The following is a 243793-nucleotide window of genomic DNA, read 5'->3' as shown; positions in this document are numbered from 1 at the left end:
AGGGGCTGGGAACTTGTTGGAGGATTGAAGGTGGAAGGAGGCCAAGAAGCCAGCATGAGGGAGTATGGGATGGTGTGCAGCAGGCAAGGGAGCCGGGTCAGGGAAGAGCAGGTATCTCTGTGAGAGTTATCACACATTCCTCATTGGGGAGCACAAAATAGGATTTCAGGGCATATCAGCTTGGGGGTAATCAGGCCCCTGCAAAGGCCAGAGGGACCCATGACATTGACCCTTGGGCCAGGGGCAGGCAAAGGGGACTCAGTGTGGATACGGTAACCATAATGGGGAATCTGGTGGGCCATATTGGCTTTTAGGTCTGGCTCAGGTATCAGGGACTGGGGTGGGGGGGAACTATCCTGAGGGCTTATTTGTCCTTATCTGGGGTCAGGGCAGGGGACTGGTCACATGAAGAGAAGAGAGGGGAACTCCTCCCAGTGACTTGGCTGCTGCTGTTCCCTCCTTCAGGAGGAAAGGCCTCCACCTACTCCCTCCACATCCCCTATTGCTGCCCAGGGCCACCTCAAAAGCTGTGGGCACTGGCTGTCCAGAATGCCTGGCCTCAGGACATCTTGTTTTGGGATCTGAGCATCTGGATTCCAAGGCCTGTTAGCCCTGGGCCCCCACCCTCACTTACTTTCAGGGAATAGGAAACACTAAGCACAGGGTCAGGTCACTCTGAGGCCAACCTGAGCTGTGACCGTCCTAGGGTCAAGGCAGGAATGCCAGCCTGGATTGGGAGCTCGACGGCTCTAGCCTCCTGGCTCTGTCTGCTGGGGTGGCCCCTGGCCAGGGTCCCTTGGGGTGTGTGGGCTGACCCCAGGGGAGACCGAGCTTGGGGTGGGGAGGGTGGAGAGTCCAGGCAGGCAGGCAGAGGGGAGGGAGGGAAGACCACTGACAGCAGAACAAATGCTTGTAATTTTATAACCAATCTCAGTGTGTCCATGGGGGGCCGTTTGTGCCTCCACTCAGGACCAATCAGCCTGACAGAGCTATGAGTCTGCCTGAGTGAATGTGAGCAGCTTCCCCCCCCAACACCACTTACTGCAATCTCATTACCCGCCCAGCCCAAGACTGGCCAGAGTGGAGGGGAGGCAGGGACGAGGGATCCAGCCCACGCTAGAGCATAGCCAGGCCAGAGCCAGGGCTGGGCCTGGGGCTAGGAGGGCAGGTGGGCGGCCTCCAAGGTCCAGGGGCTCAAGGGGAGGATGGGGAGGCAGGCTTAGGAAACATTTACTGAACCCATTGGTGGTTGGGCATGTAGAAGTGGGCAGGGCACAAACCCCTGCCCTCAAGGGGCTTGCAGTCTGCTGGGAGCAGATAGAAAGATTACAGAGGGATGGGCCCTGGTGAAGGTGGAGATGGCAAAGTGACCCGAGAATGAGGAGGGGTAAAGCCCTAGAACAGAACTGGCACTGGGCACGGGGCGGGAAGGTGAATGTAAGAAAATCAAGGGAAGAGGAACCAGAGGAACCTCAGTAGTCCATGTAGAGCCCTGGCAGAGAGGTACAGGGCACAGGAGAGAAATGCCCACTTGGGGAAAGAGGAGGGCGGCCAGAAGGAGCCGGCTGGTCAGTGGTGGATATTAAAAGACAGCCTTGCTGGATATCTGGCTCTGGGGATGGCTATGTGCCCATTAGTCTCTCTAATTGTCAAAAATCTAATTTAGTGTCTGGAGCCCGGGCCGGCCTCGGGTTAAATGGAGGGAGGCAGGCCTAGCCATAAATCTGCCCTCCCAGTCTGGGCTGGTGCTAATTCTACAGTTAAGTGAGGGGGTGAGGAGGGCAGCAAGATGGGACAGGGAGGGTTCTGGAGAGGGGCTAACTCTGACTCTGCATGCCAGACCCCGTGTGCTAAGTCATAGCCAGGCCCTCCTCTCTTGCTGGAGGAAGGGGACTTGCCTGGGCTCATTTGGACCATGCAAGGCAAGTGCCTCAATGTGTGATGAACTCAGGACTAAAGTCCTCTCAGATCTTTGTGGCTGGGATTGTATACCCATCAGCCCCTCCTCCCCACCGGGCCCACTCTGGGTCTATGGGGGCTCAGCTCCTGCAAAGTGATCAGTAGGAACATTACACTTCCTAATAACATAGTGAGAGGCCTTTGGTGAGGAAGGGGGCATGGGGATTCACATCATGTGATCAAGTGACCAGTCATCCTATTCACCAGGTGACCACAAATAGCAGCCTCAGTGATGGGGACCTGCGGGCCATTCCTCATTAGGGAGAACAAACACAAACCTTTGGGTGGCCTAGCCTCTCCTTGACTGGGTCACTCCAAACATGGTGCATGGACAGACGGGCAGCTGGACTCCCCAAGGGCCTCATGTGTCCTTAGGCAGGGGAGGGCTCTCCACCTGGGCTTGGTAATGACCTCACTCCCCTCAGAGCTGCTAATTGAAAGCAAGGGGTGTGGCAGGCGCAGCAGGAAATGTTGGGGGGACTGAGAGGGCTCCCTGAGAGGCTCTGCTTCCGTGGGGGGAGGAAAACAATTTCTCCTGGCTTCAGCTCCATCTCACCAGGCACCCACCCGGCCTCTCCCGCTGCTAACGAAGTGCCTTTAATTAGCAGCCTAATAAAATGCTCTTAATTGGCAAGAGCCAATCAGGAAGAAGAGAGGTCTCCTCCCTTAGTCATTGCCAAGGGTGGTGCAGTTCTAGGTTTCAAGGCAGAGGGATTCCAGACCAGTCCTGCTTTAGGACAGTGACTTCTGGGCTGAGTCTTCCAAGGGTATGCCCTAAATGCCAGCTCTCCTGACACTGGTTTGAAGGTGAGACCCATAATACCCAGGCCCAGCCTCTGCTCAATTATGGGCTCAGGAGACTGGCTGGTGAGTGACAGCTGAGTAGATGCCAATGGCCTGGGTGGTCTAGTTGTTAGGGAGGAGACTCTAGTGTCCTCTCAAGCAATGTGAAGAGCCCCCTTTCTTGCTACCCAGGTTCCCCACCTGCAAAATGCCAGGTGCATCTGAGGCTCTGACGTGTCTTTGGTTCTCACAGGGCAGTTCTGCACTGGAGCCTGGATATTTAACAGTCTGAGAGCTCCCATACCCATGTTGTCACTCCAGGTAAGACAGGCACCGAGTCCAGAGGCTAACAGATCCAAGGAGTCTCTAGTCAAGCACTGAGGAGCACTACCACTAAAAGCCCACAGATGTAAAACAAGAGGGAGTAGAGGGGGTCTGTCTATGCCTAGAACCATGTACCCATCTGCCAAGATTTGGTTTAAGGAGGGAAGGGGGTGGGTCCACCTGGAGTAGCAGTGTTCTCCCTCAGATGGTCAATGTTCCTCCCTTCATTAAAAAAAAAATTTCTTTTAAAGGTTTTATTTTTAACTAATCTCTACACCCAACATGAGGCTCCAACTTAAAACCCCAAGATCAAGAGTCACATGCTCTACCTACTGTGCCAGCCAGGAGCCCCAGTCCCTTCATTTTTTGTAGCTTGTTGGAGTTTGCTCCTGAATGTGAGCTCATCTTTCCAGAAACTGATCAAATGGGATGCAGGGGGAACCCATCTTCTCAGTCCCTGAGGAAGCAGAGGAAAATCTAAGTTCTGGGCCCTGGTTGGGTTGTGGCAGGCTGAGGCTATAGTGACCAGTTCCTAAATTAGACATCACTTTGGCTTCAATTTAATTCATCATGGACCATTACTTGTCTGCCAGGGGTCCCGTATTTTTTCACACCATTTGGCCCTGACTTCTCTAAATGTTTTCCCATGTCAGATTATCTTAAAAGGTATCTGTGTACTCTGTTCAATTTATATATCAAAACTCATTGTCATCTTGATGTTGGGGCAAAGAGACAAGACACTTAGAAAACTCACTTTAATCTTATATTTGTAATTTAAGTTACTTTTTTTGGAACAGTTAAAAAAATTCAGAACACACTATTTTACCATGATCCTAGGTTGTGAACATATTTGTACCTTGACTACACATCACGATAACATAACCACAAAAGTCAAAGCAGTCAGTACTTAAGAGTCTAGAGAACAGAGGGCTGAGCCAAACCAACTGAAAGCTCTCAGGGAAGCTCACACTCGTTGCCAGGCCTGCCCCACAGCTGAAGTCCAGCGAACATGCCTTACAACAGTCTGGATGGGCTTGGGTGATCACTGATTTGGGAAGGTGTTAGTTTCCTTGGTACCCAAAGGTCTAACCCTCCTTGTTGGTCTTTTCCTTCAGTGTCCAAGAAGAGAAATGGATAAGAGAGGAAGGGACACTTTATAATGCCATTTACCACCCTGATCCTTAAATATACACACAGCCAACCAGAAGCTGGGTGAGCTGGAGAGCATATTTTAGAGGTCATCTGACTTCAGGAAATTGTAGATCAATTTTGCACTCAATTTCTAACAGAAGAGGTTTCTGGATATCAATGCATTAAGTTCCACTAGAAATCAGGCAGCCATAATTGTGCTCTTTTGGTTTCTCTCCTCAGTTCCAAGTATCCTTAAGTCACAAATGAACTACAGACAGAACCAGCAAAACTCAGCTTTATTACCCTAAGAGATGGCTATCTTTCTGACACTGATTATGTTGTGCCAATGTTAAGTAAGCAGCTCTGGTCTGTACGTGATTAGCTGTGTAAATGAAGCCCAGAGAGATGAAGTCAGCCTGCAGGCTTTAGGTGTGCTGATTGTAAGTGAGAGTTATTCTAGGAGGGAAAAGAGGAAGGCAAGAAGAAGCAAGGGCACCTTTTCATGTTTTCCAGCTCTTGGGATATCTGTTCAGCTCATCCAAATAGGGAAGGAGATCAGAAATGTGGATTAAAGTCATATGGTAAACCTGATCATCAAAGAGTGTGATGGTCACAGGTGGTGGGTATCTAAGCATCCCTTTTTCCACTAAGAAGTACCTTTGGATTCCTCCCAAATTAAGCTTGCAGCCTAGGCTCTCATGCCTGCACCATTCTGGGTTGGACTGCTCGCACTTCAGACAGGAAGATGTTACATCTAAAATGGAAGATGCCAAGAAGGTCAACAATACCAAGGTATCTAATCTACTTCTAGGAAAGAAAAAAAACCACTCTATTTTCAATATCCCTCACCACCCTCCACCCCAAGCCCTTGGTTTCCACATACAGTCAAGTGCTAAGCAAGGAGTAGACCAACCACAGCTGTTCTGACCAATGGGTACCAGGAGACGGCAGAGGAGAAAAGAGTGCATATTTTCTTCTCTTCAGCTTATGACTTTACAAAAGAAAAATAAAAAAGATTTTTCTTAAGCAGAAAACAGAATGATTTAGGGGCCTAAGGGTTTTTTTTTTTCCAGTTCAGAAACAAGTTATGAGGGCCAGACTTTATTACTTGACAATAGAGTTCCAGAGAGTCCTGTCTCTGAAATTTCTGGTGAAGAGTCTCCAGAAAAAATTTTGCCAAGGGACAAGTGTAAAAGGCCTCCATTCACAATTCATGTCCACTTTCCAATTGCACATAAGAAAGGAAAAGGGTGTTCTCAGCAGTGAAAATACATATATGTGCAGCAAGGCATGCTGGTTTTGTCCAAGCAGCCCCAGTGTGACTGGAGAGCTCCTGGGTGCAGATGCATGCACATGCTCCTTGTGTGCCCACCTTTGAAGGGGTTTCCTCCCATCTTTAAGAAACACCGTTTTCAGGCCCACACTGGAATTTTAGTGAGAAGTGACTAATCTACAATGGAGACATGCCATTTCAGAGCCAAGAGACTCCTTCAGCTCCTTTTCTACCATTCCTTTTAGTTGTATTGAGACTTTCTTTGTTTCTCTTTTCTTTTTAAAAAGGTCAAACTTTACATTTATTCTAGCCCAGTTGGGGATTAGTGATAATCAATTCCCACCGAAATCATGCAGAGATGGTAAGTGGGGTTTACCTTCTCTGGAAATGAACTTCTACTTACCTGATTATTTCTTCTACAATGAACTGGTAAATGACCCCCAGAGCTGAGAAATGTGACTGACTCAGTTTTTCAGACCACTTAACTTCATTCCCATTTCCATCAGCAGCAAAGGACAACTTGGGGAGAACATGCTTGATGGAGCTAACGGCTCCAGACTGCAGGCTCCACCCTCAATCTCATTTGTGATCGTACTGGACAAGCTTCAAAACAATCTTAGAAATTATCTACCTTCAACTGAACCTAAATGGGAGAGCAAAACCCCGGGCACCAATGAATATTCAACAGCTCCCACTTTTAAATAGCAGCATATAAGAGAAGGGCTAGTAAAGTTATGGCTATTGGACAATATTTTCAAACAGCTTGAAATCCATGCCTCTTTAATGCCTGATCTTACTCAGGGCTGATGAGTTTTACTCCCGGCTGATGGCCCTCTGCCTCACCTGTAGCAAAATCTGTAACCAATCAAAAAGCCAAAAGTAGCCAACACAATAGACAAGGAACTCTGATGATGGCTACATAGAAACATTTCTCTGTAGCATTTGGGTAGTTGGGAAGAGAAGATACTTCCCAGGCAATGCCATATTATACTGGGAAATATTTCCTGAATATATCCTGGAATGAAAAGCTTAAAAGCACTCATGAAGTTGGAAAGGAAAAATGCATGTGCATAACTTGCCTCTCAATACATAACAACAACATTCAGTTAAATCAGAAGGGAAGGGGGAAGATGGCGTTCTCTTCCTCTCCCCCTTGCTGAACTAAAGGTAGTCTGGGTTAGAGGTCATCTGCAACTGGCTCCCATTCTGATGCTTTTACAGCAGCTGGTTAAAAAGAGGCTTTCTTTTACTCAACTGCTTTGCTTGGGAACAGAAACAGACCTGATTGACTGCTCAGCTTCCAAGAGAAAGTAGAGACTGCAGTGTGGCCTTGGGCCGGTGATGGGTGTGCCCATGCTACACGAGAGGGCTGATGCAGCTCCGTGCTGCCCTGGGAAACAAGCTGGGCACATGCTGGTAGTAAGAACTGTGTTCCCAAGTTGGGGTGGCATATGTGCCCTGCCCGACACTCATACAGCTGCCTTTTAAGCGGTCAGGGTGGCCTGGCCCTTGCTGAGGTCCATTTGTTTATGTTGTTTACCAACTTCCAGAGAAATTTTATTGACTGGGGAAAGTGGAGAGTTAAATAAGGCCAGGGAAGGAATAAAAGGAAAGAGAAGGCAGTTTCTGCCCCATTTAGCAAACCCTGTGTGCCAAACTTCACCCTGATCCTCTTTCTGGCAGATTTGCCCTTTTGTAAAATACCATGTTTGGGAAAAGCAGGAGGAAGGTTCTGCAGTATAAGGTTGAGATGATTAGCTTGCTTTCTGAGAGATGATATATTTACTATTCTAAATGAGAAAGAAATCCACTTTTACCCCTGACTACCTCTTTAGCTTCTCTGATTGTGGTCTTGGCAAAGACACAGGTGCTGGGTGCTCACAGACCCCGATGAGCAAATCAGAGGTGTGAACCATTATGCAGAATGCACCCAGAAGCTGGCTCTGGCCATTTCAAACCTTTCAGCTGAACCTTACCAGTGATTTAAGATGAAGTACAATGCTTTTTATTACACATCTAATTGTTAATGAGAGGAAATGCAATCAGCAACTCTTTTCTAAACTCTACATGGAATCGAGGAGACTGCTGAGTCCAGAAAAGATGCGGCCATTGATGGAGCCCAGGCAATTTCTGCCCTTGCCCCCACCATTTTTGGAGGGAGGGTGGTGTTAGAAGAGAGAGAGAAGAGTTGCAAATATGATGGGAGTACCTTCTAAGAACCCACTGCTGCCATACAAGGTCACCTGCAGCAAAAGCCTGCATTTGAAATTTCAACTGAACAGCATTTATCTCTTCCAAGTGTGGCATTTTCTCACTGATTTGCCTCATGTTAACTGAGAACCTCTCTTCATACTCTTTCTTCTCAGGTGCAGCAGAGAAACAGGTTGAAGGAGAGTGGGGGATAAGGGAAGAGGGACAGAAACAGAAAGAGATTTAAGGAAAGAGGCCCAGATCTTCCAGTGTGTATTTTTGTTTTCTTTCTCTCTCTCCTCAAAGGCTATATAGACAGACAGCTCCTCCTAAGCACAGTGGGGCTGGGCTGATACTGCCGGGTGCTGGGCATTCCTAGGTGCTGTCTGGCTTGAAGTTATACCCCCTGTACCATAGAAGTTGGTCTCCCAGAAGGCTATATAGGGAAACTAGTTCTTCTGCTTAACAGCAAAGCAAGAGAGATTCTGGCAAAACACTAAATATATTTATAAGTCATCTTTGTCTGGAACCAAATAAGGAAAAACAGGTGCAGAGGAAAGGAGAGGAGGTGAGGTGAGGTTTAAAAGTTCCAATCATTCACAAAAGATAAAGACATCTTCTGATAGCAGCACGGAAGCAGTCAGCTGTGCTGAGTAGACCATCCTGGGTCGACTGCAGACCAACTGTGTCCCAACAGGAGTCTCAAAGCCCCATTCCTCGGCTAGTCCGGGGAAGTGGGTAGTAGTTTGATTGTTACTGTTGTTGCTCATCCTGGTATTGGCAGATATGTTAAATACCGCAACTTTAATGAGTCCTGTGTGAAAACAGAGCACAGTCATTAGTCCCTTTCCCTACATTCCTCACTTGCTCTAAGAGGAGAAGAATGGTAACTTAGCTGTCAATTGGGAGAAAGGCTCAGAGGTCCTTCCAACACCTGCTCTCTGCCCATGTTCAAAGCAGGAGCTTCTGTCAAAGGCTACATAGCCTGCCTGGGGTCATGGTGGGGCTCACTGACATGCTCAGGCTGCAGCACTCATGCAGAGTAGTTACTCTGACATCGTGAGATTAAGAGTGACTCTGGTGGGTATATCAAGATCTCACCTGCTCCCTGTAATGATGGAGTAGGCAAGGCCAGCTCTGAGGTTCTGCCCCTGAATGGCCAGAAGCACAGCTGTGCCATCAGCAGAAGTGGGGCAGCTGGGTAAAGCTGTCTGGCCACTTGGCTGGAGGGTCCTGGCACAACAGATGTGGAGAAAGTCTGATTGTTAAAAATGTGCACTAGACACACTCCTGGTACCTTCAAGAACAGATGTATAGATGGTGGCTGGTAATGTGGCCTGGAGATTAAGACAGAAGTTGGGATTTGAGATATAAATTTGAGAGTCATCTACACTGAGATGAGAGCTGAAGCCTCGGGAAGAGAAAAAGCAGCCAAAGCAGGAAGCTTTGATAAGGAGGAAAAGCCCGAGACACACTCTTAGGGGTGAGAGGAGAAAGGAGACATAAACAATCAAAGAGTCAGGAAGAATATTAAAAATGGCAAAATGCCATAGCAATCTAATGAAGAGAAAATTTTGGCAAAAAGGGGATAGGTACATGACAATTACAGTATTACTAACAATGACCACTTTTTACTGAGGGCTTGTTCTGAGCTAGGTACTGTGCTAAGCACTAAGAATTTTACATAGGACATTTCAAAGCAGTCCTTACCACAACTTGGTGAGGTAGGGACTGTAACCCATCTTACCAATAAGTAATCTAAGGCTCTGGAAGTTGCTTGCACAGGGGCACACATCTGGATTTTCACCTGAGCCTGCCTGTGTGACCTGGCTGAGGGATAGGAAGCAGTGTGTCCTCTGTGAGAACTGTAAGCACTAAAGTGAGCCCAGCAGGGCCTGGACCACCACACTTAGAACCTCTACAAAAGATGTGCAGAAAAGTGAACTAAATCTGTACTTCTGCCATAGAGCTAAGGTAAGTGTGGGAAATAAGCAATCATAATGACAGCAACATTCCCTAGTAGTGCAGTTTTCCCAACCCAGTGATATCCTAATTAGTGGATTTGAACTGGTTGACACTGGGTGTTATCTGAATATATCATCACATAGATAAAGATGAGATGTAAACTGTTCTCCTGCCTCAGAGGGAGGTTGGAGACTTGAGTGGGAGAATACACGGAGTTTTATCAACCCCAGAGCTACTTTCAAGGTCAAAAGACAGTTTCTTTTATTTTTTGGAAGGGGTGGGGAGTGGAGATGAGGGATAAAAAAGCCACATTTTGTAATCAAATGACACTGACAAGGCAGAGCTGTAAGAAGTCAGCCAAGAGATGTCACCAAGAAAATTGTCTACTCACACATTGTTTACTTGGTTTAAAGGGTGTCTGTTACATAAACTGGTTTGATCTAGGAACTACAAAGTCACAGGCTTATAGGTCATTACTCTTAGTTTTGAAGCTGCTTTAAATATTATTTTAACAATCCTATTAGGTAACTGGGGCAGAAATTATTCTTTCTACTACACAAAGATTATTTAGATCTAGATCAAAAATCATCTAGAACTAGCTACCTTGATGAAAGACACTGTCCAGTGTGCAGCCCCAACCCTGTCTCATGTTGGCTTCACCTGCTTTATAGGAACTGGAGGGCTAGCAACAGCCAATATTCCATCTCCCACTCACAGTGCTATGTATACAATTCTTTTTTCGTACCTGGGCAAGTATGAGGTCACTGTATGATTATTTATCTGGAGATATAGGTGTATGTTCGAGAAGGGGAGCGAGGGGGTTCAGCTTGGGCAGCTGGATCGTTTAGGAAGTCCCAGATGAGGATTGTGTCATCATGTGAACTACTGACAATCTGGAATTCATCAAACTGGAGTCGGAATACTCTTCCAGAATGCTCCTAAAGCAGCAGAAACAAAAACTTTTGAACTACTCAAAATCAAAAGGACCCAAATTCAGCAACATATCAAAAGAAGTCTATAGAAAGACTACGGTATGATGATAATTTTCTCTAATATTTAGCTGTTTCAAGAACAGAGAAAAAGCAATTTGGAGTAAAGGCAGAATGGAAAAAGTCAAATATTGGGTAGCTGATTTTGTACAAAGTTATATTCACTAGACCTGAGCCATGCCAAAGAGTATGCTAGCTTCTCACTGCTAACTCTCCTTGGTTTAGGCTGAATGAGAACATTCCTCAGTACCTTCCTGGTCTTTCTGTATCTGTTGGATTCTTCTACAATCAGAAGCCAAGAATTGATGAGCAGTAATACGAGGTGTGCTGGTAAATGTTTATCAACTAATTATCCCCAATTTGTAAAAGTATTCACCTATTTTTATGCTGTAAAAATTCCTACAGTGCCTAATTTCAAACTACCCATGTGAGGTAAAATTCCTGAAAGCCTGACAAGTGTCTTTCATAAGCAGGTACAAGCCTGCTCTAGCACACACTGGCAGTAACTACCACCTTGATCAAGATGTAGAATATTTCCAGCACCCTGGAAAGTGCTCTCATGCTCCTTCCTTCTCAATACTACCTTCATCCCAATGCTTTCATCGTGAATTCATGGATTTCTGTTCCTGAATTTCATATAAATACACTCATATAGCATGTATTCTCTGGTGCCTGGTTTTTCTTACTCAACAATGCAAGGTGCCTTTTTGTTACTGCATGTAATGGTCTTTTTAAAAATTACTGGTTGCCATGCCCTTATATGAACACACTGCATTTTATCTTTTCTCCTGTGGCAGACATAAAGGCTGACTGTAGTTTTGGCTATTTAATAAAGCTGCTCTGAACATTTATGCCCATGTTTTTTGAAGGATATATGCTTTCATTTCACCTAGAACTGCAGGGCTATGAAGTAGGTATATATTTAGCTTCAGCATGTATAGAGAAACAGTTTTATTTACTTTTTCAGTTTTATAAAAGCTGTGCCAATTTATACTCCCACCAGCAATATATCAGAGTTCAAGTTGCTCCACATCTTCACCAACAAACTCATGCTGTCAATCTATTAAATTTTAGACATGGTGGTATGTTATTGGAGTTTCAATTTGCAGTTTTCTTTATGAAATTGAGGAAGTTCCCCTCTATTCCTGCTTGTTGAGAGTTTTTATCATGAATGGATAATGGATTTTGCCAAATGCCTTTTCTGCATGTACTTATATAACAATGTGATTTTTCTTCTTTAGCTTTCTGATGTGAATTAAATAGTTGATTTTTTTTTTTGAATATTAAACCAGTTCTGTATACCTGGAATAAATACCACTTGGTCATGGTGTATATGTGTATTTTTGTGTTGTTGGATTTAGTTTGCTAATACTTTGATGAGGATTTATTTTATTTTTAAAAGATTTTATTTATTTGAGAGAGGGAGAGAGAACACATGCACAGGCAGGGAGGAGAGGAAGAAGCAGGCTCTCCACTGAGCAGCCAGCCCAATGTGGGGCTGGATCCCAGGACCCTGAGTTCATGAACTGAGCTGAACGCAGATGCTTAACCAACTAAGCCACCCAGGCACTACAAGAATTTTTTTAAAGAGTTACTTCATTTTATTGGCATACTGCTGTCTTTTAAATGAGTTTAGAAATTTTCTTTATTGTGAAATAACTAAATATAGGGAGAGTGACAAGACTACACTTAGATTTTAAGGAAAGTGTTTGAAATATTACCAAAAAAATCCTGCCTAATAAACTCACCTTAGTCATACAATTGTGTTTGCCTATTACCTTATCTAATACTTTATTTTGAATTATGGTAAAAACCACATAAAATTTACTATCTTACCCATTGTTAAGTGTACAGTTCAGTGTTGCTAGGTACATTTACACTGTTGTACAATCAATCTCCAGAACTTGTTCATCTTGCAAAACTGAAATTCTATATCCATTAAACAACAATTCTCTATTTCTCTCCCCCTCAACCTCTGAGAACCATCATTCTACTTTCTGGGTTTGACTACTGTAGATACTTCATGTAAGTGGAAGAATACAGTATTTGTCTTTTGTGACTGGCTTGTTTCACTTAATGTCCTCAAGTTTTATTCATGTTGTAGCATGTGACAGTACATCCTTTCTTTTCAAGGCTGAATCATATTCTATTGTACAAATATACCACATTTTTTCATGCATTCATCTGCTGATGAACACTTGGGTTGCTTCCACCTCTTGGCTACTGTGAATAATATTGATATGAAGATGGGTGTGCATATCACCTTGAGATCCTGCTTTCAATTCTTTCACTCAGAAGTGAGGGTGCTGGATCATATGGTAATTCTATCTTTAATAGTTTCAGAAACCCATACTGCTTTCTTTCTAAAAAATATTTTATTTATTCATGAGAGATACAGAGGCAGAGACATAGGCAGAGGGAGAAGCAGGGATGTGGGACTTAATCCGAGGACCGCAGGATCATACCCTGAGTCAAAGACAGGCACTCAACTGCTGAACCACCCAGGCGTCCCCCCATACTGCTTTCTGTACAGGATGCACCATTTTACATTCTTTACAAGAAGTAAATGAGCTCGCAGATGAGACATACTGATCTGTACTTTTCTTTCTTTTTTTGCTTTTGGTATGAGGGTAATGCTAGTCTCATAGGATGAGTTAGGAACTATTCACTTCTATCTTCTGTAAAAGACTGTGAAGAACTGGTATAATTTCTTAATTTCCTTAAACATTTGGTAGAATTCACTAGTGAACTCATTTGGGCCTGATGCTTTGTTTTGTAAGGTTATTAATTATTGATTCAATTTCTTTAATAGGTATAGGCCCATTCAGATTGTCTATCTCTTATGTCAGTTGTAGAAGATTGTATCTTTCAAGGAATTGATCCACTTCATCTAGGTTATTAAATTTGGGGGCATAGAGTTGTTCATAGTATTCCTTGATTACTAACCTTTTTTTTGTTCATGGGATCTATAGCGATGCAAAATTGGGTTTAACATTTGGATACACATAAAAGGGGTTAGCAAAATCTATTCCTAATAAAACAAAATCCATTCCTAGTAAAAACTCCCAGCAATCTAGGAACTCAAAGAAACTTGCTAATCCCCTGATAATGGGTTATCTACAAAAAACCTACAGCCAACACAGATCTACGTATATATGTGTAAACAAAATGGTGAAAGACCAACTGTTGTTTCGCCAAGATAAGGACATCCACTCTTACCAATTCTTTTGAACATTGTATTGAAGGTCTTGATCAGTACAAGAGGACAAAAGAAGTGAAAGGTATACTATTGCAAAAAAGTGTATTTCTATATGCTTGTAATGTACAACTCAGAAATTAAAAATTTTAAATACCAAAAAATTAAAGTATCATTTACAATAGCATTAAAAATATGAAATACTTGGGGATAAATATGACAAAAGATGTGTCAGACCTTTACAGTGAAGGCTATAAAACACTGTTGAAAAATTTAAAGACCTGAACAAATGGAGAGAGATAACTGTTTCATGGACCAGAAAAAAGTGTTAAGAACTTAATTCTCTCCAAACTGATCAAGATTCATCACAATCCCAGTGAAAATCTCATTTTTGTTGTTGTTGCAACTGGCAAACAGATTCTAAAATTCACATGAAAATTCAAAGGACCTTTTCAAACTTTGAAGAAGAATGAAGTTGAAAGACTAATCCTTCAAAAGTTAATAAAAAGCTGCAGTAACCAAGAGAGTATAATACTGGCACCATGAAAGACAAAAAGATCAATGGAACTGAATAGGTCCTTAAGTAGACTCACGTAAAGGAGAGTCTTTTGAATAAATAGTGCTGGAACAACTAGATATCCATATGAACTTTGATCCATACCTGTATGATCTACAAAAATGAACTCAAAATGTAAAGCCTATGGGACGCCTGGATGGCTCAGTGGTTGAGCGTTTGCCTTTGACTCAGGGCATGATCCCAGGGTCTGGGATTAAGTCCCATATTGGGCTCCTGCGGAGAGCCTGCTTCTCCCTCTGCCTGTGTCTCTGCATTTCTCTCTCTCTCTCTCATGAATAAATAAAATCTTAAAACAAAACAAAATGTAAAGCCTAAAACTATAAAAATTCTAGAAGAAAACAAATGGGAAGATCTTTGTGATTTGGGATTAGGGAAAGATTTTTTTAGATATAATTGCAAATTACACAATCCATAATAGAAAAAGTTGATACATTGGACTTAACAAAAATTAAAAACTTTCAAAAGGTACTTTTAAGAGAATGAAAAACAGGGATCCCTGGGTGGCGCAGCGGTTTGGCGCCTGCCTTTGGCCCAGGGCGCGATCCTGGAGACCCGGGATCGAATCCCACGTCGGGCTCCCGGTGCATGGGGCCTGCTTCTCCCTCTGCCTGTGTCTCTGCCTCTCTCTCTCTCTCTGTATGACTATCATAAATTAAAAAAAAAAAAAAAAAAGAAGAGAATGAAAAACAAAACATAGACTGGGAGAATAGATTTGTGAATCACCTATCTCATAAAGGACTTGTATCCTGAATATGTTAAAAGAAATCTCAAAACTCAATGAGAAACCCAGTTAATTAAAAAAATTGGCAAAAGATTCAGATACTTTACCAAAGTAGATATACAGACAGCAAATAAATGCATAAGAAGATAACATTATTAACATTAGGTATATGCAAATTAAAATCACAATGAGATACCATGACGGGTGTGCACACCAGGCAGCGTGTAAACAGGTGGCGGGCACGCACACCACGTGGTGGGTGTGCACACCAGGCAGCGTGTAAACAGGTGGCGGGCACGCACACCACGTGGTGGGTGTGCACACCAGCGCAGGTGGGTTAACCTGTATTTATTAGAATGACTCAAAAAAAAAGACTGTACTAAGTATTAGTGAGGATGTGGAGTAACTGGTACTCTAATGCACTGTCACATGATACAACTGCTTTGGAAAACAGTTTGGGGGACACCTGGGTGGTTCAGCGAGTGGTTGAGTGTCTGCCTTCAGCTCAGGGCATGATTCCGGAGTCTGAGATCCAGTCCCACATCAGGCTCCTTGCGAGAAGCCTGCTTCTCCCTCTGCCTATGTCTCTGCCTCTCTTTCTGTGTCTCTCATAAGTAAATAAATGAAATATTTTTTTAAAAAAAGAGTCTGGCAGTTTCTAAAAATATGAAACATACACTTAACATACAACTTAACTATTCTGCTCCTATGAATTACCCCAGAGAAACTGAAGCATTTCATTGTACATAAATGTTTACAGAAATTTTATTTATAATTGCCCCAAAATGGACACAACCTAAATTTTCATCAACCAGCAAAAGGATAAATAAATTATGGTAAAACCATATAGTGGAGTACCTACTCAGCCAATTTTAAAAAGAAGTGAACTATTGATATAAATCAACAAGGGTGAACCTCAAAATAACTATGCTTAGCGAAAAGAGATAGACAAAAAAGAGTAAATACTGTACTGTATGATTTCGTTTATAAAACCTAGAAAATGTTGGGACTCCTGGCTGGCTCAGGAGTTAAGTGTCTGTCTTCGGCTCAGGGCATGATCCTGGAATCCCGGGATGGGAATTCCACACTGGGCTCCCTGCGTGGAGCCTGCTTCTCCCTCTGCCCCCAAGTCTCTGCCTCTCTCTCTCTGTCTTTCATGAATGAATAAATAAAATCTTAAAAACAAACAAACAAGCAAACCTAGAAAATGCAACCTAATCAATATTCACAAAAAATAGATCAGTATTTGCCTGGGGATTGGAGTAACAGGAAGTGGTGTGGGATGGGAAGGAGAGATTAGAGGAGGCATATGAACATATGAAGATATGTTCATATCTTGGTTGAAGTAGATGGTTTCACTGGTGTGTATACACATCAAAATTTATTGAGTTGCACATTTTAAATATCTTGATTACATACCAATAAGTCAGTTTTTATTTTTATCTTTATTTTTATTTTTATTTTTTTTAATAAGTCAGTTTTTAAAAACTTAAGACAACTCAATAAATAAATGAGGACAAGACTTGAACAGACACTTCATAAAAGATAAGCAAATAAAAAGATGTTCTACACCATAAAATTTCAAAGAAATGCAAATTAAAACTACAACCGCTACACACTCAGTCAAATGGCTATAATTCTTAAAAAACTGACAATACCAAGTGCTGTCAAGGATGTAGAAAAATGGAAAAATGGGACTCTCAAACATTACGTCGGTGGAAATACACAATGATTTGCATTTGTGAACTCCCAAAATGCCACTTTGGGAAACAGCTTGGTAGTTTCTTTTAAATTTGAACACACACAAAAAAATAAAAATTAAAAATAAATAAATAAATTTGAACACACACACACTTTTATGATGGGATTCAGAAACTGCACTCCTAGGTATTTACCTAAGAGGAATGAAAACAGTATGTATACACAAAAACCTGTATGGGAATGTTTTCAGCATCACCCTAAACTGGAAGTATTCCAAATGTCCTTCAACTGGTAAGTGCATAAACAAACTGGCTCATTCACACAGTGGAATACTACTCAGCAATACAAAAGAACTAAGCACGAACACATGCAACAACATGAATGACTCTCAAATGAAGTGAATAAAGCCAAATGCAAAAAGCTACATACTGTATGACTTTATAGGACATTCATAAAATGGCAAAAATCAGAATAGTGGCTAGGGGTGTGGGAGAGGGTAGTGCTATGAAGCGGTATAATTTTTGGGGTGTTAGAAATGTTCTAGATCTCGATCAAGGTGTTTACACACTGCAAAATTCAGAAAAACACACTGAAAAAGGGTAAATTTTGCTGTATGTAAATTACACCTCATTTAGACTTAGATTAATTTTAAATGAATGAAAGTATACATTTTAAAAAACATGTCTGAAACATGCAGGTAAAGTAGGTCTGATGCTGCAACAATGAGCTTTAAATCCAATCAGGAAGACAAAGAAACATCTCTCTCTCTCTTCTCCAGAGCAGAGGCTGCCAAATGTTGAGAGTTAGGATTCAGAACACTGGGCTTCAAATGCTAGCTCTCATCTTTACCCTGAGTTGTGCTCCCTGGTGCCCCACCTAATTTTCTTTTTCCAATGGCAGCAGCTTTTAACCTTAGGCCATTTTCTCATCCGGGCCTTTGGTGAACACCATGATAAAGAATTTAGCACTTTCAAAGGTGACTTTCTTCCTTTTGAGTCACTTCTTTCCTCAAATGTCAAGATGTTTATGGCAAGGAATAAAAGAGATGGGATTCATGTTGCTGGAGGCAGCATGCCTTGAATAGGCTGCAGAGCCAGGGGGCTGACCGGGGGTTCACACAGACTCCCATGACACTTTTTGCAGGCACAGGTGTGTAGGTCCTCAGCTTCTGGACAGGTTCCAATTTGAGTAATTATGTTCTCTCTCCCTAAGTACCCCCTACTGTTTCTGGTGGATACAGAATCCTTATTCACTTCCTGTACTAAACTATGGTGTAGAGTTGCTGTGCAGCTGTTAAACAGCTGCCACATTCCTTTCTATACATAGTCTCTAAAGCACTTTTGGATGAAAGGCGCTAAAAAAACATATTTTATTGTCATGTATTAGTTGCCTTTCCACTTAGTAGTAGGTTTCGTGAGCTTCTAACTATCAAATCCAGATCTGTATTCCATACCACATCAATGTTTCATTTCTTTCCCTTCCTGTTCCCCAACCCCCTCTAAACAGCAAGGTTCTTACCACAAGGGTCCGTAGACAGAGAGTCCCTGCAGGAGCACGGGGGTCCAAAGCAGCTACAAGATCCCACACTTTAATTTTTCTAAAGATCCAAAAGGGGACAAAAATCTTAATTAAAAGCAAAATTAAGGGACCATGGGAAAAATAGCAAAAAGTCATGGCAATAAATAGGTATGATGAATGTAATTTTTTTTTTGATGAATGTAATTTATATGATAAATGCAGCTCACAAGAATATATAAGAACTTTTTTTTGTTTTGGAGACTTGGTTTTTGCATTCATTCTTGGGTAGAGGTTATTGGTCTTAACAGGGGAAAAATGTACAGGTTTAACCTAAAAATGAGAAATAGGTTAGCTCTAACCAAGCTTAAGTGAATGGTAAAGTTATACCATACTTTGGGGCCAGGAAGAGATCTTATATATTAGACTCTTAAAGACTGATAGAAGAGATCACTTAGACCTAGAAACCTACAATTGTGAAGTATCTTCTTTCTGGTCAATTCTAAGAATGGCCCAGGTAACCTGAACCAGAGGACTAGAGCCCATTGAAATACTCTGGAGTTTATACAAATTCCCATATTTTGATTAAAATAAGAAAAGTTTAGCTCTTCCAAGAACCAAACATATGGTCATGTCTCCTCAAGGTAAATAACAGACAAAACCCAAGAAAGGTGGGTACAGATAAAAACCAGGGCAATCAGAAAATACCATGTAACTGGAGTATGTTCTCACACCCTGAACAATCTCCCACAGGTAGAACAGTGATGGATGACTCAAAGCAGAGAAAATGGTCTGTTCCTACTGTATGAGTTGTCTTAATCACTGCCAGCTCCTAAACTAAGGTAATGTAGTAAGGTAGTTTCTAATATTTAAAAAGCTGCCAAGATGTGAACTATAGCCTTCCACTCCCTCATGTCAGGCATCCTGACAAGAAGAAATAATAAAGAGGCCTTCATAAGTAAATACACTTTTATGTGAGTTTACTATGTGCTTAGCATTGCCGGACATGGGATCCATTCACAACATGAATGGATTTTAAAACCATTGGAAATTAGACCGAAGAAAATAAAGATTACTGAACTTGTCACTAAAATGTTAAGAGAAGTGAAGACAAGAGAGCTGCGCTTTTAGGAATTACTCAAAGACATCAAATTCAAGAGCCTACCACATTATGCCCCAAAGATACTGCCTCCAATATTTCAGTTTTATTAATAAGTCATTATTTTACACACATATCCTGGCATACTGTGTTTTCCTAGTTCTTTGCTTTATAGGTGAATCAAAACAGATGAATGCATAACTAAATAACTAAACTGTTAATGAAAATCACCAGGAAACAAGTGCAATTAAATGACTGGGAAAAATATCTTAGAAAAGTAAACAAAGGAGAGGGGAATACATAGATGAGACACAAGAAATATTGTATCAGATCCTTTCTGTAAAATCTATAATCTTTTAGAGTCAGGGAAATACTGTATTTAACATCCTCCAGTAGGAGGAATCAAGATGTACATTTTGTTTTTTAAACCCTGTTAGCAAACTCACCCATCATAGGCCCCACTGACTATCCTCTTGTTATCAAATCGAATACAACGCACCAGTTCCTCGTGGCCTTCTAACACTCGTAAACATGCACCACATTCTATGTCCCATAATCTGGAAGAGAAAATTGAGTCAAGTGAATTTTCATGTATTCTTTTCTAAGCTTGGCATGTTATAATACACTTCATATGTCTTCAAAAAATTCCACAAAAATAAAATCAATCAATACTCATACCAAATGTATTGCTTTCAATGTAATTTATTTCCTTTCTGCTGTATAACTCAGACAGAAAAATGTATGATTTAAGTTAAAATGAAATATATATTTTCAAAGCACAATGCTTTATATAAGTCTGTAACCAGGGTCTCCAAGGCATAAAAAGGATGAATTCAATGTACCCAGTTGCCTGTGAAGGAAATGACCAAGAAAAGAAAAGTAATGCTTCCTGAAATCACCAGTAAGAATGAGATACATGGGGTAGCCCGGGTGGCTCAGCGGTTTAATGCCTCCTTCAGCCCAGGGCGTGACCCTGGAGACCTGGGGTCGAGTCCCACATCGGGCTCCCCGTGAGGAGCCTGCTTCTCCCTCTGCCTGTGTCTCTGTCTCTCATTCTCTCTATGTCTCTATGAATAAATAAATAAAATCTTAAAAAAAGAATGAGATACATAGTGTCAGTGATATCCTGCCCTCACAAAGTATGTCCACCTCTGTTACTAATGACACTTTCTCTTTTCACCCATTGTCCAGGACAATTTTTCTCTATAATGGAAACAAAAGCAAGTTCTCAAAAATGCTTACATGCTAATTAAAAAAACTGGGGGCACCTGGCTGGTTCAGTCAGAAGAACGTACAACTCTTGATTAATCTCAGGCTTGAGTTTGAGCCCCATGTTGGGTATAGAAATTACTTTAAAAAAATAAAATCTTAAAACTATATGCTTTTGGACCAATCCAAATGAAATGAAAATTTCCTTAGACCTAACAGTAGCTCTGTTGTTTTCTAAAGGAGCCTTTTTATCTTAGTATTTTTTGAAGGAAGGGAAAGGATTGATAAATCTTCCAAATTCTATTCATATCTCTCATTCATCTTTGTGAAGGGAAAACACCAAAAAGTACTTCAATCTGTGGATTCTTCATAATTTCAAAGGCTAGAAACTCCCTGGATAATTATGTAATGTGAAGAAAACAGTGTACAATTTCTAGTAGGGAAACAAATCTTTTTTCTTTCTTTCTTTTTTTAAGAATATTGGTGGAGAGAAAAGGCCTTTGGCTAGTTATTAGCACTTTTTAACTGTACACAGGAGGAATTTAAAGAGGAAGGCCTTCAACCTCCATCTACTTATCACTCTTGTCCACTTCCTCGTTACCTTTAAAACAGGTAATAAAACTATTATAGAAAGGAAACCCATCAACAAAAGGCTTTGCTGTGCTATCTTTCTGCTTGGGGCAAACTTTATTTTTTTGTGGCAAACTTTTAACCTAGAAGAAGCTACAGAAAGGAAAAACACCTGGGATGCCCAGCTAGTGTTTGACTCTTGATCTCACAGTTTTAAATTGGAGTCCCATGCTGGGGTAGAGATTACTTGAAAATAAAAATCTTTAAAAAAGAAAAGAAAAACGTTATAAATATCATACACTTGAAAATTTGTTTCCTCTCTCTAACAATGAATGGCAGGGTAAAAGTGATCCCTTCTGGGTAAAGGCACTTGCTGCTCACCTGATAGTATTGTCAGATGAGCCACTCACAACCAGTCTGTCTCTGTACTGCAAACAGGCAATGCCACGTTTGTGTCCATTTAAGGTCCTTACAAATTCACAAGTACTTGTGTTCCATACCTAAAAGAGAAATTGCATTTGGCAGTAGATTTGATGCTTTTACTAGTAAGATCTATGGCAACTGGAGTCTTGGAGAAGCAGAAAACAGCACTGAGCCAACAGCAGTAAGTCAACTTCTCAAACCAAACCAAACCAAATCAAAAAGAGAAAAGAAAAAAAGGACAAGTTTAATTCACAATAACATAGGGCTAATTTGTACCTGGCTGCTATCACATGAGAATTCCTCAAATTAATTTACTCTTAGGGGGTTAGTCTGGTTGGCAGACAAATTTTCTTAAAGCTAAATTTACCCCTGCCCTTCTAAACTCACCATTATTTATAGGAATAGACACCAACCAAAATTTTCACACAGCTTGTCTCACTTGTTGCCTTTTTACACATAGACTAGTATCTGAATTAAATATTAAATTACTCTACACTGACATTTAATATGAAATTTCCTTGGACCAGATTTTTACATGAACTCCCTTACTCTAAGTTGGGGACTTACTGAAAAATGCCTCATTACCTTTATAGTCCTATCTCCAGATGCAGAAACGATGTACTTGTCATCAAAGTCTACAACATTGACAGCAGCTCGATGTCCAACTAGTACCCTCCGGAGGGTAATGTCAGTTGGGGAGGCCATATCCCATACAGCAATGGAACGGTCTTTAGAGCAGGTCACCATCATGCCATTATTGAAACGTAAGTGCAGAACTGCTTCACAATGGTGAATTAGCGTGTTTAGCATTTCACCTGTATTTACATCCCACACCCTGGAACAAAGACATTTAGAAGGTTATCTGAGGTTTCGATGGTGTTCCTGGCTATAATCTATTTGACCACCACATTCCCTACCCTTCCAGAGAGCAGAGTGTACTTTAAGGCTGAGCTGAGGTGAAGAGTTTTGATGGCCAATGCGGAACTGATAGATAGAGGGCTGGACTAGGAGAGTAGGAAAAGGAAGGGATAGGATGTTGCCAATGTGAAATTCTTCAGACACACTACTGAGTGTGAGTTATGAGGGTTATGAATGAGGATGTAACCACCATCACCTATAAGTTGGGCCCAGATTTCAAGGTTATTATAAAACTTGACATTCAATCTGCTATCTTTAATGAGATACATTTTAAAATAGGAATCTGAGTAATAGCAGTAGCATTAGTGTCCCATCAATAGCCCTCAGGAAATAGAACTGACATAGGCCAAGAAGCTTCTGTAACAGACTGACGTAGTACTGTGGATTCGAGCTTAATAATGCTGGGTTTTCAGTCTCACCATACAGGTCAGCGCCAAGATGAGCTATACTCTAAATCTAAGGCCCCATTTCTGTGCCTTGAATGGGGGTAAAGATCAAGAATAGCCATCCCATTGTAAATGGGGGCTTCCAGCAGCAGAGTGTGGGACCTTTGGATAGCTTGAGAATTTTGTGTAATGATATATTTTACTTTGATTACTCTATTTTTGTATTTTTACTTTGATTTCATAACACATTTCCTTTTTCAATTTAACCCCATTTTTAGAAAATAATTTTGTCCCTTACCCTATAAATGATGTTAGTCTCTACAATGTTTTGGCTTCCTTGAGGCACTCCACAGCATCAATAAATGTTAAATGTCGATAACTCTAAGAACTGAGTTTGCTATGCCTTTAAGTCAAAAGATAAGAAACAGGAGCAGCCTTTCCTATTCACAGAGGATAATTTTGAATGGTAAACATTTAACTTCAGAGAATCTAACAATGCAGTTAACTGCCTTTTTTTCTTTTTTCTTTTTTTTAAGTTACTTTTGATGCATTATGTTTGCTAAATCCTTTGGCTTAAGGCAAAACTCCTAACAGAGGGTTCCAGCAGTGCTGCTGGTACCCAGAACTCAAGCTACACTGGACTCCAGCAGCATAATGGCTGCGTCATCAAATCACTAACGCCTCTGGAAATTGAGGGCCCCTCCCTGAATAAAGCTTGCAATTAAAAACTGCAGGGATAACATGGGAGGTGCTGGCAAAGAGAGCGCAGTGCTCACCTGTACACATTTCAAAGGAGATAATGCATGCCTATACCACAGTTATAACCACCTAAAAGGAAGCTTTATTCCATTCACATCATTTCCCTGTGAGGTGGTTTTTCTAACAAATGCAAGGTTTACCAAGTTTCTATAATGGATGATTCCCCCAAATTAAAATAGAATATGTAGTTTCTTCAATGGGAAAAAAATGTAAACTTGCCTTAATCATTCCTAAATCAAGTTTTCTAGTTCTAGGTGGACAATGATGTGGAGAGCTGATGGTTTATTCTTCTTAAGTTATGAAGTTTCAGAACTGTGTTCAGGCAGCTATACACAAAATTACTAACTTTCTATGACAAAAAACAGAGGAGATATGGTATTCCAGAGTTCAAAAGATCATTTGAAATTTTCTACCTGACCGTAGAATCCGATGATCCCGTTATGATCACCCTCTCATCATACTGGAGACACAGGACAGAACCCGTGTGGCCTGTGAGAATTCGCTTGCATTCCAACGTGCTTTTATCCCAGATCTAGGATGGCAAACAAGATCCTTTTGATCAATGTGATAATGGGGTGCTGCTGAGACTTGTTGGCTCTATTACGTGTTTGATTCCCCGAAAGAATCAAAGCCCAGAGCAATGTGGAATGCATTCTTTTCTATAGGTATAGCAAAGCACCTATATATATGTGGCTTCAATACTAATGCAGACTTTATCCTTTTCATTAAGGAACAGAGATAGCCTATAATTATGTGAGGCCCAAAGGAGTAATAGCACACTCAGTGCACTTTAAGAAGAGAATTTAACCCAGGACGTGCTTCTGGCAAGAAGCAGGTAACTGTCCTTTAAGGAAATGATTCTGGCTTTGGGACTGAAAAGAACCTAAAACTCTCATTTACTTTCTTGAAATAATGCTTAGAGATGATGCTTGGACTGCTTTATTAATGTGGACACTCTTGCTCATTCGGCTACCCTCCCATAACTGAACAGACCTCACCTTGATTGTGTTGTCTCGAAGGCCGCTTACTATCTTCTGATCATCATACTGTAAACAGTAAACTCCTTTACTTGTTTCACTTCGGCAGTGGATTCTCTGTAAACTATGTCTTCCACATCTCCAATTAGATTCTATTGTCTGAGGAGAAGGAACAGTAAAGAGGCAGTAATTAGGAAAGGACCAGGACTAAATTCTTATCTGACCTTCTTGGCAACCAATGACAAATGTTCAATGCTTCACTCTATTAAATATATAAACCTTAAGGCAAACTAAAAATGTTTTTAAAAAGCTACTGTTTAAAACTGCATAACATTTTTCCATTTGCAAAACTATTAAAGATTTATTTTCTAGAACTCTCCCACATATAACTCAATTAAATGATAAACCTGGTGAAAAGAGGGCAACAGAGGGCAAGCTATATATGTACTACATGAGATTATGTACTTAGTGCTTCTCATACATATGTGGTAGCCATTTCTACTAGTGAACTTCCAAAGAGGCTCAATTCAGAAGATATTTGAATATCAGATAATAAGTGCAACTTCAACAGTCTTACTGCTATAACATTCTTTAAACTTTTAACCTGGCAATTTACTATATTTTACCTCCTCTATTTACTTAAATTTATTTTTAACCCACATTAATAAACCTTAATGGGTTTGCAGAAACAATGCTGTTACTGAAGAATGTTGATGATTCTCTAGTATTTGGCAAATACCCAAATATACATACATACATAGATTCTTACCTCAATGTCTTGTATAATTTTAGGATAAAGTGCTCTATAAAAAGAGTTGGGAGGAGCGTTCCCATCAGGAGGTTTGTTTTTGAACAAATACTGTCCCCTAAAAAAACAACAAATATTTCCCAATAAAAATCACAAAATTACACATTTACAGGGAGCTTCATTCATATTGCTTCAAAGTATTTTCACAGTTAAAAATCCATATAATCGCTATAACTAGCCTGGAAAAGTGTGAGGTTAAGCCTAATTTAAATACTGTCCCCTAAAAAAAAAAAAAAAACAAATATTTCCCAATAAAAATCACAAAATTACACATTTATAGGGAGCTTCATTCATATTTCTTCCAAAGTGTTTTCACAGTTAAAATTCCATATAATCGCTATAACTAGCCTGGAAAGGTGTGAGGTTAAGCCTAATTTTAGGAGTCCTATGTTAAGGAGTAACTTTCTGGGTTCTAAGGAACTTGGTCAATACTGATTGTAAACACAATGATTTGCAATGCAGCCATCAGAGTATAATGTTATTAAGGTAAACAAATAGCATACGTATAATCAGAATTTATCAACTGATCTATCAGACATCTGTACACAAAGATTCATTAGTCTTATCTTTTGAAAATTTTATTAGTGATGATAACTACTACCTCTGAACTGGGCAAATGCCCCACAGTTTGTTTTTCTTTCTTTCCCCCATTGGGTAAAGCTGTGCCCATGTCAGTAAAGCCTAGCATTGTGGGCAGTTAAGAATGCCTCTGTGTTGGGGATCATGTTTTCTAGTCTTCATTTACATGGGGTAAGGTGTAGTGGCAGCTCAGGCACCCAGGCTGATGGTTATTGGTGTAGCTAAGCTTTAAAGGAGCAATTCATTTTGACAGCAAGCGAAAGGAACAAAGGAGTACCCAGCAGTAGGTATAGAAGAAGATGAAAAGATGCCTAAGAGCACTGTGCTGTCAAGTCTAAGGCATGACATTCTTTCACAGGTGTGTTCCTGGCTATGTACATACATACATGCATTTTACTGCCTATCCTTGATTCCAGTGAGCAACATTTGTTACCATCTCCTTCCTTATGACAGCACATCTCTGTAATACTCATATCCCAAGCTAGATCTTTGCTACAAAAAAAAAATCAGTAAATGGCAATCACTTCCTGCTGGGTAAAAAATTTAATTCCTCATCCTGAAGTTAAGAACCCACCAAACACGGTGTGGAAGCTAGTAAACCCCACTATGGGTGTACTAACTGCTGTTCTCACTGGCACTGTGCCTTGCAAAGTGGAGATAGGCAGAAATGCCTCTGAGTGTAATCCTGGCACCAGAGAAATCATGTTTTCTCTGGGCCAGTCATCCACTCCTCCCTCTATAGCTCCATTACAATATAATTAATTGTTCAATGTCTCCAGGAGCGCTTCTCCCCTGCCCTCTTCCTATTATACACCTTGAAAATTAGTTGAGAAAATTTCCTGTCAGGAAGGTAACTGCCTTTCACTTCTATGTTAATACAGGAAGGGAAATTTACAATGGTGGTGACGCTAAAATAATAGTTTTTAAAGAGGAGCTAATAGGAGCAAGAAACATGATACATCAACATAAAGGGCAAACAAGACACATTATGAAATAATTCTGGGTCACAAGTACACTTCTCTGAACAATGTTGTTTTTTTTTTTAAGATTTTATGTATTTATTCATGAGACACACACACAGAGAGAGAGAGAGAGAGAGAGAGAGAGAGAGACGCGGAGACACAGGCAGAGGGAAAAGCAGGCTCCATGCAGGGAGCCCGATGTGGGACTCGATCCCGGGTCTCCAGGATCAGGCCCTGGGCTGAAGGTGGCGCTAAACCGCCGAGCCACTCCAGCTGCTCTTCTCTGAACAATCTTATTCTGCAAACATACCGCAAGCAAACAACAGATTTTGAATTAAGAGATTTTAAATCTGGTTAATAATTATAAGTTGATCATTTCAATTCCAACATCCTTTCATGAGGTGAGAAGCACTACAATTATTATTATGCAAATAAAGAAATCAAATGTCACGGAGGTCAGGTAACCTGTTCAAGGTCACATATAACCAGCTGAGTAGACCTGGAATTTGAATCTAAGTCTGACTTCAGAGCCTATGTTCTTAACTATTTTATTGTCTTCCAGGGCCTACCATCCCTCGTATATTCCTGTCCTCCTTTTTATCTCTGGCAGTTGAATACCAGCACCCCAAGATTTTTTTTCATATATAATGAAACTACATTCTAAGAAAAGAAAAACCATCTAAGAGTCTGATCTCATTTTTTTTACCCCAATGTATTTTTCATGCCTTGCTAAAGCATCTGAATTTTTTCTTAAGTTTCTGAATTTCTTTCAAATTAAATGTGCTACAAAAAAGGGGTGGCTAGGTGTTGAAAACCAGTTTTTCAGTCTAGATCTGTGTTGTAGGTCAAAACCTTTTTTGGATGGAAGCTCCTTCACAACATGGACCACTTCTATGCAAAATGCCTAATACCTTTGAGAATGTGAGTACCTGATAAGTGCTCAATATTAAATTCAGAATGTTATCATAAAACGTGATCTGCTGATTAAGAAAATGGAATTCCCCAAGTGATCTTTTATTATACTTTTAAGAGTTACCATTACTGAGCAGAGAGAGCACATTCAATATTATTGAAAATCAAAAACGACAGAGTTCTTGTCATGAACTGTCAAATTCATCTAGATACAAAATACAACAGTGGAATAGAAGTTAAACCCAAAGCTTCATTAGAGAATTATATTTATTTATTTACTTTTGGTTGGAGGAAACTTTCAAAGCCAGCATTTGGGGAAAGGTAGGACAGATTTTATTGACACAGTAGGCTTAGTAAAGCAATCTGAAAGAAGATGAGAAAGTGATCATACATTAAAAAATTTTTTAAGGGGGAGGACACTAACACAAGAAGAAAGGCAAGATTTAAAAATAGAAGCAGCCAGAGAAAGTCAAGGGGATATTAAAGGAGGTCTTCATGGGGTGGACACTTGTAATTTCACAGGACTCTATTAAGCTAAGATGGCAAATGTAGCTTAAGACAGGAATATGGTCTAAACTTCGAAGGATACTCAAAAGAACAGGAATGGGTTCCTGTGGTTGAATAGATAGAGGAAAGAGTGATAATTACTATGGGATTCTAGGTTATTTCTCAGCCATTCCTTTATATACTCCTCTTAAAAGGCCAAAAGGCCATCTTTTCAATGATCTAGTTTGTTTTCTTTCTTTCTAACTAATATAACAGATCTTGCTTCTTACTGCCACCCCCAACTAAAACTGTGGAGCCTACTCTTATCTTTGGCATTTTCACATGCATCTGTCCAAATCTGCCACCTATTCCTTGTTCTTCTTGCCTTCAAATAAAGAACCTGGAACTCCCAATGTCTGATAAAGGTTTATTGTTATTCACAGTCCAAATGGGAGCAAAGTATATTTTATCACTATGGAGTGAATCTCTGTAATAGAGATTTCAGGCCAGATGTTCCAATTTGGAAGCAAGGGTTTTTCCCTTTCCTTTTTTTTCCCCCATGAGGGATAGTGGAATATTCCTAGCTACCCTAAAATTCTCCCATGTATGTCAGCAACTGCTCTCTATCTAAGGCTGGTCCTGACACACTTAGCAAAATGATGAACTCTGAATCCTATACAACTATATACTTTTTTGCTTTCTTTATATTATAAGGAATTTATTTCCAAAGTATAAGGTAAGTTATGAAAGGTTTTGATTTTTCTATATAGTGAAATAAGTGAGAATAAGAAAAACATATTTGGGAAGAATAACACTGTGCTTTCATTTATTCATTTTTATACAGCCAAAGAATTGCCTGACATTTGCTTCATTTAACTGAATTTGAGAGAAATTTTTAAGTCTTCCTAATAGCCAGAATGACAGAAATTTCTTGAAGCATTTGGTATAATATTTAGGTAATTATGTTTATTATATATTAATGAATTTCAAAGATGCAAAAAAAAAAAAAGAAGCCAACTATATTTTAATGAAAATTGCTAAGAAAAGCTAATCCTTTTTTCTTAACTGTTTTGTATCTCTTTATGGTCCAAGATAAATAATTGATAAAATTAATTGCTTAGGATATCCCTGAGCACACATATGGCTGCTGGTGCATATCTATCAGCTAAAATACTTAATATGTCACCTTTATTTTACTTATGAAATATTCACACCTGACTTTCTTATAGTGACATTCTAGTAACATCCTCTAAGAGCAAAGTACATATAGAAGGTATCTTCCAGAAGTTTGAATGAAATGGTACCTTTATGTTAAAAGAACAACAGCAAAATTGGTGAAATCTCTTAGGTTGCTAACTATATAATGCCTTAAGGAATTTAGGATTAAGCAGTAAAATCTTGAGAAAATATGGGTGGGCCTTATGAAGAAATGGTGGCTAGAGTTCTTTCTCTAGTTGAGTATAAAAGTAATTTTGATTACAAAGGTGAGAAACCACCTTAGACATGAATTAAAGATAAGAAATTTTCTGAATGAGAAAATACTTATTTGTATTTGTCCGGAACTGTTTCAGGTATCTGATGGCTTCTGTGTGATTTAAAGTCATCTGTCTTACAAACTGCCAACAGCCCTTTGTCAGGACACTAGTTTCTGCTCAGAAAACAAAATGCTCTCAACAGAAGTCAGTTTTTACAAAGTAGTATTAACATATTATTATGTCACTTATGAGTGGTCAGAAGAAAAACTGCTAAGTACCTGTACAACTATTTTATTTTACATTTTGTGCTATAAACCAGGTAAACATCATATTAAATGATAAGCAGTCTCACTGGTTCCCAGTGTTATTCCAATGATTCTGAATGGGCAGGTCCTGAAGATGATCTGTAATAGTAAGAAAGTTAAAAGGCTCACCACCCTCTTCGTTCTGCCAGGCCTCTCCACAGAGAATCTGTCCTGACCATTCTCTCGATGAGCTTCTTCCATAACATGCCATCAGAGGTCACTCGGTACCATTCCTTACATACAAGTTCAGCAGCACATAGCGATTTGGCATCCAGGTATGACAGAATGTTCTCAGCAATGTGATCCAAACCCCGGGCTGTTGGTAGGGGGTGGAGGCAAAGAAGAATATAGGTGGTGAATGATTTTTTACAAAAAGTCCTTGAAAACAGAATAGCATTTATTCTGCTCTGAAGGCACATCACTGTCCCTAGTGTGGTCCAGTTTCTTTTTCAAACAGAAACTTGGGTAAAATGAGTGTCAATAATTTTTCCATAAGGTTACAGAAATGAACAGTATTTTCCATCTTCCTTTAGATAAGGAAGTTAAAGCTAACAACCAGCAAACCCCCCAAGACATTAAAAATAAAAAGGATTCCAGAAAACAATTCACATCTATCTATATGGATTTCAGCACTAGGGGATGTTCTATGGATGGCATCTCAAAGTCTGTGATTCAGACCCCCCCAAATCTCTATATTAGGTCCATTTCTCATTCTGTTTCTATTACTGCTGCAGTTCCAAAGCTGTTCAGTAAAAGAAATATCCTTTAAACGTACTAGGGGAGAGGCACTAAGTCAGAATGTGCTGGGTTATAGAATTTTGGGCATGCAGAAGGAGAGAAGAAGGAAATACAGATTGGTAAAGGAACATCCCAAGAGGAAAGACAGAGAGGTATGTTTAAGTTCGAGTTTAATTTCAGATGCTTAAAAAAAGTATGTTTGAGAGTAGTTGCTGTTATAAAACCTAAATGACAATTAACCAAAAAATGAAAAAGCCCAGACCAATAAATAATTTGGTTAGAATTTCAGAGACCATTTTGTAGGATGTCTGACGGAAAACAGTGCAACTAGATCTTGGACTGCCTAAACTGGATGAGCTTCCCAATTAAAATATTCTATCACCCAAATCTGTACTGAGGCCTCAGAGGAATAGACCCCATAAAATAGGATGATCATAGTAATAAAGCTTTTGGCTGATATTCTAATTCACAAGTGAGACAAACATATTCAAAGTTATTCCTCTTTCAGTTTACTGATCAAAGGTTTGCTAAAGATTTAAATAGTGCAGAAGGATTCCTTCATACTTTGACTCCCTGAGGCAAAAAACTTAACAAATAGGAAAGAGAATACCACATTTCATTTTGTGCCTTTCCCCTGAATCATGCAAAGACACACTTGGACGCGATTAGCAACAATCCAAATGTGCTTAAACATTATTCTAATTATGAAATTGTATGGATATCAGTCACATTTTTCAGCAGATTTAGAAAAAAAAAGCATTAAATGGATTTTGTTTGGCTGGCATCACATGTTCATATTTAAGCATAAGCAGATGGAGACATCCATCACCTAATTCTTATTAAAGGAAAATGACTATAAGCCAATTAAAGATATAATAATTAGTTCTTCATGCAAAAAAACAGCGATGGTACAATTCCTGCATGTTTAAATTTGTTTTTTTGTTTTTTTAATGACAGGTCTTTTTTTTTTTTTTTAAGATTTTATTTATTTATTTATGAGACAGACAGAGAGAGAGAGAGAGAGAGAGAGAGAGGCAGAGACACAGGCAGAGGGAGAAGCAGGCTCCATGCAGGGAGCCCGATGTGGGACTCGATCCCGGGACTCCAGGATCAGGCCCTGGGCCAAAGGCAGGCGCTCAACTGCTGAGCCACCCAGGGATCCCCTGCATGTTTAAATTTGAAACTTTCTACGCTGTCAGAAGTTTCCAAAATCCATTCCTGTTTTTTTAATGGCTATCATCAAATTGTTCCTGATCTTTCACTATGTCCGTATAGTAAGTCTTTGGAAGTAATTTCACCTAACACTCCAAAGAAACCCATTACATTAATGGATTATAGGCATTTTTTGAAGTAGTTTGGTTTACTAAATGTAGCCAGATGGTGTAGGTTTATAAGTTAAAATGGCTGTAAAACATTAGACTGATGATTTAATATTTTATAAAATGGTCAGCAGACAGACACAGGCATCAGGATTGGGCAAAGGATACACAGGTCTAATCAACCCCTGTTCAATTCTTCATGGTATATGCTTTACATAGTAGCATGCCTTGGTTATTGGGGAGACCACAATAATGAGGTACACAAAGATTGTTCACACAATGAAAACTGTTTGCGTATGGCTAAAACAAAATCCAGCGAGTAAAGCAGGGGCAGAAGTCTATTCTATTTAACAAAAGAAATATAGGTATAAATTTAGCTTTATGTTTAATTTTTAAAAAAATATTTTATTTATTCATGAGAGATAGAGAAAGAGAGGCAGAGAAACAGGCAGAGGGAGAAGTAGGGTCCCTGAGGGGAGCCTGATGGAAAACTCGATCCCAGGACCGCAGGATCATTCCCTGAGCTGAAGGCACATGCTCAACTGCTGAGCTACCCAGGCATCCCAAATTTAGCCTTAAAATAGTTATTTATTTAAAAAGAAAAAAAAAGTTATTTCTAAGCTATACATAGGTACTTTTTGCTTTAAAGGGTGGTTTAAATTCCAATTTTGGAAAAACAAATTTTAAAAAAGAACTGGCAAAGATTAAGCAAAGTAGTAACACAGTTTTGCAGAGGGTGGTATATTTTTCGTAGGACAGTTTGGTGCAAGTATTAGAAGCCTTGAAATGTACAGAATTAATATAGGAATCCCACTGCTGTTATTTTTTCCTAGGATGCCCAAAAGATTAGTGAGTAAGAATGTCCACCACAGCAAAGTTTGTAATAGGAAAAATATTCTTAACTACCTTAAAAAAAAAGGGTTAAATAATTATGTTTGAAAGAAACATTTAGGAAAATACATTGAGAGAACATAGTAAGAAACAATGTTACAAACACTTATGATCCCAGCTTTAGAAGGAAACATACACAGCTAGAAAAAATATTAAGGCTACAGGCCAAAATATTATATGAGCAGCACTCTCTGAATGGTGGGATTCTGGGAAATTTCATTTTCATATTTTAAACTGTTTTGAATTTCCTAAATTTCTTATAAATTCTATAATCAGGAAACTGAAAAAATTAAAATGATACTATATTTTAGAGATTCACTCATCTTTTATACTCTATTTTCTTCTTCTTCTTCTTCTTCTTCTTCTTCTTCTTCTTCTTCTTCTTCTTCTTCTTCCTTCTTTCTTCTTCTTCTTCTTCTTCTTCTTTTTTTTTTTTTTTTTTTTGTGAGAGAGTGCATGCATGCCAGCATGGAGGAGAGGCAGAGGGGAAGGGAGAGAGAATCTTAAGCAGACTCCACACTCAGCATGGAGCCCAATGCAGGGCTTGATCTCCCAACGCAGAGATCATGACCCAAGCTAAAATCAAAAGTTGGGCATTTAACCAACGGAGCTTCTCAGGCACCTCCACACTCCCTTTTCTTCTAAAATAAAGAGGACTACTTTAGGTTTTCTTGAGATAGTATATGCCCCAAATACTGATGTCTACAGAGTGTCCTAGGATCACTACCAAGCATTCAGTAAAATATCATATCATTTCCCCCACAAAAAAGTATTTTAAGTGTGTGTGTGCAAGTATATATTTAAACATATATAGTTTATGAGCTATTATTTGGTTACTAAGACCAGTGAGAATGCAAAGCCTGGAGTTTACATATTTACTGTCAGAAGGCTCCTGAGATATTTTGCGTTCTAAAATACTCAATTAAAAATGTTTCTTATTCAGTTCTATAATTAAATATTGTTGATAAATTCCTATAGAAATCCAAATCCCAAATACATGAGTTTGCATCTTACAAAACTTAGACATATAAAAAACTCAAACTAAAACAAAGACATGTTATTGATATGACATCTTAGAAAAAATATTATTTGCATCTCTCAGTGGGTAAAAACAGGATGACTAGAAGGGCATGAGATGGAGAAGACAGGGAAAAGAGGAGTCTCTATTTCCAGAGTGTAACTTTGGTTATTTATACCCCAAGAAGGCATGATAAAGGATGCAGTTTGTAAAAATCAAGCCAATAAAGACTCTCAAAAAAAAAAAAAAAGAGATGAAGATCCAGTTCCATTAGCATTGTAACATATCTTCCAGGCAAATTAATGGCTCACAAATACCCACAGACATACCTGGCAGAGCAGTTATGAAATCCCTCTGCAACATAGGTTTAAGATATGAGTTTATGTGCCCATGTTGGTAATGACACATTTGGGATATAAGATGTTCCACAAATTCCACTTGATCGGACTCTGACCACTGCTCAAAATATTTGACACACAGTTCCTTTTCCTTCTCATAGCTTGCTGAGAGTTTTCGTTGCTTGGGCACAATCATACTGGAAGTGCCATTGGCAAGTTTTGTCTGCAGAAGGGGTGGATTAAGAGAAACATAAAAAGTAAGTCTTGAAAATGAGGGAAATCTATAATTTTCTGGTCTGGCAAGCTATGTTATGTCTATATGATGGAGCTCACTCTGTTACTCATTAGTAATCGGATTTTTGTTATTATATGGAAAGCAACACAAATACCACAGTAAGTTGGTAAATCAGGAATATTGCTGGACAACTACGCATCCACTGCTAAAAGTTCACAGGAAGGTATTATTTGGAGATCTATAGATGAAAACTGAAAGCTGAAAGCATGTTAAGTTATTATTACTAGCAAGCCAAAAAGCTATTTTGCTTTTCCTTGTATATACCAGTTACTGGACATTTATACGATTACTTATTCACAACTTATTTTTTAATAGTCAAATAAGAAATCTTCTATGCAAAGAAAGGCTGATGAATAATTTGAGACTCTAGTACCTTTCGAGATAAAGCTTAACTGTAACATTTATAGGTTCAATCTACCCTTTTCCTTCTAAAAAGGAAATCAAAATTAAAAATCTTTTTATCAATTAGTTCATTCAGTAAACATCAAATGAGCATCTACAATGTGTCAAACACTGTCCTAGGTGCTAGGAATACAACACTGAACAAAAAATAAGTCTCTATCATCAGGCATTATATTGTAGTGTGTACAGTAAGATAAAACCATAAACAAATACATAGAAAATTTAATGTAGATAGTGCTATTAAGAAAAATAAGGAGATAGAAAAAAAGTATGTTATTGCAGTAGGCAAAATTCTAAGATTCTAAGATTCTTGGCCCCTGGCGTACATACATCTTCTCTCAGCTACTCAAACAAACACAGTTATTTTGATTTAATTAAGGTGCCAAATTAGCTGACTTTAAGATATGGAGATTACTGTGAGGGGCCTGACCTATCAAATGTGCTCTTTAAAGATTTTATTTATTTATTCATCACACACACACACACACACACACAGGCAGAGACACAGGCAGAGGGAGAAGCAGGCTCCATGCAGGGAGCCCAACGTGGGACTTGATCCTGGGTCTCCGGGATCACACCCTGAGCTTCTGAAGGTGGCGCTAAACTGCTGAGCCACCCGGGCTGCCCCAAGTGTGCCCTTTAAAAGCAGAGAGTTTGCTCCAAATGGTTGAAGAAGGAGGATCACATGGTAAAGGACGTGGTCAGCCTCTGGGAGCTGCCAGTTAGGAAATAGGGACCTCAATCCTACAAAGGCAAGGAACTGGCTTCTGGCAACAACAATGATCTGATATGAGGATTTTTCCCCCAGAGCCTCCCCATGTGAACTCAGCCTGGTCAGCATCCTCATTTCAGCCTTGAGATACTAGGAGCAGAGGGCTTCCAGCCATGTTGTATCAGAATTCTGACTGAGAAAACCATGAGCTGATGAATGGGTGTTATTTTAACTTGGTAATCTGTTAAGTAGCAATTAAAAAAACACAAAAAACCAATATAATTATTTAAGTCCAAGCGGTCAGAGACAGTTTCCCCGAAGGGATGACATTTAAACTGAGACATGAAGGAAATGAGGGAACTAGACATTTTGCTACATGGGGGGAGAAACGTCTAGGGCAAAGGGAATTTGAAGGCAAAGGTCCTGGGTGGCAGTCAGTACATTCAAGGAACATTCAAGAGGCCCAGGATAGTTTGAAACAAATGAACAAGGAGAAGAAAAGTTGTAGTAATTCAAGTCAGCTCATCTAGGTCATGTAGGTGGTGGTAGCTTATCTCCAATGATGGTTGAAACAACTCCATCCCTCCCTGAATATGAATGCCATTCCTCCCATCAAAAGGTAGAGTTTGACCTAGTCTTTGAATCTGGGATTTGGCTCACAGAATATGGAGAAAGTGACATTCTAGGACTCCTGAGCCCAGGCAGCTTACTTCTTAGAGCCCTGAGCCACCATATAAGAAATTCAGGCTACTTTGCTGGAGAGGGAAGTCGGGAAGATGAGAAGCTACACAGAGAGAGAGGTTACATAGAAAATCACCTAGAAGTCTGAGACTAGCATGATCTGACACCTTTTAAAAGGATCACTGTAAGAGACATGAATGAAAATCAGGAGACTAATTGAGAAACTACTTTACAATAGTCCCTGGAAGAGAACAACCTTTTGAGTGGTAGCAGTAGAGGGGGTCAGAAATAATTGAGACTTAATGTATATTTTGAAGGCAGAGCAAATTGGTTTTGCTGAAAGATTGGATATGGGGTATGACAGAAAAAAGGAGATGAGGGTCATATACATATGAAGTTGGGGACAATATGGAAAGATTTAGAAATCAACTGAAACTTCTACTACTCTGAAGAAACTTGGCTTTCTTTAAAGGATAACCACAAAAGTGGTACAACAGGGTACTTTTCAAAGTAATTTTATAGATCTTCAGCATATTTGCCTGAGGCAATCCCAATCAGCAGGAAGGCCAATGTTACTATGGAGCTCATACCTGCCTGGACATATTGAATGTGCCATAAAACTATCAAATTTGGATAATCAATTTCTGTTATCTAAGGCATAGGCTAGCTTAATTTCTAAATGTTAAATTCCGCCCATAGACTTCTTTACAAATGATTCCTGATACACATATCTGAAAGTATATTTTCAAAAATGGCATTAGCCATTCTGTTTACACAGAAAGAGCTGTAAGCAGCAAGCCCTGGTGTATGGACTTGGATGTTTTCTAGCATAAATGCCATTGTTGTCTATGATATAGACTAAAAATGATTAATAATAACCTTGTTGGACACAGGCCCTGGGGGACTTCAGAGCTGCTTTTTGTGTAGGTTATTTGTTTGCATTTCAGAAAAGGAAAACTTGTGAAATATGGAGTAAGACTGAGTGAGCTAATGAATAAGTGGGAGTACAAGCTTGACCAAATGCCACTTCAAATCTCAACAACCCAAACCTCCCATTTCATCATCTTTTGTAAATTTGTCCCTTTGTCTTTTAAAGGGTGGAAATGGACTGGAGCTGGATGCTACCCAGGGTATTGTTTTCTGGCTAAAGACCAGAAATGTCAGTAACAGAGAACAATAATCAGCATGGTAATGAAATGATTCTATTTATAACCTTCAACAAACCAGCTGTTTCTACAATCACAGGGAATCGTGCTTTGATCAGTAGTTATTCAGACTATTAGCAGATAAATATGCCTAAGGATTTCACAAGTTTGGTTATCCTACTGCAGAAGCTAAAGTTCAGTCAGGACCTTCATATATATATGCATATATGTATATGTAGTATATATATATTTAAAAGATTTTATTTACCTGAGAGAAAGTGAGGGCAAGAGAGATCAGAGGGAGAGGGAGACTCTTCACTGAGCAGAGAACCTGACTTGGATCTTGATCCCAGGACCCCAAGGTCCTGACTGGAGCTGAAGGCAGACATCCAACCTACTGAGTCACCCAGGCACCCCAGGACTTTCTTATATTTTCAATTATTGAATCATAAATGGAACCTGAAACATTTGGCTATTAGAAATGAAGTATAAACTGAGAGTTCATGAATTTACTAACTGTCTGGGCTACTCTAGCTGGTACTGCATTGTAGTTACCACCCTCAAAACAGAGTATTTCTTTATGAAGTAGAAAGACACACAGCTCAGATCCAACATCACTTTGAATGAGTTACTTACTCTTAACGACTACACCACACTTCATAAAGAGCTTTGGTCCTACAGTACAAATACCTGGTTTCAAATTCTAGTTCCTCAATTTACTAGCTATGTGTCATGGCATAAAAAATTTGATTTTTTTTTCCCAGAGTCTCTTTTTCCCTCATCTGCCAAATTCTAAGATCTATTTCACTGGGTTTTTGTGAGGATCAAATAGAATAATCTAAGAAAAGCATGCTTAGCTCACCACCTGACACACAGTGAAGTGCTCAATAAATCAACACTCTTAAAGAACTTCTGACATGGCTGGAGTTGCACTTTCGCTCTCCTTTTGAAAATTCATCCTTCTTTCTTACTAGGTATTATATATTTTTTTCTTTCGTTTTCAAGATTTTATTTATTTATTTGACAGAGAGAGAGAGAGAGAGCGCGCGCACACACAAGCAGGGGGAAAGGCAGAGTAAGAGGGAGAAGCCTAGCAAAGAGCCTGATGCGAGACTTGATCCCAGAACCCTGGGATCACGACCTGGGCCAAAGGCAGATACTAAACTGACTGAGCTACCCAGGCACTCATAATATATATTTTTCTATCTTAATTTTCACTGCAGTATAATACACATAAAAGTGCATAATCTCAAGTGTTGATGAATTTTCAAAATGTCAACATACCCATGTAACTAGCATCTTGATCAAGAAACAGATTATCATGAGCCTTATAAACCTTGCCTTGTGTTCCTTTTGCTGGGTCACTAGCCCCACTCATTTATTTATTTTTTTTTGAAATGTACCTTTAAAAACTGTCTGCCTATACAATTTACCATAGCATTTGAAAAACTATAATACTTAGGAATAACTTTACAACATATGTGTTAATACCTATAAAAGTGAAAACAACAGAACAGTGCTAAGGGGAATTTTAAAAGTTCTAAATAAATGGAAAGAGATACTATCTTCACAAATGGGACTCAATATGGTTAAGATGTTCACTCTTTCCAATTAATCCACTGATAAGAGTCAATGTAGTATCAATGGAATTCAGCAAGCAAACTAACAAGTGGATTCTAAAATTTGAATGGAAATGCAAAGGACCTAAAAGTTAGCCAAGTGATCTTGCAAAATAAAAACAAAGATGGAGGACTCACACCATTGAACTTTAACAATAAAGTAATACTAAATAGGTAGTGTGACTTTGGTATAAGGATAAACATGTAGAACATCAATGAAACAAAAGACAGACTCCACAGAGACTTACATATGGCTAGTTGATTTTTGAGAAAGGTGCCAAGATTATTCAATAAGGACAAAATAATCTTTTCAAAAGATGATGTTGAAACATCTGGATATCCATATGGAAACAGTGGACTTTGTTCTTTACTTTCTTTAAAAAAAAAAAAAAAAGATGAGAGAGAGCAATACACGTGCGTACATACACAAATTGGGGGAGGGGCAGAGGGAGAAGCAGACTCCTCACTGAGCAGGGAGTCCAACAAGCGGCTTGATCCCAGGACTCCAGTGTTCTTTACTTTCAACCATGTAGAAAAATTAACTTAAGTGGATTCTGGATTTATATGTAGGAGCTAAAACAGAAATGTCTAGAAGCAAGCATAGGAGAAAATCTATGTACTCTTGAAACAGGCAAACTTTTGGTACACAGGGGACAAAAGCACATGGCATGTGGCAAAAATGTAAACTTCTGGTTTCTAAAATAAACAGTAGGGCAGCCCCAGTGGCGCAGCGGTTTAGCATCGCCTGCAGCCTGGGGTGTGGTCCTGGAGACCCTGGATCGAGTCCCACATCGGGCTCCCTGCATGGAGCCTGCTTCTCCCTCTGCCTGTGTCTCTGTCTCTCTTTCTCCCCCTCTCTGTGTGTGTCTCTCATTAATAAATAAATAAAATCTTAAAAAATAAAATAAAATAAACAGTAAAATAAAAATACAAACTACAAACTAGGAGAAAATACTTGCAATATATATACATTTGACAAAAGACTTGAATCCAGAATATATAAAGAACTCCTAGAACTTAAAAAAGAAAACAAATAACCCTAGTCTTTTTTTAATGAGCCAAAAATTTGATTAGACATTTCATAAGAAAAGAATACGGATGGCCAATAAGCCCATGGAAAGATGTTCAACATCATTAGTCACTAGGGATATACAAATTAAAATCACAATGAGATACTACTGCACACTTATGAGAATGGCTAAAATTAGAAAGACTGATCATACCATGTATTGGCAAGAATAAGGAGCAACTGGGTCTCTCACATATTGCTGGCAGTAATAGTTAAAGACACAATCACTTGAAAACACAGGGAGCAGTTTCTTATAAAATTGAACACATACTTATCATATGACCCAGCAATTCTACTCCTAGACATTTACTTCCCTTGCAAAATGGAAATGTATTTTTTAAATTTATTTTTAATATTTTTTAAGATTTTATTTATTTATTCATGAGAGACAGAGAGAGAGAGAGAGAGAGAGAGAGAGAGAGAGAGACAGGCAGAGGGAGAAGCAGGCTCCATGCGGGGAGCCCGATATGGGCCTTGATCCCCGGCCTCCAGGATCAGGCCCTGGGCTGAAGGTGGCGCTAAACCGCTGAGCCACCCGGCTGCCCTGAAATGTATTTTTATACAAAGACTTGTACATATATGTTCATGGCTGCTTTATTCATAATAGCCCCAAGCTGGAAAAATCTCAATGTCCACCAAGAGTTGATAAGAAGAAAAAAAAAGAATTCATAAGCAAATTGAGATATCTATAAAATGGAATAGTTTGTGTGTGTGTGTATATATATACATATATATATATACACACACACACACATATATATGAATTATAAATCTCAAACAGATGCTGAACAAAAGAAGCCAGGCACCAAAACTCATATTTTACGACTCTATTTATGTGAAACTCTAGGACAACAAATCTAATTTATGATAAGAACAGATCAGTGGCTGACTGAAGCTGGATGTGGGGATGGAATTGATTGAGTAAGGGTGCAAGATAAGTTTCTGGGGCAATAAACATGTTCTACAGCTTGATTGTTACACAAGTGTTTGTACACATTTGCCAAAATTCAAACTGTATACGTAAAGTAGGTGTATTTTATTGTATGTAAATTATATTTTAATAAAAGTAAAACTAAGGATAGAGTATTCCTTTTTTTTTTTTTTTTGGATAGAGTATTCCTAAGGATAAACATTACTGCAATATTAATTTCATTTGTAACTAAGATATTACATTTATAGAGAGTTCAGGAGATAAAGGTCTTTGTTATCAAGCCTCTTCTCTCTATCATTCTCCCATACATATTTTTCTACTAATGGCTTAAGTAAAAGTAGCAAAATTTCAATTTGAGAACCTTTAAAAATCCACAAGGGCACAGTGAAAAGTTCAATTATTAAAAAATCAAAAGGCTGTATATTAGAGTGTATGGGAGAAAGGGTAATGGTTACTGGTGGCAATAGAATTGATTTGGCTTTCCCAACAAAAGCTTGATGACTCAACCACTACTGTTCAAATGTCTAGGAAAGCTGACAAACAACCTGTTTAATGGTAACACTAACTTTCTGTCACCCCTGCACATCTCTTCTGCTTTTCTGTTTACAATGAACAGTTAGCTCCAAAAGAAAGAAAGGAAGAAGCTGTCAGGTGACAGGTACATGAAATGACTTAAGTATTTATTTATAAGACTGTCCTTAGCTTAGTCCTCAAAGGCTAAAGGCTAACATTCCCCCCAACCTTCACCCCCCAAAACATATTATAAGCACCACTTTGAAATTACCATGAATTTATTTGAAGCTGCTGCCTGGGCCAGGAAGGATAAATATATACTTGCAGACATCAACTAGCTTAACCACCACCACTGCAATATCAAGTGTGCTGGCTTTGCTAACTGTATTGTGTATAGGTTGGAAGATGCAGTACAGACTGGCTGAACTTGATGGTGAAATGATAGATGTTTTTAGCTGGCAGTCAAACCCTGCTTTAACCACAGGGAAAGGTATGGTAAATAGAGAAAGAAAAACATTCCAGACAGACACCATTTGGAATTGGGAATGCAAGGACTAGATAAAGAGAGTAACAGTTATGACTAGAGAGAAGCAAATAATATTTAAAGATTCTGATGGTCCTTAATAAGGCCTTTGAGGAGGGGGGCTTGAAATAGTTAATGGGGATCAAGGAGTGCACTTGGTGGGATGAACACTGGAAGACAAAATAAAAACTTTAAAACAAGAAGGGCTTTGAGGAAAGATTCTGGCATTGAAACCATGGTAGAAGAAAGGGGATATAATGATTAAGATGATGAGTGAGTCTAAGAACAAAATGGGCAAGGGTTGTGCTGGGGATAAGGCTGTAGCCTAAGATGGGTAGGACAAGAACTTTGACTAAGGCTGGAACTTTAGAGTTATCAATTAACCAACAACCATTTACTGAATGACTACTCTGGGCACTTTTCTAGGTGATAGAAAAATTGTGGCACAGTTTCTTTACCTTCTCTAGGAAGGAGTGGAGGAAGAATATATAATAAATGTTAACTTCAGAAACCAATAAATATTGTCAAGATAATGAAATAAGGTAATATTAAAAAGGGAGGGAACAGTATATAACTGAGGTGGTCATGAAATGACACAGAAGGAGTTAACATTGGAGATGAGATCAGAATATGAGGGCCAGTCTAGTTAATATTTGGGGATAGCCCCCCACCCCCCACCCCAGACATGAAGGAGACAAAGGTATGTTCAAGTGAAAGACAGAAAGAAGTCTAGTATGGCATGAGCAGAATGAATGTTGGGAAATGAGGTTAGTCAGGTGGCCTAGGCCCAGATCACAAAGGTTTTCTGGGCCACAGTAAGAAGTTTGGATTTCATCCTAAGTCTAAAGGAGAACCCCTGGAGGTTCTGAAGTAGTCAACCAAGACATCATCTGATTTATCCTTTAGAAATATTTATACAGCTGCCAGGTAGAGAATGGTGAGAGGAGAACAAGAACAAATTAAATGAACAGAGGAAGACCAATTAGTAGGCTGATAAAATAATCCAGGCAAGAGGTCCTCATGACTAAGATTAAAGGAGGTAGATTAGGAAGTACTAGGAAGAGAGATATTTTATCATCACAAGGAGGACCTGTTGAGAATTGTTAAATTTTGGTTATAATACACATTTACTTCAGTGTAATAATTTACTTCCTCAATAGTGCTGATCCTTCAAATATTTGATCTAGCATATTAACCTGGAAGGGGACAGAACTAGGGTTCTTGTTCCTGTGGCCAGAAGAAACAAGGTAAAACATTCAAGAGTTTCGAGGGAGGAAAAGGAGGATTTTTTAAAGGTCTATAACTATACTTTCCATTGGCTATTGCCAAGTTTTAGTTAAATAAGAATCTAAAAGCACTGACTTTAAAGTTTTTTGTTTTTTCCTTGATTTCTTTGTAAAAATATCTTATGGAAGTTCAATACTGTCTTGATTAAATTCAAAGGAAATGGTATTGTCTGCATTTTGATAAGGACGGAAAGAGATTAAGTAAGTACACAGAAAGATGGGGACATGGTGATGGCAGAATGGCTCTGGAGCCCTCAAAGAGTTAGGATAGAAACAAAGAGGAACCCAGAAGGGTTAGGGCCCACTGGCATTTGGGTTATCTTTATTTAACAGAATATTTCAAGAGAAACTCAAAGGACTTGGCCATAAATTGTACAGAATGAAAGGTAATGAGTGTTCAAAAGTGGGATCATAGCTTTTATTGTTCTGGTTTTCAGTTAAAAAACCTATATTATAACTTTCAGTGACCAAAGAAGTAGTCCATTATCCTATTCTCTTTTGGGAGGGAGGGTGAGGTGAGAGTGCAAATGAAAAGAAATTGGTGGCTCTACATATAGAATGGGACATGCATTTTAACAGAAGTAAACATCACATTTCTCAGTGGGATTATTATATTAATATTTTAACAGCTTCTACTAAATATGATTACATATTAGGTGAACTCATAAATATGTCAGATCTGATTAGTGAACATGGAAGACAGGAAGGGGTATATTATTCAGCAGAAGGAAAGTTCACATTATAAATCTGACTAGTTTCTAATAACCAACAAGAAAAAGCCTACAATCACTTCAATTCTTTCAAATAAAACTCACTAGAAACAAACTCACAAATATCTCAGTATATATGATTATTTAATGACTGGACACTTGACAATCTTTTTTCTATTTACTAAATATAGGAAAAGCCATATAAAAAATGCACAAGATCAAAACAAAGCCATTTTGATTATTTTCAGGCTCCTGGGGGGGGGCAGTTAAAGAGATAAGACAGTTACTTAACATTGTTAGGTTTCAAAAGTGGGGCTCTTGTTTCTGTACTGGGTTCCCTCATGCAACTTCATAGCTTCCAGGGCAATAGGTTCTTTTGTTCTAAACCAAGAAACTCACAGCAGTTTAATTTACTGCTGCATTATTGTAGCTACTAACTACACACATCTTGAAGGCTGGTAAACCCATTGATGTAGGCAGCGCCACCTTAAAAGGATTTTTGGATGGGTCTTAGTGATGGGGGGGGGGGGTAAGGACATAATGTTTAATTATAAGAAATGATTGAAATAGGCACAGACATACCCCGGGTGCCTCTGCACTGCAGCAAGCTCTAAACTTGTTATCGTTAATGGTTTAAATTTCACTGTGCTAATCATTTCAGGACACAAGCCTTTCTTGATAATCTAATGAATTATTCCAACATCCTTCAGCAAAAAAAAAATCCTCCATGACAGCACTAATTACAAGACGTTTTCCCAGAGCTTATGTAAAATATGACAGAGCAGCAGCTTAGGGAATTGCAGAAAACTGCTTCTAATTTCCACTGAGAAACTGACAAACACCTCTCTTTCATCTCTCCCAGCTCTCAAGTAAGATTTAACTTTCTCATTTAGTTAATTACCGAGTGAGGATCATCATTTCCCCGGATCGGAGCGGCACAGAGCCTTTATCGTGTTAACTTGTGAACTTGATCGATGGCTGCTGCTAAAACTTAATAACTTCACCCCCTGGCAAATTGTAAGATAAATATAATAGGAGAAACTCTGACAGTAAAAACCTGCCAGAAATGAGCGCTGTGTTTATGTTTCTTTGCAGGCAGCAAAAAAACAACCGACAGCTTATTACTGGTTGCGTGTTACTTATATTTAAAAGACTCCAGGCAGTTAACTTTCTATGTACTGTTAAAACTTTGCTCACAAGATGGGGAAAAATGGGAAAAAGCACAGTAATGCAGACTTGGAGAAGTGAGGAAATAGGAAGAAAACAATAAAACAAAAGGAACAAACCAAACAAACTGAGAGAAAGACAAGGAGAAAACAAATATACTGTGTAAAGTCTTTTAAAATGTCATGTTCATTGTATAAAATGTCCAACCTGCATATATAGGCATAAAATCCTTAAAAAGAATTCAGGACTTCTAATACACTGTATGAACCATATCTAGGAGCCAAGCAAGAGAATTTTGCTCACGCACATGTTTTCAAGTCCATGCCTGAAGAATTCAATTAACTGCATAATTCCTAGATCTCTTTTCGAAAACCCCTGCAGCTAGAAAACCATTCACGAACTACACCACCATTTAACCCTTTCTTAAATGAACACCCTATAGCTAGGAAATGTGTGAGTTTGTCTCAAATAGTTCATCTAATTTTACGTTCACCTTCCACACCTCAGCTAGCCAATGAGAAGGAAATCATCTGGAAGTTTTTCTTTTGGGTCAAACTTGAATTTGAACTTGGAATTTTAACATTTAAACTCTGTGAAGGGTTGGTATCACAGCCAGGTACAGCATGAAATTCATGCCTTTTATAACCAACAGTACTAAGGGCAGTAAACAAGGTCCAAAAATGAGGTATTACAAAAATAGAATGGCTGTTCACCAATGCCAGTTCCGTCTATCCTCTAAAACTGGTAACAGGGCTGAAAACAAATCTATGTACAAATCAGCAAGTCTGTCACACTGATCACCCTCATAGCATAGAAGGAGTATGAAAAATAAAATATGAACTAAATTTTGGGGAGTGCAGAGAAAGGCAGAAAAGACTTAGGACTTAAAGTTAACCCAACTTGTGACAGTATTTACCATCCATCATGTGCTATGACAGTTGTCAATAACTGAAGGCTTCATGCTGCAGTCCAAGGGCCCACAGATTTGAAAGCTAAAAGGATTTGGAAAACTAAACATCAAAATAGCAAACCAAATTCATACTTGCTAGAGGGACAAATCTGATTCTTCATTGTTTTATTTTCCTTTTCATTAAATAAGGATGTAGTGGGGTCAAGTAGAGAAAGACTGATTTGTTTTTAAAAAACAGCATTTATAATAGACATATTAGACAATATGAAAAACAAAGACGCACAAAGAACATAAAAATTACCCATAATTGCCACTATCAACAAATAAAGAATGATTACATTTTGGTGGCTATGTATCTTTCTGGTTTTTAAAAATATATATACTAGTCAATTATTTGATGTATAGGGGAAGACCATATTTCTGTGTCATCTAGAGGATTTTTTTTCTATAACATCAAATTAATCAGGGCAGGCAAAATTTATCTCCTTTGCCTCAGAGAGGTCAAGATCTGATCCTGGAGGATACAGAATTACAGATCACTGTGACTGTGGAAAGGAGGAGAGAGATGAGGAAGAGGAAAACAGAAGAGGCAGGAGGGGAGAGAAGGTTGGAGGAAAGGGAAGAAGGGGAAAGAGAGAAGGGTCGTGAGAGAAGGGGGAGAGGGAGGAGGAGAGAAGGAAGAGGAATGACGACAGTGCCTGGGGACATAAGAAAGGAGAGAGTTGGGTGCTGGGAGGGGGGTAGGTGAGCCCTGAAAGAGTTGGGAGAGATAAGCAGGGGTAGTGAGAGATGGGAAGGGGGAGAAAGACAAGGGGCTACAGAAGAGATGGGGAGGTAAGTAGGGAGCAGGAGTGAGGTGGAGAGAGATGAGGAGGGACAAGAATAAATATAACCAAATGCAACAGGGACCCAGCATTACCAAGTTCACCTGCAATATGCTTGTTGGACAAACAGGTCCTCTCCCACACAATAAACAATAAACAGCAAGAGGGAGAAAAGATGAAAAACCATTTTCCTAAACCACTACTTAATGTTTCAGGCAGAGTAATAAAGTTTAATTGTCTGGAATCTGGTTGCTCTTTCTGTAAACTTCCTCAAATAAAGGTTGCTCATCTGGATGTTAAATAATGTTAATATTACCAAAATAAAATTTATGTTATGGAGAAAGTTTACACTAAGAGTCTTCTCCCCAACTTCCCCCTCACATTCTCCTCTTTATTTTAGCATTTGAAAGTTAAGTCCTACCACAAATAACAGGGAATGATGGAGGCATTGGTTGCCAGAGGAAAACAGCTTATAGCACAATTTAAAAGTACATGGGGAAAATATAGCCAGTTTTAAATAAAGAAAAAAACTGCTCCTCCTCTTTGTGCTCTAATCCTTACATTTTTGTGTCCAATAAAAAGGTCTCAATGACTTGGTAACACTTGCTTCTGAAGAAAGCCTTTGAGAAGGTATATCTAAAACCTGGATTAGAAAAATACAAGATTTTTGGATAGGATCTTAAGAAGCCAACTCAGCTTTCCAGAAGAAATTCAACTCTTTCCAAATGCTTGTTAATGCATGTTAAATGCAGCAGGAAATAATCCTATGAGGCAGCAGCACAGGCCTCTCTTAGCTGCAGTGAATGAAGTAAATGACTTGTAACTTCTGGAAGTATTGGTTATCTTCAGGTAAAACTTTAATAACCCTTGGAGCATCAAGGGACTAAAGACATTTCTCTCTAGAATACTTGGGTAATTGTTTTCTTAATTTATCCAGGAGAAGCTTAGTTTGGATGCAGCATCTGTTTTTTTAGCAGAGGTGATCAAAATAACTCGTGTAAGTTAGTTGAGTTCAGACTGAATTTCAAAATGCAGTTGTTATGTAAGGTGAACAGTTTTTCTAAAATGAAATTTTGGCCCTTCCTCTTTTTAATGACAATAAAGCTCCAAGTCAATGACTAAGACTAAATGTAAAAGACCAAGACTGCTTTGTACAGATGGATAAATACATTTTCTACAGTCAAAAGTGTTTTACATGAGTACCAAGACCTCAAGTGCCACACTGAAGCTAGTTCAAATGTAGTTTTGAAGGAATTTATATTTATGTAACGGAATATCATTGAAAAATGACACTGTAATTTGGCACTGATTCTATCCCAGCTCTACCATTTGCTCAATATGTGATCTTGGGTAAATTACTTAATTTATCTGTGCCTTAATCTCCTCACTTGTAAAAAGGGAATTCTTACAGTACTAGTTGGAGGGGTTACTGTTAGGATTAAAAATAAAATAATACATGTAAAGGCGTTTAGAAGAGTACCTGGCACACAGTAAGGACATTGACTGTCATGCTTCTAACTAGGGAGGACTGCAATATACTTAGTTGTTGATTATAATTAGCTTAATGCTTTATCAAATACAATCTTCTTTGCTTTTACAATAATTTTATATTCAGAAATCTTCACTTTCACATTAGATTTTCAACTCTGAAAAATAGAAATTAACATAAAATGGAAGCTCAAAAATATTTGGTAGACTGAATTTTTAATCCAAACTAATATAAAGAGTAAATATCGCTTTTTGGGAGTACAGAGGTAAAACATATTTGGAGTTCCCCTGTCTCACCACAAAGATGCTACTATCAGTACACTGACACTTTGTCTATAAGTACTCTGATGTGGCAATCTTTAATCCATTGTTTTCTAAGGTTCGTTTCAATGTTTTTGTGTAGTAAAATACATAAAAAATTACTATGCAAAAATCTAAAAATCAAGGTAAGACTGAAGTTCCAAAAGGAATGACAATTGCCATTAGGTTGATGTTTCCATCAAATATAAGAGTTGGAAAGAAAGAGAAGAGCAAAAGAAAGACCTGGAAAAAAGTTCTACAATATGAATAAAAGGCATGTGCGCATGGATTTTTTTTTTCATTTCCAATCTTTCAGAGCAATTGTCAAAACATTCCCATAGCACTCCAATTTAGTGAGGGAAGAGCAATAAGGAAATTATTAGAATAGTAACAAGACTCTCAATACATTACTCTAATTTCTAAAATCCACTTTACTGGTATCTACCAAAGAGCTAACATCCTGTGTACAGAGTACATTTTGCTTCCTTCAGACTTTGTACTTAGTTTTAGTGATCAGCAAAGATAGTGCTAGCACTGAAACCAGACTGAAATTCCAGCTGTCATCAGCACCCACCCTCCTCTCTCTCAAAAACTGGCAGAAAGGGGTGCCTCAGTGGCTCTGTCAGTTAAGCAACCAACTCTTGACTTCAGCTGAGGTCATGATCTCAGAGTCATGAGACTGGGCCAAGTGCTGGGCTCCATGCTGGATATGGAACCTGCTTAGGAGTCTCTCTCCCTTTCCATCTGCCCCTCCACCACCTCAAACAAAACAAAACAAAACAAAACAAAACAAAACAAAACAAAAACAATAACAATAAAAACAAAAAACAACAACAACAAAAAACACGTGGCAGAAAAACTATTACCATGTAATTTTGTCAAAATAGTAGGGCTGCATGAAGAGTCTGCAAACAGATATGAAAAACCTATTGGGATCGTTCTCAATGCTTTATCAAGGTTATTGTGCTCATGATCAGGTTATTTAACTCTTCCCCACCAAGGGTACTATTTTTAATGGGGTTTTGTGGGCCAGTGACTATAGATTTTTTATGTTTTTGAGGAGAGAGTCACAAAAAATTTCTTTTCAGAAGACGACAAACTTCCACCAAGGATTTTGTGTGTGTATTTGTTGGGGGTGGAAGATGAAAATGAACTCAGTAAGAAATGAAAATCAAGATAGTTACTTCATAATATTTATGTACTTGATTTAGAAATAGAAATCATATCCTTTCTTTGTAAAATGAGCCTTTCTTAAAGCATGAAATGGCTTCCTAGTTTACTACTCAACTTTTTAACTTTACCTGGGTGTCACACTCACATGGAACCTATAAATATGAAACTCAAGGGTACCAACTTTTTCTCACAAGATTTTTCTGTGTCAAATGTTCTGAAGTTACTCTATTTTTATTTTCTGTTGAAGGAACTGAACTTGGATGCTCTGGAAACAAATCATTATGAAAAGTTTTCTATAGTTGACAGACATAAATAGCCCCATAGCAACAGTGAGGCAGCATGATGGCTCAGCCCTATCACTAATTAGCTATGTGATAATGGGTAAATTTCTCCTGTCATGGGACCACATCTGTAATATGAGTAGGTGGACGGGATAATCTGAGGCTCAGTCTGGCTTTTAGATTTTGAGTCTATATATGATTCAGTTCCATGGTAAATTAAAACAGAGATCCAGGGCAGCCCGGGTGGCTTAGTGGTTTAGCACCGCTTTCAGCCCAGGACCTGGTCCTGGAGACCCAGGATCAAATCCCACGTCAGGCTCCCTGCATGGAGCCTGCTTCTCCCTCTGCCTGTGTCTCTGCCTCTCTCTTTCTCTCTCTCTGTCTCTGTCTCTCATGAATAAATAAAATCTTAAAAAAAAAAATAGAGATCCATTCTTTGTATTTTCTTACTAAAAAATTAACATATTAGAATTTAAGTGAATTAAATTCCCTCAAGTGAAAAGACATTATTTTCATAATATTATTTGGACAAGCAATATTTTCCAGAATCTGAAGAATGTCGACCTTTTCTTAAATGATTGAATTTTTAATGCAATGAAATGCTATCATTCTGAGTGACAGGTACACAGGTAACATTATTATCTTTTCAATTTTATACCTGCTAAAATATTCCATAATTAAGAAATTAACACTTTAAAAGGAATAACCTTTCTCAGGCTGACAGTAAAAACTGAAGACCTAATAATGTCATCTTGAAGTTTTCTGTGTCTTAATGTAACTTATTCTTTCATACTTACTCTCATTTCCTCCATCTACTCTCTCCATGGTTGCCAATATTTAAGGAAAGGTTTTCTAGAAAAATGTCAATAAATGAATGTATCTCTCTATTAAAAATCCCTTCATGCATTAGTAAAAAAATTTATCAATGTAACACACTGACTTGTCTTATTTAGGGGCAAATCAAAATAGTAGGGCTACATGAATAGATATGAAAAACCTATTGGGATCTTCTCAATGCTTTATCAAGGTTATAGTGCTCATGATCTGTTGTTCTCTACAAGTTTAATTTTCAGCACTATATAGCCCATAGCTCACTCTATCTTAGAGACCTTTATCTTTCAAATTCCAAAAGCCATCAAGTGTCCTCAAGGTCAAGGGGGTGTATTAGCTACTGTAATAAAAAGATAAATAAATATGGAAAAGAACTGGGCCTTAATTTCCATTTGAAAGATTAAGTTTCACTGGAAGTGGACAGCCCAGGTGGCTCAACGGTTTAGTGCCTGCTTTCGGCCTGGAGTGATCCTGGAGTCCAGGGATTGGGTCCCACATCGTTCTCCCTACATGGGGCTTGTTTATCCCTTTGCCTGTGTCTCTGCCTCTCTCTCTCTGTATCTCTCATGAATAAATAAAATCTTTAAAAAAAAAAAGTTTCACTGGAAGTTACAAACAGAATTTGTAGCACATCTTCCATGGAGATAGTATCTTTCAATGGTGAACAAACTAACAAGCATACATTGTAAGTTAAGTAAGGCTGTGAGAATAGGCTGGTATCAGAGTGGACATGGACCTACAGAATAGCAGTGACAATATGGGATGAGATAGGGAAAAAGACAGACTCAAGACATCTTGGTAGATACATTCTTAGGGATAACAACAAGGAGCCTGGGTTATTACTTAAGGACTAAGTAAAACAACTTACTATTTTAAACATAGTGTCAGACAAGCCTTAGAGCAAGCCTGTGTCTGCAATTCACAAATTATGTACATAGGCTTGAATGAGCTGGTTACCCTCTTTAAGCCTCAAGTTTTTTCACCCGCAAAGGGGAACAAATATTACCATCTATTTCCCAGGGTTATTAAAAGAAATAACAGGAGATTATGTGTAAAATGCTAAGCACAGGGTATAGCACATAAACACTCAATAAAGGCAGCTGTTATTGTTCACTAGCACATAAGAGCCATCTCAGCAATTCAGGTTGCATCAGCATCTGCCCACCAAACTTTGAAACTAAACTTTAATTTTTTTTTTAAAGATTTTATTTGCTTATTCATGAGAGACACAGAAAGTGGCAGAGACACAGGCAGAGGGAGAAGCAGGCTCCCCGTAGGAAGCCCTATGTGGGATTCAATCCAGGAACCCTGGGATCACACTCTGAGCCAAAGGAAGATGCTCAACTGCTGAGCTATTCAGGCATCTCTTGAAATTAAACTTTTAACCGAAACTCCATTATCAAATTCCCTAGGAAGGGAAATTATGAATTGGAATATTTTAAAACATGCTAACTTGTCTGGTCACCATTAGTTGATATGATTGGGGACAGAACTGTAAGGAAAGAACTAAAATTTAGATGTGATTAGATTGTAAGTGCAGCCCAGTAGAGCCAGGATCAAAGGCTCTGGGTGAAATCAGAAGAAACTACAATTCCAGGAATTTCCAAATGTACTGAGTTATCTTTTTTAAACAAATATATTAAAGACTTTCTATGTGTAAGTGCTCTACTAGGTGATGCAAATAGAGGGTAAATATTGACAAGTTGATTCTAAAATTTATATGGAAATGCAAATAGCCAATAATCATCAAGGTAATATTTAAGAATAACAACAAAACTGGAGGGCTTTTTGAATAACAAAACTGGAGGGCTTTGAACTTAGAGTTCAAGATTTGACAAGGACCTATACACACATGGTCATGTAATTTATGACAAAGGAAACTGCAGTAGAGAGGGAAATACACATTGTAATAAATAGTACTAGGTCAATGGATTATCACATACCAACAAAAAAGAACTCTTACCTCTACCTAATAATACCCAAACAAACAAAAATCAAATGGATCGTACATCCAAATGTAAAAGGTAAAACAATAACAATTTTAGAAGAAAACAGAGTATCTTCAAGACAGTGGAGTAGGCACAGATTTAAGTAGAACGTAAAAATCCTAACTATATATGGCAAAGATTGATAAATTAGACTATACTAAAGGACCTCTGTTCATCAGTAGACAACATTAATAAAAGTGCAAAGACAAGGCACAGAGTAGAAGAATATATTTACAACACAAATATCAAAGGATTTTGGATTCAGAATTTATATAGAACTCCTAGAAATCATTAAGAAAAATACATAAAACTCAATAGAAAAACGGGCAGAAAACCTGAACATCACTTCACATCTAAATGGTCAATCACCATATAAAAAGATGCTCAATTTTAGCTTTAAAGGGAAATTTAAATTAAAAAACACAATGTGACAGTATGCATAGACTTAACGCTACTGAACTATACACTTGAAAAAAATGTAGTTAAATTTTTTTTTTCATTTTTAACGACAATGGAAAAAAAATGAAAGAAGCCCACAACCAGATTCTGCTACACACTGTCAGAATGCTACAATGAAAAAGCCAAAAATCAGGTGTTGGTTAGTGAGGAAAAGGAACAATGGAACTTTCATTCACTATTGTCAGGAGTATAAATTGGTACGCCAGTTGGTGTCCTGGAAATTCCAATTCCACTCCTAGATACATACCCAAGAGGATACATGTATTCATTGTACATATTTACCAACAAATATACATAAAATTTTTGTGGTTGTCAAAATCTGAAAGCAAATCAAATGTTCATCTACGGCCAATGGGATAAATTTGGTATATTTATATAAGGAAATACTACACATCAATGAAAAATTAAAAATTACAACTACATACACTGTGACTCTCAAAAACATTATGTTGGGTGAAATAAGTCAGATAGTAAAGAATATGTGTTGTATGATTCCATTCATACGAGGTTTAAAAACCAGCAAAGCTAATGAATGATGTCAGAAGTGAGGATAATGTTACCCTTGGGAGGGGAGTGACAAAGAGGACAGAAATGGGCTTCTGGTAATGTTCTTTTTCTTTTTTTTTTTTTTCCTTAAAAAACTAACAAACTCAGGAAGCCTGGGTGGCTCAGCGGTTCAGTGCCACCTTCAGCCCAGGGCGTGATCCTGGGGGCCCAGGATCGAGTCCGCGTCAGGCTCCCTGCAGGGAGCCTGCTTCTCCCTCTGCCTGTGTCTGTGCCTCTCTTTCAATCTGTGTCTCTCATGAATAAATAAATAAAATCTTGAAAAAAAAAAACCCAACAAACTCAGTGGTAATTACCCAGGTGTGTTCACTTTGTGGAAATTCACTAAGCCAACTTCAGGGTCTCTTGAATACTCTATTAGAAGGAGATGATTATATTCATAGGAAGAGGGATAAGGGTGAATAAAGTCCTGTTTGATTACAAATAGGCAGTCCTAATCCTTATTTTCTAATATAAAAGAAGCAGGGAGTTCTAATAAAGATTTAAATTTTTGCCACGTAATAGCCTTAGCCTCTAGCTTCACTTGCGACCCTATGGCCACATACAGACAATTGTTCCCATATGCCACAACTCTGAACAAGGTTAGAGCTCCCTCTAGCACTTTTAACTTAGGAAACACCACAGGCCCTTCCAGAGCTGACAGTTTGGCGCTGCCCACAGTTAAATGCAATATGGCGATTTTTATTTTTAATTTGCTTTAATTGTTGCTATGATATGAATAATTAATAGGCTGCCTAAGCCAGTTTTGTAAAGTTCACAACACAGAAAGCCAGGAGAGAAATATCTACTTAGAAAGGAGGCTTAAAAATGGTTATAACTGCTATATTATTAGGGAATTCAGAATATTCATTCATGATTTGTGGCAACATTATGTCTAACCAACAAAGAAACATGCTACCAAGCACTTCTTACTACAAAATTCTTCTGGTCTTCATCTATTTTTCTCTTCATGGCTGCATAACCATTGTATCTACAGTACCGTATAAGAGCAAAGTAGGTCAGTGCTAGGAGAACCTTGCTCTTCAATGGAGAAGAGAAAGGTTTGGCTGTAAACACTTAACCTAGTTCCATCTATTCTAAAACAAGTATTTATTAGCATTAAATAAATCCCTGGACAATGGAGACCTATTCAAATTGGAGCCTGTACTTTTTTCCCATGCTTGTAAACTCCCTTCTCCACTGACACCTTAATCACTAGAAATTATGATATCAATGTTTCCACTTAGCAATATCTATTTCACATTTAAATACTGTCAGAAAGTATAATTTAGATATGATGTTGTAATCCTACACAATCCAGACAGAATGTGAGCAGGCTGTAAAAGTTCAGTGATTGTGATACACACAATCATCTGGGAATGCAGCCAGAAATGAAAGGGACTTCATTTTTCATTATTGGATTTCAAATCTTCCCCACCCTGAAACAAACACTGCATTTCAACATTCTTGTTAAAATACAAATATAAAACCTGCTAATGAATTAAGTTCCTTGAATGAAGGAGTGAGGATTAAAGAATGAAAGAATGTAAAGAGTCACCTTAAAAGTAAATTTATTTTAGCAAAGAATGTTATGTGTTATTCATTACTCTGCATTCTAAAAATTAAGAAACAGTTTTTTGAGTGATAATATGAAAACATTTCCTATCAACATTTTTTTTTTCTTTTTAAGCTTATGGGTTCCTCAAAAAAAAAAAAAAGTGTGTCTATAATTAAAGGAGACTTTAGCAATTTCCAAGGGGATTTTTACCATTTTGTTTTTCAGCATTCTAAATAAAAATTAATACAAGTCAGTAGGATGTTCTCTCTTGTGCTCTGGTTACAGAGACAAGCACCTTTCAGCCAATGACAGTACACTATGGACATTAGCCTGGGCCTTTCCTGCACGTACCACAAAGCCATGATGCCACGTCACCAATTACTTTGGTTTTTGCATCACGTTATGCTGGTCACATGAACACAGCCACATTCATTCCAAGGGCAGCTCAAACTAGGGGTGAAATATTGTCTGAAAACAGTTCTTCATTAACCTACTGAGAGCCTCAGTCATGACTTGCGTTTTTCCTAAGACAAGATTCACTATTGCTTCTCTTCAATTCACCTAGTATCTGTTGGGAGCCTTATATCATGAAGTGAGACAAGAATGACAGATCTAAATTAACATGACAGAAAAGCTATTTGATGCTACCTCTTGGTTTCTACATTTCACTCTCTTTTGTGGCATCCAAAGGCTTCAGAACCCTGGCATTAATTAAGCAACAGTTTTATTACACACAATCAAAGCCTGCAAAGAAAAACCTAACAGACAGCAAGAGGAGATTACAAGGTTCAATTAACAGTTTTACTTTTTTGTGGTTGCTAATTGAGGTATTTTTAATTTTTATCATCTCGCATGAAAAGGAAAAAACACTACGTGAGAGAAGATTACAAACCTAAAATATATTACTATGTAATAATTTTATAGAACCAATTTTCATACTTCTGTGTTTTCCAAATCCTGACTACTTATTAGTAAATTGTTAACATTTTTTTAAAGATTTTATTTATTTATTCATAAGAGACACAGAAAGAGAGGCAGAGACACAGGCAGAGGGAGAAGAAGTAGGCTCCATGCAAGGAGCCCAATGTGGAATTTGATCCCGGGCAAACACTCAACCACTGAGCCACCCAGGCATCCCATAAATTGTTAACATTTAATAGGCACCACAGAGAACTTTTTTCAATTACCTACACACACACACACCCTAATTTCTGTGTACCACAAACCACAGTGGTTGAAAGTACACAGCTATAGGGCCGGTCTGGGTTCAAATTCCAGTTCTGCAACATGGGCAAGTTGCTCCTCTCTCTGAATTCTAATTTATTTGTATGCAAAATGGGGTTGTACACTTCATGAGACTGTTGTGAGGATTTTTTTTTTTAAGATTTTATTTATTTATTCATGAGACACACACACACACACACACACAGAGTGAGAGAGAGAGAGAGAGAGAGAGAGAGAGAGAGAGGCAGAGACACAGGCAGAGGGAGAAGCGGCCTCCATGCAGGGAGCCCGATGCGGGACTCAATCCTAGGACTCGCCCTGGGCCGAAGGCAGGTGCCAAACCGCTGAGCCACCCAAGGATCCCCTGTTGTGAGGATTTATGTGAGAGTGTAATGCCTTTAACCCATCATCTGGCACATTGTAAACATTCAATAAATAATGGTGCAAAAGGCTATCAAATTTGAAATTACAATCTCAATACTAAAAAAAAACAATTTACAGTTTTGTTTAAAAGTCAATTAGACTCAACAAATAGAATTTGAGAATTGATCTTCTGCAAGTGAACATTAGTTCCATTCAAACTCTACAATGAAGGAAATTTACTTTTGCATACCATTTGCCTTTGAAAAGAACGTGTTTTGCACATTTTTCAATTGAGAGGAAGCAGAGAATATATAATAATCTAAGTCTCAAACTTCTGAAGTTTCAAGAGCACTAAATAATAATATTAATTGGCAATCCACAGCAACCTAAAGAGTTGATCAAAAAATTAGTTATAAAAAGTTCTCACAATTTACCCTTACTGCATGTTCTCATGTTACAATGTTCAGATAATAGCTCCTGTAAGTGTTTCAGGCTAGCTGTAACTGTTTATATTACTCAGTACCCAAACCTTTCAAAACATCCTATATTCACAAAATTGTTATCACTGAAAATGGAATCTACTGCAATGTGGATACATGTGGAGCCTGTACCAACCCCTTAGTGTTCATAACAAAATATAAAAGATAGCTGTATTTCTTGGACTTAATTTCAGTATCAACCTCTTTCCCTTAAATATCACCCAGAGAAAAAGTTAACAAAAACTCCTCCAACCTATCGATTTTAAAGTCTAAAATGACACTATATTAATTCTACAAAAAACACATAAGGCAAGATCCAAGGAAACTAACTGATTTTTTTTTTTTGAAGTTCCCTAATAAAACTGTCAGGTTTGTAAGTACTCCAATCATAATAGAAAATACACAAAATGAAAAAGAACCTCACACATAGATGTAAATAAAACCACTCTTTAGGTTGCCCATTAATCCACAAGTGGCATATTCATCTTATTTACAGTATTATACCCCCTGCCACGATATTCCATTACAGAGTCACGCTACACACTCCATAGTTAACACTGTAGGAACCATCTCTTTTTAAACATGTTTTTCTCTATATATTTCCCTTTTGGCTTGCTCTCAGGTTAAAAAAAACAAAACAAAACAAAACTTTACAATTAAATTCCTTATGCTATTAGATATTCTAAGAAAATATGTATAAAGTTAAAGAAATGATATCTGACATATAAAACATAATTACATTTAGTTCACTCTTCTAGAAGTATTTCGACATTCCTGTTTGTCATGGTTTTAGTGTTCCACGTGAGCAAGTACTTCTCACATATTTTTATAAGTCCAAGCATAAAATTTATGTCAATCATAACTATCAAAAACTTCTATTCCTTCCATTAAAGAATATGCAGGGATCCCTGGGTGGTGCAGCGGTTTGGCGCCTGCCTTTGGCCCAGGGCGCGATCCTGGAGACCCGGGATCGAATCCCACGTCGGGCTCCCGGTGCATGGAGCCTGCTTCTCCCTCTGCCTGTGTCTCTGCCTCTCTCTCTCTGTGTGTGACTATCATAAAGAAATAAAAAAATAAATAAATAAAAAAATAAATTCTATGTGTGTGCATATGCTAATAGCCATGTTTGTTTGCTTTTTGTTTTCATTTGCTTTCAATGAACCTGTTTCTTTACAATGATTCATTCCTCTCCCAAGCTGCTTCTCTTCTCTGAAACAGGATTTTAAGGTCCAACTATTAATTCTGATACCTTACCATGTTTTGCAATCACCAATCTGTCTAGAGCATGCAAACAAATATAAAAATATTTACTGAAGTGTAATCACAGCCTGAGCTTGGAAGCCTTAAGGGACATTTTTTTAATTGACAAAATTAATTACCAAGCTTAGTCAGGAAAAATACATTTTTGGTATAAAAGGACTGCCAATATATACTTACAATGTAAACTCTAACACGGATAGTAGGATGAGATCTGTATTCTAAAATAATTAGGAAGGTGTGAGTCACCACCTTGAACTAGCTATATAGGACTCATACTGTCCCACTCATTTTATATGTAGAACAATGGATCATGGAGCCATGGAGCCATATGGTCATCTTAGATACTTTAAAGACCTATGTTTATAAGGTAGGTGATTATTGTTGAGTAACATTTAAAGTTACATAAGAGGATTACTGACTAGGTAGCCCAGAAGAGAGACACTTAAGTTTTCTGAATACAAGGTTTGGCTCAGTTCAGTCAGAACAACATTTCTGGGGCACCTGGGTGGCTCAGTGGGTTAAACGTCTACCTTTAGCCCAGGTCATGATCCTAGGGTCCTGGGATTCAGCCTGGTGTCAGGTTCCCCAATCAGTGGGGAGCCTGCTTCTCCCTCTCCCCCTGCTGCTCCCCCTGCTTGTGCTCTCTGTCAAATAAATAAATAAAATCTTTTTTTTTTAAATAAATAAAATCTTAAAAAAAAAGACAACATATCTTACAAGCAGTCAAGGAGACAGGGGAGATGAAGAAATAACATTTGCTAGATGTCAAAAGTGTTATAGAAATGAAATAAAAAAAAGCTATAGGTGCTTTGTAATATGAAGCCAAGTATAATGGTAGAAGAGATATAAAGGGCCTCCAAATACTATTTGAAAGGCAACCTGGTATAGTACAGAAGTGACTCTGTAGTCAGAGATCTGAGTTCAAACTTTGACCCTATAAATTAGAGATGTGAAAACTTGGGAAAAGGTTCAACTTCTATAAGTTTCAGGTATCTCATCTATAAAATAACGACTATGCATCCATCTTATCAGGTTCACTTAAGTTTTGAAATAGCTAACACAGCTAGCACTATAGTGCCTAAACACAGGTCTTAATAATTTTTTTTTAAGATTTTATTTATTTACTCATGAGAGACACAGAGAGGCAGAGACACAGGCAGAGGGAGAAACAGGCTCCATGTACGGAGCCTGACGTGGGACTCGATCCTGGGTCTCCAGGATCACACCCTGGACTGAAGACGGTGTTAAACCGCTGAGCCACCCGGGCTGCCCACAGGTCTTAATAAATATTAACATATTTTCTCTCCTCCTCGAACTCTTGAGTATAAAGAGGAAGGGAAAAAAAAAAAAGATAAAGGTCTTCCATCCTGTAGATGAGTAAAAAAATGGACATTTTCCAATTTTTTTTTAAGATTTTGAGAGAGAGAGAGAGAGAGAGAGAGAGAGCATGAGCTGGGGTAGGGGGACAGAGAGTGAAGCAGACTACCCACTGGGCTTAAGCCCAGGACCCCAGGATCATGACCTGAGCCAAAGGGTGACGCTTAACTAACCTTACCACCCAGGCAACCCTTCCAATTCGTTATATAGGAACATATCCCTAAACTAAAAATGAGGCGATGGGGAACTTAGGAAGGATTATAACAGCATCAGAGATTCAACTGGTTCCATACATAAGAACTTTAAATAAGGGTGTACTGGGTGAGCTCCAAAGGAGTAGACTAATGAAAATTTCTCTAACATGAACCCTATTCATGAGATTTGGGATTAGTAGAATCTAGGGTGACTTGATAATTCTATCTCTGTTAGGAAACAAAAAGGAGTTTCTTGGTCATTCAGCCAGTTAGACTTCTCTGTAATTACTATATAAACAAAAAAAAGATGCCCTCAAAAAAGAGACATTTATTTTAACACTGATCTTAAAAGAGCCAATTTTACTGGAAAAGAACTCTAACAATAAGAACAAATATTGGCAAGATCACTAGGTCAGATGGAAATCCAGAATCATAGGGAAAAAGGGAGAAACACCAATGTTATTTTGTAGAAAGTTGATATAGAGTAGCACAGTTACTTAAATTCACAGATCATTTGCCTTACAAGCTGGAGTCATGACATAAGAATAAGATTTTACATGTATGGATCCTGAGCTCATGAGTACTGGGAGGTTTAAAAGGGAGAGCTCAAGTTACACTTGAGCTTTTTAAGTGATCTATTTACACCATATGACTAAGAATGTATTCCATGGAGAGCTTATGAGCCCAGGCTTCTGAAACTGTCAAACTAAGAGAAAGGAAAATGAACGGCCACAAAAATCCATAAAAGCTATAAGTATAAAAATCTCTCTTCCAGATTAAGTATTGTAGAAAAGTATCATGAAAAATTCTACAAGTGGGCTTTAAAATATTAATATGCACAGTAGCACCATTCCCTTAGAATGTATGTTTGGGGAGGTAAGGGCAAGTCCTACAGATTAGTACTAAGTCACTGATCCTAAAATACTGAATAGGAATATTTTCAAGAGAAGCTATCAATCAAAAATAAACAAAACAAAACCAAAAATAAGGTTTCTGACAGAATTCCAAAATGAATACTAAAGATTTTAGGGGCAAGGGGTAAGGTGATGGGTACTACACAGAAGTAAAGTACATTTATTCTATGAGTTTTGCACAGGGGTATAGTATTAGGGGCTTACCTTCTGTAAATATAGTATCTTAGGGCTGCAAGGATAGACTCTCCATTGGTTATACACATTTTGAAAAAAAAAATGAAAAAATTTCTATTAACTATGACGAGAAAAGATCACCTTACACCTAACCATAATATTTGATACTGTACTTTAGGCTCTTTACTGTTAATTCTGTACTCAGATGGGTACCTGATAACTGTTTTTTTATGTATTAGTATTTTATTTTTTTAAAAAAGATTTTATTGATTTATTTCAGAGAGTGAGCAAACGTTAGAGCATAAGCAGGGGAAGAGGGAGAAGCAGACTTCCCTGCTGAGCACAAAGCCCAACGTGGTGTCTTATCCAAGGACCCCAGGATCATAACTTGAGCTGAAGGCAGACACTTAACTCACTGAGCTGCCCAGGCATTCCTATGTATTAGTATTTTAAATAAATGCCTAAGTCAATTAATTATTAATATAAAAACCCCAAATTTATTTTACATATCTTTGGAAGATAACTGGATTCATTTACATAGAGTATATTATATTCTTGCTTTTACAGTGAGCAACAAAGCTTAAGGTATAAAGATTAAAATCCTGAAAACCTCATATTTTTCCCAAAGCTAGAGCCTATCAAAGTAGGTCTAGAAACAGACACTGATTTGGCAGAGAAAATCTGACTCATTAATGTCTTCCATAGCTTTATACCACATTTTCCAATATTACAGGGCTAATTAACAAGGTTTCAATTTTAGTATAACTGAGCTTTAAATGGATGAATCAGCCTTTAGTCCCAGTCACTGCATAGATTTCCACCTCCTTCCTCCTATAAACACTATACTTCATTGATATTCAATTCTTAATTATATAAATTGAAATAACACAGCCCTCAATACTAAGAAGTCAGGGACATGTGGGGGGAAAAGTGATTTTCCTAAAAAGCAGAATCGAGAAAGAATACAATTTAAATACACCACAGCTTACTGCCTGGACTTTGCTCCTCTTTTAAACAACTCAAAGTGACAAAAGTGCTCCAAACCAGAAAACTCTCATGCTACTTGCAAGAAAAACTCTATAGACTGGAGGGATTGGGTGGTGGGAGGCTGACAAGGCAGATCTTCTTAAAATTTAATTTCTTTACTTACTTGATTAAAAAAATTAAAAATTAAAACCCAATGTGCAATGCCAAAGAAAGTATACCGATATTCAAAACCCTGAATGACCCCTGAAAGAATTACAGCCTATAGATCACTAACACATCAAACATATTTATGACATTGTGTTGCAAAGTAGGCATTATTTGTTTAAAAGTCTATATGTGAGCTCTAGAATGGAAACACAATGCCTGTATAGAGCAAGAAAAGTATGATGTAAAACCCACAGATTTTTTCTTCTTTCTTTCCCCTTCCAGGAATTGTGCCTGGCATTGTGCAGCTGTGGTGCTGCCTTCATCACTCCCTGCTTCCAATCTTGCTAATTAAAAGGTTGATCACAGAACAATGCTCTTCTCATTAATTTCAGTGTTCCGATTGGGCAGGATCCCTGCTTACCCCACCTGATCTTTTCACACTGCTGAAGTTAATGTGACAGGAGCCCGAAGATGGATTACCTGCTGCCATATTGCCCATCGCCTCCAATCAGGAGCTATCTGTGTAAACTGATTGTTCTAATTTGCTCTCATTATTTTTACAATATCAGGAGAAAATAACGCACACAGCTCACTGTCAAAGCCATGAAAATCAGCCATTAGTTAAACCCAGACACTGAGTGGCTTTATTAGAGGCACTGCAGTTTATTGATGTAGCTCCAGTCAAACAAGGCAGCATTTGCCTCAGTAGAAGGAAATGTTTATACTGAAAGTAAATATTTATTGTAATAATACCCACAGCAGTATGATATTTTTGAGTGATTCTATTCTTATTTCAGAAGCTTTGTTTTGACACAAATTAACAACAATAAAGAGTTGGGTTGGCATAAGAAAGTAGATAACATTTAATACATATTCAGTAGCCTGAAAATCTGTCTATTAACTCAAATCTATGAGCACTCCTCACTTCCTATACCTTGTATAAATAAACTCTATTCTGTGAGCATAAATGCTAGTCAATCAATAAATAATGGAGGTTCTATTCTGCTCCACACAACAAATATTTTTCCAAAACAGAAATTTTATGACTTAGGAATCAAAATTATTTCTACAATGATCATACAGGTATAGTCTTAAATAAGAAAAACTGTATCCTTATACAATGTAAACATTCAACAAGAAAGATTACTAATCCTAGTATCATGGACATTCACAATATATTGTGGAATAGAAAATAAGCAATGAGTGAAGCCAGCTAAGCAAACAAGCTAGTTTTTAAACCCTCAGTAAGAGATGGTTTCAAAAACCAGAAGGCAGAACTCTACCGAAAGGTTTGCTATTCAGTGAGATAATATCTTTAAAAGATTTATTTGGGGCACAAAGAAAATCTATTTTCCTGTTGTAAAGAAAATGCTAAACTCTAGAAAAAAATAGATTTAAATCTGGCATTTCTAGTCTTACATGGCTATGGACATTTTTGTAAAAATGTTAGCTAAATGCTGCCCGAACAGCATTTTGGGGAGCTGGAGAAGGGGGTATAAATAATAGAAACTGATGCCTTTTAAATAAAGGAATTTAGTCCACATACTCTTCCCCCTCCCCCCCTTTAGTATTGAAGGAAACATGGCTTCCTCCTGTTTTCTTTCTACAGGAAGATTCCTAGGTAATGTGAAGGCATGAGTGTATGCCCTTCTTGCTGCTCCCCTTTTAATGGCCACTTTTCTTTTTCTAAGAAACGTGTGCCATGCTTTTCTCCTTAAAATTCCTGCACTAAAAGACTGCACCATACTGCACTCCGCAAAACGTGCTGATGGCGCCAATTACAAGCCCCCAGCCGAACGCTCCAGCCCCCACCATTCGGGCAGATTTATGCGGACTCTTGCCGACGTTATTACAAGTCAGAGTTTATTGGGAAATTGTTACATTATGCGGAGTGTCTAACAAATTGCTTATGCTGCTATAATTGGATTACAACAGCCGCTTGCTCCCACCGGTAAGATTAGGCAAGTAGGACTCCTGCCGATCTCTGAGCGTTAGCAGTAATTTTATTTGCCTTGCCTCTCTCTTTCCTAACAACATGCCTCTCTCCCTGCCAGCTGTCTGCTGAAAAGGCACAGGCTTGTTCCTTGGCCCTAACAATGCAATTACAGCCCCGCAGATCGCACTGTTTGTGCATTAAGTACAGAGCCAAAACGAGGCGAATTGATCGTTTGACTTTTGGAGAAGCCATGTGATCTCTCGATGCGGGTGATCCGACATGCATCAGCAGGCAATACTGCAGTCAATTCTTGATGAAGAACTTTCTTCCTTTACCCCTCTCTCTCCCAACCTTTCCTTTTTCACTGAAGAAAACACTGACTGGGCTCATCTCCTGCTAATCTGGACCAATCCACAAAGAGAAACTTAATCTTATTAGCTCCCTGGCTAGATAGAAATGTGAATAGGTTCTAGCATCTTGAAGTGCCTGAGTCAGATATACCAGTGATTCCCAACAGTTGAACCACTGCTGCTATCTTTAAAAAAAAAAAAAAAAAAAAAAAGGTTCATAAAGAGTTCACTGAGGGGAAAAAAGTTTACAGAAACACTGTAGTTCAAAAGAACTACAGAAAGTTTCAGGTTTTGGCAAATAAAACTGCCTTGGAAAGGCTTTGTTTGAAGCTCTGTCTCTATTCAAGGGCCCATCAAGAATCAGCACGGAAGCACGTGTCTGCCTTTCTCTGCAGGTCTGCCCTGCTGGAAGATGCTAGCGGCTAACACGTAGAATCAACGCAGCTGACTTCAGGCTTAAAAGAGCCAGTCTGATCCTTACTTGTGGCAAAGTTTTACACATATTTTGTTGACAGCTTTCTGCTTATCTCTTTCTTCTGTTTGTTTAGCAATGAGTGCAGGTAGTAAGGAGACTGCGCAAGCAGTTCTCTCAATCAAGGGCATAATTCAAGAAGATTCTCACTGGGGTCTGGACTTCTCTTTTTTTCTTTTGAAATTAACTCTCTTGAAATGGTTGAAAATGACTTTTAATTTTATCAAATTAATACAGACCAGGATTCCTGTTCATACTGTTCTCTCCAATAGCATATGCTGCTTAGGGTTCCTGATGATGATTATACAACAAATGTGCAGTCAATCCACTGATCCATTTTGGTGTCCCACGTCTGCATTCCTAAATATCATACACATCTAGGAGGTTATGTGTTCTTGTATCCTTAATCTGACAACACACAAATTCTTGTTTATAACAATGGTCCTTGATTATTACCTCAAAGTGAGCTGGGAAAAGTCACTTTACCAGTACTTCTCAGAACCTCTCTATAACTCCCATTAGCACTCATTAAAATCATATGAACATATGAAAATGAAAGAAAAAATAGTACTTCTGAACTTTATTCCTGACTTTTTGAAATAGTGATATGCTAATGTGTAACAACATTATATTCCAGAATTTTTCCAACCTCACTGGCCTCGATGATATGGTTAAATCTTAATATATCCTTCACAAAGCTAATGTTTTGACCCGATAGAGAGGCTGGTGCAAAGAATGGCCCATCTGACATGCTACTTGTGGAAGAGTATATTAAAGAAGCCTGTTAACATGTAGTTTAAAACTCAAAAGAAACTCTGAACAGCTGAAATGCCTTATAAATAGCGCAGACCCAGAGGAAGTGCAAACGTCTGCATTGTGAATTGTAGATCTTAATTACCGACGATGGCTGGTACAGCAAGTAGCACAGAAAAAAAGTGAAACAGTTGCACTGTTCATGGTTGGCAATAATTCTTCAGGAAAATATTTACTATCAATCAGTTATGAGAAAAGGGACTCTGTGCTCGTAAAACAGCACGTTGCTTCTCATACCAGGACCATTTTGCTTCAGCATAATCTGAATTTAAACAGCTTGTTTCCTGCGGATATAATTTTGGAAATAAATAAAACAAGTCTTCTATCAAAATCTGGAGTGAGTGGAAAAGGAACATCACATTTTTCTGTCTCAGTCAGTTGCAAACAGATTATTAGTCTCAAGTAAAAAAACAAGAACAACAACCAACCACAATACAGACTATCTACAAAGGACTACTGAAGAGGTTTATTTTCCAAACATAAAGAGGCAGAACTTTTCCTATCTGAGCAGAAATCTAGGTAGATGTGTTCAAACAACTCATTTTTAATTCTGTGCATGTGCACACACACACGTGTGTGTGTGTAAAAAGTAAATTAGGAAAAACATGAAACCAAAATTTTCAGTAAATATTTAAATAAAGTCAGCAAAAAGATAACAAAAATTAATGCTCTTCATTTTTTTTTTTGCTCTTCATTTTTCTAGTTAGTTTTCTTTATGAATTAAAAAACATCATGAAGGTTGACAATTAGGTACAATGTGATTATTGATTTTAAAGACTAAGTTGGCAGTCAATAATGACTGTCTGTTTAAAGCTACAATAAATACAGAGCTCATCATGTTCCAAACAAATCTCATGAACCATGGGGCTATAATTAGTAAAAGAAAGGCTTTGGAAGAAAATAAAAGACATTTCAATGCCTCCAAATATTACTTGGACTAAGTTACACTGCTAAAACAATCCCTCCTGCACTTTTATTTTTAAATCCTTTCTTAGATCTCATTCTTCAAGTTAGAAATTCAGAAAATTATTATTAACCTAGAGTCTTACCACTTTGTTTTCTTATATTCTAAAGAGGACAAATGGCTCCCTTTTCATAGGCCTATTATAAAACATTTATGGTAAGGTATTTCTAGCAAAGAAGATTCACATACCATATACTATAGGGTCTGAACGTAACAACTTTGCTGTTTTTCAGGGAATGACTGGTATTAATGTCTTCTCTAAAACTCATAATAAACAATATTCAGTAATAATAATGACTATCTTCACCCAAACCAAAGTCACTCTTTCAGCAATTAGCTCCTTTAAACTAGAGGACAAAAATGTTATCATTATATTATAGTTGCTCTCACAATGGAGATGTTGGACATTCAAGGCCACTTTGGAGTCCAACCCGAATCAACAACAGACACTTGTACCAACTTAAAAGCTACTGCAGGCATATCAAGTGTAGCAGATGAGACTATTCAGGTAAGGGCTAAAGGTGGAGAGCAGGAAACAGGGACAGGCTTGCAGACCTACAAAAACAATGGCAAGTCATTACCTTTCAAAGGTCAAGCAATAAAAGAGGCCAATAGAAACAGCACAGAATCATGAGATACATTCAATACATGTAAATAGAAAAGGGAAAACTTGTTGTCTATTCCCATGTTATTGGTACCTCACTGGAGGCTGTTACAAAAAATAATTTTTTTTTAGCTACGTATGTTTTTATTTGCCATTGTCCAACTGATTATTCCACTCAAATCTGAAGCAATGAACCAGAAGCCAGGATATGGACCAATAAAAGAAACCAAAAGTTAGGTGGGTTTCAAAGGAAATGATAGAAATCATTTTTAAATTAGGGTATTTAATGAGACGATGAAAGGATATAGGTGTCAGAATAGTGTTAAAATAAGCAAGAATGGGATGAGAGGGTCACCATCTGGGAGCAAAGGAAACAGACAGATGAGCAGCAATGAGCAAACTTATTTCCTCACCCAAGAGCATAGAAGAAATTATGCCATTATGCCAGATGCCAGAAGATTTCTAACCATGCACCACTGAAGTAGAGGGTGGGAGAAAAACAAAACACATCATACAGACACACACCAACATGACTATATAGCTTAGAGATCCTGGCTTACAAAGTATGGAGAAAACAAAAGGAACAGATGCTCACTTGGCCAGCTCTCAATGAAACTCATTAAAATTGTCACCCTGTCCTTGGATCGGTGCTCATGCTAAGATTTTACCTTGTTTAGCCAGAAGTCACCCACTTGTGATGAAACTAAGCAACACGGCCAAAAAGGAGAAAGATTATTTTTAAAAGCCCAAATAACTGGTCCCCCATTTCAATGTACAAATGCTGGGTACAATGAAAAAAAAAAAAAAAAACAAAAAACAAATGCTGGGTACAAAATAGGGTCAATTAGTACTTGCTAGTTGTGACTAAATGACTGCAAAAATAAATATATGTAATTTGCTATTTTCATATTTTACAGCAAATTGCTAAGACACTCTAAGAAACACTTAACCAACTCTACCTTTTTAAATTATAATTTTAAACAAATTTTGACATTTCTTATATGGATCATTTCTAATGGTTATAGTTCATATGATATAGTTTCATTGATTAAGTAGATCCAGGAACTACTGCAAGTTTTCAGAAATAAAATAAAAATAATAACAAATACTACTGTCCTTTTATTTTTGCAGCAAAGGATGGAGACTGCCTGATGACCAGCTCCAGCTCTTATAATAACAGTAAGTAACTGAGAGACTGAGTGTATAATAAAATAGACTAAAGTAGTTAAAGTTGGAAATGTTCTAAGTGACAAAACTGAATAGTTACTAAGGTGGTAATTTTGCATATATGCAAGGTAAATGTCTAGAAACAGAGCCCATACTGGAATTTTATACTACTCTTGGAATAATCAAAATTGCTATTATCTAAATTTAGGTCAAAGTTCCTACATAGTTAGAGATACTTGAAAGATCAGAGCCATAGTTTATTATTATTAGACTGGAAGATTTCTAATTATTAGACTGGAAGATCTCTAATATGTGATTACTTTTGCATCTATAGATATGTATCTATAGAAATACATGAGAAAAGGTAGCTCATATGCATGATAAAACATACTTGTCCACTCAGATCAAAATCACCAAAAGCAATATTTCTATCACTGACCACTCAACAAATAATAATAGTGATAGAATATTTGGATTTTTCTCTAGCATATTTCTCAATCCTTGTAATGGTTACTCTATTCTCAATTATATTTAAAATCCATGAACAACCTTATAAAAATAACTGTATATTTTCTTTCATGAATCTTACTTATTTGTAATAATCCATAGCTAGTGTCAAGTAACAAATGTGAATTAGATGGGAGTGTGACCAGAATGCAGAACCAAAAATTCTTTTGCAAATCAAGAGATGAAGACTCCAACTTACAATCTGCTTTGGAAATGATGCCTGCTGTATTCTACTTTAAATACAAAATCCTGTGATAATCTTTAATAGCAATACTAAGTGAAGATGTTTATAGATAAAGCATTGTTATGATGCCATATAATAATATTGATGAGTAAAATTACTTACTTTGGCCACACAATTTTCAGTCTTCATAGCAGTACTTGCTAGACATACTGTTTCTTGGTTTAAGCAGAGTCTGGCACAGCTGTTATAAGTCTGTAAAGAGAATTTTTTGGAAACAGATTTAAATACCGAAATGCAGTCATGTAAAGTTTTCAAATTATTCTGTCCTATTATCAAAATCAACACATGAATAGACTTATGTATAAATTCCAGACTTACGAGAACTGGAAACAAAGAAAGAAAGGTGGAAGCAAAGAAAGTGAGAGCCCACAAGAGCCACTGATGAGTTCACAAACAAGGATGTGAGCAGCAGTGGTCTCACTGTATGTATGGAAGATGGGGTGCTACTCAAAAATGTGCAAAGGACTTGAACAGACATTTCTCCAAAGAAGATATACAAATAGCCAACAAGCACATGACAAGATGCTCAACATCACTAATCACTTCAGAAATGCAAACCAAATCCACAAAGATACCACCTCATACCCACTAGGATGGTTACTATTACAAAACAAAAAAAAACAAAATGTTGGATAGGATGTAGAGAGACTGGAACCACTGTGCAGTGACGGTGGAATGTAAAAGTATACAGCTGCTGTGGAAAACAGCATGGTGGTGGTTCCTCAAAAAATTAAAATTGGAATTACCACAGGATCCAACAATGCCACTTCTGGGTATATACCCAAAAGAACTGAAAGCAGAATCTTGAAAAGATATTTGTATATCCATGTTCCTAGCAGCATTATTCACAATAGCCAAAACACAGAAATGACCCAAGTGTCCAATGACACATGAAGGGACACACAAAATGTGGCATAAACATCAAATGAAATAGCATTCAGCCTTAAAAAGGAAGGAATTCGGACATATGCTACAATATGGGTGAACCTTGAGGACATTATGGTAGGTGAAATAAGCCAGTCATAAAAAGATAAATACGAAAAAAAAAAAAAGAGATAAATACGGTATGATTCTACTTATATGAAATACTTGGAGTAAGCAAAATCAAGAGAGACAAAAAGTGGAACAATAGTTGCCAGAGATGGGAGAAGAAATAGGGTGTTATTGTTTGATGAGTATGGGGGTTTCAGTTTTACAAAATGAAAAGACTGAGGGATGGATGGTGGTGACAGTTATGTAACAATGTGAATGTATTTAATACACTGAACTGTACATTTAATAATGGTTAAGATGGTAAATGTTATGTCACATGTATTGTATCACTATTTTAAAAAATGGCTATACTTTATGGTAAGCAAACATTATTAACAACAATATAGTAAAACAATGTTTTTTTTTAATAATCAAAGTTTTCACTAATGGTATAAATCATGGTTCTAAAACTTTAGCATATATCAGAATCATCTGGAAGGCTCGTTAAAGCACAGATTGTTGGAGTGCCTGGGTGGCTCAATCGGTTGGGTGACCAATTCTTGGTTTCGGCTGGGGTCATGGGATGGAGCCCCATGTCAGGCTCCGTGCTCAGCATAAAGTCTGTTTGGGATTCTTTCTCCCTCTCCTTCTGACTCTGCACCCCCCCCCCCGACTCCCTCTCTCTAAAATAAAATAAATAAAATCTGTTAAAAAAAACAAAACAAAACACCATACAAATTGTTAGGTCCCATCCCTAGGCTTCTGAGCTTTAATAATGAGCCCCCAGTTGATGCTAATGCAGTTTAGGAACACTCTTTGAGAACAATTATGTTGCAGAACTATACGTGTTGGAATTAAAAAGAAAAATCTTAAGACATAGGCAGGCAATCTCTTATAACCAACAATAGGAAAGAATCTATTTTTTAAATTTCTAGGTTACAGAATAGTTGCAAAAATGAGTTTCTGTATACCCTTCCCCCAGCTTCCCCTTACGTTAATGACTTACATAACCACAGAACATTTATCAAAACTAAGTAATCAACTAGGTAGAATATAAAGAATTCCTTTCGAGTTTCACCAATTTCCCTACTAATATCCTTTTTTCTGTTCAGGATCTAACCCAAAGATGCTGCACTGAATTTAGTTATCATGTCTCTGAAGTATCCTCTAATCTGTGACAATTTCTCAGTCTTGTCTTTTTATTTATTTTTTTTTAAAAAAAATCTACGATAGTCACACACACACACACACACACACACACACACACACACACAGAGGCAGAGACACAGGCAGAGGGAGAAGCAGGCTCCATGCACCGGGAGCCTGACGTGGGATTTGATCCCGGGGTCTCCAGAATCACGCCCTGGGCCAAAGGCAGGCGCCAAACCACTGCGCCACCCAGGGATCCCCTCAGTCTTGTCTTTTATGACTATCACCCTTCTGAAGAGTACTGATTGGTCTATATAATGTCTCTCAATTTGGCTTTGTCTCATATTTTCTCATGATCACATGGGGGTTATACAATATTGGGAAAGATGTACCCTTCTCAATATATCAAATCAGGAGACATGTTAATAAGCATTTTCAGTGATGTTAACCTGTATCATTTGCCTAGGGTCCATGTCTGCCAAGATTCTCCAATATAAGTTTATTATTTTTTCCTTTAGGAATTACTAAATATATTGGGGGAAATAATCTGAGGCTACCCAAATTCTTGGTTTCTATTGCAACTTTTGCCTGCTAATTTAAGCATCCATTGGTTGATCTTGCCTATGGTAATTTTTACTGTGATGTTCTGATGTTTTTAAATTTCCCTCTTTCCTTCCACATTTATGAAATAGAATTTTTTTCTGTGAAGAAAAGCTATGATTTCTCTTATGTACTTACTTATGCTAGCAATGGATTCATAGATATTTTAAACTATTCATTTCTGGTCAATTATCATTCTTTGGAAAAACATAGGTTAAAAAAATAAGAACATGGAGAAAAAGTATTATAAAATTGATTTTCCATTTAGACAATTTAAACTTTTAAAAATTTATCCACTTAACTGTTTTATTCTTATATCATTTAAGTTGAAATTATTTCAAAACATATTTTAAAGGAATAAACTGGATCATTTGATCTCTGTGTGTAACAGCTACTGGTGCATTTATGTTCTGGGCTCAGGGTTCAGTACTTCTTTTCCAACTACTAATACCACAAACATTATTCATGTATAACAACATACAAGTTTTTAAATGAAACTTCCTATATTTTTAAAAGACACTTATGAAGTAATTGGTATATACTGAATAACAAAAAAAGTAAACCAAAGAATCCAAGTTCCAATAAAGGCAGAGATGCGTACATTGAATTAACCCTCATAACAATCATAAACCATGGGAAAAATTAATAATAACTATTTAAAGGCACTGGAGAATCACCTAAAGTACTAAGAAACTGGGGGGAGAGTAGCTTGAGCTTAAAAAAGGAGAAACACATGGGGTAACATCCACGTTTATGTGCTTTTTTCCTGAGGGTACTCACCAATCTACTTGGTGCAGGGTAACCGAAATTCAATTAGAAAACCAGTTTATTGGGGCAACTGGGTAGCTTAGTGGTTGAGTGTCTGCCTTTGGCTCAGGGGTGATCTCGGGGTCCTGGGATCGAGTGCCTCATCAGGCTCCCTCTGGGAAGCTTGCTTCTCCCTCTGCCTATGTCTCGGCCTCTCTGTGTTCCTCATAAGTAAATAAAATCTTTTTTTTTTTTTTTTAAAGCCAGTTTATTGGCTTGATATGCCAAAGGATGGACTTCAAGGCTGCCATAGTGGCTGGAGATTGAGAAGAGAAATCACAGAAAATAGAGAGAGCCATAAGTGAGGCTCAATTCTACTCTAATCCATGGCTAATACCCAAATTACATATATGAATGGGAGACTCTAAGGATTCCAGTGAGATTGGAGCAGGGATTCCAGCTGCTGCCCATGAGGGGAGACAGAATTTAGAACTTGATTAAGTTGGAACTTAAAGGTATCTCAAACTTTCACTGAAAACTTGGAATGACCCTGCAGTAAGAGTAAACAGGAAGTCTTAGGAGTAAGGGATCTACCTTGGGGGGCACGGGGTGTAAAATCAAAATGTACCTGCCATAACAAATGTAAAACCAACATTCTGTGAAGTCACAGTGATCAGGCACTAAGTTAATCAGTGAAAATAAAAGAATCCAGAGTCTCTGCAATGAGTCATTTATAATGTCTGCTATATAATGTAAAATTGCTAGGGATGCCCTGTGGCTCAGGAGTTGAGCATCTGCCTTTGGCTCAGGGCATGATCCCAGTGTCCCAGAATCGAGTTCCACATCGGGATCCCTGCATGGAACCTACTTCTCCCTCTGCCAGTGTCTCTGCCTCTCACTCTGTGTCTCTCATGAATAAATAAAATCTTAAACACACACACAAAACAAAACTGCTAGATGTAAGAAGAAGCAGATAAAAGAAACCCATAGTCAAGAGAAAAAAGAACCAGTAGAAAATGACCCTGAGATGATCTAGTATGGGAATCAGCATATAAAGGCTTTATAGAAGCTGTAATGAACACATTCAATATCTTAAATGAACGATATAGTCATAACAAGTAAACCAATAGAAATTTTCAACAGAAAAAATGAAAATCTAAAATGAACCAGATCAAAATGGAAAAGTATATTATCTCAAATGGAGAGTATATTATCTGAAAATAAAAATTTATTAGGTGGGCTTAAAAGCAGATTGGAGATGGTAGAAGAAAAGCTCAATGAACTAAAGACAGATCAACTGAAATTATCTAAACTGAAAGAGAGAATAAAAGAAAAAAAATGAACAGAAACCCAGTTATCTGTGGGATAAATGTTCAATGATTTAACATATGCATAAACTGGAAACCCAGAAGAGAAGTGAGGATGGGGCACAAAAAAGGTTACAAAAGTAGCAATCAAATATTTCTCAAATTTGGTGAAAACCACTGGTTTACTGATCTGAGATCAGCAAACTCTTAGGGAGATTAAATACAAAGAAAAGAACTAGGCACAAACAGTCAAAACTGCTAGAAATCAGTAACAAACACAAAACCTTGAGAGTAGCCAAACAAAAAAGGGATACTCCATACCTGACGTCAATAATATAAAGGCATGCATGAAAAGTTTCACTATAAACAATGAAGGCTAGAAGAAACAACATGTTTAAAGTGCTAAAAGGGAAAAAAATCTCAAACCAGGTTTCTTACTATAAGAAAAAAGAATTATAAATATGGAAAGGGAGAGTTTCTAAAAGAAACTCTATGGTACTGAATTAGAATTGCAGGTACCAATGTAAATCCATGGTTTTCAAAATATATTAATATAGATGTAAAATATAAGTTAAGGTATAAATCTTGGCTTCTAAATACCATTTTATGTTGAAAGGAACCATTTCTCTGGAGAAATGGCTGATTCTAAGATTGGACAGTGAAAATATAAGATGAAACTGGAGATATACAGGGAATGATGGAGATATGTCAGAGCGGTACAGGTGACAACCTAAAGGGGCTTGCATTAGCCCAATACAGAATAATCTGAGTACTAAAATAAAAAAAAATATGAACAGTTCACAATCTGTTGAATAAAATAGGGCACATTTCTTGAAAGACACAAATTACCCAAACTGACACAATAAAAAATAGAAAATCTGAATAGCTCTGTATCTGTTAAAGAAATTGACATTGTAAGTGAAAATTATTCGACATAAATTAAAAAAAAAAAATCTTCCCAAAAAGAAAACTTCTAGTCCAGATAGTTTCACTGGTGAATTCTATTAAATATTAGGGAAGAAATAACACCCGGACCATACACAAACACCTTTAGAAAATAGAGGAGGAGAGGAAGACTTCTCATCTCATTTTATGAGGGCAGCATAAACCTGACACCAAAATCTGACACAGATATTAGAAAGAAAAATACAGGGGTGTCTAGGTGACTATGTTAAGGATTTGACTCAATCTCAGCTCAGGTCTTGATTTCAGGGTTGAGAGTTCAAGCCCTGCACTGGGCTCCAAGCTGTGTGTGGAGCCGACTTTTTAAAATTTTTTTTTAAATGTGGGAAGCCTGGGTGGCTTAGCAGTTGAGCATCTGCCTTTTTGGCCCATGGCGTGATCCCGGGATCCAGGATCGAGCCCCACATCAAGGCTCCTTGCAGGGAGCCTGCTTCTCCCTCAGCCTATGTCTCTGCCTCTCTCTTACTGTGTCTCTCATGAATAAATAAATAAAAATCTTTTTAAAAGATTTTTTTAAAAAGAAGGAAGGAAGGGAGGGAGGGAGGGAGGGAGAGGGGGAGGAAGAAGAAGGAAGGAAGAAAGAAATCTATAGACCGTTATCTCCCATGAACACGGACACAAAAGTTCTTAATAAAGTCAACTAATGTAATTCACCATATTAACAGATTAAGTGTGGAGGGGAGCATTTGACAAAATTAAACATTTATTCATGATGACAATAACTACAAAAGCAAAATCTCAGCAAGCTAGAAATAAAAGAGAACTTTCTTAATCCCATAAAGGGAATCTAAAAAAATTTCAACTAACACCATACTTATTGGTGAAAGACCAAACACAGTCCCTCTGAGACTGAGAAAAAGGCAAAGATGTTCTCTTACTACATCTATTCAACATTATTTTGGAGGCCACTGCCATTCAAATAAAGCAAAAAAGGGAAACAAAAGGCAAATAACTTGGAAAGAAGAAATAAAATTGTCTTTATTCACAAATGACAGGAAACAAGGTCAAGTCAAAAATCAAATGAAAACATTTACAATAGCATTGGAAAACAATAAATAGGAATAAATATACGTGAGAAATATACACAGAAAACTAAAAACCACTGTTTAGAAAAATTTAAAAAGGCAATTAAATGGAGATATATACCATGTTTACAGACTGGAAGACTCAATATTATTGAGAGGTTAATTCTACTCAAAGGAATATATAGTTTCAATAAAAGCTAAATCAAAATCCTGCAAACTTCTTAAAAGAAATTGCTAAGTTGATTCTAAAATTTATATAGAAATGCAAAGTATCTATGATAGCCAAAACAATATTAAAATTAAGAATGTTGGGGATTCCTAGGTGGCTCAGCGGTTTAGTGCCTGCCTTCGGCATGATCCTGGAGTCCCCAGGATCGAGTCCCACATCAGGCTCCCCGCATGGAGCCTGCTTCTCCCTCTGCCCGTGTCTCTGCCTTTCTCTCTCTTTCATGAATAAATAAATAAAATCTTAAAAAAAAAAAAAAAAGAAATGTGTATAGGATACTCAGGGGAACATTATATAGATTTAGGAAACCAGTTCTAGACCTGGAAGAGTTTCCAGTAATGATATACATAAGCTTTTATTTTCTAGCCATCCCATCTGTAAAATGGGTATATTATCTTGCTTACCACTCAAGAAAGTCACATAAATTAGTAAACTAAAACTTGTCACAGTCCTAAAATCACTCTGGAATAAAAAGTTTAAAAATTCAGTATTTTACGTTCAATATTTTACTATTACAAGACTCCTTCCAGGCTAAAATTAAACTAGTGAGTCTAATTGCCCCTGGCAAGATAGGCTCTGCCCCATGAAACATTTGAAAAGGTAGCTTACATTGCTGAACCAGAGGCAGAGAGTTTTGCGTTGGAGTACTTTAATACATTTTTATATTGCATATAAAGCACATAAGCATAAACCAGTAAGATGCCTTGCTGAAAACTACCTTCTTTGTGAAAGCAGGCTGTAATTCTGAACAAGTTTTCAATTTTCACAGTGCTGCTAGGGTAAAACATTTTAAAGAGTTTAATTTTTTACAATGGATTCAATGACATAGGATTATCTAACAAAGTAATGGCTAATCAATAGAAGGTTTAGTTGTCAGGTGAAACATATAACACACTAAAAGGGATTGATTGCCAGACTTCTCCTTATTTACTAGAAGGTATATATTTAAAATGACACAAACTTGTTACCAAGCTGCATTCTTTTAACCTTGCAAAAAGCTGCTTAAAAAATCTGTTCAGCAGCCCTATAGCAAAACAAGATACAGTATAATGAAAATGGCTAGTGATTGGGGGGCAAGAAGAGGGGGAGACAGGGACCTTCAGATATATGGTAACATCAAATCAAGTCCCCAGGAAGAATATGGAATAGAAAAAGCAAACTACAAGGCAACATCTAGGGAAGCTAGAACGGGGCTTTAAAAATGCCACAATGATGCTACCCAATCTCATTCAATGGATGCAATGCTACATCTGATCTCATTCCAAGTTACTCTTAGGGAAGATTTCTAAAAGACTCCTACAAAAGGGCACAATAGGACTTCCCCAACCCCATCTTTTTCTTTTTTCTTTTTTTTTTTTTAAGTGGTACATCCACATTAAGCACTGAACACAAAATGAGGTCTATATGGACTTCGACCAGCATATAAGCTGTTTCCTTTATAATTTATTCACAATATCTCAAGTCTCTATATGAAAATACACTTTTTATGGTCATTGCAACCCAGGAGTTCAATAATATTTTTTTTACTAAGTCAGTGATTACACAATTCATCAAAGAATGATTACACTGAAATAAAAATAAAACAAAACACCAACCCCCTATACAGTCTTCCTTCCTCAAAGTAATTTTAAGAAGGCTGGTTATTAAATTGCTTCTTTTTCAAGAAGGGTTTTTGTAGCTAGACACAAATTGCCAAACCATGTTTAAAAAAAAAAAAAAGTTATTAGACTCTGAAGGATTCAGCCAAAGTGGGAAGTTAAATAAACAAATCACTTCATCAGACTTGGAAAGATCACTTTTGTCTTACTTAAGAGACCTACATTAATTACCTTTAAGGTCTTTTACATGGACTATTTAAAATAAGTACAATTTATTTATTTATTTCAAATGAGGTGCTTCTTCCAAAGTATTAAATAATGTCTACAAATGCAAAAGCATTTTTATAAATAGGTAATTAAAACAGATGACTAAAATTAAGTCAAGCTGCAAAACATTACCCAGGATGCACTGTGATTTTTTTTTTTTTTTTTTTTTTTTTAATAAACATCTCTGGCAATTTTTTTCCATCCAAAGCCCAAAGCACTTGTGGGGAGGGTGGGGGGGAGATAGGACGTTTCATAGGGAAAAAAACACACATATATAATGAAATAATGCCAAACCCCAAACTGAAGTATTTACAAGATAGTCCCTTAAGCATAGTTTGTCATATTGCAATTACACCTTGCCTACTGCCAAGTCAAAGTGCTTACTATTGCCACTAGAGGGAGAAATGTCTTAACACAAAGCAACAGCAGATAGGGAATCGGTTTTCTTGAGCAATTATCAGAACAAAGCTCCCCTGGCTGTGTGTACCTTCTAATTACTCAATACAATTAAAATGACTAACCTAAAACAAATAGGAAAAAAAAAAAAAAACTTGCCTGGCTAATATCAGAGACTTCATTAAACCCTTTCCCCTCATCAATCAAATCAAAAAGAAGGGAATGCCTTCATATACAAACATTATAGAGATATTAAAAGAAGTAAAATTTAGTGGGTTTCTTTTTTTTTTTTTTCTTTTTTTTTTCTAAGAAGAAAAGAAGTGTCTCTCTTGAAAAAAGAAATGTCGTGGTATTTACCCATCTGGATGCTGCCTGAAAACAAATTGTCCTCCAAAGAGCAGAAATACAGTGTGTTTTCTTTCAGTTCACTGGCTTATGAATGACTTGTTGTTGTTGTTGTTTTGTTAATACACACTATAATGTCATTTTCTGTCAGTGATGTGCTTTTTCCTCCTACTCATTCAACTGTATAAAGGAGCTATGCCAATCAGACCTCCATGCTTATATGGGGCTGTTTAAGTTCTTCACGGCTGTTTTTTTATGGATCTACTCTAAGGTAATGTTTAGAACAGCATAGGAATTTGGGGACATGGCGATAGGAAAGGAAAACATCTACTTATTCCTTCTACAAGGCTTATGTAGTTCCCTTTATAAGGCCCAGTCATTAACAGAAGATGACAACAGAGTCATTTTTCTTTCAGCTGACAATTGTGACATTTTTCCAGCAGCGTGCAAGGTGTTGAAAACCTGGCAGCTGTTACCTCCTGGGATGAAGATACTTTTTTATCCTCCCTTGACAGTTTAACTCAGTGGGTCAGCACCTTTAAAGACTGCAAAGTATCCTTGAAGAGGATGGAAGCTTGAATTACTGCTCCCTCCCTAATCAATGTAAACCCTCACTGCAGGTGAAGTCTCCATCTATAGAGGTGCATGGGGGAGGAAAATGTAATGCCCTGAGCCAGATGGTTTTTATCTTGTTTTTAAAGAATAAAGGAACAAGCTAACAAGGGAGACAGCTACTTTGTTAGCTTCTTGGCCTCTCTCATGGCTTTGCATCCCCAGGGTTCCAGCTACACAAGAGAAAGAATACAGAAAAACGTAAACACTTAAAGAAATATAACTAGAGGGCTGGCATCATGCTGCTTTCAAAGAGTTGAGAGAGCTCTACTCAATACTTTATTTATCACTGCCCACGTTCTCAGGATGGTAAGTGGACACATACACAAAGGGAATGGGGGATGGGGGAAGGATTAGACAGAGGTCACAATTTACTCAATTACAGAGAAAAGCAGGGCTGACAGATCCTATTAGCACCAATGTGAAGCAAAGAAGGAGTTGCATGTTGTAAGGCTACATTTTCAAAAAGTAATGAGTACTTTCATGTACCCTCCCAGGCCTTTGCCCTTGTTTGCAGATATGAATAAAAGCTATGAAAACAGTTGCTATGGTTTCCTTGGCTTCACATTTTAGAAACAAAAGAAGAAAGAAAATTGCACCCACTGTGTACATTCTTTAAACAAAAGTTCACACTTTACTTAAGGCAGGGAGGTAAGAAGATTATTCCAAAACTCAGAAATTTAAAAGGTTACATTGCTTCTCTCTCCCCAACAACTCTCCTGCCTTCTGATAGTGGAAATTAGATGGAAAGACAGGTATACAAAATGGCTTGGTGAGACAGAGTGTAGTGTCTCCTGACTTTTTCCTTCAATACTTTCTTTTTCTGCTAAATGTCTGTCAACCAGGTTTTGGAATTATGGTTATGGTGGCCTGCTTCACAATACAATCAGGAAGTGTTCTTTCCTTCTCTATTTTCTGAGTTTGTACAAGAGTGCATTATTTGATAGAATTCACCTGTGAAACCATTTGGAGTCTTTTGATGTGATTCCTTTAATAAACATCAGACAATGGTCATTTGTTTCACCTTTCAGTAAGCTGTATTTTTCAAGGAATTTGTCCATTTCATCTAAATTGCCAAAACTGTGGATTACAGTTGTTTATAATATTCCCTCATTATTCTTTAAATGTCTTAAGAATTGTTTGATGACTCTTTTTTCAGCTTCTCCAATTTATCGATAAAATAACTCAAAGTTACCACGCACTGGTCACAGTCTATCATCACCTGTGAAACTATACTTAGTTAGAACAACAAATGTAAACTATAAAATCAGTTTAAAACAATACTAAACTTGTTAGAATGTAACCATGCATTTTAAAATCAATAGTGTAAGAGTTCCTGAAATCCCATTAGAAATCTGGGAAAAGAACCTGCAAAAGAATCTCAAGAGATTGGTCTATATGATGCAAATCCTACTCGCATCAACACTAGGTAAAAGGCAGCTTTGACATCCTTTTATCTGTATAACTTGAATAAAGTGGGGGAGGGGGGAATGGCCCTTCATTATTGTCATGCAACAGAGAAAAGAGGGAGTTTAAACAGCTTATATATTATGTCCTACATTTAAAAAATCAGCAGTGGGGTAATCAAGTTCAGGGCAGTCCTGGACAGCTGCCCTGTGACCTGCTTCTATTGACCCCTGCTATTCATCACTCTTCCCTAAGATTGAGAGGGCAAGCTCCTAGGGAGTGACCACCACAATAGACAGACACAAGCCAACAGTAATCTGGTTGGAGCAAAAAACCAGATGGCACTGCAATAAATTTACAAATCTGCATTCATGGGGCTGTTAAAACACCCAGAAGCTAAAAGATTCAGAGGGCCCCAGGAGGATCTCCTACTTCCCTGTTTCTAAAGGCCATTTCTCTTTCCAAGAACACCGAGTTCATGCTCTTCATAAAGAGAATAGAGATAAAACCCTTTACAAAGAGAGGAGGGGAAAAAGCCTCATGACCTAATTAATCTCCAGAGCCTGGATCTCAACACTGAATGACAGATATTAGAAAAACCATTTTGGAGCACTAAGAGGAAAACCAAAAACAAAAACAAAATGGTTGTTATATTAAAGTGGAGAGGGTGAAGTGAACCCTATAAAGGCAATGAAAAGGCCACATCAAATCTCTTTCAAATACTGCACACAACAGATCTTGCAAGTAGAAAATGATTCAATAATGTATGCATTTATTTTTAAAATGAATCAGATTAGTCCCATGTGTGACCTGCTGGTCCATCTGTATGTGCTGGACTTAATAGGCACGATTCTCTCTCTTGCTTCAGTTTGAAGTATGAGAGAGATAAATTTAGTTTAATTTTCAACAGATCAGCCTATCCATTTTCCAAATGGACCATCTGGATCAGCCTATTAAAATTAATTTATAACTTTGCAGAGTGAAAATTCGTTTGTTAGCTTAAATAAAGTTGCCAAAACTTTTTTTCGTGTCATTGTTTTCTGACAGTTGTTTCTGTATAGCGGGCATAGTCTTTCCACCTCTAAATTTATCTTACTCAATAACTGTTCTGTTTATTTAGACTTATAGATCAGGTGCTTGTCTCCAAATAGTTAAAGATGTAACTGCACAATGTCCATTACTGATCATCCAGGGTTCTTACAATGCTTCCTGAATGGATTCAATTCTACTTACTAAGCAATTATTTTTACAAAAAAGGAAAAGTGCCCATCCCCAAATTTTTAGCATACAGTAAATAAAAAATGAGTATATCAGAGTTTCACATATTCTTCCCCTATATTATCACTGTATACAAACTGGAATCAGAAGGAAGAAGCAGAAATGCTTGAGCTGAGCAACACTGAGATGTGGATTTTAAATCACTGACTACCTAATGAGCAAGTCATCCAACCTCCCTAAGTCTCCATTTTTTTCATCTATAGGAGACCCCATCTAGCAACTTTGTAGGGTGATTATGAGGCTAGAATGGAACAAATAGCGGGTTCGTGGTGGGTACTCTACCTCTTCTCCTTTTTCTTGGAATAATGCCATAAGTAAGGTAAATTAAAATTATTTTTGCTACTGCTGGTGCTCATCTTATCCAACTTTATATTAAAAGTGAAGAGGTGGTATACTTATTCTCTGGCAACACCGTACGAACCTGTTTCTATGTTACTGGGAGACAGAAGATGTAAGAGCTTGCAGCAGCAGGCAGTAAGAAGAGCAAATTTTTTAAACATAGTGTTTGGACCTTTTAATTTTAAAAAAGAGAGCACCATGGAATTAACCTTCCAAGTAAAATGTGTTACCTTTGGGGAGTGGGGTATGATGAGGAATAAAAATTTTTTTAAGTTATCATCAATAATGGCCTTTACTTTTTAGAAAAGGCAAACAAATACTGAGGTAACTTCACTAGAGGCAGATCCCTTTTGGTTAATTTTTTAAAAATGTATTAAGAATCTCAAAAAGAAAATAAGGTTTAAAGCCAACTATTCTACTATCTGCACTTAAGCACTTCAAGTTATTTTTCCTGAACAAGAAAACTTTTCTTTGGTGTTGTTTTCACTACTTGTAAGCAACCAACTTGTCCTACACTTGTACACCTAGGATATTTTTAAATGACTGGGAAAACAATGTTACCTGATTGAAATTGATGGCTATAGCCATCTCAACTTCAGAGTACTCTTAATTTAAGCTCCAGTGTTTAACGAATGGCAAATTGAGGGTTTCCTGTCTTTTGTTTTGTTGTTGGTAGCTTTTTATTTTAAGACAGACTGAATTTCATACCTGTCTAAGTGAATTCTTCTCTGGTATTATCTTCCTAGGGGGTTCGCCATTATTACAGTCTTCTCTCTCTGAGGAATTCTGTGAAAGAAAGTAAGCTTTAATTCAGTTCTCATTATCTTCAATCTTATTCTATGGGAGTAAACTGAATTACATTTATAATTCTGTAAGCTAGAATACCATGTATATTTATGCATTTATTCATTTGAAGATTTATATACATATAGACATACACTTAGGTAAAGGGAAAATATGCCCATGTATATAAATAAATGTAAGCAGGGACCTAGGTGCAAAGTATTTCATCTATATTTAAGCACTGCCCAGCAGATCACAGTCATTAGAAATTTAGTTTATTGCCCTTTGAAAATGCGGGTTGACACTGGACTCAACAAAGCTCCAGTTTATACTTAGCTGATAACAACTTAAACCATGATTATTATCTTCTCTTTTAAATAATTAAACTATAGTAAATATTTGGTCACTAGAAATTGTCAAAGTCTGGATCCTAGGGGGAAAAAAGTTCTTTCACTTCTTCCTCTTCTCATATTTGATTTTCTGTCATTAAGAATAACATTGGGGATCCCTGGGTGGCGCAGCGGTTTGGCGCCTGCCTTTGGCCCAGGGCACGATCCTGGAGACCCGGGATCGAATCCCACGTCAGGTTCCCGGTGCATGGAGCCTGCTTCTCCCTCTGCCTGTGTCTCTGCCTCTCTCTCCCTCTCTCTGTGTGACTATCATAAATAAATAAAAATTAAAAAAAAAAAGAATAACATTGTACTTAGCTCAAAACAATATCATTTTATCAATGGTTTAGGATTAGAGACCATTCTTGCCACTATTATCTCAAACAGCACCTAGAAGACCAGTAGGATTTTTTAAATATTTAAGAAGAGGGGAAAAAACAATCCAACTGAAAGAGAGTTCATAATTCTAAATATCAACAGAATAATAAGATAGCAACCCATGGGATGCAAGAAAATATTTGCAAATCATGTATCTGATGAAAGATTAATATCCAGAATATATAGGGGCACCTGGGTGGCTCAATAGGTTAAACAGCTAACTCATGATTTCAGCTCACATCATGATCTTGGGGTCCTGGGATAAGCCCAAATTAGGTTTCACGCTCAACAAGGAGTATGCTTTAGGATTCTCTTTCTTCCTCTCCCTGTGTCCCTCCTCCAGCTCATGAGTGCATGCGTGCACACACACACTCTCCCTCTAAAATAAATACATCTTGTTTAAAAATCCAGAATATATAGATAAATTGTAAAACTAAACAAACAAAAAAACCCCACACAACTCAATTCAAAAATGCACAAAGGACCTGGATAGACATTTCTCTAAAGAAGATATACAAATGGCCAACAGCACATAAAAAGATGTTCAACATCACTAACCATTTCAGGAATGTAAATCAAAACTACACAGAGATACCATATCACATTCATTAAGAAGGCTACTATCAAAAACAGACAAAAACCAAAATATAAATTGGCAAGGATGTTGGAAATTGGAACTCTTATGCACTGTTAGTAGGAATGTAAAATGATACAGCTGCTGACGAAAACAGTGTGGTGCTTCCTCAAAAAATTAAAAATAGAATTATCATATGATCCAACAATTCCACTTCTGGGTATATAGTCAAAAGAACTAAAAGCAGAGTTTCAAGAGCCATTTGTACACCCATATTCATAGCAGCATTCACCAAAACAGCTAAAACGTGGAAGCAATCCAAGCTTCCAATGACCGATGAAGCAATAGATAAAATGTGATGTATATACATCATGGAATAGTATTCAGCGTTAAAAAGGAAGAAAATTCTAGTATATACTACAAAATGGATGAACCTTAAGGACCTTATGCTGAAGTGAAATATACCAGTCACAAAAAGATAATTACTGTACGAATTCACTTATATGCGATACTTAGAGTAGTCAAAATCATACAGAAAGCAGAATGGTGATGGCCAGGGGCTCAGAGAAGTGGAGGAATGGAGAATTATTGTTTAACGAGTATAGAGTTTCAGTCTTACCAGAAGGAAAGAGTTATGGAGATGGGTGAGGGTGATGCATGCATAACATTATGAATGTATTTAATACCACTAAACTGTACACTTAAAAAAATGGTTAAGACAATAAATTTTATGTTATATGTATTTCACCACAATACAAGATAATTGGGGGAAATACTTTGGTAATCAACACAGGTAAGTCACTATCTGCAAGGCAAAATACAGAAAATACAAATACAAACTATTTGGGTTCTATTTTCTACAATTACATTTGTAGTGTTTAATATTTTAAAATTTGCAAGCTTAAAAATTTTTTGATATAGTCATTACATTACCTATATTCATCACATTCTAGCTGAGGAGCTACTTTATTTTTATCTATTTATTTATTTATTTTTAATATTTTATTTATTTGTTCATGAGGGACAGAGAGAGAGAGGTAGAGACACAGGCAGAGGGAGAAGCAGGGTCCTTGAGGGAAGCCCAATGTGGGACTCAATCCTGGGATTCCGGGACCACGCCCTGAGCAGAAGCCAGATGCTCAACCACTAAGCCACCCAGGCATCCCAGGAGCTACTTTATTTTTAGATCCAGAAATTATTTCTAACATGAGTTTATCTGAAAATTTTCATACAATTATGAAATTATTACTATAGGATCGTAACTGTATTTTAAGCTTAGATATATCTTTTGTGGTTTCTATCAAATTATATATTTTTAAATATTAAAGGATAAGTAGCATGAATATAGTATCATTTTAAGACCCTTGTACCTCTGTGGCTAACATTTATGTCCCTTGTATATTGCCAGTAGTTGGTGTGACAGGCCAGTACTATAAGACGTTCCTTTTGGGCAGAGATTTAACTTGATATTTTACATTTGTGATGACCACTTTAAGGTAATGGTTCCTAAAATTAAGACAAAGAAGAAGAAACATGCTATGCTACAAGCAAGGCACAGAGACTCAATAACTTCAGAGTTCTAGTGGTTTTTCTCCCCATTTTGGAAAAAAAATAATTTAGTCAATCTACAAAAAAATTAGAGAGAGATACAGTTGAATTAATGACTGTAAAGCAATCCAAAAAAAGGAAACTAGCAATATAATGTCACTGTAAAATAAACAAAGGAGGGAAAAGGTCAACATTAAACCCACAAAATCAACTTGTATATTTAACTTTTAAGAAAAATAAAGTACAAATCAATGTTTTAAATGCTAAAATTATTTTATGTAATACAAATGTAAGCCAGTATTCAACTATAAATTAAACTTAAAATTTGCAAGTAGCTACTCCTCAGTCCATGAAATTCTACCCCTATTTAAATAAAATATCATTTATAATCCAAACTGGCTTAATTCAATGTTAAAGTTCTATATTTCAACATCAATTACGTTTTGTTAAAATGTCATCATAATAAACTTGGAAGCCTTGTTACTTTTTGGTAGAAGTTTGTAATAGTGACGTTATTATAAATCACATTTTAAATAAATAAATAAACAAATCACATTTTTACCCAATAGGTGACTGGGTGAAAATTGATGGTAAACTTAGGTACTAAATTACATAGTGAAAACAGCAATGAGAAACTAATAGAGCGAGCAGCATCTAGCTCATAATCCACATTTTTCTTCCTTCCAACCCTCTATTTTATCTGATTTTGATGAGGAACCATTGAGTGGGTATCACTAAATTTGACTCTATTGTTACCATAAAATAGAGATAGGGAGGATAAATAGTCATGATATGTAAGGAGCAAGGTGTAAGGTACCCTCCTAACAATGAAGAGAAGAGCCAGAAAGCCAGCAAATAAGAGATGAACAGTTTACAGTCTTGAGGGTAGAGTGAAATAATGAAACATCCATTGTACTTAAGTGATCACGTCAGTGGTTCTCAAAGCCTGAATGCTCTCCAACACCCACGAGAGCTCAGCAGCACAGTTATCCCTTGTATCATATACCTATGATACATCCAATAAGCAATGTTCATAACTGCCCTGGGTCAATCAAGCTAAATTATGCCCAGTAAATTCTATTCAAGGGTCACTACCTGATGCAAGCAAGACTCATCCCACATATTGGTGGATTAAAGACAAATAACAGGATAATTACATAACCTTAAAATACTTCTCCAGAAGATATATAAGAATTACAAAAGGAAAAATAATAACCTCACAGTAGGAAGATCTGGTAGACACCACCTTAACATTATATGTCTCTTGATAGGTTGTACTGAGAACATTATGACTTCTGAGGTAACCTTGCCAAAAACATAAAATCTCAATTTGATCATAAGAAAACATGAGACTAAACCCCAAATTGAGGGATATTCTAAAAAAAAATTACTAGTCTGTGATTAACAAAAAATGTAAGAGTCATGAAATACAAAGAAAGACTAAGGATCTGTTTCAGGTGAAAGGAAACCTCTGATCTGAGATTATTGGGGGGGGGTGTAAATCAAAATTGATGGTAATCTCCTCTGTACAGCATTCTATAGTGAAAAATAATGATCTGCACCTAACAAGATGAGTAGTGCCTCTCTAGCCCATACCAACAATTTTCTTCCTCTTGATCCTCAGTTTCATTTGATTTTGATGGGTAAATATTGGGTCAGTATCAGGACATAAAGGACGTTATTGGAACAACTGGGAAATTTTGAATAAGTTCTAAAGATGAGCTAATAACATTACAGCTATGTTAATTTCCTGATTGTTTCCCCACTTTTAAAACTTACATATAGACAAATTCACTTGTTTTGGTGTAGAACTATATGAGTTTTGGCAAAAAACATACAGTTATGTAACTATAATCTAGATGTAAAAGCAGTTATCATTTCCCATATTCTTTTACACTGCCCCTTTATAGTCAATCCCTTTCCCTTGTAATCAGATTTTTTGTCTCAATAATTTTCTTTTCACAAAATGGAATCATACAGTATATAATTTTTTGAGTATATAAATTATATAAATTTTTCTACCCAGCTTAATACATCTGAGATTCATTTGTGTTGTTGTATATTACCAATAATCCTTTCCTTTAAAAAAAAAAAAACTTTTAAAAATCTTTTTTTTTTTTTTAAGATTTTATTTATTTATTTTAGAGAGAGAGAAAAAGAGTAGTGTGCAAGCAGGAGGAGGGAGAGGGACAGGGAGACTCCACAATGAGTGCAGAATCCGACGTGGGGCTGGATGTCACAACACTGAGATTATGACCTGGGCCAAAACCAAGAATTGGATGCTTAAACCGACTGAGCCCCCCAGGCCCCCCAGTAGTCCTTTCCTTTTTATTGCCAAGTAGTATCACTGTATGGATGTACCACAATTTGTTTATATATTCAATTTCCTGATTTTGATAATTTGTACTGTAGTTATTTAAAAGAATGTCCCTGTTTTTAGGAATCATAAAACGAAACACTTAATGTCGGTAACAGGATATTATGTCTGTAACTTTCAAAATGGTTCAGAGAAAAGTAAATGGGTGTGAGCATACACTTGTATATATAAATAGAGATAAAGCAAATGTGGCAACATGTTAACATATGGAGAATCTGTGTGAAGAGTAGAAGGGGATGCTTTGCACTATTCTTTCAAACTGTTCTATAAATCTGAAACTATGTAAAAATGAAAATTAACTAGTAAAATAGATGAAATCTAGAAGAAAATGTCAAAAATGGAAAAACAGTGTAAATGAAAAATGAATAGTAGGGGGAGGGAATCCCCTCAAATATAAATAACAAAAGTCATATTCTACCACTTCATCCTGAGACAATTAGAAAACCCTGACTGCTTAGGACAACTCATTTGCAACACTCAGACTGAACACTTCATTATAGTAAATACATTTGCAGAATGTATTTGTAGTCCTAGAGTAACAATATGGTATAAATAGTAGCTTTATATTAAAAGATTTCTAAAAAAGATGCTACATAATTTGTTACCTTTCATATTAACTCAAATATTTCTCTCTTAGCCCAGCGTTTACTAGTTTAGAACTAAAAGAAGCAGAATAAAAGTCTGGCTGATAACTGAAGTTTAGCTTCAAACTGGACACATTTGGGTTGTAACACCTACAGACATTATAAGAGACGTCTGGGTAGGAAAAAGTCAATAAAGTGAAATAATGCTACAACTTGTACATTAGATCTCAGGGATGTATTTTGCACAAAATGTTTCTAGGAGTAACCTGGGAGTGAATAAAAAAGAAAAAGAAATCACCTCAAAGGAAGTATTCAGATAAATTTAAATAGTCTCAAAATCAACATATCTAAATTTAAAGTAGTCTTTTACCATTCTGACCCATCCTAAGCCATCCCCTTCCCTCCCAATTTTTCTTTCCATCCCAGACTTAAGTCCTCTGCCAATTTTTACTCTTTCTTCCGACCCCCTTCTGCCTTTTTTTCTTGGAATGTATCTAATCAATTTCAACTCTTCCATTTTTCCTTTCAATCATCTATTTTTAATAGATCTGACCCTCAGTTTGTATTTCCATAACCTCTACTCTAGTCTAGACCCCAACGCCTATTACACTACCAGTGCTGTTACTATTGAGATAGCTTCCTGATACCCCTGCCTAAATCCATACCTGATCCATTCTATATACTACTGTCCAGAATCATGTTCTTAAAAGACTTACTTCACCCTACCCCACACCATGCTCAAAATTTTATTATTTTTTTAAGATTGATTTATTGATTTATTTATTCATGAGACACAAGCAGAAAGAGAAGCAGGCTTCTCACAGGGAACCGATGTAGGACTTGATCCCAGGACCCTGGGATCACGACCTGAGCCCAAGGCAGTTGCTCAACCTCTGAGCCACCCAGGTGCCCTAAAAAATCTTTTATAGCTCTTTGTCCTATTAGATTGAGTCCACACTTCTTACTATATAGCACCCATAATCTGGCCATTTTGCCTTTCATCAGTCTGTGGAACCACTTATTTTAATATTCTTCAAAGTATGAAAAGTACTCTTTCATCCCTGTGCTTTTTCTCTCTTTTTTTTTTTTTAAGATTTTATTTATTTATTCATGAGAGACACACAGAGAGAGGCAGAGACACAGGCAGAGGGAGAAGCAGGCTCCCCGCAAAGAGCCCAATGTTGGACTTGATCCCAGATGCTGGGATCATGCCCTGAGCCAAAGGCAGACGCTCAAACGCTGAGCCACACAGGTGTCCCTTCCCTGTGCTTTTTCTTTTTCTTTTTTTTTAAGATTTTACTTATTTATTCATAGAGACACACAGAGAGAGAGAGAGAGAGAGAGAGAGAGGCAGAGACACAGGCAGAGGGAGAAGGAGGCTCCACGCAGGGAGCCCGACGTGAGACTGGATCCTGGGTCTCCAGGATCACACCCCAGGCCACAAGCGGCGCTAAACCGCTAAGCCACCAGGGTTGCCCTGCTTTTTCTAATTCTATTTCCTCAATGTGTAATATAGCCCCCTTTCCTGGGACTCCTGGGTGACTCAGTTGGTTAAGCGTCTGACTCCTGGTTTTCGGTTTAGGTCATGATCTCAGTCAGGGTTGTGAGATTAAGCTTCATGGCAGGCTCTGCTCAGAGCAGTCTGCTTATGATTCTCTCTCCCTTTCCTTCTCCCTCTCCCCCTGCTCACTCATTCTCTCTCTCTCTCTCTAATATCAAAAAAAAAAAAAAAAAAAAAAAGATTCCTTTCCTGATCTCTTCATTATTACAATCCTGACTTGAGTCAACTAAAATGATACTTTCTCTGAAAAGCCTATGCATATCCCATCCCCTCTTCCACCTACTCCTGCCCGACTTACCCCCAGCTGGAACTGAATACTCTGAATTAGCGTTTTATTTCTATTTTGGCCCCAATGCCTTATATCTCTCTACATTTTATTTCTCTATGAACAAGCTTCCCACTCCTACCCTGCACTATAAAATTCCTTCTGGGCGGGGCTGGTTTCTTTTTCATCTTCATTTTCCAGTGGCTCAGCACAAAGTTTGAGAATGTAATATGAGTTTTTAAGTGTTTGTTGGATTGAATGCAATTGCCAGATTAATCTTTCTTAAATACCACTAATGTCATAGTGGTCTTTTTTCCTCAAAAACTTTTCATGACCCTTTCTAGATAAGAAATTCTAGGCCTGGTTTCCACCAGATAAGAAATTCTAGGCATGGTTTCCAAAACCTTCCAAAATTTTCTGCTATATTACATCAAGTTATTTGCATCTGCAAACATTTTCTGCCTTAGTTAAGCAAGTCTCTTCATACATAGTCTTATAAACGTGATACAATCTCAACATTTTCAGGCTGGAAGGATCCTTAATTTTAGTGTTGTTCACTAAACAATTATAAATACAAGAACATTTTTTAATCTATTCAAGCCCAACCATTCTTTTTTTTTTTTTTTTTAAGATTTTATTTATCTATTCATGGGACACATAGAGAGGCAGAGACATAGGCAGGGGGAGAAGCAGACTCCCCAAAGGGAGCCTGATGTATGACTGGATCCCAGGACTCCAGGATCATGACCCGAGCCAAAGGCAGACGCTCGACCACTGAGCCACCCAGATGCCCTAGTCCCATCCATTCTTGAAATGAATTTTAAATGTCATATACTCTAAGAAACCATATAACTATTCCATCTTTCTCTCCTGGAAATTCCTTATCATTTTTATCTTGGCCCACACAATTTAGCAATTAGATAAATGTTTGCATGTTATTCTCAACTACCCAACAACACTGAAAGCTTACTAGAGAAAAGCCTTTGAGGCCCCCTCTACTTCCCAACATGTTACATAATATATGGATATGTGCTTAATAAATAATTGAAGCCCTATACCCACACTGTCCAACTAGTTTTTAAAAAAAGTTTTCAAAGCAAAAAATCTTCACAGTTATACCTCAACTACAGTCTACTATCCTATCACCTATATGCCATTATGACAATTTAGAATTAGTAAGCTCCTGCTCCAAAGAGTTTCTGCAAATAATATTTTCCTGAAACTTAGCCATCTCCACTCATTTACCTTTCATCTATGACAACCTGATACAAATGGCAAAGGTGAGTAATCATGGCAGAAGTCCTATGGTCCAGAAAGCCTCAAATGTTTATCGTCTGGTCCTATTTTACAGTTAAAGTTTGCCGACCCTTGATTAAGAAAGAAAAGTTCTTCTGTAGATATGCAAAGCATTACTAATTCTTCAGAGCTGGATTTTTTGTTTTTGTTTTATTTTGGTTTGTTTTGGTATCTAAAATAAGAAGTAAACAGATTTTGATGATAGCACACAGCAGGTTTATGGCTAGGGCAATATTCTCCATGACCTAGTAAGTGGCTTATTTACTGTTTTCAGTTATCTATCTGAACACACAACTCCTGATGACATGGATAATCAAGAGTTGATTATATAATCAAATGAAAAACTAAACTAATTTACACAGTGATGAAAAGTCAAGCCACTCATAATGACTTACCATAATCTTTGAATAAGCATCTTGCTCAAGGTTGGATGGTACAACAGAGCCTAAGCCTGTCTGAAGAGACATCTGTTATAAATAAAATAATCAGCTCCAACACTAGAAGTAACATTTTCCACCTATGCCACTTTCCTCACTGAGAAAATTCAAAAGGATTCTGTAACCAGGAAAGTTATACTATTTTAGTGAAGCAGATAAATTGTGGTTAATTATAACTCTGATTTGAACACATTTAAAAAATGGAGTCATTTGATCATCATCATGTAGAATGACAACCACAGGAAGAAAACAATTTTGAGACCAATTTCTAGTAGCTAGTTGCAAACATCATACAGTAGGCTTAACTGGTAAATTAGTAATAGAATTAATATTTTTTTCCCATTAACTGATTTTATCCTTTGGAGCTAATCATAGCCTCCAAATATATATACAATTCTTAAAAATAGGAATAATTATTCTTTTACAGGATTAAAAGTAACCTAACTACATGGATAAAAATCATTCAAACTCCTCAGTGAAAGGTGACTTAAATAAAATATTCTGTGTATCTAAACAAATTCTAATTAAGCCTTCTAGGATACTAAAATGGGGAAAAATATAGGTTAAGTTCAGAAGCTTACTGAAGAATCCTATTCAAAGACCAGTTTTAGGGAGGACCTGAAGTGTCCTCCTAAGATAATATTCTCTGGCATGTTTTCATGCACACTGCTTCTCCAGCACGTTTATCATTTGACATACTCGATTAAACCACAACCACATCAAAGCCTCCCCATCCTGCTAAACTTCAACAAGATCTACCAGTTAAAGCTTTCAAGCAGTGATATTTTGTAGTAGTATACCAATCCAAGCACAGTACTAAGAACCAGATATAAGGGAAAGCACTCTCAGACAACCAAATACACAGGACTTCCACTAGTACTGCCTTACTTTCTATGACAGAAGTAAAAAATAATAATAATAAAATAAAACAAAACAAAAAAACCCAACTAGATTTTTTTTTCCTCCTGCTACACTGTCCGACACTAATCATAAAACACTACAGATGCAGCCTTTCTCAAAATGCAAAGGGATTGTGTATATTTGCAAAGAACAACTATTTTTTATGCTTCCAAATTCTTAATCCTGTTTGGAGCTGTCAGTGGGGGTTAATGGAAGCCTTGGATAGGAGAATTCCAATCTGGTTGGCAGATGGATAGGTTGGTTATAGCTGCATAACTATGTCTTGCCTGCAGGCACAATTCAGAACACTGTTAAAGCAATATAAAGTCTCTGTCAAGCTGAACCATTTGGATCAGTAGCAAGGAGAAATAATAATAAAAAAGAAGTTCATTTCTGGGCCTTGTGCATTTATGCTAGTATGCAGAAACTGATTAATTGTCATAGTGTGCTGGTCTTCTATACTTCAGATTTCTACTTCTGGAGTAGATTTTGCATGCTAATATAATCATTCTCCCTCTTGAGACATTAGCAAATAATCAAATGAAAAACAGGATCATAATTTACTGAGATTCAAGCAATTCTCTATGCAAATTTGACTTGTTATTGCTGCTGCCTCGTTAATCTGAATGCCTTTGACAAACTCCTTTGATTTATGAACTCGTGACAACTCCAATGTGTATATATTTTGCTAGATTGACATTATCATTAAGAGTGGGTGGACTGAGCTCACATGAATGGCTGATTTTATTCGCTGGTGTCTGCTGCTCAACAGCTGAGCATCTCCTCCTCACAAAGCCCCTGAGCGTCAGGCTCTTCCCATCTTCCCATCCATTCATCATCTCGATGTTAATTGGCCCAGGCTTTAAGCAAATTTTCAACACGATTTAAAGGCACGATGACACTGATTACTGACCCTCTGCCATACGGTGCCTATTGATTAACCTGACAGAGATGATGAGCTTGAGGGAAACTAGGTGTGTGGGGACCTTAGGGGGAAAAATATATTGTCTATGCAGGCAAACACTTGTCATTACCTCACAAGCCAGAATTTGCACTGCACACATTCTTAAGACACACTACTGCTTTAACACCTACAGCTAACACAAGAAGTGCTTTCTGTATTCAGAGATATTACAGATATGTCATGTCAAAGCACATGACACATTCGGTATTTAGAAGAACTCCCCAGATAGATGGCTGCCTTTCAACCAATTATACTTGTGCTAGCCGATGTATATACTTTAGGTTAAATTCAAAGAAAGTGCTGGGTGGCTTGGTAGTGTTATATCATATAAGAAAAGAATAGAATAGGAAAATGAACTAGGTTCTTAAAATAGAGAAATGAAAAAAGGAAGGAGTAAAACTGCTGTCATTCCACCACTACTATAATAAGCTCCCATTCTATCACTATTAAAATAAGAGATACTCTAAAAAAAACAACAAAACAACAAATTCTATTTTCTGTTCTTTAAATACTGCTACCTTCACTCCAACTGTCAAAGTATTCCTGGCACAGGAATTAATCAATAACTGAGTATTTTAAAATAAACCTGAGTAATATTTAAGTCTAACAAACATTACCCTTAAATTCTTACTTGCCCATTTTCAACAACTGCTATCCAAACTGCTATGTTTAGGGAAATTGTGCAGGACATCTGAAGTTAAGCTTCATAAGAAAACTAAAATGCTTCATTATTTGAGAAAAAAAAAAAGTCCATAACTAATAGTTACTGAACTCACAGATTAGTCACAAAATTCTCCTTTAAAATATTGCTGTGTCTATAAATTTACACAACCAAAGTCATGCAGCATACCATCAGGGATCAGACAAAAACCACCTTTAGATAGGGAAGGTTCTTATTTAAAACAAAGCTAACAAAATATGCTCCCTCTGGCCACACATATCACCATGTTTACTTACGAGTCCTGGGGGGACAGCCAATATACAATTTTAAACACGGAGATTTTGGAGCAGCACTAACAGTTACTCTAAAGCTAAAATAACAGAAAAGCGAACAACAGCCCAACTGTAGTCTCTATTACAGTGACATGGGCTGTTAATGTAAGAGATCAAATGTTTTTCAAGTCAAACAGCATTGGTGCCTGTTATACTGGAACATGTAGCTTACTCCCTAAAAGCCTGCCTCCTGCTCTTTTAAGATAAACAAGCTCAACTAAGCACTGAGATACTCTGATAAGAAGAATGGAAGAGATGGAGCTGCACCAGGGAGTGACAAGGCAAGGGCATGAAGGAGCAGCAAGCATGCTTTTGTTAACTTTCAAGTTAAAGAATATATCCTGATACAGCATTTTAATACTTCACCATTAAAAGTATAGCTATAGGAGAAGGATACAGGGTCAATATGTATAGGGGTCAAAAACAAAAAAAAGCTAAAACAGTTACCTGTTTCATGAATAGAGAGATACCACACAGCGTCTGAACACATTGAGCATTGTGACTTAATCAAAGGTTTCCTCAACTTAGGAACTGTGAGTATGTAAGAGTTTGTAATTATGTTAATATGTGCCACATCAGAAGTCATAGTCTATTTAAGGTTTTTTATTTGAAAGGCTTGATTTAAAAATGAAAAACTTCATACCTTGCCCTATCAAGTAGTTTATGTGTTTGTTTTTTTACATTTTATTCTGCTTAACATCACCAAACCACATCTATTTGTAACAATATGGTTTAGTATTTTAAAAATCCAAACAGGGGAACCCTGGGTGGCGCAGTGGTTTAGCGCCTGCCTTTGGCCCAGGGCGTGATCCTGGAGACCCAGGATCGAATCCCATGTTGGGCTCCCGGTGCATGGAGCCTGCTTCTCCCTCTGCCTGTGTCTCTGCCTCTCTCTCTCTATGTGTGACTATCATAAATAAATAAAAATTTAAAATAAATAAATAAAAATAAAAATAAAAATCCAAACAGCCTTGCAAGGGGGCATTTATATACTACTGTAGGTTGTTTTTCTTGACAGAAGACATCTATCATTCATTCAGGAAAAACAGGAGTTTCATGCATATGCTTTCATTTTTTAAAATACAATGACAATGTACAAAGTAGCTAAACTAGGACGGTAAAATAAAAATTCATCAGGGGATTTGGGATTAAAAGACACACATAATAAAAAACCAAACTCACCTGTCATGTGAACAAAAGTGTAACTAGCTTAATCTGTCTCTCTTACCTTTAAATCTACATGAATCTTAAAGAATTTTTTTTTCCTGTTCACCAAATTACCTTTATGATTATGTGTTTAGGACAGAGTCTTTCATGCCATAATTTTTCCAGCCGTATTTATACAATATTTCATCCAGAGATCCTCTGCATGTAGTTGGTGTGAATTAAGAGGCAAACATTTGCTTCTACTAATAAGGACATCTGGTTATTTTTGTAACCCAAAGACATCTGCATTCTGTAGATTTTTTTGATTTCTCAAAATGGGGTTGAGAACTACAGAACCCCTTAGGATGTATGCCAAAATCCTTTCTCTCTGCAGATTAGTTATTTCTGACATCCTTGTTCCTGATTTTTTTCTGCTAAATTTACTTTTGTTACCTTGGATGTCTTCCCTGCTTTGGTGTTCCCATTTTATAAAAATTCAATAATGTCATGAAAAAAATTAAAGCTAATAAACTATGATATCCCCAACATCTACCCATTGTGGAGTAAAAATGAAATCATTCCACATAAATAAGTAATTTCTGAAAACCAGATTGGACTGAGTTATTTCAATTGTGAACTGTCCCTTTAATCACTCTTCTTTTCTAATTATTATTTAAAAATTACTATTTTGTGGGCTTATCTTCTGGGCTTTTCCACTAAGTCTTCATGAATTTTCAGGTCTTTAAAATTACAAATATCATCTCCTCTTACATAGACTTATATAGATTTTTGGTTCCCAAGGGTGGAAAAACATGGTCCAACATAGGTCTTGAAGGACATGCCTTAAAGAACTTTAACATATCAATTAGAAATCAAAAATTACATTTTTATATCCCTTGCTTTCTTCTTAAAACTGCCAAAGGGACTAACTATATTCCTTATTCAAGATACTTGAGTTTAAGCTGTAACTTTTGCTTTTACTGTAAATTCTGCTTTCTTATTTTCTGCTTATCTCCACCACAGAGGTTTAAAAAACTACAATAAGGGGAAAATATGTTTTCAACAGAAAACAGCTAACATAATTTACACTGACTGCATTCTCATAGGTCTTTAAGTAGCTAAATACCAAGGTAGTACTGGCCTGAAGGGTTTAAAATTTAAGTGAGAGGGCTTCTATTTCTGAAGGGTCAAAGGTTATAAATACCAATTCACGTCTTCAATTTTTCATTTGTTAGTTAATATTACCAAACTACAAAATAAAAGTAAAACCAAAACAGATTAACTTGGGAGTTCTACCAGGAACAGTTTAACAAACTTACTTGGAAAGATGGCTAATTTTACTGCCCCAGGCATAAACAACCTTGTAGGTTTGTTGTAGTTGCTTTAACAATGCTTTTTGGGATGCCTGGGTGGCTCAGGGGTTGAGTGCCTGCCTTTGGCTCAGGGTGTGATCCTGGGGTCCAGAAATCGAGTCCCACATTGGGCTCCCTATGGGGAGCCTGCTTCACCTTTTGCCTATGTCTCTGCCTCCCTCTGTGTGTCTCTCATGAATAAATAAAATCTTTTTTAAAAAAATGCTCCTTGATGTATAACAAATTTAAAAAGTTTTTTTCTCCAATAAAAGATTTATTTTCATAACAATGCAAATGTCTTCTACTTTTTTTGTCTTCTACTTTTAAAATATGGTTCTGTGTTATTCTAACAAAATTATTTCTCAAGCGTACAGTCTTAAATTATTGGAATGCTAGAGAATGGTTATATACCTTAAATTTTCCATTCTGCTAAGTACACAGAATTTTTTTTATGCATTGCTGACAAATCCTACAAATAATCTGTCATTACTTTCCACACTATAACTGTTCTTAATCTAAAGAATCACAAGAAATCTACATTATTTCCTCTTCTCACAATTACTTGAAAAGTCACTACAATTTTAGAATAGAAGTTTTACTATCATTTAGCAGTAAATGATAAAGTAAAGTTTTCTTTGGAAATATTAATGATTCTTTGTTGACTGAAGAGAAAGCAAGTGAGAAACATTAATCCAAATGTTTCAGAATTATTCAATCATGGATCAGCATCTTAACGTTAAAGTGATCTTTTTATCTAAATAATCATGCTAAAATGATAAAAAATTATAATAATTAGCCAATTAAATTAGCTAATTTAATTAAAATTAATTTTAACCAGTCATTTTTAAAAATATGTTATTAGAATCATCAATAGCATGTTGTTGTGTTATGGATGAAAAATTGCTTTACTGGGACACCTGGGTGGCTCAGTGGTTGAGCATCTGCCTTTGGCTCAGGGCATGATCCTGGGATCCGGGATCAAGTCCCACATCGGGCTCCCTGCATGGAGCCTGCTTCTCCCTCTGCCTATGTCTCTGCCTTTCTCTATGTATATCTCATGAATAAACAAAATCTTTAAAAAAAAAAAAAGGAATAAAAGAAAAATTGCTTTACTAACTTCAGAGTTTTGTAACGGATGACTGGTTTGACAGAGATCAAACATTAGTTCTAATACCATAGTACTTGGTCTTGCAGCATAGAACCTGTGAATACCCTAACCACCAACTTTGGTATTAAAGTTTATTTTGCCACAATTCCTTCTTGTGGGATCCAATGTACCTCTTGCTCCTGCAATGAAGACAATGAAAGAATAGTTGACTTCAATACCAGTTGCCTATCACTGACTGCTGTACAAAAGACATTCTGGGTAGTGGTTGGTAAAGAAAGCATAGCCATTTCTAAATGCCAGTAGTTCCCAGCATCTCTTTTCCTTCTGAGTGGAATGAAGTCTGCAAGCACTGACTGGTGGGTCATTCAACCCACGAGGGCCTGGAAAGGTTTCAAGAATAACAGAGGTCATGTAATTGCCAAAAGAGCATTAGCCACTCAATCATAATGGATAATTAAATGACCTACATGATTCCTGAAATAGCTGCTCTATATTTGGTCTATTACTTGCGTCCCTCAAGATAAGCTACTCGTCTGGTCTGTCTTGACCCGCAGAAGTCCAACCTGTGCCTGAAAACTAGCTGCATGCTTCTATTGCTTTGTAAATCCACCCCCCCCTCCCCGTCCGCACCTCCAATAGTCATGCCCCCACACTATGCTTTCAAGAGGACACACATAAAAAAAATCAATCTTGTATCCTTCTCCCTATTGTGCTCTCTAGAATACAAATGACTAAAGCAAAGAAAAAAAATTAGTAAATTCCTGGTTTTAGATCTTTAGAGGATAGAAGGAAGAAACATAAGAACCACAAAGAAGGAAAGTCGTGATAAATTTTTTTTTTTTTTAAGTTTTGCCCAATACGCCTCCAAAGAATTTTACATTTGATTATAAAGCTAGTCAGAGCAGCAAGTCATTAAACTCCAACTGTCTGGACTGCATTTTTGATGGTGTGGGCTATCAGAATTTTTCCTGGCCTAATTTTTTTGTCCATACAGAAAGCAAACTACCTCTCAACAAAATGAAATATATCAAGAACCAACTGTTTATATAAAAGAAGTAGCAAAAGTAACAAGAATCTCTATGCTTCACGTTTTCATCTTTCTAAACAGTTCAACAATCTCACTATATTTGATCAGAACTACAACCAAATAGAAGCCAACAGCATGAAATGGCAAAAATTTACAGAAGTATATGCTTCTTTAGAAGAAAAAGGTCTGCCTGTGGCCTTAGAGTAGCTGCATATCAAGCAAACACAACAGAAAGAGGCAAGAAACAAGTAACCAAAGACAACTACACAATAATGGCAAGGAATAAGGCATGTGAGGGACAAAAGAGCTCACATTTAGAATACCTTGGAGGCTAGTGGGATTTTTCCGTTTCCACAGGAAATTATGTAGCTTGAGGCTACTGACTACCCTGATCTCTTACTAGTACATGAATGGCTTATTAAACCTAGAACATATCTGTTTTAGTTAACTTCTGGGCAGGGAGGGGGCTAGAAAGGGAGAAGAGAACAAAATGTACTTAAATGCTGAATTTTTTCTCCAGGCTGAATGCCTTTCATCCAATAAGACATTCAAAGCAGTGACCCAGCAAATGGATTGAAAAAGCAATCTTCCGTCCCAGTGCCACATTATCATTCCTATTCAGTATTCTCCATGAGATATCTCAATCAGCTGTGTGTAAGTGACAACGCAGCCCATTGCTGGGTTAATTAAACATTTGACTTTAACACCCTCCCCGTCATTAAGCAAATAAAAACAGATAATTCAAACTGCACTTCATCCTCAGGGTACACAACACACATGTCAAAATTAAGAGAGTCCAAGGCCTCTGGGGAATTCTGTTGGGGCTATAATCAGTTTAAATCTTATCTGGTTTATCAATTATTCTATTGATTAAACCAAACCAGTTATATACAACTCCTCTGCCACATGGGATTGATGTCAGCAGAGCAAGAAAATAACTCCAGGAGGTTCCAAACTGATTTAAAAAGAGACCAACAGACAGACCAATAACAGTCGATTATTACATACCAGTGATCCATACACCAAAAAGTTGATTCTTAGTTTCAGGCGGGTGAAGTGAACTGTTACCAATCACTATGTCCTCCTTGCTATACCTCAGAGTTGGCTTACATAAATTTATTTCTTAGAAGATCAACATATTTTCTACGGATTTAAACAGAAACTACCGTGCTCAGCAGCTGAAATATTTTATAGATACTAACCCTAAACTGTAACAGAATCTCAAACGAGGAAAACTAACATTTTTTCTCATCTTCTTACCTGCCTGCATGTGACCAGGAACACGCAAAGATGAAGAAGACATACTTGAAAGTTGATGCTTCTAAAAATATGCAATTACCCAACTATTTCAGTGTCCCCAAACACTATATTTTTTTTTAAAAGAGAATCTAAGAAACATAGATCTTTACCATAGATACAAAGACATGACTCCTTTTATTAATTCCAAAGGTAAACATCTTCAAAGCCGTTAATAACAATGAAAATACAGAGCTGTATTTTCAAACAAATTGTTGATAACTGAACCCCAACATACCAAGTTTCTACCAGATTTTTAAAAACACAATTTAGATATTCTCCTGCCCAATTCATCGTGTAATATCCTTCAAATGTCCAGTAAGTATTCTTACCACAAGGCCATGCCCTACTGTATATGAGAAAAGGAGTAATAAAACCTACTAGCAAAAAAGGAAGTTGGGGGAAGAGGCTACTATACACCTAATATTTGTACACTTGTATCTATGCTCTTCGAAACAAAATTTGTTTACTGCTATGTTGGCACCACATGTGCAATCAACCATAATTTAACTTATCTCCTTCAGATTTTTTGTTTTCAGGCAGACTAAGTAAGAAACCTGCATTAGCATGCTGTATTCTACACTCACCACTAGAAATACTGAGAGTGCTATTTGTAATTGTATTCTTTTTAAGAGGTTTGTTCTCTGCAGCTGTTTTCTGCTTGCAGTGTATTTTGTGTAATCAGCACATCATCATAAATACATTGGCTGTTCCCCTGAGGGTAGCTGTCAGTGTTTAATTTACAGAACAACCTGGCCAATGTGAATTTTAACACTACAGCACTATGGCAAGGAGTTACCACATTCTGTGAAAAACAGGTTTCTATGAATTTTTATATCAAGAGCTGGTCCCAGGACAATTTAGGTTCTAGAAATAGACTGTTTAAAGAAGCATTTTATACCTTGTATGCAATGGACTCTTTCCCACTTACAGCCTCAGAACCGGCCCTGAACTAACTACCAAACCACAGTTGGGCACTAGCCATTCTAGAGACAAGAGTTGTAAATCTATGATCTACCAGCAGGAGGCACTGTCATGTTACCCATCTCTTCTTAAGCTAAAACTACCAAAAACAATACTGCTCCCTTAGAAGGGATCTAAAGGCGGAAGGGAAAGCCATTTAAAAGACAGACTAGCCTGAAATATGCATATCCCTTTTTGCTGAGATGAGTTATATGTGATCTGAACATGAGTATACTGCTTCCTTAGGGCTGCTGTTAAGCCAGACCTCTAGCTCAATGAATGGGAAAAATACATTAAACTAATGGTTATTCACGGTAGTAGTCCCCTCAAATTATATGCACAGTGCCTGGTACATAGGTTCTCAATAAATGTCTAATAAATAACTATAAGCTCCTTGAGGACAGGATCTGACTCTTAGTTTATGCCTAATACTTTGTACAGTACCTGGCAAATAGAAGGTGCTCTATATATGAATTAAATGGAATTGTGTCTAGTTATGAATGGCAATGTTGTTTGTAAAGCTCTAGATCTATATGATGTCAACATGCATTTTCTGAACAAGTAAAATGGGGCAGCCCAGGTGGCTCAGCGGTTTAACGTCGCCTTCAGCCCAGGGCATGATCCTGGAGACCCGGAATCGAGTCCCGTGTCGGGCTCCCTGCATGGAGCCTGTTTCTCCCTCTGCCTGTGTCTCTGCCTCTCTCTCTCTCTCTCTGTGTCTCTCATGAATTAATAAATAATAAAATCTTTAAAAAATAAAATAAACAAGTAAAATTCCCTTAAAGCCTATATAGAGTGCATATCAGATATTTCATTTTCGTCAAAGCCATTTGTACAAAAAAACCTTAAGTAGCCCAATCTTTCAATAAAAAACAAACTCACGTACAAAAAACCTCACCTACTCAACTTTTTTATAATACTTTGTTTCTTTCATACAATAAAATTAAAAGATCATTTTAAATGCTCAGAAAGGTAACCAATAGCACATCTCTATTAGTGAAGTGGTATTATGTGCACATATACACATTCTATAAATCAAGTGATTAAACATAAGTATTTTTCTTTGAAGGGCTATTTTACAAGTTAGAATGCTTAAACTGAATCAAAACAGTTCACGCTGAGTTCTGTGTGTTTGCTTTTAAAGTTGTACAGAATTAAACTTTCATGGTGTTTTACAAAAATAATTAAATTGTAACTAACAGATTCTTTTCTTAGAAAAGGAAGAGAATTACCTACTTCACTTGAGAATTTCAAACTTGCCCAAATTTATGGTAAAGTTAAATTTTAAATGACAGAGCAACAGAGATTTGTAGAACTTGCTCTGATACTACTAAAATTAAAATGTTTTCCTATAACAATATTTTAAATTTTATGTAAGCACAGATTTGTAGAATTTTCTGATATTGCTATAATTAAAATGTTTTTCCTATAACCATTTTTTAATTTTACAAAGCATACTCATGTACCACAAAATTTAACACTCTTAAATAGACTGATCTCAGTATTTTTTAACCACAAATAAATTTTATTTAAGAACCCAAACCCCCCCCAAAAAACCCAAACCCTCTATTATTCTTCCTTTTTTTAAAAAAGAAGATTTTATTAATTTATTCATGAGATACACAAAAAGAGAGGCAGAGACATAGAGGGAGAAGTGGGCTCCCAGGTGCTCCTTTATTCTTCTTCCTTTCTGTGATACTAAGATATTTCCAAAATGTAATTAATTCTTCTTTACATTTGTATCATATGAAAGGCTTAATAAGAAAGAACATGATCCATTAACTCAGTATATTTAGATTTGTTTTCACCCATTAAATGAGACATTAGAAGTTTTAAATTCAGCTGAATATTTACAACTTAATACTTCTTTAAAATTTTTGTGCCTAATAAAACCTATCTTAATTTTTAAAGGAGAAATTAATCACATTCTTTCTTCTTAAATTTACAATTACAAAAATACATCCTGAGACCTTTTGAACTAAAGTGGATGGGGTTAGACTGAGGTCACACCAGAGCAGAAGGCTGCATTCTCTCTTCCCTGGAGACCATGCGGTAATTCCATAGGCTGCCATTAGATAGCAGCACAGTACACACCATCAGTCACATCTCCCAAAATCTCTACCGAGAAGGCTGGAATTATCTCAGTTATACACACACACACACACACACACACACACACACACACAGATTCTAATTCAATTAGTGCAGTCGGCAACTCCAGAAAAGAGTAATTCAATTAGTGCATTGTGGAGCTCTACAATACCTCTAAGCAGATGTTCACCATCTTCAGGAACTGGAGCTAGGTTTAAAATACCTGTACCAGATATGCCACTACATTATGTCATTTTTCAAAATGCTTACATACGCTTTTCTGGCTTCAAAGAAAAGGCGAGGAAACAAACCCAGGCTAAGTTCCTAGAGATTTTTCTATCCCCTACACCAAAGAAGGATTTCAGTTTTAGGCTGCAGTAATTAAATTATAATCCAAATTATGTTCAAAACAAGATGTTTCCCTGTATACTACATTATTACCCACTTTTACAGCACTGTCTCTAGTTATGCATGCCACACTATAATGAGGACACTGTCAAGGTGGAAGTCACTCACAAGGAAGGACAACCAGAATGATAATACCCTCCACCAAAATAGGAGGTTGTAAAAATGGCAGGAATGAATACTGCTATTTTCCAAAGAAACACTAAAAGAACCAGAAATATTCACCCTGAGAACAAAAAATATAAACATGATAGTTATCCTCAAACATATAAATATATGAACATGAAAACAATTACTCTATATTACTACAAAAGTCAGAATTCTAATCACTAAATGAACAAAAAGTTTGACTCCTTGAGAGAACACTTGCTTATATAGAACCAACAGTGAAAAAGAAAACAAGATGCCTCAACAAGTTCAGCTTGGCAGTGATCAAGCAGAGATTACATGACCCCCTGCCAAACATTTCATAAAGGATTCCTATATGCAACAAAATGGCCTTCTATAGCCCTCCTTCAGAATGCTGAAATTCTTTAAAGGTTTTACTTATTTGTTTATTTATTTAAGAGAGAGAACAAGCAGGGAGAGCAGCAGGCAGAGACAGAGGGAGAAGCAGGTTTCCCGCTGAGGAGGGAGCCCGATGTAGGGCTTGGTCCCAGGACCGTGGATCAAGACCTGAGCCAAAGGCAGACGCTTAATCAACTAAGCCACCTCAGGTGCCACCCGCAATGCTGAAATTCTAAGGTTCTATGAATACACAGATTTTTGCTTTTAAGGCAAGCCTGGGCTTTAGGTAATAAAGCTAATCATTATTATGGAGGTGTGGCTGTATAAAAGCCCATGGGCTGAGGCATTTGCACAATAATTGATGCATTAATAATACACCAAGAGAAAAAAAAAACACACCAAGAGAAGAAGAAATTTTGTACAGTTTCTCTGTGTTAAGATTTAGGAGATTTCATAAATGTACATATTTACAGCCTTATTTCTTTGATAAGCACTTGCATACCTCTTATTCTTCCAGATTGAAAAGAATGGTTTGTTTTTATTCATCCTCAAGAAATCAGACAATGAGAAATCAAGTTCTGTAAGAATGATTTTTGAACTCCTCCACCTCAACTGAGTCAAGATAGTGGGTTCTCATAGCTTAAATGTAAATCTACATCAATATTTATGCTTTAAAAATAGAGAGCAATACTTAAAACAACAGTAACTAATTGTCAATATTCCTCCCTTTGGTCTTACACTGCATTTTGTAAATGAGGGCATAATTCTGGGCACAAGGGAGCAAGGCATTATTTTACAAATATTATCTCCTCTCCAGTATGACCTCAAAGGAGGGAATTAAAAAATGTCAAAAATGATTACCACTATTTTTCCAGTGCATTTCACTATTTATTTATGACAGAAAATAGCTCTCTGCCTTTCATATTTGTAAAGAGAGAGAGCTAAACGAAACAGCTGTCCTTTAAATACATCAATAGTGTTAAAACACCACCATCAATAGTGTTAATTCAAGTACTTTCAACACAAACTTCTACTTTCTCATTCTCCAGAATTACAAAAGGTCATTCTCCCTTAAAACTTTACTAGTAAGGTTTATGCCCCCAAAATGGATTAAGATAATAGCACACATCTATCAATAGTGCTGTTTTCCTAGGAAGAAAAATTTTAAGGGGGCACCTGGATGGCTCAGCGGTTAAGCATCTGCCTTTGGCTCAGGTTGTGATCTCAGAGTCCTGGGATTGAGTCCCACATCAGGCTCCCTCTGCCTGTATCTCTGCCTCTGAGTGTCTCTCATGAATTAAAAAAAAAAAAAAAAAAAAAAAAAAAGGATACACTGCAATACACTTAAATAGCAATAGAAAATACGTTCTACTACTAGAAAATATTTACCAAGAAATCTATGGTTTGGCGTTTTCAACAAAGATTTTCTATTCATGTGCCATTAAGTTGCACTAATACAAACATAATGGTTCTTCCACATGACCTATTGATCAACCTTATTATAAATGTGAATTTTGCACATTAAAAAGGTTTTTTCTTGCTAAAACTTTAAATCTTACATAATGAGCCACTTCCCAAAGATACTGGATAATTAGAGCAATAAATAACAGAGTTGGGTTAATTTTGATGTGACTGACAAGTTTAACAAACATGTTATTCCATTTCTTCTCTTTAACCACTACTGCTTCCCCAACCTCCTGCCTCTACAGAAACAGCGGAGACGTAAACTGAGACTTCCTTACAGCAGAGTGTTCCATAAACCCCCAGATTAATGAACTAACTCAACTTTCATCTCCTTTTGCCCATGCCTCACAGCCTACACTTATGTTCCAGTGGTGAGTTTATTTGGCTCCATCAGCACCACTTCTCTTTAACATTGTCCCTTTTCATGCATTTAAGGCAACTACCTCCAACCCTATCAATGAGAGCAGACAAATGGGGGAGAAAGGAATGAACTGCAAACACCTCAAACAAGAAAGGTTGCTTAAAAAACCAAGTGTCACATTCTGACAGTTCAATATTTCATAGCCAATACAAGGAATGTGCAACGACACTGCAACTTTAAATCTTTTCCTCCTATGTCAGTCTCTCTTTCTCTCATTGTAATGCCAAAGGGAACAGCAATCAGAGTGGAGATGTTCAACGTGATAGAGGTCAGGACACCATCGGATCAACGTACCAGAAACACGACCTTGTTTATTTTTTTTTCCACAGTATTATTGTTTACAGGGTGCTTTGCTCATGTACCTTGTGGTTCTTAGCTAAAAGATGAAATTACAGCCCAGGATGAAGCGCTCAGGCACACATCCAATTTGTGTTTCCATCTCAGAAAACAAAAAGCTTCTAAGGCCCTCAGGCTGCCATTCAAACTTGGAGGCTGACATTTTTAACAGCATGAACCAGAGACTGGCAGAGAGAATGATATAATGCATTTCTGACTTGTCAATCAAAGACCTCACCTCTGCTGTCTTGTAAACAGTTGGGGGCCATCTAACTACATTCATAAACCTAGGGAGAGCTTACTGCCAGCTGGGGTGCTGGAGCCACATGCTCTGGCTTATATTCACCAAAACCATGATTCAGTTTTATAATCTCACTGTAAATAGTCCATAGGCGCATTTCCAGGACTACTGGAAAAGAACCAGAGTAGGGAATACAAAAGAGATTTTGGTCAAATACTGCGTTATTTTCAAGCTGTTGGAAACCTGTACCCATTTTATCCTCATTTTACCAATTCCCCCCAAAGGACTGCACTATGCTGCAACGGAAATGCTTAAAAAAATTAATGGCCTGCCAATTAACAAATCTAGGGGATATATACAAATATTATACTAGGAATTTCCCTTATGTTTTATCACCAGTAAAGAAGCAGGCACTCGCCTAAAAACATGGCTCATGTAAAGGGCAGAAACTATAATGAACAATAGCAACTATATTTAGTAAAACTAATCATGTTACTTTCTTTCTATATAACATTATATGCTATACAAAAGCTTTATATTTACTAGTTTGAAGTAGTACACTATATATATTTGTGTATGTGTGAAACATAAAAATGAGTACCTATCCTTCTACTCTTTCCCTTCTGTTTACGACCTCTAACACAAAAAAATTAGACCAAATCAGGCTAAGACTTAACTTTTTGCTGAAGGATCATATACAAAAATGCATATATGCTTTTTTAATATCAACTTTACAGGGCACAGAATTCCAAAATAATTCATATCCAGACACGGATACTAGCTTTGCAACAAAGGTCTTCAGGATTTGAATGGTACAGCTGAGAACTTTAAAAGGCAGATGACATATAACTCAGCAAGGGAAGGTACACTGCAACATGCCATTTCATAATGATGTACTACATCTTAGACCCAAATAACTATTTCAAAAATATAATAGACTTGGTCTCCAGAGGACTGGGCCAGAGAATATAGAAAAGCTCAAGGCTACTCAACATCACTCTTAGGAAAAACAAAACTCATGGGTATCACCTCCCAATGGTAAAGTATTACAATTCTTAAGAGGCCAATGCAGCTAAACAAGTGAAGAGATGCGTCTTTTTTCCCCCTATTAAGGCTGTCATAAATAACCTGGGTTTCTCTCTCTTGTCATGAAAAAGGACAAAAAAGTTTCCTAAATGCTGCTTATCTACCAAGATTGCACATCTTGACAGTCCACATAAAATACCAAGTCTAGAACTAACACAAGGAAGAACAGCAAAACAATAAAACACTACCACATAAAGCAGAACAATAGTGAAAGAAGGTACAAATGGCTGTGGCAGTCACAAAACAACCAACAATGACGCCTGAATAGCAGAGAAAGAACTCCTATGATACTCTGGCCTCTACTCAGCACAAAGATAAGAATAACAAGAAGGTAATCTTGGAATATAAGGAAAGTAATATGTACCTCAGAGGATACAGGTCTTAACTGCCCACGGTAACAATCTGTCCGATGAGGACAGTGCAATCACAGAAGTTCCCAATACCCTTCAAGTTTTCATCAGTTCCATTGTTCTGGTCTGTGCTTCCTACCCTGGGGCAAACTCCGGTCCCTTGGGGTATCTATATTCTCTCTCTTGCCACTAGGGCTCACATTGAATTTAGAGCAATTGGGATTGATAATCCAAGATTATTTAACCTAAACAAAAACTAAGCCCTATTTATGGAGTAAAGAGCTAAACTTCTCAGAACGATTAGGGAAAAAAAAAAAATTTTAAGGAAATCTGATTGGCTCACAATAAAATAATTTGGTTTACTCTAAACGTTAGATGACAATGCACATTGGCCTGTAAATGAACATTCCCAGCATCACAGATAGGCATGTCAAAATACTCAGCAATGGAGGAATCTATTATTACAAAACTTGAAATAACTGGAGTATTTAAATAACCCAAGTGGGCACCTTGAAAGATAAATCGGTCTTAATGATTCCTCCAAGAAAGACTATTTTTTCCAGGATAAGGTAAAATGCAGCAAATTCAGTTCATTTCTCCTTTTCTTAGTGAAATTCCTCTAGACAAACATTGAAAGGGTAGAAGCTGAACAATACAGTCCAATGTTAGTTAAATGTGTTTTTAATCTATAAAACTTTCTTTTTAAGAAATGATCTTCAATAATATACTTCCAACATTTTGCATGTACTTTAATTTTGTGCCTAATCAAGCCTAAAGGGTCACTTTCAATATGCTTAATGAATTCCATCTTTTCTCTATAGACTGTGTTTATCACTACTATCATCATTTTAATTTTCCCAGTGTCTATTCTTTCATAGAATAAGAGTAAAGGGCAATAAAATAGTCAAATAATTGGACAAACATACACTGCTGTGAAGATAAAGAAGTTGACATCATTGAAACTGAACTGTTAACTGGCTGGCAGTGCCACTATTAAATAGCTTGAAATATGCATTTGTTCATCAACAAGAGTCCAAATTCAGCACACAAAATCTAACTCAGAGGGGATCATCATAGTATGAGCTGTATGACAGCCAAATGTATAAAATTTGAGGACTGCCAATAAATCAGATTCAGCATGTTCTCATTTTTTCCATGTCAATGTGTGATCTTTGGAATATTTAATTATCATGACTTCTTTCTGAATACAGTATGTGTAGGCCTACACATACATGTAGGCATCATCAGCAATTCAATGCTTGCTCTCCTCCCACTCTATGTATATTGAAAGTTTTCTTCAAATGATTTAAGTCTATTCATTCCTTCAGCAAAAATTCATCAAGTACATACTTTGTATCAAGCACTGTACTTGATACTGGAAATATAAAATGAGCAAAACATAGTCCTACTCTCAAGAAACTCAGTCTAGTGAGAGAACAGTTGAAATAGCAGATCAGTGCTATGACAGGGGTATCTATTGCATGCCCTGGGTACATTTGCTCTGATGAGGTTAAGGGGGAGGGTGAAAAGATCTGCGAGGACCTTTATCCTAGAGGTAAAACTACTTGAGTTGAATCATGGAGATGAGTAAGTAGCCAGGTAGATAAATGTGGGAGGTAGGGGTTAGGGAGGATAGGTGATTTCTGTAGGGTTTTCTGTAGGGTTTTCTACGGAGAACAAAATTTGCAAAGACACAGATACATAAGAGAACACAGCACCTTTGGCGAACTATAAATTTGAAATGGCTAGAATTACATGAGAGGGAAGTGGTGGCAAGCTGCTAATCAATTACATGAATGGTAAACCAAGTTCAAATTATGTTTAATTTACAAAGATGAGCGACTGGCCATGAGGTAAAGAGTGACAGAAATCAATGTAACTGGCTAATAATGAATGTAGAATTTGGACAAGAATAAGTCATAGTTAAAATTCAAAAGTATTAGTTTCAATAAAGTGGTAATATCTAGGAGGACACTTAAAATATTTCCTTTATTCTATTTGTCTGTATATAATATCAAAACTAATTTTTATATAATTTCATAATAAAATGGAATAGAAAATATTTTGAAACTAAACTACATTTGCCCAGACATGCCTGTGTGTGTATACACAGGCATGCACAAAGAGATGTCATTCTGGATTAAAGGAAACTAACATGATGATTATCTTAAAGTGTAAGGATTATGGGTGACACTTCCTTATGTATATATTTACCAAATAATGTATATATTCTACAATAAGCAATAAAATAGTTTTATAAGCAGGGGAAAATGTGTTTTCCCACACAACAAAATAAAAGCATTTTTTATTTGTCCCTAAATGTGAACTAATGTAAAGGCTATAGCTGGGATAGCATAGATCAAATGTCAACATATGCACAAAAAAGAACTGATATTTTATTAAACAGAAATTATGCTGTACTGAGATTATTCATGTACAATGGGGGAGTATTACCTAGGGCTTGATAAGCACTTTTGTAATGGGAAAATATTTCTTAATGATATTATTTTCTGATAAGATTTGAATGTTAGTTGATATTCAGTATGGTAAGCCATATTGCCCTAAAACTGCAAATGTAAAATGAAGATTTACATACATACATTCTGAATAATGCTTAATTTTTCTAGTATTGTTCCATTCTAACATTTCATTTAACAGATGGTTAAGATTTAGTAAACCTCTAAATATTGCTAAACAATAAAATACACTGTATTTCCTAAAGTCAACCCCCAACAATTTTAACCTTGGACAAGGGACCCTTGCTAATATTAAAATATTATATGGTTCATTTAGCTCAAGATTTCCCTAAAATACTATAGCTATACTTGACACCTATTCTAAGTGGTGTCAAGTCATATAAATCTAGTTATATTCTTACTGTTAGAATTTCTCTTCTCTTTCAGTGTCTAAAGAAAATAAAGAATCTTAATTACTCAGCTATTTTCAAGTACTTTCTCTCTATTGCTCATTCTCATTTAATATCAGACAATAAGATCACCACTTGCTGAGGATGAGCAAATGATTCTAAATACATCCACTGTTAATCAACAGAAATCCTCTTAATCACCCATATACTCTCCAGGACAAACTAATGGAATGATGAAAATGAAAATATATTCAAATTATCTACGTCCTTATCTAGGTCCTCACAGGATCTATTTAAACAATATTTTCAGCATCTTTTCTAAAGTCACTTGTTTAAAATGTATGGCGTGAAATACTAATAATCAAACCATTGCAATGTTAACACTTCATCTGAGTTACTGATGATAACCCAACAAACTCAATAATGAGTCCAAGGCTCTTCTTTTTCTATTGTCACAGAATTTTGGCTTTGAAAGTATTTCAAACTTATTAAAGAATGCAATAATTTCAAAGAAAAAAATACAAGGAAGCTATTACCAGTTCACTTCCTTAAACACATTTGACCATATTACTTAAAAGAAGTATTTCTTCTGGGATAACGACTTTGAAGAACTACTTGATGTCTCTCTTCTTTAAGTTTTTTTTTTTTAATTTATTTATGATAGTCACAGAAAGAGAGAGAGAGGCAGAGACACAGGCAGAGGGAGAAGCAGGCTCCATGCACCGGGAGCCCAATGTGGAATTCGATCCCGGGTCTCCAGGATCGTGCCCTGGGCCAAAGGCAGGCGCCAAACCGCTGCACCACCCAGGGATCCCTCTTCTTTAAGTTTTTATTTAAATTCCAGTTAGTTAATATACAGTGTAATATTAGTTTCAGTGTACAATATAGTGATTCAACACTTCCATATAATACCCAGTGCTCATCATAGCAAGTGCATTCCTTAATACTCATCACCATCCCCCACCTTCCCTCTGGTAACCAATTTTTCTCTATATATAATCTATTTCTTTATTTGCTTCTCTCTCCCTCTCCTTTGCTCATTTGTTCTGTTTCTTACATGAATGAAATCATACGGTATTTGTCTTTCTGCATTATTTCATGTAGGCTAATACTCTCTAGCTCCATCCATGTTGCTGCAAATGGCAAGACTTCTTTTTTTTTTTTAAGACTTCTTTTTTATAGCTGAGTAATATCCCATTGTTTATGTATGTGTATAGATAGATAGATAGATAGATAGATATACTGAGGCAAATGGTAAGATTTCATTCTTTTTTATAGCTAAGTAATATCCCATTGTGTGTGTATGCGTGTATGCGTGTGTGTGTGTGTGTGTGTGTGTGGATAAAGAAGATGTGACCATTCATCAGTTAATGGACACTTGGGCTATTTCCACTTGACTGTCTCTTTAACAGTTAAAAATATACTTTATTTTATGACCCAGTAATTCCATTCTTAGGCATTTACCAAGAGAAATAAAAACACAGGTCCACAAAAAGATTCGTACAAACTATAAATAGTAGCTTTATTCATAATAGTAAAAAAAAATGGAAACAATCCAAATGTCTATCAATAAACAAATGGATAAACACACTGTGGTACAGTAATACAATGGAACATATTCAACAATAAGAAAATAAATTACTGATAAACCTAACAAAATGAACAAATGTCAAAAACATCTTGATAAAAAAAAGACACAAAATAATGTATCCTAATATGAGTTTATTTATATGAAGTTGAAGAATAGGTAAAAACTAATCTTTGGCGGCAAATCAGAATAGTCATTGCATAGTGGAGAGGAGTACTAATTGGAAAAAGTTACAAAGGAACTTTCTCAGATTATGAAAATGTTCTGTATCTTGAGAAAGAAGTTACATAAACATACAGATTTGTGAAACTCATCCAAGAGTACACTTTAGATCAGTGTATTTCACCAGGTGTAAATTTTACATTAACAAAAATCTAAATAGGTAAATAAAATAAAACCCAAATTAGAAAGATGTAAATGTACTAAGACTGTTGTAATTCTTGTAATGGGAACAGGAAAGAACAGATTTAAATCCTGTTACCTGCTAACTTAGCCAGGAATCTTGAGCATGTGTGCACACTGAACCTGACAGAACTGATTGAATTTACAGAATAAAATCAGAATATAAGCATTTCTTCCATTTTTTTAAAAGATTTTATTTATTTATTCATGAGAGAGAGAGAGAGAGAGACAGAGAGAGAGGCAGAGACACAGGCAGAGGGAGAAGCAGGCTCTATGCAGGGAGCCCAACGTGAGACTGGATCCTGGGTCTCCAGGATCACGCCCTGGGCTGAAAGCAGCGCTAAACCGCTGAGCCACCCAGGCTGCCCCATTTCTTCCATTTTTGCTACATAAGACATAATGATGAGAAAAATAAACATTCATACCTATAGCAATATTGAGAAAAGTAAAATTTTCTTATCAATACCTGAACCAAGAGTAGGCTTCCCTGTAACACAAAACTGGGGTACAAAGAATGAAAAAAAATAAGACTTTATTTAATAGTATATCATTTTATACCAAGGTGAAAAACAGCCTCCAAACCTATCCTCTGTGCACTTTTCCAATAATGTAAAACCCATTCGTTGCCAGACACTATTCTAAACTTAAGTCATTTAATTTTAACAGCTCAATAAGAGATCATGCCCATTTTACTGACAAAAAAAAAAAAAAAAACAACAACAACAACAAAAAACACCCTAGGTAGAAAGAGGTCAAATACTTGCCCAAAGTCATATCCAACAGAGCCGGGCTCAAATCTCAAGCAGTCTGGCATCAGGGCCCAAGCTCATAACCTCTACGCTATAAAACAGCCTTTGGTCTACTTTTCTTTTCTTTTCTTTCTTTCTTTCTTTCTTTCTTTCTTTCTTTCTTTCTTTCTTTCTTTCTTTCTCTCTCTTTCTCTCTCTCTCTTTCTCTCTCTTTCTTTCTTTCTTTCTTTCTTTCTTTCTTTCTTTCTTTCTTTCTTTCTTTCTTTCTTTCTTTCTTTCTTTATGATAGTCACACAGAGAGAGAGAGAGAGAGAGGCAGAGACACAGGCAGAGGGAGAAGCAGGCTCCATGCACCGGGAGCCCGACGTGGGACTCGATCCCGGTCTCCAGGATCGCGCCCCAGGCCAAAGGCAGGCGCCAACCCACTGCGCCACCCAGGGATCCCCTGGTCTACTTTTCTAACATGTTTCTTAAGCACCTCTTTCCTGCCTGTGCAACACAGTTTCATTCCTGCAATATACTTCAAGGCCCATGTACCAAATCTATCCCTGATTTTTCCAGCAAAATCTCTAAACTGACTTTTCTCCAAATATATCCTAGAAGTAATAACTTACAAGGGGACTCAAAAACATTCTTAAAATAGGTATTTGTTGATATTTAAGACCAAACAGAGAAAGTCCTGCATTACAGGGACAAATTTCAGAATTCTTTCCTAATGACTTGAAATTTAAGATTGCTTTAGACCAAATGAAAATTTGAATTTTTTTTCATATCTTGGTGTTGAAGTCAGAGGAATTTGTACAATTTTTAATTGTATATGATTATCTTTACCACTGATCTAATATAGTTCAAATCATCAGTATTTACTGGGCCCCAAATACTAAAAAACACTCTACAGAACACTGTGCAGGTCGATTGATAAATACAAGAGATTGCTTCTTCTTTCAAGGAATTTTCTAGCACAGCATTTTTCATGCTAAGCTAGAATATGTTAACTACCTAGAGTCTACCAAATTTCCAGTCCCTACATCCCAGGGTGAAAAGAAGCATCTCACTGCGATCTGCCAAACCCAAAGTCATAATGATTTTTTTCTCCCTCATTTCCTCCTATCGATTTTGTAACTGTAGCTCATATGTAGGTCTATGATCCAATCTGAGTTAATTTTTTATATTTATGCTATGTACATTTATTTGTATATATATGTTATATAATAGTTGAGGTTCATTATTTTGCACATAGATGTTCCAGCATGATTTGCTGAAAAGATTGAGACCAATGCATTTTAATCTAACAGAGCACAAAATTTGATATGGTTTCAGATTCTATACTGCAACTAATCTTTAAGAATTACAAGATTAAGCCTCTGCCTACTCAGCAGGGACTCTGCTTCTCCCCACCCTACTCATGTGCATATGCACTCTCTCTCTCTCAACCTCTCAAATAAATAAATAAATCTTTATACATAATAAAAAAAATAAATGCAAATCTGATCAGGTCAAACTTGTGTTTAAGTCCAACTTTTCAATAGCTTACCGCTCTTCTTAGCATCAAGGCTAAGATGCCCCACAAATCCCGCATGATCAAGCTTCTCAATCTTTCCTAGCTCCATTCTCCTTCTTCTCTGAAATAATAGTATTTTTCCAGTAAAGTCCTTAAATGTACCAAGCTCCATTTGGCCCCAAGGTCTTTGCATTGCCTCTTTCTCAGGCCTGAAATGTTTCTCCCTTCCTCCCTTGTGCTTAGTTAATTCCTACTCATCCTGGAGATTTTAACTCAAACATTTTTTTTTAAGATTTTATTTATTCATTCATGAGACACAGAGAGTCAGAGACATAGGCAGAGGGAGAGGCAGGCTCCTCACAGGGAGCCCAATGCAGAACTCGATCCTGGGACTCCAGGATCACACCCTGAATCGAAGGCAGACACTTAACCACTGAGCCACCTAGGCACCCCAACTCAAAAATTTATTATCTGATCTTCCTTACTCCCACCCTTGGGTTAGATCAGATTCATTTATATATTCTTATGGCTGCCTGCACATTTCTCTCATAGGATTTTTCAGTTTGGGAGTTTATACTCTGGGTATTATGTGATTTAAAAGAAATATAGCGGGATCCCTGGGTGGCGCAGCGGTTTGGCGCCTGCCTTTGGCCCAGGGCGCGATCCTGGAGACCCAGGATCGAATCCCACATCAGGCTCCCGGTGCATGGAGCCTGCTTCTCCCTCTGCCTATGTCTCTGCCTCTCTCTCTCTCTCTGTGACTATCATAAATAAATAAAAATTAAAAAAAAAAATTTATAAAAAAAAAATAAAAAAAATAAAAGAAATATAGCAATTATACACATAACTATTAAATAAAATTTTGTCTATGTGTTATATGCATTTTTTTAAAGATCTATAGTTCTCATCAGATACTCAAAGGAGTCCCTGACCCCTGTGTAGTAATGAATTAACCTCATCCAAAGACAGGTCTGGTCTTTGTTTTGGCTAATGGAAGGTATATCTAGGCCTCTGGAACTTATTACCTAGGAGGACAGTCTTTCTTTCCCTGAGGATTTTGGCCACTGGACAAATTTGATTTATAGTGGGGGCCTTGAGCCATACTTTCCAGTTCCAATCTCAAGAGGAAATGAAGGCTGAAAGAATTAGTTGACCACAGAAGGGGCTAGAGACTAAGAGACAGCCATGCAGGCAGTTTGTAATTGGGCCCCCAAACAAAAACTCCAGACATCAAAGACTTGGGTAAATCTCCCTAGTTGGCTGTGCCCTGTGTGTACTGTCATATACTGTGGCCAGGGCATGAATCTATGGGGAGATAATGATAGGAACTTCTATATTTGGTCCCTTCGAAAATCTGCCCATATGTCTCTCTTTTGGCTAATTTTAACCTGTTTCTCACCCTGTAATAAGCTAAGTATAACAACTTTCAGAGTTCTGTTGAGTCCTTTCTAGTTAACTATCAAACATAAATGGGGTCATGGGGCTCCTGAACTTGCAACTGGTGTCTGAAACGAGGACAGTCTTGAAGTGACTGTTGTCTTAGACTTTGTAGTTTAGCTAAACTTATTACAACCCTAAAAAGATTAAAAACCCACAGGTTAGACCATGAGTTCTTCAAGAGCAGAAACTTTACCAATACAATATGCAGCCAAAAAATTTAAATACTTGAAATAAATGGATACTGACAGGATGACAACATTCTCTAATAACAACAATAATATTAATGATGATGAAGACAATAAAAACAGCAGCCATTTACTGCATGCCTTTACTGTAGTCCCCATGTACAGACGAGGAACATAAGGATGAAGGTGAAATGACTTGCTCAAGATCATACTAGTCACAAAGACAGTATAGAAGCTCTGATTTAACTAATATTAAGTGCATTTTCATATATTGTATCTCCTAAGGCAAGCAAAGGAAGTTTAATATCATGTTTTACAAAGGACAAACAGAAATAGGTACCTAGCATTATCACCACTAAATAGTATCATTAAAGACTAGCAATTGTTAGCACAGTTCAGGAATGTAGAATACTGAATTTCCTCTCTTTTAACTAAGACTACAGTCATAAGCACTCTGATGCTTGCTTAAAGCTTGCATTTGAAATTCTTCTAAATAGAATATGAGCTACATAGGTTAAAAACAAACAAAAAGTTAACTCGTGTATTATTATCAAATGCTAAAACACAAATTGAAATACCTCAGGTGGACAGATAACATTTCTGCCAAGAAAATCACTATATATAGACCCAAATCTGTAAACTATGGGCATCAAGCTCTTTCTTAGATTTTTCTCTACAAATGTTCCATTCTCTCTAAAGATTTCTCTCACAACCTAGAAATGTCCTAATTGCCTCTAAGAAAGGCTAAAGGAAACTAGAATCTGTCAGTTCATGTAAGACCAGCTGCACTATTTCAAGGAATATTGTACTCAAAGGTCTTAAAAGGCCTTTCTACCTTGAAACTAGACCTGTTAATTAAGAGACAAATAAATGCAGATCTTACCCCAAAATATATAAAGGAGGATAGTAACCAGGAAACACTCTGAATTAGAGCACTGTTTATTTTTAATAATTATAAGAAAAACACAAGAAGGTGTTCAATTAGTTGTGATTAATTAAAATTAATTACATTAATTAATTACATTAATTGGCTTTCTATAGATCCAGAGCAAACATTACATAATAAATGCTATTTGTTGAAATTATTTTAAAATTCACTATCATAGTTGTACTAAATATGAAAACCAATAGTCATGTTGTGCTATGTCAATTCTGGCAAACCAATTACAATAATAAAAACGTCTTAAGAGTGGATTAGTCCGGGTCTACATTAAAAAATGAATCATTAAAGGAGTACTGAGTGATGTGAAATACAGGCAATATGAAAGAGAAAGTGAACAGAAGTAAAGCATAGGAAAGAAGGAGGACACACTAATGAATTAGACATACACTAATGCCCGCAAATAACCCACAGAGACAGAGAAAGTACCTGGAAAGCTGTGAGTGCGCCAGTCCCTGGGTTATACAGGCATCGCAGCGAAGGCATGCTGTCCGCCAGGCTGGAGCAGCCCAGCCACAGAGACCTGGGCATAGAGCACTGCAGAGAGAGGACAACTATGAGATGGGACAGTATGAGACAGGATGGCACAGATTACAGGAATTTTCAAGGCTTGGCTGAATGCAATATTCCAGTTGCAGTTGGCCTTTCTGATAGAAACATATTCAAGAAACATACTGCTTACTAGTCCTAACCCCAGAGAGTACCTTGAAAGAGACACCAGTAGCCAAAAGGCAAAGGGAAAGAAAGGAGGTTAAAGGTCAAAAAAAACATAAATATTTAGTAAAAATTTTTGTCTCTGTTCTTTTATGTATGAGTCTAAAGAAAATCTACTTAATCCAATTAATCAATTATTTTCCTCTGTACACTTCATCTCTCATAAATTCACCACAGGGTGAAATACTGTATAAACTAAACAGAAAAAGGAACACTTCACAGTAATTTCATTATTAGGAAGGTTAAATTAGAAAGTAAAATACAATAGGAAAGTTTTGTTTTGTTTTAGAAGGTGGGGAGAAGGAAAGAGAACGCGTTATACCCCCACAGTTTTGACAGCAACTAACTCTGCAGTTTGCATATGTTTTATGTATCTTGTTAGTCTGCTATTCATTAACCAAAATGCATAGTTACCAGAGCAGCTGCCTCTTCATCTTTCCAGATGGATTGGGGAGGGGGAGGGGGCAACCCAAACAGAAGGGAAAACAACAACAAAGAAAGAAAAAGTGACAAGGACAGAAAAAGAGAGAACCCCAAAAAGTTGCTGGTATTAAAATCTTCTAAATAAAAAGGTATGTGTGAGTGTAAGTATACATATAATGTATTCACTAGGGAAAAAAGGTAGGAATGATTTCTAGTAACACTAAACAGTTTTAGTGTTGTTGCTCCTATAATCTTATAAAACACTCCATCTTTTTAAAAGAATTTTTACATTCTTCAAGTTTCTCTAAATGTATCCCAAGCTAAGGTTTTTTTTTCCCCCAAGCTAAGGTTTAATCCATCAACAATCTAAGAGTACCACATAAACTAAATACCTGATCAAACCACATATAAAAACAAGAATACATATTTTAAAACATAGCAGTCAATATACATAATATTAAAATTGAAATTTTAAGTCTTAAAATATTTAATATCATGATGGGAGTTTTTTATTCTTAAAATGTTCTAGTTATAGAAATTAATATTAGAAAACAAAATATGGTATTCATTGTTCATACTGTCTGTAACTGATATTAAGGATAGTGTGCTACAAAGACTCCAAAAAAATGATCTGGTCTAGATCCTGCTTTGAGGTCATTATTTCCTCATTTTAAGTTAAGGTGATTAATGCCCAGGAAAAATCGAAGTTTGTATCCGTGAACATGTATTTAAAAAGTAGAGAAGTAGGAACTGGAATGCTGGCCCATTGCTTCTTTAGTGCAGAACTCTTCTTCCTGCCTCCATGCATCCCTAGGTCATGATGTGGAGATATCAGACTTCGAAGAAGGCTATTTGCTGAAGACATTACTGGATAGCACACCAACCACAACAGCTACACTGCTTTAAACTACTACAACAACCTCCTAACTTTGTTCACTGTTTCCAATGTTTCTTCACCTCAAGCTATAATCCATTTTACAAACAGCAGCTAAATAGAATAATTGTGTTCACCTTACTATCATGTCACTATCACCAATAATTCATAATGGCTCCCTGTATCTATTGTATGAAATCCAAGCACTCTATTGATCGGATCTTTCCCTACTGCCTACATTAACTCACCTTCTCTGTCCTTCTAATTGGTCCTGGTGCTCTAGCTAATACCTAACTTGGTATCTTGTTTAAATACCCATCTTACTTCCATCCTGTGAACTTGTAATTTCCTTCTCCCTTTTACCCTGCCAATGTACGTCTCTCATTTACTTCAACTCTCCTTAGAACTATTTATACTAATTTCAGTCTTATTCAGTAGTTCTCAGGAGACAGTCTCATGTTGTCAGAAGGCAATAGGAGAATAAGAGAGAGTAGGACAAAAAATTGTTTTCCTTAAGAATCACTGTTCTCTGAAAAAAAAAAAATAACTGTTCTCCTATTACAGCTCTACATTGGAAGCAAGTTCTTTGCTAAAATAATTTTTATAAGTAAACGATGTTAAAAATTTCTAAATCTAATGTTTTTAGTCATTCATTCAACAAGGATTTATTGAGCATTTTCCTTGTACTGTTCTAGGCATGAGGAATAGAACAATGAACAAGAGACAAAAATCCATTCTAGTGACATTCTCTCAAACTTAAATTCTTCTATGTTTAAAATCATTAATATAAAAAAAACAATTTGTTGTTAGTTCCTCTTGTGGTTAATGAAAGACATTGCATATTATTAAGCAGTTGGTTAAAGTTCTCTGGATGTTAGGCAGAAGAAAAGTCTCATTCTGAAGGTGGGACTGAATTTCAGAAAAGTAGGGGAGTGAATCGAAGTGAAAATAAATTTAAAAAGAAAATGAAAATACAGAAGAGGAAAAAAAGAAATGGTACAAAGAAAAAGCAATAGGCATAAGAAGACAGTTTCCCTTCCTCTCTTCCCTTCAAAAGAGGTAGATGGCTCATATACTTTTAGCCATACTGAAGCCATCTGCAAAATCTCTTCTTTTTATTAAATATATTTATATTTGTGAACACTCCTTGGTAAGTTTTTAAAATATTCCTCTTTGCAACATTTCATCTCCTTCATTTTATATTAGATCCTGTGTTATTGCTGCAGTATGTCCTTGATTAATTACTATGTCTTTCCTTACTATTGGTCATCTTTATGCTCTTCCTTACTCATTCATTCTATCCTCCATCAACACTCCTAACTAAGAATTTGAAAGGACTTACCTCATCCCTTAAACTAAAATTTCAAGATAAAACTATAATCAATAATGAGCCACAAACACCCAAGAAAGCCACTAGAAATACTGGTGTGATTTCTAAAATAGCATTAACTTGCAAACACCACACAGAGGATGCATTTTCGATTATTACAAGACAATTGGTGTGGATCTGAAAACTGCGCTTGCATATAGTCAGATCTGCACATTATCATAAGATTTTATATATTATAGCTCAATTTAAAAACCAATTTTCAAATTGGTTTGTATTGTAACAATTAATCTTGTCTATACTGGTAAATGTCACTTAAAAACATTGAGGAAAAAAATATAATCACAAAATTAATGGAATAGGCTATAACTCCTACACTACTACCTCTTTCCCTTCTACACATTTAGGAGCATTTTCTAAAGGAAGGGGAAAATCAAAAGAAATTTGGGCAAGAAGTAACAGGGTGGAAAGTAGTGATATTTTGGTTACTATTCTTATATTTCTATATATTTTAGGGACATCCTGATTCATCAATTTCTGACAAAGATCTACATCCGTTCTATTCTCCCCATGTTTAATACACAATCCCCTTTAAAACTTACCTTTAACCTGAAAAGCACAAATAGTTTTCTACTTAAAACACAAAAGTTGGGATCCCTGGGTGGTTCATTGAGCCTGGGTGGCTCAATGGTTGCCTGCCTTTGGCCCGGAGTGTGGTCCTGGAGACCGGGGATCGAATCCCATGTCAGGCTCCCTGCATGGAGCCTGCTTCTCCCTCTGCCTGTGTCTCTGCCTTTCACTCTGTGTCTATCATGAATAAATAGATAAAATCTTAAAAAAAAAAACCACACACACATACACACAAAAGTTTAGGCTGCAAAATATTTAAATTTCTAAGGTTTCCTCTCTAGATCTAAAAAAAATTTAATTAAAAAAAAAGCAGGTTCTAAACCAAACTGTAACCTAACAACTATAGTTTCATGTTTAAATATTTAACTTTTATTAACTGTTAAAAGACTTGTGAATGACCTATTCCTTAAATGTTTCTCCTACACAATCTCAAAAGCTACAACCAAGTTTATATCACATATGTGCCTTCATCCTATACAAATCCAGCCCTACACTGCATATAATCTGTCTTGTCAGCTCATTCCCCACTTGACCTCACTCCAAACTAACTCTACTTTGCAAAAATCAAAGAAAGTTGAAGACTATATTATTACAACTAAATTTTATTAACCAATTGAATACGTTTACTAGCTTTTGAAAAGCAGACACAGCATTTTAAAAAATGCTTGAACATGTTTTCTACTACTTGGAAGAATCAGAAAGAGATTGAAATGTTGCAACAAAGGGCCTCCAGTGCTTCAAGAAGAATATACTATCTAGTGCCCTTCAGGTTCAACAGTACAAATTCATTTTCACAGAGAACAGTTGAAAACCTTGACTCCTCCCCGCACTTGGCTGCCTGGAGAAAAGTCACAGTTCCTCTTCACTGACAGAGGGCCCTGCAGGCAAAGGGCTGGCCTCAGCATTTACTATATGAAAGCTGAATGACAAAATCTCCTAAACTCAGGTCCCTGTTGGTCAACTTCTAGGAGTAATAGAAGCTATAATAATCAACAATAAAAAGATTGCTGCATTGAGAGTTTATGTATCCTTAAGCCATGGAATAGAAGAATTCCCTTTTCACTACTATATCAACTAAAAGTCAGGCCAAGAGAACTATAGTATTCCATAGGCCATATAATATATTCAGACTCTATCTATTCAAATTCAATGATTGCCTCTTCAGAATCCCAATTTAGTTCACTTTAAAAATGAAACTCCCACCTGTCACATAGGACAGTCCTATCTGCCTAGCCTTATTGTACAAGGTCATGGTAAAATTGAAATAAGAATGCAAAAGAAAAAAAAAAAGAAAAAAGGAAAAAAAAGAATGCAAAAGAAAAAAAAATGTGATGTCATAACTAAGGCTTCCATGAATGTCACTTGTACTTCAAAATGTTCGGGGACAAAAAAAAATAAAAATTAAAAAAAAAATGTTCGGGGAAGCCATTATGAACTGCAAGCCACAGAATCAATAAATTCATCCATCAAGTACTTACTGTTCTTTACCAGAATGGATACACATGGAGTATAAGGAGAAGAGAACCAAAACTTATCAGGTATAAACTGTGCTAGATCCGTTAAATACATTATTTCATTTAATGATTACAAACCTTGTCAAAGAGTCATTAATATTTTCATTTTAAAGGGAGAGTGAACTCAAGTTGGGAAGAGTTGTTACAGTGACTACATGGTAATGATGGAAGACCCCAATGTGTTTATCTCCCCCAAACACAAAGATTTACCTATATAAAGACTTGTTCTCAAGTAGTTTATAATCTATCTTGGGGAAATAAATTAACCAACACAAACAGTAACTGCAAGGAAAAATACAATAAATATACTAAATTGTGTTTAACAATAGCTGCTATATTAGTTTAATTAAAATTTAGAAAAGTTCAGGCACAGGCTTTAATTTTATTGTAGCACTTGTTACTGTATGTAAATTAATTACGTATTTGTTTCCTCCACCAGACCATATTCCTTAAATCTTTTTTAATCTCCAGTATATGGTCATAGTAGATACTCCATAAACATGAGCTTAATGGTGAGAGATCACTGGGATGCCTGGGTGGCTCAGTGGTTGAGCATCTGCCTTTGGCTCAGGGCGTGGTCCTGGAATCCCAAGATCAAGTCCCCCATCAGGCTCCCTGCATGGAGCCTGCTTCTCCCTCTGCCTGTGTCTCTGCTTCTCTCTGTATGTCTCTCATGAATAAATAAATAAAATCTTAAAAAAAGAAATAAGAGATCACTGAGAGCTACATACCAAAAAGAAGAAAGTAATTTTTACTTATGGAACAGTAAAAATACTGATAAAATAATAACAGTTACTTTATTAAGACCAATCTTACCAGACTGGAAGGTCTTACTAGAATGGTACTGGATAAAGCTCTTTCATAATCATCTTACTCACCTGTAAAACAATCTAGCAAGGTAAATAAGATCCAGAGAGGTTAGATAAACTAACAAAAGTTGATAGGCACCCAGCAAGCAATAAAGATGGGATTCAGAACTAGATATTCTGAGTACCTAGGACAGTGCCCAATACAAATGACACTTAAAAAGGACTTAACAGGACTTAACAACCAACTGACTATAAGGAAAGGAGGATGAATCAGAAATAATTGAGTTTTCAAACTTGAATGACTAGAAGGATGGTGGTAGCACTCGTAGACACAATGGGAGGAAAGTGAGCTAGATATGCTCAGAAATCATTAATGTGACATAATAATACAACTCTGGTATGTCAGTAAAAACTTAGCATGAAAGCTTGGATAGAAGCCTAGTGTATGGATTATATAGGTGTGAGAATCACTGGTTTCTGTATAAGGTGCAATGTACTAGGTTAAAAGCATTTGCTATAAAAATACTAGTGAGGGTTTTTGGTTTTTTTATTTGATTCCTCTTTCTTTGTGTCCTTTCCTACTTGAAAAACTCAATCTTGGGACGCCTGGGTGGCTCAGCGGTTTAGTGCCTGCCTTCAGCCCAGGGCCTGATCCTGGGGACCCAGGATCGAGTCCACATTGGGCTCCCTGCATGGAGACTGCTTCTCCCTCTGCCTTTGTCTCTGCCTCTCTCTCTCTCTCTCTTTCTCTTTCTCTGTCTCTCATGAATAAATAAGTAAAATCTTTAAAAAAAAAAATAAAGAAAAGAAAAAGAAAAACTCAATCTGACAGACATTAAGTGAGTATAGGCTAAGTACAGGCATCAAACTGAATGGTAGAAGTAGCTGCAGATTTTTTAAATAAATTTAAGAGGGCAGCCCTGGTGGCCCAGCAGTTTAGCGCCGCCTTCAGCCCAGGGTGTGATCCTGGAGACCGGGGATCGAGTCCCACATTGGGCTCCCTGCATGGAGCCTGCTTCTCCCTCTGCCTCTCTCTCTCTGTCTGTCATGAATAAATAAATAAAAATCTTTAAAAAAAATAAATAAAATTTAAGAAAAAGAAAAAGAATATACTATCCTGCCCAATACAGGCTTTTGGAGTTGAAGAGGTGTGAGAAAGGTGTCCCTGAGGAGGAAGAGGCCTGGCATAGTTTCAGAGCCTAAGCTAGGTGAGGAAAAAAATCTGCACAAGAGGGTGGCCTGGCATGGGGTAATACAGGCCTAGTGGAATAAGGATAAGGAAGGCTACCCCATGGGGGACCAGAATGGCAGTGAGCGGTATGATGAGGAATGTGATGAGGGGGCAGGATGGGGGTGGGGGGGGGGAGCAGGGCAGCCAGGGTTCCCAAAGTAAACAGAAGACATTCATTGAGAGTGGACATATATTGGCCTAGCACTGAGTTTCAGACCCAGTGGGATAAGCATGGTAGAGCAGCAGTGGTCCAACACAGTGTTTCAGATCCAGTGGGAGAGGAGCCCAATGCAAATAAATAGTCAGAAACCAAAAGGGTAAGGAAAGCATCCACATAGATGCTTAATGAGGACTTCATTCCCCACATAGAGTATGGGGTGGGGAATGACAACCACTCTACCAGCAACAGTAGATGAGTTACATAGGAGAATGGATCAAATAAGGGGATAGATCAAATACTGAGGATAATAAGAGCAAGATCTCACCTAAGCAAAAAAAAAAAGTTACAAATACAGAAAGGAAGAAAAATAGAATGAATGCTATGCTACTAAACTAGAATTGAAGATAGTATTCTGAATTCAAAGCTTACAGTACACATAGAAGTTTCTAGGTAAATGATATATGTGTATTCATATGCACATATACAGGTTTCCCTTGCATTCCAAAAGTAGAGTGGTTCCTGGGGTACCTGGGTGGCTCAGTCAGTTAAGCATCCAATTCTTGGTTTCAACTCAGGTTGTGATCTCGTGGGTTATGGGTAGCCTATAGTCAAGCCCCCCACTCACCAGGGAGTCTGCTTGAAGATTCTCTCCTGCTGCCCCTCCCCTCACTAGCATGTGCAAACATATATACTCTCTCTGAAATAGATAAATATAAATCTTTTTTAAAAATACAGTGTTTCTATATAAACTTTCAAAATCCAAAATGGCATAAAGCAAGGAAGCAATTGCCATTTATTTATATGGAAACATTTTTTTAGTTTCAGACCCAAAAAATAACCTCTTAAGATTTTCTAATACCTTAGGACATATCTTGCTAATGGACACACAAAATAAATGGAGAGAAAGCACAAATGTTCACACACACATTTCAAGCTATGGAGACTTGATGCTGAGATGCTGACGGGAGTTCTAGAGAGAAGGAGCTTAGCAGTGCCACTCTAACTGTTCAGGGTGTATGCTGCCTCTACAATATATGACTACAAAACAAACACTAAATGCTATTTTCATTTTTCTCCTTTTTTCATAAAAAAAGATATCTTCAGATATCTTTTGATTAGTGAAAACAGGTACTATTGTAATAGTTCTTTCATAAAAGCAAAGTGGTATAAAGCAGAGGATACCTGTATACAAAACAAACTCCCCAGCTCTATCAACTGAGAAAGCCCAGTAACAGTAACACCCTAACAGCAATGAATACATTTAATGACACTAAATAACACTTTCTAAACTGCTTAGAACAATGGCTAATTCCAGGATTTGGGGAGGGAAATGTTTAAAATGAGGCCAGAAAAAAAAAAAAAAAAAAAAAAACAGAAAAAATAAAATAAAATAAATGGAGGCCAGAACATGTTCTTGTGGTACTAAGGATGATGGAGACATAGCAAGATGACACAGGGGACAGCATGAAAGACTCTCACAAATCTCGGAGATGACACAGGGGACAGCATGAAAGACTCTCACAAATCTCGGACAAACTGAGTATCAAAATAAATAATGACAATAATGGATTAAATAATGACAATAATAACTGTGGTAGGCGGGATCCCTGGGTGGCGCAGCGGTTTAGCGCCTGCCTTTGGCCCAGGGCGCGATCCTGGAGACCCAGGATCGAATCCCACGTCGGGCTCCCGGTGCATGGAGCCTGCTTCTCCCTCTGCCTGTGTCTCTGCCTCTCTCTCTCACTGTGTGCCTATCATAAATAAATAATAAAAAAAAAAAATTAAAAAAAAAAAAAATAACTGTGGTAGGCAAACTCTAACATGGCCCCCAATGATCCCCACCTCCTGACATTCATAATCCTTGTATAATCCCATCCCTTGAGTGTGGGACAGCCTAATACGTTCTAAATTACACAAGATTGTAACTTCCATCTTGCTAACAGACACTATTACCATCTTGGCTTGGATATTTTAATGAGGCAAGTAGTCCATGTGGCGAGGAACTAAGGGTGGCCTCCAGCCAACAGCCAGCTAGGAATTGAGGCTCTCAGTCCAGTGGCCCTTGAAGAATAAACTCTACCAAAAAAAAAACCATGTTAAGTTTAGAAGTAGACTTTTCCTTGATCAAGTCTTCAAATGAGGCTCAGCTTTGGTCAACATCTTGATTACAGCCTTATGAGAGACGTTGTAGCAGAGGACCCAGATTAGCAATGCCCAGACTTCTGACCCAAAGAAAGTACAAGATAATAGACATATGTTGCATGTTACTGTTAGCCACTAAATCTGTAATATCTGGTATGCAGCAAAAGCAAACTAATACAGTAAGCCACTGAGCAAAATAAAAACCCATGACTCTATTAGTAATAGAATAAACTGAAAGTTTGATGAAAAACATGATACTTGAATAGTCTCAAAGTATCTCACCACATAAATACTTATTACAAATGAAAAAAGAGTAACTTCCAGTGTAAAAACCTGACTGACATCTTAACAAGTGGTCAGCATTAATATCACCAATACTGAAATAAATTAAAATCATATGTCATCTGATAGGATATAATAACAACACAGCATCACCTCTGTGATATTCCACGAAGATATATAATTTGCATCTAATCATAAAAAAGCATCAGAAAAACCCAAACAAAATAATGGGCCTATAGTCTCCAAAAATGTCAATGTCATCAAAGTCAAAGAAAGACTGAAAAACCATCCCAGACTGAAAGAGACTAAAGAGACATGACAACTAAATGCAACATGTGATCCTGAAGAAGATCCTTTTGCTACAAAGGACATTTACTGGGATTGCTAGAAAAACATGAATAGGGTCTACAGATTAGTTGACAGTCACGTATCAATATTAATTTCCTTATTTTGATGATTATTAACAGATTATGTAGAAGAATGCCCTTGTTAGAAAATACACATCAAAGAATTCAGGAGTGATGAAAAATCTTGTCTGTACCTTAAAATGATTTAGGGAAAAATGTTATTTGCATTCTACTTACAACTTTTCTGTAAGCTTGAGAATGTTTTTAAAATAATATGAAAATTTAATTAATGGAAATAATATTGGGATTTTCCTCCAGCTATGGTGTATTGTTATCAGACTAAATTTTATGCAGAAAAAAACTATAAAAACTGAATATAAAAAGCTGTTTGAAGGCATCTGAGAACAACTAATGCAGTTAAGACTTTAAGAGCCAAAATTCTAGGCAGAAGGGAAATGCATTGTGGTGAACCTGGCATTCTATATGCAATTTCCCCCTGGATATTTGCTGTTTGGTCCTATGTTTTGTATGCAGAGAGTCAGATCTGAAAAACCAAATTTAAAGCATACTTCAGCAATCTCATGGTACTAAGGTGCCAAAAACTGGAATATAGAGCCCATCAAGGACAAGGTACTCTGATGAAAAAAGGTTAGGCTTTCAGTTGACACCATGGGAAGGCATCAGAAATAACACAGCCTTAATCAAATCAAAGGGATATGTCTATGAAAATATTAAACCCTCTGAAGGAAGCTATCATCTAGAGTCTCCACCATTTTTATTTTTTTAAATGTTCAGCATTCAATACAAAGTATCAAGAATTCAAAGAAAAGGGAACAAATGTCACCCCACCCCACCCCCAAAAAAACCTTGGAAATAAAAACTAAAAACAGATCCAAATAGCCAGAAAGTGTCTACCAATAGATGGATAAATGTGATATACACACATAATGGAATACTATTCAGCCTTAAAAAGGAAAAGTTCTGATGTGTTCTACAATATGGATGAACATTAAAAATATTATGTTAAGTGAAATAAGCCAGTTAGAAAAAGCAAAATACTGTACGTTTCCACTCATAAGGTACCAAGAGTAATCAAATTTAGAAGAGTGCTGGTTGCCAGTGGCTAGAAGGGAGAAAATGGGGAGTTGTTAACAGGTCTAGAGTTTTACAAGATAAAAAAGTTCTGGAGGAAAAAAAAAAAAAAAAGTTCTGGAGACTGGCTGCACAACAATGTGAATGTAAAACTATTGAACTGTACAATTTAAAATGATTAAGATCATAAATTTTGTTATGTACATTTTAACATAATTTTTAAAGTCCCCAAAAGTGTTAAGTATTAGAATTCCTAAATATAGGCTTTAAAACAACCATGTTTAAGACATTCAAGATGAGGGGCACATGGGTGGCTCAGTCGGCCACCGACTTAATTTTGGCTCAGAGATCGATCTCAGGCTCAGAGATCAAGCCCTGTGTCAGGCTCTGCCCTGGGTGTAGAGCCTGCTTAAGATTCTCTCTCTCCCTCTCCCACTGCCTCTCTCCCCACAACTGACTCTCTCTCTCTCTCTCAAAAAAGATATTGGGGCAGCCCAGGTGGCTCAGCAGTTTAGCGCCGCCTTTGGCCCAGGACGTGACCCTGGAGACCCAGGATCAAGTCCCATGTCAGGCTCCCTGCATGGAGCCTGCTTCTCTCTCTGCCTATGTCTCTGCCTCTCTCTCTCTGTGTCTCTCATGAATAAATAAAATCTTTTAAAAAAAAAAGATATTAAAGATGAAAATATGAAGAATTCCATCAGAAAACTGAAATCTGTAACAGAAAATATTTAATATGGAAATTAATTTTAAAAATACAAGAGGTGAATTTAAGAATTCTTTATGTTGGTTTAAGAGAAGATTAGAGGGATGCCTGGGTGGCTCAGCGCTTTAGTGCCTGCCTTTAGCCCAGGGCATGATCCTGGAGTCCCAGGATCGAGTCCCACATCAGGCTTCCTGCAGGGAGCCTGCTTCTCCCTCTGCCTGTGTCTCTGCCTCTCTGTGCTTCTCGTGAATAAATAAATAAAATCTTAAAAAGAGAGAGAGAGAGAGAGAGAGAGAGAGAGAGAGAAGATTAGAAACAAGTGAGAATTAGTGAACAAAAAGATAGGTCAACAGAAAAATCACTAAATTGAAACAGAGATAAGGATAGAAAAATACTGAAAAGACTATAAAACATATAAGTGACACTGATAAGTAAACATATGTATATTTGGATTTCTAGAAGAGAATAATAGAGAAAAAAATAAGGCATAAGGAACCTTTAAGGAGATACTAACAATTTTCAAAACCTGATGAAAATAATCAAGCCATAGAGTTAAGAATCTCTACAAACATGAAAAGCAAACATCATTTCTATGCCTTGGCAAACTGTCACTCTAGGTTTGATTAGCTTCAACCTTCACACTTTCAATGATGTGAAACATCCTGAAGAGCTCCTTTAATATAAAAATTTTTTGCACTTAATGTGAAGTTTTTCCTCTGGGACATTTTCATCTTTTTGTCACACCACTTTCCTCATTTAGGTTAATAAGTTCACTCACTAAGATCCTCTAGCTGCATATCTAGAGTCTATCAGATGGTGTCAGTATCAACATTTCCATGGTCAGCTGTATCTTTTGATTCCATAACTTCATCTCAAATTTCAATTAAAACTATTATTACTTTTTTGTTACTTTGTTTCTTCTTTGTGGCCAACTGCCCCTTTGATTATCCATTTTTGTAAAATATCTAGTGGATTTAACACTAGGAGAGGAGACAACACAACTATATTTCATGTTGTCCGTGCATAAACTTAATAGCAGATGTGCAGTGACTAATTAACAACAGACTTTGGAAGAAGTGACTGATCATGATGTGCATCTGTTTTGCCCATAGTGACTGGCACGCTGAAGAGCTAGCAATGAAGTTTGTACTTTACAAAAATCAGCTAAAAACCAAAAAGTGAAATTTGAGCTGTGTTTGGGGGGGGGGGAGGCAGTGTTACTTAACTGTAGTAATTGAAATTTGTGCATATCAGAACAATGTAAAGTGAGAACTTCCAGTACGTTAAATTTAAATAAAATTAGAACTCTTAGTAAAAGTATATTAGATTTCAGCTTTCACCATAAGGTAGTAAGCTAATATCAAAATTGGACAGAATATGCGAAAACACATATTTGAAGACACTGGACAACAGGCAATGTCAGAGTGTAATCCCTGAAAGACAGGAAATAATTGAGATGACCCTCATAAGCATCTTAAGTCTTATACTTAAAAGCATTTCCCAGTCTATAGCACAAGAAAGGGAGAATCCAAGCAGAGCAAAATAGGGCCATTTATTGAGGAAGTAGAGAATAGGATTTGGGGAGACGAAAGAGAAAAGAATTGGTGAGACAGACTACTGGAGAACGGATTACGTACAAAAAAGCTTCAGATATCTAAACATTAAGTCAGTTTCTGAACACTAAGTCCTGTTTGCATAAGGTGAACTTCTATAAGGCCAAGCAAAGAACTATAAAGGAATATAAGCTCAAAAACTCCTAGAATCCACACAGAGCTGGGGACCAGTCAGACTGCAGAAGCCTAGCTAAACACCTGGGACATTCAAACAGGAGACCCAGAAAGCTCACACATCACTTATGAGGATAAACGACACAAGTATAAAGGTTACATTAAACCTACCTTAATAAAGGTTAAAATCAAGCCACAGCAGCATCAAGCTGATCTGTAAGAAGCTTAACTCCCAGGGTGGGGGGTGGGGGTGAATGGGTGACGGGCACTGAGGGGGGCACTTGACTACTTGACAGGATGAGCACTGGGTGTTATTCTGTATGTTGGCAAATTGAACACCAATAAAAAATAAATTTATTATTAAAAAAAAGAAGCTTAACTCCCCACTGAAATAATGTAATGTACACAATGTCTAAATCTAAAATTACTAGATGAAACAAGCACCAATAAAATCTGACCTATAATCAGGAAGAATATCAATCAACAGAAACAGATCCAGAAAGAACACAGATGACATAATCAGCAGACCAAAATATTAAAATACCTATTATAAAATGAACGATAGTGAAAGGAACCGTAGGATATAAAAAAAAATGAATGAAATAGGACTTCCAGGGAAAAAAACTCACAATGTCTAAAATGATAATTTCACGAGATGGGATTAACAGCTATAGAAGAAAAGATCAGTGAACTTGAATTGAAGAAATAGCAATATGCCAAATAAAGCACTAAGAAAAAAAAACTGGAAAAAACTAAACATTTCAATGACCTGTGGAAACTAATTAAGTGATCCAACATACCAATAATTGATGTTCCATAAAGCAAATTGGGGGAGGAAGGAAGCATAAAATATATTTGGAAAAGGATACTAGATACAATCTATTAATGAGGACATGGAGGAAAAGGAACCCTGTGCACTGTTGGTGCAGCCACTGTGGAAAACAGTATGGATGTTTCTCAAAAATTTTAAAATAGAAAAAAAAATTTTAAATAGAAGCACCATATGATCCAGTAATTTCACTGCTTGGTATTTACCCAAAGAAAACAGAAATACTAATTCAAAAAGATATATACACTCCTATGTTTATGGCAGCATTATATACAATGGCCAAGATGTAGAAGCAACCCAAATGTCCATCGATAGATGAATGGATAAAGAAGATGCAGCATATACATACAATGGAATATTACTCAGCCATAAGAAAGAATGAAATCTTGCCATTTGCAAAAATGTAGATGGACCTAGACAGTATAATGTTAAGTGAAACAAATCAGGGAAAGACAAGTATCATAAAACTTCACTCATATGTGGAATTAAAGAAACAAAACAATGAATAAACAAAGGAAAAAGGAGACAAATTGGACTGCCAAAGGGGAGATGGGTGGAAGAATGGGTGAAAAAGATAAAGGGAATTAAAAGTATATTTATCTTGATGAGGGTGGAGAAATGCCCAGAATTTTGAATTATATTGTACACTTAAAGCCAACGTAACACTGTATGTTATCATACTTAAGTTTTAAAAAGTATATAGGGGTACCTGGGTGGCTCAGTTGGTTAAGCATCTGCTTACAGCTCAGCTCAGGTGATGATCTCAGAGTCCTAGAATCGAGCCCCACATTGGCCTCCCTGCTCAGTAGGGAGTCTGCTTTCTCTCTCTCTGCCCCACCTCTCCCTGCTCATGTGTGCACTCTCTCAAATATTTAAATAAATTTTTAAAAATATATGAAATATATTAAGTACATGAAAATTGCCAGGAATATTAAATATCAGTAAATATTTCATTTTTCTGTAATTAAATATTTTTTAAATCCTTCTTTAAAATTTATTTTTAGGGATCCCTGGGTGGCGCAGTGGTTTAGTGCCTGCCTTTGGCCCAGGGCGCAATCTTGGAGACCCAGGATCGAATCCCACGTTGGGCTCCCGGTGCATGGAGCCTGCTTCTCCCTCTGCCTGTGTCTCTGCCTCTCTCTCTCTGTGTGACTATCATAAATAAATAAAAATTAAAAAATAAATAAATAAATAAAATTATTTTTAAAATAATCTGAACAATGAATTATGATATTCATAATATGTATGAAAATAACAAGAATAGGAGAAGAAAATGGAAATACATGAGAAGTAGAATATTATTTCAGGAAGTGTGTAGTAAGTTAAAGATACCTATTGTTTTGCATATCACATACCTATAAGGATCTATTATCAATAATTTATAAAGAATTTTTGCAACTCAACAATAAAAACACAACCCAATTCAGGGTGCCTAGTTGGATCAGTCACTTAAGCATCTGACTCTTGATTTTAGCTCAGGTCATGATCTCTCGGTCTTAAGATTGAGCTCCACATCAGGCTCTGTGTCAGTCCAAAGTCTGATGAAGATTCTCTCTCTCTCCCTCTCCTTCTCCTCTCCCCTTGGTCTCTCTTTCTCTCTCAAATAAATAAATAAATCTTAAAAAAAAAAAAGATAACCCAAATCAAAAATGGACAAAAGGACTCATATGGATATTTCTCCAAAGATACATAAATGAAGAACAAGCACATAAAACAGGTGCCTAACATCATTAGTTATCAGGAAAATGAAAACCAAAACCACATGAGGTGCCCTTCACCTTAAAAGAAAACAAAAACAAACCAAAAAACCCAAAAAAACAAAAAAAAACACCAAAGCCACCTGGATACTTCAGAAGAAACACATGCCAGGAAATGCAGCTGCACTGGAAGGAATTTTATCATCAAAGTCCCGCCCAGTCTCAAAAGCTTTTGAAGCCTTAATAATGAAAACAAAACAAAACACAAAAAAACAGGGACACCTGGGTGGCTCCGCAGTTAAGCGCCTGCCTTTGGCTCAGGGCGTGATCCCATGGTTGTGTGATCTAGTCTTGGATTGGGCTCCCTCTGTGGAGCCTGCTTCTCCCTCTACCTAGGTCTCTGCCCCTCTCTCTCTCTGTGTCTCTCATGAATAAATAAATAAATCTAAAAAAAAACCACACAAAACCACACACATAGAAAATACAGGTTGTGTGTGGTGAGGATGCAGAGAAGCTGTAACCCTCATTGCTAGTGGGAATATAAAAAAAGGTCAGCCATTACAGAAAACAGCTTGGCAATTCCTCAAAAAGTTAAATTACCATGTGATCACTTCTAGCAATTCCACTACTGAGTATATTCTCAAAAGAACTGGACATAGGTAATTAAATAAATATTATGTACATGTGTTCCTAGCAACCTTATTCACAATAACGAAAAGGTAGAAACAACCTAAATGTTTATCAACAAATGAAGAGAGAAACTGTGGTGTAAGGGTGCCTGGATAGCTCAGTTGGTTGAGGTCCAACTTTTGGTTTCAGCTTAGCTCATGATCTCAAGGTACTGGGATTGAGCTTCATGTCAGGATCCGTGCTCAGTGCAGAGATGGCTTGAGATTCTTGTTCCCTGCCCCTCTGCTCCTCTCTCTCTGCTTGCTCATGCTCTCTCTAAAATAAACATCTTTAAAAAAAAAAAAAAAGTAATTTTGGTATATTCATGCCATGGAATATTATTCAGCCCTAAAAAGGAATGAAGTACTGGCACATGCTACAACATGGATAACTCTCAAAAATATTATGCTTAGTGAAAAAAGCCAGACATAATAGATTCCATTGTGTGAGTCTATATATATAAAATATCCCAAATAAGTGAATGTAGATTGGTAACTGCCAGGGGCTGAAAGGAGGATTAGAGAAAAATTGCTTGATGGCTAAGAAATTTTACCTGAAGTATATGTTTTGCAACTAGATTGAGATGGTGATTGCACAACACTCCAAGTATATTAAATGACACTAAACTGTTCACTTTAATGTGGTTAATTTTATGTCATGTGAATTTTACTTCAATAAATAAGCTGACTCTTGAACACAAGTTTGAATTGTGTGGGTCAACTTATACGCAGACTTTTTTTGATAACTACAATATAGTACTATAAATATATTTTCTCTTGATTTTCTTAATAAAATTTTCTTTTCTCTAGCTTACTTTATTCTAAGAATACAATATATAATACATGTAACATGCAAAATAGTGTCAATCAACTGTTTATGTCACTGATAAGGCTTCCAGTCAATAGTAAGTTATTAGTAGTTAAGTTTTGGAGGAGTCAAAGTTTTTTTGTTTGTTTGTTTGTTTTTTGTTTTTAATTTTATTTATTTATTCATAGAGACACACAGAGAGAGAGGGGGGCAGAGGAACAGGCAGAGGGAGAAGCAGGCTCCATGCAGGGAGCCCGATGTGGGACTCGACCCAGGGTCTCCAGGATCACACCCCAGGCTGCAGGCGGTGCTAAACCACTGCGCCACCAGGGCTGCCCGAGGAGTCAAAGTTATACATGGATTTTCAACTGTGCAAGAAGGGGTGTCCACTCCCATTGCCCCCTTGTTCAAGGATGAACTGCATTTTAAAATGCATATTGTAGAGATGCCTGGGCGGCTCAGTGGTTGAGCATCTGCCTTTGGGTCAGGGCATGATCCTGGAGTCCTGGGATCGAGTCCTACATCAGGCTCCCCACAGGGAGCCTGCTCTTCCCTCTGCCTGTCTCTGACTCTCTTTCTCTCTGTGTCTCTCATGAATAGATAAAATCTTTAAAAAAATAAATAAAATAAATAAAATGCATATTGTAGTCTCTAGAGTGACCACTAGAACAAAACAAAAAAAGGCACTTACTTAATAAGGCAATAGAGGAGATAAAATGGAATAGTAAAACAAAACAAAAACAAAAAAGTAATCCAAAAGAGCAGGAAAATTTGAATCAAAAGGTAAAAAGAGGGCAGCCTGGGTGGCTCAGCAGTTTAGCATCTGCCTTTGGCCCAGGGCGTGATCCTCGAGTCCCAGGAACGAGTCCCGCATCGGGCTCCCTGCATGGAGCCTGCTTCTCCCTCTGCCTGTGTCTCTGCCTCTCTCTGTCTCTCATGAATAAATAAATAAAATCTTAAAAAAAAAAAAAGGTAAAAAGAACAGTTGGAACAGAAACAAATACAAAAAATGGTAAATTTAAATTTAATCATTCTAATAACTACATTAAATATAAATGGTCTAAATCCACATTTTTCAAATAGTGACCAATAGTTATATGAGGCCACTGAGCAACTGAGTGATGGCTAGTCCAAATTGAGATGTGCTTCACTGTAAAATCACAAGATTTTGAAGACGAAAAAAAATATCTTAATAACTTTATATTGATTACATGTTAACATAATACTTAAAATATACTGGGCTAAATCAAAAGCACTATGAAGATTTCTATGGTTTCTTTTTATTTTTTTGATATGAAAATTTAAGTGATATTCTTGGTTAAGATCTGTGGCTAACATATTTCTATTGGATAGTGCAAGTCCAAACACTGACAGACTGTTGAACTAAATTAAAAAGATACAACTATAAATTAATATATACAGATAAAAGTAAAAGCTTGAAAAAGATATCACAAAAGGTAATCATCATAAGGAAGCTGAAATGGCTTTACTAATATCAAAGTATACTTCTGAACAAGGAATATTAACAGGGATAAAGAGAGCCATTTCATAATGATAGCGGTCAATTAATCAAGAAGTCTTAAAAGTATATGTGCTTTTAACAAAATTTCAAAATATAACAAGCAAAATACACAGAACTAAAGGGTCAATACAATCTACAATCACAGTTGGCAGTTTTAACCCCTTCCTCAGCTACTGGATAGAATAAGCAAAAAAGTATTGAAGAGCATAATTAATGAACTTGACCTAATGACTTTTCTAAAACACTGTACCCAAGAATTGTAGTTGTTTCTAAGCACACTTGCTACAAAATAGAACTTAAGATGGACCATGAAGCAAGTATCAACAAATTTCAAAGGACTGAACTTGCACAGAGTATGTTGTTTACTAGCTATATAAAACAGTATCAAAAAGATAACAGGGATTCTAGCTCCAGTTAAAATGGAATAAGCACATTCCCTTCTCCAAATCCCATTGAATATAGCTACGAAAAATGGACAGACTGCATGGTACAACTATCTGGGGACTCTGAAAAGTAAACAATAGGCAGATTATGGAAGACTTCAATACACCACCAAATCAACAATGAATTTACCTTTTTTTTTTTTAAATTACTCTAATATCCACCAGCCTAGACTACAGCCTGAAACCCAAAAGGAAACAAAAATAGATCCAGGTGTAGGCAAAGATAGATCCAGGAAAAGCCCTCTAGTGTTGGCCCAAGGAGTGTAAAAGGGTATTTAACACTCAGAGAAAAAGGTGGAAAACTTCCATCTTTCTTTAAAGTTCTCTCTACTGCCTCCAACCAATCCCAGGATGAAAGCCATTGTAAAAGAAGGGGCCCTTGGGAACATAAAACTCTGAAGTAAGGAAACTCTCTTTGTTCAAAGGAGCTGTAATCCTAAAAGGCTGAGGTGAAACCTCATTGTTTCTTTTCCCTCTTTATTCTCCTATCACTTAGCCCCAGATACAGTGACATATTCAAGTTGCAAAGCAGATTTTTTAAAAGCTCCAGTTTTCTGGGTTTGAAATAGGGAATCTTAAAGAACTAGATAGTACTGAGGCGATCATGGAGAGGAAGGAGCTCAGGAGAGCAAGCCCATAAAATAGTTTATGAACTAAACTATGCTCACTCGCAAGCTTCACATATGTGGATATGTCCTAAAGCAGCAAGCCATAGACTCTAAGAACTGAACTACAAAAAAAAAAAAGGAAGAAGAAGAAGAAGAAGAAAGAAGAAGAAGAAGAAAGAAGAAGAAGAAAGAAGGAAGAAGGAAGAAGGAAGAAGGAAGAAGGAAGAAGGAAGAAGGAAGAAGAAGAAGAAGAAGAAGAAGAAGAAGAAGAAGAAGAAGAAGAAGAACTGAACTACAAGATAGACTACCATCCAGATCACAGACTGGCCACTGACTGGCATACACATAGACTTCAATAGCAATGCAAAGGCTTTAAAAATGGAATAGACTTTGAGATCATACCCCCACAGAAGGCTGTTTGGACTTGTAGACTGAATTCAACTGGGTTGTGAGAGCCTACTAAAACAAAAACATATACATTTTCAATAGGATATAAACAAAATTCAGAGTCATATAATATTTTAAAATGTCCAGGATACAACCCAAAAATTACATAGTATACAAAAAAAAAAAGAGGGTAATTTCAGTTTATTATCAACAGATGCCAATTCTAAACTGACACAAATGTTGGAATTACCTTTAGAGACAAAGACTTCAACTATTATAAAACTGTTCCAGGGATCCCTGGGTGGCGCAGCGGTTTAGTGCCTGCCTTTAGCCCAGGGCGCGATCCTGGAGACCCGGGATCGAATCCCACGTCGGGCTCCTGGTGCATGGAGCCTGCTTCTCCCTCTGCCTATGTCTCTGCCTCTCTCTCTCTCTCTCTCTCTCTGTGTGACTATCATAAATAAATAAATAAATAAATAAATAAATAAATAAATAAATAAATAAATAAATATTTTTAAAAAATAAATAAAACTGTTCCAATATCAAAAGGTAAACACTCTTGAAAGAAATATAAAAATAAAAGTCTCAGCAAAGAAACAATAGATGTACCATAGAACCAAATGGAAATCTAGAAGCCAAAAACAACCGAAATTCCAAAACTCATTGGATAAACTCAATAGCAGAAGATTACAGACCAATACTCCCTAAGAAATACAGGTAAAGGGATCCCTGGGTGGCGCAGCAGTTTAGCGCCTGCCTTTGGCCCAGGGCGTGATCCTGGAGACCTGGGATCGAATCCCACGTCGGGCTCCCGGTGCATGGAGCCTGCTTTTCCCTCTGCCTGTGTCTCTGCCTCTCTCTCTCTCTGTGTGACTATCATAAATAAAAATAGAAAGAGAAAGAAAGAGAAAGAAAGAGAAAGAGGAAGGGAGGAAGGGAGGAAGGGAGGAAGGGAGGAAGGGAGGAAGGGAGGAAGGGAGGAAGGAAGGAAGGAAGGAAGGAAGGAAGGAAGGAAGGAAGAAGAAGAAAGAAAGAAAGAAAGAAAGAAAGAAAGAAAGAAAGAAAGAAAGAAAGAAAGAAAGAAAGAAAGAAAGAAAGAAAGAAAAAGAAATCAATCAATCAATCTTGGGCAGCCCCGGTGGCGCAGCCCCAGGGTGTGATCCTGGAGACCCGGGATCGAGTCCCACATCAGGCTCCCTGCATGGTGCCTGCTTCTCCCTCTGCCTGTGTCTCTGCCTCTCTCTCTCTAGCTGTGTCTCTATGAATAAATAAATAAAATCTTTAAAAAAAGAAAGAAAGAGAAATCTTGTCATTTGCATGATGTGAATGGAACTAGATATTATGCTAAGCAGGTAAGTCAATCAAAGAAAGACAATTATCATAGGATCTCCCTCATATGTGGAATTTAAGCAACAAAACAAAGGATCATAGGGGAAGAGAAGAGAAAATAAAACAAGATGAAATCAGGGGGATCCCTGGGTGGCTCAGCGGTTTGGCGCTTGCCTTTGGCCCAGGGTGTGAGCGCTTGCCTTTGGCCCAGGGTGTGATCCTGGAGACCCGAGATCGAGTCTCATGTCAGGCTCCAGGCATGGAGCCTGCTTCTCCCTCCTCCTGTGTCTCTGCCTCTCTCTCTCTCTGTCTATCATAAATAAATAAATAAATCTTAAAAAAACAAAACAAAACAAGAAATCAGAGAGGGAGACAAATCATAAGAGACTCTTAATCATAGGAACAAACTGAGGGTCGCTGGAGGGGCAAGGGGATTGGGTGATTGGGTAATTGGGTGATAGACATTAAGGAGGGCACGTGGTGTAATGAGTACTGGATATTATGTAAGACTGATGAATCACTGACCTCTACCTCTGAAACCAATAAACATTATATTAACTAAGTAAATTTCATTTTTTAAATAAATAAATAAATAAATAAAACAAACAAACCCAGAAACATACAAAAAGGTTATACATCAATGACCAAATGGGATTTACCCCAGGAATGCAAGTGTGGCTACTCAGATTCCTAAAGGTGTTCTAACGCCTGTCTCCCTGTCTTTGTGGTACCTGATTGCACATCTTCCCCTTTAGTTCCATGAGTTAAGTTATCTCTGTGCCCTAAAATAGTTGCCTCTTCTTGCTTACGGGGGGACTGATACAATCTGTTACACGAAACAAAAAGTACTTGATGAAGACAGAAATATAATTCTAAAATTAGTACTATCCCCAGAGTAGACACCATGGGAAGCTTATTACAATGATGCCATCAATGCTTGAATTTTTTTTTAATTTAAGCCTTCCAAAATGACTAGATTAACTTTATGAAAACAAAACCAGTCCTGCCTTTAAGATGATTATAATTTAGTAAATAATTAGATTTAAAGATTTAGCTACCACATTAATATTTATAAAAACACTGGAAAACACTAAATAAATTAAAATTTGAAATGTAAAATATTATGTTTGCTATCATTATTGTTAGATCATATAAACTCACACTTTTTATATAATACCTGGATGCCTAGGCCAGTGCTGTACACATAACAAAAGTGCTCAAGAAATCCCTGGTGAAATGAACTGTTGAACTATCATGACAACTGAGAGGAAATGTGATACTAACCCAGAAGAAAAGACATCAGGTTCTGGTGCAGACTTATCTTCAAATCAATTGTAAGTTCTTGGGCAATTCGCTTAATTCATGCACCTCAGCTTCTCCACTGGTAAAATGGAATAGATTAAAATATTCCTGACAGTACCTTGCAGCAATTCCATAATTCTGTGATTTATTTAAGCCCATCAATAACACTTCTAATATTGAATTCTTTTTCTTTAATACAGATTTTTCTTAGGAATTATTACATTCACCACAAAATCTGGACTAAAGAGTTCAAAATCCCTTTTAACAGTAAGGTGAAGGGGAAGTAAGATAGTAGCTCCTGATGCTTATTTAGAACTACTAAAATTCAAACATGGATACTTTCTAAAATAATTTTTATTCATTATTATCTATTAAGCATGCAATTAGTCAAATATAACACTGATAAACTAGAATTTTGAACAAACAAATGCTTTAAAATTCTAATAACTATGCATAAGCAGTAAATTATTCTTACTTGAATTTCTACTGCTGTGTAGCACAGGGTTACTAAGTACATAATTACATAAGAGAATCACCCTACTTCCAAAGGAGCCATTCCAGTGAATTGTGTAAATAATATGCTTTAAAAAAACATAACCTCCTCACATACGAATTTAGATTTACCAGATATGGAGTAGCTGTGTACCTGTGAGACTAGAACATTGTCTTTAAAAGGCCTTCCTAATTATGAATTTACCAGAGAGACTAGAATGACCCAAAGCAAATTAATATAGACTTCTTTTCATAACTTTCTATAAAAACACTGTCACTAGTCTGTTTCAGTAAACAAAACAAAAGCTCTTAAAAGTCACTGGCTTGAGGGGATCCCTGGGTGACTCGATGGTTTAGCGCCTGCCTTCTGCCCAGAGCATGAACTGGAGTCCCAGGATTGAGTCCAGTGTCGGGCTCCCTGCATGGAGTCTGCTTCTCCCTTTGCCTGTGTCTCTGCCTCTCTCTCTGTGTCTTTCATGAATAAATAGATAGAATCTTTAAAAAAAAAAAAAAAAAAAAGTCACTGGCTTGGGCAGCCCAGGTGGCTCAGCGGTTTAGCACCGCCTTCAGCCCAGGACCTGATTCTAGAGACCTGGGATCGAGTCCTACGTCAGGCTCCCTGCATGGAGCCTGGTTCTCCCTCTGCCTGTGTCTCTGCCTCTCTCTCTCTCTCTCTCTCTCTCTCTCTCTCTGTGTGTGTGTGTGTGTGTGCTCTCAGGAATAAATAAATAAAATCTTAAAAAAAAAAAAGAAAGTCACTGGCTTGAGAGAACTCCAGAGTAGAAGACTATAGTCAAATTTTTCTAACATTGACATTCTGGTTTTCTTTAATTACCAAATAATTTTGTTTTTCTCTCATTTATATCAATATAACAAATCTTAAATATTTGGTCTGTAGCTGATCTTACTGTGAGATTGCTGAACTTGAAACTAAGAACAATTTTGGGTTTTTTTTTTAAAATCACATAAAATATTCAACATTAGCAGGCAGCAGGGTATCATAATACCTAGATGCCACATGTTTTCTGTACTGAAAAAGTCATTTTTAATACCCATCTACAGGAAATCAACCAACTTAGTAAACAAATTTATGCATGCAGCCAGGTGGTATCTTTATTCTCCCCATAACAGAACAAAAAGTAAGGATGTTCACTTACATTTCTTACATTTTCTTTGCTACATTATTAAAAATCACCTTATGCTAAGTAAAAAGAATTCCTCTATTTCTGTAGTCCTCATTTACTCACTAAGAGTAAAACTGCAATTACCTCAGATTAAGTTTTACAAACTCCTCTCCTATACCTGTACTTAAAGACCTTTTAAATCATGCCACAAAGAAATTATTTGGTTATACTGGAATTCCATTGAATTGAATTAAATTCAAGTCAAATCCCATTGTAATTAACTCTTGAGACTGTCCAAATTATTTTTTTTGCCCTAGAATGTACTGCATTAAATATTATTTGAAATAACAGGCCCCCAGTTAAGGGCTAGGAATCATGGGGTTAACACAATTTTTGATGATGTGGGTTTGGCCTATACAAATTTCAAATGACTGCAGCGCTCACTGGAAGGGTTAGGCTTTATATATCTCTGGGAGAGAGAAGGAGGGAAGAATAAGGGAGAGGAATGGTAGGGGAAAGGGAAAAAGGGGTGGAGGAAGAAAGGAAAGAAAAAGCTTGATTGTAACTAGAGAAGTAAAGAGTTGAAGCAGTCTGCCATCTTGAAGAAAAACATTTGTAACACTTCCTTTCCAGTATGATCTATGACTCAACTGAGGCTGGTGCCATGTTAATAATCCACATATCAAGGCAGACTGGCTGCCATGTGAGCAACAAGAGCTCTTATCCCTCACTTGGCAGGCAAAAAAAGCAAAAGAAGACACAGAGTAAAATCCTTTAATTGGGAGGTCAGGGGAGAGGAGACAAACCCTCACACTTCCAGATTATCCCCTTCTCTACAGATGTGTTTGCTCTAATAATGAGTTCAAAAGGATAACTATTTGGAGCTTTCTTCTTAGCTAAGAGGGAAACTCTGCTCATGAAAAGGGTACCCAGATACCAAACAGTATTTCAGTGACTGCAAATCAAGTATCCCAGCCTTCTTGGGTACTCCTTAATTTAACTTTTGTGTAGGGGTAGAGAAAAGAAAATTACTTGCTCATTAGAAAGAGAGTAAAAGACTACATAAATAAATGTAGGCATATTACACCTGACTTCCTAGGCACCACAGACCAGCAGAGAAGAAACTTGTTTTCTGCACTGTGTTTACTCCACTATTTGCAAATGGCTGGCTGATTGGCAGCTACAATATATGAAAATAAATAACCATTTCAAAGATCAAGTATCCTGTTCCCTGGTAAGTAACAAAAATGAAGATTATCTACCCTCCCCATCCAGTTTATGGAATTTAGCAGAATAGGTTTACTGGCTACTTGATTGCTTGATGTGTTATGAGGACATTTTCTGTGATGGTGTGGTTATTATTTAGGTAAGATCAGAAATTCCCCTTCCTCTCAGGACATCAGTATTAAGAATTAGGGATCCCTGGGTGGCGCAGTGGTTTGGCGCCTGCCTTTGGCCCAGGGCACGATCCTGGAGACTCGGGATCGAATCCCACGTCGGGCTCTCGGTGCGTGGAGCCTGCTTCTCTCTCTGCCTGTGTCTCTGCCCCTCTCTCTCTCTGTGTGGCTATCATAAATAAATAAACTTAAAAAAAAAAAAAAAAAAAGAATTACATATTCACAAAAAGGATCCAAAATGATATTTCTGAAGCAAGTGAAATGTGACAAGAAACTGTGAAATGGGGAGTGATGAATACACCTAATATTTTTTTTTCTTCCAGGAAAATAAAGTACCTAATCTTACAATCCAATTTATCACAAGCCAAGACACAAATCAGTAAGTCTCAAATGTACAACCTGATGGTACTGCCCACTTTAAGACACCAATCTAAAAATCAGTGCATCAGATTTTAATAGAATACATTTTACATATTTACAAAGAAACCTTTAAAAATGTCTGTTCCAAGATAAGTTAGGAGAAAGGGAGGTTCAAATTCATGGGATACCTCCCAGTGGTATTATGGTCTCTAGGCACAACGGGATATGGGCACTTATGTTCCACTTTCATTTTCAAACTCCTTTACGAAATGTTAGCTAACTTGTTGATGGAGTCATTAAAGGGCTTGCTATATCTGAACCATTTAATAACTGAAGTTGTCTGATCTATATCACATGAGTCATACATGACCTCCTACTATTAAGTAACAGCAGAAGGGGATGCGTATTTTACAAATCTTTCAAAACAAACAAAAAAACCCTAGCTCTCTCTTCTTTCCTGCCATCTTTTCCTGCTTTTTATTTTTTTTAAAAAAGATTTTATTTATTCATGAGAGACACAAAAAGAGAGACAGAGACACAGGCAGAGGGAGGAGAAGCAGGCTCCATGCAAGGAGACTGATATGGGACTTGATCCCGGGAATCCAGGATCACGCCCTGAGCCGAAGGCAGATGCTCAACCGTTGAGCCACCCAGGTGTCCCTTTTTCTGCTTTTTAAAAAGAGGTTCCTTCCATATGCCTATATGAAGGAACAGATTTTGATTAGTCAGGCAAAATTGGGCAATGCTTAAAGTACAGAGCTTATTTATGAAAACCAAGGAAATTAACATTAATATTTGGATTGTGACTGAAAATAATAGATTACTTATGGTCAATATTATCTCTCATAACTGACTTATATTCACACTACAACACAAGAACATTAAATATAAAAACCTCTACAAAAGGTCAAAAGGGTAATGGCATTAGTGTACTCAGGTTCAGGTAGTATTTGACTATTTGCAATTAAATATAGACAAAAATACGGGTATTTAGACACTGCAGTTTTTAGATAAGGCCCTTAGTTTTACAGGTATTTATAGCATGTGCCCAGTCTTGCAGAACTCCATCTTCCTGCACCTCATTTGTAACATAAACTGCTCTTAAACCACTTCAATACATTGTTACTGAGATACTTCTTTTACACAGTACCTACAACGCAGCAGATCGATACTCTAATACAGAGATGCCAATTCCATTACCACAAAAATCTGTGCAAGCAGCCAGATGCTGAACAAAGAGCATGGCTTTCCTCAGCTTTATTCCTAACATGTCTCCACTTTACCAGGATGAAATATTTTGCTATGGTGGGCAACTAGAAGTTAGGAAAGAAATAATGGCATTTAAAATAACAATTAAGAAGCTTTGATTACAGAGAAAGTTTGAAAGATATAGCTAAAATAAATTTCTCCACACCTACAGGATGCTTATCATGTATCATCAAACCCATCTGTTCATCTACAATCATGCTGCACTTGATGCTTTACAAACTGCCACGACATTAGGTGTTTATGCCACAGTTCAACACAAGACTAAAATGATACAGAGAGAGGTTATGGAAAAGGATGGAAATAAAGTCCTGGGTAAGAAACGGGGAAAAGGAACAAAACACCACTTTCGGTAACACAATTTCGACTTCAACTTCTAAATTTGCTACCAAAAAATCTTTATTCACAAGCTTTTCATATAGCTATTACATTTATCTTCCTTTAGACCATCATTATGATCTGAGGCAATAAAAGGGAGTTGAAATATCATTAGAAAGGACAGGTATCTGTCTACATGCAGTGGTACTAGCAACTTGTGGCACTAGAGGGATTTAACTTTTGTCTAAAACCAATTCTCGCTGTCTTTTCTTACACTATTTACTTCCAATGGACTAATGTTGCAATACATCCTTTCTAGACTAGCTTTAATCATTTTCACAACTATGGTTGCTATGACAACAGGATACAGCTTATCTGTGCTGTTTTCATTTTCCCCATCTGAGTTGCCATAACAACACAATTATTCTCCTTTTCTCCAATATGTGACAACTTTATTTTAGTATTGTAATCTTAAGAACACTAGATTTCCCCATGAAGAAAGTGAATAATAGAATTTATAAGAATTTTATTTAGGGATGCCTGGGTGGCTCAGTGGTTGACTGTCTTCTGCCTTTGGCTCAGGGCATGATCCCAGAGTCCTGGGATAGAGTCCCACATTGGGCTCTCTGCATGGAGCCTGTTTCTCCTTCTGCCTATGTCTCTGCCTCTCTGAATAAATAAAATCCTAAAAAAAAATTATTTAAATAATACCCAATTTTAAAATCTTTCGAGGTGTTATTTTGATATTTTTATCATAGGAAAACAAACAACATTAAAAACCTTGATATCTGCTGAAATCTAAAGACTGTCTGCCATTAGTAGTGACTGATTTTCATACAGACTTCCACAAAAAACAACATCATCATGATTATGAGCTGCAGGAAAGTGTCAATTAATACCTGTCCCAAGTAGATCAAGAATGAAGATAGTTCTACACCACCTACCTTGCTGTGGTAATCCCACATCAATTGGTATGAATACATCAGCTTGGAGTAGCGGGCTTTATACTATGTAAACTATACTTAAAAATCTTTTTACCTCTTATCAAAGGTTTTCTATGATAGTAGAATCCTGCTTCAGTTCAAATTCTTTTAGAGTATAAATTGAGTATTTATAAAAACTCACATTCATACAAAAGATAAAAACATTTATTGGGACACCTGGGTGGCTCAGCAGTTGAGCATCTGCCTTTGGCTCAGGGCGTGATCCCATGGTCCCAGGATCGAATCCCACATCGGGCTCCCTGCACGGCGCCTGCTCCTCCCTCTGCCTACGTCTCTGCTTCTTCTCTGTGTCTCTCATGAATAAATAAAATCTTTAAAAAGGAGGGGGGGAAACATTTATTATTCTAAACCAACAACGAAAAAATTTTAAGTATTTTGGCTAATGGGCCACCATCTCCATTACTAGGACCATCATGCTGGGACATGAAAGTATGTTTTTAAAAAACCCAATTGTTATAAACCCTTTGTTGTACTAGTATTTGCTATAACAGGACTTTGTATATGCAAAAGGTTATCTTAATTTAATAGCTTACATCACTAAGTTCAGATCTTTTAGCCCCTTGATCAGGTGACAAAATATACTAAAAAAACTTCTCCCACAGCATAAATATCCATGAATATCCATGAATATATATACATATTTATTGCTTACAAACAAAACATGGAAATATTACTATTTAAGGAGAAAATATGCAAATGTTACTAAATTCTCCTTTACTTCCCTACAGGCATATAAAAGATTATTTATAATATTATAGTATTTTTACAGGATAGATATCACATATTAATGTAACGACACATTTTAATGTTGATCACAGCTGAGATAATTTAACAAATTTTGTAGTTTGCGATGATCTAAAAGATAGAATTATTTAACTAAACCTGTGGATCAGAAGAAAACTTAGTCTTTCATAGTACAATCATTTTCTTAAGTTCATTTTTCAAAGGAAAAAATCCACTATTTACCTAAACTCTGAAATAACAATTTAACAAATTGGTTTTTAGCCACCTGTGTTTTTAAGGACTATAGGTGACAGAGTCTGCAAATGTTAAGAGCAAAAATGATTGGCTCAAGATCTTTCCTTTAAAATCCTTTCCAATAAGGAAAACTCCAAGACAATGATAATGAAAATAAAGCCACTGGAGCAACAGTGGGGTTACACTGCCTACAAGAGAAGTTCAAGAAGGGGTAGGAACAGCATAGAAGCTGAAAAAAAGAGAGAGACTAGCACAAAATAGATTCCAATCTAAGTGAACTGGTTAGACCCTCTAATGAAAATTAAACAAGCAAACTGGGCTAAAATCATATATGACATGCCATCTCTCCAACCCAGCTTTCTTATTTCCTTAAATTGTTTTACTGGTAGGGAACCTCAAGAAAATCCTCCTTTGCAAAGCCTACACAACCCTAAGACATGCTACCTTCCAATGACTTCCAAGTTAGCTGAAGCCAGTAGGTCCTAGGCTGTAAGCAAGATGATATAATTTTATTAGACTGTAATAATGTGAATTTAGGCACTAATGCTGTTCAAATTATGTGTCTCAAAACTGGATTGTTGTGATGCACTTTGACAGAATCAGTTAATTATTTGTGCATGTGTAGCCTAGCATTTTTGGCAAAAGCTATGACTCATCCAGAATATCCCTTAAAAGAAAGCCTTTGGCTTCATCTCCAGGGCAGTCGGCTATGAGCTGACATGCATTCAGATCTGTGCTACTGCTGTTACACCTGCTGGAACTCAGTGGTGGAATTGCTATTCCTGCCCTGATCTGACATGTCTAGCCATGTACTCCATAGGGACTTACAGGCTACTGGGACATGTCCCTACCACTCTTCTCAGGAATGTGTTGTACCCTGTCAAGAGTGGTAAGAATTTTAACCCTTACTCCGTCTGGGCTAGGGACTTCCTTATTTCTCCTCTCTGCTCCTAAAGAAAGAGGTAGTTTGCTTTTGTTTTACTCATAACTAAGTCTATGATCTCTATGTGTTTTGTGGAAAGAAGATTAGAGGAAGAACCTGCTTTTAGCTTTACCTTTGATACTAGGCAACTGAGTCTTTAAAGAGACAAAAGCTCTTATCTCAGGAATAAACTAGTGACCATTATTAGAAGCAAAGTGGAATTCACAAGCCCAGCCAGTTGTCTGATGCAAAAAGTACAAAAGTGTAAGTGTAAGAATTTCATATATGTGTAGGAGATCTATATGTACTCTCATGCTCCAAGATATAATGCAGTGATTTCTAAAGTTCTTCCAAATTGAACTGAGATGAAAATATCTCCCTTTGTCCCACTAAACAATGTCCATATTCCATAAAATCTTTAGAATAAAGGAAGACCTAGGTACAAAATCCTAGGCACACAGTTAGTTTTAGAAGGACATACTATACAATGTAGTATACTGGTAATGCTTCTTCTAAGGATTAGTTTTCTCATTCAAGTGCCTTTCAATGATGTATGAAATTTGAAGAGAATGTGAAAAAAGGCAAAGAACTCAATTCTGCCACAATTAGGCCAGTTGTGTTAGGCCAGTTGTTTCCCAAAGTGAGTTGTACACATGCCAGGTGATAAGCAAGATAATCCTTTCAGATCCCTTCAGAAGGGAAAGGTTTTTATTCAAATTAATTTAGCTTTAAAAAAATATCTTGATTTTTATAATATAGATTGACACTAGTTCCCTCATTTGATCTGATGTTAGATGCCCAAATGTAACTTGTAAACTGGGAAGGAAGGGAGACTGGGAGTCCACAACACAAACAGGTTAGAAAGAGCGCCCCCCCCAACTCCCATTTATTCTTTTAACATACTGCAAAAAACTGTAGTGTTCAGGATTTAAGAATATAAGAAGAAAGAAAAGAAAAGAAAAGAAAAGAAAAGAAAAGAAAAGAAAAGAAAAGAAAAGAAAAGAAAGAAAAGAAAGAAAAGAAAAGAAAAGAAAGAAAAGAAAAGAAAAGAAAAAAGAAAAGAGAAAAGAAAGAAAAGAAAAGAAAAGAAAAGAAAAGAAAAGAAAAGAAAAGAAAAGAAAAAAGAAAAGAACCTAGTGTTAAATAAACTGTCAAGTAATCCTCTAATTCCTTGCAGGAGCCCTTCACTAGTCACTTTACAAGATAAAAATACTATACTAACCATACATGAAAAAAGCGAGCCAAAGACAATATCAAAGTAACCATCTAAAATATGAATTTATGTACACTATTTATATGCATGTATATACACTACTCACAATTTATATCCAGAAAGTATATATAATGCACATACCCTGCTGTAAGTATATATACTGTGCCTTGATATAATAGCTAATGATAGTAATGCATGAATACAATTTGCAATTTGTAACTTAACAAATAAAAATACCTACCGATGGGTACTCAAAATTATTTTCTGGTTAGGCCACTGTTCTAAATAACAAGATACTTGGATTTATTTATTTTTAATTGTGATATAATTAACATATAACATTGTATAAGTTTAAGATCTACAAAATATTGATGAGACTTTTTATATTGCAATATGACTGCCATTGTAGTGTTAGCTAACACCTCTCCTCACATAACTATCAATTCTCACATAATTATCATGTCTTCTGCAGAAGCAGGAACAATTAAGATCACTTGGATTTGTTTTTAAAGAATTTAGCAAAATAAGGCACATGTCAACCTTGCCATTTTTATAGAGTCCCTGAATCAGTTCCAACTTACACCTGGTGAACAAGAAGGGGTTCTACTTTGTGATGCTTGAACTAGGAGGGCTGAAATCATGCTAAGAAACAAAGGTAATTTTCCTTTTGGTATTAATCATAACAATTGACTCAGGACAATGTGGGCAGTACCATGTTTTAGTATTATAAATTCCATTTGCTAGCAAATTAGGTCTTTAGTTCCAAAGACGAGATGTTTCAAATGATTAGTCTCTAGTTCCAACGGGTAGTCTCTTTATACACTCCAAAATAATAAATTTCAAAAAAGTAGTTCACCCACTTGAATACACTTCTAATCCAAAGATATGTTCCAAGGGCTTCAAATTACATGATTTTCCAAACCTAATTCTTCAAGTATTACTTTAATCTAACCTAATTCCTCAAGTGTTATAATACTTTTTTAAAGATTTTATTTATTTATTCATAGAGACACACAGAGAGAGAGAGAAGCAGAGAGAGAAGCAGGCTCCATGCAGAGAGCCTGACGTGGGACTCGATCCAGGGTCTCCAGGATCACGCCCTGGGCTGCAGGCAGTGCTAAACTGCTGCACCACCGGGGCTGCCCAAGTGTTATAATATTTAATAGATAAAAAGGTTCCAGAACAAACAGAAACTAAAAAAACTTAAAGTATTTAATATTTTCTTAATATTTTATACGGCAGGAGCTATAGTTGGCATATAGGATAAATAGTGACTTCTTCAAGTTGTTTTAAATATAAATCAGATTGCATGCCATATCAAGAAATCCTGGTTATATACAGATAGTTTCAGGAAAATTTCTCTAGGCAAAATGTTCATTAAAACTTTAATAATCAGGGATGCATGGGTGCCTCAGATGTTGAGCTGAGCCTTTGGCTCAGGGTGTGATCCCGGAACCCCAGGATCGAGTCCTACATCAGGCTCCCTGCATGGGATCTGCTTCTCCCTCAGCCTGTGCCTCTTACCTCTCTTTCTGTATCTCTCATGAATAAATAAAATCTTAAAAAAAAAAACTTTAATAATCAAGAGTACAATTTCTCAATATGATGTAGAACCATTTATATTTACCTCTTTTCACACAAGCATCCAAATACACATTTGAATTACCCACATGACTTCAAAAGTATAAAGTTACTGTGTTCTACCTGATGTGATCACTTGAAAAATGTTTGGAAGTTGCTAGGGACAGAAAAATTAGAAAAGAGATAGTATATAAATCGTTACAAGTGTTTTATTTTTTTTTATTTTTTAAGATTGATTGATTGATTGATTTATTTATTTATTTATTTATTTATTTATTTATGACGGAGGGGGGGAGGCAGAGACACAGGCAGAGGGAGAAGCAGGCTCCATGCAGGGAACCTGATGTGGGATTCGATCCCTGGTCTCCAGGATCACACCCTGGGCTGAAGGTGGAGCTAAACCACTGAGCCATCCGGGCTGCCCCCTTACAAGTGTTTTAAAAAATAAATAAATAAATGAAGTTCAAAAAAGTGGTCATGTAGGGTGACAGGATTTTAAAATTTTTACTTTCTCAAATCTGTTCTAATGCCTTGAAAAAAACAAAAGAAAGCTCAATTATTCAAAGTTATATGGGACATCAAAACTAAAGCAGTAATATCAAGACTTATTTACTCTGAGGAGTCTAAAATAGACTTCATGAGGTAGGATGGGCTATTTACCATTACCTCCATTTTGGAAGATGAGAAATATGGAAGATAAATGATTTTATACATATTTATTTGCTGCCTAACATGTGCCATGCACTGAGATATACTGGAGAGCAAAACAATTAAAACTTTACCTGCATGTAGTTTATTTTCTAGTTGAAACAACAGTGGAAGAGTATTTGCTTTAGTTAGGATAGTCTCTAAGGAGCTGACATCTGAACTGAGACACAAAAGATACAATAAGGATTTAAGTAAAAAACCAGGGTCAAAGAAAACAGTAAACAAAAACGCTTTATAGTTGTCTTGCCAAGAGTTTGGCAAAATGCCAGTGTAACTAGACCATAATTGAAGAGTGGGAGTACTGGCATTAGATAGTGAAAGAGGTAGGAAGAACCAGATCTGCCTGGCAGAACAAAAGTCAGGTTTATCCTGCGTGGCCTAAGTGCAAAGAAAAGATAATGAAAAGTTTTATATTTAGATTTTTGAAAGATCACTAGGACTCCTTATGGAAATTGGATTTAATGATTATAATAGTTAGAAAAATATTATACATTAAAAGTAATGGAGTGCCCACCTGGCTTTGACGATAGAGCATGTGACTCCTCAGGGTTGTAAGTTTGAGGCCCATGTGGGATGTCGGGATTACTTAAAAATAAAATCTGGAAAAAAAAAAAAAAAAAGGAGGCACACAAACACACCCCCAACCAATAAAAATAGGTCAACACCCCCAACATATAATAGTGAAACTTGCAAATCTCAAAGAGAAAATTCTGAAAGCAGCTCATGACAAGAGGTCTGTAACCTACAAGGACAGAAACGTTAGACTGGCAGCAGACCTATCTGGAGAGATCCACCAGGCCAGAAGGAATGGCATGATATATTCAGGGTGCTAAATGAGAAAAATATGCAGCCAAGAATATTGTATCCAGCTAGGCTGTCATTCAAAATAGAAGGATAGATAAAAAAGGTTCCAGGACAAACAGAAACTAAAAGAATTTGTGATTACTAAACCAGCCCTGCAAGAAATATTAAAAAGGATCTTTTAAGCAAAGAGTGAGCCCCAAAGTAACACAGACCAGAAAGGAACAGAGACAATATACAGAAACAGTGACTTTATAGGTAATACAATGGCACTAAACTCATACTTTTAATAGTTACTCTTAATGTAAATGGGCTAAATGCCCCAACCAAAAGACATAGGGTATCAGACTGGATAAAGAAGCAAGACCCATTGATATGCTGTCTGCAAGAAATCATTTTAGACCCAAAGACACCTCCATATTTATTTTTTTTTTTTGACACCTCCATTTTTCAAGTGAGGAGGTGGAAAACCATTTATCATGCTAATGGACATCAAAAGAAAGCTGGGGTGGCAATTCTTATCAGACAAATTAGATTTTAAACCAGAGACTGTAATAAGAGATGAGGAAGGACATTATATTATAATGTAAGCTGTTTCAAAAAATAGAAATGGAAGGAAAACTTCCAAACTCTTTCTGGGGCCAGCATTACCTTGATCCCAAAACCAAAGACCCAAAAAGGAGAATTACAGACCAATATCCCTGATGAACATGGATGCAAAAATCTTCACCAAGATACTAGCCAATAGGATCTAACAGTACATGAAAAGGATTACTCAAAAAAAAAAAAAAAAAAAGGATTACTCACCACAACCAACAACTAAGTGGGATTTATTCCTGGGCTGCAAGAATGGTTCAATATCCTCAAATCAATCAACGTGATACACTACATTAATAAAAGGACAAGAACCATAGGATCATCTCAATAGATATATGAAAAGCAGCTGACAAAGTATAGCATCCTTTCCTGATTAAAACTCTTCACAGTGTAGGGATAGAGGGAACATACCCATATCATAAAAGCCATATATGAAAAGCCCACAGCAAACATCATTCTCAATAGAGAAAAATAGAGGGCAGCCCCAGTGGCGCAGCGGTTAAGCGCCACCTGCAGCCCACGGCGTGATCCTGGAGACCCGGGATGGAGTCCCACATCAGGCTCTCTGCGTGGAGCTTGCTTCTCCCTGTGTCTCTATGAATAAATAAATAAAAATCTTTAAAAAAAAAAAAAAAAGAGAGAAAAACAGAGCTTTTCCCCTAAGATCAGGAACACAGCAGGGATATCCACTGTTCTTCAACATAGTACTAAAAGTCCTAGCCTCAGCAATAAGACAACAAAAAAGAAATAAAAGGCCTCCAAATTGGCAAAGAAGTCAAACTCTCACTCTTCACAGATAACATGATACTCTATGTGGAAAACCCAAAAGACTTCACCCTAAAATTGCTGGAACTCAGCAAAGTGGCAGGATATAAAATCAATGCGCAGAAATCAGTTGTATTTCTATACAATAACAATGAGACAGAAGAGAAATTAAAGAGTCGATCCCATTTACAATTGCACCAAAAACCGTAAGATACTTAGGAATAACCCTAACCAAAGAGGCAAAGGATATGTACTCAGAATACTACAAAACATTCATGAAAGAAATTAAAGAAGACACAAAGAAATGGAAAAATGTTCCATGCTCACGGGTTGGAAGAACAAATACTGTTAAAATGTCTATGCTACCCAGAGCAATTCAATGCAATCCCTACCAAAATACCACCAACTTTTTTTCACAGAGCGGAACAAACCATCCTAAAATCTGTATGGAACCAAAAAAGACTCCAAATAGCCAAAGGAATGTTGAAAAAGAAAATCAAACCTGGTGGCATCACAATTCTGGACTTCAAGCTCTATTACAAAGCTATAATCATCAAGACCGTATGGTACTGGCACAAAAAACAGAAAAGAAAACCCAGAAATGGGCCCTCAACTCTATGGTCAACTAATCTTCAACAAAGCACTAAAGAATATTTAATAGAGAAAAGACAGTCTAGTCTTTTCAGCAAATGTTGAAATAATTGGACAGCCACATGCAGAAGAACAAAACCAACCATTTCCTTATACCATAAACAAAAATAGACTCAAAATGGATGAAGACCTAAATGTGAGACAAGAATCCATCAAAATCCTAGGGAACATAGGCAGCAACTTCTGTGATCTTGGCCACAGCAACTTCTTGTTAGACATGTCTCCAAAGGCAAGGGAAACAAGGTAAAAATGAACTATCTTGATTTCACCAAGATAAAAATCTTTTGCACAGCAAAGGAAACAGTCAACAAAGCCAAAAGACAACTGAAAGAATGGGAAAAGATATTTGCAAATGTCTTATCAGATAAAGGGCTACTATCCAAAATCTATAAAGAACTTACCAAACTCAACACCCAAAGAACAAATAACCAAGAAATGGGCAGAAGACTTGAACAGATATTTTTCCACAGGAGATATACAAATAGCCAAAAGACACATAAAAAAAAAAAATGTTCAACATCACTTGGCATCAGGGAAATACAGATCAAAACCACAATGAGATACCACCTCACACCAGTCAGAGTGGCCAAAATTAACAAGTCAGGAAATGATAGATGTTGGCGAGGATGCATGGAAAGGGAAACCCTCTTACACTGCTGGTGGGAATGCAAGCTGGTGTAGCCTAGCCATTCTGGAAAACAGTATGAAAGTTCTCCAAAACTTGAAAATAGAGCTACCCGATGGCCTGGCAGTTGCACTACTGGGTATTTACTCTAAAGATACAAATTAGTCATCTAAAAGGGAATCTGCACCCCAATGTTTATAGGAGCAATGTCCACAATAACAAAACTATGGAAAGAGCCCAATGTCCACTGACTGATGAATGGCTGAAGAGTGACATATGTATACAATGGAATACCACTCAACCATCAAAAAAAATGAAATCTTGCCATTTGCAACAACGTGGATGGAACTAGATAGGGGGTATGATGCTGAGGGTAATAAGTCAATCAGACAATTATCATAGGATATCAATCATGTGGAATTTAAGAAAGATAACAGAGGATCATGCGGGAAGAGAGGAAAATATAAAACAAGATGAAATCAGAGAGGGAGACAAACCACAAGAGACTCTTAATCATGGAAACAAACTGAGGGTTGCTGGAGGGGACGGGGGAGAGGGATGGAGTATCAGGTGAAACGCATTAAGGAGGGGCATGTGATAATAATGAGCACTGGATATTATATAAGACTGACGAATCACTGACCACTATCTCTGAAACTAATAATACATTATGTTAATTAATGGAATTTAAAGAAAAATTGAAAAAAAAGAAAAACAATAATTTATAGTAAGTTGATGGTAGTAAATGCAGAGAGAAGTGGAAGATTTTGAGATCTATTTTGGAAATGACTATGCAACATTCAAGTGGATAGTAAGTTAAATATATAAATCTAGGGGTCAGAATAAAAGGATGAGTTGGTATCACTGGTATATTAGGAGTCATCAGCACAGATGGTATAGTAGCCCCCGCCACTTACCATGGTGAAAACATTCCAAAAAAAAAAAAAAAGAAAACATTCCAAGACCTTCAGTGCATGCCTGAAACCCTATCTATACTATGCTTTCTCCTATACATATATACCTTTAAGTTTAGTTTATAAATTAGGCATAGTAAGATATTAACAAATAACTAGTAATAAAATAGAACAATTATAACAATACACTATAACAGGTATGTTAATGTTTTCTCTTTCAAAACATCTTCTTGTACTGTACTCACCCTTCTTGTGATACTGTAAGAGGACAAAATGCATATGTGATAAGATGAAGTGAGGTGAATTATGTAGGCATTTTGAGGTAGTGCTGGGCTACTACTGATCTTCTGACAACATATCAGAAGGAAGAATTGACCACAGGTAACTGAAACTGTGGAAAACCAAGGAAACAGATGAAATCACCTAGGAAGAAACTATGAGAAGAAATGGGAGAGGCCCCAGAACTAAGAACTAAGAAACGCTAGATTTATCTAAGGGTCAAATGCTTATTAAATGGTCTAACTCAACAAGCAAAATGTTCTTTCATTAAATCCCATTGCTATTAACATAAAAAAAAAAAAGCCATTTCCCTGGCCAAAGGTTATCAAAATTTAGTATTTAACTAATTTTAGGTGTCTCTAGTTGAGTCCTAGAAAAATTACTTTAAAAACCTTGCAAAAGGGGATCCCTGGTTGGCTCAGCGATTTGGTGCCTGCCTTCAGCCCAGGGCGTGATCCTGGAGTCCTGGGATCAAGTCCCACATCGGGCTCCTTGCATGGAGCCTGCCTCTCCCTCTCTCTCTCTCTGTGTCTCTCATGAATAAATGAATAAAATCTTAAAATAAAATAAAATAAAATAAAATAAAATAAAATAAATAAAATAAAATAAAATAAAATAAAATAAAATAAAATAAAATAAAATATAAACCTGGCAAAATAATAAGATATGAGAAAAAATGGTAGCCTCTGGGGAGGGAAACTCAATGATAAGAAATGGGTAAGAAAGGGAAGCCTGGGGATGCCTGTGTGGCTCAGTGGTTGAGAGTCTGCCTTTAGCTCAGGGCATGATCCCGTGGTCCTGGGATCAAGTCCCACACTGGGTTCCCTGCATGGAGCCTGCTTCTCCCTCTGCCTGTGTCTCTGCCTCTCTCTGTCTCTCTCATGAATAAATAAATAAAATCCTTAAAAAAAAAAATGCAGATTCTTGAGACCTACCAAATTAAGTGGAGGGAGAGGAGCTGCCTATGTCTCTGCCTCTCTTTGTCTCTCATGAATAAATAAATAAAATCTTTAAAAAAAATGGGTAAGAAAGTTTTCTGATATATATCCTTTTCTACTTTTTAAATTCTGTATTATATTACATGTTTCACACATCCAAAAATAAATACTTTTAAAATAACTTGATATTTCAGCTTCTATCAATAATTAAATCAAACATCAGTGGGTTTATTACTGTTTGACTTTATGTTGCTGTTGTTGAACTTGACATGTTATCTAATATTTATGAAGGTATAAAAAGCCACAAATAACCAACTCCTGAAGAAACACAAGGTATGAGAACTTAACTACCATATATCACAGCTTATTATAAAGCTACATGAATAAGGCTGTATGATTCTGACACTGGGATAAATACATAAGAGAACAAAATAATGAGTCCAAAAACAAATCAATACATGTAAGAACATAAATTATGATGGAGGGAGCACAGCAGATCACTCTTCTATTGGAAGAATATGTAGATAACATATTCTTCCAATAGATGGTGCTGGGGGGCATTGGAAATCCATATGGATAAAAATGAAATGGAACCCCTTCCTCACATCAAACACAAAAATCAATTCTAGAGAGACTAAAGTTCTAAATATAAAAGATAAAACTATAAAGCTTCTAGTTGAAAATATGAGATTCTGCTCATGACTGTAGAAAAGGTTCTCTTAAGTCCAAGAAGTACTGACACACACACTTCATCTATCAATCATAATCCCTCCAGTGGAGGAAACAACAAATAAGTCAAAAGAGCACCAACTAGGTTTGGATAAGGAAAACGAGGGCTCTAATACCGGCTGTCATCAACTGTTAAATTGGGGCAAGGCACATGACCTCTTTGGGTCTCTGTTTGCTAGTTTTTAATAGGAAGGAGTCATACTTTATGATCCAAACAAAGTTTTTACCCAAAGTAATCTAAAATGATAATGAACTAGTTTCTTGAATGAGCTAACCAAGTGGACAGCATTACCAATGCTGATAACTTAAGGGAATGAAGAAAAAGAGAAAATGATGTTTCCCAGTCCTCCCAGGACTGTACAGTATAAATAACTGAACATGGTGACAAGTGTTTACAGCTGACCTTGACAGAAAAGTGTTTTCCAAATACTCTTAGATATAAAGTGCACTCATTGGGGTAAACTGTCCTTGCTGGGCATTTGCTTTGTCATACTATTTCTTTTATATATATATATACTATTTCTTTAATAAAAGTAATAAAAATGGAAAGATCTTGGAAATATCAGTAAGGCCAGCAATCAAAGGCTTTAAGTGTATCTCTCCATATATCCCTGACAAGTAAAATTCCATCATCATAGACAGGGATAAATTATGGCTGCTTGCCTGGGTGGCTAAGGGAATGAGAAAATTAAGAACAGGACATCCTGTGGGATTTTTGATAATCACTAGCCAAGTCATTTCGGTGCCATTTTTCCTAACACTACAAAATAACATATTCAACATTTCATTGGCTTCTCAAAATGACATTTTATGATAAACCTCAGATCTGATAGTCATACTCTTATTAAAAGTCAGAACTAGTTATATTGAAATAATGACCAACCACAGAAGATTTTTCATTAAAATATATTATATAATAACATTAAAATAAGGCTCGATCAGGGTCTCAATCGAGGATCCAGGAATAGGATTCATTGATCCCTGAACCTCATAAAATTGTGTGTGTGGGGGATCCCTGGGTGGCGCAGCGGTTTGGCTCCTGCCTTTGGCCCAGGGCGCGATCCTGGAGACCTGGGATTGAATCCCACGTCGGGCTCCCAGTGCATGGAGCCTGCTTCTCCCTCTGCCTATGTCTCTGCCTCTCTCTCTCTCTCTCTCGATCTCTCTCTCTCTCTGTGACTATCCTAAATAAATAAAAATAAAAATAAAAAAATTGTGTCTGTGTTTTGTACACAATATGTAGGGAGAGTATCTCATGACATACAAAAGATTTTTAGTGAGGTCCATGATTAAAAAAGATTATGAAATCTTTAATTAGATGATACCTGCAGACTCTTAAAGCCTATGACCCCACACAGATTTGATATTTTAGTTAAGGCAAATAATTGGCCCACTTATGAAGGAAATAGAAATTTACCTCTGATTCATCACTCTTTCTTAATCCAAGTACAACAAAAGTCAGTCTCACTTTAAAACAAATAAAAATAGGGACACCTGGGTGTCTCAGTGGTTGAGCATCAGCCTTTGGCTCAGGGCATGATCCTGGGGTCCAGGATCCAGTCCTGGGTCGGGCTCCTTGTGAGGAGCCTGCTTCTCCCTCTGCCTATGTCTCTGCCTCTCTCTCTCTCTCTCTCATAAATGAATAAATAAAATATTTTTAAAAAATAAAAATAAGAATAAAATTAAATAAATAAAAATAAAAACTAAATTAGGGATGCCTGGGTGGCTCAGCATCGGCCTTCTGTCCAGGGATCAAGTCCCACACTGGGCTCCCTGAGAGAAGCCTGCTTCTTCTATGTCTCTGCCTCTCTCTCTCTCTCTCTTATGAATAAATAAATAAAATATTTTTTTAAAATAGATAAATAAATACTAAATTAAATTTTTAAAGATAAAAAATTTTTAAATGGGGGGCACCTGGCTGGCTCAGTGGGTAGAGCATTATGACTCTTAATCTCATGATTGTGAGTTCAAGTCCCACATTTGGTGTGGAGCCTACTCAAAAAACAAACAAAATAAATAAAAATTTAAAATTTAAAACTTCATGGCTTCAATTAAACAATTAAAAATTGAGTTCAGGGATGCCTGGTGGCTCAGCAGTTGAGTGCCTGCCTTCAGCTCAGGGCGTGATCCCAGGATTCGAGGATCGAGTCCCACATCTGGCTCTTTGCAGGGAGCCTGCATATGCATCTCCCTTTGCCTATGTCTCTGCCTCTCTCTGTGTGTCTCTCATAAATAAATAAAATCTTAAAAAAAAAATGAGTTCAATAATGTACTATCTCAAAATCTTCAGTTTATCTCCTTACTTTTAAGCCTTTCTATACACTCAAATTTTAACTACAATATATTCCATTTCTCAGTAAGAAAGATAATCTATTCTTTGATCTTTTTCACCAAGCATCACTCTTCCTAGGTCCTGAGTAGATTTTCACATTAAGTGAAACCAAGATCTCACTCTTTCCTACTGCTTTACATAATTAATTGGGACTGCTCAAATTCATCAATCCTGGAGCCTTTGAAAAAAAGCTATTAGTTCAATCCTAGACCAGCCAAAATATGGTGACTGATTCCCACTCACTTCATAAATACATACTTAAACACACACACACACACACATACACACACACACAAAACTTACTAATGAGAACTATAATTTACCACCAACTACTCATAAGAAATTATAGCTCTGCTGACTGGCAAGTAATTTGCAAAAGCAGATCAGTTTAGCTGCATAAAATAAATATCCACCTGCACATACTAGCACTAATCAGGGCGTGAAATTAAACTTTTTATTCGGAAGGAAATAACTGCTTCAAAGCTGGGATTTAGCCTGGAAAGCAAATATTAAGGTCATCCTTTTCTCTCTGACGTTTAAAAGTATTTCTAATGGAAGCAAGGGAAGAGAGCTGACTGGCCAAATTCCGTAAAAGTGAAAATATCTCTATGACATAACAAACATTCCACTTACTTTACTAATTGCACAGACTTAACAGACCAAATTGCTGAAATGTATGCAGAGATCACTTAAGATATGAAAGCCCAAACAGACCACTAGTCATCTAATTCCATCAAAACTAAGGGATCAGTGTTTCATTAAGTAAAATAAAGAAAATTCAACAACCATAAATGTCACAATAAGCTTTTAAATAGCCTATAGCCTTTTTTATTACAATACAGTCAATACAGGATTAGCCAGGTTAATGAGATCCTATTCAGTAATAGTAGCCAATTATAGCCAATAGAAGCCAATTCCCACAATTCTTCCAACATTTATCAAAATTAGCTAATACTTCGGATGCCTGGGTGGCTCAACGGCTGGGGCCTGCCTTTGGCCCAGGGTGTGATCCTGGAGTCCCAAGATCGAGTCCCACACTGGGTTCCCGGCATGAAGCCTGCTTCTTTCTCTGTCTGTGTCTCTGCCTCTCTCTGTATGTGTCTCTCATGAATAAATAAATAAAATCTGGGATCCCTGGGTGGCGCAGCGGTTTGGCGCCTGCCTTTGGCCCAGGGCGCGATCCCAGAGACCCGGGATCGAATCCCACGTCGGGCTCCCGGTGCATGGAGCCTGCTTCTCCCTCTGCCTGTGTCTCTGCCTCTCTCTCTCTCTCTCTGTGACTATCATAAAAAATAAATAAATAAATAAATAAATAAATAAGTAAATCTTTTAAAAAGATTAATACAAACTTCCTCCTGAAGCCAATATTACCTGATATGTATGTAACTAAGTAGAATTTAAATAGAAACTTGAAACAAAAAAATTAACTAATGCAAACTTCAACTTATTCCACTATTCTATATCCACACTACTCTCATGTCTACCAGAGAAACCTAACAAGTGTAAAAGAGCCCAAATTATTATGAGCAAAATGCTGACTTGATTGGCCTATAAAAGCCACCATAGCACTCAACCTGTGGTCCCACAACCAGCAGCAGCATCTGGAAACTAGAAATGCAAATTTTCAGGCCCCACCCCAGGTCTACTGAATGGAAAATACAAACGTTCCAGGAAATCCTGATGCAGTTTGTACTACCACAAGCCTTTAAAAACTGAACCTAATTCGCAGCTTTAGACTTTTCTACTAAAGATAAAAATTATAAAACATATAACTTGCAAATTAGAATATAAAATGTACATTTAATTAGTCTAAGTTCAAAAACAAAAATAAAAGTAAAAGTGATGAAGTCTACACAGTATCTTCCCCAAATATAAAACAGTCACCATGGGGCAGCCCAGGTGGCTCAGCAGTTTAGCACGGCCTTCAGCCCAGGGCCTGATCCTGGAGACCCAGGATCAAGTCCCACGTCAGGCTCTCTGCATGGAGCCTGCTTCTCCCTCTGCCTGTGTCTTTGCCTCTCTCTCTCTCTCTCTCTCTCTTTCTCTCTCTCTGTCTCTCATGAATAAATAAATAAAAACTTAAAAAAAAAAAGTCACCGTTTCAGTCATGCAGAAAGAAAAAATGATTTGGAACGGCATAAGGATAAATGGGCTAATTTTACAACTACCACAGAAGAATCATCATCAATGGATATTAAAACTATAGGGATAAACAGTGCTAAGAAGTAGGATATTTACAGTTTCCAAATTTCACTCCACTAGGCACTTATTAATTACAAATACACCTTAATAAAATGATCAAACTTAGTATCACCAATAAAGGAACAAATTGACATGATGTACCTTCTCATGGAATGCACTGAGAAAGAAATCACAACATGTATTCCTGCCAAATTTTTTTAACCTGCATCTAATAATGATGGAGAAATAATTAGACAAATTCAAAAGAGACATTCTGTAAAAACTAGCCTGCACTCTTCAAATGTCAATTTCACGAAAAAAAAAAAAAAAGACTAGGGAACTGTTATAAATTAAAAGAGACTAAAGAGACATAACTATATATAATGTCATTGTATCCCACAACACACATACAAAATGGAGTTTAGAAGAAGAAGCTATAAAGGAAATCACTGGACAATTAGGGAAATATGAATATGAACTGTATATTGAATAATAAAATGTTATCACTATTAAATTTCCTGAGTGATATCTTGCACTGTGGTTATGAAAGACGATGCTCTTATTCTTAGGAAATATATGTTGAGGGATCCCTGGGTGGCGCAGCGGTTTAGCGCCTGCCTTTGGCCCAGGGCACGATCCTGGAGACCCAGGATCGAATCCCACGTTGGGTTCCCGGTGCATGGAGCCTGCTTCTCCCTCTGCCTGTGTATGTGTGACTATCATAAATAAATTAAAAAAAAAAAAAAAAGGAAATATATGTTGAAAGTGAAATAAAGATGTCTACAATGCTCAAATGATGTAAAAATACAAGTACAGTCATACAGAGAAAGAAAACTCAAGGTGGCAAGATGTAAACAACTGGTCAATCCAGGTGAAGAGGTATATCATTATGTTTTTCTCGCTATTTTTCTATAGATTTGAAAAAAGATTGATACCATCCTTACCCTCTTCAAAACCATATTCCTCAAAAAAAAAAAAAAAAAAAAAAAAAACCATATTCCTCAACTGCATGATCTTGAGTAAATAACCTCTTTGTGCCTCACTTTCCACATTTATAAATCAGGGATAATAATAATACATACCTAATAAGATGAGAGGATCAAATGAGTTAATAAATGACAAATGCCTAGGAAACTAGCTTGGTACATATTGAGCTTTAAGTGTCTGCTATCAATATTACTGCTGTTACGACTACTATTACAATCACCACCCAAGGTCATAAAGAATCATAGCTTGGATGTTCACAGTCCTATAGAATTTCTAAAATATTTTCACTACAATAGTTTAAGTTAGTCTCCATAACAGCTCTTTGAAGTAGGAAGAGCATTATTATCTCTGTTTTCCAGATGAAGAAAATGAGACTTAGAGAAGTTAAGCAACTTGCCTAATATTATATGACTTCTACAAAGTAGTGTGAGATGGGAACCAGGTCTTGTTTTCACTGTAGCACAACATAAAATTTACATTCTAACCTACACTGCTTACAAGTATTTCAAGGAAAACACACCAAGAAGACAGGTAGAACTCCTGTACTGTTATAGAAAAAAGTAATCACTAGCCCATTCAGTAAAACAGATGTCACTTTGCAGAGCTTTGATATTTTTCTTAAATACCCTTGAAAACAAGGATCAAAAAATATGAACTCTTATAAAAAGGGATTTATTGTATTTTTATAGCTTATTACATACCTTGTAACAATCATTTTGTTAAATGTGAATGTCAGTTTTATTTTCGGTCCCTTTTTCCCTGGCTATTTACAAGCTTTGTAAGAATCGTTCCTTAATTAAGTCTAAACATAGTTTTATATAAATGGATTCCTGGAAATAAAACGTTCAGACTTAAGAAATGATTGTTACAGAGACTGTAACAGGCCGTAAAAAAAGAATGCCACTTTAAACAAAGATTTCTCATTTTAATTAAAAAGATAATCATCAGAACATTCCTACACTTAACAGAACCATTTAAAGAAGCTTCTTTGAAAAAAAAAAAAGTAGCATCTTATGCAGCTTTCCATGTATAATTTATAATATATTTAAATCAAAGTCTCAGTTGATCCTCTACGCATGAATTCTTATATACTGTGCCTACACTTTAAGGACACATTGCAAGAGAAATAGGCCCAAATGAAGTTAACATCATTTCTAATTCTTTTTAACATGAACACTTTCAAAGATTATATTTTTCCATAAATATTGGTAAAACACATTTAAGAATACTTAAGAAACATTTAACAAGGGCAGCCCCGGTGGCGCAGCGGTTTAGCGCCACCTGCAGCCCAGGGCGTGATCCTGGAGACCCAGGATCGAGTCCCACGTCAGGCTCTCTGCGGGGAGCCTGCTTCTCCCTCTGCCTGTGTCTCTGCCTCTTTCTCTCCCTGCATCTCTATGAATAAATAAATACAATCTTTAAAAAAAAAAAAAAAAGAAACATTTAACATGACCACCTATGAACAGAACAAGGATCATATAATTTACTGATGCAGTAAAAAGCTAAAAGTGTTGGGTAAAGGGATATTCAGAACATTACCATATAATCAAAGATGACACATACCTACATAAAGAGTTTCTATTCTCAAACTCTGATAAAAACTGAAGCATCATTCTCATTTTCAAAATGTCAAAGCTGGATATCACTGGAGGGTGTGAAAAACCTTTACAAGTATGATTTGATAACCAGGATTCTTTTCAACTAATTCACTTGGATAACTTTTAAACTGTCCATTCTTGGGACACCTGGGTGGCTCAGTTGGTTGGGCATCTGACTGATTTCAGCTCAGGTCATATCAGGGTCCTGGGATGGAGCCCCATGTGGGGCTCCGTGCTCAGCAGGGAATCATCTTGAGATTCCCTCTCTCCCTCTGCTCCTCCCCCAGCTCTCTCTCTCTCTCAAATAAATAAATAAGGGTGCTGGGGTGGCTCAGTCAGTTAAGAGTCCAACTCTTGATTTCAGCTCAGGTCATAATCTCAGGGTTCTGAGATTGAGCCCCTGGCAGACTCCCCACTGGGCATGGAGCCTGCTTAAGATTCTCCCTCTTTCTTTGCCCTCCCCATCTCATGCAAGTGCATACTCTCTTTCAAAAAAAAATAAATAAAACAAAATAAATCTTTTTAAAAATTGTCCATTCTTAACTCAAATCTCATATAAAATTTGTATATGTAGGCAAGAGTCCAAGAGAGAATGAAGTAGATCTTATAAGCTGTCATTATAATTAACTGCAATTTGAAAAACAGATGCATCAATGTTCTTCTACTTTAAGTCACCTTTTCTAAATTACACTGGAGCCATTACTTGACAGTCTATTTCTGCAGCAATATATTACTGGAAACTGCTTCAAAGTGGACTATATTTTCCCAGGAAAATAAGTTATAATCAGGAAGCTATTTCCTAACTGAGGACTTGGTAACAAAGAAAAGTACTCACATGCCTACTAACATCAAAACAAAGAGTCAGTAACTGTAAACTTCTACAGTCATTAAAAATAAGGAAATTACAGGGCAGCCCGGGTGGCCTCAGCAGTTTAGCGCCACCTTCAGCCCAGGGCGTGATCCTGGAGACTCAGGATCAAGTCCCACGTCGGGCTCCCAGCAAGAAGCCTGCTTCTCCCTCTGCCTGTGTCTCTGCCTCTCTCTCTGCGTCTCTCATGAATAAAGTACTTTTTTAAAAAAAAATTAAAAAATAAGGAAATTACATTCCAGCTTCAAGAAATAGAGTAACATACCAAAGATCAGCAAGCATTTGTCCAAAGTGTAAAAAAACCCATAACTCTTCCATATTTACTCATGAAACAAATTTGACCTCAAGCTAATAATCAACTAAAATAAACACTAAACATTTAATTAGCAGTACTTGGTTTGCTTCTTAAAATACAGACTGCTGCTTGAGATGATTTATAAAGAAAAGAGAAGAAGCAGGAGAGGGTCAAATATTATTACTCAAGGGAATATCCTCCTTTCCTTTATCTAAGTTATTTTTCTGAATAAGCAAGTTATTAAAAATCATACCACTGACCTATGCTACCAGAATTAGGAAATCGGTGAATGTTGATCATGACGACAAGTGTTTCTCACTTATTTTGCTTTATTTTAAAAATTATAGGTTGACCAGATATTTTTATTTTTCATTTGCTTATCTCCTCAGTTTAATAAAATCTACAAGTGTTTTATAGAAGACCTAAGGCCACCAGAAAAAAAATACTCTCTCATTTTGTCACAGGGCTTACTTGAGACTTTATAGATTTCACAGTATCTCACTCTTAATTAAGAACCACGAAGATTTATTAGCACAAGCTCCTTTTTAAAACAATTACAGAGGGGCGCCTGGGTGGCTCAGTTGGTTAAGTGTCTGCCTTTGGCTAAGGTCATAATCCCAGGGTCCTGGGATCGAGTCCCGCATCCAGCTCCCTGCTCAGTTTGCCTCTCCCTATGCCCTTCCCCGCAGCTCGTGATCTCTGTCTCTCTCAAATAAATAAAAATCTTAATAAATAAATATTCACAGAATATCTTTCATAGAATGCTAAATGTAAGGCATATTCTGATGACCATTCTTCTGATTCTTCTTTTTTTTTTTTTTCTTCTGATTCTTCTGATGGGGACTATCTTTTGTATTTGATCCCAACAGATAAAATCATCAAGAACTGAGGCATTCATTAGGGAAATGCAAATTAAAACCGCAATAAGGGGCAGCCCCATCTGCTCAGCTGTTTGGCGATGCCTTCGGCCCAGGGCATGATCCTGGAGACCTGGGATCGAGTCCCAGGTCGGGCTCCCTGCATGGAGCCTGCTTCTCCCTCTGCCTGCCTGCCTCTCTCTCTCTCTCTCTCTCTCTCTCTCTGCCTCTCATGAATAAATAAATAAAATCTTTAAAAAAAATAAAAATAAAAATAAATAAAACCGCAATAAGATACTACTATACGTCTATTCAAATGGCTAAAATAAAAAATAGTGAGCAACCATAACTTTCATACATTGCTGCAGAAATACAAAACAGTACAGCCACAGATGAAATAGGGGAAGGGGATTAGGTACAATCTTCCAGTTATAAAATAAATAAGGCAAAGGGATGTAATGTACAGCAATAGGGAATATAGTCACTTAAACTATAATAACTTTGTATTGTGACGGACTGCAATTAGATTTATTGTGGCGACCACATTGTAATTTATGTAAATATCAAATCACTACATTGTACACCTGAAACTAATATAATTTGTATGTCAATTATTCTTCAATTTAATAAAAATGGTATAGTCACTCTTGAAAATAGTGTGGCAGTTTCTTATAAAGTTAAACATACGCTTACCATATGATCCAGCAACTCCACTCCTGGGTTATTTACCCTACAGAAATAAAAATTTACATCACACAAAACCTATACACAAGTATATAAAGCAGCTCTATTTATAGTCCCCAAAAACCAGAAACACTTCACATGTCCTTCAACAGGTAAATGTATAAACAAAATGTGATACAATCCATTCAATGGATTCTACTAAACAATTCTACTAAACAATAAAAAGGAACAGGAAATACGCAACAACTTGAACAAATCTATCTCAAGGGCATTGTGCTCAGTGAAAGAAGAGCAAAAGATTACATATTGTATGATTTCATTTATATAACATTCTCAAAAAGTTAAAACTAAAATAAGGGAGAACAAATCAGCTCCTACAAGTTAGACACGGGGTGGGGGAAATATAGTACAAGGGAGTTCGGGGAGGGGTAACGAACTGTTCTTTAACCTGATCGTGGTAGTAGTTAAATATAATTACATCTATTAAAATTCTGAGACCTATAGACTAAAAAACCCTCAATTTTACTGGATGTTAATAAAAAGTCTGAACTTGCAACAGCAAGCATAAATAAATGTACATGTAAAAAGTAAAATGGAATAAGGGTGGAATGCCTATTCAATAAACCTTGGAAGTCTGCTTAAACTATTCTATGTTAGAGATTTGTTGTAAAAGTACCACCACCACCACCACCACCATATCCTTATGGCCTAGAAAGCACCATCACATTTACCTCATTTAATTGTATCAAATTATGTCTTCTATTTTAAAGATGCTGTGGGGGATGGTAATGATGATCCAAGTGATAGAGATAAAAAGACATTTTCAGGGCAGCCCGGTGGCTCAGCGGTTTAGCACCGCCTTCAGCCCAGGGCGTGATCCTGGAGACCTGGGATCAAGTCCCACATCAGGCTTCCTGCATGGAGCCTACTTCTCCCTCTGCCTGTCTCTGCCTCTCTCTCTCTCTTTCTGTGTGTCTCATGAATAAATAAATAAAATCTTAAAAAAAAAAAAAAAAAAAGACAGAATTTCTAACTGACCAGACAATCTGTGCCTGTGTGACTGTCACTTGCGGTCAGGTTGAGGCCCTTGCTTAAAAGAACTCCAGACTATGTAACTATAACAGAGACTAATCTTTCCTCATAAATTTCCCTCCATTTAGTTATGCCTTGTTGCTATAAGCAACACTTCACTGATTCCTCAAAAATTTTCCTTCACTCCTTGACATTACTTCTCCTTAAGAGGTCTATAAAGCAACTGGTGTGGGGCACCTGGGTGGCTCAGTTGGTTAAGCATCTGACTCTTGATTTTAGCTTAGGTCATGATCTCAGGGTGGTGAGATCGAGCTCCAAGACAGGATCCCTGATCAGCCAGGGGTCTGCTGGAGATTCTGTGTTTCCCTCTCCTTCTGCCCCTCCTCAAACTCATGCTCTCTCTCTAATAAATAAATCCTTAAAAACAAATAACTGGTGAGGTTGTCTGTTGTCTTTTATTCTCAAATATGTGATAGGGTCATAAAATATTAACAATAAAAGTAACATCAGAACTATCCACAGTATTTTCACAGCATCAGGAGGGACTACCAGTTGTACTGTGATGTAATTTTAACATACCTAGAATGTCCATATTTTGGGATGTTGCTATTGTTCTTCTACTAGATATACCTCTTGTAAATGGCATACCTTATTTTTCTGGCCCCATAGGTCACCAATTTCTCCAACTGCAAACACTTAGCCCTCAGAATAAATTCTTTTTAGAAAGCTACTACTAATCCTTTAGAATTCGAAGAAATTCCAAGCCTCTGCAATGAAGTTTGTGTCACTCTGCTTTCACTCTTTTTTCCCCAGCTCTACTGAGATATAACTGGCATATACAATTGTGCAAGTTTAAGGTGTACAATATGTTTATTTAATACTTATATATTGTATTATAAAATGATTACCATCTGCCTTCACTTTTTTTTTTTTTTCAGGTTTGCCTTCTCTCTTGATTTCAGTTAGCTCAGCTCCTTCCTGCTATGTTCCCCAGGTACAAGGCTTCACTTTTTACATTGGTTCTAGCCACAATATACCCCCACTCCCTCTTTGCTGATACATTGGCCAGGACACAGTGGACTAGACATTTTGTCAAACCTAATCTGAGAAATATCTGTATCAGAAACACTGAGATGCTTGTTAAACATGCAGATTCTTGGGATGCCTGGGTGGCTCAGGGGTTGAGCATCTGCCTTTGGCTCAGGGCATGATCCTGGGGTCCAGGATTGAGTCCCACATCAGGCTCCTTGCAGGGAGCCTGCTTCTCCCTCTTCCTGTGTCTCTACCTCTCTCTGTCTCTCTCATGAGTAAATAAATAAAAACCTTAAAAAAAATGCAGATTCTTGAGACCTACCAAATTAAATGGAGGGAAAGGGGCTGAGAATCTGCACTATATTTTAACATGTTTTCCAAATAATTTACAATAGTAAAGTATAGGACAACTGTAGTGGGCACTAATTACAGGCTGAATGATTAAATGAACTGAATGAATGAATTCTTTAGTTCCTTGCTGAGTATTCCAGTTTGATTTTTGATCCCAAACTTTAATCAGGGTCCTTGCTACCTGTTTTCAGTACTTACTGATGCTGTCTGCCTATCTGGATCTCCCCAGAATATCTGCACCCAGACTCCTTGTCACTATTCTCCCCCTGAAAGAATATCTTGCCCTTGCAAAACTTCCCTGAGTCCACAAATCCGGTTGAGTTGCCAATAAATGCCATGTTCCATCTGCCTAGCTAAATTTCCTCCCCTTAACTCCTAGCCACATCCAAGCACTTAGCCTATCTCAGCTAGCATGAAAAGCCTCTGTAGCTTTGAGCTTCCTTATCTGGCTAATCTTGATAAAACAGTGTTCCCAATACAAGATAGTGACATGAAATTACTCAAAAACCAAATACAATGTTTAGAAGAATCCTGATCTCTCTATCACATATGAAGTGGAGCTGAGTGGTCCTGAGAACTTCAACTTGGCTCACTCTCTAAGTGGATAATCTTTCTCTTTTAACCTGTTATTATGGATACTTTTAAATACACAGTATAGAAGAGTACATAATGAATTCCCATCAGCCAGCTTTCCACCTTCCAAATCCCAAGGCAAATCTCAAATATTATATCCATATGCCCATTTTTATCTATATGAATATATCTTAAATTTAGTCTCCTTGTTAAAATTAGGGACTATTCCAATATCTTTATCCACCAAATATTCATTTTTCCCTATGCTATGACAACCTTCTCTTTAGGTAATTGCCGCCAACAGTCTGATGCCTTTTTTTACTCTTTATTTCTCTTATTCCACTCCAGGCAAACCTGATTCATTCTATCTCAAGAATATTCCTTAAATGTCTTTCCTTCTTTCATACTTACCGCCCTGGCTCAAGCCCAGATGGCTTCTTGCCTGGACTATTACACAGCCTTTAAGTGGCCTCTCTGCCTGCCTCTGTCTATTCCATCCTCCCTAGTTCAATCCACTCTAAGTGAAACCACTACAGTGGTCTTTAATCTTTGCTGTTATTGCCCTCAATGGGAATCAGATTCAGATGAAAATTATAGATCTTTCAGAAAAAAGTACTTGCATGTATCTATATCTTGAATGGGGACCATGGACCTCAGATTAAAAACCTTTGCACTATCAGCAACAAATAGAGTATTAAAATTTTAAAACATCATCTAGGGGCAGCCCCGGTGGCGCAGCGGTTTAGTGTCTCCTGCAGCCTGGGGCGTGATCCTGGAGACCCTGGATCGAGTCCCACATCAGGCTCTCTGCATGGAGCCTGCTTCTCCCTCTGCCTGTGTCTCTGCCTCTCATTCTCTCTCTGTGTCTCTATGAATAAATAAATAAAATCTTAAAAAAAAATCATCTAAACAACAACAACAACAAAAAAAAACCCAACATCTAAAAAACCAAATACCTAGGAATAAACAAAAAATGTACAAAGACCTCTACACAGAAATTAAAGATCCTAATAAATGGAAAGATATACCATTTCATGGCTACACCATTTTCTAATTGTAGAACTCAATAGTGTTATGATCTTAATACTTACCCAAACTCAGAGATTCAATGCAATGCCAATAAAAATCAGAGCAGTATGCTTCATGAACAGTGACAAAGCGGATTCCAATATATATAGAAATACAAAGGGCCGAGAATAGCTAATGCAATCTTAAGGGGGGTGGGGAGCTAAAGGACATAGACTATCAGATATCAAGAACTGGTATAAAAATATAGTAATTAAGAAAGTATGATACTGGCACAAGAATAAACAGAACAATGGAACAGAAATGAGTCCTAGAACTGTCCCATGGATATATATAAACAGGTGGTACATGGCAAAAGTGACCCTACAATGGATAAGAGAAAGAATAATCCTTTCAATAAATGACATTGGATCAACTGGATTTAAAAAAACAAAAACTGAATTCTGTCCTCTACCTCACACCAGACATTAATTCTACATGGACTATAGATCGAAATGCAAAAGGTAAAAAACAGCAAGGCTTGTCAGGGTCTTAAGATATTTAAAGACTCATGTTCATAGTATTATTCACAATTGCCAAAAGGCAGAAGGATCCCAAGTGTCTGGCAAGAGATTAATGGACAAACAAAATGTGATGTTTAAATATGACAGAATATTATTCAGCCTTAAAAAGTAAGGAAATTCTGATACATGCTACAACGTGGATAAACCCTGAGGACATTATGTTAAGAAAAGCTATTCACAAAAAGACAAATACTATATGGTTCCACTTAGATAAGATATAAGTAGCCAAATAACCAAACTCATAGAAACAAAGTAGAATGGTGATTGTCAGGGGCTGGGGGGAGAGGGAAGTGGAAAATTGTTGTTTAACAGGTACAGAGTTTGAGTTTTGCAAGATAAAAAACATGTATTCAGTTTAGTTAGGGCCAAGCAAAACAGGTGTTTACACAAGATAGGGTGGTAGAAACAGCAGTGATCTACGGCAGCCAGTCAGCGCCCTAGCAGGATAAAAAGAATGTCCATACAGGAATATGGCAGCCTTGGCAGTCATGCATAGGATGCTGGAGTCCAAATGAACTGAGAAGAGCAACATAGTGCAGGCCAAAAGATCCTGAAGTGAAAAACGATGTTCAAACGGGAGCAGGGGCAGCAGCCTCCTATGGGATTTTGGAGCCTGAATAAGGTGAGGATGGCATCCACGTGGTAGATGTCAGGAACAGCAGCAACAGGACTGGTCACATCCAGGAAAACTGGTTAATAAAATATGTTGATGATAATGAAAATCAAGTTAATGTCAGAAAAGGGAGTTATAATTATGGAAAGGGAATTAGTAAATGAACCCTGTGGTATTAGACTAGAACTGGAGTTATCAGTGCACACTCATGGTTTTAAAGAAATATCTAGATAAAATTAAAATAGTGATATAAATGCATGTGTACATGTTTATATACATACATATATTCCCTACCTCTATCCAACAAGAGGACCTGGGAACAGTGACACCCCAATAACAATGAGCACACCTAAGACCCAGATCTTGACTTCTAAATATCGTTCTCTATCCAAAAAAAATAAGGCTCCTTGGAGAAATCAGCAATTCCAGGGTTGAGGGGAAATACAAGATGAGACTTTTTAAATACAAGAATGTCTTCTTTAACCAGGAAGTAAGAAAATGCTCAAAGAATGAAATAAAAAGATAAAGCAGCCTTAAAGCACTGGCCAAAGAGGGAATAATTTAAGCATTAAAATAAATGACAGGATTGGATTATACTCCATCAAATAAAACAGGAATTCCTAAGCCCATTCTATGATAATAGATTGAAAATCTGATGAGGAACAGGATAGTGACCTGGTTTCAACGTAGCTTTCCATAAAATATGTATTACAAAAAGAAAAATGTGTTTTATTTTTTTTTTGAAAAATGTATTTTAAAAGAAACTGGTAGGTGCCACCTTAATCAAGTAAACAAACGATAACAAAAACCATGTGTCACCTGATAGGAGGCAATGAGCAAAACTATAGTATCACTTCTGTGATATTTCTGCCAAAAATACATAACCTGGATCCAATCATGAGGAAAAAAATCGATAAACCCAAATTGAGGGACCATTCTACAAAATAACTAGCCTATAATGTTCAAAAGTGCCATAGTCACAAGAGTCAAAGACTAATGAACTGTTCTACATTGAAGGAGACTAAAGAGATATGACAACTAAATTCAATATATGATTCTGGATTAGATCCTTTTGCTATAAAGAACATTACTGGAACAACTGGCAAAGTTTAAATGGGGTCTGAGAGTTAGATATGTAATTATACTATACATTAATTTCTGAATTTTGAGGGTTATATTATAGTTATGTAGAATGTCCTCATTTGTAGAAAATACATACTGAAGCATTTAGTGATGTGACAACTTACACTCAAATGAATCAGGAAAAAATACCATTTGTGTTTTACATGAAACTCTTCTGTAATTTCGAGATCAATTCAAAATAAAATGTTAAGAAAAAGAAAGGACTGCACTAGTGGTTACCAAACTCTAAAAACAAAGATACTGATATTATGTATGTGTGTGTATCAACATAAACACCCCAATTTAGGTGTAACTATTTTCCCTGGACAAAGACTATATATTAGTTTTCCATGGCTGCTATAACAAATTACCACATACTTAGTGGCTTAAAATAACATCAATTTATTATTTTAGGGGCTGCCCAGGTGGCTCGGGCTGCCTTCAGCCCAGGGCCTGATCCTGGAGAACTGGTATCATGTCCCACATCGGGCTCCCTGCATGGAGCCTGCTTCTCCCTCTGCCTGTGTCTCTGCCTCTCACTCACTCTGTCTCTGTGCCTCTCATGAATAAATAAATAAACTGCAGGCGGCGCTAAACCGCTGCGCCACTGGGGCTGCTCCAAATAAAATCTTTAAAAAAATATATTTTATAGTCTGTAGTTCAGAAGTCTGAAATGGTTCTCACTGAGCCAAAAATCAAGGTTGTTGGGATTGTGTTCTCTTCGGGAAGCTCTAGCTTGTCCTATCAAACTTCTAGAGGTTGCTCACATTCCTTAGCTCTGTCTCTCTTCTCTCGTCTTCAAAGCCAGGACGGTGGATTGAATTCTCACGTGGCATCACTCTGAACTGTTGTTCTCCCTTCCTCTTACACATTTAGGGTCCCTTGTGATTAACACGGGGCCCAACACATATAATCCAGGATAATGTCCCTATTTTAAAGTCAATTGATTAGCAATCCTAATTCCATCTGTTACTTTAACTCCCCCATATAATATAACATATCTTGGGATTGGTGAGGCAGGAGGTGCTTAACTCTGCTTACCCCAAAGAGTTTTTTTCCTTTATACTGAGATTATATCCTTGCTACTTTTGTGGCATTAGAGTGCTCTTTCTTCCTTTTATAAAATGATGATGCTAACTGCATCATTCTTTTTAAACTATTGCTATATAGAGAAAAAGGAAAAACAACCTGAATGAATGGTCTTACAAACAATGTGGGACTAAGGAAGGCAGACACCAAAGTGTATATACTAGAAGGATTCCATTTATATGAGGCTAAATACAAATAAAAGTAAAAACTAACCTATACTGATTAGATAAGGCTTACACAGAAGTGATAACTAGGTAAAATTTTAATGAGCTATATACTTAGGATTTGTACACCTTTTTGTATAATTTTACTTCTTTAAAAAGCTTACATACACACACAAAATACACGAGAATATGATTTTTAAATACAAGGCGGATTCAGTCCAAACTCCCCAGTCCTCAGTCTCTTTTTTTTCTTGTCTGCTATGCACTCAATGTTCAAGTCATATCTATCTACTCAACCCATGCCTGCCCATCTCTTGATTTTCTGGCCTTTACCCAAACTACTCCCTCTTCCTGGAACTGTCCACCTCAAAAACAACTCTGTCAAAACCTATCTATTCTATAAAATCCAATATGAAGCTTTCTTCTTCCACAAAGTATTCAAAGATCTCTCCAGTTAAAAACTGATTTCCAAAAAAAAAAAAAAAAAAAATGATTTCCCTTCTGACAACTTCTATAGCACTTTATGCCTCTATTTTGGCACTTATTGGTGTGCTTTAAGAAATATAAATTCCAGGGATCCCTGGGTGGCTCAGCGGTGTAGCGCCTGCCTTCAGTCTGGGGCGTGATCCTGGAGTCCCGGGATCGTGTCCCGCATCAGTCTCCCTGCATGGAGCCTGCTTCTCCCTCTGCTGTGTCTCTGCCTCTCTCTCTCTGTCTCTCATGAATAAATAATAAAGTAAAATATTTAATAATAATAATAATTTTGTATCTTCATCCCCTCCTACCCCCTAACTACCTCTCTCCACATATAACACAACGTTTTGCAACTCAGTTTATGTTCACATTTTTATCGAATCCCGTTGCAAGCCAACTATCATTATGGCCTCATCTTCAGTTGTCAAGCCACTGATTTTGCCAAGTACTATTTAAAAGGAAAATGCAGTTCTCCAGCACAATTTAGGAACATATAGTCCTAAATTTCCAATGAAAATCGTGGATACAAAAAGGAGTTTAATGGTATAAATGATCAATTAACACATACGTGGCAATTCACAATTTAAAATGAACTGAGAAGGGGGAAAAGAGAACCTTTTCAAGTAGGTAAGACTAACAATTGCCCATTTTCCAGTTAAGAAAATGAGCTTGGGGGATCCCTGGGTGGCGCAGTGGTTTGGCACCTGCCTTTGGCCCGGGGTGCAATCCTGGAGACCCGGGATCGAATCCCACGTCAGGCTCCCGGTGCATGGAGCCTGCTTCTCCCTCTGCCTGTGTCTCTGCCTCTCTCTCTCTCTCTGTGTGACTATTATAAATAAATAAATATATAAAAAAAAAAAGAAAAGAAAAGAAAATGAGCTTGGCTACACTGCAGTCCATGATCAGTGCAGGTCTTCATTTGGGTACTTATTTTCTAAATATATGAACTCAGTATACTAAATTTAAATTTTTCAGATTAAAAACAATACAGGGATCCCTGGGTGGCGCAGCGGTTTGGCACCTGCCTTTGGCCCGGGGCACGATCCTGGAGACCTGGGATCGAATCCCACATCGGGCTCCCTGCATGGAGCCTGCTTCTCCCTCTGCCTGTGTCTCTGCCTCTCTGTCTTTCTCTCTGTAACTATCATGAATAAATAAAATCTTTAAAAAATAAAAAAATAAAAAAATAAAAAATAAAAATACATATTTGCTACAGAAAATGTAGAAAGCATTAAAGAATGCAGAGAAAAGAAAAATCACCTAAGTAATGCTTTTGTGTGTTTACTAGCATATTTTCAGATGCTGTTAAATATTTTGAAATATTACCCATAATCCAACAATCCATAAATAACCACATTAACAGATTAGTGTTACTGTGTTAGCTCCTGAGTACAAGGATTTGTACATCTGTGTTGCAAAAGTATTATCCACATGCTATAACTCCTGGATTTCTGCTTCCATGACTTTTCAGTGAAAGCCTGTATACCCCCCAGACATCTGAAGATATCAGTACCGTATCTTTGCAACCGCAAATTTTGGTGCAGAAGGGATTTAAGAGCTCTAAACCTGCTTCCAAAGGAGTTGTCAGAGCATTATGTATGACCTTGATTCAAATTCTGTTATAGTTCAAATTCTGTCACAAATGCCATGGGAATGACATCAATTTTATCCTTCCCAAAGATAGAAGAATAGCTTGTAATACTGATGAACTTTTCAGGGCATCACTGTGGATTAATGTCAATAATCTAATTTTCTCTTTATGCCTTTTTTTTTATTTCACATAACATGATGCAAAGATACCTGCTATATTAAGTAATGATTCTGAAAGTATCTAACCCAGAGGTATTGTTCAGTAACCAAAGTGAGAAGTGCTAGTCAGGGCAGTACAACAACAAACAGAATGAAAGCTGTCACAGTAAGCATTTCATCGTTCCTCTATAAATCAAGTATCCTAGAGTATATTATAGACTGTTACTGTAGTACATTAATTATGCAAGTTACTCCCTCCCCCACACCTTCTATGGGCAAAATATACTTTCCTGCCCTTTGACTCTGGGCTTGCCCATGTGGACTTGCTTTGGTTAATGGAATACTGGTCAGTGTGACACAACCAATAACTGAAAGGTACTTTAATAATTTAATAACTGGACTTGCTCTTTTGTGTATTTGCTATAAGAGCTTTGCCTGGTAAGTCACCATTTCTTTAGTCTGAGTCCCAGAATATCATATGTAACAGTAGTCCTCAGTGAGCAGCCAAGTCCAGTTTCCCAACTAAGCCCAGTCTATACTATCCAATACTCAGCAAATCCACATATTCGTGAGAATAAATATATATCACTGAATGCCATATTTTGTGGTTTTATTACTCAGCAAAAGCTGACTGATGCAATGATACTATGACAACTATAAAGTACTATTCCATTTCCTCAATAATTCAAATGATTAGAAAATCTACATGGAAGTCTGGACAGTAACTCTTCCACTCCAGCCATCAAGTGACTAGCAAAGAAATATGCCATCATATTCCATTGTTTCTCTGCTCTTCAAGGATTAAATATAGTGTAAGTCAGGGTACTGGGTGAGACTGCATGGGTTTGATGTCAGGCTCCTTGCTAAAGTGTGATTTTGTACAAGTTACTTATTCTCTCCAGAATCAGTTTCCCTACCTGAAAATGGGAGTAACAACAGTACTGAATCTATTATTGGAAGAATTAAATGAAATAATATATGCAAAGAATTTAGGGGTGCCAGGCTGGCTCAGTCAGAAGAGCATGCTACTCTTAATCTCGGGATCATGAGTTCAAGGCTCAGATTGCGTATAGAGATTTTTTTTAAAGATTTAAAAAAAAGAATCTAGAATTTGAATAGCACATAGTAAATACTAAATGATAACTGTTAGCTATTTGTGGCTAAGTATATTTTAAAAAAAAAACATTTAAAAAGCATAACTCTCCCACTTCTACTGGTTATCCATTATTGACAGTCTGGTCAGGTAAGAACACAAGCTTGGAAATAAGAAGGCAGTATCGTGAAGGGAGAGCCAAATCTCAGGAAGGAGCAAGAAAATTCCAACGCAGAAGGTTCATCTCAGCAGGAAGGAATCCTCTCCCAGCTCTGTGGCTTTTGTTCCCTTGCTTCCCATCCCCACCCTGGCCACATTATGAAGGCGATCCAAGAACTATGATGGTAGTATCCCAGGGAACAAAAATCACAGTCTTTTTTTTTTTTTTTTTAAGATTTTATTTATTTATTCACAAGAGACACACACAGAAAGAAGGCAGAGACATAGGCATAGGGAGAAGCAGGCTCCCTGCAGGAAGCCTGATGCAGGACTGGATCCTGGGGACTCCAGGATCACTCCCTGAGCCAAAGGCTGAGCCACCCAGGTGTCCCCAAAATCACAGTCTTAAGTCAACTTTACTCTCAGTATTTACTTCACTTGTTATCTCTGAGCCTTCAAAGATAGTTGTTTTGCTCTGTCTCAGTTGGGCTTTGGAGAAAGTAAAGGGAATTATCCAGAGATTCTCAAAGTACAAGGTGAATCTTGTGGAATACTAGTCAAAATGGTAAGATCCAGTGGAACTTTCCCACATTTTTTCCATCCTCTATTCCAACTTAAGGATGCTGGATTATTAAGCAAAGAAGCAGTTTTCTTTATAGTGACCATTAAACATTAACCATTAAACATTGAAAAATAATTCATCTTCAATGAATTATTATACACTTAGAAAGCACTTCCTGTGCTATATTAAAATATTGCTACAAAGTAGATGAGATTTGGGGCACTTGAGTGCCTTAGTCAGTTAAGCGTCTGCCTTGGGCTCAGGTCATGATCCTGGGGGCCTGGGATGGAGTCCTCCTCCCTGCTCAGCAGGGAGCCTGCTTCTCTCTCTTTCTCTCTTTCTCTCTCTCTCTCTCTCTCTCTCTCTCTGTCCCTTCTCCTCCTCAAGAGTGTGCATGTGCTTTCTCTCTCTCAAATAAATAAATCTTTAAAAAAAAAAGTAGATGGGGTTTAAGATACTTCAACAGCATAGATCTCTTTTTTCATTCTTTTATATTTTAATGCATTTCCCATAAAATAATATTTTTCTATACATGATCAAGATCTTATATATGTCCCACCTCCCTTTACCAAGGGAAAAAAAAATTCCCATCTGCTTCCTTTCTTTCAGGATTTAAGCACTATACAAATAATGTAGAATAATAAGTGGTCTCTTTTATAATTTCATTTTCTAATTTAGCAATAAAAAATTTCTGACAATCATTCAAAGTAGAATTTTCTCTACATCTAATAATTTCACTTCCAATGTTATGTACAGCTATTAAAAACGTGAATTTTAAAAATTAGCACAAAGAATTATCACTAACTCCTAATTTCATACCTTAATACCTATATAAGTATCCAGAAAAGAAAGTGAAGGCTAATTTAAATTGAGAACAGGTAAGAGATACATAGAAACTCTGACACCTTAAACTAAGAACTTGTTTCAAATGTTCACCCAACCAGCTGGTAATCAATCTCACTGACTCAAAGAAAAGCCCATCAGAGTGAAAAATCTGAGTATTTATTTTAAAATGCAATTTCTTGCTTTTAGATACATACACTTCTCGAGCAAATAAGAAAAGTTACTGAGTCATATTAATTCACCAAGTATTATCTCTGCAGTGACATTAAGGCAAGTCATGCAGGAGATCACATTAGTTCCTTAAGAAGTTAACCTCAAAAAAGAGATGCTTCAAAGCTAAACCTGGTGTTGTTATTCACAAATTTGGCTTATTCCATTTGTATTTTTAGTGTGAATCTCTAACTAGAATAACATCCCTGGTAGCCAGTCTCAAAAGGGCATGGCCCCCAACAATTTCCCTGTTTATGGATGTTATTCTTCTGGTCTACAGGTAGATTATTTCCTTTCCCTCTAACTCTGGCCTGGCCTTGACTGTCTTTGACCAAGAGGGACACTCTCAGACTTCCAATCCAAGGACATAAGAGAACTGGCTGAATGCCTTCTATTTCCTGTCTCTTGGAATACTCCTTCTTAGAATCTAGGCACCAAGCATAAGAAATCAAAAGGCCATGTGGAGAAAGGAGGCCCACATAAAGCAGGACTGAAGGCCTTAGGATAACTAAACTCTCAGAAAGTGGTCAGCTATGTGAGTGTGGCCATTGTGAACATTCCAGCCATGCTGGCACCCCAACCAATATCAAGTGTAACAGAAAACCCATCAGTCAACCACAAATTTGAGAGAAATAATAAATTGTTTAAGCTACTAAATTGTGGGGTGGTCTATTACACTGCCAAGTTACCTTTTACAGTTTCACTTATCAATTCTATTAAAAACTATTTTATATGCCCTAAAATTATTCATACAGATTTCAAATGTTTCCCCAGATTTAATATTCTGGGACTGGTTTATCCTGTTCATTTTTTTTTTAAGATTTGTATTTATTTATTCATGAGAGAGACAGAGAGAGAGGCAGAGACATAGGCAGAGGGAGAAGCAGGCTCCCTCTGAGGAGCCTAATGTGGGACTCAATCCCAGGATCTTGGGATCACGACCTGAGCCAAAGGCAAATGCTCAACCACTGAGCCATCCAGGTGCCCCCATCCTGTTCATTTTTAAAAATAAACTTCAAATTCATCCCTCAACTCATCTTTCTATCCCCCATATATATTTTTCTAATATCTGCTTATAAATGATACCTACATTCCCTCAATCATTTTCATTTTTCTTTTCAGATCCTCTTCCAGTTCCCATTTATCTTTTCTGGATTATAATTTCGTTGACCAAAGAAGTATTAGTTAAGAAGGTGCCTGGGTGGCTCAAGGGTTAAGTGTCTGCTCTGGCTCAGGGCGTGATCCTGGAGTCCCAAGACTGAGTCCCACATCGGACTCCCTCCATGGAGCCTGCTTCTTCCTCTGCCTGTATCTCTGCCTCTCTCTGCCTCTCTCTCTCTCTGTCTCAGTGTCTCTCATGAATGAATGAATGAATGAATGAATGAATGAATGAATGAATAAATAAATAAATAAATAAATAAATAAATAAATAAATAAATGAAAGGTGCTTGAGGCCCTACTATGGCTAAACGAGATATTTGCATACCAGTTACTTAATGTAAACTACTGCTTTAATATCATTTGCTTCTAGGGACGCCTGGGTGGCTCAGCCTGGGTGGCTCAGCAGTTGGGCTGCTGCCTTCCACTCAGGCGGTGATCTCAAGATCTGGGGTCAAATCCCACATCGGGCTCCTGCGAAGGGCCTGCTTCTCCTTCTGCCTGTGTCTCTGCCTCTCTCTCTGTCTCTCTCTGTGTCTCACATGAATAAATAAATCTTTAAAAAAAAATCATTTGTTTTTAGAAATTAAGCATTCTACTTCAACTATTTTTCATAAGTATCCGAAGGTAAACTTTAAATCTAGACTATGTGTGAACCATGGTCAACTCTGAATTAGCAGTCTTGTTAATAATATTTTATTATAAAATTCCTAATCAAAGCACTATACATTAATGTTGTGATAAGCAAAATTCATGAAAGACAGTATCTTTTTATGTTGGCATTTTTAATAAATTTTACATTTCTTTAAACCATGGAAATCAGGGCATCCGAACAAAAACTGCCATTCACAATTGAAGGAAGCAGTTAAGGTCAAAACAAAGCCAAATACTATACAAAAATCTTAATTTGATTAAGAGGATCATTCTTCCATGTGTACTATGCATTAATTACTTGATGCAATCACAAATAAAACATCTTCCTATCTCAAAACTGAGTAAAGACAGACGCATATTACAGCAGGGTAAATGGGACCAAAGGTATTTGTGACTTACTCAAATTCATAGTAAGACTGTGAGTGGAAAAATATGAAATCCCTAACTCTCCATTCTCTGTTTCAGTTATTAAGGTGTCCTTCTTAGTGACTCTCTTCCAGTTGGCCCTTTCCCAAACAGTAGCCAAAATAGCAAGCAAAGTCAAAAATAAAAGTAACTAAAATTAAAGAAAAAAATTGGTTTCTCCCTACAGAAACTGACTCAATATTTAATAATGTGTGGTGCCCTAAAAGCTGCAAACTACTACATAGCCATCTCCAGGTCCACTTTAACTCAATCAGGAGATCATTATCTATCCAAACATTAACTCACTTGTACAAAGCAGGGATCAAGTTCCAGGCTGAGGTCTAATGAGGAGTAAAGAAGATGATTTCATGTCTCTTTATGATCTATAAGTCACATTATTCCATAAATCTGACACAAGTATCAAGATTAGGACGCAGTCAACCTCTAAGTAGAAAAACAAAAATAAGCAGCTGCCAGTTTTCTGACTTACACGTAGAGGCTGGCATACAGGTTATTTAACATAGAGATTATGCAAAATAACGTAAAATATAAAGCAATTTCCTCTTATTTCTAAAGTCCAAAAAAATTTAACATTTTATAATTTCAAGAACCTTCTTCAGGCATAATGGTATTTTGTTAATGATATATTCAAACTTTAGTTAGATGTTTTTGAAAGCACTAATACAAAATAAAATTTTAGTAAATTTGACCAGTTTCTGAAGAAGTATTTTTATAAATGTGGTAGTTTAAAGCCAAATTTCAATTGGGATAGTGTCCATGTTTATTTGGATATGTTTTGGTATTTCAAGCAAAAACAAAAATAACTATCAAAGAAACAAGATTTGGAGTGACAAGTTACAATTACTTCTGAAAAAGCAAGATTCCACTGCAAATAATATCCCCAAGGCCACCTGTTAAAATAGCACTCTATGCATTCCATCATTCTTTAGCTGTAACCACAAAGACTGGTTTTACACCTAGGATATACAAGAAGCATCAGATTAAAAGCATCAAATACCAGCCTATACAAATTTGCCAAACAAGCATAGCAAAAGGAAAGCATGACACAAAGTTAAAAGAACTGGGCTCCAAAGGGAGTTAAATAAGCCCAAACAAATTCCAATCCAAATTCATACTGTGCTTCAACCTAAAACTGGTAAGAACCACCAATTCTGACATCTCCTATTTCCCACTAGTTACATCTCCCCGTTGCCTCCTGAAATTTCTCCACTGATCCCATCACTTCTTAGGAGCCTTGCGGTTGTAATCTCCATGGCCCTTCTTTTCTCAGAAAGTTGATATAGCACCAGGTCCCCACATTTTACTATCTTTGCAATTTAGCACTATGTTTTGTTCTACCCTATTATATATTAATTTTTCCCCAATCTCCTGTACCCAGGTCTTCCTGATGGATCAACCTCTTGCTCTTTATCACTGTGTCCTCGCTACAATATTTAGCTTCTCCTTTCAGAGTAGAGTATCTCTTTTTCTGACATTTGTAATTCTGGCTCACCATCAACACCCCCTTCCTTCCCTAGAGATTACCATAGTCCCAGGTCTCCATTCCTAGCCCTTATCCTCCTAAGTTAGACCTCTTCCTTTCCAGAGTTTGTGAACATTAGTTTGGCCAAACTGGGATTGTACCCTGAAGGCACAGGCTGTCTCCCCTCCTCCCCACCCCCACCCCACAAAACTAAAAGTCTCTCACCGGCGCTGGCCTGATCTCCACCCCCTTAGATCCATCTGCACCCCTCCCTGCCCGTCACACCAGGCCCCCCACCCCGTAGCTCTCCTTCCACTATCCCGCGCTCCTCTTCCCCACTCCTGAACGCATCTCCTAAGCTGGGCCTTACCCGTAACCCTGACACCGAGAAGGCCCTGCCAGCACCCCCACGGCGTCTCTCCTCCGGGCTTCCTCCGCTCCTCAGTAACTGTCCCCACGCCCCTTTCCCTCTAGGGCCCCGCGCGCCGTCCAGAGCCCCCTCCCCGATTAAGCTCCCGCTGTCACTTGGCCTCTCATCCACAAGATGGCGGAGCTGTTGCCCCCACCCCCGGGTCCTCTCCGCAACCCCTCCCGCCTCCCCGGAACTCCCGTCCGGTCCCTTCAGCAGCCCCCGCCGCCAGCCTCGGCCCAGGGTCCCGCTGCCCCTTCCTCCGGCGGGCGGGCGGCCCAGGCCCGAGCCTCAGCAACGTCGCCAACGCCACCGCCTCCACCGTTCCCCGGCCTGCGCCTCCTCCTCACCATAAACTTGAGCGCTTTTTCCTGCAGCACCGCCTCGGCCGGGTCCATAATCACCGGGGGCCGCTGGGTCTGCACTCCGCCGGGGCCGCCCCCTTGGTGCCAGGCCGCAGCCAACGCAGCGCCCGGATCCGCCTCCTCTTCCTTGCCCCCCGCCCTCCCTTACCTCTCAGCCACCGGCAGGGGGCCAGGGACGACCCGCTGTTCCGTGCACATGCGTGATCCCGCTGGCTCACGGGATTTGTAGTGCCGGAGTTTCCCGCGGCAAAAAATGAGGCCTCGCAGCGAACCGCAATTCCCGCGGTTCACTGCGGCACGGTCGCGGTGGCCGAGAGCCACATCTAGACAACTCGCCATCAAATAGGGAAAATCGGCTGATGGGAATCGTAGTTTACTGCCTCTACGGATGGGAAACGGGAGGGGGCACGGGTGTCTCCGTGGTTACCGAGCGACGCTAATGGCTGTTTGCCTGGCATTTGATATCAAGATGGCGACCATTGCCTCACCTGTAGCCCAAATACTGGAAAAAACTGAGAGGACTTAGAGGTCCTGGCAGCACCTCACAGGCCAAAGCAGAATTCCAGGGTCCTTCTAACCTATTATCCCACACTGCTCCTGAGGACCTTATTCTACCCCCACAAGAAGTCAGGGCCAGAGAGAACTCCGCTCAGAAAATTCTTAGGTGTTTAGTACTCAGAAGTCATGGCCTGTTACTGCTAACCCTGGGATTTAAGCCTTGCAGTAACGGTCAGAAAGTGCTTACAAAAGGCCTTCAATGATGGGATATAATGGCCATCCAGCAAGTAAAGCTTATAAGTATTTATTTTGGTCTTGAAAGAGATTGGTTGATTGTGTTTTGAAGATGGGATCTACCCTAATCTCTCAACACTAGGGTTGGGCTAAAAGTGATAGACTAGTACAGAATATCTGAATTGATAAAATAAATGGATTGGGGAAATGGCTTTTCACTTACAGGAAAAATTTCCATTGTAAACTATTTTATTCATCTATTCAGTGAACAGTAGGCACATAACTGTGTCCGGACATCATCCTAAGAAATGGGGATTCATTGGTGAACATGATAGATCCAATCTTGTGGACCTCGCATTTCTAGTATACTGATACTTTATTCTAGTCATCTCTATGTCCACAGAACTCACCACAATATCTAATACATGACAGGCTTTCACTTAACAAAAAAAGTTTTACTTTTTTTTTTTTTAAGTTTTACTCTTTAATAAAAAAAGTTCTACACAAGTGCAAAATGGAGAACTTCAAATTCATAAACGTGAAAACTACCTGGAAGTTTTCATAGGACTAAGGCGGTATGTGACTCAATTGCCAAAAATGCTAACAGGGGGTGGGGGCAGCCTGGGTGGCTCAGTGGTTTAGCACTGCCTTCGGACCAGGGTGTGATCCTGGAGACCCCGGATGGAGTCCCACATCGGGTTCCCTGCATGGAGCCTGCTTCTCCCTCTGCCTGTGTCTCTGCCTCTCTCTCTCTCTGTCTTTCATGAATAAATAAATGAAATCTTTTTTAAAAATGCTAAAAGGGCTGTAGGCAACTTGAAGAAGTGTCTGGAAAATAGAGGCTTATGGTCTTTGTTTTGAAGCAGTCAGACCACACCTGGAACATTTTGTTCAGTTATGGGCACCATGTCTCACAAAGATGGTATGCAGGAGCATAGCCAAGGCCAGAATGAGCATGGGAGAAAATACTGATAGATGATTATTCTAAGAAAAAGATCACTTAGGAATACTGTGACAATGAAATTCAAGTGTTTGAAAGTATTTGAAAGGCATATGACAATAATAACAATTATCACTATATTAGCTCTTTGTGCCAGGCATGTACTAGGAATTTTATATTCATAATCTCAAATATGGGGCACCTGGGTGGCTCAGTCAGTTAAGTGTCTGCCTTTGGCTTAGCTCATCATCCTAGGGTCCTGGGATCAAACTGCATGACAGGCTCCCAGCTCAGCAGAAGTAGGGAGCCTGCTTCTCCCCCTGCTCATGCTCTCTCTCTCTCAAATGAATAAAATCTTTTTTAAAAATTTACATAATCTCTAATATTCATAATTACTCTGTAAAATAGGCATTACTATCCCTAATTTACAGATGAAGAAACTGATAGATGATGATTTGCACAGGTCATACAGCAAGTCACATTGCAGAATTCTAACCCAAGTCTGCTGGACTCCAAGGCCTGTGCTATTTTCACTGAACCACACTTCAGTGGCATAGGACTCAGACTCAGCTTTCTAGTAATCAGAGCTGAACTGACAAAGGAATGGACCATCCCATTCCTGAAAACATATAGAGGCCAGGTGACTATCTGTAGGGTAATGTGTATAAGATATTGATTTGGGTGGGAGGATCTTTTAAACCCTAAGATTCTATTCTGCTGAGAAGTCATTCAATTTATTTTGTTATCCAAAGAGGAGTAGGGATCTCTGGGTGGCTCAGTGGTTTGGTGCCTGCCTTTGGCCCAGGGCATTATCCTGGAGTCTCAGGATCAAGTCTTACATCAGACTCCCTGCATGGAGCCTGTTTCTCCCTCTGTCTCTCTCTCTCTGTGTCTCTCATGAATAAATAAATAAAATCTTAAAAAAAAAAAAAAAAAAGAGGAGTAAATAAGAAAACACTGCCAGATGAGGCTTGTAGTGACAATCCTCACTTTGTCCAGCCATGTAGAAGTAAGGATTTGTAAAACAAATCCAAGTTTTTGTTTGACAGCTCAACCAGCAAGACAGTTCATATGCATATGGTTTGAAAGTGAGCTGGCAGAGACTGGGTACAGAAAGGGTAAATCCTCTTTTTTGAAAATTGACTACTTAAGGTCAGGCAAACTGAGAAATCCAAGTATAAACTGCTTTGATTTTGAAGCCTCTCATATCCAACAAAGTTTAGGAAAGTTCATTGTTAAGAGGTCTAGTTCTAGCCCATCCTTTCTCCAGTTAATTGGTTGACTCAACAATTAATTGAAGCTCTCTGGTCCTCTCTCTTGTCATCTGGAAAACAAAGATCTCTGCCAACTCTAAAATGGATACACTCATGAGCCTGTTTATAGTGCAGTTGCTCGAGAAGAACACTGAATCATTAGAACCTTTTAAAGCTTCACTTTACTGAAAAATTCTATTTCTAGTATGAGAAATCACAGCTACTATTGGACCTAATTTCTTCCCAACCTCCTGGTTTAAGACCTCAACGTACTCTGACTCATCCTTGTCTCTTAGTGTCTGTACTCAGCTGATAATCTCTCAAAATGTCTCTTCCAGCCTCTATCTCCAATGCTAGTCTTTCCAGACTATCACCTTCTTTTTTGCTTAGTTCCCCATATTTACCTCCAATCCAGTTCTCTGACTCTAGGCTATCATTCCACTTCCTCAGATATTGTCTTTTAGACTTTATTTGCATCACAATTCTTCCCAGCTCAATCCTAGTTTGGCTATTTTATCTCTGTTATCTTTGTTTAAATTCTCTTGTCTGGCTTTCCAGAACTTCACAATCTTATCTAGTTCCCTCTCAATCTTACTTCCCACTTTGCTTTAATATGTCCCTCTGCTCCAATCAAACATTTCTCCTACACACCTGTTCAGCATACTCCTGCCTCCTGGCTTTAGCTTGTGGTATTCATTTCTGACTTCCAGAAGTCTTTCCTTTTCTCCCTCTTTCCTACTCATCCTTCAAGGTCTGATTTAAATCTTTAAAAAAAAAAAAAAAAAAATCATCTAGGGATGCCTGGTTGGCTAGGTGGTTGTCTGCCTTTGGCTCAGGGCATGATCCTGGAGTCCTGGGATCGAGTGCCACATCGAGCTCCCTGCATGGAGCCTGCTTCTCCCTTTGCCTGTGCCTCTGCTTCTCTCTCTCTCTCTTTCTCTCTCTCTCTCTCTCTCTGTGTCTCTCATGAATAAATAAATAAAATCTTTAAAAAAATATTACGTAGGGGCACCTGGGAGGCTCAGTCTGTGAAGTGCTGGACTCTTGGTATCAGCTCAGGTCTTGATCTCGGGGTTGTGAGTTCAAGCCCTACATTGGGCTCCACGCTGGGCTTGGAGCCTATTTAAAAAAAAAAGTTGTCTAGTTAATTATTCTCTTTTAGCACATAGCTTGTTCCCTTCCTTTATCTTTCCCCCATAGACAATTTTTACCTTTTTGATTGTATGGTTCTTGCAAAATAGTTATTCATGTGCTACAATTTTAATTCTATTAAATGTTGTTTGTATATCTCATTATATATCATATTATATAATATTGTTTTTATGTCCCATTATGTTGCATATTTTTTCACCCAGCGCCAATGGGGTTTTGTTTGTTTGTTCTAAGATTTTATTAATTTATTCATGAGAGACACAGAGAGAGAGGCAGAGACATAGGCAGAGGGAGAGGCAGGCTACCTGTGGGAAGTGGCAGTGCTGATGCCAAAAGAAAGCTCTGGAAGGATGCCAGGAGTCAGCAGTGCTCTGTTCTGGGAGGGGACAGCATGCCACCCATGGTGGCCCCCATGGCCCTCTTAGCCTACCCCGCATGTCCTCAATGGCAGTGACCAGACACTTGGTCCCTGAGAGCATCTTTCATCGACCTGCTGTCCAGGTTGTCTCTATGCACATTTACAACTGTCCATCAGCTGTAACATCATACCTTAGGCAGGGGTCCCATGTAAGTGGACTAGATCCGACATCTGAGAGGGGGACAGGACATAGATATGCAAAGTCGCATACAATTCCACGAGACCTAAAATAGCAAGTTGTTCACATAGCATTTGTGTAAGGAGATCTAGTCACAGTAAGATGGCAGATGAACCAGAGCAACCCCAGTCTAACAAATAAAGGATTTCAGGTATGGTAAAAAACAAACAAATGCGGGACTTGATCCTGGGGCACCGAGATCACGACCTGAACCAAACAAACCAATGAGCAGCCCAGTGCCTATGGTTTTAAGATCCATTCATGTTGCTATGTGTACATCTAACCTGTTGCTTCTAAATGCTGCATAGTAGCTTGATGATGTGTATGCCCCATGTTTTACCCATCCACTGTCCCAGCAAAGCCTACAGTTCCCAATCACCCCTGATAATGCTGCAGAAGAAATCAACCTCCTACATACCCCCTGAGTAAGAATATCTTTGGGAATACATATCTAAGATTATACTTGCTGGTTCATAGGCTATTAAGGACACTTAATTGGACATGTAGTGCCAAACTGAAGTACAGAAAGACCAGAACAGTCTATACTTCCACCACATTATCCCACCACACTTGGCATTATCCAGCTTTCTACACTTTTTTCTCCCAGTCTATACATCTTACCTTCTTTAAGAAAGCCCACAAGGGGGGCACCTGGGTGGCTCAGTGAGTCTGCCTTTGGCTCAGGTCATGGTCCCAGGGTACTGGGATTGAGTCCCTCATCAAGTTCCCCACAGGGAGCCTGCTTCTCCCTCTGCCTGTGTCTCTGTCTCTTTCTGTGTGTCTCTAATTAATAAATTAATAAAATATTTAAAAAGAAAGAAAGAAAGCCCACAGGGGCAGCACCTCTTGATTTAGGATCAGGTCATGAGATCAAGCCCTGCATTGACTGGGTGTGGAAACTGCTTAGGATTCTTTCTCTCAGGTGCCTGAGTGGCTCAGGGGTTGAGTGTCTGCCTTTGGCTCAGGGCATGATCCTGGAGTCCCAAGATCAAGTCCCACATCAGGCTTCCTGCATGGAGCCTGCTTCTCTCTCTGCCTATGTCTCTGCCTCTTTCTCTGTGTGTTTCATGAATAAATACATAAAATCTTAAAAAAAAAAAAAAAAAAAGATTCTCTCTCTCTCCCTCTGCCCCTCCCACCCCCTCATACACCCTCTCTAAAAGGAAAAGAAAGAAGATCCGCAGGGATCGTGCTCATCTTTAAGCACACTGCTCTACTCTTCTAATCTTTATCCCCGTAATGTGTGATCGTAACACATAGCAGGCTGGAGCCAGAAATAGACCACATATGCCTTCACTTTCTTTCTCATTCCATGGCATTCCCTTCTACTATACCCAATAGGGGTCTCAGTCCTGATTGCACTTAAGAGTCATTTGAAGGGTGAGGTGCCTGGGTGGCACAGTCAGTTAAGTGTCTGACTTTTGATCTCAGCTCAGGGGCTTCATTTATTTGTTTGTTTGTTTATTCTTAAGTAGGCTACATGCCCAGTGTGGAGCCCAACACAGGGCTTGAACTCACAACCCTGAGTTCAAGACCTGTGCTGAGGGGTGCCTGGGTGGCTTAGTCAATCAAGCTTCTGACTCTCAGTTTTGGCTCAGGTCATAATCTCAGGGTTGTGAGAGCCCCATGTTGGGCTCCACACTCAGCACAGAATCTGCTTGAGATTCTCTCCCTGAAAAAAAATTAAAAAAAAAAAAAAAGAGATTCTCTCCCTGTCCTTCCCTCTCTTTCCCTCTCCCTGCTTGCTCACATGTGCTGTCTCTCAAACTAAATCTTTTTTTAGGGACGCCTGGGTGGCTCAGTGGTTGAGCATCTGCCTTCAGCTCAGAGCGTGATCCTGGAGTCCCGAGATCAAGTCCCACATCGGGCTCCCTGCATGGAGCCTGCTTCTCCCTCTGCCTGTGTCTCTGCCTCTCTCTCTCTCTCTCTCTGTGTGTGTGTGTCTCTCATGAATAAATAAAATCTTTAAAAAAAAAAAAAAAAAAGCTTTTTTAAAGAAAAGACCTGAGCTGAGATCAAGAGTCAGCTGCTTAGCCAACTGAGCCACCCAAGCAATCCAGCTGCTGAGGGGCTTTATAAAAAAACATTAATGTCCAAGCTCTCTACTCCCCAGGTACCTTGGCAATGGTAATTGTAAAAGGTGCCCAGATGAAAAAAAAAAAAGTGCCCAGATGGATCTAATCTGTAGCCAGATTTGAGAGCACTCACTGCCTTGGAGTTTAGATGCCCAGTGCCTTGCTGACCTCTGGCCACCCAGAGTCTCCCTTCCATGCCTAACTTGTCTTCAAAACTCTAGAATTACTTCTCCCACCCTCAACCCCTGTTTTCCATGGATAGCCAATCAAAGCTCAAAGTTGACTGGAAGCAAAGTGATAAATTGATTAAAACCCCAACAATTATCTGATATCTGATAGGCTTATCCTTAAGGTCAAGACCTCCAGCGGAGGTGGGAAAGATTATTTGTATTTCAGTTGGCAGGAAAGACACTGCTTTAGTTGTGGTCTAAAGAAACTTCCCAGTTCCCCTCACTTCCTTATTCTTATATAAGAGGTCAAGAGTCAGTGACTTCTGAGTCTGTTGGCCTCATTGGGGTTCTATAGTCTTATACCTAAGTGGAAATAGTCCCTATTAAGAGGGATCCAGGGGTACCTGGGTGGCTCAGTCAGTTAAGTAACTGCCTTGGGCTCAGGTCATGATCCCAGGGTCCTGGGCTAGAGAGCCCCACCTTTGGGCTCTCTGCTTAGTGCGGAGTCTGCTTTGTTGTGCCCCAGATTGCGAATCCGAGAAACCACCAAGGAGCTGACACCGATGCAAACATACGAGGGTTTATTTACAAACTCAAGGTTGGGTCCAAGTATACCCAACACAGCGAAGCAGGGACTTGGACCCTGAAGTGGGATACAGCTAGTTTTTTTATAGGCTGGTCTAGGGGATTTTCAGAAGGGGTGGAGGAATTTCTCAAGTTCTGTTTACATTGATATGGGGCTTAAGGGCATTGAGCTCTGTTCTCATTCTAATATGAGACTTTCTACCATGGGCATGGCCTCTGTTGTCTTTCTGATATGGGATTACCTGCTGAGGACATTGAGGACATTCTGCAGTTTTTCCCGTAAAGTTCAGCTCTTATTCACAGGGGCCTAAAATGGCTGTACTTGTGCTAATGCTAAATGGCCTTAATTTTTCTCGGCCTCCACAGCTTCTTCCTCTCCCTCTGCTCTTCCCCCCACTTGTGCTCTCTTTCTCTCGCTCACTCTCTCAAATAAATAAATAAAATATATATATTTTTAAAAGTGATGCAGATTTGGTTCACAACTGTTATCACTATCACAGTCTTAGGCCATCCTTATCTAGACAGAGCAGTCAGTCCACTTCATGGCAGTTCTGAGGAGTGGGGATGGTGGCGGTGGAGCCACCAGAAAGTGTTCCAGACAAAGGTAACTGCATTTTTGGGCAAATGCAACCACGCATTCTGAGAACCCAGACAAGGCCAGGTGACTTTAGGGGAATCGTGCCACTAGATGAGACTGCAGAGGACAGTAGCATCGGCTCTACAGGCAAGCCATTACTCAGCCAACATATTCTGGTCAGGTGAACCAGCTGACATCCTTTCAAACTGAGGTCATTACCTATGCCCTACCAGCTATAAAATATTTTGACTTTCACCCTAGTTTATAGGCCACATTAAGGTATTTAGACTTTATCCGGAGGGCTGTAAGAAACTGATAAATTTTAAGCAGGGCTGCAGCATGGTCAAATTTGTATTTTTAGAAAATCATTTATGGCTGGAGGCTGGGAAAAGGATTATGAGGTTGCTGGAATCTTCCTAGGAGAGATGATGGAGGCCTGATGAGGGAGATGATGAGAACACAAAGAAGTAAATAGATTCCAGAGATATCGAGGAGGCAGAATCTGTAGGACTTGGTGATTAATTGGATATGTCATAGATGATGTCAAAGGGATATGTCAAAGATGACTTCTAGGTATCTAGCTCAGGAAACAGGATGAATGAGGAGTGCCATTATTTGAGACAAGGAACACAATAGAAGGAACAGGGGGTAGGAGGATAATCCGTTCTTTTTTGGACATATTGCTTTAAGGTGCCTGTGAGACCTATACATGGATTCAGATGTTGAGGAGGCAGTTGAATATTTGGAACTGAAGCTGGAGCAAAGGCCTGGGCTACAGATAGGGATCGTCAGCATATATTGGTAATTGCAGCACCTGCCCCCCACCCCCACCCTTGAAAGGATGAAATCACCCAGGTAAAAGTGTAAGTGTAAAGAGTAGCAAGTCCAAGAGTCCTGAAGAACTTTGAGATTTGCAGGATGAGCAGAAGAGGAGATGGCAAAAGAGCCCAAGAAATGACCAGAGAGGCAGGAGGAAAAACCAGTGAGTGTGGATCTTCTTAGTGGGAGGCAGATACCATACTGCAGTGAGTTGAGTGGCTCTCAAGAGAAGAGATAGCATAAAAGAGGTAGAAGTTGAGGACCTAGAGAAAGTGTTCATGTTTTGTTTAAAAAAAGGAAGACTTGGAGCACCTAGGTGGCTCAGTTGGTTAAGCATCTGCTTTCGGCTTAGGTCATGATCCCAGGGTCCTGGGTTTGTGCCTCATGTTGGGCTTCCTGCTTAGTGGGGAGCCTGCTTCTTCCTCTCCTTCTGCCTCCCTCTCCCTCTGCCTGCACTCCGCCTGCTTGTGCTAGCTCTCTGTCTGTCAAATCAAGAAATAAAATCTTAAAAAAAAAAAAAAAAAAAGGAGACCTTAGTTCAACGGAAAACTGAAGAGGTGTGACGACTAAATGCAATGACTTCTCTCTGATTGGACCATAGAATAGCATACACACACTGACACACAACAGAGAAAACCCCTATACAAGATGGTAGTGGGACAATCAGGGAAAACCGAATATAGGTTGCATATTAGTTAATAGTATTATACCAGTGTTACATTTCCTGAGTGTGAGGATTTTATTGTGAGAATCAGAAAATCAGAAGATACCCCAGTTCTTAGGATATATGCTAAAGTATTTAGGATGAAATGCTGTGATGTCTGCAACTAAATCTCAAATGGTTTAGGGAAAAAAGCATGTGTGTGTGTGCGTGTGTGTGTATGTGTGTATGGAGAGAGAAAGAGAGAGAGAGAGAGAGAGAGGAGGTAGAAAACTAAAGCAAATGTGGCAAAAAGTAATTTGTGGATCCAGGCGAAGGGTTATGGGTTTTCACTGTACTCTTCTTGCAACTTTTCCCAATTCAGGCTCTGCACTGAGCACAGAACCTGCTTAAGATTCTCTCTCTCTCTCCCCCCCCCGCCCCCATCCTGCTCGTGTGCATGGAACCCTCTCTCTAAAATTAATAATAATAATAATAATAATAATAATAATAACTTAAGGGATGCCTGGGTGGCTCAGCCTGCCCAAAGCGTGATCCTGGAGTCCCAGGATCGAGTCCCACATCGGGCCTCTTATGAATAAATAAATAAATTAAATCTTTAAAAAACAATAATAATAAGGAATAAAAAGAAGTGAGAATTGAGCATATTTAAATACTGATGGAAAGAATCCATTAGAAAGGTTGAGGGTAAGAGAAGGGATAATGATAGAGTTAGGTCCTGAGCAGATAGAGAAAACAAGATCCAGCTGGAGGGATTAGCCTCCTGTGACAAAAGGAAGGAGGAGAGTATGGGTATCTCATTTATTAACAATTATCTGAAGAAATCAGGTTGGGTATGGAGCTGGAGGAAAGAGATTAAGGAAATGCCCTTCTGATGGATGTTGGAATAGGCACTAGTAATCTTTGCCACATAAAGAAATTAGATTTTTGCATTTCCTGCTTTTCTAGATTTTGTTATCCCCTTTCTTTCATTCATTAGCACAATCAAAAAGTAGCTTTTCTGAGATTTTTTTTTTTTTTAATTTATGATAGTCACACACACACAGAGAGAGAGGCAGAGACACAGGCAGAAGGAGAAGCAGGCTCCATGCACCGGGAGCCCGATGTGGGATTCGATCCTGGGAGCCCAATGTGGGATTTGATCCTGGGTCTCCAGGATCATGCCCTGGGCCAAAGGCAGGTGCTAAACCGCTGCGCCACCCAGGGATCCCCTGAGATAAGTTGAACGCTCTTCTAGACTAGTGGTTCTCAACTGGGGGCAATTTTGTTCCCTAGAGGACAGTTAGCAACATTTGTGCTCCAAGCCTATATAGCAGGAGGATGCCGTGGAGGACACAGGATATCTGACCCCTTTTAAGGATACATTCTAGACATCCAATAAAACATTTCTGCTGTATCTCAATTGGTAACTGTGTGACTTTGGACAAGTTACTTGACCTCTCCATGCCTCAATCAATAAAATAGGGACCACAATACCTCCTATCTCATTCGGCTGCCCTGAGCATTCATAGAAAGTCCTTAGAGTATTACCTGGCAATAATATGTATTCAATAAATGTTAGCAACTAATAGGGCTAAATTTCACAATTTGCATATCCAGTACAATCAAGATGGGCTGGATTTACTTGCACCTTCTTCCTCCTGAACAACTTAGTTTTAAAACCCTTACATTATGTAGGGCAGGACAAGGTTGATATCTATGCGTCATCCATGTGGAGGAAGAGACTAGCAGCAATGACATAAGATTGGCTATATGCATACATACATTCCCTAGTTCTGCCCACTGAGAGGGCCTTGGAGCAGGAATACCCAATAACAATGAGTACATGTGGCATCCAGATCTTAGCTTCTAAATGCCATTCTCCACTAAAAGAAATCAATACTTCTTGGGGAAATGGCTGATTCCAGGGCTAGGACAAGGAAAGTACAAGATGAGTCCAGAATATTTTGTGCCAGAACACAAGAAAGTGCTCAAAGAATACAGAAGATATGTCAAAGGATATTGTTTCATAGTATTTCCTCTGCAAATACTTGATGATTTGAAAAAGAAAAGGGTGGGATGCCTGGGTGGTTCAGCAGTTGGGCATCTGCCTTCAGCCCATGGCGTGATTCCAGGATGCCTAGATGGAGTCCTGCATGGGGCTCCCTGCATGGAGCCTGCTTCTCCTTTGCCTATATCTCAGCCTCTCTGTGTGTGTGTCTCTCATGAATAAATAAATAAAATCTTTTAAAAAATGAAAAAGAAAATGGTAAGTTCACAGTGAAGAAGACTGGCAGACAAAACTTTAAGTGATCAAAGTGAACCTCAGAATGGGGCAAATTGAAATTTTGTGCCCCAGATAGAATGCAATGAGAAAAACAAAGATGTGTTGGTTACCTCCAATAATTCTTGCCTCCTGGTATTCACATCCCTCCTATATTGAATAGAGTTGACTTATGTAACCTATAAGATATTCCAGAAATGATGGAGGGTAACTCTCAAGGCTAGATTATAAAAAGCTCTTGTGTTTTCTGCCTTACTCACTTGAATCCCTTGCTCTGGAAGAAATAAGGTGCTGTGTTGTGAGGACTCTCAAGCAGCCCTATGGAGAGATCCACATGGCAGGGAACTAAAGCCTTCTGCCAAGAGTCAGCACCAAATAGCCAGTAATATGAGTGAGCCATCATACAGAGGATCTAAGAGCCCCCGTTAAGCCTTCAGATGACTACAACCCCAGCCAACACCTTGACTACAACATCATGAGACACTAGATAGAAGACTCAGCTAGAGCTGTTTCTGAATTCCTGACCCGTGTAAGATAATGTTTGTTATTGTTTTAAGCTCTTAAGTTTGGGGGTTATTTGTTATGTAGCAATATATAACTAATACCCATTCTCCCATAGATAATCCCACACCAGCACCTAAATACAGTGATAGTATCTCATTTATTAACAAGAGTATCCAAATCAGGAAACCTTGTCTTAGACAAAAAGAGTATTCACTTTAGTTATAAAAAGATACTTCAGGGGGATCCCTGGGTGGCTCAGTGGTTTAGCGCCTGTCTTTGGCCTGGGGCGTGATCCTGGAGTCCCGAGATGGAGTCCTGCATCCGGCTCCCTACATGGAGCCTGCTTCTCTCTCTGCCTGTGTCTCTGCGTCTCTCTCTCTCTGTCTCTCAGGAATAAATAAATAAAATATTTAAAATAAATAAAAAGATACTTTATATATTTGCTGCATATTTTTCCCAGTTTGGGAGTTAATCAGACTTTTGTGTCAACAAAGCTATCTTTACCATGATCTCTTTGCTTAGGTTTGTTAGACATTGACCAATAGTATTTACCACACTTCACTTTGTAGTTTTCAGCTGAAGTTTATACAGGCAGGTTTTTCCTTCATTGGTTTCTGTCCAGATCCCCTCACCACAATTCCTTCAGCTTGAAGATTTCCTTTAACTGGCTGCTGTCATTTCCCAAACATTTACATTATCTGAAGCTATTTTTCATTTGATTCTCTTCCCTTCCAAAAAAAAATGCCATTGAGAAAAAGTGATCAGGGCCAGGATTAGTTCAATCAGTGAGAATTAAACACTCCTTATCCTTTATCACTCTGTAGATGATAAGAGGTGGGCCCTGCCTTCAGAAGTTTTCTGTTTTATAAAGGAAACAGGGACACCTGGGTGGCTTAGCAGTTGAGCATTTGCCTTCGGCCCGGAGTGTGATCCCGGGACTCCAGGATCAAGTCCCACATTGGGCTCCCTGCATGGAGCCTGCTTCTCCCTCTGCCTATGTCTCTGCCTCTCTCTCTCTCTCTGTGTCTCTCATGAATAAATAAATAAAATCCTAAAAACATATATAAGGGAAACAAAACATTAAATATATACTAGCCAGGGCTCTCTTGCTAACAGTGTGGGTCTCTAACTTTCAGGGTCCTGGCACATATAAACCTAATTTGAGGAGGGCTTAATTCAGGGCCTATTTTTCCAAGGTGTAGGCAGGATTTAGGGAGACCAACAAGGGATAGTGTACTCCTTGGATGTACACTGCAAAGCAGGGACCCTACCACTCCTAGGTCTGAAGGGTTGAGGGGAGGGAGTGGTTACCTAGATACTAAGAAGCCAGCTTTAGGTAAGGACCATTGACAAGAGCCGAGGCCCTCACAAGGGGAAGCAGCCCTTCCAGTGACTCAACAAAGAAGGATATGGAGTGATTTATACTTAGCATCACTCTCCTCCCACCCCCTAATCTTCTTATATCTCCTGTTGGCCAAACAGGAGCCAGAGGGCAAGATGCAGTTCATGAAGGTTGTTTCCCAGGGTCCAGAGCAGGGTGGGAAAGGATGGAGAAGGTGTCTGGAAAGAAGGACAAATGGAAGATTTCCTCATGGGAGTCCTTTAGGGGTGGATGAGATCTAGGAACAGGACAGGGCAGATCATTCAGGGAGGCCCCAGGAAAAAATTCAGGGGAATTTTCAGCTGGAAGGAACTTCCACACCGGGCACATTAGTCAGTAGGCTGACTAGAGAACAACCCAGACGGCCGGGCTGATAGCCTCAGAGAGATCTGGGAGCACACTAGGACAGAAGGTAGGGGACAGGCAGAACTTTAATGTCAGGAAATCTCCCCTTTAATCAGATACAGTCTCCTTTATGCATGAAGAGATCATTTTTCAGGGGAGCAATTCTAAGAAGGGGTGGGAGTGTAGCGGAGGATTCCAGGACAGCTCTACGAAAAGGTCTGGCCTATCTCAGACTTTGTGTCTTCTTGGGGTTCTGCCACAACCCTCCCTTCTATCATCACTGCATCTGGATCCTAGGAGCCCTTTTCTCACTGGCCCAAATGCAAGTTAAACCCACTTGACTTGGTTTGTCCTTTCCACAGCTATACTAGACTGACATTTAAAATAAAATTTTAGGGGGATCCCTGGGTGGCTCAGTGGTTTAACACCTGCCTTTGGCCCAGGGTGTGATCCTGGAGACCCGGGATCTAGTCCCACATCGGGCTCCCTGCATGGAGCCTGCTTCTCCCTCTGCCTGTGTCTCTGCCTCTCTCTCTCTGTATCTCTCATGAATAAAAAAAATCTTAAAAAAAATGAAGCTATATAAATTTTAAAAATAAAAAATAAAATAAATAAAAATTTAAAAAACCCACATTACTTCAGAAGCAATAACAAAACAACTGAGAAATAGAAAACACCCATAAGTAAACACACACACAAAGAAAGAAAAGGTGGAAAAAATATAGTATAGGTGTATGTATGTGTGTGTGTGTGTGTATTTAACTTTCAATTATGTAAACTTTCAAACCTATACAAAGGTAAAAAGAAGAATACAATGAACTCTTCTTACTCATTACTCAGCTTCAAAAATATTGACTTATGGAAAGTGGACTTTACCTCCATTTTGACCTCAAACTTTCTAGTTCTTCTTTCCAGCTTATCTCTTAACTCAGGCCGAAGGCCTTACAGGCAAAGCATGTGATGGGAACTGAAACTACCCCTCAAGCCTTAAGAACTGCCCTCAGCCAGCGATACCCTGCCCGTGATTGACCCTAAGATAATGATTGGCCTGGCCTTTACTGCCCACCTGCATGTACCCACCCACCTTTGTCCCACATTTTCCTTATATAAACGCAGTAGTATTTTCAACACTCTGGAGACAGTCTTTGAGATGTTAGTCCATTCTTCTCAGTGTTGGCCTCACTGAAACAGACCCTTTCTTATTTCACCATCATTCATCTCTCTGCCTTTGGATTTTGTCAGCAGTGAGTGGGTGAACCTGATCTGTTTGGGAGCCCCCAAACCATGTGCCCTTGCACCACTGCACCCCAGCTACATGTGACCAATTTTGTTTCATGCGTACTCCCCCTCCTCCCCCACTTCTTTCCTCTGTCCTCTGGATTGTAGTGATGCAAATCTCAGATATATCATTTATTCATGAATATGTTAATAGCTTGCAGTAAATAAGATCATAAATCCTCTGTCCTGATTTCTGATCTCAGGGCTTTCCTGAGAATAGAACTCCTTTATCCTAAGCTAGTATCTTTCTACATAGTTATTAAATGGACTCATGATTGTATGCTACTACTCTCTAGTCTGTCAGGGAACTGTTGCAAAACATGTCCCAACCCTCAGAGAACAACCTATCTATACTTTGTCCCCAAGCCCTTGGTTCCCCCTGCTCATTCCAGTGCTGGCCTGAGGGTCTGCCTCATTCACAGCAGAGCCCCGGAGAAACACTATCCTGGTTCAAGCTGAACAGTCCAGGCTAGCTGGACCAGGGGGAAGAGATGCATATATAGCTCATGCTGGGGACTTAGTAAATGTTGGAGGGTGGTGCTGGTAATGGTGATGACAAGGACCTAACAGAATCCTGTCAAGGATTTAGGTCCAGAGAAGACTTAACAAAGATTCATTTAGGGACACCTGGGTGGCTCAACGGTTGGGAGCCTACCTTCAGCTCCCATCATGATCCCAGGATCCAGGATCAAGTTCCACGTCAGGCTCCCTATGGGAAGCCTACTTCTCCCTCAGTCTGTGTCTCTGCCTCTCTCTCTGTCTCTCTCTCTGTCTCTCATGAATAAATAAATAAATCTTAAAAACCAAAGATTCATTTACCATAATTCAGCTTTGAGGACTTAACTTGAATCTAAGTATGACAGAGTAATTTTTTTGTTGTTGTTTGTTTTAATTTATCTTCTCCAAAAGATGAGGAATTTAGCAGAAGGAGATGCTCTATCACATCACACTGGAGATGTGTGAAGGATTGTACAGCTGGGTTTTTTTTTTAAGATTTTATTTATTCATGAGAGACACAGAGAGAGAGGCAGAGACATAGGCATAGAGAGAAATAGGCTCCATTCAGGGAGCCCGATGTGGGACTCGATCCTGGGTCTCCAGGATTATGCCCTGAGCTGAAGGCAGATGTTTCAGTAACACTGAAACATCCAGGCGTCTCACAGCTGGGTTTTTGTTATGAGGGCTCACCTCCCAATGTTCTCTCCAACTCAATCACCTGTCAGGGACTCTGACTGATTACAGAAGGGGTCAGACCCTGGGAAAAAGGATGGCAAGAGGTTCTGAGGATGGGCTGAGGGTGGAGGTGGAAAGGGCAGAGAAGAGGCAAATAGAAGGACATGTTCTGCTTCCTTCCAGGGTCACAGAACATTTTGGCCTCATACTGAGTTGGGCAGGAAGAGAAACTAGATAGATGACAGAACCATTGAGCCACTCCGGAATCTTCAGGACTCCGCATTCCTTGTGGTTGTAAAACATTTTTATTCAAGTTATTAGAACTAGGTGAGAACTCATTCGTAACCAAACTCTTCAGGGCGCAGATTGTGTTGCACCCCCCCCCCCCCCCCCCCCCCCGCCTTCAATCCTGGGGTATCTCTCCATGGAGCGTTACCTCAGGAACAAAGCAGTTAGCTGCAGAAACCACCCATGAGATTTCCGGATTCCAAACTTCTGAGCACCTGAGCAGAACTCCTCTGTGATGCTCCCAGTGATAACTGTAAGAAACCAGAGGAAGGAGGCAACTCAGAGGCTTCCTCTGGACTTAGTTTAAGGACAAACGCCATTGAAGATGGACTGAGGATTGATTCCAAAGAGCAGGTGGATAAATCCTACCCAAATATTTCTGTGGGATCAAAATCAATCAAACAATCAATCAATCAATCAATCAAAATGCAAGTTCACATTCTTTCTCCATTCTCTATGCTCCTAAGGCACTGGAGTTTGTGTTGATGAGCCTTTATTATGCTAAGAAAAATTAGTAAATTGTTCTGTGTAAAAAAGGCACACAGAAAAAAAAAAGGCACACAGGGTAGAAAGGGTCTGGTGGGAAAGAAGAGATGCTGAAGGTGGGAGGAGGGACTGAAGAAAGGCCACCAAAGTCAGAGGAGAAAGGAAAGAGTTTCTCTAGAGCCAGAGTGTGTCCCACCCCAGAGTCTTTGCTCATTTCTCCCGCATGAGATTGTAAGTGCCCCCCCACCGAAAGCAGGACTCAGGGGATCTTGTTTGGCATTGTCTACCCAGTACCCAGTGTGGCAGATGCCAATGAGTATCTGTGAAAGGAAAGAAGAGAAGGGAAGAAGGGAGAAAGATTTTGATGGGGAGAAGCTTCTGTAAGGAGAGGACTTTAAGCAGTGATACATAGTGGAATTTCCCTTTTTTGCTGTTCCTTTAAGAGATTTAGACTTAAATTACTTTTCAGTGCTATTTAGAGTCAAATTTGTGCTCAAAAAAAAAAAAAAAAAGAGAGAGAGAGAGAGAAAGACTTCATGCTGGCTACACGGGTATATTCACTTTGAAAAAATTCATTGAGCTGTAACCTTATTATTCGGTGCACTTTTCCGTATGCATATTACACTTAAATAAAAATTACATTAAAAAGGAAGAGCGAGCAAGGAAAGAGGCCATACCAGGCCCAGGTGCGTAAAACCCAAATCCAGGTGAGGAGTGGAGGGGAAGGCATTGATGAGAGTGAGGACCAGGGTGAGTTAGAATGAAGACAGAAGAACATAGCTGGCAAGTATGAAAGACATGCATGGAAAGATCAGGGACAGTAGAGGTGAGGGCCACCTATAGTCCTACTGGTGGCCTGGATGCCATGGTGGGGGCTTTGAGTCTGTTTAGAAAATATTGGCGGCCAGTGTTCAGTTTATCGCATGTTTGGATGCATAATCATCTGGAGAGCTTGTTAAACAGCAGACTCATGAGACCCTTATTCAGAGATTCTGATCAAAAAGATAGGATGGGGGTCATGAACCTGTATTTTAACAAGCTTCCCAGGTGATTTAGTTAAAGATTGTCTTTTGGTCATAATTTGAGAAACACAGGACAGTCCCTCACTCTCCCATTGGGCCCAGGATCCTGGGTTCTTGTCAGATATTTGTTGATTCTGATGAAGATCAAGCACAGTATCAAAATGAGCATAAATCTGAGGTTAGATGTCCTGTTTCTAGCTTAGATCATAATTTAGATCCTGCTGCAGAAAGACCCTTTTTTTTTTGTACTTAGAATCATTTGGCAGTTTTCATTGGTTTTGCAGTTAATAGCACAGGCTCTAGAACCCAAACTTGGGTTCGATCCCTGGAGCTGTTATTAAATTCTCGAAGTTTCTTCAACTGTAAAATGGGGATAGATAATGGGCTCTACTTCACAGAGGATGAGGATTAAATAAATTACCAAGTGAAAACACTTAATCCAGAGCCTGGCACATGATAAATTCTCCTTCAACAGTAACAACAATCCTTATTCCCTTTACAGTCTTCCTCTCCCAGCCCTTCCTCCTGCAGTCTTCTTCTCCAACACTGATAATAGAAATAACTGGAGCAGACAGGGCCCCAGATATCTTGCAGCTTCCTGCCCTCACTAGTGCCAGGGCAGCCAGGCAGGGAGAAGTCTGGCCTCCACAGACCTCTATCAGCACCTGTGTGGGAGAGCTTTACCTGCCCCCCAATTTTACTAGTGCTAGGTCTAGCTTAGGCCCTGGATTTGTGATTCCTAAGTAGTTAATGAGTTTATATAGTTTTGCCCCATGAGAATATAGGCCTCCTGGATTTTCTCGAACAGGAGATTGAGAAATCAGTGAAACCAGGAAAATTCTCCAGAGGTAGCAGCAGGGCAAGACGATAATCTTTTTTTATTGTCTTTCAGAAGCACACCTAGCACCCATTCCTCATCACCCCTCCACCCATGGGGCTTGAGTGCCAGTGCCCCAGCATGCTAGAACTCAAGGGCTGGACTTCGCAAGCAGGCAATGGCTGGACTTCGCAGAAACCCCCTCCTTCCCATGGCGGGGCTTCAGCTAGCGGATCTGGCAGTTTATTTGTCAATATTATTTTTTGTTAGCTTAATTGTAGGAAAATTGAAAAGTGTAATGCATAGCCATGAAACCCTTAAGGCTGGTTAATCTTTTTGGATTGTAACCAAGGTAATTTTTATTAGCTGATCCCATCTTGATTATAATATGTAGAGCCCTGGAAAAGTTGCTGAAGACTCCAAGTCATGATGTGCACAGGAAAAGACAGGCTCCATCATCTGCATTTTCTGCCAACGAGAGAGAAGGGGCAGAGGTGGCTGGGTTGAAAGAACTGGGTTTGGGATATCAGTGGGAAGAGAACATCTTCAGCATCGATGCAGAAATGATCCTGGCAATCCCATGAGGAGAGAGGCGAGGCTAAACCCCGTTAGGTCCTGTGCCTTAAGCAGTGCGCTGCCACGGGAACATTCCCCTAAGGGCTACGGCTCAGAATTAGGAGGAATAGGAGACAAATCCAAAAGGCCATCAGCATTGGTTTATTTTTGATTATCTGAAGAATCTTTCTTCAATAGTTCAAGTATGGTGGCCTCAAGAATTGGAATGATATCTACAACTAATAATTTGAAATGTGTCAAGGTTGATGCTAATAGTCTCTGGTCCCCCTCTGGACTTTGATTTTCTGTGCCAGAGACATTCTTGTCCATTCTACGGCCTCTTCTCAGCTCTGCCATACAAGGAGATCTCTTTCATGGCTTTGGCATCTCCAGAGAAGGAAGGAGTCTTGCATTCTCTTGGGTACTTCTAAATACCCAGTCTCTCACTGATCCCCCTTCAGAAGGTGAAGTTGCAGGCCAGAAACACTGGGATTCTACTGACACTTGACTGATGCCCCTGACCTCCCAACCACACAGTAAATGATCCAGCAACCTATTCTAAACAAATGGGGAGCCTAGAGGCAGCACATGGGCATTTTTTCCCCTTAGCCCTTTTATGAATATAAATATTTAGTGCATGGTGTTTTGCAGAATTAAATCTGAGCCTAGATTAGCCTGGTAATATCATTATGTAGATACCAGGGATGAGCTACCTGTGACTGCTGTGTGTCTTCTCATTCGAGGATGCCTGTGATGACTTGATGCACTTACATTTGCCAGGGCACTCATTAATTGCATATGAAACAGTTGGCGTTTGGCTTTAAGGGAAGCTGATTGGGTCAGTCACCGAGTGTTTGGCTCAGTGATCTACAGCTGGCTCTTTGCTCCTGAGCTCCTGCTTTCTTTTGAAAGCATTCTCACTCTGTTTTGGGGACCCCCTGAGGAAGAGGCAGTGAAACATAGGGGGGTTTAATCTGTGTTTTCCTTTGGGCATTATAGCTTTAATTTTAATATTTTGGATAATAAAGAATGATTTTAAATTAAATTTGCGAGTCTGCCATCTGTGATTGTTTGGACTTTTTCCTCCTTTCTGGCGGGTGTTTTTATTCCATTCTTTCCAAACATTAGCAAGAGTGGGTTGAGGGCAGGTAAAGCAAGAGGCAACAGAGTAGCAGGTGAGCCCAAAGAACTTACAGAAATGGGGAAAGTCTTTGATCCTTGGTCTCTGGCCCCCAGGTGGTGGTGGGAAAAGCTCGGTGCCTTGCATCAAAATCACCAAAGTTAACTAGGATGGAGTTGCAGCTTCCTGTCATTTCCTCTTAATTTGACTTTGAGAAGGTAATTTGCCAGAGTTGTGCCTCAGTTGCTATAGTTTTGAGACAGTTCTTTGAGAAAAGCTACTGAGACCCTGTCATTATCACTATCTACCGAAGGCTAAAAGGGTCTGAGGGGTTCTGTATGTTTCCATAATTAGAGTTAAATCCAAGAGATCTCTATCTAGAAATAGGTTCTTAATCTTGTCAGTGAAATCCAGGAGGAAGAATTTTTTACCCTTTCAAGGGGAGTGAGGACACATCACCCTCACCACTGCAGACTATGGCATTAATGAGTCAGTGCCACGGAACACACATATGCTGAGTGAATGCCAGAAAAAAATGAAAAAGCTCCTGCCAGGGGACGGGTTGGTACGATGAGTGGGGTTGGCTAAGGAAGGTGCAATGAGGGATCCCTGGGTGGCGCAGCGGTTTGGCGCCTGCCTTTGGCCCAGGGCGCGATCCTGGAGACCCAGGATCGAATCCCACGTCGGGCTCCTGGTGCATGGAGCCTGCTTCTCTCTCTGCCTCTCTCTCTCACTGTGTGCCTATCATAAATAAATAAAAAAATTAAAAAAAAAAAAGGAAGGTGCAATGGGGGGCAAGGCAGGTAACTCCTTTTTTAACAGAAGGTGGCTTCTTGGAGGGGTCACATTTTGCATTTGGGGGAAGAGAGTTTGAGAAGCAGTGCAGGGAGGGTATTCCGGGCAGAGAGTGTGGGCCGGGCTGTCTGAGCAGAAGCCTTACAGAGAGGAGAGTGCAGAAGGCCTGAGAGGTTTGGGGGGTGGGGGGTGAAGGGAAGGAGATATAAACCCGGATGGGGAGGGAGGGAAATGACCAGGAGGGTGAGGAAAGCTACCTTAAGTGCTTTCCGGAGTGAAAATGGGGTCTAAACAAATTACCAGGAAGCTGCTAAAGGCCTGAAGTCCTGTGTAGGTCAGAGGCTTTGTTAGCATCAGAGTGGTTTCCTTTCCTTTACCCCAAACTCTGCTTTTATCAGATCCAGATGGGGCTCCCAGCCACTTCCCTACACAGAGGAGGGCCAAAGTCACTGCTGCACGGGTCAGAAAACAAAGGTTCATGAAATGACCTTGAAGGTCAGAGAGGCAATAACCATGGCTCTGAGCAGGATGGAAGCTCAGTAAACAAGTATTTGTCATGTTTTTAAGGCTTCTTCACATGAGCATCCTTTGTCCCACATGACGCCTAGACTAAGAGATAAGCTTAGAATCTCAATCAATCTCTCTCTCTCTCTCTCTCTCTCTCTCACACACACACACACACACACACACACACACACATATTCTCTCCCACTTCCTCTTCCTCTCCCCTCTCCAAAATCCCTGGTTCTCCTAAATCCAACCTTGGTATCCCCCCAATAGCAGAAAACAACCCCAACAAGTGCCTATGAAAAAAGCCTTTAAGATTCATGAATATTTAGCTCGTCCTCATGTAAAATATATGACTTTGTGTAAGGATCAGGCGAACGAGGTGCATGATTTTTTTCTGATTTATGGGCCTGGAGACGGATTATTCATAGCAGAGCAGCTGTGTGGAAAGATTCATCCGCTGCAAAATGTGATTGTACATCAGGCAGTGTGTGGGAACGGGGCTATGACTAATGGCTGCTTTACATATAAATGAGAAGGTTTGTGCTAGGAACTGTAAAAAAATACAATCACTCAGCTGCCGGGCGGGCTCCTTATCGTGGGTGCAGGAGAGGGACCGAAGGAAAGGCAGGCAAATGAATGCCTTGCCCCGAAAGCCAGGTGGGGGGGTGGGGAGGGAGGAAGAGTCAGGAGCAGGGAGGGGGATGTCAGGAGTTGGGAGAAGCAGCCAGGTCTCCCGATCTGGCCTCCGGCCCTAGTCAGTCTCTGTGTTGGTGACTCTATCTTCCAGGCCCCTGCTGTGACCTCTGAGAGCCTGTCAGGGCAGAGCTGTGGGCCAGCGGAAGTAGTCGCATTGCCAATACATCCAGGGGTGATGACCGGGTCCCGAACTCTCCGGAGCTTGGCCTTAGTCTGCTGAAGATTCAGATCCATTTCAGAAGTCAGCACAGGATTCATCTGGGTAAAACCTCAGACAAGAAAAATTGTGCAAATCTGAGATCTCTCCTTGCCACTCCTCACGTCTCCCTTGCTTTCGCCTGTTCATCTCTCTCCTCTCTTGTAGCTGAGACAGGCTGTCTAGACACTGCAGATGTGGACAGATGTTGGGTCTGTAATTTATAACAACGGCCTCCAGAAGGCAATTCCAATTTGTTTCGGTAAGGCTTTGAGTTACAGGCAGAAAAAATATCCTGTAAATACCGTTGACTTACATGGTAAGTACACCAAGGGTTTACTTAGTGAACAACCACTAACTACAGCATAATTACATATCCCTGCAGATTACTGGAGAATTTAACAACACTGAGCAGGTAATGACCACCAAACCGGTTTTGGCAGGGTGGGTGGACCTGGAGAGCAAGGGAGTTAAGGCATACTTAACAGGAATTTATGCCTGTTTCTTCAAGTCATCAATTAGTCTCCATTTTGAGGGCCTTTCAGTTTTATCTACACATTAGACATCCCCTCACTATTCCACGGATCAACCTGAACTCCTGGCAGGCTGGATCCTCTTTGCTGCTTTCCACGGACGCAGTTTTAAACCGTGTGGTATCTGGAGGTACTCACAAAGCCCTCAGACAAGCTAGGAGGCTGGAAAAGTACCTGTGCTGTTATCATCATGAGTCGTGCACTCAGCAGCAGGGCTGAGCTGTACTGACCCACTCTCTCTCTCCTGCTGGCCCATGACTACACAGCTGTCCAGGCCAACAGTGAAGGGGACCAGCTCACCCAAGATCAAGCTGATCCTCGTGGGGACTAAATTCTGATTGAATAATTGCAATGGGAAATGAAAGGTGAATTTCTAGTATAGTGTTTCAAGAAATTCAGGGTGCTTCCTACTATCACCTGAGGTGGCGTGTGTTCAGGGGGAGCAGGAGGCTAATATTAAGGCCAATGCATGGAAAAGTTTGGTAATCTGGCCAGGATTAGTCTGTTGGTAGCAGAGGCCAAATTTGCACTTGGGGTCTGCCGTCCCTGAGAACTCTGACCAGCTGGTCCCCCTGAGATTAGAGGATCAGAGTTGGCCAGCAGCTGGGGAGCTCAGGCTTCCCTGAGCATATAGGGTTGCAGCTGAAATAGCCATCAGGGTATCATTTATGTCCATCTGGGGGAAGGGGAAAGAGGAATGGGAATAAAGGAGGTAGGAAAATGTGGAAATCAAATGAACGCATTGGCAAGATTGGATTCCAAGTTTTAATCCATCACCAACCTCTTCTAGTTTATCTGTGCCATAGAATCTTCCTCTCCTCTTTTGTCTGTTCAAAGACAGTCAAACAAAACTTAACATACCCCTAGGCATAGACTCCTGGGTTTTCACAGACCATGAAAGGAAAAACTGATGCCAATTTAAGGACAGATACCGTCTGGAGAATCCGCATTCTTTGTGAGGGTTGCTGTGTCCTCCCCTTCTCATTCTTCCTTTGCCCTGGCCCTGCTTTGTATCCAACCAACTTCAGTGATATCTGGCTTCACCTGAAGAAGTATGTCCGGTTTAGAATGTCAGCTCCTGGCAGAGCCACAACACTGATCACTAGCTAGGAGGCTAAGCCACCTGGGCCAAAGGAAAGCAGTTAGGAGTATCAGGCATCACAACTGAAATTGCTCTTGTCTGGAGGGCATTGGCCAGGGGGGTTCTGGCCTCAGGTCCCACCCAGGAGAAAAGGTGTCAGCTGCAGAAGAATGGGTTTAGGAAACAATATTTGTCTTAGGAGTTTAAGGTTTTAGATGCAATATCTAAAGAGACTCTTGAGACTTCTTTTATGGAGACTTTAAAAAATATGAGTGACTCCTACTTGCCAGGAGTGTGTGAGATTTTTGTCCTACTGAGAGATATAGATGACAATGGCCCGGAGCCCTCTAAACCCAAGAGATCCTTGTAAGTGCACCAAGCTTCACACCACTCCCTGGCAGGAGTGGATAGGGATATTTGAACTTCCAGCTCTGGGAGGGCTATGGAAAGAAGGAGGGAACACCCTCTGGTCAGGGAGGACAAATGAGCTATAATAATGTTAATATCGGACATGAATTGAGAGATTACTCTGTGCCAGGCATATATTTTCTCTTTGATAATACATCTATGCATTAGCTCTTTGAGAAAGAAAACATTACCCACTGCCAGGGAGCAGAACTTCTTCAAAATAAGAGGAAGCACATGGCACACAATCCCACCCCGTGGCTTGCCAGCATTAGCTGGAGGGTTACATAATCTTGGGGTGGGGGGGGGACAGAAGAAAGAGGAAAAGTCAGCTATAGAGACATATATCCAAAGACATCTGTGGAGAGGGAACTTCACGGTACAGATTCAGGGGTCTGTATACTGGGACACTAGATATCATGGGACATGAGAAAGCTAATGAAAGAACAGGATCACTGACACACGCATATATACCTCCATGAACACATATCCACACACAGCATGTACACATAGATACATATCTTCTGGTGAGTAAATATCTCTGAATCCATAAGAAAGGATCACATAGCTTAGTCAAAAGGGACATATTACAAGCCATGGTTAATTCTATGCACACAGGAATAATGTTCCATCTCCCACAAAGACCTTTCCAGACTTCTTAGTAAGCTAACACTAGCCGGAGGTGTTAGAGGAAGGACAGGACAGGATGGGGAAGGGTTCACCTTATGAGCGTCTCCCCAGAGAGATTCAGTCTGGTCTTCTCTAAACCTAATCTTCCTGCTGGCCAGGCCTGGAACCTGATGTGTCATGTGGGAGGCTGTGGGTGGACAGACTAGGGTCTGGGTCAGGGGAAGCATGGGTCTAGAGTGCAACTTCTGTTTATTTCTCCAGTACACACCAGACCCTGAGAGTCCAAAAATTGCTGCCTGAAATAAATAGTAAAAAGACCAGGGGCTTTGGAATCAGAAAGTCTAGCTTTGATTCCTCTTTTACTTATTAATGTCTCATTCATTGATTAATCCACTCAAAAAATATTTCTTGAACATCCATTGTGTGCCAAGTGTGTGAACTTTTTTGGGCAAGCTATTTAAACTGAATTGACTTCAGGGCACTTGGATGGCTCAGTCACTTAAGTGTCTGCCTTCAGCTCAGGTCACAATCCTGGGGTCCTAGGATCGAGTCCTCTGTCTGGCCCATAGGAGACATTCAGTAGATGTTTGCTCAATCAATGAAAGAAAGCAGGAGCAGGGTTTCCATCCCTGTAGTGGTTGTGAGGGCCCCTCACTTCTTCATTCAACAAATATTTACTGAGCAGCTACAATGTCCCCCAGTACTCTGCCAGGTGTTGGTTATATGATGGTGAGCAAAACAGACATGGTCCCTGCCCTCATGGAGCTCAGAGTCCAGGGGAAGAATACAGATTATAATCAAACAGTTGTATGAAAATCAGGGGGAGAAAGAAAGAAAGAAGAAAGAAAGAAAACCAGGGTCTGGGCAACCCGGGTGGCTCCGTGGTTTAGCACCTGCCCTCGGCCCAGGGTGTGATCCTGGAGACCCGGGATCAAGTCCCACATCAGGCTCCCTGCCTGGAGCCTGCTTCTCCTTCTGCCTATGTCTCTGCTTCTTTCTCTCTCTGTCTCTCAAGAATAAATAAATAAAATCTTAAAAAAAAAAAGAAAAGAAAAAAGAAAACCAGGGTCTTACAATGTGTGACCTGTGTTGGAAGAAGAGGTAAATGATGCTAAGAATGTATATCAAGGAAGAAAGAGCTAACCAAGTCTGGGTAGGCACAGAGGGCTTCCCCCAGGATGCAGCATTCTGACTGACACCTGAAGTGGGGGTAGGAGTTAAGGCCATGCTGGGGTGGTGCTGCTGTCACCAACAGGAATCTTCCAAGGAGAGGCTACTTCATGTGCACAGCCCCAGTGGCTGGTCAGAACATGAGGCATTCAGACAACAGGAAAAGGCCAATGTGGCTGGAGCATGGCTTACAACTGAGAGTGTAGAGCACAGATGTTAGAGTCATGGGTTCCAGTCTTCATCTAAAGAGCAATCGGAAACCATGGCAGGGACAGCAGTAGTGACCTGACCACCACCCGGCCCGGCTGAGGGGGCAAGGCAGCATGCATGTGGGGAGACTACAGTTGGGGGGTGGGGGTGGGCGGTGGTTTGAGTCTGCCAGGCAACAGATGGTAGTGGCCTTGGACTGAAGTGATGGAGAAAGGGCAGGGGAGGAAAACACTCTCAAGTGGAGGCAACAGGGCTCCCTGACAGTCAGACCTGCAGTAGTGGATGAGGGGGGTAACTCCTAGGTCTGTAAAACTTGCTCCTAGCATCGGTCTGCTCCATGTTTACTTCTAGAAAAGCCCTCCTCAATTTTCCACCCAAGAGTTTAGTTCTGATAGCCTTCGGAGGTGGATGGATTTCCACTTCCAGAGAATGAGAGGGACTGAGAGGTGCCCCGTGGTGTCTGGGAGGCACCTAGAGGGTCATTTTCCCAAGCAAGCCCCTTGCCACCAAGGCACTCATTTATCTGCCCAAACTCACCCAAACCCAAACATACTCTCAGATTCTCTGGCTCCCCACACTTCCACAGACCTCCAAACACTCCCTCCAGACCACTTCATCCTACACTTATTTATCCTTGCCTCCCAACGCCCTCCACACCCCTCCCCCTGCTCATCTCCCTAGCCCCCCGCCCCAGCCCCTACCTCCCTCAGCCTCCACTTCACCCTATTAAGAAACAACAACCCCCCAGAACGCCTGCCCCCGGCTTCTGCTCCCTGAGCCCCGCCCGCCCTCCCTCCTCCTGCTCCTCTCCCTGACAGATGCCTCAGAGCCCCGGGCCGCAGTTAAGGTGACGAGATGCAGCAATTCTTTATGAACATTTCATTCCTGCTCGCTACACGACGTAAATTAGATGGTGTGTTACATTCGGGCAATAAGAGAGATATGTCACCACGACGCTGGCCCATTGGATGGAGAGGGTAATCCTGCCGTGAATTTCATTACTGCTTTTATATAGACAGAATTAGCTCGGTGACAGCGAGCCTGATTGTCTTTCACTAGGGGTTTGGAGAAGAGCTGAAAGGATTTCACCCTGATGTGCACACTACTGAGTGACCCCGCTCACCAGCGGCTCCGCTGATTGCTTTGCACCTTGCAGACCCGCGATTGGCTCAGCCTCGCCGCCGCCTCGCCTCCCTCCCTGGTCCCAAGCCCTCCCTGCCTGGCTTTTTCTTGAAGCAAGAAGAAAGGAGACCTAATGGAGGAGTCACAAGGTCATGAGGGGAAATTTGTGCATGGGCAGGGGGCACGTTGGTGGAGTTAAAAAATACCCAACAATCCCTTTCGGATCAGAGTCTCCTGGACAAAAGCTGTGGCCGCTCGCTCTTTCCTCCCAGGAGAGGGTGAGAAGGAGCTTGGGCCACATGCCCAGTGCCCTCGGGGCAAAGGAGGGACTGGGTAGGGACTGGGAGTCTCCCCAGTAGAGACTCTGGAGTTGCCCTTCCCTTTGCCTCTGGTGCCTTTGTGTCCTTCCCCTGTGATGCTCTTTCCCACCTCCTAGGCAGGAAGAGTTGGAAGAAACAAGAATCATTGTCACTCCTGCCTGGCCCATGAACTCAGCGATTCCAATGTGGAAGGTGAGGGAGGGGCGTGGATTCTCTTTTTTCTGTCTCCCACACTCACCCTCAGGTCTCCCGCCCATCCCCAGCACAGCTACGCACAACACTCTTCAATGATCTCTGAAATCCTTACTGGGACCTAGATGGCCCAGTCCGGCTGCCTGCAGACAAGCCCAGACTGGGGACCTCCTTCCTTCAGTTTCTTTTCTTTCTTTTTTTTTTTTTTAATTTATTTATTACAGTCACACAGAGAGAGAGAGAAAGGCAGAGACACAGGCAGAGGGAGAAGCAGGCTCCATGCACCAGGAGCCCGACGTGGGATTCGATCCCAGGTCTCCAGGATCACACCCTGGGCCAAAGGCAGGCGCTAAACCGCTGCGCCACCCAGGGATCCCCTTCCTTCAGTTTCTTTAGTGGGAATGGCTAGTTCTGAGACAGCCAGCCCCTCCTGTTCTCTGGGTCTCCGACTTGGTATCCCTCACCTCTGTCCCCTTGTCCACTCCCTCCTTCCCCTCTCTCAATCCCTCAGCAAACATCTTCTGCCAGGCTTTCCAGAGGCAGCTGGTTGCCCCTTGGGCCGGCCAGGGAGGACAACCATTTGGACGCTGCTGCCGCCTCTGCCGCCTTTCAAAAGCCCTCCAGGGAGACCTCCATTCTCTTCCAATGGGTCATTCCAATCTCTCTGCAAGAGATTCCATTCCTTGCAGGCCCAAGGGCCAGGCATCAAGCAAGCAGAATAATCTCCTCAAAGCCCCTCATCTTTTGGCCAATCCGACACATCTGTCAGGAAAGTTTCTCTTGCAGCCCAGATTAGCCAGCTCTGTGGCCTGTGCCGAGAGAGATTAAGGCCACAGTCACCACTTTCCAGAGGAGGAGGAAGGCTCCGTGGACTCAGTAGAGCTGAGCAGGCCCTCCAGAGTCCTGGCCCGGGGTCTCTGCATGCTGACTCTGTCTGCCCCGTGGGTTAGTGCTCCGAGCTCCCCTTCCAGCCCCTTTCCCTGCACGGCACCCCAGCTGCCACTGCCTATCCTCCATGGAGCCCAGGGAGAAGGGTCCCCCCATGATTTACTCATGAAGTCACTCTGGAAAAGCTTTACACTGAAACCCCTTCTCCATGAAACGAAGACTAAGTCTACGATGCTGAACCTATAACCTAACCCCACCTCTATGACAGGGCAGCTCCTCACCCCCTCTGAGCTTCAGCTTCAAAAGGAGAGTCATAACTGCTGTGGGGGGCTGTGGTGCAAGCCTGCGTTTCCCTCGGTGCTGAGGGAGGGTCTCCAACCATCACCCTGCCCTGTCACACTTCCTTGGACTTGTCTCTGCTGAAGAGAGCTGTTCCACCTAAGATCATGCCTTTCCCCGGGCAGCCTATATCCACTGCCTTGTCACCATGCGCATACGAAGGCCCAGCCACCTCTCTGTACCTTGGGACACTTCAAAAGGGCCATCCCTGCCTCAAAGTCCCTCTTGAAGTTGGCAAAGGCCTTTTTGGAGACTGCAGCACTGCCCAATTTCTTCCTCTGTCCCATCCTGCTTCTTTCCAGCTCCTTCTTTTGCACTAGTGATAATTCCAAGGGCACTCCCCAATAAAGTTCCAGCATCATGGTCGCCATCCCAAAGTCTGCTTTCAGATCCAACCTGCAGACAAGTCCTGCCTACCTAGCCATGGGCTACTGCAGGACAAAGGGGTTTCATAAAGTGCCACATAGCTGTTGCTGCCTATCATCATCATTGTCCTCCTCCTCCTCATCATCATCATTGTTATAGAAGGCTCTGCCTAGCTGATGTGATGAGGTCAGCATATTTTGGCCAAGAAGTCCAGGGAAAGAACACTCAGTCTTCTTTTTTCTCCTAAGGACAAGGTTCTTTACACTCTGCCTTTTGTCATCTGATTAGACTGACATTTCCAGATTGACCAGACTATACCTCAGGAAGCACAGCCATGGTCCCAAGGATCTAGGGGTTCAAACTGCCGAGGTTCCATTACCCATATCTCATTCTTTGCCCCAAGAATCAGGAGCTAAGTGCCCACTGTATATCTGTCCTATACCCTCTGGATGTATTCCTAGCTGGGCTCCCTACCCTTTTATTTAAAGCATGTACTTTCCTCCCATGGACCAAAACCTCCAGTGGGGTGACAACAGTTCTCATGAGACCTGAGAACAGGGTCTCCTCTTCTTTCAGCCAAGACTTACTTCCTTCTTGGCCTTGTTTACAGCCTCCCTACCCCCACCAAAATAAAGCAAGCCCAGGATCCCTCTCCTAGGGAATAGGGAGGAGCATAGGCAACAGTCTTAGATTATTGTTACCCTTCTAAGTATGCCCACAGTCTGACTACTGGGCCCACAGCCTTGTCAGCATTTTGGAGTCACGTGGCAGGTAGGGACACTGCCGGGTGAATCAGATCTTCTACTCTGTCCCTGCTCCTGGGCCCTGACCTAGAATGTGTGCTTCTCAGGAGTGCAGTGTCCTGCATCTCTTCTAGAGCTTTCCCTGCAAAGCTGCAGACACTGAGCCAGGAGCCAGGGATGTGGGGGATGGAAGTTTCTCATCCTACCCTTCATTCTGACATCACAGGCCTCACTTTCTGACACTAATTGGTTGCCATGGAAACCAGTTCCTTAAAGTACACGACAACTTGAGGTGGAGGGAGGGAGGGCTACAGGAGCCAGCCCTGCCACAAAGAACCCACAGAGTCCCTCAGCATCAAGCAGGGCTGCCCAGAGTCCCTATCCTCTGCCAGTACGTATGCTTTGCACATAAGGAGAAAAGTCCACCAGCTCAGGAAAATGCCCCACAACTGCACAAAAATAATCCTAATTCACCACTCCTACCATTTCCCACTACATTCGGAAGTCTGTCTTATCTTTGAGTGGTGAGATCTTGCTGTAAAGTCGTAGTCCAAACAAGAAAAGTCAGCCACAGGGGATTCCTGGGTGGCTCAGCGGTTTAGCGCCTGCCTTCGGCCCAGGGCATGATCCTGGAGACCCAGGATCGAGTCCCACATCGGGCTCCCTGCATGGAGCCTGCTTCTTCCTCTGCCTGAGTCTCTGCCTTTCTCTCTCTCTCTGTGTCTCTCATGAATAAATAAAATCTTAAAAAAAAAAAAAAAGAAAGAAAAAGAAAAGTCAGCCACTTACCTTGGAAAAAATGGATATCAGATGTGATGTGGGCCTCTCTCTCCCAGTCCTAGACCAGAAGTCATCTTTTCTAAGAAACTGTCCTTAACTAGCTAATCTCCCATCCTCAACGTCATCCCCGTCACACACACACACACACACACACACACACACACACACACATTTACTCCTCTTACCACTTACTCTAGAGCTTACACATTCTTTTTTTTTTTTTAAGATTTATTTGAGAGAGAGAGAATGAGAGAGAGAGGGAGGGAGGGGAAGCAGAGGAAGAGAGAGAATCCTGAAGCAGACTCCTGCTGAGCACGAAGCCTGACACAGGGCTTGATCCCAGTACCCTGAGATCCTGACCTGAGCCAAAACCAAGAGTCTGGCTGCCTAATCAACTGAGCCACCCAGACTCCCCTTACACATTCTTTTAGTCATTCATTCATTCAACAAATATTTACAAGCCTCTGTGTGTTGTAGATCCTGTGCTAGGTATGAGGGATACAGCCGAGAGCTGATAGGAACCTGTCTGATAGGAGCTCACTGTCAGCATCTTCTATACTCATTCTCATCCCTTTAGTAAGTATCTCTGGGTTTTCTTTTTTTATTCTAGTCCCCCAGTGCGGTAAGCCATCTAGCAGCTGATAGGGTGGGGTGCAATTTGCTTAGTAATCCCCTTCCACCCCTGGGCTTTCCAAGAGTGGAGACCTAGAGCCTATCAATATACATCTTTGCCTGACACTAGCTCCAAGATTTGGGGCCCCTCAGCCTTCCATGTCACTCCATTGCTCTCAGAACCAACCTCTCAAGGACCCTGGATTCTTCCACTGTCTTTCAAGACCAAGAAGCAGAAGAATGGATGGGACTTGAGGATGGAAGCAGAAAGGTATGTCTCCTGTGTGTCACTGTGTGTCCACTGGAATGGGTGCATGGGCATCAGATAAACAACCATGCCTTCATCCATCTGCATCTGCTGTCACTCACATGCACTTATGTTGGCTATATCTGTGACTTCTCCCAAATCAGCCAGTATGGGGATGTGAGCATGTGTGTGATTCCACTTATGAGCGTGAGTGAGCATGTGTTCAGGGGAAGGCGAATTTAGGGGTATGTCTCTATGTGTGTTTTTTCCAAATGCTTGGCTTTTTTCAAAATGGCTTAGAGCACTACTGTCATTTATGGGGTTTAAAATGTCAGAACAGGGCCCGTGGGGAGGCAGGGGAGATTAAACTGCAAACAGTGAAGGTTATAGATGACGTTTCTGATAGGCTGACAGGCAGACTCAAATGATGCTGCACTTTAGCAATCATTTAAACACACACACACACACACACACGTGCGCGCGCATGCACACACACACACACACACACCAGATCATCTCTCCATATTTTAATGGCACATTCTGAAGGCTGAAAACATAAAAGGCCATATCTAGAAAACCACAGCTCTGCTTTCAGGACCCTCAGGTGACTGGGGTGTGTGTGTGTGTGTGTGTGTACTCAAGTGCATCTACCTGCCCCAAATGAACACACATGCTTATTTGTATTTTAGAGTCTATATAGGTTAATTCCACCTCATTTTTACATAGTGCCCTACATAATTAACAACATATATCACATCTGACAGACTATCTGACCATTGTAACTACTTGTATAAAGTAGGCAGGGGCAAGATTACTACCCCTATTTTACAGATAAAAGAATACTGAGGCTCAAAGAGGTCCAATGGGTTTCCCAAGACCACTCAATGGGAAGTAACAAAACTAAGGTTCTCAACCCAGGCAATATTTTAGAATCACCTGTAGAGCTTTGAAATCCCATCATGCCCCCAGAGATTCCAATTCAGTTGCTCTGGAGGTGCCCTTATAGTATGTTTTTGAAGACCCCTGGTAATTCTAACAGGTAGGGTATAACCCAGGTGTCTGATTATGCTCACATCCCTTCCATGTGAATGTGGATTCCAGTCTCCTTCCTTCTCAAGGCCTATCTCTGCATCTACTTCCCAGAAGACTTACTTCCCAAGAGGAACAGATCCTCTATTTCTTCTGTATCACCCTGACTCCCCACCCCTCCCTTTCCCACCCCTTTCTAAGACTGTGGAGGCTTTAAAAAATGCTCAGCTCAGCCTGGTGAGTGAATACACTATTGGCTGTGTGCCCACAGTTGTGGCAACCTGATAAGGGGCAGACTGTGTTGTCTCAACAAGAGGGAAGGAGGAAAACTAGCCCCACTTGGCCTGTCAGCCAGAAGAAGGCCAAGGGGGAGAGGAGCAGGCCTAGGTGACCTAGGGTGAGAGGAAAAAGGGAAAGAGATGGAAAAAAGAGAAAGGAGAAGAAGAGAAGGAGACCCCTTGGAAGATTATTCCAACCAGCTACATGTTTAAACTACCTCACTTGGCCACTGCCAGAGTGGTGGCCTAGCACAGCCATGAGGAGCCCCCTGCCTGGGCTTGAATCCTAGTTTCTTCTTACTAGTTGCAACTTTGGGCAACTACTTAACATCTCTGTGCCTCAGTTTCCTTATCATTAAAATACTGATTATAATAATAGTACCTGCTTCATAGGATCTCCAGGAGGATTCAGAGAATTCATGTAAAGTCCCTGAAATAGCATTAAGTACTAGGTAGAGGTTAACTTATTATTCTGCAAAATTTGATGCTTTGGAACTCTCCCTCCTTGAAACTCTTCCTATCTTCCTGAACATTCCTTCTCAGTCTCCCTTGCTAGCCCTGTTTCTCTGCCCTCCCTCTGAGTCACTAGTTCTCAGCCGGAGGAACTCTTACAGCTTACTCCCAGAGATTCAGGTTGTCTATCTGGGGTAGGGCCTACATATGGGTGTTTTTCAAGCTCCCTGGCTGATCCAAATGTGTCACCAAGGTTGACACCACCCCTTTGAGTGCTATTCCTCCCTAAGTCTCTGCTCTTACCCCCTCTCTCCTCACTTGTTCTTCCCAAGTAACTGACCTTCCCATGGCCTTAATTACCATCCAAAAGCCAGTGACTCCCCAGTCCATGTCTTCTGATAGGACTTCTTTTCTGAACTCCATGAGCTATTTTTGGCTCCCTACCAGACACCTTAATTTCCACATATGTGACCATCAAGTTCTTAATGGCCTCTTAGCCTCCTGCATATTTGCACTGAGATGTTCTCTAGATGACTCCCCCCTCCCCGCCCCAAGTACAAGTCCCAATCAAAACTCAATAATTTGCACTTTCCACCCAAACCTACTCTATACCTCCTCTATTCCCCATCTGTGTCACTTCAGATTGTTCACCCAGGCTAGAACTGGCAGCCAGCCAGGGATCCCCTCCCTCATCCCCACACCTGGTCAGGTAGAAAATTCTGTCAGTTTTCCAAAGACACTCTGAAGCCTCACTCCTTGATATCCCCACCCTGCCGCCATGCACAGGTCTAAGAGCCACCTCACCCCTCTCCCACCTCCAGTTATTCTGGATGCACCTTTCCCCCATTTTCTTCATCATCCTCAGAGCTATTTTTATTTTTATTTTTGGAAATACAAATCACTCCACTACTAAAGCCCTTCCGGATAGAAGTCAACTTGCACAGCCACAGCCTTTTATTACCTGTCCCCTTCCACTGGCATCCCTCGAAGTGACCCCACCCTCTGTGCTTTGGTTCTCCCAGTGTGGCAGGCTGTCGGACACCTCAAGGCTTTTGCATCTGCCATTCCCCCAGCCTGAAATGCTCTTCTCTTCCCCTGCCATTCTGCCCACATTTACAAATGAGCTGAAGTACCACCTCCTCTAGGAAGTCCTACTTGACTGACCACTCTCTTTTTGTCCCCATCACACCCTGTTGTGTTGGCTTCTCACTGTGCCTTCTGTTGCTTCGTTTTCATGTCTGTCTCCCGCACTGGACTGTGATTATCTGGAAGGCATGAGCCCTGTCTTATTTGTCCTTGAGGAGTACAGTGAGTAGGGATGAGGTCAGACTCCAAGTTCTATAGGGGGTGTTAATAGACTGTTTGGTTCCCTTGACTAATGCACTTAGTGAAGAATACTTTGGGTTATGCTCTGGATTTTGTGTATTTATTTGGGTTGTTTGGTTGTTGCGTTTTGTTTTTAAGAAGGACGCCTGGGTGGCTCAGGGTGTGATCCCGGGATCCGGGATTGAGTCCCACATTGGGCTCCTTGCAGAGAGCCTGCTTCTCCCTCTGCCTGTGTCTCCGCCTCTCTCTCTCTCTCTCTCTCTCCCTCTCTCTCTCAGGAATAAAGAAATAAAAAAAATTTTTTTTAAAGGGACACCCTGGTGGCTCAGTGGTTGAGCATCTGCCTTTGGCTCAGGATGTGATCCTAGGGTCCAGGATCGAGCCCCGCATTGGGCTCCTTGAGGGGAGCCTGCTTCTCCCTCTGCCTATGTCTCTGCCTCTCTCTGTGTCTCTCATAGATAAATAAATCTTTTAAAAAAGGTTTTATTTATAGAGACAGAGAGACAGCACAAGTGTGAGGGGCAGAGGGAGAGGGAGAGAGAAAAGTATCAAGCAGATTCCATGTAGAGCATAGAGTCTGATGTGGGGCTCGATCCCAGGACTCTGAGATCATGACTTGAGCTGAAACCAAGAGTCAGTGCTTAACTGACTGAGCTACCCAGGCACACCTATTTATTTTTGGTTGTTGTTATTGTTGTTGTTTTAAGTAGGCTCCATGCCCATTGTGGGGCTTGAACTCACAAACCTGAGATTAAGAGTTGCATGCTCAGGATGCCTGGGTGGATCAGTGGTTGAGTATCTGCCTTTGGCTCAGGTCATGATCCCAGGGTCTTGGGATTGAGTCCCACATCAGGCTCCCTGCAGAAAGCCTGCTTTGCCTCTCTCTGTGTGTCTCTCATGAATAAATAAATAAAATCTAAAAACAAACAAAAAAAGAGTTGCATGCTCTCCTGGCTGAGCCAGCCAAGTACTCCTAGTCTCTGGATTTTGAAGGGTAGCTTCCTTGCTCCCAGAGCCAAGCAGAGACTAGGTATGAACAAAGTGACCCAAATAAGCCATTCGCCTGACACTGTACCCTAAAGTTCCTCCCCTGGGTCTGCCTCTCCAGGCCCCAGAATTAGGAGCTCTGACCATCATAACGCCTGGTGCCCTTTTGTGGCCCAACCGAAGTGAGTGGAGGCTTCTCTCCTCTCTTTCATTTGAGATCAGGCTGGAATGCTGCCAAAGGATCCTTCAGAGAGAAACCAAGAAAAGCAAGCAAGCAAATAGACCTATAAATACTTAGAAATGCAGAAATGGTCAGAATGTAAGTGTCTGTTTCTAATTTGTCACCAGTGCCTAACGGAGAACATTCAAGAGTTACCTTCTGGGGGCACCTCAGTGGCTCAGCCAATTAAGTGTCTGACTTGATTTCAGCTCACGTCATGATCTCAGGGTCCTGGGATTGAGCCCTGTGTGAGCCCCTGCTCTTCGGGGAGGCTACTTGTCTCCCTCTCCCTCTGCCCCTTCCCCCCTTTCTTCCCCACCCCCAAATAAATAAATACATCTTAAAAAAAAAAAAGAATTGCCTTCTGGACCTTGTAACCCTTGCCTAAGAGAGTGCAGTCAAAAGCCACCTTCTTGAGGTGCTTGGGTGGCTCAGTCAGTTAAATGTTTGCCTTCGGCTCAGGTCATGATCCCAGGGTTCTGGGATCCAGTCCCACCTCAGGCTCCCTGCTTAGCTGGGAGTCTGCTGGTCCATCTGCTTGTGTATTCTCTTTTTCTCCCCTACCCCCGTCAAATAAATAAGTGAAATCTTTAAAACAAGACAAAAAAAAAAAAAAAAAAAAAAAAAAGAAGACACCCTCTCTTCCCACCATTGCCCAAGGAAGGCACTAGGCAGGAATCCTAGTCCCATCCCAGGCAGATGGGCAGCTGAAAAGTCACAATTCTTATAGCCAGCGAAATTGAGGGCTCGAAATTGAAGCAAGCTCTCAATCTCCACAGAAGTGGAAGGTGAAGGCCATCAATGGTCTAGAGCAACGGGAAAAGTCAGGGTCCCAGAGACTAGCCAGCAGACAGAATGTGGTCTCTGGGACAATCAGAGCAGTGTTTGCCTCACAAATGGCTGGATTTGCCCTGCCAGACCCCTGCTTGCTAATATTCCTAGAGCCCTTGCCATGTGTCGGCCCTGTGCCAAACACTAGATTAGTCTGAGCAGCTTTCACCATAACCCTATGAAATAGGGACTATTATTATTCCTGCTACAGATGAGGAAACTGACTGTGAGTGAGGCTAAGTGACTTTCCCACGGTCACAAAGCTGGTAAGTGGCTAAGCTAGGATTCAAATTCAGACAGTCTGACTCCAAAACTATAGGTTCTTTACCTCCATGGTGTACTGCCTAACACATACAGCAGGTGATTATTCAATATTTGCTAATGGTAATAATAGCTAACATTTATTGAACATTTAACATGTGCTGAGTACTGTGTTAAGCACTTTATAGGCATTATTTTATTCACTAGCAGGTACTATTATTATCCCTGTATTATAGATGAGAACACTGAGGCTTTAAAAAGTTAAGAGCATTGTCCATGGCCCCAAAACTGGTAGGTGAAAGAACTGGAATACAAACCCAGGGGGATGGATAAGTGAATGACCAGAAATGACCAGAGAGGCACAGATAATTCCCCCCACCAGCACCACTACCACCCTGGAGTGTCCTTGAAGGCAAGAGGCCTTTCCAGGAGCTCTGACAAGGTGGCTAACACCTTGGTAAAGGCTGTCTGTAAGCTTTTATCTATTTTTAAAAATATTTTATTTATTTGAGAGAGAAAGAAGCCCTAGAGAGACAGATCAAGCACAAGTGGGGGGCAGGGGGAAAGGGAGAAACAGGCTCCCTGCTCAGCAGGCAGCACAACATGGGGTTCTTTCCTGGGACTCTGGGATCATGACCTGAGCCAAAGGCAGATGCTTAATCGACTGAGCCACCCAGGTACCCCTGTGAGCTTTAGCTAAAACTACGTCCTGGTAGACACCTCCAGTCTGGATAGCTTTACCAAGTTTAGGGCCCAGTGTACTCAGAAGTAGCACTAGAAGTCTGGGCCAGTTCCTTCTTTCTCCCAGGCCTCTCCAGACATCCTCTCACCAGCTGTATCCACTCACAATAGTCTGGCACTTGGAATCTGGTTGTGTATGAGGACCCCCAAATCCAGAAAACCAGAGCCTCCAGGACCTTCCCCTTCAGCAATTCCTGGCGGATGCTTTTAGTTGCTGAGTCTCCGGCTTTGGCTCCTGGTAGGAATCCTTACACAGCCATCGGGGTACCTAAGGAAAGAGGGATAGAGGAGGGAAGAAGCCCATTCCTAGCCTCTCCTCCCCATCTCCTCACCCTCCCCAAAGCCTTGCAGGCGGCCCCCACCACCTCCAAGCCCGCAGAGTTTCTCACCTCAGGCAAAGGCAGATGATGGCAGAGCTGGGGAGCAGAACTTAACTGAGCCTGGGGCACTGCAAATCCCTGTCATTAGTATTTAGGGAATGGGGGGGGGGGGGATGGAGAGCAGGAAGGAGGGAGGCAGGGAGAGAAAGGTCGAGATGCTTGGAGATGCAGAGATAGAGATGGAGACGGATACGCGGAGAGGTTGCAGAGAGAGGAGAGGAGGGAGTGAGGGAGGAAAAGGAAGAAGGCTGAGGAGGGTGGCAGAGAGGCAGAGGAAGGGGGGAGGAGAGAGACAGAGCCAGTTGCTTTATTCATGGCTGGTGATATTATAGACTGAGTGAAAATCACATTATCGTAATGGGAAAGTTAGAGTTGCTGAGATGATGCCCTGAAGCCTCGGCGCTGATTGGGGTGTGATTGCTATCTGTATTTATATGTAGAAAGCAAAGTTCACTGCCAGTTCAAGATGGTGGCGGCTGCTTTATGCAACATAATTCTTCAGTAGGGAGACGCCCGGAGCGAGCGGAGCCAGGCGCGCCGGGAGTGGCCAGGCGAGCCCGGCCGGACGCCGGACGCCGGAGCGCGCGCTGGAGCCGGCGCTGGAGCCTGGGCCCGAGCCGCGCCGTCCGCCCGCAGAGCTGCGGGGACGCGCCCGCGGGGACGCCCGGCCCAGTCCCCGGCCGGACCCCAGGTGCGGCCACAGCCCGGCTCGAGGCCCAGGGCGGGCGGGGGCCAGCGGGGCGCCAGCAGGAGCAGCCCCCGCCCCCGCTCCTCCCGGGCCCGCCTACGGTGCGGCCCACGGCCCCGCGGTCCGAGCGCTTGAACCGATTGCTCGGGACTCCCGCACCCCAGCCCCTCCCGCACTCCCGTGATAGAATTCTGACCCTAAAATAAATGTCAGGACGTTTTTTTCCCCCCAGGATAACTGCTTGGATGCTTTTTCTGACATCTCAGATTTCTTGACGTTTTCCCTCTTCAATTTTTTTTTTTTTTTTAGGGACCTCTCCTGTGCTGGTGCCTCGCCCCCCGCCAACTCCACCCCACTAGTGGTCTCCGCTGCCACTGCCCGTGGAGCAGCCCAGTGCTGGGATGAGAAAGGACCCGTCCCTACCGATGGGTGAATGGGTGCGATCCTGAACTGCGGGGCAGGCAGATCCCCACACCCCAGGCCCTGCCCCACTCTTGAGGATCATCCAGTCAGGGAGAGGGATGAGGGTTGTCAGGGCTGCCAGAGCCATCTTTTGAGCTCAGACCACCTTTTGCTTGAGGCCTATTTCCCTCAAGGCTTTGGGGGAAAAATGGGGCAGGGCTGGGCCCCACCCTAGAATTGCCAGATAAAATGCAGGGTGGTGGTCAGCCTGGGTGGCTCAGCGGTTTGGCGCCTGCTTTCGGCCCAGGGCCTGATCCCGGAGACCTGGGATGGGGTCCCGCGACGGGTTCCCTGCGTGGGGCTCCCTGCGTGGGGCCCGCTCCTCCCTCTGCCTGTGTCTCTGCCCCTCCCTCTCTCTTTCTCTCTCTGTGTTTCTCATGAATAAATAAAAAAATAAAATCTTAAAAAAATGCAGGATGACCATTACATTTGAATTTCAGGTAAACAACAAATAGCTTTTTAGTATAAGTATATCCCAAATACTGCATAAGATATACTTGAACTAAATTTGTTGTTTATCTGAATTTCAAATTTAACTGGGCATCCTGAATTTTTATTTGCTGAATCTGGTAAGCTGCCCTACTCCCACCTTGCCTACTGACCTCAGGTTTTGGGGTTTGGTTTTTGTTGTTGTTGTTGTTGTTGTTTCAGATTTATTTATTTGAAAGAGAGGAGAGAGAAAAAGGGGGTGGGGAGGAGCAAAGGGAGAGGGAGAGAGAATCTCAAGCAGACACCCTGCTGAGCCCCTAGAGGGATGCTGGGCTCCATCTCATGACCCTGAGACTGTGACCTGAGCTGAAATCGAGTCTGATGCTTAACAGACTGAGCCATTCAGGCACCCCTATTGACCTCAGCTTTTATATTGATTTACTGAAGGGGAGGCAGTGCCCTTGAATGGAAAGAGCCAGATTAATAGCTGTGTGGCTTTGGGCCAGTTTTTAATCTGGACCATCAATCCCCTTATCTGATCAGTAGGAGATAATAATACCTACTTTACAGGATGGTTGTAGCCATTAATGAGATATAACGTGTAAGTGTAAAATACCTGGCATAAAATAAACATTCATTAAATGATGACTATAAAATATCAATACTCATATTCCCTGAAGGTGCCCTCTTTATTCCCTTCTCATGTCTATTCTAGGCTTCTTGGAAGTCAAAAGGCTTGTAATCAGGATCTCTACTCTGGAAGTTGCTGCCAGAATGGGGGAATCCCAGGGACAGACTTATCATAGGATGGTTGCCCTCAGCAGCCTGACCCTACCAGGTCCACTGAGAGTTCTGGAAAGCTGGAAAGCTGCAAGGGTGAAGTAGGCACTAAGAACAAGCCCTATCCCCAGCCCCTCATCAAGCCCCACACATTCCAGGTAACTCTCCTAAGTGTAAAGGACGCACTAGAGTCTACCTTCCTTGGGACTGATAAATCTCCCTTTCTCCTGGGAAGATGGAGGGTGGGGTGGGGTAGCTATAAAATGCTGAACAGGAAGGCGGGGAGGTCTGCCTATCTGTGAGGCCACAGAATGGGCCATCCCATCAGGCCAAACCCCTCTCCATCCTCTGGCAGAGGCCCATGTTGAGGACTCATCAACCGGAAATTAGTAATCCCTCAGGGTCTCTGTCCCCCCCACCCCGCCGGCCCCCGCTCTCGTATCTCAGCCTCAGCTCAGAACTGACTTGGCAAAGTTGAAGAGACAGTGTGCAAAGTTCTGAGTCCCACTGAGGCAGACTGGATTCCAGTATCTTCTGTATGATCTTTTGCTCCTCTCCCTCATAGAAGGATGGGATTGTTTTCCTCCCCTCAGTTCAGGTGTTACTGATACTGAAGAGGAACAAATAAATGGCTCCCAGTACCCCTGAGTCCCAGAGAATTTGGTAGCCAGACCCCAGCCTTGTCTCTGAAGGAAGCCAATTCATGGGTGGGCAAATAGTAGCATATTGCCTTCTCCTTCAAGAGGTGACAGAGTCAGCATTACAGTGCCAGGCAGATTATGTAAATGTGAAGCAACCAGCAAAATGCAATAGGGAGTGGTAGGGTCTGTAGCTGCACCTCAAAAGCACATGCCTCTCCTAAAGGCATTCCACTTCATATTCCTTTGCTTGGGTTTTTTTGGGTTTTTTTTTGTTTTTGTTTTTGTTTTTTTTGTTTGTTTGTTTGTTTTTAATTCATGAGAGACACTGAGAGAGAGAGAGGCAGAGACATAGGCAGAGGGAGAAGTAGGCTCCATGCAGGGAGCTCCATGCAGAACTGGATCCTGGGACTCTGGGATCACACCCTGAGCCAAAGGCAGACACTCAACGACTGAGCCACCCAGGCGGTCCCCTTTGCTTGTCTTAAACACTGTGCTCAGGGCAGCCCCGGTGGCGCAGCGGTTTAGCGCCGCCTGCAGCCCAGGGTGTGATCCTGGGGACCCCGGGATACAGTCCCACGTCGGGCTCCCTGAACGGGGCCTGCTTCTCCCTCTGCCTGTGTCTCTGCCTCTCTCTGTGTCTCTCATGAATGAATAAATAAATAAAAATTTAAAAATAAATAAATAAACGCTATGCTCAGGTCGCTTGGGTGGCTCAGCCATTGAGTGTCTGCCTTTGGCTCAGGGTGGGATTCCAGAGTCCGAGGATCGAGTTCTGCATGGAGCTCCCTGGGTGGAGCCTACTTCTCCCTCTGCCTGTGTCTCTGCCTCTCTCTCGCTCAGTGTCTCTCATGAATAAATAAATAAATTTAGAGAAAATAATAATATAAAATAGTGTGCTCAGCAAAGACTCAAGATGCCCTGATTTGGTCTTTTGGGTAACCCCCTAGTTTCTTGATCTTTCTAGTGACACACCTATCCCTAGCTATAGGGTCATGAAGTATTAACACAGAGTAGAGATACAATATGTACAGAGACACATTGACCTATAAAGATGCACAGGGTCAGGCAGCCCCGGTGGCCCAGCAGTTTAGCGCTGCCTTCGGTCCGGGATGTGATCCTGGAGTCCCAGGATCAAGTCCCATGTCGGGCTCCCTGCATGGAGCCTGCTTCTCCCTCTGCCTGTGTCTCTGCCCCACCGCTGTCTCTCATGAATAAATAAATAAAATCTAAAAAAAAAAAAGATGCACAGGGTCACCTGTGTATACATCAATATCAGACAGCAAAGAAGCAGAGCATCTGTAAGAAAGCATAAGGACACTCACAGAGGAGCTCCCTATCGCCAGCTTGCTTTTCTCCCCTCTATCTCCTCTTCCTCCTCCTTGTTCACTCACTGGGACAAAGGTCCGTTGCTTACACTGTCTCAGTCCCTCTCTCATCTCCCTGGTAATGGTACTCTGTAGAGCCCAAAGGATGTGCTTGGAAATGGGGTGGAAGGCACTCTGCACAGTTGACCCATAAGGTAGAGCCAACACATTTGCATGTGGGGCCTCTGGAACGCCCCTGCTACTTTTGAGCCTCATGATTCGCCTGCAATGGGGCAGGAAACTGACAAGGAGTTCCACAGACTCCTTGATATCAGGAAGTTGAACTCCAATCCTAGTGGTTTAAGGCCATGTTTGTTATGGACTCCATCAGGATGTATGGTGATCCTCTCCCAAGGCTAAACCAGGCAGTCCTCAGACTTCCTGGGGACTGAGCCATAAGGTAGAAGAGGCCTTACAAACTCGGGCTACCGATGCTAGAATGATCCGGATATGGAATGTAGAGTCTGGAGCTTTTTCCCTGCTCCTTCTGACCCATTCTATCTTTGGCCATCAGTACTAGAACCTAGGTAGCCTCCTTTTAGACTTGGTCATTTCAGCAAAACAGAAGTAGATCAGTCAGTTGCAATAAATAAAAGAAATTAAAATCCAGTGCTCTTAAAAAAATAAAAATGAAATCCAGTGCTCTTTCAAAGATTCTGGAGAACTGATTTTCAGATCGTTTGCTGTTTGGAAGTATCTGTGTTCCTGTCCCTTCCCTTCCAGAATTATAAGTAACACTTGTCACTGCAAGCATCTTATCAAAGCTGGGATGTCCAAATCACACAGGCATCAGGAGAGGACTCCTCAGATGAGGTTTTGTCATCTGAGAGCTGCAAGAGGGAGTCCAAAGAAATGATCTCTGTCCTGTCTTGAAGACACGAGTCTCTGAGAATGAAAGTGAGACCTCTCCAAGGGTAGGAATCTTGGGTGGCAGCTGGTTTATTCAGATTCCTCTGAGGTTCCAGCTTTACATCCCTTTGGGCTTGTGTCTGTGCAGCTATGTTGGGGGGGAGGGATTGTGCATATGTCCTTGATCCCTAGAATGACCCAGCAAGAGGAACTGAGGTTTGGGGGAGAACACTCTTTTCATGGTGAAGGGAAAAAAGATGAGGCACCTGCCCCAGAACACCACCCTCCTTGCTTCATCAGGGAAGAGAGAGCAAAAGATCACCCAGTGCCCCCAGGACAGACAGAGGAAGGGGCTCATCTGCTTAAAAGCTGGAGGCTGAATAAAATGACCCCTGTCCGGGATGGGTATCTAAGGAATGTCTCTAAGGAAATATCACTCTACTCCCCTGGAGGGCCCTGGAGGTAGTTGGTAATCCACCCGTCTCCCCCCACTCCTGTCCCCTATCAACACACACACACACACACACACACACACACACACACATAAATCTTAATTGTGTCCGGGGCTTTTTACAACATTAATTAATCATATTTAGGGCTGTTTCCAGCTGTTGCTGAGGGAAAGAAGGTCCCACACGCCTGTGACTTAGGGTAAATCCAATCAGACAGAGGAATTCTTTGATTCTGGAGGAGCAGAGCATGGGAAAGACACCTCTAATCCCAGAGCCTCTCAGATCCCTGCCTGCTGCCTCCCCCATCACTGCCCTTGCAAACTGATCTGGGCTAGGAAAGGGGAGGGGCTGGGCACTAGGGAGGAGAGGAGGGGAGGGAGGGAAGAGAGGATTAGGAAGGGGCAGGAGGAGCCCTGCTCAAGATGACTGTGGGTTGACTAGAGTGAGGGCCTAGGTCCACCATGCTGACTTGGAGCTTCTGCCCTGTGCTTGGGCTACTTAGTGGGCTCCAGGAAGCCCATGACTCCTGAATAGCCACTGGGCCTGGACTCGTCAGACCAGCAGGTGGGCAGCACTGACCTAATTACAGTTCTGTGCAGCCAGTTTGGTCTAAGAAAGGGCCTCACCCAAGCCTTTCTCTTCCTGTGACTTTTCCCGGACGCCAATGGCATCTCTCCCAGCTCCCTCAGGCTCTCATGTATCTCTGTTTTTGGGTCTGTTTCTCTCTCTTCCTAGGGTTGCATAGCATGATTCTAATGTTCACTGGTATCTGTCTCTGTCTTTCTCTGCCAGTATCTCTAAAATCCTAGCCTACCACCTTGAATCTTCACAGAGGTGTACTTTAAGACAGACATCTTAAGGGGAGGGGGCCTGCCAGGGTGGTGCCAGTGACCTCTTTGGTTTCTGCTGGTAGCCCATTGCTATTCATATGAAGCAGACAAGATGAGAAGTGGGCATGAAAAAGGGGAGGAGCTGCTGCTGAGGGTGGGGGCAGCAAGGGACTGTCCCACCCCTTAGAGACCAGATGGGGGGGCTCCCCCGGGGTGGAAAGTGAGGGTATAGGGCTGTGAGGAAGCCAAACAGACCAAATGGTGGAGACCCTATGCTCCACTCTGTGATGACCCCACCTCAGCATAATCCCTTGTCGAGGCCTTCTGGGTCCTGGCCTAACTGGGCCTAAATAATTGAGAAGCCCATTACAGCTTTGCTGTTTCCTCACTGTCAAGTGTAAACGCTGTACTGGTCGGGTGGGGAAATGGGGCTAATTTGAATTGATAATAGGAAACTCAGGGAAAAGTCATCTATAGTGAGTGAGGAGCGAGCAATCCCCGAGCAGATGCTAAATCTTGTATAATGAAAGAATCTGCCGATGTCAATTATGTACGAGCGTCTTTGCAGTGGTTGGAGGCGGTGGGCGGGTGAGGGAACGGAGGGCTGGGTGCATCCCATAAACCCAAACACCCATCAAAGGCTCATACATATGGAGCGGCAGAGATTACGGCATAAATTTGAATGTTATGAATGTGCATGAGGGACAGGCAGGAAGCCTACCTCGTAAGGGGGTAGGAAAGGAGCTGGTTTTCCGTGCATGTGGACAAGGCAGCTTTTGTCCTCTTGGTCCCTCAGCAGAGTCTCCTCTGTCTCTGCTGTCCCTTTTGCACCAGGTTGTGTGGCAGGATAAAAATGAATGTCAGGATCTGGAGGTGCTGGGCAAGGTATGATTAGCTGTTTTCCTGGGTCCTGGATGTGGGTTCCTGGGGGGCCTTTGGGCCCGAGTTGACCTTGACCCACTGGGAATGTTTCCAGGATGAGATCTTGAGATTGACATGGCCAGAGATAGAGGCATATCTCAAAACACCTGTGACATGAACACAGCTTTCCCTCTCTTCTAATGGGAGAAACAGGTGAGACCTATGTAGGTACTGACGCCCACTATAGAACGGGCACAGTGAACCTGGAAGACAGCCTGGAGGAAGAGATCGCAAACTGTGCTACCAAGAGGGCCAACAGCTCAGAACAGGAACAGCCGGGGCCCATCTCCTATTCCTAGATACAAGTCCACACCATGGACGGCAGTGTGTGCTTGGGAGTGTGTGCAGGGCCCGGACCCCTCCATCAGTTCCCAACCTGCAGCCGCTTCCTGAGTGCACACTGTGATTTGTGGTGCAGGCCACCCAGGGACTTTAATCTTCACCGTGACAAATGCAATAAAAGGAACAATTTGGAGATCAGAGCTAAGGAAGACACATTTACAAACCCTTCCCCAAAGGTTGGATGGGGCTGTCACCATGTGATTTGTGCTGGAGATGAAGTGGGGAGGGGAAGCCGGGGAGACAGAGTTGGAGAAGGCAGGCTGAGAAGAGGAAGCATCACCACCTCTCCCCTCCTCACACTCTCTGCTGGATCACAGTGGGGTGGGCTAAGCCAGGAGGAGGAGGACCAGACCCAGGCTGCCACTGCCTCCCTCCCCCACCACTACTTGGGAGAACAGCTCAATTACTAAGAAGAGGCCAGAACCATGGCTTGAGAGATTCATCTCAGCAGTTCAGAGGCTCTATCTAAAGGAGGGGTTAGTGGCTGGGGGGGAGGGGGGCGGGGCTGGAGAAGAGAGAAAGAGGGAGAGGCAGAGGCAGAGTGGGAGAGACACTTTCATAGAAAGACGAGAGACATCTCAAGTTGCAAAGGGAGCCCCTAAGAAGCCCCAGTCTGGAATAGGAAAGGAAGGGGAGGTTTTCCAACCAGGGCTCCTCAGACAGGCAGATCTGGAGGGATCTAAACATAGAACAGCAACAGGGCAAATGGAGGAGGGAGAACTTAATCAGGGAATAAATCTATGGGGTGGGCAGCTCAGCATGGAGTTCCGTATGATGAGGCGGATGTGGGGTCTGGGAACTAGGCTGGTGGCTGGCCAGTCGTACACCCTGGGACCCAGTGCCACCCTACCCCTCTGAGCCTCTCTTTTCTACCTGTAAAATGGGTTATGAGCTAGGTGACCTATAAGGTGCCCACCGCCTTACATCTTGGATGCTCTGAACTCCAGGATTCTTTGACACCAATAGCAAGAGATGAGGTAAGAGAGAAAAGCGCCATCCCGCCACTCCCCAACTCTGCCTCTCTGCTTCTCAGGGTTCAGGTCTTCAGTTCTCTCAGCCACTCATACCCTGACAAGGGCTCACAATAACTCCTTGGCCCTCTTCTTCTCAAGAACCCTGTTCCGCCTTACCTTCCTCTTGGGTAAGATATCCTCAAATTAAGGCCATTCTGTCCCTAGCTCCTCCAACCCCATGCTCAGGCAGCCCCTCAAGGCACGTTTTCTCTGCTCAGGCTTTACATTTAAGCTTCTGGTTTCCTTCTAGTTTCCTAACTCTGAGCTGCCAGCAACTGAGATGTTAGTCCCTTGACCAGTGTCCTCTCCTCCCCTCTACTATTCACTTTCCCTCCCTGCCTATGCTCCCTGCTGCACCCCACTCCTCCCTGATGACTTCCAGACAGGCTGAGGGACCATGGAGGTGCCATGCCAGGAGGGAGGGGAATGTTTCTAGACTTGGAGGCATTGGTTTTTCAACTCTAGGCCACATCTCAGATCTCCTCCACCTAGCTGCTGCCCCCAGACCAGCCTGGCCCACAGCATGAGGGACTGTCTCCTGTGTATCCCCAGGTCCAGATGTGGTCCCCATACCCAAGTAATTGGGCCTGGTGAGCGGGTAGGAGAAGAGAGACATCAAGAGTATGAACCTCACTCAAAACTCTCTAGGAAAGATTGGGAATCAGATGGAAACAATGTCTAGTGGTAGCTCCCTTGAATAGAACGAGCCTCTTCAGGTGGTGACTCAGGGCTGGGTCATGGCCCCCAAGTGGATGTGCGTGATAAGGAATTGGGAGGTTGGGGGTGAGGAATGTAAGGGGATGGGAGAATGAACAAAAGTATGTTTTCTAAGCTCCAGACATGGGGATCCCTGGGTGGCACAGCGGTTTGGCGCCTGCCTTTGGCCCAGGGCGTGATCCTGGAGACCCGGGATCGAATCCCACGTCCGGCTCCCGGTGCATGGAGCCTGCTTCTCCTTCTGCCTATGTCTCTGCCTCTCTCTCTCTCTCTCTCTCTCTCTCTCTGTGACTATCATAAATAAATAAAAATTAAAAAAAAAAAAAGATTAAAAAAAAAAATAAGCTCCAGACATGAAGGAAATGAGCCTCTGCTTAGGAATGAATGGAGGGGCTTGTGGAGGCCAAATCAAGGACAGGCTGACTTGCCCCTTCTCTCTCCAGCAGAGGGGCAGGGGCTGGAGGTGTGAAACTTTCAAACCAGGTGAGTCCCTTAGGATGGTGGCTAGAGGTCCCAAAGGCAACTGAACTGCCAATCACTGAACAGGGCAGTTCCCATGGTCCTCTGCTGCCTCCCTCTGGGAGAGGGCAAGAGGGCAAGCTCCGTCCTCCTTCCAGCCCCGTACAGGTCCTCCTGGCTCCTCTCCACCCCACCCCAGCCCCACCCAGTTCCTCAGACCCATCCTCCCACCTGATCTATGTCTTGCTAGATGCCCCCTTCCTCCATCCCACAGAAGGCGCCAGGTAAAAAGTAGACTAGAAGTGACTGAAAAGGACTCTCTGGACTCTGGAATCTTATCCACTTCCTGTCTCCCCTCCTCAGAGAAGGAAAAGACTGTGATTTGCCTATCTACCTCTGTGGGCTGGGCTAGGAAAGGGGGAGGGAGGAGTGGGCCTGAGAATGAGCCCATCCCCCCTGGGAACCTCCTCTTTTCCCTGGAGTATTACTTTACCCAGAGCCCTAATTCCTCTCTGTGGACTGATAATTCAGTGTCCTTAGTGCCCCTCTTCCCACTAGAGGACTGGCTCCAGCTGGGCAACCCCTGGCTCCCAGCTCTGCCTGTCCCAAACCATGTTTAGTCCACTCCTGAGGGGTCTAAGGCCCATGATGTTGATGGGGAAGGGAGGGCCACGGGAGGGCCAGAAATGGCTACCGGGTCACCCTGGCCCTCAAGTTTGGTCTAGCAGACTAAAGATTGATGAGAAATAACAAAACAGTCAAGGAGAAGGTCATTCTGGGTTTCTCTTCTCTTTCATGTTCACACCTATTCAGCCTGTGACTTGTGACTCTGTCCACCTACCCAGCACATTCTTATACACACACACACACACACACACACACACACAGAGAACTGAGCTATGTCTAGCCTTAATGCTCATATGATAAATCATGTGCAGAGGGCTTGGGGGAAAGTTCACAGCAGGAGGCTGGAAGAGTCACAGCAGAAGGAGCAGGGACAGCAGGCACAGTGTGGGGCACTTTGGGGGGAGAAGTGGGATGAGAACAAACAGGAGGAGAACACACAGGAGATGGAAGGAAATAGGCAATGGAGAGGACCGTGAAGCAGAGGGCCAGCCAGAGGCTGACGAGGGTGCCTCTAAAGGGAAGGATTTGGGCAACGAGCTGCTCTAGCATAATCCCATGGTGACTGGTGGCCCAGGCACTGGGTACTCCACCAGCGTACCCTGTCCTAAGTGAGAGGTGGACCAGCTCAGGCTTCCAAAGGCCCCCAAACACAAGCAGGGGCCAGGAGTGCTCCAGGTCTGATTCTCTTTTTTCCCTTCTGCTAAGTGGATGGGCAAGTGGGAGCTGGGCTGCAGACACCCTTTCTGGATTTACCCACTCTCTCCAAATTCCAGCACTCCTTGAAGAGATCCACCCTCCCACACCAAGCTTCCCTACCCCACCCCAACAGGAAATCAAAACAAAACAAATCAGGTCCTATTGAACTTGTTCCAGCTCTTAAACTGGACAAGCTCAGGGTAGGAAAAGAGAGCCAAAGAGGTAATTGTGGCTTCCTGTTCATCTCTTCTTTGCCTGAGACTGGCCTTGTGATCTCTTGCCCTTTAGTGGGTTATAAGCTTAGCAGCGGTGGGAGGGTGGCCATTTTGACCTTGGGAGGCCTGCCCTTGTCTTTATCCATGCCCTGCCAGCTCTTAGTGCCCTTTGGAGGTTTATAGTCATATAAATCGCAGAGTCCCATGCCAGGCTTGGAGCCTGTAACTATAAATAGGCACGAGGTAAACAAGGTGGCAGATGCAGGGGCTTGGGACAAGTCAGAAAATATGCCCCTCTTTGCCTGGGCAGGGGCCAAGGCACAACCGTGGAAAGGGATATCTTCCCTCCCTTCTCCTCCCCTCTCCTCCCTTGCCCGTTGGCTTCTCGCTGCCTGTGCTCTGGGCTTCTAGTCTTTTCCCTCTGAAGTTTATCCTCCAAGGCAGCTTTCTGCTGCAAGGCTTCTCTGGTCACCTGCTGTATCTCTTCAGAGTTAAGATGGGAGGGGGGTGGTATCTCCATTACCAAGGGTACCCCCTATCTCCTCCCCGCCTCACATTGTGTCTCCTGTTCCCACAGGAAGTCTTGAGGAGGTCCTGCTGCCACCAATCACCATACTCTGCCACTAGGGGGGCCCTGATCCCTTCTCTGTCCTAATAGCCAAGGTGATACTAACATTTCTGAACAAGAAAACTTTGCTAAAAAACTCTGGAGATGCCAAGCAAAGGCCCTCACCAAACACCGCTTACAAACATAAAAGTGCATGGATTTCCTGTCGTTTGGATTGACCAACAGCTTGGGTTTTTTCCCCAAGACCTCTGGGCCACACGAGCTAGATTCTAAGCATGAGACAATTTCAGTGACACTGCCTTCTGGATCTGCCCCTGGCTTCCCTCTACCCCAAGGCTTGGCTGCTTCCCTGCTCTGTACTTGTTTGGGGCCCAGCAAGAGTCCTCAAAGCAACAGCAGGACCCGCTGGCCCCATGACTACATTCCTTCATCCTGCTTGGAAGACCCCAGATCTTCAACCCTGCAATTCCTTCTTTCATCCTAAGTTGGGCTCTCTGAACATATTCACTCACCACTTTAGAATCACAGAAATTAGCCATCACAGAGAATGAAATCTTGCCATTTGCAACAACATGGATGGAGCTGCAGAGTATAATGCTAAGCAAGATAAGTCAGAGAAAGACAAATACCATATGATTTTATTCATATGTGCAATTTAAGAAAACAAAACAAATGAGCAAAGGGACAAAAAAGAGAGAGACAAAGAGAGACAAATCAAGAAATAGACGCTTAACTCTAGAGAACACACTGATGGTTACCAGAGGGGAGACAGATGGGGAGGATGGATGAAACAGGTGACAGAGATGAAGGAGGGCACTTGTGGTGATGAGCACTGGGTGATATATGGAGTTGTTGAATCGCTGTATTGTACACCTGAAACTAATATAATGCTGTATGTTAACTATACTACAATTAAAATAAAAACTTAATTAAAAAATGTATCACAGAAATTAGAGCTGAAAAATACCTTAATTTTTTCATTTAACAGATGAGGATCTGAATCTTGGAGAGGTAAGGTGACTCTCACCACAGTCATGGAGCTAACATTGGCTTTGTTGCTACGGCTGGAAATGCTCCTCTGTGAGGCCTGGCTTTCCCTGCCAGGCTTCCAACTTCCAGTTGCTAATGGCTGCCTAGGCCCCCCCCCCCGAAACAGACTTCCTATCTCCTTTTTCTTCCTTTTTAAGGTTGGCTCTATGTCAATGTGGAGATTGAACTCACGAATCTGAGATCAAGAGTCACGTGCTCTACTGATTGAGCCAGCCAGGCGCCCCAGGCTTTCTATCTTTAAAAGGTCCATTCTCTTTGGAACCCCACCTCCAGCGGGCTTCTTACATAGGGAGAAGGAGAGAACAGACTCTGAATCACAACAAATGATTGAGCTTTACATGGCTCTGTTTCTAGTACCTTCAACCCCTCCATTTCCCTGGATCCTTTCTGATGGCTTACTGGCAGATGATCCCAGAAGAATGACTTTCTAGAATCCCACCTTGAAGTGACTAGAAGATTGAGAGGCATCCTTCGTACTGTGGAGAGTCACTTTCTGGCCTTTCTTTTTTTTTTTCTGATGTCAATTTCCTAATTTAAAAGGTACGGTGGGGGGCATCTGGGCGGCCCAGTGGTTGAGCATCTGCCTTTGGCTCAGGTTGTGATCCTGAGATCCCAGGATCGAGTCCTGCATCAGGCTCCTCAGAGGGAGCCTGCTTCTCCCTCTGCCTATGTCTCTGCCTCTCTCTGTGTGTCGTTCATGAATAAATAAATAAAATATTAAAAAAAAAGGCAGGGTGGAACCAGTCCTGCTTCATGAATGGTGTCCCCTGTACCCTGGGCATGCAATGCCCAAGTGAACACAGGTGTATGCACACACACATACTCATGTTCTCATTGACAACCTATTCAAGGAATCCTAGACTGGGAGTGAGATGGGAATCTCAGAGTCCATTTGTAAAATGAGTCACAAGGAAGGGAATATAATCCCAGGAACAGATTTTGGGGGGCGGAGAGTGAGGACATAAGTTCCCATTGCTCTCCTACAGCAGAAGTGAGAAGGCAAAGTTAATTAGGGCAAGTGGGAGTGGCCTGGCTCCCTGATAGCTGGGAAGGGTCTCCCTCCCCGATGGCTGTCAGGGTGAATGTAATCCATAAGAGAGAAAGAAGATGCTGATGGAGGTCAGGCAGGCAGTCCTGTTACCCAAGAATACCCCCATCCTCCAGCTGGACTAGAGCTCCCAGATGCCAGCTAGGAGTGCCTGAGATGTGTTTGGGGCAGCTGGAGGGATGGCCATGATCTACCCAGCATCTGTCCTGTTCCTGTAGGCTGATGATGTAACAGTATAACAATGTGGCAGAAGACGAGGGGGCTTTGGAATCTGGGGGAGTACTGGTCCAGTGTTCAGTGATGTGGCTAGAATAAAGCAGCTGCTGTCTCTGAGCTCAGAAGGAGCCCCTGACCCTTCAGTGAGCATTCTGAGTCTGGTTACCCACCTTAATACCAGTCCTGCAGTCATGGGATGGCTCACGAGGAGACCTCCTTCCAAGAAAAAAAGCTGTCAACTACATGGACTCTAATGAGATATCGGACAAGGAAGGCACATAAAAGATCCTGCCCGTGACTAAAATGGAGGCCCCTCTCTGAAGACAGGGGCATTCAAACCCGGGAGGATTCTTTATCCTAGGCTTCCAAACACCTACTCCCTCCTTCCCACACCCAAATCCTACTTCCCTGGTCATCAGGTACCCTACATTTGCCCATATGCCTTTAATTTAGGCCACCCACAAAGAGGTCCCTCGTGCGGACCCTCTTCATACCTTGTCCCTGGCCTCTCCCAAAGGCCTTACTTGATCCTTGATGACCATCACTGGAGCCCTCAGAGTTTCACCAGGATTCACTGCAACACCTTGGATGTGAACCTGCCTATAGATTTGGTGGCCACAATGATCTAACTGTTCTCTGGAGGATCTCTGCTAACCAGGCCCAGGACAGAGACACTGAAGGTTTGGTAGGGTCCTCATCTCCCCCAGCAGACCAACTTCCCTTCTGCTTCTTCCTCTAGCTTCCCTGGATGATCTGGTCCAGCTCCCACTTCCTCACCTTTCCCTTTCCTTGTCCCTAACCTGAAAGCCCAGGTCATCATTCTCCCAACTGTCCCTGAAAAGCAGCAGTCATGTCTAACTTACTCCTGTGCCCAAAACACAAACCCTCACAAGTTAAGGTTCAATAAATATTTATCCAATCGGTCCTCAAACTTCACCAGTCTATTTCTTTCTTTTCTCAGTGTACAGTCTCATGCTTTTTTATTCCCAAGGTAGCTTTTGAGATGCCGTTCAGAGGCATTGACCTCTTTTAGTCCCAGATGATGAGGGGGAAATGCACTGACGTCCAGGTCTGGGACCCAGAGCTGAGCACATGGAACGCCTGCCTCCCCTGAGCCTCCAGGCCCCAGGCGGGATTGTCTCGCCTCACTCATCCTTGGTGCCAAGGCCTCCTCGGCTGTATTTATATACACTAAAGCCTCTGCCCGAATAAAACATCCATGTAAAATCCAATTTCCTCAGAATCTCTTTTGGAGTCTGGGCCTGAGATGGAGTAGGTAACCCTGGCAGTAACCGCCTGAACCACTCCTGCTGGCTGCAAAGGTGAGGCCCATTTTTCAATTATCTATCTGCTGTGACAGCAGCGGTCCAGCCACCCAGCCAAGGAAAGGGGAGGGGGGAGGCAGAGCTGAGGAGGGAGCAAGAGGGCAAGGGCACCGTGGGGGAGAAGGAGAGGGAGAAACCTAGAGACAGAGGCACCCAGGAGAGACCCTTGCACGCGGCACCCAGTAGGTGCTCATGGTGGAAAATGAGTGACTGGAAGAGTAAATGGGGAGGGTGGGGGTGAGGCGAGCAGAGGGGGAGAGCTGGAGAGACACGGAGTGGGTGGAGAGGGGGGGGGAGGGGAGGCGAGCGTGGATGGAGCCAACAAGAGGCTCCTGTGTCAATCCGTGGAAACGGGAGGCAGAGTGATGCGGTCACAGCTCCTGCCATCAATATCCTCTAATATAAATGTCAGTGATGCTATTTTCCGCGCAGTCATTTCGCACACTGCTGATTACATTAACGTATAATGGAGGGGCGCCGGCTCCACTGCTTTCTCCCCTAACCCTCCCCCCGGTGATGTGTCAATAGCCGCCTCCATGAACAAGTCAATTTTCTGCAGGCTTGGCAGCGGAATAAATCTGCCCGGCTATGGGGAGAGCTGGAGATATTTATATACCCGGCTCCTGCCCTGCGTGTGCGCGCGTGCGTGTGCGCGGCGGGCGCGGGCGCGGGCGCGGGCGCGGGCGGGCGGGCGGCTGGGGGAGGGGGGCGCGCCGCCGAGCTGAATGATTTCCAGCCCGGACTCAATAAGAGCAGAATTTAGAGCGGTCCCTGAGCTGGGCTCCCAGAAACAGCCTTACACGTTTATTTTCCTTAGCTGAACAGGAAAGGCGAGAATTATGTGTGGATTTATAGGACAGGCGCAGCTCAACCCAAATGCTCCCGCTCCGGGAGGGGGGCGGGGAGCGCGGGGGCGGGGGTGCGGAGGGAGGGAGGCGGCGGCCGAGGGCGGGCCGCTGGGACCCCGACTCGCGCCGGTGCTG

At 39.6% G+C, this 243793-nt stretch overlaps 1 protein-coding gene and 1 long non-coding RNA gene across 19 annotated transcripts; one reads left to right on the top strand and one right to left on the bottom strand.

Moving 5' to 3' along the window:
* Positions 1 to 3816: 3816 nt before the first annotated feature.
* Positions 3817 to 188141, bottom strand: BTRC (beta-transducin repeat containing E3 ubiquitin protein ligase). 12 transcript variants are annotated; one of them, XM_025466961.3, is made up of 16 exons: positions 187971 to 188108; positions 170866 to 170902; positions 120254 to 120361; positions 84020 to 84097; positions 70183 to 70272; positions 34488 to 34719; positions 30322 to 30508; positions 25435 to 25531; positions 24687 to 24824; positions 24102 to 24220; positions 22211 to 22460; positions 21584 to 21702; positions 19870 to 19980; positions 18328 to 18406; positions 10371 to 10563; positions 3817 to 8474 (listed from the first exon to the last, which is right to left on the bottom strand). In XM_025466961.3, exons 2-15 carry the CDS (start codon positions 170866 to 170868, stop codon positions 10402 to 10404), a joined length of 1773 nt encoding a protein of 590 aa, XP_025322746.1. In that variant the 5' UTR covers positions 170869 to 170902; positions 187971 to 188108; the 3' UTR covers positions 3817 to 8474; positions 10371 to 10401. The 12 variants fall into 12 exon arrangements, with proteins under 12 accessions (XP_025322746.1, XP_025322745.1, XP_048958952.1 ...); XM_025466960.3 differs by lacking the exon at positions 170866 to 170902 and having other exon boundaries at positions 187971 to 188141; XM_049102995.1 differs by lacking the exon at positions 84020 to 84097.
* A 31110-nt stretch (positions 188142 to 219251) lies between these two features.
* LOC112672219 (uncharacterized) lies at positions 219252 to 229342 on the top strand. Of its 7 annotated transcripts, none has more exons than XR_003144134.3 (5): positions 219252 to 219364; positions 220231 to 220329; positions 220546 to 220636; positions 226806 to 226976; positions 228116 to 229342. It is a non-coding gene; the product is annotated as an uncharacterized LOC112672219 (long non-coding RNA). The 7 variants fall into 7 exon arrangements; XR_007406828.1 differs by having other exon boundaries at positions 225034 to 226976; XR_007406829.1 differs by lacking the exon at positions 228116 to 229342 and adding an exon at positions 227621 to 227801 and having other exon boundaries at positions 225034 to 226976.
* Positions 229343 to 243793: the final 14451 nt, after the last annotated feature.

This window comes from Canis lupus, chromosome 28 (genome assembly GCF_003254725.2).
Source record: "Canis lupus dingo isolate Sandy chromosome 28, ASM325472v2, whole genome shotgun sequence".
NCBI lineage: Eukaryota > Metazoa > Chordata > Mammalia > Carnivora > Canidae > Canis > Canis lupus.
Note: the sequence above shows the minus strand (reverse complement) of the source record. Positions and strands in the feature narration are given on the sequence as shown.

Excerpts from the sequence above, each read along its gene's own strand:
- BTRC (XM_025466960.3), bottom strand. The coding sequence starts at position 188,018 with ATGGACCCGGCCGAGGCGGTGCTGCAGGAAAAAGCGCTCAAGTTTATG. Across the intron at positions 22,461-24,101 it reads TCATCGGATTCTACGGTCAG|GGTGTGGGATGTAAATACAG; the intron begins GTAGAAAATTTC and ends TCTTTGTTCCAG. Across the intron at positions 21,703-22,210 it reads CTGGAGATAGGACTATAAAG|GTATGGAACACAAGTACTTG; the intron begins GTAATGAGGCAT and ends TTTCTCTTTTAG.